General features: G+C 55.2%; 3 protein-coding genes across 5 annotated transcripts; 1 reads left to right on the forward strand and 2 right to left on the reverse strand.

The window, feature by feature from the left end:
- On the reverse strand, positions 31,793-34,957 carry LOC102172952 (tubulin beta-2B chain). The gene is made up of 4 exons (XM_018039248.1): positions 34,715-34,957; positions 33,841-33,949; positions 33,434-33,544; positions 31,793-33,102 (listed from the first exon to the last, which is right to left on the reverse strand). The coding sequence occupies exons 1-4, from the start codon at positions 34,769-34,771 to the stop codon at positions 32,042-32,044; spliced, it is 1,338 nt and encodes a 445-aa protein (XP_017894737.1). The 5' UTR covers positions 34,772-34,957; the 3' UTR covers positions 31,793-32,041.
- On the forward strand, positions 57,534-61,933 carry PSMG4 (proteasome assembly chaperone 4). The gene is made up of 3 exons (XM_018038805.1): positions 57,534-57,789; positions 59,051-59,126; positions 61,684-61,933. Exons 1-3 carry the CDS (start codon positions 57,616-57,618, stop codon positions 61,803-61,805), a joined length of 372 nt encoding a protein of 123 aa, XP_017894294.1. The 5' UTR covers positions 57,534-57,615; the 3' UTR covers positions 61,806-61,933.
- On the reverse strand, positions 63,156-190,766 carry SLC22A23 (solute carrier family 22 member 23). 3 transcript variants are annotated; one of them, XM_018038802.1, is made up of 12 exons: positions 190,113-190,766; positions 154,810-154,913; positions 149,724-149,878; positions 94,952-95,120; positions 81,844-81,971; positions 76,885-76,987; positions 76,164-76,396; positions 74,391-74,423; positions 74,250-74,273; positions 73,163-73,286; positions 64,718-66,314; positions 63,156-63,758 (listed from the first exon to the last, which is right to left on the reverse strand). In XM_018038802.1, exons 1-11 carry the CDS (start codon positions 190,749-190,751, stop codon positions 65,957-65,959), a joined length of 2,070 nt encoding a protein of 689 aa, XP_017894291.1. In that variant the 5' UTR covers positions 190,752-190,766; the 3' UTR covers positions 63,156-63,758; positions 64,718-65,956. The 3 variants fall into 3 exon arrangements, with proteins under 3 accessions (XP_017894291.1, XP_017894293.1, XP_017894292.1); XM_018038804.1 differs by lacking the exon at positions 74,250-74,273 and having other exon boundaries at positions 190,113-190,751; XM_018038803.1 differs by having other exon boundaries at positions 63,156-66,314; positions 190,113-190,751.

Below are 262,803 nucleotides of genomic sequence, written 5' to 3' on the forward strand. Positions count from 1 at the left end.
TTCTGGAGTAGTAAACATGATTACCATCCCAAGTTAACAGCTTCAGAAAGGAGGCTCATAGTTGACCAGCCACAAAGCTTCTAAGTGAAGGCATAGAGTTTCCTTCTACAAAGAAAAAGGGCAGGGGAGTTTTAAAGGCTTGGCCAGGATGAGGTTAAGACCCAGCCTTCATTATCCCTAGGGACCGTCCTGACCTGGGGCCAGGGCAGCAGAGACCAGGGACTGCTTCTTTCACAGGACATCCCTCTTCCTCTCTGGGGCCAGTTCCTCCAGCTTTAAAGTGATAATTACAGGTGCCCTGCAGCCAGCTTTGTGAGTAGGAAATGAGAGGCTCTATATGAAAGCGAGTCGAGTTTATGGAGCAAAAAGGCCCCTGTAAAACCCAAGGTGATGCTGTCGTTTCAAATATTAAGCCCATTTGCCATGTTAATGGCGGGCAAATTCATGGCTCTGTCACCCCTGCTCCAGGAAGCCAGTCATCAGGGTCCCTCCCTGCCCAGGCAGGTGCCTGGTGCCCTTCACGGGAGAGGGGCATCTCCAGGGCGCCCTCCCCTGCCCGCTCCGGGGCACCCACCATTCAGCCCCCCTGGCTGGTGCCACACCCACATGCCGAGGGCATGGTCTCCACCTTCTCTCAAGCGCTGCCCTCAGCTTCCGTGCCCTGGGCTCTTCACGACCAGCGAGACCTTTCCAGAACCTGTGCAGAGGACAGGCCTGCTTCCTGTAGCTTCTGCGATCGCTCGGTTCACGGAGGGTTTCTGGAGACAACTGCCTCTTGGCCTTTGTTGTTTCATTCAAGGTGGGGAATTGGGAGCCGAGCAGATGAGACCTAGAAGGGCTGGTACTGGGGGGCTGGTACTGGGTAACAGGTGGGCGTCTCCTGCGAGGGGTGGGGTCCGCTTTCCTGCATCCCAGTCAGGCAGTTAAGCAGGTCATCTGAGCGCTCAGCCCCCGGTACGGAAACCTGGAAACTGGCTTCATTACGCTGTGAAGACGAGAGAGGGTGTCTGGGAACAGTGAGTGAGGGACAGCGCTGGTTCCAGCAGGCCCAGGCCATGGGCGTCCCTGGCAGCAAAGGCCGTCTCCTCCGCACCCAGCGTGCCCCAGGCCCGCCTGTCCCAGCCCCGCCCGTGTCTGAGCCGGGCAGTCAGAGACGCACCGGTGCAGAAAGGACGCCTGCCCGACCGCAGGTGACTCATCCGGGGACTCGGCGCCAGCCGGGGTCGGCCACGTGGACTGCGGGAGGAAGTGGGGCCCGCCGAGCCTCCCCCCGCCAGGACGGGCTTTGACAAGGCCTCAGGAGAAGGTGGTTTCTCCCCACGCCTCCCGGTGTTAGAGAAGAAGGGCTTCTCTGGGCCTGGACAGGGCGACGGGGGCGGGGAGCCAACCTCCTCCAGCCCCAAGTCGGTTCCTGTCTTGGGCTGATGTCACCGGTGTTCGAGCTGCCCCACCCCTAAGGCCCTTCGGGTGACAAGACAAAACTCGGGCGGGAGAGGGAAGCCGAGAATTCCCTGCGCGAGGCTGGGCGTGCGTCTCCCTAAAGGCTCTGCCTTCCCCTGCTACTGCTGCCGCCTCCCTGCGAGCCTTTCAGCGGACCTGCCCTTGTCCCTGGTCCCGTGTCGGCGGCCCCTGCCCTTGGCGGGTGCATCAGGAAGGGACAGACGTGGTCCGGGGAAATGTATGTCAAGCATCAGCTTCCTCCAGAATAACGAGAACCCGAGAGCCATCCAAGCAGGAGAATGGTCTCAGTTATTCTGGAACAGTCTCTCTCACCGTCTTTGTGACCTCAGAGAAGGCCCAGGAGACCGGCTCCTCAGTAACAACCCTGTCTGCTCCTTTATACACACATGTTCAGGTTTTTAATAAAAGTGTCTCTTTATGAAGATGGAGGAATTTTGCTTAAAGCATTTGAAGTGCAGCTGCCTAAAACATAAAGAGTCTGAACCCCAGTATGAAGACAGTCAGCTCAACCGAAGTTTATACATTTTTGCAGAATAATAATTTGGAGTAAATATATAATAATGTTTTTCAACTGCTTTCTGGAATGTTTCATGTCCCGGTATGAATTATTTTTACTAGAATTGTCAATCTGGACCTTTCTTAACTGAAAAAAATATATAGTATAATGTGTGTGTGTGATATGCATGCACATTATATATGTTATTGTGGTAAGGATGTCTTGCATATACACACATTTTCTGAGTATAAAATTTTAAAATTTATGAAATACTAAACAGAAGTATGTCTTCCCACTCTCCTCTAGTTCTATCTTTGATGTTTGATATTTTGCTTTTTCCCTCCTTTCATGGGTTATTTAGATATTTTTGTTCCTTTTCATCATGGTTTCAATCATTTTTGCCTTGGACATTAAAAATGAAAAATACTGTTGTTTTTACACTATGACTTAAATGAGACATAGACCCACAAATTATCAAATACATGTTACCTTCTCCCAGCTGCTACCATTTTCCCTGTAACCTAGCATCTCTGGATCATACTAAGTTCTCTGAACAAACTCTGCTTCCCACGGCCAAGGCTGTTCACATGACTGGGCTGAATGTCCCCCCACTTAGCCAGCCCCCACATTCCCTGAGGGGTTAACAGCACAGGCCCGCATGGTTGGAATGGGTGCGGATCCTGCCTCCGCTGCTTGCCAGCTGTGTGACCTAGGGCAAGGCACTTAACCTCTGTGTGCCTCAGCTGTGCCATCTATAAAGTGGGGGTAAGTGCGCCTCAGTTGTGCCATCTGTGAAGTGGGGGTAAGTGCGCCTCAGCTGTGCCATCTGTAAAGTGGGGGTAAGTGCGCCTCAGCTGTGCCATCTGTAAAGTGGGGGTAAGTGCGCCTCAGCTGTGCCATCTGTGAAGTGGGGGTAAGTGCGCCTCAGCTATGCCATCTGTAAAGTGGGGGTAAGTGTTCTATCAGCTGCTGACATGCGCATTGCTGTTCCCTTCTTCCGGAGAGCCCTTCCCCGTAAATCAGGGCTCAGTGCCGGTGCCCTGGGTCCGTGATGCCCCCTCCTTCATGCCTCGCAGTCCGCTGTCTCACCTCCATGCTGCCTTCCTGGCCCCTCGGCCACGAGGCTGCCCAGCCAGGAAGGGGCCGTGGAAGGGGAGCTGCAGAGCCCCTAAGCAAGCTGACGCCCCACTGAGGGTCTGGAGGTCAGCTGGGGCCCCAGCACCGTGCAGGACGGTTCTCAGCCTCGGCACCCTGAGAGCAGGGCTTAGACTGGGCTGGAGTCTGGGGCCTCAGAGAGCTGCTCCTGCCGCTTCCCAGCTTCCTGGCCCCCTCACTCCTGTCTTCTGAAGGCAGGATTTCTTGCGCCAGAATCTGAATTGCCAGAGACTTGGGGTGAGGCCAGCCATGCTGACGCCACCGGGCCATGCTGGGCGCGGAAGCGGTGCTGGCCACTCTCTTGGAAGCTCCAGAGCTCACGGTTTGCTCTGTTTCACTTTTAGGGCAAACGTGGAAAGATTGCCGTCAGCGTTGCCCTCGCCGAGGTGAGGAAGCCAGGAGTTCCCGTGGAGCCTGGAACTGTCTTCCGCTGTGAGTGTGCAGGGCAGAGGCGGAGCAAGTGGGCTGGCATCCAGCCAGCTGCCCGGGTCGCTTCCCTCACACTGCCCTCTGCCCTCTGGGGACTCCCTGGCTCGCCAGCGCACCCTCCCCACTGGAGGGTTCTCACCTGTGACAGAGGAACCCCTCCCCCCCTCCCCCCATCCCCCCACCTGATGTCTGCACAGCTTTCTCTAGACTAGTCTTTGCAGTGGGAACAACAACCACCTACCATCCAACCCGTAAAATCCACTAAGGAAGCTGTGGCTAAAATATGAAGCGCCTTTCTAACTAAAAATCACACTGAGGCACATTTTAAAAGTGTTTATTGGACCTTTGAGCATTCGCGTTCTGGAAGAACACGACCTGCCCTCCTGATGCAGCGGGCAGTATGTCCGTCTGTCTCACAACCTGAAGGTCTTAGGTTCTGGAAAAATCCAGGTCCCAGGACCGCGTCAGCCGTGCAGCCAGGAGTCTTGAGAGGAACCCCAGATCGTCTCCTGTTCACGGTTCCCATCTTTGCTGACCAAGTCCCAGACATACTTGATCTGATCGTGAAGGAATGTTTCTACTTGTTTATAATCAGTTTTTAGCTACACCTGATTGTCATGTGCTAGAAAAATGTAATGAGGATCATTTCAAACACAGGGTGGATTAATGTTGTTAAGTTTATTATTCAATTATACAGACTTTGTTGAGCACTCTTAAGCTGATGCGGTGCACCTTGCTGCCCGTGTTCTCTTGTTTTTCTTAATTAGAAGAAATATCTGTTGGGTTCACTCTTCTATCAGCCAGGCCGCTTTGCCACTGGGCACTCTAAGCATAGCCCTTGCTAGTTCTCAGGACCTACGAAAATGAGGGGTATGGCTGACAAGTCCAAAACATGAAGAGAAACCTGCAATAGTGAAATTAACACATTAAATTAAATTAAATCTACATCAATTAGCCAAATGCGGCTTAGCATTTATAGCATAACAGAAATTACAATGAAGTAAACATTTTACAAGATAGAAATTTAAATATTTTTGATATGATGTGAGTGGTGCCTCCAGAAGTAGGAGTATCCTCTATCTACAAAACTCTTAAATTGGCTTCGCCCATCCCTCACAGTCAGTATCGCTGTCTGGATACAAATAAATTACTTAAGCTTTTTGGTGAGGAGAAGGGAGAAGGATGTCAAAGGAGATGGAGATGGGGCCCGAGGGAGATTTAACAGAGCCGTGAATTCTGCAAGGGAGGGAGGCACACGTGGGCACCGGCCACCAAGGAAGCCAGGTCTTGGGCCAGTCCTTTCCCCCTCGCTGGCCAGCAGGGGGCGGCTGGTCAAGGCCCGCCTGGTTCCTGAGCGTTAGGGAAGGAGACGTGAATTACGGGACAGGCAGGCAAGCAGCCAGACACGTCTGTGTGCTGGGCGTCCACAGTCAGGCTCCTCTTAACTCATGGGAGGCGTGAATACCGTGCAGATTCTCAGGTGACTCTGAAGACTGGGGAGTTTTATAAGTCACACAGCATTTGGGTCCCCCTGAGATGACGTCAAGGCCGTATATCGTCACCCTGCTTATTTAACTTATATGCAGAGTACATCATGAGAAACGCTGGGCTGGAAGAAGCACAAGCTGGAATCAAGATTGCTGGGAGAAATAGCAATAACCTCAGATATGCAGATGACACCACCCTTATGGCAGAAAGTGAAGAGGAACTAAAGAGCCTCTTGATAAAACTGAAAGAGGAGAGTGAAAAAGTTGGCTTAAAACTCAACATTCAGAAAACTAAGATCATGGCATCTGGTCCCATCACTTCATGGCAAATAGATGAGGAAACAGTGGAAACAGTGGCTATTTTGGGGGGCTCCAAAATCACTGCAGGTGGTGATTGCAGCCATGAAATTAAAAGACACTTACTCCTTGGAAGGAAAGTTATGACCAACCTAGACAGCATATTCAAAAGCAGAGACATTACTTTGCCAACAAAGTCCGTCTAGTCAAGGCTATCGTTTTTCCAGTGGTCATGTATGGATGTGAGAGTTGGACTGTGAAGAAAGCTGACTGCCAAAGAATTGATGCTTTTGAACTGTGGTGTTGGAGAAGGCTCTTGAGAGTCCCTTGGACTGCAAGGAGATCCAACCAATCCATCCTAAAAGAGATCAGTCCTGGGTGTTCATTGGAAGGACTGATGCTAAAGCTGAAACTCCAATACTTTGGCCACCTGATGCGAAGAGCTGACTCATTGGAAAAGACTCTGATGCTGGGAGGGATTGGGGGCAGGAGGAGAAGGGGACGACAGAGGATGAGATGGTTGGATGGCATCACTGACTCGATGGACATGAGTTTGAGTGAACTCTGGGAGTTGGTGATGGACAGGGAGGCCCGGTGTGCTGCGATTCATGGGGTCGCAAAGAGTCAGACACGACTGAGCGACTGAACTGAACTGAAAGATGCCGGGACCGAGGTCAGAGGAATGAAGCAAGAATGGGGTGCAGGCCGAGGCTGGCCCTGGTTGGGGCCACGGCAGCCTGCAAGTCAGCCGCAGGTCCACCGGAGATGATGCTAGCACGGGTCCAGACCTGCTGTCCAGCCTCACTGCTGGGCCGGAAGGACGGGCTGGGAAAGCAGGACCAGGAAGCTCAGCGGTGAATGTGAGCGGGGCCTCCCCTTGCAGGGCTGCTGCTGCTCCCAGTCCAGCCTTTGGGAGACAGAAATTTCCATTCCGACTTCCTGCACTTGCAGACTTAAACCGCTGCGTCAGAGCCAGTCGAGGGAAGTTGCAAGGGTGACTGAGCTTCCTCTTTCACTTTTCCCACCTCTTGGGACTCTTGCATCAACTTGAGTACACATTCCCCCATTCATGAAAATCGGGGCCCAGGAGATATCTTAATACCAATCAGAGGAGGCCTTACTCTGACGAGCAAGAGGGTTAACTCCTCCAAGCATGACCCCAGAGAGGCACCGACCCCTGTGGTCACAGGGATCTGAAAATCCAACATGCACAGTGAAAGGCGCCCCTACGCTGGCCTGTCTTGGCCCCACGCGGGACTCCTGACAAGAAGCCACGGAGCCTGTCCTGAATGGACTAAGGCCCAGAGAGACGAAGACTTGCCCAAAGCCACACAGCAGGTAAACAGAAAACCACATCCTCAGAGCACAGGTCCAGGAGTCGGAACCAGAGTGCCCAGAGGCCACGTCTGCTCAATCCCTAGCTGCCCACTGGTGGCAGGCAGAACTCTAAGGCCCAGGGGTCACCAGCCGGGACTGCACACACCTGTGCCCAGTTGTTCAATGCCGCACCAATGTCAGGGCAGCGTGAAGGGACTCCACAGGTGTCATGAGGGGCCAGGATCAGCTCCTCTTGCTGCTGCTAAGTCGCTTCAGTCGTGTTCGACTCTGCGAGACCCCATAGACAGCAGCCCACCAGGCTCCCCCGTCCCTGGGATTCTCCTTCTCTAATCACGCGAGCCCTCCAAGGAGGGAATTTTCTCCAGCTGGTGGCAGAAGCCTCCCGAGTTTCAACCCAGTGGAGACCCTCTGCGGGCTGCCGTGCTGGGGGCCTTGTGGTGGGGTCGGCAGGCACCTCGGAGCCCAGAAAAGCCTCCAGCCAATAGGGACCCCAGAGCCAGGACTGCGCGGAACCGGGCGCTGACGACCTCCTGGGGGACCCCGAGGGCCCTGAGCTGGGGATGGAGCGGCCAGGATGGTCAGCTGTGCACAGCCCCGGGCAGAGGGCCTGCCGGGCCCTGCTCTCTGCTGTGAATGTGTCACGGAGGCCACCCCTCTGGGCTGGGGGCAACGTGTCACACGCTTTGCAGTAGAAGAGGGCACACTGCCTCCGCTTGGGTCTGAGGTCAGTGCCCCGGGCCTGAGGCGAGGATTTTGTTAATGTTTAATTATGACATGCTCTTTTAAAATATTTAGTTCATTTATTGTGTCACTGACTTACAGTACTGTTTCCGGTGTATAGCAACATGTTTTCCGTAGTGGCTGCACCGATTTACATTCCCATCAGCAGTGGACAAGGTTTCCCCTTCCTCCACAGCCTCTCCAGCATTTGTTATTTGCAGACGTTTTGATGACGCCATTCTGACCGGTGAGAGGTGACTCCGCTTGCCTTTTTCTAATAATTAATGATGTTAAGCATCTTTTCATGTGCCTGTTGCTGTTGTGGTTTAGTTGCTAAGTCATGTCTGACTCTTTGCACCCCCGTGGACTTGTAGCCCGCCAGGCTTCTCTGTCCATGGGATTTCCCAGGCAAGAATACTGGAGCGGGTTGCCATTTCCTCTTCCAGGGGATCTTCCAGACCCAGGGATCAAACCCATGTCTCCTGCATTTCAGGCAAATTCTTTACCACTGAGCCACCAGGGTACCAGCCAGGGTGCCTGTTGGCCATCTGTATATCTTCTTTGGAGAAATGTCTCTTTAGATTTTCTGCCCATTTTTTGATTGAGTTGTATTTTTTGTTGTTTGTTTGTTTTTTTTTTGATGTTGAGCTATAAGAGAGATTATATATTTTGGAAATTAACCCCTTGTTGATTACATTATTTGCATATATTTTCTTCCAGTCCGTAGATTGTCTTTTCATTTTGTTTATGGTTTCCTTTGCTGTGAAAAAGATTTTAAGTTTGATTAGGTCCCATTTGTTTGTTTTTGCTTTTATGTCTATTGCCTTGGGAGACCTAAGAAAATACTTCTACGATTTAATTCAAAGATTTGCCTGTGTTCTCTTCTAGGAGTTTTATGGTGACGCGTCTTACATTTGAGCCTTTAAGCCATTTCACTTGGTGAATGATGTGAGGGTTTGTGCTGACTTCATTGATTTACACGCGGTTGCCCAGCTTTCCCAGAACCACTTGCTAAAGAGACTGTCCTGTCTCTGTCGTATATTCTTTCCCCTTTTGCCGGAGGCTAACTGACTGTAGAAGACTGAATTTATTTCTGGGCCTGCGATGAGGATTTGAGTGGAAGTTTGTTGGGGGCTGATCCCAGGCAGTGGGGCCTGAGCGGGGCAGGAAGGAAGCTGAGTTCCGCCCGGGGTCTGAGAGCCCCTCACCCGGGCTGCCCCCGCCCCGAGTCAGGGAAAGTGGCTCAGTTGTGTCCGACCTTTGCAACTGCATGGACTATACAGTCCATGGACTTCTCCAGGCCAGAATACTGCAGTGGGTAGCCTTTCCCTTCTTCAGGGGATCTTCCTGACCCAGGGATCGAACCCAGGTCTCCCGCATTGCCGGCAGACTCTTTACCAGCTGAGCCACAAGGGAAGCCCAAGAATACTGGAGTGGGTAACCTATCCCTCCTGCAGTGGATCTTTCCAACCCAGGAATGGAACCAGGGTCTCCTGCATTGCAGGCAGATTCTTTACCAACTGAGCTATCAGGGAGGCCCAAGTCTGGGAAACTGGGTTCTTAAGTCCCCAGCGTGTCCTTGGCTGGTCCTCCTTCCAGAGGGGCGTGTGAGGGGGCCTGAAGGGACAGTGTCAGCTGCAGGGATGCTTGTTAGGACTCTCCCCACATCCGGTGACACGAGCCGTGGAGCCCGGGGTCCTGGTTCGGCCGCTAAGCTGGGGGCCCTGCTCCTCACGCTCGTCAGACCCTTGCCGTTTCCATGCCGCCCGGGCGTTCCCATCACTGGACAAACACCTCCACGCTCTCCCTGGACCCATGACCCAGGACGCTGGGTCCTCTACTGTTTGGGTGCAGGGGACCCTGGGTGGATGGTTCTGGCTGAGAGCTGTAATGAGCCAGCTTCCTGGCGGCCGCCTCGCTCTGCTGACTCGCGTGAGGCTGTGTCTTTGTGGAGAGGCACCGCGCCCTTCCTGCCTCACTGCTTGTAGCGTGGGGGCTATAGGGGAAGGCGTTACATTACTGCCTGAGCCCGGACCTGGTTCTGAAGGAAGGACCCCGTGTTCACAGTCAGTTTGCTCAGGCCTTTGTCCAGTATTTAAAACCTTTCAATCAGATGCAAGCAGACGGAAGGGTGGAGGCGCCCGGGGTCAGAGGGCCAGCTCAGCTTCTGCTCACAACCTGCACCTTTGGCTTCGGCTTCTTGAAGAGGTTGCCTGCTGTCACGGGTCCTCCGAAATGACCGGTGGCCTGTGAACTGCTGCTGGAAGCTTCCCTTCACTCTTTGTTCTCTGCCCCCGCTGCCCCGGGCTGCTCTGCAGTGGGAGGGCTGCGGCAGCCTCTGCAGGCTGACCCTGGCCTTTGAGCTGTGTGGACAGGGGCCAGAGAGCTGACAGCCCATGGACCAGGGACAGTGAGGCTGGGACTCGGGGCCTCTGTGGACACACAGCCTCCCCCAGGCACCCAGCAGTGACCCCCATGGGATCAGGAGGAAAGGGGCCCACTGAGCCAGGGCCCACACATCACCCCTACATACCAAACACAAAGTTGTCTGGCCTGAAAATCTGGCCGAAGGGTCCAGACCGGACGGAGTCCATGGTGCCCGGCTCCAGGTCCACCAGGATGGCCCGAGGCACATACTTGTTACCTGCGGGGACAGAGCAGGACTCAGGCCTGGCGCTCGCAGAGCAGTCAGGCAACGCCCTGCTCTCTGTGCCTCTCCAGGCAGAGCTCATCCCAGAAAATTCCAGCAAGAGATTAGAGGAGGTTTCTGCTCTACAAAGGGAGGTGAGGGCCTGCCCGGTCATGACCCGAATGCAGGGGACTTCAGGGGCTCTGAGGGTATTCTGAGCAGCTGACATTTAAATGCACGCAGGAAGCCTTTCTTTGTTGTGTGCGTGTTCCTGCTACACTGGGGCTGCGAGGGAGCGGAACAGGAGAGGGCCCGAGCCCGCGGCAGTCCTCACCAGCAGCCTCGTTGTAGTACACGTTGATTCTCTCCAGCTGCAAGTCACTGTCTCCATGGTAACTGCCAGTGGGGTCGATGCCATGCTCATCGCTGATGATTTCCCAAAACTGGAGATGGAGAAAGAAGCGCGTGGTGGTCTGGCATCCTAGGTGTCAGCACGATGGCCCTTCCCTTCCTCTCCCATCCTTGGAACAGTGGCACTGTGGTCAGACAGGCAGGGAGCCGCAGACAGGCCCATTCCTCCAGCAGCTTCTGCGGAGCCATGTCAGGGAGACAGACTGGGAAGCTGGGAGGGGCCCTGGAGGAAGAGGAGGGGTCACGGCTGCGGATGCTCTGGAGGCTGGGCCCCCAGGCAGGGCTGAGCATCCCAGCAGATGGACAGTCACCTCTGGGGGCAGTGGCCAGAGCTGGGACCACTCCAGGGAGCGAGGCAGGGAGAGCAAGCCAGTGTGAAATCAGCTGGCTGCAGCCAGAAAGTGTTCTCTGCCGTTAGCAGACCGGCAGCCTGAACCATCAAGGGTACAGTCTTCACCTGTGCGCTTGTTTCAGCCTGCGGCCCATGCAGGGAGGCTGGCCGATGTCGGGTAAGACGTGGGCAGCTCTGAAGACCCGGCCGCCGCTCCTGGTGTTTTGTACGGATCCAGTCTGTGGTCAGACGCTCCGAGGGACGAGTTAGGGTCAGTGTGCGGTGGACACGGGTTGACTGGATTTCAGGGCTGGGTGGACTTCCAGTTTCTTGTTGGCCCTGTTGTCATCTGCTGAGCAAAGTTCCTGAACCGATGCTGTTAGAGGGTCTTAGAGACTGGGGCTTTCACAAGGGTGCTCAGGAATGTTATTTTAACAAAAATTCTAGGTTAATTAGGGAGGAAAACACAGGAAGGGAGCTGTTGAGAGGACTCTGAAATACTGGGCCTGAAGCGCATTTCAAGGGCAGAGTGAGAAGGGCAGTGGCGATGTGATGGTCTCTCAGTTTGCAGCGTTTCGGCTGGTGGCGCAGACATGTATGAGAATGCCCGCGCGGCCGTTACTCCTGACCTCTGCTCCAGGGCCCCTGTGGTCAGCCGGGACCACGTCCAGTGCCGGCCAGCTGTGGAGGGCCGTTTGCTGAGTCCCCGGAGTCTCTGGAGATGACGTGAATGTCTGGTAAGACTGCCCTCTGTGCTGGTCGCATCCTGAAGCAGAGTGTGGAAGGCGTGCGCTTCTGGCACTCGGCTGAGCGGCTCCAGACACAGGTATTCACATGAGAGCCCCCAGAGCCCTTAGTCTCTCTCTTAAAATAATTTTATTTGGTGCTGCACCGGGTCTTAGCTGTGGCATGGGAACTCTTGGTCGCGGCCTGTGGGATTTGGTTCCCTGACTAGGGACCGAACCTGGGCCCCCTGCACTGGGAGCGTGCAGTCTTAGCTGCTGGACCACCAGACGAGTCCGCAGATCCCTTAGTCTCTCGTTCCAAGGCTTCTTGAGCACCTGGCGAGGAAGGAAGGTCAAAGCCTGTTCCTGCAGCCTGATTCTGCACGTCGGCTCATAGCTGTAGTGTGCTTGAGTTCCATAAAGATGGCCACAGAGAGCTTTCAGGTCCTCTAGTGCCTGGAACGGAGAAGGCAATGGCACCCCACTCCAGTACTCTTGCCTGGAAAATCCCATGGACAGAGGAGCCTGGTAGGCTACAGTCCATGGGGTCGCTAAGAGTCAGACACGACTGAGCGACTTCACTTTCACTTTTCACTTTCATGCATTGGAGAAGGAAATGGCAACCCACTCCAGTGTTCTTGCCTGGAGGATCCCAGGGATGGGGGAGCCCGGTGGGCTGCTGTCTGTGGGGTCGCACAGAGTTGGACACGACTGAAGTGACTTAGCAGCAGCAGCAGCAGTGCCTGGAAACCGAAATCAGAGGTAACAGTGGTCCTGCTGATAAAAGAAGGCCGTTTGGTTAAAGATCAGATAAGGGCCAGTAAACAAGACCGGCAGAGTGACAGGGTCTGTTCACGTGCAGGCGTGGTCTTCCCTATGTTGGCCACACCCTGCCCGAGGGGAGACCTTGTAAAACCAAGAGGTCGTATTGCCCAAACCTGGCCCTACGTCGCAGATCCTAGGGTGTCTGAGTTTCCTGCCCCAGCTGCTCCAGGCCCGCTTCCAGCCTCTCCCCCGGGGCCTCCCTGAGGGCAGGTGATTGAACTTAGTGCGAATGGCGGCCTGCAGCGTGTGGTGAGGGGGTGACGGGGTCAAGTGGGTGGGCAGGGCCATCCTCAAATGTGCCCAAGAGGCGCTCTGAGCGCAGGACTCAGGCAAGCGCCCGGGCCGGCTGTTCTCCGTGCCCGTCGTCCCGCGTGGATGCGTGTCCCGACCCCGTGGGACGACCACAGAGAGGGCGTCAGGTCCTTCTCCAGGCTCAGCCTTTGCCCTCTCCCCTTGGCTGATTTCTGCGTCCTTTCCCTGTAAACAAGCAGAACTGTGAGTGCAACAGCCCTCAGCCAGTTCTGCGGGTCCTCCCAGCAAGCCGTCCAGCCTAAGGGCCGCCCTGGGGACCTCTGCCCTTGCAGTTGCTATCAGAAGTAAGACTAGTCCTGGAGGCCATTCCCTCTGACCTCACAGTCGGCCCAGAGGCTTCACGGTTGGTGCCAGCAGTGGCATTTGCTCGAGTGACCCTGACTCACGGAGACGTAAGAGGGAGGGTGACGGGTGGGGGTGATGAACCTGTGGCTCCTAGGGGACCGCAGGTCAGCTAAGCTGTGGAACTGGAGCCATGCTGCTGTTAGCTATTAGAGGTAAAAGTCACCAAGGGAATTTCAAAATGATGGCTCCAGCTCCCGAGGAGCCTGCTCCCTGGATGCCTAAGAAAATGCAGAGTAACAGGCGACTGTCTCCCTGAGCGGTCCCTGGGTGGTGGCTGTCTGTAATGACCGAAGTGAAGGCAGTGTGTTAGGACGGGGCTTGAACTGAGCCAAGCGTGCGCTCAGGCTGCTCTGAGCTGGCACAGGGATGCCACCCAGGGGACTAGTCAAGGCCACGGCACAGATAGCCAAGATCCACGAGACCCGGGGGCAAGTCCAGTGGGGTTCAAGTCTGGGAGCAGCTATCACTGGATAAACAGAACAGATACCGATAGGATCAGAACAAAGGTCTTCCTGCGGTGCTCTCTGAAGTTGGGGGGCCCACGGGAGCCCCTGCCAGTCCCCCCACCTTTAGGGCCTTCAGTCTGCTGGAGGTAGACCGGTTCTGGAACGACTGAGGAGCCCTGGTCCCTGCAGCTGCCTGGGTTTTGCTGCAGAAACCGCTCTATTGACCAGGAGAGCGGCCCGGTTTGCGGCTGGCACACTGCCTGGACAGCAGCCACCCCAACTGAAGGAGGTAGAAAGCAGTCAGCTCAGTGGACTGGAATGCAAGCTATTTGCCTCTGCGTTTGGGCTTTCAGTGACTCATAGGTTGTGGCCAATGGCCTGGCCCTGAGGTCAGGCAGACGGGCAGTGAAGACTGGGCTGTTAAAGGGGTGCCCGCATGGGGCACAGCCCGGTGGAAGCTGGTCTGGGGATCTGAGAGGAACATTGATGTGGGGCCCTTCTCTGCCACGAGAACTCGCTCTGGGATTGGGAGGGGCTGGAGTTGGCAAGTGGCCTTCCTTGTGGTGGCCTCCAGGGTCCATGGACTCAGTGGACGTGTGGGCACCACAGCCGCGCAGAGAAGGGCTGGCTTGAGACGTGTTTGTCTTGAGGCCGGTGGTACAGTCTGCTCGCGGAAGTTCCAAGGGAGCAGGTGGCCGGGGTGGCGGCTGTAGCGGGAGGCAGGTGTCCACAGCCGTCAGGCACGGCCGGTCTGACTTTGAGCACCGGCCGTCTCTAGCGGGGTTTGTGGCTGGGGCTCTGGGTCACGAGGCACCAGGAGTGATCTCCCAGGAACTGGAGGCCCAAGGCCTGGGCGTCCAGGAGGAACTGGCACTAGAGGCTGCGTGTGGGCAGCGGGTGGCCAGGCCGCAGGAAGAACTCAGAGCGTTGTCTCTGCTGGCAGCAATGCGTGCGTGCCGTCACACGTCGACGTGGGGGTCAGCGTGACTGTGTTCCCGCGGGGAAAGGATGACTCGGTCCTCTGTTGGGGCCTCCTGGACACCTCCCTGAGATGCTCCTCCCTTGCCTGATTTTAACCCATGCCCTTTCCCCGCAATAGACCATAAGCAGAGTATAACAGCTTGTAGTGGGTTCTCTGAGTCCTTCCGGTGAATTACCGAGACAGGGTGGATTGGGGATCCCCTCAAGCTTGTACCAAAGTAGGGGCGGTCTTCTGTGTGGATCCAGAACCCCCAAACCTTGTAGTCAGCCCTCTTGAATTCAGGGGTAGGTCGGTAGGTAGTTAGGTTCTCAGCTGTGCCTGACTCTTTGCAGCCCCATGGACTGTAGCCCATCAGGCTCCTCTGTCCACGGGATTTCCCAGGCAAGAATACTGGAGTGGGTTGCCATTTCCTCCTCCAGGGGATCTTCCCGACCCAGGGATCAAACCTGCGTCTCCTGTCAGGAGGCGTTATTGCTGAGCCATCGGGGAAGGCTGACTCAGGGGACATGTTGAGTATTTACTCCAGAAGCTGAAACCACCAGGCTTCTCCTCAGTTCTCGGAGTGGGGAGCAGGATGTGGATGAGGATATTGTGGGGAGTATGGTCATCTTGGGAAGAAAGCCCTGATAGAGTGATTATTTTGCCATCTTGTGCTATGTAACCCCCCAAATTTGATTAAGACAAAGCATTTATTATTAAGCACAGATGCGAGGGCTGGGTGAGTGCATTTTGGCTAGCACCAGCCACTCTGGGGCTCCATGTCCCGGGCAGCTTTCCGAGGGCCAGTGGTGGGTAGGCATGTTGGTCCAGTGAAGGATTCGCCATCCATCTGGCTGTTGGCTTGAGGTCATCCATCAGGTTAGCCGTGCTCCTGCACGTGGTGGCCCGAGGTCCCCGTGGTGGAGAGGGCAGGCCCCAGTGCACAGGCCTCTCTTCACGCTCATCACCTCAGCTGCTGTTCCATCAGATCTGCACCCCAGTTATTCAGTGATGCCTGCTGAGTGGGCGTAGAAAGGAGGAGAAAGTCCACACTGAGCTCCCCTGTGTCCTCCAGCCAGCCAAGGCGCTTACACACACGCACACACACGTGTGAGGGGGATCAGATCTCCCCTTCAGACACAAGGAAACGGCTGCAGAGGGGTTAAGAGGATGGCCTAGAATCACACACCAGCAGCAAAAAGAATCAGCTGCTGTGTCTCCTGCCGCCTGCCTGCACATTTCCTTGAGTTCCGCATCCATGCTGTTTCCTAGGAAACCATCACAGAGCCCACAGGACTATCTGCATGAAAGAGGGGGGTGGTCCATCCAGGGTCCATTCTTTCCTTCTTTGCCTGCATCAGCAACGCTGCGGCCCTTTGTCGGGGTGTTAATGTGGTGAAAACAGAATGCCCAGAGCTTGCGGCTGGGATTCCATTTCCAGCGAGATGTTTGTACTCACTGAAGGACCAGGTTCATTGAGCCTCTCGCCGGTCAGAGCAGTGAGCCCGTTTCTGTTTGTTCCCCTCCCGCCTTTCGCTTTCCCACAGGCTCTCTGTCTTCACGGCAGGCTCCCCTCAGGGTGCTGCAGCCTGGGAACCCTACTCCAGGAGCCTGTGCCCTTGACCCCAGCCCCCCTTCCCCACGGGCGGAGTCTCTGCAAAGCCCATCCTGCCCTGAACTTCTCGTGACCGCGACAGGGTCCAGGGCCAGCGAGCATCTGTGCCGTGGGGCCTGGCCACCCTGGGACTCTGTCCTCGTCATCGTCTGCCCCATGGTGGTCCCTTGCAGGTGGCTGCGGGGAACTCAGGAGTCTGACCCCTGCCCTGACTCCGAGGCAGGCTTGGGGAGGAGGGCTTGGGCGAGGGGCAGGAGCCAGAGCAGACCCTCCTCCCCACCTGCAGTGGTTTGGTCTCGCTGCCTCCAGAGCATCTCCTGCGCTTTTCTGAGAAGCTAAAGTGCATTTGCTGTTACGAGCAGCTCTCTTCTGACGTAAATATTAATGAAAGGCAAGCTCCCGCACGTTGCTGCTGGGAGCCATTTTTCGTGGCAGAGTCTTGTGCAGGAATGAGTCAGAATGCCTGGGTCCAGTCCCATGATGTTCGACTGACATCTTCACCGGCCATTGGAAACACCCACAGCTGCAGCTGGGCCCGGGGCGGGACAGGCAGGCATCAGCCTGGCCCTGGGTGGTCCACTGGCTCAGGGCCGTGGCCTCTGTGAGAAGGTGCCCTCATCAGGGGTCTGAGCTGCTGGGAGAAGGTGCCTGGTGCTTCTCTGGACGGTGTCCTCCCCGAGTCGGGCCTTTCGTCCTGGACAGCAAGGGGCAGAGTGGGGGCAGGGCTCGGTGCCCGGTAGCCAAGCTGGCACCAGGTCCAGCTAGCGCACAGCCCCCGGGTGATGCAGCGGGATGCTAGGGGGTCCTGTGCACTAACGACATGCTTCCTGCGTGTGGGAGCAGCTTTGTGGCCCTGGGAGAGGGTGTCTTTGTCCTCAGAAGCTGTGCTCTGATTCAGCGTTGTGATGTCTGTGGTCTACATTCAAATAATTCACGCAAAGCGCGCACACACACACACAAGCCAGGGCCACACAATGGGCAAAATGTTAATGGCTGTTGAAATTTGAGGACGCCCTGTTGGCTGCTAATCTTTCAACTCGTGGTTTCAAGTTTTATTTTGGAAATAAGTTACTTTAAGGACCAGTGATTAGTTTCTGGGGCTTCCCTGGTGGTTCAGTGATATCGAATCCGCCTGCAATTCAGGAGATGCCTTTTGCAGAGGAGACGTGGGTTCGCTCCCTGGGTTGGGAAGATCCCCTGGAGAACGGAATGGCCACCCACTCCAGTATTTTTGCCTGCAAAATCCCATGGACAGAGGAGCTTGGCAGGCTACAATCCATCAGGGAGCGAAAGAGTTGGGCACGACTGAGCAGCGAAAAAACGGTGAAACAGATTGCCTCGTAACAGGCCTCGACTGACCCCCTAGGAAAAGCGGAGGTTTCTTACTGTTTGGGTGACTTCCTCCTTATTAAGGAAGAAGAGTCCAGACAGGATGCACCCTGGTGAGAACTCTGCCTTCAAACCCAGCCGTGAGAAATGTGGCTCACAGAGCGGGCTGGAGAGTTCTATTTTTATCTTGGGCTTTCTGGTCCTTGCATTTTCAATGCTTAATTGTTTTCTTCTTTCAAAAGAGCGTTTGTATCCGCTGGCCGTCCTGCGGCAGGCAGAGTGGGGATTGGTGTCTGGAGACGCCCGAGAGTGGAGGGCGAGTCTTCCAGTCCTCCCGTGGTTTGCTTGTATCGCCTCGAGGAAACAACTCCATCAGCCGAAACACAGGCGGAACTGCCACACAGCGGGCCGCTCGCACGCAGTTCATGAACCATTTTAAGAAGCAAGTGTTCTCTATGCCGATGCTCATGCAGAGAGGAGTGCCTGGCTCGGGAGGGTGAATGCACCATGGCTCTGCCTCCTCCTGGACTGTGAGGCTTGTACGGGCAGGACCATGCCTGTCTTATTAATGCGTGAACCCCACTGCCCAGCACCGTAAATATCCACCGACAAATAAACGAACAAAGAAGTGAGAACAGGAGAAAGAGGTGTGATGACATCTGAATTCTACAGCAGCCAAGGATTATGCAAATCCCTAATACCTTTGTTTTCGTGACTTATCATGCTTGTAGCAGATGGACGTGCCAGCGCCAGGGGAGGAGCTTACGTAATGACGCAGCACCATCGTACGTAAGTCTGTGCTGTTGAGGAAGGATCAGACCCTCGTTAGAAGAAAAAAGAGGAAGACGCCTTAGCGCCGTGAGATTGGAGGCAGCCTTCTTTATCCCGTGTTCCATCCGGTTTTTAATAAAAGTGACTTATAAACGCTGATGACCCCCACAGGCGTGCAAACCGAAGCCGTTTATCGGGAAAGAAGTGGCACGTGGAGAACTGAGCGCCTCGGCTGTGTGGCGCCTGGATCCTAAGATGCGCCGGTTGACCTTATGAGAATATCGGGAGAGAGAAGAGAGGCCGGAAGTACAGAGTCCCGAGCACTGTCAGCCTGGCGCCTGGCCTTGGCTCCAGCAGCCGCTGATGGGGATGAGCTGGAAGGTGTGCGCGTGAGAGCAGAGTGCGGTGTCCATGGGAACAGCGCACACTCGTGGAAAGGCAGGAGGGCAGCCTGTGGACGAGAGGAGTTCCTTCCTTAGGTGGACCTGTTCAGTGCTGAACAAACTGTAAATCTCAGTTTAAGGGTGAAAACAGTGGCACTCATGTCTGTGCCGTGGGTTCCTCTTCAGACCCTACAGTGTTCTATTTTGTGAACGTTAATTGCGCATCATTCAAAAGCACTGTGGTGGATTCGAAAATAATGCTCCCAATAACATACGAATAATACTTATCCTCAGTGATAATTAGGAAATGTAAGTAAAATGATCACGATACATCCTTCTTCTTCAGGGTGGCAAAATATTTGAATTTGTCCATTGTTAGAGAAGATGAATTTTTAGCACATAAATTTAAAATGTACATTTATTAAAAATTTGTAAATGTCCTAAGTTTTCTAAAATCAGCCTTAAATTCTATCTCAAGAGCCCCCTATTCTGTTGGCTGGAACAACCACCTCAACTTAGTCAGTGTGGGTTCATCTTTGTCAATTCAGAAGCCATCTGTCAATTCGGGGTTTCAGCCTCCCCTCTCCTCCCCAAGGCTGGTTCTAAGTTAGAGGCTGTGGATGTGGTACCAGAGCATCCGAGAGAGGGGCTCTCACCCCCTTCACCACCATCCACCGGAGCTCACGCCTCTCAGTGCCCGCATCCCCTGTCATCTTCCAGGAGAGAGCTGGTGCTGACTTACCCTGCCTGGCCCCGTTGAGATGGTTCTCTGGGTGTGTGCGCTGTATGGGCCCCTTTGCCTGGACCATGGCGGGCCCAGATGATTGGTAGATGTGATTCCAGGAGGGTCTGTAGTGGTGATCCTGGGTGAGGTTGGCACATGATTCAGCAAACCCAGTGAAGCAGGTTGCTTTTCCCAGTGTGCTGGGCATCCCCTGATGCATCGAGGTCCAAGTAGAACAGAAAGACGGAGGAAGGAGAACCTGCTGTCTCTGCCTGATCATTTGAGCTGGAGCCTCAGTCTTCCGCCCTCAGCCTGGGACTCACACCACCCACTGTCTCCGACTGCAGCCACCTCAGCGGCTCCCCTGCTCCCGGAGCCTGCGGATGGAGGGTAGGGGGGCTTCCCCAGCTCCCAGTTTGGTGACAAATCTCCTTATTGGCTCTCTTTGTCTGGAGGATGCCCGCTCACACACCTGTTGCCTACACAACGTCACTTTGGTTCCCCTGGCCCTCTCCCCTCTGACCCTGCCCTTCCCAGGACAGACATGGACGCTCCTGAAGCTCTCTTGCGATGTTCTGGGGCCCAGCGAAGTTGCTGGGGATTCTCAGGGGCTCTTAGGTCTGGACATGCGTCTGCTATTTCTCCTCTCCTGACGGCATGTAAACTGGTGGAGGGGAATGTGGTCAATTCGCAACTTCCCGGGGCCCAAGACAGAAGCTGGTATTGATTTCTGACTTGAGAAACCACCCAGGGGTTCATCAGCTGAGATGCTTTTGGCTGCAAGAAACAGAAGCTCCAACTGAAAGTAACTTTCCTAGTAAGAGGCTTATTACCTTGTATAACAAGAATATCAGAGCAGCTGTTCTCAAAGTGTGGTCTAGTGAGCCCCAGGGGGTCCCTAAAACCCCTCCAGGGCACTTACATGGGCAAAATCATTCATTCCAAGTGCAGGACACACCAGCGGATTTTAATGTAACGGAGGAGAAGTCAGCACTTACTTACAAAAAGTTTATTACAAAAAAGGCTCTGTAGATTTTTGATGGCACACAGCCACACTTGCCTAAGTCTTCTGCTGCTTCTGTGACAGCCTGGCAGAGCTGAGCAGCTGAGACAGAAACTGCGTGGCCTGTAAAGGGGAAAACATTTACCGTCTGGCCCTTGGTGCTGTGCTAAGTTGGTTCCAGTCGTGTCCAACTCTGTGACCCTGTGGACTGTGGCCCCCCAAGCTCCTCTGTCCATGGGGTTTCCCAGGCAAGAGCACTGGCGTGGGGTGCCATTTCCTCCTCACGGGGATCTTCCCGACCCAGGAATCGAACCTGCATCTGTCTCCTGCTTCGCAGGCAGGTTCTTTACCACTGGTGCCCCCTGGGAAGGCCATCTGGCCCTTTGCTGCTGCTGCTGCTGCTGCTGAGTCGCTTCAGTCGTGTCCGACTCTGTGCAACCCCACAGACGGCAGCCCACCAGGCTCCCCCGTCCCTGGGATTCTCCAGGCAAGAACACTGAAGTGGGTTGCCATTTCCTTCTCCAATGCATGAAAGTGAGAAGTGAAAGTGAAGTCGCTCAGTCATGTCCGACTCTTAGTGACCCCATGGACTGTAGCCCACCAGGCTCCTCCGGCCATGGGATTTTCCAGGCAAGAGTACTGGAGTGGGATGCCATTGCCTTCTCTGATCTGGCCCTTTAATAGAGCATAACACGTTTTTGGAGATAATCTTAGATTCTACGTCAGAAATAACCTTTGAAGAACTACCAGTTATTAAGTTTTTGGTGTATTGTCAAAGAAAAATACCCCCAGTTATCTGAACAGGAGGGTGTGAATGGAGGATTTCAAGGAAAGTGCAAGAAAATAAAATATTTTCCAAAATCCTTTTCCCATAGAAAGAATGGACTTTTCTTTTTTTAAAGCAATTTAATGGCAAAAGTGAAATGGTTACAAAGCTGCCAAATGAGGAAGGATCAGCTGCTCCACACAGGAGATGAAGCGAGACAGAGCTTGTTTGAGAAGCCTTGAGGCCTTTGAACTTGCCTTTCCGTCTCATCAGCCCGCAGCTGAGGGCTTCCAGGGAGAAGCGGATCTGAGGTCCCGAGCGGCCCCCTCTGTGTGTGGGGCAGGCTGTCTGCCCCATCCCCACTTCTGCCTGCCCGGCGTACCTTGACCCGACAGCTGGGCTGGGCAAGGTCCCCTGCCTGGATGATGCCCGGGCCCCTGGAGCATTTCTAGTCCTCAGCCGTCTCTAACCCGGGCAGGGCGGGCAGGGCAGCCAGGGTGAAGGGCCTGGCAGCAGGGCACCTCCACAGGCATCTCCACAGGCAGGAGTCCCTGCCAGGGGGTGGAGAGCTCACGCCTAAATTCAGCTTGCAAAAAGGCATTGACGGCCAACAACGTTTTCCCACACTCAGCACCCAGCCTCTTTCCATGGGGGCACTTAGTGAGCATCTGTTCAGGGAGTGAAGAAAGGAAGAAAAGCATTATTTTCTAAAAAATTTATATTAAATAGAACTCTTTTTTTAAAGGCTGCACCGTGCAGCATGTAGGGTCTTAGTTCCTTGACCAGGGCTTGAACCAGTGTCCCCTGCATTGTGAGCACAGAGTCTTAACCACTGGGTCGCCGAGGAAGTCCAGGAAAGCATCATTTCACACAGGCTTTGTGGGCTGGCCGCAAAAAGGGTAGACTAGGAACCCTCCAGGCCGGGGCTGTGGGAACGCCGGGGGCTGTGGGAACGCCGCGCGGGTGTTAGAGGCCCCGTGGCCCCCTTGCTTCACCTTGTGCTTCACATCTGACACTGCAGGGAAAACCCTTACCCACGGCCCTCTGGAGCTAGACCTCAAGCCCGCCGACACCGCCCCACATGCCTGCCCCTCCCAGGCCAGCGGCTCAGCAGCACATCCTGGGCGCTGGCTAGAAAGGTTGGACTTCCGGCCCCACCCCAGACGGCCTGAGTCAGAGTCAGCCTTTCCTGAGGTCCCCGGGGCGGAGCAGGGTCTGAGGTGCCCCTGGTTCCTGTGCTGGGTCATCAGGATGACCTGGGAGGGAAGCTAGCAGCCTGAGACCCCGCTGCCTGGGGACAGACTTGCGGCCACATTAACTGGAATCTGGGGTTTTCTCTACAGACCCCAGTCATTTCACAGGGTGCAGGCTCACACTTCGGGAGGGGGTCCAGAGGCCCCTCTCCAGTCTCTGAGGAGTCGCCAGCTCCTGCTTGCTGCCCTGGGCACTGGCCATGCCTCCTGAGAGGGGGACGGGTCTTCCCTCAAAGGGCGCTGAGTTCAGGAGGTGACAGTTCTCACCCCCTGGTAATGCTACCAGGCGCTGCGGAGCCCAGGCGCTGTCCCGGGGCTGTGTCTGCAGGCGCCCTCGGGGCAGGTGTGAGGCCTGTGCCCACTTCAGGAGCAGCGGTGACAGTCAGCCCTAACTCCCAGCCCCTGCCCGCCCCTCCTCTGCCCGGCAGCCTCATGCTGTGCCCGCTGTGGGAGGGCTCCCACGGGGCCGATGTGGGGCTGACGTGGGGTGAGCCTCGCTCACACCATCTTCCTCTGGCCTCAGGGCTCCCTTCCGAGCCTCCGGATCTGCAGGGACACGTCACAGATGGACCGAGGAGATGCCACTTGTCCCCAGGGATGCCCACACCCCCCACATCTCTTTACAGTCTCTAACGTAAGCTTTGCACAGTTGAATGTCGGGTTCTACACGAGGAGACAAACGTTCACTCTTACGAACAGAAGCAAGGTGCACACGCGGTGTTGCCCACAAGGCGGCTCTGGGTGGGGCCGGGCGGATGGCAGCTTCTGCCCTCGCCCTGGGCCAGCACACAGCACCCGCTGGCCTTTCAGGAGGGACATCCAGACAAAGGGGCACGATGTGAACTGCCGGCGGGAGGAGCGTCACAGGTCAGGAATGCAGAGGGCGCAGTGCGGCTTTTTCTGCAGAAGGACGGAAACGGCAGAGGGGGTGTCGCCCCCGAAGAGAAGGAGCTGAAATCTGCAGCAAGCCCAGCTGTCCTGCCTCCTCCCAGGAACCTGTCAGGATTGCCAGCGGGGAGAGGAAACCAGATCAAGACAAAGGAGACCCAGCTGATGGGGATGGTGAGCGGCGCCCAGCTCCATGAAGGGGGCGCACTAATTATACAGCCGCCTTTTCCGTAATAACAGCGTGCCTGTTTGAAGAGCTATTGTTCAAACCAGACCATCATCCTCCTACAAGAACCCTGGTTCTCATTAATATGTGAATCACAGCAGACCTTCCGGTCGGAGGGGCTGTGCATGTTGCTGTTCTGCGGAAGCTGGCCTGATTTCAAACCGGGGAGGCAGCGTGACTGTCTCCATAGCGTCTTGCGCAGCCTGCGCACTTGGCTGTGTTGCTTCTCTCCGCCCCGACTCCCAGCCCCACCCCGGCTTGGAAACTCCTTGAAGGCTGGGGTGTGTTCACTCCTGTTTGCGTTCTCAGCACAGTGTCAGGTACAGGGCAGGTGCCTGATGAATACTTTCTGACGTAAACAGAGGGTGAGCTTGGAGCGTGAAGACTGAGACTTTAGAAGTGACTGGTTCCAGGACCCTTGGAAGGTAGCGGCGGTGGGACCACAGCCCTGAGTCTCCGTCAGTCATCTTCCTCTCGCGCCGCGCACCCCCCCACAGCCCGCGCCAAAAAACAGGCCAAGGAACTAACCCTACCAAACTGAAAAGTCAAAACTCCCGCTCCGCACTTCCCTGGGGGTCTGGTGGTCAAGTCTCTGAGCTCAAACTGCAGGGGCGCGGGTTCCATCCCTGGCTGGGGACTAAGATCCCACACGCTACACCACGTGGCCAAAACAAACAAAGAAACCAAACCAAACCCTATTTCGGAATCCATAATGTGGAATAAGGGACTGACGGCAGCAAAGGAACCAGAAGGCAGGGTGAAAATGGGGAAGGGAGCTGGACTGAAGCAGACCTCAGCAAGTGAGCCGCTGAAAACCCACTGTGGGAGAGGCTATGGACACGCAGCTCTGAGAACTACCCTGGCCTTTCTGTTACTCCTGAGACTATGGGAAAAGCCGTTTTGCTTGAAGAGCAACAGGAAAAGATCATGATCAAATCCCATACAGAATTATCCATAAAAGTAAGAAGAACTATAATGATGTCTCTGCAGATAATGGAAGTACGGCTAAAAGACAACAGATCCAAGTGGGTGAAAACTGCAACTAAAATTCCAGAATATCTGAAAAAAAAAAAAGCAAAATATAACAGACCTGAAAGAAAAATACATTAAAATTAGAAAAACTATAAAATGAGATTTTTTCTGGTGGGGGGGGTGGATTTATAAATAGGTCGAAGGAGGAAACAGAACAGGCTCTGTCTTGAAAGCAGGACTCCATCCTGGGCCGGACTGTGGACTTTGAGCTCTATCCCAGTATCTATGGAAACAACAAACCAACTAGAAAACCAGGCCCTCCCAGAAAGAGCCCCAGGGCTCTCCATCGCCTGAAAGAATACCCTAATTATCTGTGTAACCGAATAGAATCATACATTCTATTATGCTTATTGGGGTATGACTACAGGCCTATTGATAACTGTCCACTGTTAACTACCTAGGCTTAAGGCATGTGAATCATGGGTTAACTTTGACTGGACCTTTCTTTTCTTTTGTTCAGACTAGTTTCAGGGAATTGGGGGAGGTGGGTTTGTGCATGTACACTTAGGATATCTAAGGTTTCCACAAAAACTGGTCAGGGTCCTTGGCTAAGAGGAGACGCTGCCTGGGGCCAGCACTCCACTGCCTGCATCGTCCTTCTGAGTGAGTGTGTTTCCCGGAACCTATGGCTACTGCAAGGTGAAAGAAGTAAGAAAGAGAGGTAAGAAGAAAGGAAAAGCATAAATGGAGTCCAGACTAAAAGGAATACAAGAGCAAATACACAGGACAGGTACTGCCGTGGATAATTAGCAGGTGGAAGGGCAAAAAACCCACTTTAATCAAAAGGAAAGGAAGGGAGGAATTCTACTTTCAGCCAAGATGGGCCAATAAGAATCAGAGTCAGCCTCCTGAGTGAAGCAAATAAAAATCTGAGTAAGATGCAGGAAACAACGATTCTCCAGGTCCTGGCCGCCGCGCGATGAGTGGCCGCCGCTGAGGAAAGGGAAAGGAAGGCAGCGTGTGGTGCCCCAGCCAGCTGTTGCAAGGCAGTTTCCAGGCTGCAGTGGCGGCGGGGTGCGGGGTGGAGCCCACACAGGGTTCGGGGGTCTCCGTGTCACAGCAAGACATCAGAACTCAGAGGGCCCAAGTCGGGCTGAGGGAGGGACAGGGCAGATGACGGAAGAGAGGAGCTCCACAGAGGATCCTCTCGGGGCCTTGGCCGAACTCCATGCCCAGACAAAGTCAGAACCTGCTGCTCAGCAGAATGTTGTAAATCAACGACACTGTGGCAAAAGTCAAGGAAAAGGAAAGAAGCTACTGCTCGGGAACAGGAGCGGACTTCCCTGCGGGCCCGGCGGTTAGAAACCCTCCTGCCAGTGCAGGGGCCACGGCTTTGACCCCTGAGCCCAGTGGTTTATTAGGGCCAAACTGAAGCCAGGACAGGCTCTGAGGGGCAGGCTAGGCCTGAGGTTTAGTCTCTAGGAAAGCTGAGGCACCGGGAACTCCCGCAGGCAGTGTAGCTCGACCAATCAGAAAAAATCCACGTAGCCCCCCGCCCGCGCCAGACCTGAGCCAATCCGGATAGGGACGCGAGGTTAAAAGTCCCGCGCGCATAGGGTTTAACCAATCAGCTATGCTGTCACAGGAACAAAGAACCGTCTGTATAAAAGTAGATGTGATTCAGAGCTCGGGGCTCTTGTCAAGACTCCACGGCGCTGGATGAGCCCTAGCTCGAGCTAGCAATAAACCCCTTTATGCTTTTGCACTGCTGTGGACGTCTTATTCTCTCAGCTTTGGGGACTCAGACACTGGGCATAACAGGTTAAAAACCCACCTGTCAGTGCAGGGGACATGGCTTTGACCCCGGGTCTGGGAAGCTCCCACAGGCAGAGGGGCAGCTAAGCCCGTGCCCCACATCCGCTGAGCCGGAGCTCTGGAGCCCACAAGATACAGCGCTGGAGGCCACGTACCCAGAACCTAAGCTGCGAGAAGAGAAGCTGCTGCGATGAGAAGCCTGCGAACCTCAACGGAGAGGAGCCCCACTGGCCGCAACTAGAGAAAGCCCGTGCGCAGCGACGAAGACCCGGCACCCAAAATAAGTAAATGGATAAATATTTTTAAAAAGAACGCAGGGAAACTACTGGAAAGCAGGACCAAACGAGCCCCAGAGCTCACCCGGGCCTGGGGATGCCCCGTGTTCCTGTTAGAGCGGAAGCACTCCTCACGCACAGGCATGGCTGTGATGCGGGCTCAGTTGTGTCCGACTCTCTGCGACCCCATGGACTGTAGCCCGCCAGGCTGCTCTGGGATTCCCTGTGGGAATCTCCAGGCAAGAGTACGGAGAGGCTTGCCATGGCCTCCTCCAGGGGATCTTCCCGACCCAGGGGTGGAACCCAGCTCTCCTGCATTGCAGGTGGGTTCTTGGCCTTACTGGGGTGAGATTACTTCTGGGTCAGAGACTAACTTTGGACTCACCCTAGTAAAGCCGAGAAGCACGTTTCATTAAGATCCTTCTAGTTCTGAGTAATGTCTCTGGGCCAGAACAAGGTCCTATGACATTTAAAGGACTGTAACAAAATAGGGAGTCAGCAACATAAAACTCGCAATGTTTGGCCAAAGATACGAAAAAGGGACTGACCCGGTGGTCCAGTGGTTAGGACTTCATCTTCCAATGCAGGGCATTCGGGTTCAATCCCTGGCGAGGAAGCTACAGAGATTTTTTTTTTTATGGTCCACATCAAAAAAAAAAAATCTTAAAAAAAAAAAGCTACAAAGAAGTAGGAAAATATGATTCACAACCATTGTTACTGTTCAGTTGCTACATCATGCCTGACTCTTTGCGATCCCACGGACTGCAGGACATCAGGCTTCCCTGTCTTGACTGCAGCAGCCCAGGCTTCCCTGTCCTTCACTGTCTCCCAGAGTTTATTCAAACTCATGTCCATGAAAAAGATCAGTTATAGCCATAGACCTAGAAATGACAAAGAGGGTGAAATGGCTGACAAGGGCTGTAAAGCAGCCAGTGCGTGATCTATACATGCAAGGAATTAGAGGAAAACATGAGTGTGAAAAGGAGAGAAGTGGAAAATTTTCAGAAGACACAACAGAACTGTTAAAACTTAAACACATCACTATAACATCTGAGATGAAAACCACTTGCATGAGAATAGCAGCAGCCTAGACACTGCAGAGGACAGTGGGTTAAAGGTGCAGCGGGTAAAACCTGGGGCCCAGAGAAAAGACTAAAGAGCCAAGAAGTCTAAAATGCATATGATTGGAATCCCAGATTAAAATGGGGAGGACAGAAAAATAATTGAATAAATTATGGTGGAAATCTTTATGAATTTGATGAAACTATAAGTTCAAGGAACCCCAAGTAGAATAAAAAAGGAAACCACCCCAAGGGACATCAGATTAAAACAGGAAAGCAGTGATTATCTTGAGCAGATCATCTTAAAAGTAGTTGGACAGAAAAATAAAACATCGAGGGAAACGAAGCTGAGAAGTACTGGTGATGTCTCATAGAGCACAAGTCAGGAGACCAGAAAATTACGTCTTTAAAGTCCTGACAGGAATCAAGCTGTCCACCGAGAGTTCCATATCCAGAGGAAATGCCTTTCAAAAATGAGTCAAAATCCTTTTTTCAGACAAACAAAAGCTGAGAGACTTATGGCCAGCAGATCTGTGCTATAAGAAATGTTAAAGGAAGTTTTTCAGGCAGAAGGAAAAGTGATCCACCCCAAAAGAGGGAAGTAGCCTGAATTGGTAAACATTGTGGATAAATCTGGTTTTCTTAGTGTTTAATCTCTTTAAATTATAATTGTTTAAAGCCAAGGCTTGACTCTTTCTGTCTTAGCCTCTGAAGGCTGTCCCTTCTCAGCGGTACCCCAGGGTCTCAGCTGCATGTGGAGGTGGCCACCCCCCAGCTGCCCCGCCGGGCTGGCTCTCCAGCCTGCTGCTGACTTGCCTGCTTCCCTGGCCTCTATCAGTGTCTTCCAGGGCAGGCAAGCAAGCCTTAGAAAAAGCATGAACGGCAGGGGAGGTGGGGAGCAAAAGCCTCCAAGAAACAGAGGAGCGAGTGAGTCTTTTTCGAGTGAATGTCTGAACATTCCAGTCAATATCAAACATTCATGTCTGATAAAAGCACGACCTTGTAAGAGAATTTCCTTTATACACTGGAAAGAAATCAGCAGATAGTAGTTGTCAAGTTCTGTTACAAGTCACAACTAAAATGGGTGCGCGTAAAAGGATGCTCATGAACTTCCCACTCATTTTCACAAGAAGGACCCCAACGGAAGATTCTTCTTGCAACCAGAATTGCATTAGGACTCACATGCGGTGATTTAACCCGGAGATTCCGCACCTCCTGACCCCGACCCCGGCAGAGGCAGAATGCCCCACACTGGCAGTCAGGGTGTGGACCCAGGGGCAGCTTTGGGTTTTTCCTTGACACCAGGATGCGTCTCTTTCCAATCTTCACAATCCTCGTGTGGCCTTTTAACAATGGGACCTGAGAGGTGCCCCTGTGGGGAAAAGATCAGAGTCCAAAATCTGATTTGCACAGAGCGTCCTGTGAACCGGGGCGAAGTTCTCTGACCCTCCATCTCCTTAGTTACAAGTTGAGGAGGTCTGACTAGCTGACCGCTTCAGGTTGCTTTTAGCTCAAGCTCCTATCAGTACGACAGTGACTGCATGGGGGCTCATCTCTGGGCAGGAAACCTGCAGCCTGCTGGGGTTCCCATTCTTTCTGACTCCTGGGGTGACTCCAGCCCCCCATCCCTAACCGCAGCTTCTGAATCCACGTCATATCTCAGCGGGTCTTGTTATTCAGGTCCCACACCTGCCCAGAAGTGAATGTCCTCCTGGCGGAATCTCGGGGTCGAGGGGAGGGATGGAATAATTCCTTTGTGGAAATGGTGTTGGAAACACATACCGTCACCTCCACTGACAAATCCCATCACACAACGCTAATGTGACAAAGGAAATATCGGCTTCAGAAAGTGTCTGGTAACCCAGGTGTTAGTCCGCGCGTGTCCCTACTTCCCAAGTCTTTTCCTAAGCAGCATTTCAAGTCCCTTTATACTATGGGCTTTTCCAGCTTTGCCCTGGAGCGTCAGCTTGACGTTCAGTCTGGCACCCCTGCTGCAACTGTGCTGAAGTGAGCCCTCGCGGTGCCCACGCAGGTTTGCTGACAGGCTAGCAGCCTGCCTGCTGGGCGCCGCCTGTCCACTGCTTTCTCCCGAGTGGAAGGAGAAGCAGGGCTCTTCCAGGGTGCCGAGGGGCACCAGCAGGATCCCCCCCACCTCCGGAGCTCTGCATGCTGTGTCTGACCGGCTGCGGGAAGGCCTGGCTAAGGGCAGACCCGGGCGCCCTGGCAGCTGTCCAAGTGCTCCGGCGCTCCGGTCCAACGTTCCCCTTCGGTGAGATTGTTGGAGGCTTTCCACCAGCTCAGCAGGAAAGGCACCCGCCAGTTTGGTGTTAAATGTAGAAAATGAAAGCAGAAGCCACTGGTTCCTCACCCATCTGACAATCCTCAGCACGGGTCTGGGTTTTAGGGTGTGTAATATCATAACGTGAACGGCTGCTCATTTCCATGGGGGGCGGCATCTGGTAAATTAACTTATTTTCCCACTACTTAGAATGACACTGCTCACATCTTTTCTTTGAAGCGGTCTTCATGCTTCAGCCTCTTGAATCTGTGACCCCTTTATCCACCCTTCATCTTTCTCATCCGCGCGCCCCCTCCTTCCTTTTTTTCTTTAAACACACACACACACAAGTAGGAGTAGAACCAAGTAGAATCAAATGAATACAGGGTCAGGTTTAAAGTAATATTTCCTCTAATTTTCAATTTGTCTAAAAATAGAAAAAAATCATAAATCTAGTTTCCTTGGTGTTTTTTTTCCTTCCTGAAGTGGTATGTAAATGTTTTGCGCATTCATTTATTACTTATTCTCCACTCCTCTTCCCAAAGTATGAAACTATCTGGCCCAGCTTAATTGACTCTGCCTTAAGGCAGAGCATTGGCACCTTTCTGACAAAGTATAATTGATCCCAGAGAACCATATAATCGTAGCTGAAAAATCACATGTTAAAAACCCACAGGCTCTTTAGTGATCGAGGGAAAGTCTAGAGGTTGGCTTGGATTCAAATTCCAAATCTGCATGATAAGAACACAACAAACTGAAAATTACAGTGGCTTACCTATTTAAAGTTCTCCAATCCAGAATTTATAATTTCATATAAATTCAGGTAGTTGACATGCATAAACATAACTGCTGGAAGGAAAAGTTGCCTGAGATTTTAGTGTATTAAGGATTATGAATCTGTGGCTGTGCCTAAGCACAGGGGATTTCATTACCTTAAAATGTCGCAGTATCATATTCCCTTTGACAGAAAATTCCACTTAGGGAAATTCACACAAACTTATTCACTAAGGCACTGTAAGAGAGAAGTATAAACAACCTGCACGTGTGGGAGTTGGTTAAATAAAATACAGCACGGATACTATGCATCCGTTTAAAGGAGGCAGGTAACTGCATTTTGAAGATACACTGTTTACTGAAAAAACAGGCAGAGGACAGTGTTAGTATCAATGGCACCCACTCCAGTCCTCTTGCCTGGAAAATCCCATGGATGGAGGAGCCTGGTAGGCTGCAGTCCATGGGGTCGCTAAGAGTCGGACTCCACTGAGCGACTTCACTTTCACTTTTAATTTTCATGCATTGGAGAAGGAAATGGCAACCCACTCCAGTTTTCTTGCCTGGAGAATCCCGGGGACGGGGGAGCCTGGTGGGCTGCCGTCTATGGGGTCAAACAGAGTCGGACACGACTGAAGCGACTTAGCAGCAGCAAGGTGTAAAGAAAGAAAACGGGAAATAATCCACAGAGGTGCGACAGACGACAGACAGAATAGCTCTGCAAGGATGTGAGAAGCAGAACAATAGAATGCCTGCCCTCCAGGGGAGGGAAGGGAGCCAGAGGCGCAGGCGGAAGGCAGGCTGACTCTCCACTCTGCGCTGGGAACCTTGTGCTGCGTGCACACACTATTCCAAGTTTTTCTCTTTTTTTTTTGTAGGAGATAAAGGTGGAGTAGGATTTCTCCATGAGAAGAGTCAGTGTGCTTTCAAGCAGGCCTCTCTCAGCTAATAAAATATTTACTTAAAGGCATCTTAAGGGAATTCCCTGGCAGTCTACTGGTTAGGACTCTGCCTGTCCACTTCCACTTGGACAGTGGGACAGGGTTTGACCTCTGCTGGGGGAATCCCCACTAGCCTCACCTCGCAGCCAATAAAAGTTTTTTTTTTTAAGGGATCTTAAAAGTCGGATTCATTGCCCTTCCTAAATTGGTTGGTTTGATTTTATCCTTCTGAAGCTGAAGAGTAAATTCATCTGAGCATTTACCCATCCCTTCGCTGGCTGAAGGAAGGACTCAGTAGAATGTGTCTGAAAGTGAAATTTAAATTGATAAAGAAGAGGAGGCAGGAAAGAGGACACCGTTAGGACACAAACGTTTATGTCATTTCAGCCATTACAACAGTAGTTCGGAAGGGTCTCAAAGGTTACATGGACGTCATCAATATTAAAAAAAGAAAAAGAAAGGGACAGGCAACAGTGAAGAGCACCAGAGAGCCCCAGCGCCCGCCTCGGTGAGCCCAGGCCGTGCTGGTCTCCTTCCGCGAGCCCCCCTCCCCTGTCTCCTCCCGGCCTCCCTACCCGGCCTCCGCTCCGCCTCCAGCCGGCTCAGGCCTCGTCCTCGCCCTCCTCCTCCTCGAACTCGCCCTGCTCGTCGGCCGTGGCGTCCTGGTACTGCTGGTACTCGGACACCAGGTCGTTCATGTTGCTCTCGGCCTCGGTGAACTCCATCTCGTCCATGCCCTCGCCCGTGTACCAGTGCAGGAAGGCCTTGCGCCGGAACATGGCCGTGAACTGCTCCGAGATGCGCTTGAACAGCTCCTGGATGGCCGTGCTGTTGCCGATGAACGTGGCCGACATCTTCAGGCCGCGGGGCGGGATGTCGCACACGGCCGTCTTCACGTTGTTGGGGATCCACTCCACGAAGTAGCTGCTGTTCTTGTTCTGCACGTTGAGCATCTGCTCGTCCACCTCCTTCATGGACATGCGGCCCCGGAAGATGGCGGCCACGGTCAGGTAGCGGCCGTGGCGCGGGTCGCAGGCGGCCATCATGTTCTTGGAGTCGAACATCTGCTGGGTGAGCTCGGGCACCGTCAGCGCCCGGTACTGCTGGCTGCCCCGGCTGGTGAGCGGCGCGAAGCCGGGCATGAAGAAGTGCAGGCGCGGGAAGGGCACCATGTTCACGGCCAGCTTGCGCAGGTCGGCGTTGAGCTGGCCCGGGAAGCGCAGGCACGTGGTGACCCCGCTCATGGTGGCCGACACCAGGTGGTTCAGGTCCCCGTAGGTGGGGGTGGTCAGTTTCAGGGTGCGGAAGCAGATGTCGTACAGCGCCTCGTTGTCGATGCAGTAGGTCTCGTCCGTGTTCTCCACCAGCTGGTGCACGGACAGGGTGGCGTTGTAGGGCTCGACCACCGTGTCCGACACCTTGGGCGAGGGCATGACGCTGAACGTGTTCATGATGCGGTCGGGGTACTCCTCGCGGATCTTACTAATGAGAAGGGTCCCCATCCCAGACCCCGTGCCGCCCCCCAGCGAGTGGGTCAGCTGGAAGCCCTGCAGACAGTCACAGCTCTCGGACTCCTTCCTGACCACGTCCAGGACCGAGTCCACCAGCTCAGCGCCCTCTGTGTAGTGGCCCTTGGCCCAGTTGTTCCCGGCACCGCTCTGGCCTGCCAGAGGGAGAGAGTCTTCATAAGTCACTGATGATTGCATTAAATTCCTTTTCACCTTAAACCCTTTAACAGAGCTCAGTGAGTCAGAGTTCAGATAAGATTTCAGGTTATCATTAAAATAACCAGACATTAAAATATTTGGTCATGGACATAATTATAAATAAGGAGGGTTAGGGACCTGGCTATTAGAGGTTGAAAGACCTTTTGTTTTAGGTTATATATTAAGACAAAATGAGCACACAGCTCCATACTTTCTCTAAGGCAGTCACACCCTGAGCTGTCCAGCCTAAGTTTAGCTCCCAGGCCATCAGCCATGCCAGTCACTCACCAAACACGAAGTTGTCAGGCCTGAAGATCTGGCCGAAGGGTCCAGACCTGACGGAGTCCATGGTGCCCGGCTCCAGGTCCACCAGGATGGCCCGAGGCACATACTTGTTACCTGTGGGGACAGAGCAGGACTCAAACCTGTGGGCAGACATCTCAGAAGAGGGGCCCGTGGTACCAGCTTCCTTCCTTGCAGGCGCTGCTTGTATCCCCAACAAAGGACACAGGACGGGATTCTCACAAGATTCTCCAAGGAGCACTCCCCTTCCACCCCCCACCTCCGTTCCCCGACCCCACTCCAAAAAAAAACCTCAAGGAAAATAGGACTCCTACATCCGCTAAACCACCCTCCCCGGGGCTACACTTCTGGGGTCAGTCCCTTGGGGAGCAGGGCAGGGTAAAGGCGATTACCGGTGGCCTCGTTGTAGTACACGTTGATTCTCTCCAGCTGCAAGTCACTGTCTCCGTGGTAACTGCCAGTGGGGTCGATGCCATGCTCATCACTGATGACTTCCCAAAACTGAGACACAGAAAAAGCTGCATTAGGCCACGCCCCACCGCCAAGAGGCCCGCGACACACAATGAAAAACTCGGTTCCGACAGCCCAGCGTCTCCGCAGCTTCAGGGCAGTCAGACCCGCACAGCAGCAGGGCTTGAATTTTGCAGGGTCACCGAGTAGAAACTGGGCGTTTCCGGGCGAACAGCTGCTCGAGGCGGGAGGCGGGAGGCGGGAGGCGGGAGGCGGGAGGCGGGGGTCTCGGCGGGGAAGGGAGGGACTAGCAACTGGACGCCGGGCGCGTGGGGCGCCCAGCGGCGCGGGGGGTGGGAAGGGGTCGGGGACCTGAGGGCTGAAGGAGGGGGTCGTTAGATTCAAGGCACGTCCGGGGACCGCGAGATGCTCGTCCTCCGCCCCTCCCCCCGCCACTCGACTACAGTTCGAGCGAGTAAAACCGATTCTCCCGGAGTCCAGGCCCCGCCCGAAAGGGGCGCACAGCCGCGGACACCCCCGCGCGCGCTCCGGGCCAGCGTGCGAGGTTTAGAGGAGAGAAGGGAGGGGCGGCCAGGGACCGAGGGGCCAGACGAGTCACAGCCTCAAGCTGATGGGTTCCCCCCACTCCCGCCGAAAGTCGCCGCGGGCGCACGCCCGGCTCCGCAGTACAGAGCCGCGGGAAGGTCTGCACCTGGCGAGCCGCGGGCCCGCTCAGGACGACGTTCGCGCCCGGAACCCCGAGGGGCGTCAGGCTGGCCCCCGTCCCCCCCGACCCCGCCCGGGCGCCGCGCCCACCTTGGCGCCGATCTGGTTGCCGCACTGGCCCGCCTGGATGTGCACGATCTCGCGCATGGTGCCGGCTCGCTGCTTCTGGCCCGGGTCGGCGTCTGGTCGGTCTGTCGGTCCCCCTGCACACCCACTGCGGGGTCACCGGGAACGCGCTCGGGAAGCAGCCGGCTGAGAGCGCCGGCCCCGCGGGTTCGGCCTTTTATACGAGGAGGGTGGGGCGGCCCGCGCAGGCCGCGCCCCCAGCCCGAGCCCCCCAGTCCCCTTCGCGCTAGCGCTCTCCAGGCCCCGCTGACGTAATGCTCCGGGCCCCAGGGACCGTCCAGGGGGCTGGACCACAGGCCCGCGGCCAATCGGCAGAGGCTTGCGGGCCGGGCGCGGCCGGGGGGCTGCGCGGAGCCGGGTGGGGGGCGTGCGCATTGTCTAGGATTGGGCGAGGGGGAAGCTGGGCACCGAAAACGGGGGGTGGGTGAAGGAACCGAGGGCGGGAGGGTGGAGACGCGAGGGTGACCAGCATGGCAGGCCGGGTGTGGGGGTAGAGCGGGCACCGGGCGGGTGGGGGTGGGAGGCTGGAACAGGTGCTGGGGCCGCCAGGTGCTCCGGAAAGGAGCGCGCTGTGCTGGGGCGCCGGCCGGTGGTAGCGGCGGTGGCCTGGGTTTCGCTACCACCGCGGACTGCGGCGCCTCTCCCACCCTCGGCCGGAGCCCCCTGAGCCACCCTCCCCGAGGAGACGGCTGCCCCTTTCCCCAATCCACTGGGCGGTGCGGCGGCCGAACCTCGGCCCCGGGAGGACGTCCTTGTGACAGCTTGCTGGGGCCGGAGGGCCGTGACCCTAGACACGTAAGGCCCAAGGGCCCCAGGGTGCCCTCCGCCCCGCCCCCAGGATCCATGCGCCCCCTCTTTTGTCTCTGCCAAGGGCCCCTCGCTCCCTTTCTCTGTGGCCGCGGCGTCCGGGGACCGGGCCACCTCGGGGCCTCCACCGCCCTGCCCGACCCTGTCCAAGAGTCCGCAGCTCCCAGGCTGGTACCCAGGACCCCTCCTCCCCGCGGCTTTTGTTCCTTGGGAGCCGGTGGGGTGGGTGTGGCTGGCTGGCCCCGCAGGGTGGACGGTCCAGCGATCAGAAGAGGGTGGGGTTCGGAGGCGGGGCGGCGGCTGAACAAAGAGCTGGAAACGCGTGGGCCGCCCACGCCCGAGCGTCTGACCGCCACACTGGGCTCAGTTCATCTTATGTCCACTACGAGGACGGGTCCCCAGGGAGATCGCCCCCTGCCCCACCGCTGACATTCTCATCATCCACCAGGCGCAGGAAGCCGAGGCGGCCACGAGGTCCCCAACCTTGGTGCTGCCGATGCGGGCGAGGGGCCCGCCTGGAGACTGCAGCACGGGCGGGCGGGGCCGCGCGCGACCCTGACGGCCCACGGCGCGAGTGCGCGGACGCGGCCCCGACACGCCTTCAAACTTTCCATTTCTAGGGAGTCCAAGAAGGAGCTGATCTCTTTGTTACTTTTCGTGTGTGTGTGTGTGTGTGTGTGTGTGTGTGTGTGTGTAAGAGAGAGCGCTGGAACCTCGTCCCCGCAATTCCGTGGGCGATGCTTCCTGTCCCCCACCTCGGCACTTGACGGGTCGTCTGCGAGGTGACATGACCCCTTTTCATCCTCAGGCCAGAGGGGTCGAATGACCGGGGTTCTCTCTGCGGAGCGCAGCCCGCAGCTGTCGAGTGAGACCCGCCCCTCGCCCCCCAAGTATCAGCAAGCTGTCATCGCCTCCCTTCCCGCTGCGGGCGGAAGGGGGGCTTTCAGCCCAATTCCAGCGCACAAAGAGAGGCGGAGAGAACAAAAGCTCCGCGCCCCTAGACACCCCCAGCTTGGGATGGCGGTCCCCAGACGCGGCTGCCGAAGTCCGGGTGGGGAGGGGCCGGCCGAGGGGCAGAGCGGCGGAAGGTCGCCCACGTGCCCGCTTGCGGGGCTCCAAGGACCGAGTCCTTGTCCTCTCCTGCAGATGCAAAAGCGTCCAGGGAAAAGGATGCCCCAAGTCACGCCGCAAGTCAGAGTCAGGGCTCAGGCCCAGCCCTCAGGAAAGGGATCGCGTCCAGGCAGAAAGGGTTGTGGTGGACCCGGGGTGACGGCTCGGGCGGGACCGAACCACGCGGGAAGGAAGCAAGCGAGGGCCACACCCGCGCAGCCAGAGCGAAAGCGCCGGCGCGGTTCGAGCGGGCCAGGGCAGAGCGCCGCCGCCCTCCGGGATCCGCCCCACGACCTGCGGCTGAGCCCCGCCGGCCCCTGTCTCACCGCCAGGGGTGGACACTCGTGTCCAAGAAGATGTGGGGAAAACGCCCTTTCCCCGGGCTTTCTCTCAGGAACGGGGCTTAGGACCGGGTGAGGCTGGAACTCGTCCCTCGGAAAGCCCGGATGCCCTCGGGGACGCAGCATTTCGGGCCCCAGCACCGCTTTCCTCTCCTTCCTTTGCCGGGCACCGTCCCGCGCCCCCGCCTCTACTGAGCTGCCAGCCTCGTTGGCCGCTCCACGCCCCCTCCTCAGTTTGGAAGCAGGATACTGCGTATCTTACTTTTCACAAGGAGCTGGCTTTGCTTGGCAAGGGTGAGTCTTGAAGGCGGCCAGCCCTCCCCCTGAGGTTTCAGTTCGTCCGCCAACCCTCCTCACCTGTATTGGGTAGCTGCCAGAGAAGAGGCTGGTGAGGGGCTTTCAAAGCAAAAAAAAAAAAAAAAATTAATCTCAGTTCCTTTTCCCGGCATCACAACATTTCTTTTTGCCTGTTTATCACACACAGTTCCTCTCCATCTGGGTCGCTGTGCATCAGACGTGAAGATGTTAGAGCAATATATTTTACCGTCCTTTACGTGCTATTAATTTTAATGATTCATTGACATTTCTAAATTGTCCCCTCCCTCGACATTGTGGAGATAACCCTGTAAAATAAAATCCAACCTTTATTTCATGCATGGCATTCTGTGGCTGTGGCGAGTAAGATACCCCTTAAGCTACTAAAATTCTATTTGCTCTCACGCTTTTCAGAGTATTTTCAAGGGCAAATTCTCAAGTGATTTTGCATTCATCAGTAACACAGAGAGTCATTGTGTTAATTAACTGAAGAAGTCTGATTGGGAGGGGGCATTGCATAGCCGAATGAGTAGTGAATTGTTAAAGCATTATTTTCTTAACCAAGGTGTGTGCTTTTGCATTGACTGAAACTGCAAGGCTTAGAGCTTTCCGGTTTCCCACTGCCCGCCTGCATTCACTACTTAACACCCAGCTCGCGGCGCGGGTAGCCTGACAGACTACCCTGCCGTCGAGATGCCCGCGGTTTCCTGGGCAACCGACACTTAGCCAGTGAATGAAGAGGAACTGAAAGAAAGCGACTGCAAATCCATCATTATTTCCCTTTTCACTCGTCTCAGTGCGCTCCAGCTAGAAATATTGGAAAGCTACCAGCCCTAACATTTATGTAAAGGAGTCAATGGCCGCAGAGCCGGGACTAGAAAGGGGTCCAGCCCTCCACTGACTGGGGGGTGGGTGGGTGGGGGGCTCCTGGGACCCCCCAGGACGGGGGCTTTCTCAGCTGTCACTGCCCTTGTGGATGGCCCCCTTTCCTCCCCCCATAGGAAGCCAGCCGTTCCCGCAGGGCTGCCCCAGGCCCTCTAATCAAAGGGCTGGGTGGGAGGCTCGGAGCCTCGTCTTCCGCTGCCGTGGGGCCCTGTGGGAGCAGCCGGCCCAGGTAACAAAGGATGGGACCGAGCGGGATGATGCTGAGGCCCGGAGTGCGGGCGGGGGAGGGGGCGGCGACCTTCCCTTTTGTTCCTCCGTCAGGCTGGCAGTTTTCCCGAGGCCGGCCTCTGAACTGGGGTGAAAGTGGCCTCAGGCCAGCCTGAGAGCGCTGAGCTCTCCGCGCCGAGCGTTGCCTTCTTTGTCCTGCAGGTCGGCAGAGGGAGTCGGACCGCGCTCTCCGGACCCCCGCGCCCTCCCCCACACCGTCGGAGCCCCTGAGATTCTCGGGCTGGGGGAGGGCAGGCCAGAGGATGCGGACTCTGTGAATCCTTGGTGAAGGACAGCTCCTGACCAAGCCAGATTGTGCGGAAAAGGCAAGCAGAGGGTAGAAAATACCCTTGAATGGGAGCCTTTCGGAATACTAAGACCGGCAGGTGCGATCCGTGAAGTCACAAAGGTAGAAATACGTTTATGACATGAATGCTACACTCAGGGATCTATGGGGGGTGCGTTTTAAGTTTCACGCAGTCGCTGTAGTAGAGTGTTATATCAATGTGATTGCGGGGCTGCCCTCCTCCCAGGAGAAACCGGTCTCCCAGCCACTGGGCACATGGAGATCCCGGCAGCTCACCGCTTCGCTTCCAGATCTGCCCCAGAGCTTTGCCTGCCACTTAAATAAAATTAAAACCTGTGTGTTCAGATAGACAGAGGCACACAAGTCCACGGAGTGTTTGTGACTGTCTGTCCTTTGCCTCTGGCATTTGGATGGCTGGTCACCATTAACCATTAACCTGGTCATTGACACCGTCACTGCAGAAGCAGGTCAGTCAGCTTTTAACAGGGACTCTTGGCTTGACCTGCCCAGCCTGCTTGTCATTGGCCACCGCACATCCATGGTCCATTTTCAAGAAAATTATTCCTTAAGAGAATCTCAGGGAGAATTTCGCTCTTCCCTAGTAATCTCTAGAGAGACAATTTATCAAAACATTTGGTTTCTCACGTATATTCAAAAGAACTGAAAGAATTTTGTAGAGATATTTGCACACTTATGTCCACAGTGGCATTATTCACCATAGCCCAAAGTGGAAGCAACCTAAGTGTCCAGTGATAGACGGATGTATTACCACAAATCAAGTGTGGTCCACACACATGCATGAAATACTGCTGCTGCTGCTGCTGCTGCTGCTGCTGCTAAGTCACTTCAGTCGTGTCCGACTCTGCGACCCCATAGACGGCAGCCTACTAGGCTCCTCCGTGCCTGGGATTCTCCAGGCAAGAACACTGGAGTGGGTTGCCATTCCCTTCTCCAGCATGGAGTACTACTAAGCCTTTAAAAGGAAGGATGTTTTGACACCAGCTGGAACATGGATGAACCTTGAAGATACTGTGCTTGGTGAAATAAGCCAGTTGTAAGAAGACAAAAATAATGATTTAATGTATACAAGGCACCTAGAGTAGTCAAGTTCGCAGAGGCAGAGAGGGTCAGCACGGGGGCCCAGGGCCTAGGGGAGGAGGATGGGGAGTGAGTATTTTTTGAGGACAGACTTTCAGTTTTGCAAGATGAAAAGCGTCCTGGAGAGGTCTGCAGTAGTGGCTGCACCGCAGTGTGAATGTGCTAATGCCTATGAGATGCAATTGAAAACGGTGGAGAGGGCAGATTTTATGTTTGTGTGCATTTTACCACAATTAAAAATAGCTTATCACTCTCTCTGAAATATACAGAGGCATTTTTTCGTCTTGATGCTAGTATGGTGCCCCAAGTTTCCCGGTGGTGGATAGATAGATAGATAGATAGATAGGCGATAAGCACAGAGACAGTAGACAGATATTTTAAATACTAATGTCAGTTTCATCGCTTATTGCCCCTTATTTTGCACCAAAGGGTCAGAGGCATCTCAGCACTGACTGGCTGATGGCTCTCCTTGTTCTCACGTCTCCACCGATGCCCTGTGGTTCAGTCTCTGGCCCAAATTCTTAGCACAGCACTGAGGCCACTCCAACCCGGGTGGTCTACCTTCCCAGTGCTACCCGCCCCCTTCTGCCTCCACAGTGTGCCCCAGGAGACTTGACCCTGCCCACCCATCTCCCTTTCGGGAGGTGCTCTCCAATCTCTGAGTCTCCGTCTGCTCCACTGACTGGCGAAGCCTCTCCTCTTCTTTACTGGCGACATCTCCATTGTTCTGCCGGCTGCAGCACAGCGACCTGCGACCCTCCCCACCCCCACCCCACCCCCAGCAGGTCACCTGGAACAATGAGTTGGTGCTGCTCTGCTCCCGGAGGCCTCTTCTCTGGTTAGCGTAGGGCTTACATTTATTACCTAAAAGCAGTGATCACCCCGCTTGTTCATTGTACACCTCTACCCATTAAAAAAAAAGTTGAGGATACATGCCCAATATGTATTCAGTCACTTCAGGCGTGTCCGACTCTTTGCGACCTGTGGACTGTAGCCCATCAGGCTCCTCTGTCCATGGGATTTCCCAGGCAAGGATACTGAAGTGGGTAGCCATTCCCTTCTCTAGGAGATCTTCCTGACCCAGGGATCAAACCTGCCCCTTTTATGTCTCCTGCGTTGGCAGGCAGATTCTTTACCGCTAGCACCATCTGAGAAGCTCCCACAAACCCAACAGATTTATTATTTATTTATGCCCAAGGTATTTATCCATAAATTGTATACATTTATTTTTACAAGCCAGTATCTTGAGGTACCATGTTATCCTGAGTGACATCAGAAGGTAGTCAACATTCCAAATACACCATTGTCTAATGTCTAATTCTATTTTGGCCAACATCTCACCAGACTTGAGCTACTCATGGTTCTCTTGCCTGTCAATGGGCTTGACTAAGAGCCTGTGGAAGGAGCAGAGTCTAAGCTCTGCCATCTCCTTATTTTTCATGTGTTTGCGTCACTAATCTCTCCACTTTGCAGTTTCTTTTCTGTAGTGTTTTAAGCCCAGCTGTGAGGACCAGTGGAGCAAAATCTAGATAACGTGGTGGCCAACCTGCCATCGCTTCCTCCGCTCCAGGGAATGATTCACAACACGTGACCACGACGCACAGCATCCGGTGAGGCCCCAGCATCACCGGGAACCCTAACTATTTAAAACATTAACTAGTATATTAATTTCTTAATTTTTGTGGTAGGGCTTCCCCCGTGGCCCAGCGGTAAGGAATCCGCCTGCAACGCAGGAGCCACAGGAGAGGCAGGTCCGACCCCGGGGAAGGGCACGGCAACCCACTCGAGGATTCTCGTCTGGAGCATCCCGTGGATGGAGGAGCTATAGGGAATAAGCGTAAATAGGAATCCTCACAGTTTCTTCCCACACTGCAGTGGCTGCTTTGCCGGCCCCACCTCCAGACTAGATTTCTGCATGAGGATGGGGTTCATTCCATTGAGGCCTCTGTTTCCTGCTGGGTTTTGACCCCTTGATGGCAGGAACCATGTCTTATTAGCCTTTATATCTCCCACATTGCTGGAAATGAAGTGCAGGCAAACAATATATATTCCTCTAGTAAATAAAACATCTCGAATATATAGCAACCAGAGAACCTAGCTGTTTCCAACACACGCAGCAGCAGGTTAGAAACAGAAACACACCAGGTCATTTATACAGGTGGAAAAAATCAGTTATCCACATTTTATAAAGCAACAGTCAATGCTAGAACATGATAGAACAATCCCTATAAAAATTTTGAGGAAAATATGCCTTAATATTTGCATGCCCAGTTACATTTAATTTTAAAGATAATAGGTATTTTGGGACATAAAAGGACTGAGGAAATGTAGCTTCTGCGAGTCGTTTTGGAAAGAAAGAAAAAGAATCTCAGAGAATGTAGAAATAGATCTTGGAAAGGTTGGTTGTTTGACAGCACATGACCTAAAGGATGAAGGTCCCTCTGAACTCAGCCCAGAGACAGACACAGAAGTCCTTCAACTGGGCCTTCGTGAAGGATGCTGGAAATGCTTTTCTAAGACGCTGGCCAAGGACCCGAGGCTGCCAGATCCTCATCAAGTTCCCTGAAATTGGAATTATTACCTCCTTACAGGGAATTGGTTGCTTGCCAGTTTATTCTGGAAACTTCTCTGCTACAAAGAGTAGAAGATTTCAAATGATGGAACTACAGACGCACAGATGTTTTAAAATGTCCCATGAAAATATAAAATTCTCAACAAACCGTAAGATTTTAGGCAGAAGTCAAAGCAACAAAGGCAATATTAGAAGTCAGGATGCAAAGAGTGTGCCTGAGGAGGTGAGTGGGCTTTAAGACACATTGTCGGGGGCTTGAAGAGAGGAACCAGACTGCAGTAGAAAATCCGCTTCTTACTTTGATGACGAAGGATAAGTGCTGTGGAAAGAAACAGGACAAGCTACTAGGAAGCCAAAACTCTATGGAAATGTCACGTGTTTCATAAGGAATTCTGTAAAAACCCACAGAGGCAGAAAGAAAATTTTTTAAAAGCTGTAATAAAACTAAATTAGTAAAGAAAAGATGAGGTCTAAACTCCATCAGGCTTATGAGGAACATGACCAGATTTGAGAGGAGCATGGAGCAGTGATGGAGGAATCAGGAACACTCTGAACTCTGTGAACTAACAAAATTATGCAGAAACCCTTAGAAAGATGTGTGAGGCGCCTTGCTCACAGAGAGAAGGGAATCGAAGTTGAGAATCACTGCATTTGCAGCTGCCGCGGAGGCCAGGCCCTGCAGCAACAGTATTTTAAAGAAAGAGGAGGAAGATGCAGGGTTCACAGACAAACCGCTGCTAAATCCTTTGTTTTCAACGTAAGCTGAGGGCTGAGAGGTCAGTTGGGTATGACATTTGCCCAAAAATTTCTGCTGGGCTTGCAGCACAGAGCAGAGTCCTGCAGAGGAAGTGAAAGCTCGAGGGCGGGAGAAGGAAGACTTCCCGAGTGCAGGATGGCAGCAGAGACAGCTCACAAAGCCCCAGGCTGTCCCCTGGGGGCGCGTGACAGCGGGCCCGCTGCGCTCCCGGAGCGGAGGGTGATGTACGCCATCTTAGGACGGAAACCAAGGCAGCCAAATGCAGCTTCTCCATGCTGCTCTGCTCACACCCACAGGACGCAGTACCCATGGCTCTGGATTTCTCTTCTTTAGGGAAGAGACAGGCTCCAGGGATCTGCTGACAGGCCAGGGGGATCAAATGAGGTTTCTGGGACGAAATGTGCCTAGGCTGTGGGCTCCAGGAGCTGCCATCAGTAAATGCAGAGACCTCATCCTACTGGCAATGACGACCGTCCCGGGTGATGCTGGTCTGAGAACTCGGTCTTTCGGGAGGATGACTGAGGGTGCCCACAGGGTCTGCTTGGACACCTCCTCGCAGGGGGTGGGCTCTGGGCCTCTTCACTGTCCCCCACCCCTCACTCCCACTGGGCTCCCCTCCAGGCCTGCGGACACTGCCTCCTCCGAGCACGCTCCCGTGTGGTGGGACGCCCTGCAGAGAGCTCCCCTCCAGACTCCCAGGCCCTCTGCACTCTGCTCTGACCTCGGTGACCTCCCTGCCGTCCTCCCATCCTGGAGCGGGGGACTGTTTGCCACCACCTTTTGCAAGATTCTGGAATGTCTTCAGGCTCCAGAGCTGAGCCTTGGTAGGCACCGGGTCGGCTCTCAGGCCTCCCCCTGACCCGGCTCACGACAGTAGGCGGGCCGCTGGTTGGACTCCGCTTCTGTCGTCCTCTTGTACTGACTCCCGTTTACCCAGGCTGAGCCCCAGACGGAGGAGACCCTGCAGATGCAGCTGTCCACCACCACCTGCTTTATTTTGCCATTGTAATCCGAGTAAATTATTTTAAACATTAATGAAAATACGATGAAAATGACCTACCCTTAAAAATATTTGTAAAGTTTAAAAATGTTGTCGAGCTACGTTAAGATGGAAAAAGAAAAATCCTCGCTGTGATTTGAAGGGCAGGACTTCCCTGATGGCTCAGGGGTAAAGAATTTGCCTGCCAAGCAGGAGCCACGGAAGACTCGAGTACAATCCCTGGGTCAGCAAGGTCCCCTGGAGGACGGCGTGGGAAGCCACTCCAGTATCCTTGCCTGGGGGATCCCACGGGCAGAGGAGCCTGGCGGGCTACAGTCCATGGGGTCGCAAAGAGTCGGACACGACGGAGCGACTAAACAGCGAATCTGAAGTGTAGCGAGGTGGTGTCCACCCACCCCTGCGTGATAGTGATTCCCAGTCAGGAATCAGGTGGTCCGGAATGGCCGCAGGGGGCCTGACCCTTTGTCCTAGCCGCTTCTTCATCCTGGAAACTGAGTGAAATCGGGCGTGTGCCCAGGCAGGGCAGGCCCGCTGTCCTCATGATCAGAAGGACCCAGAGAGAGGGGGTCCTGTCACAGCGGAGGGCAAGAGTGACAAACAGAACTCGCTTCCCAAAGCGTCCCTGGTCCTGGCCCAGGAGGGCAGAGGAAGGGGCCCGGGGCCTCCCCGCGACAGCAGGCTGGGCCCCGCGGTGGGCTCCTCGGGGCCCTTGGAAGTGTTATCTTCCAGCCAGCACACCCCGCGTCATCCTCCAGAGAGGTGTGAGAGGCCACCAAGTTCACCCAGCAAATGTCTGCTGTGTCAGGCGCTGTTCTAGGCCCAGAAAGACAAGCGAAGAATCGGGCGGGACCCCCGCCCTCCTGGAGCTGAGCGGCAGCCCAGGCGGCCAGGTTAGCGAAGCCCCTGGGGTCTCTGATGTTTTTCCGTCCTCATCTCCTTCCCCTCACTGCTTTTGTTTAGCCGGTTCTTACGCTTCCCCAAACCTTTCTGCTCTCTGCTAAATCGAGCCTGTGGTCAGACAAGTAATTAAGGGCTGCAGAGGCCGGAGTGACGGTGAGTCTGGGCGGCTTTCGGACTAGGTGCTGTCAAGGTGAGTCATGGAGGCGCTCTTGGTCCTGGCCTGGCGGTTCACCCTTCCATCACTTCCCTCCCTCCATCTCTTCCTCTCACTCTCTCTGAATGTTTACAGAGTACCTGGTGTGGGAGACAAGTGATTGATTCTGGGATTTCACTTTAAAAAAATGCAAACCCTCAGCTTAAATACTGGTGTCTTTAGTAATTACAGGGTCATCACAGAGGTGACCCCCTGGGCAAAGGCAGAGAGAGGTGAACCTATGTTCTGCGGCCTCTGTGAGGCCCTCTTTGCTCCAGACCAGCCACCCGGACTGAACTCTCTCCGGGCCCCCATGCGCCCGCCCGGGAAGGGTGCAATGTGGCCCTGGTCTCAGTGAGTGCCTCCAGGAGCCCACGCGGTGATTCGAGGGTCCTGGGAGAGGCCCGTTCGGGAAGCGTGTGCAGAGGGGCTGTGGGGCGGGGTGCTGGGGTGCTGAGGGAGGGTAGTTGGGCCTGTGTGCCCTGGAGGATTTCATTTTAGCCACGAGCAGACAGTGATGGAACTGCACCGGTTGACCGCAGTCTCCGTGCCTCTTTAGCAGGGGTGTGGGTTTCCGGAACCCACGGTGCCCCGTAAGCCCGGCAGGTGAGCCCTATTCTCTCTGCCCTGAGCCCCACCCGGCCATGCAGTTTCGAGACGAAAGAGGAGCAGCTGAAGGTGCTGCGGCCTTCCCGGCGTCTGTGCGGGAGGGCGGTGGCCGCCGGGCGCTGGTCCTGCAGCCTCAGGTCCACCCTGCGGGTCCAGTAGCGTCTGGGCGGCTCTGGAGCGCTCCCCACCGCCCCCAGCGAGCCCCGGGCTGGGGTTGCAGTGCTCTCGCTGCTGTGGTTGGACTGGAAACTGGGCCCTGTGGCAGGGAAGGGCTGGGGTACAGGAGACAAGCAAGCCGATGAGTCAGGAACACAGACGGATGGGGGACGTCTTCTGAACCCGGAGCGAGGCCTTAAAGACACTTGCAAGGGGAGCCCAGGTCTCTCAGACCAAGTGGGCGAGCAGAGAGCAAAGAACACCCAGTCTGGACTCAAACTGTGACCTAAACGGAGAAACAGAAGGACGCGGACGCCTCCCTGGGTGGCGGCTGAGAGGACATGAGGAACGTGGCAGCGGCTCCCCCTGGCGGCGGGCACCCCGGCAGGCAAACGGCATCCACACTGCTAGCTGAGAGCACGCCAGGGGTCAGGGTCTGGTGCCAAGTGAGTGGGAAAAACCCAAGTGGCAGAGCTGGGCCCCGGAGGCTGCACTTGCGTGCTGCAACTCGAAGCAAAGTGCAAGGAGCTAGGAGGTGTAAGGGGGCGATGCGCTGATTGCTTGCCTGGAATGCTGGCTTCTCACCTCAGCACAGCGCCTAGGGCCTGTGGGCAAGGAGCTTACCACTGAGCTCTGCAGCCAGGCGGAGGTCCTGCCGCCTCCCCCGTAGGCCTGCTGCGCAGCCGGGCTGGGCGAGTGGTGGGCAGGGGCTGCACAGTGCCTGTTCCGGGCCTGGAAGCCGTGGTGGGCTTTTAGCCGCGGCTTCCAGAGGAGTGTCCAGAAAGGGGCCACTGACCCAGAGGGGCTCTTGGAAATGAAGTTGATCTGGAAGTTTACAGAACTGTGAACCAGGACCTCTGCAGCATCCGTAACAAACAATTCGGTGTTCGTTGGGGGTTCTCGGAGAGTGTTCCCACCCGGGTCCTTGGATTCTTGTTCAATAGAAGTTGATAGGAGGCCAGACAGAAATCCAGGCAAAGCTTCTCTGGGGGCTCAGCAGCGTGAAGGAGTCAAGACCAGTAACAGGTGCCCTGGGTGCTCCCTGAGGAGGGCGGGCCGGCCCCTTAAATGGAGTGAGCGTGGGGGCAGACTGGAGGGTGGCTTAGGTGGTCTGCTGGCCCCCCCACCCCAGTGGCGCTGTGTGCAGAGACCATGCCCAGGACCTGCCTTTGCTCCCGGCACCTCGGAAGTGGCCTCTTTAGTATCTTGTTCATAATCTGCTCAGCTGGGCGTGCCTGCAGTTATTTTTAGTCCCGGCCGTTCAGTATCTTTGTATTTTGTTGCTCAAGGAGATGTTTGTCCAGGTACAAGTGCCGCTGCGGCAGGTCCCAGGGCCCAGACTGTCGCGAGGGCCTGGCATGGTTTGGACAGCAGAGTGCGTGCCGGCTTCTTAGGGTGAGGCGTGTGTGTGTTGGTTGTGTGTCTGACTCTTTGCGACCCCATGGGGTGTTGCCCGCCAGGCTCCTCCATCCATGTGATCTTCCAGGCAAGAATATTGGAGTGGGTTGCCATTTCCTTCTCCAGGGGATCTTCCCGACCCAGGAATCGAACCCGGGTCTCCTGCATTGCAGGCAGACTCTTTATTGTCTGAGCTACCAGGGAAGCCTTCTTAGGGGTCTGGTTGAATACATCATATGAATGTAGTTGACTTTCCAAGCTCAGGTCACCTTTCTTTTTCTAAAAAAAATATAAAAAATATGGGAAAACACATAAAACTCCCCTTTTAACCATTCTGAAGTATGAGGCCTGTGGTATCACATCCGTTCACACTGTTTTGTAGCCATCACACCATCCATCCACAGGGCTGACTCCTCACCTTGCAAACCTGAAACTCTACCCCATTAGACACCAGCTCCCCGCTCCTCTCCCCGGGTCTGGCTTGTCTCACTGAGCACAGTATCCTCAGGTTCCTCACGCTGTAGCCTGCTGCAGAATTTCCTCCGTTTTTAAGGCAGAGTCCCCACTCTGAGTGGGGTCCTAGACGTTCAGATGAGGGTTTCTTATAGAGCCAGGTCGGCTGGGAGAATCCTGCGGACTGTAGTCCTCCCCTTCCGTCCGCGTCAGCGCCTTCTCAGCTCATCTCTCTCCCTGTCTGTGTACCAGCCTCTGAACCTTCTCTGCCCTGTGTCCCCAGGTGTGTTCTCCAGGCGGACCCCAACTGCTCATCACCCTGCACACTCCCCCAGCCGTGCCCAGGCCTCCCGTCGTCCGTCTGACTCCCCTCATCCTCCGGCACGGCGCCGCCTCTTCCAGGAGCTCCTCCTGAGGGCTCCATCTGCGCTGGGCGGCCCCACCCTACCCGCTGTGCCTCGAGCCCAGCCCTTGCCGTGCTGCAGCGTAGTTATTTGCTTCTCCATTCCTTTCGTTAAAAAGAGCTTTGTCTTCATTTTCTTTTGTTCCCCTGGTGCCTGGTACACAGCACAGTTGTCACTCAATAATTTGTAGGATAAACATATGCATGGGTAAGTGAAAAGCTGGGAACTCACTTTCCCTATAAACCAGGAACTGTCAGGGGAAGCACACTGATTGAAACCGCCCACCCTGGCCAGGCACCATAGTAACCATCTGCATGAGCTGTTTTATGACAGGAGATCCTGAAAAGGACTATGGAACTAATAAGCCACTACCAACCGGAAAAGTTCGGGAAAGGGCTAAAGGAGACATCGCGTGCTCGTCCACTTTCTGGAATCCCTCTCGCTAGCATCCACCTTGGCTGAGCGATGCATGCGCCACCAGGAAAGACTTTAAATTAGAATGATTGGCCAAAGACCACCTGGAAACTAATCCCATCAGCTGCAGCTCTCCTGGGTTCCCCTACCCTGCTGCTCTCCCCCCGGGCGCCCTTTCCCAATAAAATCTCTTGATTTTGTCAGCACGTGTGTCTCCTCGGACAATTCATTTCTGAGTGTTAGACAAGAGCCCAGTTTCCGGCCCTGGAAGGGGTCCCTCTTCCTGCAACAGAACCATCATTAGGATCAATGGACTTAATTATTGCATTTTATGGACTGGGATAAAGACCTTTTTGGTGGAGATGTGATAAAATTTGGGGCAAATAGGGAAGGGGCCAGTTCTGTTTAGATCTGGTTCTGTGCAGAGGCAGTGGAAAAGGTGCCGTGGAAGGCCTCCTGCTCTGAGTCTATACAGACGTGCCTATAAATACCTATACAGACACATAGACTCGTAGGCTAGTCAAGGATCAATGCAGAAAGTGCTCAGATCAGAGGGGACGGCTTCAGGACCCTCCTGGTGGGCACTGCACGCCTTCCTGGGCCCCTTGGTGGTCTCCATCTCCCGCCCCGGAGAGTAACCAGGTATCCGGCAGCACGGATGCACCTGCGCCCCGCACAGTGCGCAGGTCCATTCATCCGGGCGCAATGCGCGTGCACACGGCCGCTCTCCGGAAGCTGAGCGCGGGGGTGGAGGGGTGCGGCCCTCCCCGCGCGCCGGGCGGACGGGCTGGGCAGCCGGGGGCGGGGCGCGCGCTCAAGAGCATCTTTGTGCCCCCAGCACTCGGGGCGGGCCTGGAGCACAGATGGCCTCAGTAAATGTTTGCCGAGTGAGCCCATGAATGGGCGTTTTGTCGCTGGGCCTTTTCATTTTTCCTTTGGCTTGCTCCCCGCTCTCCTTGAAATAACAGCTGCTTTCATGGGCCGCGTCTTTCGTTTTGGGGCCGCTGGACTCCTCTTCAGGGCCGGGAAGAAAACACCAGGAAGGGACCCACCCGGCAGCCACGGTCTGGGCCCTGCAGGTCTACGCTCTGGGAGGGGCTCGGGGGCCGAGGGGCCGGGCTGGCACCCTGGCAGGAAAGGGGCTGTGACGCTGAAGACCCCAGTGCTCTGAGCCGCCGGCCGCCCCCTCCCCCTCCCCCGCCCCCCTCCCCTCCCTCCCCTCCCTCCCTCCCTCCCTCCCCTCCCTCCCCTCCCTCCCTCCCCTCCCTCCCCTCCCTCCCCTCCTTCTCCCCGCCCCCTCCCCCGCCGGGCCTTGCAGACTGAGCTTTGCTCTGCGTCACGTGACCCTTCCCCAGGAGCCGCACAGTGTTCGGGAGAAGCAGCTTTTGTTCCCCGTCCTCCTTGTCCGCTCCTGGGGGCGCGGTCCTCGGCTCCGAGGGCTGCCAGGATTCTGAAGAAGCCTGGGGGGCCGCGCCCGGAGCCTCAACCCGCAGCTGTGTCTCCACTTCCTCCCGCGTCTCCTCGTGTCAGCCACCCCACGGGCTCCCCAGCGCCTTCAGGGGGGCCCTCCCAACAGCGACACACCCACGATGGCCACATGTCCCCACCACAAGTGGCCTACCCCATCCGTGGAGTGGGTGCTCCTCCGGGTGTGTGAGTTTGCTCATCTGAAAAATGCTGAGTCACAAAACAATCACATTGAGAGCCGCATAACTGAAAGGTTAACAACTGGGGTCGTGGGAAATCCTGAGGTCTGGGATGAGAGAGGATAGAAGTCCCCCTGGCTTTGGTGACCCGGGCCGAGCCCCTGCCCACCTTCAGGGCCGTGGCTGGTGTCCAGCCGTGGAAGCCGACAAGGGATGCGGTGTGGAACAGGCTCCCCGCCCCCGGCTGGTGCACGCCTTGCATCCTGGCTCCCTGGCTGGCATTCAGCGCCCCCTCCCTGGTGATGGGAAAAGAGGCCCCATTGGGTAGGTAGAGGCCCAGCCCTGCCCGCAGTGACCAAGGGTCTCTGGGGTCCCTTGTCCCTCCTTGTTCATTTCCTTGTTTGAAAACTCAAGTCATAACAGTCAGCTCATGGGATCCTTGTGAGGGTCTCCCGCAAGTGGCCGGGCACCTGCCCCCGTTGTTAATTATCATCCGGGCCCTGCCTGGGGCGGAGAAGGCAATGGCATCTCACTCCAGTACTCTTGCCTGGAAAATCCCATGGACGGAGGAGCCTGGTAGGCTGTAGTTTATGGGGTCGCCAAGAGTAGGACTCAACTGGGCAACTTCCCTTTCACTTTTCAGTTTCATGCATTGGAGAAGGAAATGGCAACCCACTTCAGTGTTCTTGCCTGGAGAATCCCAGGGACGGGGGAGCCTGGTGGGAGGCCGTCTATGGGGTTGCACAGAGTTAGACACGACTGAAGCGACTTAGCAGCAGCAGCTCTGCCTGGGGGGTCAGATGCCATCCTCTAGCCCAGAGCTCAGTGAGTCCTAGAAGCTGCAGGGGTCAGCCGGGTGAGGACACCCAGCCATTGCCCTTGTTGGAACGCCCTTTCCTGCTCTAGCTCCTGAATTCTGGGCTTGTGTCCACCTTCCCTGGGACTGTGGGTGGGCACCCACGTGGCTGCACCCCTGGCCAGCCAGACTGGGGGAACCTTTTTATTCATCATTCATGGTTCCTCCCGGAGAAGGCAGTGGCACCACACTCCAGTACTCTTGCCTGGAAAATCCCATGGACGGAGGAGCCTGATAGGCTGCAGTCCATGGGGTCGTGAAGAATCGGACACGACTGAGCGACTTCCCTTTCATTTTTCTCTTTCATGCATTGGAGAAGGAAATGGCAACCCACTCCAGTGTTCTTGCCTGGAGAATCCCAGGGATGGGGGAGCCTGGTGGGCTTCCGTCTATGTCTATGGGGTTGCACAGAGTCGGACATGAATGAAGCGACTTAGCAGCAGCAGCATGGTTCGTCCAGAGAACCGTGAGAACTGGGGCTCCTGCTGGGCCCAGGATGGAGGTGAAGTGAGGGGGTCGGCTGGTCTGCAGCAGAGGCTGAGCAGGTTAACCTCTGGGTGGGGTGGGGCTGTGTTGAAGTGTAATTGGTAAAGAAACTGAACATTTTAAAAGCAGTTACAGGAAAATCTCACGGTAGAGGATTCTATCCGTGGTAACAGTGACGGCTCAGCTTGCTTCTGCCTCCTGAAGGTTTGTCTTCCTCTGGAGCACACCAGCAGGGTCATCTTGTTTTCCTTTCGTGCCTGAGCCTGATGACGTCAGAACCTGGGCAGAGCTTTTCTTTCATGCCAGTGCTAAGGAATGCTCTGGGACAGTTGGTGCCAGCAAAAATATTTTGTCTGCATTCGTGGAGAGAGAGTAGGGGAGCTGGCCTGAGGAGCAAGGGAGAGGTGGATGCACTGGGAACGCTAGCCTTTGGGGACTTCAAAGACTGATGGGGGCTTCCCCGGTGGCTCAGATGGCAAAGAATCTGCCTGCAATGCAGGAGACTCGGGTTCAGGTCCTCGGTTGGGAAGATCCCTGGAGAAGGAAATAGCAACCCATTCCACTATTCTTGCCTGGAGAATCCCATGGAGCCCTCCAGGCTCCTCTGTCCATGGGGTTCACAAAGAGTTGGGCACGACTGAGCAACTAACACACACACACAGGCACACACGCGCACACACACACACACACACACAAAGAATAGTTCTGATAGCCCCTTTTAGAAGTCTTCCCTGAAAACAGACTCCTCACATTAGGTAACTTTGGTTGGAGAATCTAATCCTCTTATTTTAAAAATGAGGGAAGATGAGAGCTGCTTAAAGGACTCACCCTGCTATTCTGAGAATAGTTATCTGGCCAGGGGCTGAGATGAGGGTGGAGGCCTTGGGGTGGGGGAACCATTTAGGTTAGTGTCTGCTTCAGATGGAGGCGATGGGCGGAGCCAGCAGGGAGATGCCTGAATGCCTAACAATCAGGGGCCAGTTCTAAACTGGGAGACTGGAGGGACCAGCTTGCCGGGGGACCCCTGGAAAATGAGAGGTTTCTAGGCACATTCGAATGGAAATGCTTGGTGGGCAGCTGAACTTATAGGGTTGAAGCTCAGAAAGGAGGCTGCCTCCAGGGACACAAATTCGGGGGAGGTCGGTGTGGGCTGTGAGGTGGGGTCCCCTGGCAGGGAGAGCTGCTCGGGCAGCAAGTGGGCCCTGGAGCGGGGAAACTGGGACCACCATGACCCAGAACCTGGGGGGACCCTGAGAAGGGGCAGGAGGGAGGAGACATGCTGGAAGCTGCAGCAGCCAGGGCAGCCGAGAGGCTGTGTCAGCCTACGGCTCTCACAGCTGAGGTCTTTGGTGGCGTCGGTGGGACCCGCTCAGGCGCGGAAAGGCAGCTGGATGGAGTGGGTTCAAGAAGGCAAGGGTGAGGAATGGCAGAATGGCAGGCATGTTGCGGGGCCGCTCAGAGCCAGTGGGGAGACAGGGATCTGTTTAAGGATGCGTCTGCACGCCGACAGGAGCAGTCCAGCAGGGAGGGGCGGGTCAAAGATGCAGGACCTGCTGGTGCCGCCCTGGACGTGAGACGGGGCCCAAGTGTGAGGGGCTGGACTTAATCCCGGGATGGAAGTGCACGTAATGGTTCAGTTGGAGAAGGTTTTCCGGGTTGGGGCGGGGGGTGGGACAGATCGGGGGCAGGGCATGCATTATCGAATACTCTTCGGTTTAGAAAATGACTCAAATGGTTTAACCATTTGGGCCACGCCACCTGACCCGGGGCCCTGGAAAATCTGGACTGCACTGGTTGTGGTCACTCTTAGAAAATCGTGCTGTTCTGTTGCGGTGGCAGAATAGTGGTGCTCATCCAACACTCCATCTGCCCCCCGTCCTGGAACCCCTCCACGCCCAGCCACAGTGACGGGTGGCTATCTGCGGTGAGTGGGCTATAAGAGGCTGTGATGCGTCACTTCTGGGTCAGAGCACTGAAAGGCTGGACCCAGCACTGCAGCTGTGACCCGAGGTGGCACCTGGAGCCCAGTACCCCCACTCCCCCACCTCCTACCCCCTTGTCCAAGCTAGAAACACATCGTGAGCTGAAGACAAGAGTTGGTTCCGTCACAGCACTGCTGTTTCAGGGTTAAAACATTACCATCATGTAACCTGGTCTATTACTAACCTGGCATACATCAGAGTTTGGGTTTGACTTTGGATTAAAGGCCCAAGGATCTCATGAGAGACTCTGGTGATGCTGCTGACATCCTGGATGTTCTTGTGACTCACTGTGCTGTGAACACGCCACACATGTGCCTGCGCACAGCTGCATCTCCAGGTGGGGCCCATCATGAACCTGGGACTCACCTTTCCTCCCCTGGGAGGAAGCTGATAGGTGTCCTCCCCATGGGCGGTTCTCTTATCCATCACCTAAAGCCTGTAGTTCTTGGTGAAATTCACACCAGACCGAGGCTCACAACCCAGAGGGGTGGCAGAGAGAGGAGAGGGATGAGTTGAAACACCGGCCCATCCCCTCTTCAAGCCCACAGCTGGCAGGCTGATATCTCCTGAAGCCTCCTGCTGCTGGCTTTGCATCTGGGGGCTGTGGGCAGCGTGGGAACCAGGACCTGCTCTTTTACCTGAGTGTTCTAAAATTGCACAGTTTAGAGAAAAGACTGACCCTGAAGATAGGATCCAGGCCCTTCCTTTGCTCTGCAAAGCCAAGGCGGCTCTGCACGGGGCCCGCCTCCTTCCCACCTGCCACCCTGCGGCCCCCTGCAGAATTACAGGCTCCTGCCTGTCCTGGAGTGGAAGGATCCTGTTACCCGTCTGCATGCTTATCTGATCTTCACAGGACACTAGCTCTGGAAGGCGCCTTGCTGCTGCTGCTAAGTCGCTTCAGGAAGGGGCCCTGGAGGTGACCTAAGCCAGTCTTTTCATTTCCAGCTAAGGTAACAGAGGCCCAGCGCAGGGACACAGCGCTAGTGAGAGCTGGGCCAGGCCAGGAGCCTGCAGCCCCGAGAAGTCCCTGGCTGTTCCTCCAGCTCCCTCACTCCCCCAACCACTCAGTCCATCTTCCGTGTGCCCCCAGGGCCCTGCCAGCTACCTACCCCAAGGTGAGGAGCCCCGGAGCTGCCCCAGGAGCTTCCTGAGAAGGAAGGTGGGCAGGAAAAAGGCCATTGTGCCAATGATTGCTCTGTGTGAAGTAAAAAGGCAGGCCAGGAGAGGCTCCCCACTGGGCAGAGTCAGCGAACCTCCGGACAGAGGGGCTCTCCTGCAGGGAAGTCAGGGAGGGCGGGGGAGCACAGGGCAGGCGGTGGGGGTGGGGCTGGGCCTCCTTGTGGAGCTCAGTGTCTGCAGAGCATCACTCTGGAATGAAAATGGCCCCCGCAGTTGTTCTGTGTTGAGCTGAAATGGCCTAGCCTTTCCGCAGCTGCTTCTGTCAGTCACTGGGTGTGGGCTGCCTGGGGAGGGGGTGCAGACCCCGAAGGAGCCCACAGCGGGAGGCTGTCCGCTCTGGGCAGTTCCAGCAGCTGGGACAGCCAGTCCTTTCTTGAAGGGGGTCTGGGAGGCACATCTCAGAGGCCACCACAGTGTTTGCAGAACTGGCATGGTTGATGGGGTGGGTTCCTGAGGACATGCAGGAGGGCAGGGTCAGAGCGCAGAGGGAAGAATCAACCTCGGACACAGGGAGGGGGCATCTCTGCTTAATGAGGGGGAGAAGGAGGTAAGAATGAGGCCGCCGGAAGGTATGGGTTTGAGTAGAGGGACAAGGCCTTGGGGAAATTGAGCCTGACAACCTCGATTTTCTTTCTAAATGCAGAAGCTGGGTTATCTGGTGAACTTGGGCTTGGTGGGGTTAGGGCTTGAGGGGAAGCGTCCTCGAGGCAAATGAGAGGGTGCAATCCTGGGGCCCGCAGGGCAGTGTGTTAGGGACAGCTGCTGATGGGGTGGTTAGAGGTTGTAAGCCTGCCTGCTGGGTCATGTGACTTCCCTGGTGGTTATCTGAGCCCAGTGGGAAGAACAGAGAGGAGTACGATCCCACCTGTGCTGGGGCTGGACTGGGGAGGAGACAGGGAACAGGGGGTTAGCTAGTTGCCTTAGGTTCACAGACAGCTCTTCAGGATTCTTCAGAGAGAGAAACTCTTGATTTGAAAATGGCGTTGGTCTTCTAAGGGGACAAGGCATTAAGAGGGTATTAGGAGTTAATGTGGGGTGACATCACCTGCTGTGTCAGTCCAGTTTGTTGACTTATTTTTTCACAGATCACACTTCTGGTATTTTGTTGTGAAATCTTGGTCTGATGAAAGGTCACAGGCTTTCCCCTATGTCTTCTGCAAGTCCGGCAGCTTGAGGTTTCCCATTTACGTCTCTGAACCATTTTGACTTCACTTTGTGTATGATGTAATGCATAAATTGAAGTTCATTAATAATTAAGGAAATGCAAATTAAACTTGCATTGAGATATTCCTTAGGACGGCTAAATGAAACAGACTGGGAACATACAGTGCACAGTCACTGTGGAAACAGCCTGTCAGGTTCTCAAGAAGTTACACATGGTACAACCACTCTGCTCCAGGTCTTTACGAGAAATGAAAGCACATGTTCATACAGAGACTTACTTGTTCACACGTGTTTGCAGCAGCTTGACTGCAGCATCCCCAAACTGAAAACTGCCCAAGTGGACACCACCGCAAGGCAGCTAAACACACAGCGGTGTGTCCAGGCAGCGGAGCCCGGATCATCACTGACTCCTAACAGCCTGCGTGAATCTCAAAATAACTGTGAGGAGAGAAACGGCAGACAAAACACTGTCCACACCGTACCTTCCATTTACATAAAACTCTAGAAAATGCAAACTGCTCTGTGACTGAGTGCGGCGCAGCGTCCCGGGTGGGGGTCAGGAAGCGTTCCCAGGGGCTTGAGGAAGCCTCTGGGGGTGATGGACATGTACCCTCTTGATCGTGGTGATGATTTTATGAGTTACACGTGTTACAGCTTCAGTTTGTATACTTTGATCAGTGCAGTTACTGTAGTTTCTTAATAAAGCTGTTAATCTATTATAATATTGACCTGAAAATTCTACATTGAATCATTAATCAGCGAACAGAGCAAACTTTTTAACAATACTTACTTTCTTAACTGTCAGTTTAATTTAGACCTATTAGAGATTTAAAAGGAAGAACTGACGTCTCTATCCTTAAGCCCAAGTTAGTTGCAACAGAATCTGAGAAGAATGGGCTCTGTGTGCTTTTTACTACAAAGACACTCTCTCAACACACTGCAGGGTCCCTGTGTCAACTCTGAGGGTTCCAGAGTGACTCAAGTCAAGCTCCTCAGCAGGGCTGACAGTGGCCCCCGTCCCCGTCTCTGAGGCAGATGGGGAGACTGAGTCTCGGGCTGAACCGTTAGCCGAGGCCCACGCTTGTACAGGGGTCAGCTCTGCGGTCTCGGACCAAAGGCGCGCTAGCCCACGCCCCTAACTCAGTCCACGCAGCTCTCCTTTTGAGAGCTCCCCCAACATCGCTGCCATTCTCATGGGCCTCCTGCAGCTACGGGGCTGCTGGCAGCAGCAGGGTTTTAGAAAGTGTAATCCAGCTCGCGGGACACAGGCGGCCGCGCTGAGCGCTCGTGGCACCGAGTAAACAGCCCGAGATCATGCGTCTATACCCGGGAAGGTGCTCCTGCGAGTCTACACTGCGCCCAATGAAGACGCCGGCCCGCCCCGCCCCCTCCCGGGCCCGCTCCGCCCCGCCCCTCCCGGGCCCGCCCCGCCCCCTCCCGGGCCCGCCCCTCAACTTCCCACCCAGGCCCCGCCTTCCCGGAAGGCCCCGCCCACTCGGCCTTCCGGCGCTCTCCCGCTGGCGTCTGGTGGCGGCGTGCGGGTTGGCGCGGCCGGGCTCCGGGCGGATGGAGCGGCCGGCGGCTGCCGCCGACGGGGACGTGTCCCTGCACAACTTCAGCGCGCGGCTGTGGGAGCAGCTCGTCCACTTCCACGTGATGCGGCTGACGGACTCGCTCTTCCTCTGGGTGGGGGCCACGCCGCACCTGCGCAACCTCGCCGTGGCCATGTGCACGCGCTACGTGAGTGCGGCGGGGGGCGGGGAGGGGAGGGGAGGGGGCGGAGGCAGGGGGAGGGGCGCTGGGCTCCCGGCGGGGCGGGTGGGGGAGGGGCCGGGGGCGGCCGGGGGCGGCCGGGGCGGCCGGGGGCGGCCGGGGGCGGCCGGGGGCGGCCGGGGGCGGCCGGGGGCGGCCGGGGGCGGCCGGGGCGGCCGGGGGCGGCCGGGGGCGGCCGGGGGCGGCCGGGGGCGGCGCCGCCCGCCGCGGGGCTCTGTCCCGCCGCACGGCTGGTTCCCCCCCACCCGCGTCTCTGGTTGGAGTGTCGGGGCCCCCGTGGGACCTCTGCTGTCAGCTCTCACCCTCCCTGGGCCGGGGGTGGCGTGTCCCCCCGGTTTTCTGCCGGCTCCTCGCTGACCGCGTTTGCTTACGTCTCCCGCACGGACCTCTCTCCCGCCCTTTCCCTCCGCTGTCCCATCGGGCTGTAACTGGTGTCCCACTGGGCCCTCCAGACCCCAGGCCGCTCCTCCAGGGCCGCCCCTCCCGCAGAATCCGGCCACTTCTCACCTCCCTCACCTGTCACCTGGGCCCCACGCCATCGCTGCCCTCGGCCGAGGTCCTCTTTGCCACCGTGTGTCAGAGCTGCTGTAACCACGGACCGCAGCCCGGGGAGCTTGAGAACAGCAGAGAAGGCGGAATCAGGCGTCAGCGGGCTGCTTCCTCCCGCCTCTGGGCTTGCTGTGCTGCTCCCACCTTGCGGCCCCTGGTCTGGCAGCCTCATCACCCCAGTCCTGCTCCAGTGTCCCAGGCCTCCTCTGTGCATCTGTCTCTCCCCTTCTTCCTAAGATACCAGTCCTGTTAGAGGAAGAGTCCACCTCCCCTTGCTTACATCTCAACTACATCTGCAGAGACCCTGTGTCCAAATAAAGTCACCTTCGCAGGTGCTGGGGTCAGGACGCTAGGACCTGGACATTCCTCTTGCAGGACCTGGCTTAGCCTGGCACTGACAGCATCAGCGTTGTCGTCCCTCCGCTCAGACCCCCAAGAGTTCAGAGCCTGCATGGACCTCCAGGCCCCATCACGGCTGCGGTGCCCCCGCCCCTCTGACTTTGCACCCACTTGCCCGTCTGGGCTGCTCCAGCCCTTCCCTGGGCAGGCCTGTCTGCTGCTGGGAGAGGACACAGGCCCACCGCAGGGGGAGGCTGGTCTGTGGCAGGAAGGGGGGCCCAGGTGATCCAGGAGGGCTGGACCTCGCAGAGGAACCAGTATCGCTCTGTTTTCCTTGCAGGACTCCATCCCCCTGTCTACTGCCCTCCTCGGGGACACGTCTGACACCATGTCCACCGGCCTCGCCCAGCGCTTAGGTAAGTTCTGCAGCTCAGCTGCCGGAGTGCCCAGGTGGGGACCTCGCTGTTCAGTGGAGCAGGGGAACGGTCTCTGTCTGGGAGGTGACCCGCCCTGCTTGCTGCAGGAAGCCCAGGCCTTACGCACGGGTCTCAGGAGGTGGTGCCAGCACCCTCTCCAGGGGCCTGCTCCCCATGCGCTCCGATGGCCTTGGTTGCCTCCAAGCCGATGAGTGACAGGTGATTTTGCTCCTCGTCCTCATGGGAGGCGAGGGTGAGGGACGCCCACGGTACCAGTGGCAGCGGCTCCAGGTAGCACCCACTGCACGTGATGCTGCTCAGAGCTCGAAGGGAGAGGGCCTGGCGAGGTTGGGGGCTCCAGCCTCCACTGTACCCAGAGCACACGTCCTGCAGATGCCTCGCTGGTCCAGGTGAGGATGCCCGTGCCCGGTGGTCCCTGGTGCTTGGGGACCTCAGTGGGTCGAGCAGCCTCGCCCCCGTCTGGCCTGAGTGTCCCGGCCACGTGCGGAGCCCGGTGCCTGGCCGGGGTGTGGCGACGGGACCCCTGCCATGGTTTTGAGGCGCTTACCTGTGGTTGTGTTCACAGATCTGTCAGCCTGGTCCCTGGGGAGTGGGCATGTCTGTGCTGGTCGCTCTGGGACGCCCCACAGTCACGTGCAGCCCGGGGAACGGCAGCTTTCTAGGGGCGGGGTTGTCACAGCGCCCACAGGCCGCACCAGACGGGGTGGAGACCACAGGGCCAGCGGCCGTGTCTCAGGACCATCCACCACACTTGAGCTTTAGTCTCAAGGTATAGGAACCCGAGTAGTACGTTATCTTGGTGACCTCTTAACAGGAAGCAGCTCTGAATCCACAGATAACCAGCAGGAAGAATAGGAAAGCTTCCTGTTTCGCCTTCGTCTGGTTCCCAGGTGCTGCCGCTCCTTCTCTGCCTTCGCCAGAGTTGCTAGTTTTCAGTGGAAATGGGTTGGAAGCCTGCCGCCCTTTCGCCTCACTGTGTGTGCCTGCGTTTCAGGGTAACACCACCCCCCGCAGCAGCCAGACCTCCGTTTGCTGGGCCTGGTGGAGGAGGGCGGGAGCCTGCTGGCGTGTGGAGCTGGGACTGAGGGGTCCCCGAGTGTGGACAGAGTCCGGGAGAGGAGGCAGCGGGAGCTCGTTTGAGGAGACACGAATGAGCTGGCTCCCAGTGTCCTGGGGGTGAGGCAATCTGTGAGCGTAAACCGGGGCTCTTTTAATCTTTTTTTTTGCATTTTGTGCAAATGTTGGGGTTTTTTTAAATTAGCATTTTTCTTTCACGTGGTTTACATCAGTTTACAAGCAACGTAATCTGAAACAGAATACAGACATGCTCTGTAACTTAAGTCAGATGTGATGGAGGCGCCTACCTACCGATATCCACAAACCTGGCAGCCATTGGCCACCACCCAGCAGGGACAGGCATGCGTGGTGAGATGCCAGCCCACCGCCCAGCAGGGTCAGACGCACGTGGTGAGATGCCAGCGTCCCCCGGGGCAGGTGACATGCTTGCTGAGATCATGGCCGGCCGACCTGGGACGCCTTGCTTGTTGTCCTTTGGAGCTGGGGTCTGGACCCTGCAGTAGAAGGCGTTATTAACTGTTACTGGTTGTCTGGATGGTGCTGGAGAGACAAGTGTCTCGAGACCGTCTTGTGTGGGAGAGATGAGCGACCTGGGGGCCCTGGGGGCTTCCCGTGAATGGGGACCCCTTGCTCCATGCGGCTCTGGAGGGCAGAGGGGCTGCTGGGCGGACGTGGAAGGTGGGCTCGGGGTTGGCGCGTGAAGGGATGGGAGTCAGCAGCCCCTGGGGGCAGGGACTTTCTGCCACTGAACGTGGAGCTGCTGTGATGTGAAGGGCCCAGCTTCCCCCTCCGCCCACTGTTGCCTCTGATGGTGGGACTCATCTGTCTCTGTGGCCTGTAGCGAGGAGTGCTTTGCCTCTGCCTCGGGGGTGGGACCAGGTGAGGGGGCTGGTACCGCCCGCTTAGTCCTCAGGACCTGGGGTTACAGCTGAGGTTGGTTTTCACGGTTGGAGCTGCTCCCACCTGCCCTGGGTGGTTCTGTAGAAAGGGGCTCAGACGTGTGTTCAGCGTCCAATTGAAAACCACACCCATGTGTGTGCGTGTGTGCACACCTGCACATACGTTCACATAGGAGTGTCACCTCCTCTGGGAGGAGGGTGGTGGGGTTGGGGGAGAGGGTCGTATTGAAGGACCTTTATATTTTAAATCTGTGGACATCATCTGTGGTTTGAAGACGCGGAGCAGCCACCTGTGTGTAGTGCAGGGGCTCGCAGACACCGGGGTCCTTGAGCAGACTCGGGGGCTGGGGGTGCGCCTCACTGGGCCCTGGGGCCGTGGCTCTCAGAGCTGCTCTTCCAGACGCCGGCAGGCTCCGGCAGCTGGTCTGTTTTGCAGCAGTTGCCCGTGATGTCGTCGGAGTCAGAGCTTTCTTTGCTCTCGAAAAGCCTGCCTTTCCCAGGCCTTTCTCTGCTACGGCAGGTGTGGGGTCACACGCGTCCCTGTGGTCTCTCTCTTTCAGCCAGGAAGACCAGCAAGCAGGTCTTCGTCAGCTATAACCTTCCAAACACCAGCAGCAGCTTCGAGTTGCTGGTGGAAAACCGGATCAGGGAGGAGATGCAGGCCTTCCCGGAGAAGTTCTAGCCGGAGAGACTCGGGCGCCGGGGACGCTTGAGTAAACGGCCCGGCTCCACCGCGGCACAGGCCCACGAGTTCCTGTTCCGGGGACGCTTGAATAAATGGCCCGGCTCCACCGCGGCACAGGCCCACGAGTTCCTGTTTGTGTTTAAAGGGCTGGCCTCCTCCCTCCTGTCACCAGGGTGGGTCCCGGGAGGAGGGCCCCAGCAAGACGTGCGAGGATGGGGGGCCGCCCGGTCCCAGAGAGGGCGTGGGCCACGACTGTCAGGCCGTCCTGCTGGCTCCATCCCCGGGGTCTTGCTCTGCTGGGCCTTGACCCCTCACCTGGTAGGTGGGAACCGTCTCAACCGGGCTGGGTTATCGCCAGAAATGCTCTGCAAACCCTGGGTGCCGGGGTCCCTAGGACCTGGGTCCCGGGCTTACCTGCTTCGCTGAACATCCCAGCGTCAGCCCCTCCCCATGCTTCCGCCAGCCCGTCTTTCCTTCTGTCTGCTCTCTCCTTCACGCCCCGGGCCCCTCCCGCCCACGTCCCCCTCTGCCCACATCTTAATCCTCAGCCTTTTTCCGTGGCTCACAGTGGCGTCATTCTCTCTGGGACACGTGCTGCTCTCCGGAAGCCAGAGTTCCTGGGTTGGTGGTTCCTCACTTGGCTTCCAGTCACGTCCCTGGGGAGTTTTCACAGCTTCCTCCCCAGAGTCGAGCGGCCCCTGCTTTGTGGGCCTGGAGAGTGCCCCGCGTGCTGCCAGCACAGGACTCTGATGCTTGGGGTCCACGTGGGCCCCTTCTGTCCCGGGAGATGGTGGTCTGGGACCCTGGAGCTTGTTTCACGTGGTGGCAGGTGTCGTGTCCGGCTAGTGCCCACAGCTGAGCTGGGACAGCCGGGATGAAAGGCCCTTCCAGGGACCGGGTCCCGGGCTAAGCCACTAACCTGCCAGCCCCAGCCGGTCACAGCTTGGAGGTACGGCGGGCATCTCTCTGGGCGGAGTAGGTAACAAAATCAGGGCTATGGAGAGGAGAGTTTGGTATAAATACTTTATTAAAGAAATATTGCTTTCTTGTTAAAAAAAGCACTACATTAAAGAGAGCTCTGGGTGCTGTCTTCCCTGACAGTCACAGTGTGAGAATCGTTCCCTCCTCGGGAGGCTCCAGGCCCCGGGTGAGGTTAGCAGGATGTCCACACGAGAGGGGCGAGCTTGGAAACCTGCCGCCCCCTCCTCGGGGGTCTGAGGGTGGCACTCAGCACGTGGTGGGCGGTCACCCCGCCCTGCCTCCGCCTGGCCAGGAGCCCCCCCCCTCGCCGTCCTGGGGCAGGACCGGGGCTGGGGTCACACGGGCGCTGAGGCAGAGACACGGTGAGACCTGAAGCAACAGAGTTTATTCCTTGTAGCCAGTGGTTGTGAAATGCCCTGTAGGGGATCCCACCGGATGAGGTAGGGAAGACATTCCAGAGGAGGTGTGTTAATGGGGCAACGTCTTTATTTCTGTACATTTACACAGATCCCCCCCCTGGGGTACAACAGCCGTGACGGCATGCAGGCAGCATGGAAGGCCGGGTCAGGGCTGGGCGCAGCTCTGTGCTGCCAGCAGGCACTCCAGGGGGCCCGTCCACTCACGGGCTGCACAGGTCCCGCCCAGGAGCCTCCGGGTCGGGGCTGTGGGGCACGGAGGGCCCCCCAGCAAGGCCGGCGTGCTGCATCCCCCAGCCCGGGGCTGCGTCCTGGCCAGGGTCCCCTCAGTCTCGTGGCCCCTCGGCCCCCTTGTTTGGCTGTAGGAAGTGGTACCTGGGGCAGTACTTCCGCTGCGAGGCCTCATTCTTGCTCTTCTGTGGTCAAACCAGCTCACCAGCCCCTTCCCCCTAGTCGAAAGTGATCAGGCTCTTAGAAAATGAGACATTTAAACTCTTTGACCCTTTGTTTCGGGTGGTAATATGCAGGATATTGGATGAGTTGTTACTGGTTTCTGGAAAAGAACAGAAAGCAGAAGGGTCGCTTGTGTGCCTGACTTGTTGGAAGAGGGTCCTGGCTTCCTGGGGTTGGGATGGGGGTGTGCAGGTTGGCGCTGGAGGCGGCGCTGGTCTCCCGGGCAGCGGGCATTCAGGTGCCTGAGCAGCATCTCCCTGCTGAGTGCAGAGGACATGGGCGGGGGCCCACGCGTGACCAGAGCCTGGCCAAGCAGGCGGGCCCTGCTGCCTTGCCCACGCGGGTGGGGTCTCGGGGGCTTGGCCCGCGGGAGGCTTTTCTGCTTTGGCCCTGCTTCTCAGCTGTTGCTCACAAAACCCAAGCCTGTGCTGCCACAGGCCTCTGCTGGGCAGTGCCGCCCTCACGCCTGCAGGAGCCCAGCTCAGCCAGCTTCTCTAGTCCAGCAGCCGGGCCTGACCGTGACAGGACAGTGCTGACCCCACAGGCCCAGCTTCTACCGCGGTCACCTAAGACGGACAGTCTGGGAGTGGTGTGCGGGGACACCCTGCGGCCTCACGTGTTCCCTAGAGGTCTACACTGCCAGGGAGGCCACGCAGGGCCTGGGGCTGCTGCCACAGGTGCAGGCACAGCTGGTGGGTGGGGCCTGGGGACCCCGCTTGCTGTCCCGGCCCCTGCACTGTGGGCCTGTCCTGGACCGGGGGGCCCTGTGCCCAGCATGCGAGAAGGGCTGAGGCACCTCCCAGTTTGGCACTTGAGCTGCGCAGCAGACAGACAGGCCTGGAGGTGAAGGTGAGTGTGACCCGCCCATGGAAACAGAGAACAGAAGTGACTGAGAGAGAGGAGGGGCTGGAACGCAGGCCTGCGAGTTTGCTTGCTTCCCCACAAAGTTCTCCTGAGCCCATGGCCCCTGCCGGGGTCAGCCAGCCTGTAGGGGCACAGTGAGGGGCAGGGGGAAGACAGGCCGGAGGGTCAGGCGGGGAGCGTGGGGCTTGTGCTCACCTCTTCCCTGGCCGTGGGGGCTGCACCACTGTGCGCTGAAAGTTGACTTGCTGCTTCGCGCAGACCCAGGACCACACTCTGCCTGGAAGAACAGCCCACAGCAAAGACGTGCCCCAGAGCTGGGGGCTGGGCCTTCCAGAGCAGCCCAGGCTGTCCCCAGACGGGTGCCAGAGCTGCGGCAAGACAGTGCCCGCCTGGCTGGCGAGGGTAGCTTCTTGGCCTCCCCTGCGCTGCTTCTGAAACAGCCGCAGACGGGAGCCGAGGGCCTAACCTGGACGGTCGGGAGGCCGAGGCGAGGAACTCGAGGCGCGCCCTAGCACAGTGGGCCGGGGCCGGGGCCGGGGCGAGCTCCGGTGGGTTATTGCTTCTCTCGGTCGGCCTCGATGTCCTCCGAGGCTGCGGTCAGGCCCCGCCCGAGGCTCGCTCCTGGCCAGAGGAAGCAGAGGGCACAGCTGGTCCCCCGCAGGCTCCCCGGGGCCTCCAGGCTGGTGATTTCCGTGCGGTGTTAGTTCAGGAAGGAGCCGGTATTCAAGTCGTGCTGCAGAAACGCTGACTGCGAGGCGGTGCGGCGCGGGGGGGCCTCTCCTGCGGAGCTGCACCGGGAGGAGGGCCCAGCACTGACTCGCGGAGGCGAGGCGCTGGCTGCTGGGGAGCGGAGCCGGCAGACCTACGCTGGAAGACCTTGGCGATGTCACCACTCACCATTTACGACTTCCGGTGAAGTGGTGATGCTTTTCCCCTGAAAGAGCTTCCGGGTCAAGTATAAAAGGATGATCTCCAAGTAGAGACGAAGCTGGTTTTAATGAGATTGTGAGCTGCTTTTCCTTAACACAGAGCGGAAGTTCTTCCCTTACAGAAAAGACCTTTACAAACCATCACAGAGACTTTAGCAAAACCCTAACCATTCACATCTCAGTCTGAGGAAAGTGCAGCCGTGGGAATGCTCGGGGGCAGGGGGACCCCCCGGGAGCCGGGCTGCGCGGTCCCTGCGTGCGCGCGTCCTTCCCGAGGAGGGGGCTCCGTTTTGAGATCAGTGAAGGGAAGGGAATAAAGTGCTTCTTGTAAAAATGACCAAAATAAATACAAACATTTCATGGCAGAAAAGAAAGTCTCTGAAGGGTCGTCTGCTAGGTCTGCTCCCTCAGACGCGGGCGCTCCTCGAGAGTTTTGCAGTGTCCCCCACCCCCACCCTCGGGTCCCCAGCCTCCGCGGAGCGGGGTCTCCCACGGCCGCGCCCAGCTACATGGGCCGCCCGCCGTTGGCCGTGGCGCCGTCAGGCAGCCCGTCGCCTGCGGCAGCCGCGTCGTGCAACCCCGAGTAGTCCTTGAGCTCGGCGTGGGTGGGCAGCAGCGGCTGCTCGCCGCGCCGGGGCGGCAGGAGAGGCTGGCGCGTGTAGTGCTCGCCGTCGGGGATGCTCTCGGGCAGACTCTGGCCCCGGCTCTCGGGCAGCAGCAGGAGGCAGATGATGCAGATGAGCGTGCAGCAGGCGAAGATGACGTGGTGCAGGAAGTAGCCCTTCTGGTTGTGCAGCTCGATGATGGGCGCCGTCAGCATGCCGAAGCCCGCGCTGGCCAGCACCAGCCCCAGCCCGCCGCACCTGCGGGGCGCACGGGTCAACGGGGCGGGCCGGGCTCCACCCCCGCCCTGTCCCGTCCCTCGTCCCCCTCCCCCCAACCCCCGTCAGCCCAGGCTGCCTCTTCGTTCACTTTCAACGGTGACTCTATAATAAACACCAGCGTAAGGGGGAAAACCAGCCTCACTTGCTGTACATGATACGGGGTGTCGGGAAACCAAGTGTTACTAGCTTACGCTGTTGTCCCGAGGCTTGCTCTTGGCTTAGAAGAGAGGAGGGTGGCCACGGATTAATGAAGGCATTCAAAGCACATCAAGATGAAAGCTGCCAAGACAGCGGAGCATAGGGACCCCGCGCTCACCTCCTCTCACGGGCCCACCAGAATCACAGCCGTCTGCGGAAGAGCCGCTGATGAAAAGGACCAGAAACTGCCAAACAGACCCACAGCTAAAGACATGAAGAAGGAGCCACGACAAGATGGGCAGGAGGACCAGACGCACAACACAAAGCCTCATGACCCCCACTGGCCTGCCGACCCACACGCTGGGACTAGATTCCAGAGGATCTCGGGCAGAAGTGAGTTCTGAGCCCCAAGTCGGGCTCCCCAGGCTGGGGGTCCTGCACCAAGAAGAAACACACCTCAACACAATAAAGGCCATATATGACAAACCCAGGCTGCCCGGTGGCGCACTGGTGAAGACTCTTCCTGCTGGTGCAGGAGACGCAGGTCTGATTCGCCTCCAGGGAAGATCCCCTGGAGGAGAAGATGGCAACCCACTCCAGTACTCTTGCCTGGGAAATCCCATGGACAGAGGAGCCTGGGGGACTACAGTCCATGGGGTCACAAAGGGTTGGACACGACTTAGTGACTGAGCAGAGCATGATCACAGGCCCACAGCTAACATACTCGATGGTGAGAAGCTAAAAGCGTTTCCTCTGCGATCAGGCATGTGAACAAGTGCGCACTCTCGCCATGTTTACACAGTGTAGCTTTGAATGAAAGTCCTAGCCACAGCAATCAGAGAAGAATCCAAACTGGAAAGAAGTAAGACTGTCGCTGTTTGCAGATGACATGAAACTATACATAGAGAATCCTAAAGATGCCACCAGGAAACTGCAGGAGCTCATCCGTGAATTCGGTAAAACAGCAAGATAAAAAATTAATAAACCAGCCTGTTGCATTTCTGTACAGGAACAAGAGACGCTCAGTGAGAGAAATTGAGAAAGCAATCTCAGTTGCCATCACATCAAAGGGAGTAAAATACTCAGGAATCCACCTACCTAAGGAGGTGAAAGACTTGTGCTCTGAAAGCTATGATGCCAGTGAAAGAAATAGAAGATGACAGAAACAAATGGAAATATACACTGTTTTTGGATTGGAAGAATTAATGTTCTTGAAACCACCGCCACACGAGGCAGTCCACAGATTCAGCGCAGTCCTTATCAGAATACCCATGACATTTTCCACAGAACTGCAACAAATATTTCAGAAACCTACAGAAACACAGAAGACCTCTAATAGCCAAACAACTCTGAGAAAGAAGAGCAGAGCCGGAGGAAGCAGGCTCCCTGACTCCAGACGACGCTACAAAGCTGCCGTAGCCAGAGAAGCGTGGTGCTGGCCCAGAGGCAAAACAGAAAGCCCAGAAAGAAACCCACAGCCTCGTGGCCAGTTGGCCTGTGACAGAGGAGGCAAGAACGTGCAGCGGGGAAGAGACGGTCAAGGATTCTCTTCTGGAACGTCCACAGCAGACACGGTGCTTTGTGAACAGCAGGGCGCTGCGGATCGGATCACCCTCGTCCTCAGCAGGAGGCCGCTGGCCGGGTGAACGCAGCAGAGTGGCATGACGACCCTGGGAGAGTGTTGCAGCTGAGCAACAAGATGGATGAAGCAAGAGCCTGAAACAACCGTTTGGTCCTCACGAGTCTGGTCACGCCAGGGAGCCGCAGGGCGCTGTGGGGCCGTGTGTGGTGCTGGGGATAAAGTGCGTGTTTTTCGGGCTTTTGATACCAGTGAGCCGTCATTTTCTCCAAAACCACCTGGGTGACCTTCCCGTGTCTGAGTCTGGGTAGTGCTGAGGGAGGTGGGCACACAGCCCCCAAGGGAGTCCTGTCCTGGTGAAGGAGCTGGGCTCCCCTCAGAGTCCAGGAGAACTGGTCGTGGTAAAGTGCTAGGTTAGCGTGCGTGCATGCCAAGTCACTTCAGTCGTGTCTGACTCTTTGCGACCCCATGGACCTGTAGCCCACCAGGCTCCTCTCTCCATGGGATTCTCCAGGCCAGAATACTGGAGTGGGTAGCCTTTCCCTTCTCCACGGGATCTTCCCAAACCAGGGACTCAGCCCAGGTCTCCCACATTGCAGGTGGATTCTTTATCCCTTGAGCTGCCACTGGCAGGCGGGTTCTTTACTGCTAGCGCCACCTGGGAGGTCTATCAAACGAAACGTATTTGATTTGCAGTAGAACTTTGGACTCGATTTTAAAAAGTGCCTCTGTGTCTACAAACGCATACATATAAAATGCAATACACGTGTGCCTGCGTCTGTACTGGGCACTGCGTCTTTACATATTTTTCCCACAAAAGCCATTTTCTGTTGATTTCCTATCAAGGATCCCTTGAAATTAGTAAGATTGGGAACAGCTGTGGCAGAATCTGGTATTCCATTTTTGGCTCTCGTGTTTCAGAAGTCTCAGTTCAGAGAATGGGATGATTACTGTGGCTGGTTCTGAGGCTCTACTCCGTCCCACAAGTGTTCCTGCTTTTCTCCAGCTTGTCACGAGAGGGCAGCGCCTGCCCATGTTTAAGCAGTAGATTCACAGAGAAACGAGGACCTGCGTTCACTGTGCACTGGATATCTGGTTTACTAGTGACGTGATGGTGATGCGTCAGTCGCTCAGTCGTGTCTGACTCTGCGACCCCAAGGACTGTAGCCCGCCAGGCTCCTCTGTCCGTGGACGTCTCCAGGCAAGAATACTGGAGTGAGTAGCCTTTCCCTTCTCCAGGGGAATCTTCCCCACGCAGGGATCAAATCCAGGTCTCCTGCATTGCAGGCAGATTCTTTACCATTTGAGCCAAAGGGCCCTGATTTTTTTACTAGTAATAACACCTAAGTTACTTTAACGATAGAAAGGTAGGTATGAAGGCAGATTTCTTAGAAGTAGCAAGCTTGAACTAAGTATTCTGGGATCTTTGGGGGGAAAAAAAGAATAAAGAAAAAGGAAAAACAAAGAATCTTCAAATTATCCTTTTAAAGACATGAACCCGGCATCTTGAACACAGAAAACAAACCTCCTGTTTTTCGCTTCCTCCATGTGTTACTTACTTTCACTGCCTCTCTGTGAAGTCAGAGATGAACAAATATTTCTGCCAATCTCTGCATAAGTATCACTGCCAGAAACACTAAGGCTGGAGTCACTGATAACACCACGTCCCTGGGATCAGACCCTCCGCACGCACTCTGTCCCCACCCGTCCCTGCAGATGGGGCCATCAGGACGAGTCTCTCTCGGGGCAGAGGTGAGCTCCGCCCACTTGCGGCAAAGGCCCCGGGTCTTGGGTCAGCCCCCAGGGGGAGCCTGTGCTACACACATCCGCCCCGCGTGGTGTCTCATCACATGCAGGCGTCTTTGTCCCTCCCTAGTGCCCACTCTTGAGGTGCGCCTGGAGCAGGGACACGGTGGGTTCTGTCCGGCGGGGGTGGTGGCTGGGGAGGAGCCAGTCCGCGAGGAGGAGGTTGGGGTGAGCTCAGACGGAGGCAGGGGGCAGCCAGGCCCCAGCGCCCCCAGAGCCTGTGAGGAGGTATCGGCAGGTGACGCTGCTCATCCCCTCAGGTGAAGGAAACACAAGGAAAAATAAACAGGACCTACTTAAACTGCCTGAAGTTAAAGGTTTTGCACAGTAAAGGAAAACTGTCAACAAAGGGAAACGCCAGCCCACTGAATGGGAGACAGTATTTGCAAGTGGTACGACCGATCAGGAGTTAACATCCAAAATAGACAGACAGCTGATACAGCTGAACACCAGAAACACAAGACCCCGGCCAAAACGTCGCCGAACTGAACACGGGCAGATGGCGACAGGCACAGGCAAAGACGCTCTGCATCCCGGCCGTCAGGGAAAGCAGGTCAGAACCACAGCGAGGCGCCGCTTCGCACCCGTCAAGACGGCCACCATCGAAAAGAGCACAACCCCCCCAACCCCCGTCGCCGAGGACGTGGAGAAGACAACCTTTGTGCGCTGCTGGTGGGAACGCGAAGTGCTGCAGCCACCCCGGAGACCACGAGGGAGGAGGCTTCTCAGCAGACGAACCCTGGAACTGCCACATGGTCCAGATTCCACTTCTGGGCCCAAGGAAAACCAAAAGCACCAGGACCAGACGTGCTCCTCAGTGTTCAGAGCAGCATCATTTACGGCAGCCAAAACAGGGACGCGCCCAAGTGTCCACGGATGGATCAAGAAGACGCAGCATATTCACGCGATGGAGTGTCAGCCACGAAAAAGAACAAGACTGCGATCTGCAACGTGGACAGACTTGGAGGGTGTTATGCTAAGGGAAGTAAGTCAGAGAAAGACAAACACTGTATGGTGTCGCTTAGAGGTGGAATCTAAAAACAACAACGAGCTAGGGAATATAACAGAAAGGAGACAGACTCTAGATATGGGGAAGACTAGTTAGTGGTCCCTGGTGGGGGGAGAGCGCGGAGGGGCATGACAGGGTGGGGGTAAGAGGCACAAGCCAGCCGGAGTAAAATAGCCACAAGGAGGTACTGAACAGCGCGTGGAGCAGAGCCAGCACTTTATAATTTACTTTTAAATTAATATATATGGTGACCTTCACTGAGGAACTGTGTGCTGCGCCTGAAACTCACACTGTGTGTGGACTGTCCATAAGGAAAAGCCCCACAGCCAGGCCCTGGTACGCAGGCAGCCTGGAAATGTTGGGAGCTGAAGCAGCTTGTCCCCGCCCCCAGCGCCTGCCTCCTCCCTGTCCAGTTTGAGGGTGCCCGCCTGCAGCTTGCAGGTGACACGGGGCCTGTCACACCAAAGCCACGGCTACCTCTTCACCAGCCAGATCCCCCAGTCCTGCCGAAGCCCAAGGGGCGGGGGCCTGCAGCGCCCGAGAAGCCCCTGCTGCACCTGGAGGCCCTCGAGCACACCCGTCACCCGAGGACGTGACGGCTGGCGCCCCGGAGCCTTCTGTTTGCCGCTCGATAGGCAGGCCCTGACCTTCGCTCCTGTGCTTGTTCAGAGGGTGTCTTTGTAACAGTGGTGAACAAAAGGCTAGTTCTGTACCAGCAAACATGAAGCTTGCAGGCCTGAGCGGCCCCTCCCAGCTGCACCGGGGTTCACCTGCGAGATGGGGGGGCGGGCAGGAAGCCCATTTCCTCCCAGCGGCTCTGGGACTGGCCCCCGAGGGGAAATGCCAGGAAGGGCCGGGGTGCGAGGTGTCCAGCGGGGAGCGCCCCTCACTTCCTTCCTCTGCAACTACAAACGCATCACCCAGGGGTAAGCTGTCTGTCGGGGTAAGCGGACCCCAAGAACATTCACTGAATTTCCGTCCCCAATAATCTTGCCAGGTCTGCCTCCAAGGAAAAGGATGACTCCGTTTCCTTCAGTTCAGCTTGTTCAGCAGAACCCAACTGTGATGAATGCGGTCTGCTGACCGCCAGGGTGGAGGGTGGCCCACCCCGGAGGGACAATCACACAGGTCTGACCATCCCTTCTGCCTCTGCAGGAGCCCCCCTGCTGGGCACCTTCGTGAAGGGGGGACGTTTAACCTGCAGAGAGACACAGCTGGCTGCTGTCTGCCTGGGCACTCTGCAGAGTCCCGCCTGAAGTAAGCTCCTGGCATCATATTCCAGGATGGGGCAGCCATCAGGCTTGGCGCGCGTGTGAGAACCCAGAAGGAGGAATCAGAGTGATGCCCACGGACCTGCCTGCCTCTGCCCAGAGCCCAGGGGCAAGACAGTCTGTCCTGGGCACCCTGCCTTGAACGGGATTGGCCTCACGTGTCTCCCACATGGGAAATGGAAGCTGGCAAGGTGTCGCGTGCTGGCAGCCTGGGCTCTATCTCACGGCCGAGTAACTGCCACACTCATAATTACATTTAACAAAGTGCTCAGAAGGTTAATGACATTCACACACCAAGTTCAGGAGCTCGACCGAAAGTCACCACTTCACTGAACCCAAGTGACACCCTTGACAGCAGGACACCCTTCCGTGTCGCTGTAACCTCAGCACCGAAGCCTGTGCACACGCCCCCTGCCCCTCAAGGAAAGGGCAGTTCCCCCCACCTTTTCAGAAAACAGCCCGCCACTCAGTCTTTGCACGCGGCCCCTGCCGGGCAGGCACACGGAGGTGGGGTGGTTCCCAACAAGTATTTGTCAGACAAATCAGTGACGTAACCGGCTGGGCTTTCTCTCTACGAGGCCTTTCTTTGGACTGGAGACACCGGCTTCTCAGCCAGCAGAAAACCAAGGCCCTTTCTACTCTCCTTTCTGAGATCGGCTTTTCACTGAATCCTAGGAGAGTGGGCAGCACTTGGTGGGGCTGACGCACAGGCAAACCTCCAGGGACCCCAACACCCCTCCTGTACCAGGTCCTTTTGTGCGGCTTGTACCTCCAAATCCCCGTTCCCCGTCCCTCCAGCCGCCTGGATGGACCAGGCTTCAGTTCTGCCCTGATTCGGGGATCCCTGGAGGTCAGGGTAGAACAGCAGTCCATCCCAAGTGGACGCCCAGTGCAGGCCACACCTTGTCCAGAGACCCGGGCTAGAGCTGGTGGGTCATTCACCAGCTTTGGCAGGCAGCGCCCACCGCAACCCCAGTGTCCTTGGAAGGCCCCCGTGACTGCCCCGTGGGCGGCCCACACGCACCTGATGACCGTGGGGGTGATCTCTGCACAGAAGAACACGCTGAGGCTCCCCACCGCGTGGGAGGCGAACATGCCCACGATGGAGAAAGCGATGGAGAACTTGTCCTTGACGCTGTCGCTCATTCCTGGGGGAGGACCGGGCGGTGAGGGGCTGGAGGGCGCGGGGAAGGGGGAGGGGGCCTGATGGCCGTCTCCCTCCTCCCCTCTGCATACGGGGCTCCTCCCCTCTGCATACGGGGCGAGGTGCAACCGGGGAGACAAGCAGCGAGTCCGGGCGTGGGAGTTCAGAGCCCTCCTGGCAGGTTCCCCCGAAGCCCCAGGGGTCTGGAGAGGGGCCCAGGCTGATTCTGCCGGAAGCTGAGCACGGGAGCGACAGGCATGGACGGAGGCTGGGGGGCTCCCTGGCCAGGGGCTGCACCCTCCTGTCAGGTCTTCAGGGTCAGCCCCAGAGAGTGGTCTCGGCTATGGAGAGCCTGGCCAGCCTGGCCTCAGGCATGACCAAGACGAGGGACAGGAGCCCCGAGCTTGATTTAGGGGAACAGAAACTCAGATAACCCTGAGAGAGGAACCAGGCGCCTGGAGGGAACCTGCCGGACCGAGTCAGGCATCTTGGCCGTGGCTCGGGGTCTGACCTCACACCCAGGCGGCATCAGGCGGGGGGCGGCAGGCAAGCTGCTGGGGTCGGACGTGGGGTGCAGCTCGTTCCCCGCGAGGATGGTCGGGAGCCCCAGGGGCTCGGCTCGGTAGGCCAGGCTCGTGCGGGCGTGCGTGCAGCCGTGGCTCGTGCGTGCGCGCGGCAGTGTCGCGTGCAGGGACAGCGGCCCGGCAGTCCCTGCGGCCAGGGCGTCGGGCTCACATGCGGGGTGGGCAGTTTCCCTTGGCGGCAGCCAGCCAGGCCTCCAGCGCTCTGGGGCCGCGTCCCTGAGGCTCTGCATCCCAGCAGGCGTGGCTGGGCTGGGCCACGCTGCCAGCTACTGCCAGGGGAAGGGGCGAGGGCAGCGTGCAAGCCGGGTGCAAACGGGAGGGGGCAGCCAGGCTTTCTAGAGGCAGGAGGGACAGAGGACAAGTGGATGCGTGTGGTGTCCAACCTACGGCCAACTTCAGCTGCAACTCTTGGGGCGAAAGGGGTGGGGAGAGAGAGGAAAGGGAAACCACAGGTCCGTGAGTCGCTCTGAAAACGCCCTTCCAGTGCAATAAAAAGAGTGTCGCCGCGCGCGCCCGGGGCTCACCTGAGTCTGGATGCTGGCTGTATTTCCCGATCACTGGGCCACGGAACCACAGTGGAGGCGGGTGAAGGCGGGCAGAGAGGGGAGAAAGAGAGCAGGTCAGGGCGGCCGTTACGACCTCGTGTGTCCAGGTGCAGCGGGGCGGCCTCTCTGCCTGCCTGCCAGGCCCACGTGGGCAGCACGGTTGACGCGGCCAGAGAGCGGGAGGGACATGGAGTGGGCCAGGGCCCAGGGCCTCCGGGTGGGCGTTCCACCAAACAGAGCCCCTCCTGTTCAGCAGGGAGGTCGGGGGCCCCTATGGCCCTGAGGGGCCTGAGGGGGGTGCGGCTCTGAGAGGAGGGGTCTAGGTGTAGCACCCCTCACCCCCTCAAGCCTAAGGGTGACTCTCACTGTGTCCAAAGCCGCTCAGGTCCCTGCGGTCTGTGCTGCGGAACCAAGCTCAGGTTAGACCAGACGGAATCACTGTGCCCTTGAAGCCTGGTCCCGTGGGTGCCCCGGCTCAGGGACCGAGGGGGCAGCTGTGAGCCTGGGCTGCCGCTTGCCTGCGCATCCACCCAACCCAGGGGTGCCGAGGAAGCCTCCCCCAAGGGCAACTCGGGAGGCCCCAGCAGAGGACGGACCCCATGTGGCCACAGCTGAAAATAAAACCAGTCTCCCCCCGGCAAGGTGCTGAAGGCATGCAGACCTGCCCAAGTCGGAAAACTGAGTCCGACACTGCGCTGGACTGAGTCCAGAACTGCTCCTGAGTCCAACACTGGCTGTTCTAGAGTCCAGTTTGCACAACAAGGCTGAGGAAGTCCTCAGCCTTTTCCTTCTCTTCCTTCTCCCCTGGACACGTGCTCCCTCCTGGACACGTGCTCCCTCCTGGACACGTGCTCCCGCCTGGACACGTGCTCCCGCCTGGACACGTGCTCCCGCCTGGACACGTGCTCCCGCCTGGACACGTGCTCCCGCCTGGACGTCACACAGGCCTGGGGCACTAGCAGGCACTGGCTTTCTCGGCGTCTCTGGCCCAACTCCGACATCTCAGGAGGGAGGGGGCGGCCATCAGAGGCATCTGGTCGCTGTGGCCCCCGAGTCCGTCAGGGGGACCATCCTGGGTGGAGGGGGCTCGGGTGCCCGGCTCCTGCCTCGCTCCGGGTGGTCAGACACCCTGGGCCTCGTCCCCGCCTGGGAGCGGCTTCAGTTCACCAGGAGCCGCACTGAGCTTGACTCTTAAGAGCCGAATGGGCTACACAGACCGTCTAGCTTTTCTTTACATTATTTTTAACATTTACTGAGAAGTTCTCTGGCCCCAAGAGCAGCTAATAAACTTGGGAACACAAACTGAAAAGCAGTATCCCAGGGCAAGGGCGTCCCCAAGTATCTATCTTTCCCTTGATTTCACACGAGGGAAAAGTCCTTTGTTCCTTCTCAGGTGATGATGGATCACAAAAGGACAGTGTGGCCACCAGGGGGTCATGTCCACCAGGACTGCAGAGGCCTGGGGTTCCCGGGAGGCTCGGGGTCAGAGTGGGAGGAGGAGAAACCCCTGCAGGCTTGGGGTCAGGGTGGGAGGAGGGTAGACCCCGGGAGGCTCAGAGTCAGGGCAGGAGAAGAGACCCCACACCCTTGGGGCAGTCGGGGGTCAGGGCCGGAGGAGAAGAGACCCCACACCCTTGGGGCAGTGGCTGTGCGTTCTAAGAAAAGCTCATCCCACAGCCGCTCAGTGCCGGGGTTCTGGGAGGGCAGTGGGGCCCCTGGGCTACCCGACTGCCCCCGGCCGGGCCCACTCACGGTTGAGCAGCCCGAGCTGCAGGAGCGAGGCCAGGGCAGTGAGGATCATGAAGAGCAGCAGGCCGCCCCGGCGGCCCAGGACGCGCACCGCCAGGCACATGGCCAGGCAGGACGCCAGGGCGATGCCGGCCGCTGCGTAGTAGTCCGCATAGAAGTCCTCGAGCAGCGGCACCTTCACCTCGTGGCCCATCATGCTGCGGGCGAAGCAGTGGTGGATCCCGAAGCCGGTCAGCCTGCGGGCACACGGCGCGTGGGCTAGGGGGTCCCGGGGGCGGGGCCGCCGCGCAGGGTGCTCCCGGTGTGCCCCACTTTCCCGAGCCTGGGGGTCTGTGTCCGCCAGCACTGCTCCCTCCAGACGCCTATGCGGAAGCTCAGCCAGGCTCCCCAGCTCGGCGACCCTCCGCAGCTCCGGGCCCCGCCCACCGCCCGGCCCCGCCCACCGCCCGGCCCCGCCCACCGCCCGGCCCCGCCCACCGCCCGGCCCCGCCCACCGCCGGCCCCGCCCACCGCCCGGCCCCGCCCACCGCCCGGCCCCCCGCCCACCGCCCGGCCCCGCCCGCCCACCGCCCGGCCCCGCCCCGCCCCGCCCCCGCCCCGCCCACCGCCCGGCCCCGCCCCGCCCCCGCCCGCCCCCCCGCCCACCGCCCGGCCCCGCCCCCGCCCACCGCCCGGCCCCGCCCCCCGCCCACCGCCCGGCCCCGCCCCGCCCGCCGGCACTCACGAGTTCACACACAGCACCACTATGTTCTTCCACAGGTTCCGGGTCCCCACCACCTTCACGATGCAGACCTTCCTGGGCCTCCGGGAGAGCTCCTTCTCCAGCTCTGCGGGGAAAGGCCCGTGAGCCACACTGGCCAGGCCGGTGGGCAGGGTCCCCCACCGACGGTGGGGGCGAACTGGGGCATCAAGAGAAGAGTGGCTTCCCATAAGGCGGGGAGAACGCTGACTTTGCAGGTTCAGCTGCCACAGGGCTGCAGGGAAGCAGGACTTTTCCAGAGCTGGCAGGATGCACGAAGCAGCCACCCAAGTGGGCTCTGTCTGCAGGGGCTGCTGGGGGCCCTGAGGCCCTGCTTAGGCTTGGGTGGGGGTTCTCCTCCTTGTGAAGTCTGATTGGAGATGCACGCACTGCCCTGGTCCCCAGACCACCCCTGTGGGCACAACAAGCTGGGCAGGTACAGTGGCTGCATCTTAGAAAGAAAGTGACCAAATGGACAAGGAGATCCAACCAGTCCATCCTAAAGGAGATCAGTCCTGAATGTCCATTGGAAGGACTGATGCTGAAGCTAAAACTCCAATACTTTGGCCACCTGACCTGAATAGCTGACTCACTGGAAAAGACCTTGATGCTGGGAAAGATGGAAGGCAGGAGGAGAAGGGGACGAGAGAGGATGAGACGGTTGGATGGCATCACCGACTCCCTTGAGCAAGCTCAGGGAGATAGTGATGGATAGGGAGGCCTGGCATGCTGCAGTCCACGGGGTCGCAGAGTCAGACACGACTGAGTGACTGAACACCCACACGACACCCTTTCCAGGGGCCAGAAAAAGGAAAGGAGACTTAAATTAAGCAAGCAGGACTGCTGAAGCTGGGGCAGCGAGTGAAGATGGAAAGTGCACCGACCAGAGGCGGTTGGGGGACCTGAGGGGCGGGCGGCCCTGGTGGGGTCCTGGGCAGCCCTGGTGGGGATGTCGGGTCCAGGCTGCAGCTGGGCTGCCCGCAGCACAGCCATGCGGTTTCCCAGCAGTGACACGGTCAGGGGATGTGGGACGTTACAATGGGGAGACTGATGGGGAGGTTTCAGCATTCTGTCTCTGCAACTTTAGCATAATCCTGGGATGAATCCTTAAACAACTGTACTAAAAATAAAGCCCGCGGTGGGGTGTGAAGGCCCTGGGGAAGCGGGGTCGCCTCTGGAGGGGCCTGGGAGTGGCAGCCTTCTCGCGAGATGGGGTCTTGGGGGTGTGTTCCCCTCCTATACGACCCTGGGACGCCCTGCCTCCTCCCTGCCATCCCACGGGAGAGGGTCACCAACTCACTAGTGACCGCTAGGGGGAAAAACAGGCTGCTTAACCATAAGGGCTTAGATTTTCTCTTTTAAAAATGTTTGGGGACCTCCCTGGTGGCCCAGTGATTAGGAATCTGCCTTCCAATGCAGGGGACGTGGGTTCGACCCCTGGTTGGGGAACCGAGAGCCCACAGGCTACAGGGCAATGAAGCCAGCGTCCCACAGCTGCTGAAACCCCCGCACTGCATGGGAGACCCAGTGTAGCGAAAAAAGAAAAAAAAGTCCCAATCAGCATCACCAACGGGGCCCGGAAGGGAGAAGGGGGACCTCTCCTACAACCGAGGGAAACCAGCCCCCTGTCTCCAGAACCTCCTCCCTTCTCACTGTTCAGGCCCAGACTGGAGGCCTGTGCCCCAGCCAGAACAGTGGGCCGTCCAGCTGTCCGGCCACAGACGCTCCTGAGGTCCTCCTGACCTTTATCGTCTCCTCTGCAGAAACAGGCTTGTTAGGGTTACAGACACACTTTCCCCATGGTCAAAACACTAGAAGACTTTTAAAGATCACGGAAATGTGCTCCTAACATATAACACTGATCCAACGATACGAGTATCCTCACTGTTGTAAAACTGCTCATGAACCTGCCATCACGGCCACATTTGCTCACCATGGAAATCTTCCAAGAAAGACTAAACGTCCACTAGCACAGCTGTACGCTGCTAAGTCACTTCAGTCGTGTCCGACTCTGTGCGACCCCATAGACGGCAGCCCACCAGACTCCTCCGTTCCTGGGATTCTCCAGGCAAGAACACTGGAGTGGGTTGCCATTTCCTTCTCCAATGCATGGAAATGAAAAGTGAAAGTGAAGTCGCTCAATCATGTCCGACTCTTCGAGACCCCATGGACTGCAGCCCACTACGCTCCTCCGTCCATGGGATTTTCCAGGCAAGAGTACTGGAGTGGGTTGCCATTGCCTTCTCCGAGCACAGCTGTATTATTTTTTTTTTGTACTTTTGTACTGTAGCCCAAACTGAATTCCTGATACTTTCTAGTATATGAAATAGAGGTTGTTAAGAAGCTGTAGCAATTGTAATTACGACCCGAGTTGTTTTTTTTTTTTTTTTTTCCTAAGCATTAAACTCTGGAGCCCAAGTTGACTATGGTCCGCAGAGGTAGCTGCATTATTCTGGGTGGAACCACATTGACCCATCAGGGCTGCTGGCATCTTGCGCCTCCCTGTCCACTCACAGCAACGTAGAACTTCCCAGGTCTGCTCTGGTGAGGCCCTCAGGGTGGACACTGGAGGGTCATTCCGTCTCTCCAGAACTCCCGGGACTCCCTGAGGTCCTCACGTGGGGGAACAGGAGGAGTGACAAGGGGCGCCGAGAACAGACTGAGCACCCGCGAGTCGACGGGGAGACGCCGCCCCTCTCCCTCCGCCTCTTCCAACCTCTTGGAGCCAGAATAAAGATTCCACGACAAAAGCTAAGTCGAGCCTCTGGGGCTCCAGGCCTCCCCTGCTACGCCTGCACCCGCCTCTGCCCTGCTCTCTGCGATGGGCCACTGGGGAGCTGGCCCTGGCCGGGCAGATGACAGCTGTCCTCACCCGGGGGGTGAGGGGCCTGACGGAACCCCAGCTCTCACCCTTGGGCCGAGGCTTCCTGCTCTGTGCCTCGGCTTCCCGTCTGGCGAAGGGACAGGTTAATGACCAGACAGAAGATGCCGTGAGGCTGCCTGGCCCCCAGGGTGCAGCGGCCTCCCTGGCCCCGGGCTCTGCCGACCCAGACCATACCGGCTTCACCCCGCCCAGCGCAGGGACTCCTTCCTGGGCCTGGGGTACCCCCGCTGACCCCTGAGGCTGACCCCTGAGGTGGCCTCTCTGCCTGTGAGGCTCCAGCGGCCTGAAGACCCCACAGGAGCAGGAAGCTATGTACAGGGTCAGAGGCAGAGCGCTGGGGGCAGGGAGGGGGCCTGACACGGGGACCTGCTCCTCACCTGGGGTCCAGGACAGACAGACCAGGCAGAGCGAGGCACACGCGGCCGGGTCTACGCTCCGTTACCGAGCAGGGCTCAGGCAAAGCCCTCTTGGCCTGATGCGGGGACCCCTGAACCTCAGAGCCTCACCCGTCCAACCTGGGCCAGGCGCTTCCCTAGGCGGCAGGCTGCCCAGAGAGGGCCTGCCTGCAGGGGGACAGCGGGCCGCCCTGACTGGCTCAGGAGGGAACGCCGCGAGTGGGGAGCCCTGCCCCAGCCCCAGCCTCTTGGGGCCCCTTTCCCAGAGGTAGAGGGGGATGATCTGACGGACAGAACAGGTTCTGAGGAGGGTCAAGCGCACAAAGCGCGGCTCAGCCCCGCCTGGCGGGGGTGGAGTCAGGGCGGGAGAGAGCCGGGAGCCGCCTGGATTAGGTGCTGGGGAGGAGCATCCACGCAGGCAGTGCCGGGGGCAGGTCTGGGGCTCGGACACCCGCCGTCCCCCCACTTTCCCCGGGTGCTGCCGCGGAGGGAGACCCAGGGGCGGGGACAGCCGCGTGCCCCGGCGCCCCGGGCTGAACCCAGCACCACCCAACTCCCTGGCAGGGAAGCGGGAGGAAGGCTGAGCACCGCCTTCCAAAAACAGGAGGGAAATGAATCCGTGCAACGAGGATGCAGACAAGTTCCTCCCAGATGGGTTCTAACCCGGAAGTAGCAGAGGAGGCGATATAAGTGGGGAAATGCCAGAAACTAGGCACTCTGACTTAAGAGCGCTGACGTGCTAATGGACGGGCTTGGGCGAGACTGGGGACGAGGGCCGGACCATCCGCAAGGAGCAGACGCGGCCGGAGAGGCGCGCGGTCCACCCGGCGCTCCCGCCGCCCAGCCGGGCCTGCGCCCCGTCCCCCTCTCCTGCAGCAGCACCGAAGCCGCTGCTGCTGGGCTTACAGGGCCCGCGTACCGGCGCTACTGCTCACTAGCTGGGTGACCCCTGGCGAGATGCTCATACTCTCTGTGCTTCGGTCCCCTCACCTGCGAACGGGGACAGTTAGAGCGCCCCGCACAGAGCCGCTGTGAAAGGCTCAGCATGCACCAGTCACCTCTGGTGCTTACTGGACCCACAGTGTTCAGGGTTCATTCCAAGATCTACTGGACCAGAGCTCGGGGTGCCAGGAGGGGCCCAGGAGTCTGGGCTCCAACACCTCCTGGTGACGCCATGGGTCTGGCCCAGCTTGTGCTCATTCCTGATAAACAGGAATTCCACGGATCTGAACTCTCCTGCTTCTTCCGATGCCCAGTCGGTGGGTCCTGACTGATACAGACAACGGGGTATCTGTCTGAAGGTCCTGCTTGGGAGAGACGGTGGGAGGGCCAGCACCACCCCAAGGCCAGCGTCCCTGGCCCTGACTGCTGGCACCACACCCTGCAGGCTGAGTGCCAGGAGCCAGCGAAGCCCTCGAGCTTCCCCTGAGGAGCAGGGGCACGTGAGGTCACGCCTCCCTCCGGACTTGGACCGGATCACGTTCCTAGTCGAGCTGGGAAGCAACCATCACAGGAAGTGAGACCCCTGGATGGGGCCGCTGCCTGGCAGAGCGGGGCCTTCACAGGCACCAGGGGCGTGGTGGGGTGACTCCCTGTCCTGGAGGGGTGGCTGGCGGGCCCCCCACGCCTGGTGGGGCCCTCGGGTGGAAGGGAAGACGTGCTCACCGGGCATGACGCCTTTGATGTCGCTCTCGGGATTCATGTGGTTCTTCTGCGTGAAGTGCAGGATCAGCTTCTTTGCCGACTCAAACTGGTGGGTGGCCATGAGCCACCTCAGGGACTCGGGGAAGATCCTGCACAGAGATGGGGCGCTGGTGAGGGTCTCCGCATCGCGTGGGGCGAGAAGACGCTCTGTCAGGGGCTGGGAGCATCCAGGCAGGTCTGTCTGGGTTTCTGTCTGTGACTGTGGAGGCCAGTGGGGGCTCGGGATTCATGTAGTACCATTGGCCGGGAGGACTGTGGCCTTGGATGTTCCTAGTTTTCTTCAGAAAGTATAAAGCTGCAGGTTTAAAAAATACGGCAGAAAGGAGCAGTATCCTCCCAGCTGTGTCAAGAAACCCACGTAGACTGTTGAGCACAACTCTGCGTGTCTAAAGCCCATTCCAGCAACTCACTGACTGCTTTTGTGACAGTTTGTCTCAAAAGAGGGGCTTCCCTGGTGGCTCAGACAGTAAAGAATGCAGGAGCTTGGGTTCCATCCCTGGTCAGGAAGATCCCTTGGAGGAGGAAATGGTCACCCACTCCAGCCTTCTTGCTGGAAATCCCATGGACAGATCTGTTTCAAAATACAAATGCTCATAGAATGATTTTAAGTTTTAAAAAATGCCCCCATTCTAGCAACCTGACAGGCACTTTCTTGGGCCTCACCTGCAGAACTATTTTCATCTTCCTGCTAATGCCTGGGACTCCTCCCTGAGAGGATGGTTTTCAAGGGTTATTGGCAACAGACTCCTTGCTGGTTGGTGTTTAGGATGAAATCTGATGAGGATTCCCAGTGGGAGAGAAAAAAAACCACCCAAAGTTGTGTCTTATTATCAATGCATTGTGTAATTTTACATTTATAACGATATTTTCAAGTTGGCCGAAGAGAACAGCGTGCCTGTTTGGGGCAGGGTCAGCTTGCTTTTTCTGTAAAAGCCCAAACAGTCAATATTTCAGACTTTGCTGTGGGCCGAGAGGTCTCTTCATAAACCACCCACTGCCACGCGCCCAGGGGCAGGCTGTGTCCCCCAGGACTTGCCTCTGAGGCTGGTGGCGCCCCTGGGTGGGAGACGGGGATGACAGCACAGCCCCTGCGTCCCGCGCTCCAGTGTCATCGCGTCCCCTATCGCTTGCAGGGTGTCCGGGAAGCGTGACCGATGCTGATAAGCAGTTATCTTGGCTGCTGCCCGGCACCTGCCCTGCCAGCTCTGGAGAGCCTCCAATTAAGAGTAAGCCAGAAGCTGGAAAAGCTGTCAGTGTGGAACTTTTATTTCAAAGTCACATCACTCATGATGTAACAGCTGTCACCCCCTTGCCTGTTTGAACAAAAATCAAATTTCTAAATGTTCACAATGTATTCTGCAGAAAGAGCGACATCAGCGGTACATTGGGTACACTGGGCTGATCTCTGGGTGTTAATCTGAGCTGGGAGACCTGGATCGTCACCAAGAGTCAGAGCCCCCCCTCCCACGGAGCTGCAGGAGGGCCCTCCCCAGGGAGGCATGGTTCAAGCCGGAAGCTGGGCTCAGGAGGGAGCCCCATGTCTTTTCCCCTGGGAGCCCTTCAGAAAGCTGATAACACAGGTTTCAAACTGGAGGTACAGATCTTTTTTTTTTTAAATAATAAAAGTTAATGTTTTATGGCCTCTACTTTTTACAAATTAACTTTGAATAATGTCAAGCAAAGAGAAACACTCAGAATCATATTATATAGACATTAACATCTTGCCATATTTTATCAGAGCTTTTCTTTGTAATGAAATAACCTAACACAAATGCTCACCCTTATAGCTCTCAATGCCCTCTCCCATCCATCTTTCTGATTTATCTGAGTTTAGTGTCACGTTCTCATTTCTTGAGAGAGACACACAGATCATTAACTTTAATTCTTCTTTTCTAATATGTGCATTTTGGAATTCAAAATTTCACCTGCCATTTTAGCTACACTTTACAATTTTTGATAAGGAGTTCTTGCTGAGATTTGATTCTAAATATTTTGTGATTCTCTCAGGATTTTTCCTTACCTATGACAAACCTTGTATATATTTTACAAATGTAAATGTTACGTGTATATGTCTATATAAACATGTGTGTACGTGTTACATGGATATATACATTTACAAACACACAGGGTTTGAGAGGAGGGTAGTGGTAGACTTGCAATCTTGTTTTCATTGATTTTCAATTTTTAAAATCATTTTGAGAAAACACAGTCTGTGTTCCTGCAAGCTGGCACAACCAGAACCCTGGGTGAGAACCCTGGGTCCAAGAGGACCGATGGAGAGGAGAGGCAGGGCCCAGGGAGGGGGGCCCCTGAGGTTATGGGGAAGCAGCGGCCCTCGGACCAGAATGAGCCCAAGCAAAGAAACTGCTCTCCCAGGAGACCTGGGCACAGGGGACAGGCAGACTCTGTCAGCCACACGACCCGTCTCCAGGGGCAGGCAGCACTGCAAACCATCTTCCCACGCCTGGGTCTACACTCACTAGGCACCCTGCCACACGTTTCCCATGAGTTTAGGCCTTTCAAGCTCGTTATGTGGAAGTAGCATTCTCCCTACTGCACAGACGGGAAGACTCAGGTGAACAAGGTTTAGAGGCTTCATCCAGCTTCCTCGGCATTAAAGGCAGAGATGGATCAGAGCCCAGGCACCCCGACCCAGGACCCGCGTCCAGGACCTCGGGGTCATAGCAAAGACGCCCAGTCCAAGTGCGGGGACATGCTCCTGTGATGGGGGATTCGAGGCAGACACTGGTCCAGCGACGCCCCCTCAGGCCCTCCAGATACTGCGGCGGCCCCCAGCCCCGGTGTTTCAATCTGCTGCGGTCATAAAGGACTCGCTGAGCTGTCCGCCTGTGAGAAAGCCCAGGACGGCCTCTGCAGCCTGGGTGATGTGCGGTGCGGCCACATTATGGGAACTTAATGAAATGTCTCCCAACAAGTACATAACGTAATAACACCATGGAAATTAAAAAGCCGGCCAGCGGCCCAGAGTCTGGCAGGAACGTAGCTGAGCCTCAGGAATATCCATCATTTTCAACAAAAAGGAAAGAGCGTAGTGGGCGGCTGGAGCCCACGTCTGCTGCGGGACTCACACGTGGGACCAACACTGAAACGGCAACCGCTCCGGTATTCCTGCCTGGAGGGTCCCACGGGCAGAGGAGCTTGGTGGCTCCAGTCCATGGGGTCGCAGATGAGCCAGACAGGACTGAGGCACTGAACAAGACGCAAGTCAGACTTAGACTCATGGTCTGTTCTGCATCCCCGTCACCCGAAACATCCCTTAGAAATTAAAACTTAATACTGTGATCCTTCATAATACTGTGACGTTGACATTTTCTCCTTAATGTTTAACAATAAAACCAGGTACTGCTTCTATCCCACTGCACACCACACGGGTTGCCTTCCTGCCCATCCATGTAATACCTGGGTCCTGGCAAAGGTCTACATCTAAAGCTTGTCCCTCTTCAAATCACTGAACTGGAACATTTGCGCACAAAGAAAGTATGGAAGTAAGGCTGATTGCTCACGCTCTGCAAAATTAATTCTGTCCTCGAGTTGTTCTGTCTGTGATTCCGAGGCACTCAGTGTGGGTGACATGCCTGCTGGTGACACATTGCTGAGGTGATATCACCACACTCACGGGATAAACGTGAGCTGAACACGATTAATCCAGGGGAAAACACGTAAACCAGTGATGTCTTCCGGGGAGGGCCTTCGATCAAACAGGTTAGAGGGAAGCACAGATGAGGATGGAGGAGCGGAGCCGTGAAAGGCTTTGAGGATGAAGTTTCCCTGAACATGGCTGAAAAAAGGGTCGTAGATGGTTGTTCTAAGGGTGCTCTGATTTAAAGAGGTGATTTTAGCTCTGGAGTATTACCAAGCACCACATGTATGACATTCTGAAAAGGCTCTCAAAATGAAAAAAAAAAAAAAAATCAAAGACTAGAATTGAATGAAACACCAGTTGGAAGGATATTCTAAGTCTTTGAGTCAAAGCTCTTATAAAAATATATACTTGGCTCCAGTAGGTAAGCTTTCACCTGAATTTTTTTTTTTTAACTTTCGTTCTGTTTGGTATTGAAAATTTTAGGTAAGGCAGCTCAGTTCGGGGTAGAGCAAATGGATATGAATTAACTCTTTAAAAAATAAAAGTTAGGTTCATGATTTGAGGTAAATTTAGTAAATCAGGGAGAAGGGACAAGAACAAAATTAAAGAAAATTTGGCTCTCAGGATGGTTAAACCCAGAGTCTTCCTAAGGCAAATGAACCCTTCCTGTAAATTTCTGTGGAACAAGGAATTCTTTCATAATTAAATTGCATCCCACGAGCTGATAGGTTACATAAATTTGGAACACAGCACCTTTATTGCTTTTCAACATGATGTACACGTAAGCTCCAGAATTCTTCCACTACGGCAAAACTGTGGGGGAGGTTTATCAGCAGGCCCAGGCTCATAGACCAGTTTTGTGACCTTGAGCAAGTCACCTCACCCCCAGGCCTCTGTTTCCCCACCTGTGGAATGGGGCGGGACTGTGTCCTGACACCAAGGCTCTCCCGGCCCCAACATTCTAACTCATTTCAAGGGGACTTGTGGCGACTGTTGCCTCTTTCTGGAAGTTAAAGATGGCGCTGCTCAGGCAGTGCACGGAACAGATGCTCCAACGCTGCTTTAGGTTCTGCCAGGACGGGTGGAGTCGGTCCCTAAGACGCCTTCACAGCTGGCCTTTTAAAGGTTCGGCAGCTCTGAATGGACCACAGCGCGGAATAGCTGGGATACAGTTAAAACGTTCCTCAGTTCCCGCTCGAGGCAGGGGTTACTTGGAATTCATCTGGGCTCATTTCCTCCACTTCCTTGGACTCCCTTCTTTCGGCTCCTTTTACTAATTGATTCACATGAAAGGTGATCAGGCCGCGGGAAGTGATAGACACGTGGGCACTCAAACCTAATACTGCAGGGAATCAATTTGGCATTTTTACCAAAGATAAAAATAAAACGTGGTGCTGAGAAACGCCCTGAGGAGGTGAGTGGGCAGAAGGAGCAGGGCCTCCGTGTGCTTCTTTTTCTAACTGGAATTCCCTCGGCTCCTCTGAAAAAGCCACCTGTTACAGGGAGCCTCAGGGACCCCGCAGGGAGCGGCCCCTCGTCCCGCGGCCTGTGGCTGCAGTCTTGAACCCCTCGGGATGATCATCGAGGCCACAGATGGAACCCCGATGGCTCGCCGTGACCGCAGACCCGGCTCTGGGAGGCGGCCTGTCGTGGTACACCTCGGCCGACCCCAAAGGAACAGTCACAGGACCAAGGAGGCCTCCCATCTCCTGCCAGGACCCACCCTCACGTGGGGCTGTTGTAGGCTTTGCCAGAGGGCCTTCAGCGACCGAAGGAGGCTGGGACCCGGCCACTCGATCCGCCCGGGGACTCTTGCCAGTTGCCAGCCAGGCAGGCACTTAGCCGCTCTCCTTGCACACCTGTCACCAGAAGGCCACTTCCCGAATTTCCGCTGGCCGCCAACAGCTCCGCCCTGCCACTCCCACACACACATGCACACCCAAGACACAACACAACACACACATACCTGCATAACACACACACGCACGCACGCATGTACGCACACATGCACGCACACCGCCTGAGCTCGCCGGTCCCCAGGCTCCGAGATTCTCAAGCTGCTCTGACGCGACCCCTGGCTTCCCCGTGGTGGAATACTGGAGCACAGGCCAGGCACTGGGCCATGGTGTGGCTCTGGGGTCAGCACTGCTGGCCTTTGGAAACGAGGCCAGACCCTGCGGTGGTGCCTCGCTTTGGACTGGCAGCTTCTCTCCACATCTACTTGGAAACGTTTCAGTCGACTGCAGGGGTTCCTATTATTTTACATAATCTCTGCCTACTCAGAAGGCAAAAATGGGGCTGCCTCTAGCCTGAGGGCTCCTGAAAATTCCACCCATCAGCAAATACCCCAAACCCCAATTTAGAGAGCATTCTGATTTGTTCATCAGGTACTTACGACTGACCTCTGGCTACCGCTTTTGTGTCTGTGTTTGCCTTTGTCAGTATTACCTAATTTTTCTCATCCAGATAATTTATAGACAACCAGGAATTCATGGGGCTTCCCTGGTGGCTCAGACGTTAAAGAATCTGCCTGCAATGTGGGAGACCTAGGTTTGATCCCTGTGTTGGGAAGATCCACTGGAGAGAGGAACGGCTGCCCACTGCGGTATTCTGACCTGGAGAACTGTACGGTCCATGAGGTCGCAGAGTCGGACACGACTTTCACATACGTACACAGGATCCGATGGGCTTTCCAGGGGGCACGGTGCTGAGAGTCCACCCGCCAGTGATGCAAGAGCTGCGCCGGGTTCCATCCCTGGGCCAGGAGGGTCTCCTGGAGAAGGAGACGGCAACCCACGCCAGTGTTCTTGCCTGGGAAACCCCACGGACAGAGGAGCCTGGGGGGCTACGGTCCACGGGGTGGAAAGAGCTGGACACGACTCAGCGACTGAGCACACACACAGGATTTGACTAAAACATTCTTTGTCGGTTTTGTTGCAAGTTTCCTGAAACTCTCCTTAAATTAACTATCTGATGACTGTACGAATAATCACTGCAGAGTCGGTTGAGCTCCCAGAGGCGACGTGTCTTTCATGACTCACTTCTTCCACTTTCCTGGGAGGAAAACGTTGCCCGTGGGGCTTAACCTCTGGTGACGGTATAACTGAATCGGGTTTCCTTCCTGGTGTGCAGGGCGTCCTGAGGCCCTTGTTTTATGTCTGCACTGTGTTATTTTGACCCCTTGTTGTGAAGAATCTGCCTGCACTGCAGACCAGGGTTCCATCCCTGGGTTGGGAAGATCCTCTGGAAAAGAGAATGGCAATCCACTCCAGTATTCTTGCCTGGACAATCCCATGGACAGAAGAGCCTGGCGGGCTACAGTCCGTGGGGCTGGCTGCGAGACCAACACACACGTTGAAATAAATTTTCTCTTGATGCAGGAAGGTGTTTTTTTCCCCTGGTGAGAGTGGGCAAGACAAACACACGCTGGGATGCACACGTATCATCCTCAGGCTGGCTCCGGAGTCACTGCGGGCCTTGACCTTGGCCGGCAGACCAGAGCTGGGCCAATCTCTCTCTGCCTCAGTTTCTCCACCTGCCCTGGAATCTCCTCCAGAGGCCTGAATCACAGAAAATGCTGGGCAGCATCTGACTCCAAGCAGACCCTCAAGAAATGTTAAAAATCAGTATTATTCTCTGACGGTATTTAAAAGAGCCAAGTAATATTTAGGAGCGCTTATCAATTGGAATTGTTAATCATTTTTTTCAGAATGTTATCTAACATGAGGCCCTTCAAATGTTTGACAAAGGCTTGTTTCTTGAAATTTTTTAAAATTAAGATTGCTTGCAGCACACACCATGTGCCCGAGGGTGTTAGTGCTTCTCCTCCACCAGCGAGTCCCCAGGCCAGCCCGCTCAGATGGCCACGGTGTCGAGGTTCATCTTCCCTCTGAGGGATGGACAGACTGCTTGCTCTCCACCGTTCCCAGGGACGAGAGAGCCTCCTCTCAGGCCTCTGTTCCCACGGGGTTGACTCCCTCCTGCTCTCCTGGACGCATCCCAGGGCTCGCTGAGCGCCGGCAGTGCTCAACTGATAATCTCGTACCTTCACACGTCTTGAACTTTCTCACGGCAGCTCACGCCACGTGTCCATCACGCGAGTCTCGGGGATACCCTGTCCGATGCAGGGACTTGGCTGGGAGACCATGACCAGGTTCCTTTTGGGGTGAGGGACACATGGGTGCCAGGGCAGGTGGGCAAGGTGGGACCTTGCCCTCCCAGCAGATGCCACCATGGGCCACAGCTGGAGACTCCCAGACGTGCCTGTGCATGGGGATACGTCCTCACAGTGCAGATAAAATCCCTGGATTTGGTACTGAGGCTTCTGTGTCTTCTACTGGTTCCAGGAATGCCTGCAACTTCTCCCTTCTGAGATGACCCACAGGGACTGCACACACAGCACCCCCAGTGCACGCCAGGTCCCAGGCAGACGGACGTGCCCACGCTCCTGCTCACAAACCATCCCAGGGGCTCGGCTCCTGCGGAGATGCTCTTCAGGGGGCGACAGCGAGCAGCGACGTTCCAGGAGCCTGACGGAGCATCTCCACTGTCTTTGGGAACCCTTCCTCCTGGGTCTCCCCCAGCCCTGCGGGCAGACGCCGCCGCGCAGCCAGCCTTCGCCAGCACCTCCTCGGCCCCGGCTCACTCTCCGCAGGGAGACCGCCCGGGCCAGCCAAGACCACGTCTTCTGTGCACACCTTGCTGGTGGTGCACCCCGCACTCTCTCTCAGTGAGTGCACGCCTGGACCCCTGAATACAGCCGCCCCCCGGCGCACGCTCAGGCCCTAGACCCTCTCAGACAACCCGCACACCCAGAGGCCGCAGCCCTGCCAGCCGCAGGGAGCCAGCTTCCACCCAGCTCTCCTCATCCGCCCAGAGCCTGGTCCGATCTCTTTTGATCCCTTAATCTCAGCAGAGCCTGTTTCCTCAGAGAGGCTAACCCTGAGCTCCGTCTTCCCACGGCTCTGTCCCACTTCTCCGCGCGCTGCTCATTGGAAAGTGTGCCGTTGGCTCGTTTACTGCTGTTCGACCCGTGGCCCTCCTCACCCCCCAGCGAGCGTGAGCACGGGCTGGACTCAGGCCCTCGTGCCTGGAACCGCGCTCGGTGCAGGGGAGGACGACTGGTTAGCACAGGAGGTGAATTCACTTCTCAGTCAGAGTGCTCTGTTTCACAGACTTCCCGAGACACAGACTCCCTGATGTATTCCTGTTTGGCCTCGGTGATGGGTCCCCTTGGTGAGAATCTCCTTCCACGCGGGTCTCGGATCCAGCGATTCCCCACTGAACTTTCATTTCTGACCCCGAGAGTCCAGTGAGCGTCCCTGGGTTCTCCATCAGCTTCTAGCCGTGGACAGTGATAGGAATTTGGAGGAACACTCCGGCCCCTGTAGTGCAAACTTCCAGGTGCCAGCGTCTCAAGGGTGAATGCTCCCTGCCCAGGGCCCGGGGCAGTCAGCCAGGTGTGGAGCTGAGGCCCTGCCGGCGCGGAGACCTTCCGGCCCTGTCATCACTGACGCTCCAAGGGCCAGCTTTCTCCTGGGGCCTCAGTTCTAAGTGCAGACAGGGCCTGAGATCTCAGCCCCGTGCAGGGGCTCACCCAGAGCCCCGGGCCCCTTTCTGGCCCAGATGCCCGTGGTGGCCTCTGTGTCACTCCTGCTTGAATGCTGTCCTGGGTGCGGGCCCCGGCACCCTCTCTCCTGCCCTGGAGGTCAGCACTGTGTCCGTAACCAGCTGATGCAGCCTCTTACCTAGTTTGTGTCTGGAAGCCCCAGCCTCGTCTGGACCAGGAGGCCTTCATCTGCGCTCCTCCTCCTCCTGCGCGCGCCGCACCCGCCCTGCGTCCCTGGGACTCTGCGTCCTGTGCCCCGCTTCTGCTGCTGCTCAGTCGCTCAGTCGTGTCTGACTCTTTGCGACCCCACGACTACAGCACGTCAGGCCTCCCTGTCCTTCACCATCTCCCGGAGCTCACTCAGACCCATGTCCATTGAGTCAGTAATGCCATCCAACCATCTCACCCTCTGTCGTCCCCTTCTCCTCCTGCCTTCAATCTGTCCCGGCATCGGGGTCTTTTCCAATGAGTCGGCTCTTCGCATCAGGTGGCCAGCGTTTTGGGGGTTCAGCTTCAGCATCAGTCCTTCCAATGAACATTCAGTTGATTTCCTTTAGGATGGACTCTGGTTTACGGCCTCTGTTCACGCACCTGTTCCTCAGAGTTGCTCCAAAGCACCAGGCATGCTGCCAGGCACCCAGACCGCATATAAATACTGGTTCTTAAATTAAAGAGTGACTTTTAATATTTTGGTCACCAAGAGCCGGGCGTGCTGGCTGGCTGCAGCTCCTGCCCTCCCCAGAGGCCAGTTCATGCTTCAGGAGTGAGGAAGCTCCTGCAGCAGAGGGGTGGAAGGGTGGTCCTCAGGGGACAGAAAAGAGGGGCCACTTCAGTGCCCTTAAAAGCCAGTGGCGCCCCCAGAGCTGCGGAGGGCTGCGGGCAGAGGTAGGCCTCGGTCCCCTGGACTGGCCCCGCGCACGCAGGCCCGCACCCCTGGAAGGGGGTCTGACAACGGTGGCAGCAGCAGTGCGATCTGCCCGCGCTGCTCAGGCCAGACGCGCGCCAGCTGCCTCAGGGGTCCCGAAGCCGACGACCGCAGCTGACCGGGCTGAAGCGCGTCCACCTCAAAGCCAGGGGGCCCGGGCAGGAACCACACTGTGTCCATGTGTCTGGACGCCACCCATCTGTCTGTTCGCACACACTCCTCACTTATCAAAGCACCCCGGGTGCCCTTTCCACCATCAAGTTTTGTTTTTACATTGGTGTGTTTCAAAGAACATTTTAAGGTTTTATAATGTATTCACATAAACGAACTTTTTTCTTTTAACCTTGCCTGTCATTAAATCTTGATGTATTTTTTAAATTGAAAATAAAAAATAAGATAAACCCTCTAGCACTTGGCACGGGAGCCGGGCTCCCAGACCCGCTCCAGGAAACCCCTCCCGGCCACGTCTCCCCATCCTACCTGCGACAGGTGGGAGCAGAGCCTGGGCGGAGCCTCGGAGCCTGGCGGTGATGGAGACGCCGCTGCCTGTCCTCACAGGCGTCTGAGTCTCTGAGAGGCCGTGTGGGTGCCCAGGCCTCCAGCCCCCAGGGGTGGCAGGTGGCACCGCTGCCCCTGGGGGCTGTGGAGGCCGGGAAGCCTCCAACGGGTTCGGGGGGTGGGTGTTCCTGACTGCTGAGTGGACGTGCCGGGGCGGCGGGCTCCTTTCAGTGGTGGGGTGGTCAGGGATGAGGCACTGAGGCTGAGGGCAGTAGATAGCACAGCCCTTGGCTCGGGGGCTAGTGGGTGTCCTCAGTTTTGCCTTCTGTACAATGGGGCCATGAAATGCCCAGCCTGACCCATCTACTGTTTGTACAGGGCTTGCCATTTGTGTTGGCACAAATGCGATGCGAGCAAGTGTTAAGTAAGGAAATGTCCTGAAATTCCAAGCCAAGTGAAGCCAAGCCCTGGGTGCAGCAAGAGAGTGACCAGGAAAGGCCTCCTTAGGTGATAAAAGGAAGGGCTTCCCACTCCATCCTGCCTTGGAGAATGGTTTCTTTCTTCGCCTCTTACAGCCCTGCCGGAAAGAGCAGGACGTCCTGAGACACGTGGGCTCCTGCAGGAGCGGAGCCGTCCAGCCCTGGGCCGGCGGTGGGGGTCGGGGGGGAGGGGGCTGGCCTTGGCCCGAGGGCGGCCTCCTGGCGGGTGGCCTCTACCTCATCTGGCCTCCTCCCCACCGGTGCCCGACTCTGCGGACACCCTGAGCGGGAACCCAGCTCTTGAGGAAAGCCACCTGAGTCTAGGTCATGCGATTGCTCTGCTGGGGGCTCTACTGCCAAGTGAAGATGGGCCAGCCTAGTAAGTTGAAAGTTTGCCACTTTCTTCCCCTTTCTGGTGGCTTAGAAAAGGAAGCCCAATTAATACCTGTCTTGGCCACAGTGAACACTTAAAGAAAAGACATAATTGACTTCTGGCCAGAAACTGGTTTTCATTAGTAACTAAATAACAGGAACACAGGGGAGCTGGTAAAAATCTCTCTGGTGTCTCAGACTCGGGGCTGGGGCGGGGCTGGAATTTGGCACATAAGTGGGATGGGAGGGAAGGAAAGAGAGAAAAGAGGCTTTTCCAGAACGAATACAACGCCCACTTTCTGCGTAAAAACCTCTATCGAAGGGCGGTGGTTTTCCAACTTTGGCTAAACATTAATCCCCTGAGGGGTGTGAAAGCCTCTGGTTGACCAGGTCTTACCCCCAGGCCAGTGTGCTCAGTTGCTCTTTTCCCCTAAAGTCAGCAAAGCCAGACACTAAAAGCTACACGCGGTTCTAAAAGCCTAGTGGCCTCGTCCAGGACAAGGGCTGGTCAAACGCCTGCAAGAGACCAGAGATGAATGTTCCTGACTTTGCCACATCGTCTTGGTCGAACCTGCTCAACTCTGACAGCGTGGCGTGAGAGTGGTCATGGGTGACAGAGGTGGGAACACGTGAACACGGCCGTGTTCCAATAAAACTTTATTTACAGACACGGACAGCGGGCCGGAGTCTGCCCAACCCTCACCCAGAGGAGACAGGGAGGGGCTCTGCCAAACCTCTCCTGCTGCTGCTGCTGCTGCTGCTGCTAAGTCGCTTCAGTCGTGTCCGACTCTGTGCGACCCCATAGACAGTAGCCCACCAGGCTCCCTGGGATTCTCCAGGCAAGAACACTGGAGTGGGTTGCCATTTCCTTCTCCAACGCATGAAAGTGAAAAGTAAAAGTGAAGTCGCTCAGTCATGTCCGACTCTTAGCGACCCCATGGACTGCAGCCTACCAGCGTCCTCCGTCCATGGGATTTGCCCGGCAAGAGTACCGGAGTGGGGTGCCACTGCCTTTTCCGAAACCTCTCCTGAACATCGTCAAACAAGTTTCCTCCTCCCAACACGGGACCCTGCCCTTCGGAAGCCCATTCGGGAAAGCCATGTCAGAACACCCAGCATTGGGGGAGCCTGGCCAGATGATGGGGCCAGAGGGGGCGCCCGGGGCTCGTCCTGCTCCTCCATCTACTTTCGTGTATGTTAGAATGTTTTCCAAGATGAAACATTTAGAAGAGAAAGTTTTTTAAAAAAGAGAGAGAAACTCCCTCGTTAGAAGCCACAGGCTGAACCTGGAAAAGACTTTGGAAAAGACTTTGACGCTGGGAGGGATTGGGGGCAGGAGGAGAAAGGGACAACAGAGCATGAGATGGCTGGATGGCATCACGGACTCAATGGACGTGAGTCTGAGTGAACTCCGGCAGTTGGTGATGGACAGGGAGGCCTGGCGTGCTGCGATTCACGGGGTCGCAAAGAGTCGGACACGACTGAGCGACTGAACTGAACTGAACCTGGGGGCCGTCTGGGCTTGGGCGGGCGTGGTGGGTACTCACGACCAGTGCACCCGGGGCGGCGGGGCGGGTACTCACGACCAGTACAGCAGCGTGAGCAGGAAGGGGCAGATGATGAGCGCCTGCAGCACCTGCCAGTCCCGGCACAGGGCGGCCAGCCCGGGCATGAGGAACTGCCCCGCCGTGGTCACGAAGCTCGCCACCATCGTGATCATGAATCGCTTCCCCGGGGGGCACAGCTCTATTCCTGGAACACAGAAGGACGAGAGAGCCATGAGCGCCTGGCCCGCCTGCCCCCCTTCCGGCCAAGACGCTCGTTTCTTAACAGCTGGATGAGCTTGGGTCCCCAGCGTGAAGGGTCACAGGGCAAGTCTCGGCAGAAGAATACAGGGATAGAGAGCGGTGGCCCCACGATAGGAGACGCTGCTTCAGACGAAGACTGAGCGTGACGTCACTCGCAGCCCCCAGGCCCTCTGCTGCCCTTCCTCTGCCTCTGCCCTGCACCCTCCCCGCCTCCGCTCCAGCGGGCGGGCGCAGGCGCAAGAAGTCCCCCAGACCCCGCCTTCACCGCCCCACTGTGTGTCCCAGTTGCCCCCAGACCCTGAGTTCCAGGCAACCTGCTCACACGTGAGCCCAAGTCAGATCAGCCGCACCCAGCCTTTCTTCTGAACCAGGCAGGAAGCAAACCATGAAGCTCTCCTAAGGGGAGAACTCACTGAAGCCCCCCGCCCCCCATCGCCCTTGGAACGCCACTGCCCCCCGCCCCCCGCCCTGGGCTTCCCACGCAGCCGTCTCAGATGACGGCTCCACCAGCAGGGGCAGGTCTGATTCACCTTTGAAGCTCCAAAAACACAGTGCCTGCCTTCAGTAAATTTCGGAGCTCCAAAAACAGTGTCTGCCTTCAATAAATGTCAAGGTCATCACAGTCCCTCCTGTTTGCAAGAATCTATGCTCTTAATCTGACCTTGAGTAAAGAAGATGGTCCCCAAACCTTGGACTGTAGCATCCAAGTGACAGCCGGTGTCCACCCACCGCATGAACTCCTGTAATAAAGGTCCCCAATACTAGAACATGCAGCTGGGTTTATACACGTTCCCCTATAGAGCATGTAGTCTGTTTGCTAGTCTTCTTCAACAATTTGCAGGATTCCCTAAAGTTTGCTTTTATTTTATTTTTCCAAAAAAAAAGTGTCGTTAAAATGAAGTTTTAAAAAAGCAGAAGAAAGACCCTCAGGAGATACTCCTTCTCACACCTCTGTCCCCAGATGGTAGGTCAGTGGCTACAGAGCCCCTGCCGGTTGTCCAGACGTCAGAGCAGAGGTCAGGGTTAAAAAGGTAGCAAGAAGGGAAGCAGATGAGGGGAGAACAGGAGAATCACATTTGGTCACAAGGATGGAATCGGTGCTAACAAGGATCACGCGATATGACAGCCAACACCTCCACCAGCTCACACACAGAAGAAACCAGAGTCATCAGAGCCTGTATCTCCGCCCTGCTGCAGACAAACAGGTCACCCTCACAGCTGTCCGTGGGTGAGAGAAACCTGGCCTTGCTGATAAAGAACCTCTGCCATTTAATGAAGAAATGGGACCGAACAGCCCTCCCCTGGCCTTTTACTGTGATGCTGTAACTTCCAGTGCCCGGTCAGGTTCAGTAAAGGATTACTTCCTAGCGTGGCCTGGGTATTCACCCCAGCCACATTTCTGTGCTTAAAAATAAGAAAGAGATCAGGGTCTTTTAGAAAAGATTGCCAGTGGCAAGTTCTAGTTTTCATGTACTAAGCAGGAGCAGAGGATGTGTTGCTATGGAAACCAGAACTCAGCATCAGCCAGGGCAAGTGTGATGCTCTGAGACTCAGCACTGGCTAGGACCGGATGAGAAAATCGAGCACCCGGGCACCCGGGTAACCTACAGACAAAGCCAGAGAGGTAACCACGGCTTCACGACCTGGGGCCCTGCGCACGGCTGGCAGCTTTCCTCTTCCCTGCCTGGCTCTTTAATTTCATGGTGCAGTAAGCAAACGTCTGCAGCTGCCGAGGTTCCCCGGGATCCCTTGGGGACGTCTGATCCCACACACCAATTTACGTTAGGTGCTGACACACCCAGGGTCACAGGTAACAACCCGAACCTGGGTGGAGGTTTGTGGATGACAAAGGCGCTTCGCCCCTCTACCTGCGTGATTCCACAATCTGACTCCGCCCTCTCCCCTCGCTGCGGCCCGCGCATCTATTAGGTTCACACTGCCAGGGTGCACCTTCTAGAGGGTCTCTCCCGCTCTCCCTGAGTGGCCCGAGGGAGTCTCTAACTCCTGGCTACCTGAGGCGGAAGCAGCAGCGCCACCTGGGAGCTCGTTAGAGACACAGAGCCGCGGGCTCCGCCCAGACCCGCAGGAGCACGTCTGCACTTTAACTAGATCCCCAGATGCCTCGCGGAGAGGCGCTGGCTCACTTGTTTCCCCTAAACCGCTAAGCATCACCCCCAGCGAGAGAAATGTTTTTGCCTCCCAGACACACAGCGACGAGAGCTGAATAAGTAACATCACTTCCGGACCTCTCCAGGGTTGCTGTTTTGCTGCGAATGCTAGCAGAGGTTTTACTTTCCCCCAGGTAGCAACTCGTAGAGCATCCCGGCAGATCCACGGTATTTTAGCCTTCCTGCTGGGGCAGTGGAAAAACACAGCGACCTGATGTAAGGGCACGCGGATGACAGCTGCAGACAGCGATCTTCTGCCTTGACTCACCAGGACTGCCTTCCAAACCGCTTGAAAGTAACTCTGCTCTGAAGCGTGGCTGTAAAGATTATTTTTTTTAAAAGCAATTATCAAAGAACCGCAGGCACTTCGGGTTTGCCATTAATCACATGTTCCTTTTGGACGATGAGAAATCAGCTTTTCTGAGGTGAGGAGGGGAAGGCGTTCTGCAGAGCGTGAGTCCCCGAGTCCCCCGCAGCCAGTGGGGGGTGGGGACTTCAGGTGGACGGTTCTCCCGAGAGAGGCCGGGCCCAGGGCTGCATACGGGCGCTCCTGACCCTCATTCTCTCTTAAATATATTGTAAATAGACTTCCTGTGCCCTTGCTGCCGGAAGGCAGGGGGTCGACGTTTTCCTGAGATCACGCAGTGTTCCCGGCTTCCCTGGAATGAATCTTCGGGGTTTTGCCGGGCGGGGGTCGGCAGTAACGCAGGAGTGCGCCTGCGCGGGAGGAGGAGGCGTGGGCCCGGCAGGGGAGGCGGGGCCTCATACAGCCCACGGCGGCGCGAGGTCGCCCGGCCTCTCCGTGCTACCCGCTCCTGGCCCACGAAGTCGGTGACATCTGTCAGCCACACAGTGACGACGTCTAGCTGTGGAACCAGGCTGCTGCAGACCGCAGGCCCTGGCCAGGCATGGAACGAGAAGTCGGTCAAAGCACAGGGCACTGCGGAGCGCTCGGCCGTCCCTACGGAGGAGCGAGCCGGACAAGGGCCACCAGGCCTGGTGCAGCCGCTCAGAGGCCACGCGTGCGGATGTGGGTCCTCCACCCTGCGCCCCGTCCTCCAGCCGCCTCTTACCAGCCCAGCAGCTCGGGAGCTGCTGGAGAGAAACCACCCAGCGGAGAAGGACGGCGGCCCGGGGAGCAGCTCCGGCCCTCCGCCTGGCCCCCAGCGTTGGGGTCCTGCTGCCTCCCTGGAGCTGGGCTCCTCCCCGCGCCCCACCAAGGGGGTCGCTCCCTGGCCACTGCCCCCGGACACCTGCGGGCCCCTCTCCTCTCCTTTGCTTCCTGCCGCTCACCGTGCTGGCCCGGAAGGGGACACTCCACTCTCTAATTACCATCCCGGCTGAGGACACGGGGCCCCCCGAGCCGCGGAAGACAGGCCTGCCACATGTCACTGTGGAGTTCCTTATTATAGCAGGAGCGTCCGAAATTGCCAGTCATGGAGACTCAAATAGCACTCGAGGGCGTGAGCGCAGAAGCCTGCGATTATCTTCCCTGCCCCCGGAAAACTTCCTTTTCCTCTCAATTTAGGACCTGCCAACCCAGTGGAATGGTTTAAACTGCCTCCATTTAGGGGAAAAGAGAATAAAAAATATAGAAACATCAATATTTCCTACAAATCACGTTCCAGTGTGTGCCAGACGCGCTGACGCAGACATTTAATGCTCAAATGCGGAAGAACCACACCGCTCACCCACCGGGCCGCCGGATCCGCAGTGCTGGGCTGAGGCAGGCTCCCCATCCCTGGGGCTGAACGTGTAGATGGGCATTTTTCACGTATTAAACTCATTCGGTCTGCTCCACTCTCTGATGGAGGTACTGACTTCGTCCTGTTTTTCAGAAGAACACCTGGTTTGTCAATTCTATGGTGTCCAGCACAGTATCTTACAGAGACTGTTGTTTAAAAGATAGTAATTAAGTGAATCACTTTTATCCAGCCACAAAATTGTTATAGTCAGTACACTGTTTCTTCCTTAAATTCAATTAAGTGTTCGCTATTTGGACTCTCATCAAATAGTCAATGACAGACAACATGAACTAAGTCATTTATAACACACATTCCTAGGGTAATATTACAAATGAAGCTTATTTTTTAAAAAGCTTTTTACTTTATATTGGGATCTATCGTAGGTGGGCTTCCCAGCTGGTGCTAGTGGTGAAGAACCCTCCTGCCTACGCAGAAGATGTAAGAGACATGGGTTCGATCCCTGGGTCAGGAGATGCTCTGGAGAAGGAAATGGCAGCCCTCTCCAGTATTCTCGCCTGGAGAATCCCATGGAAGGGGGAGCCTGGCGGGCTACAGTTCATGGGGTCACACAGGGTCAGATGTGTGACTCAGCATGCTCTAGGGTAAGTGCTGTTTTTAATATTCGTTTTTCTATCCCTGGGTCGGGAAGATCCGCTGGAGAAGGGATAGGCTACCCACTCCAGTATTCTTGGGCTTCCCTGCTGGCTCAGCTGGTAAAGAATCCGCCTGCAATACAGGAGACTCGGGTTCGATCCCTGGGTTGGGAAGATTCCCTGGAGAAGGGAAAGGCTACCCACTGCAGTATTCTGGCCTGGAGAATTCCACGGACTGTATAGTCCATGGGGTCGCAAACATAAGACACGACTGAGCGACTTTCACTTTACACAGAGGACCCTAAAGCCCAGGGTGATGAAGCGGCTTGTCCAAGATCACATGCTAAAGAGGGAACAAAGTAGGAGTTGAAGCCAGCTGCCCCCTGCCCCTGTGTGTCCGCCCCTGCTCTGGGCTGCAGGGAGGTCTCCAAGCAGAGCCCCTGGTGGCTCTGGCCTCTCAGCAGGACCCACCGGGATTTCAGCTCCTGGGGCCGGGCCCACCTGAAGATGCCCACAGCCCTGGGACGGAGCTGGCCTGGGGCTCGGGCGTCTGTCATGTGAGGACAGCTCTTTCTGGTGGGTCCAGCACCGATGCCTGTGCTCCCTGTGCCTTAGAGCCCCACAACGGAGCCCGTCAGGGTCACAGGGGCTGAGACGCACCAGTAAACCCGCAGAAGCCGGTCTCACCCGGGATCTCAGGAGGCTCACAGAGCCGCTCGCTGATCACAGGTGTGGGAGACACCGCCGCAAAGCCAGCTGCGAGGCACGAGCCACAGAGCCCAGTGTCCTTCCCAGATAAAGGGTTCTTTCCACCACCTTATGCTTCTTTGACTGAAGATTATAATTACTCAAAAGGAGGGAGAAGGATTTAAGTGCTCACTAGTGTTTCTGCTCAGGGAATGCTTCTGTTTAAAACCAGTGGCTGGTGTTCAGTAGTACACACTTAAGCATTTCAATTAATACCGTACCACCAGTTATTTAATAAGAGGAAAATAACCCAAGAAGAGAAGTGACTTGAAACATCAGAACAGGCTCGAGTCCATTGAAATCCCGGCATTTCGGGTCTGCTGAGTGTTTTCAAGCTGAGTGAAGGCGCGGAAACAGAGTGGGCGATTTTCACGTCCAGAACAGAGTTCAGGAACCAGCCAGGCCTCCAGCTGCCGGTTCCAGAGTGACATCCTCAGTGCTCACGCTGTTCTATACCATCCATTCCGTGGGTCGAAGCCACACTTACGGGCTGATCATGTTTCCATAATGAGACGAGACATCCAAGCAAACAGAGGCCCCAGAGGCATCAGATGTGGAGCCTCAGAGGAAATGTGCCCGAAGAGTGAGTCCTAAGTTAACATGTCCAACCCTGCCCCACATCAGCGGCACACAGCTCCCCGGGAGGATCGCCCAGCTTTTATTTCTCTTCATCAGCATTGCTGGCCTTGGTCCTTTACCAGCTTGACAATCAGGAAATTAGGGGGTTGGGTTTACGGTAAAGATACCTCAACCTGAGGTCACAGGATCGTTGCTGGTAACACTGAATGTCCTCTGCTCTTTGGCATACTTTTCCTAAATAGGAAAGATTTCTTAGCAGGTAGTCTTTCTAAACAAGTTCTCCCTTTTTAATTTTCTCTTCTTCTTACCTTCCCATTTCTCTTCTGTCTATGTTTTTAAAACCATTTTTTAAAATGTAGACCATGTTTAAAGTCTTCACTGAACTTATTGAATACATTTAAGACTCAATATTGTGTTTCTAACACGTTCCCGGGTGGTGCAGGAGCTGCTGGCTCAGGGACCACACTTGGAAACCCAGCGTTCTGAGCACTGGAGGGAGAGGTTTACACATCTTACCCCTGAGATTAAGTACAGTCCCCTTTGCAGCATTTTGCTGGGACAAATATCAACAACCTCAGATATGCAAACGATACCTCTCTAATGGCAGAAAGGAAAGAGAGACTAAGGAGCCTCTTGATAAGGATGAAAGAGGAGAGTGGAAAAGCTGGCTTGAAACTCAGGATTCAAAACCCTAAGATCATGGCATCCAGTCCCATCACTTCACGGCAAATACTTGGGGAAAAAGTGAAAACAGAGACAGATTCTCTTTTCTTGGACTCCAAAATCACTGCAGATGGTGATTGCAGCCACGAAATTAAAAGACACTTGCTTCTTGGAAGGAAAGCTATGACAAACCTGGAGAGCATACTAAAAAGCACAGACATCACTTTGCCGACAAAGGTCTGTATAGTCATTTAAAGCCATTGTTTCTCTAATAGTCTCGTACAGACGTGAGAGTTGGATCATAAAAAGGCCGAGTGCCAAAGAACGGATGCTTTCCAATCGCGGTGCTAGAGAAGACTCTTGAGAGTCCCTTGGATGGCAAGGAGATCCAACCAGTCCATCCGAAAGGAAATCAACACTGAATACCCATTGGAAGGACTGATGCTGAAGCTGAAGCTCCAATACTTGGGCCACCTATGCGAGTAGCTGGCTCATTGGAAAAGGCCCTGATGCTGGGAAAGCTTGAAGGCAGGAGGAAAAAGGGGGCAACAGAGGATGAGATGGCTGGATGGCGTCACCGACTCGATGGACGTGAGTCTGCGCACACTCCTGGAGATGGGGAAGGTCAGGGAAGCCGGGTGTGCTGCCGGCCATCCATGTGCTGGGCTGCAGTTCGTGGGGCTGCAGAGAGGTGGACACGACTCCAAGACTAAACAACAACAAACAGCAAAGCCACACCCCTGGCACACCGAAGGCAACGTAGACCAGGCTGCACACAGCTTCAGCACCAGGCGGCCTGCGGGCCTCGCGGAGGCGGGATGCTTGCTTGTCCGCGTCACCATGCATGTGATTTTTTTTCCCATTGAAGAAAAGAGTTCTCCCAGCATCCCAAGGGCAAGGCAGGCAGAGGCATAAAAGACCCGGAGTTGCAAAGAAGTTCAACTGTCAGCCTATTTCAGATGAAAGGAAGCTCAGAGAACACCCAGCAGGGTGGGCGGAGTCGAATGCCAGGCAGGTAAGAAACGTGGAAAGCTGGCCCGGTGTGAGGGGGGCCTGTGGCAAATCGTAGCTTTCCTGCTCCGTTCAAAGGCCTTTAAATTCAATTAGGAAATAAATTGCTGTCTGGGTCACTGGGAACGCAGCTGGGCTGGGTCTGCCGCATGCTGCCAGCCAGCTGGAGTCATTCACGGGGAGTCAGGTTGCAGAGGTTGTGTGAGCAACCAGCCCACTCCCGTCTAGCCCCTCTTCACGTCCAGCACTGCATCCGGGACCGAGCAGATGCTCAGCAAACGCTGAGATAAAACCACAAAACGAAGGAGGCGCATGTTTCCATGGGAGCCCAAGATCTGGTACACCAGGGCCTGCAGCGTCTACTGAGCCCCTTCCCATGTGGGCAGGAGGGTGCTATAGATGCAAGGACCCCTGACCACAGAGGAGCTGGCAGCCTACCCTCTAGCTACCCCACGGCTCCCAGCGGGCATCGGCGCCTTCAGGGGTTGCGGCCAGGATGTGGAGGGCAGCGTTCACCGCAGACCCAGGCCTGCTCCGCCAGCACGGCTGCAGAGGGGCCAGAAGGCTCACGGGACAGAATGTCCAGCCACCCCAAGGTGCCAGGACAGCCGTGTGGCCCTCATTCCCACCACGACTAAAATCCAAGTCAGCCTCCTGCTAACCAGGGTCCTGCCCCGGTTTTATAAAAACGAAGCCAGCGTTCCTTCACCCGCCCTCCTCTCCCCGACGTGTGGTCCTGGCACCAGGTCCTGGGGAGACGCTGACCGTCCCTTGCCAGGCGCACCGGCTTCCCAAGCCCCAGCCCCAGTCCTTTGGGGCCAAGCCTCAGCTTTTCCAGCTCATGACCTTGGGGGACACCTGCCACGAGGCCAGCCCCCGTCTGCAGGCCTGAGATTACACAGGCCTTATCTGCGAGTCCTCCTGCCGGCCACTCCTTCTCCATGGGAACAGCGTTGTCCAGGACAGGCGGCGGTGGGGGGAACAAGTGAGGACATGGGTGGACTCTCCACCCTCCAGACCAGCCTGGTGGCCTGGAGCTGGGTGCCCAACATGCTCACACTACCAGTGCGAAGGCTCAGGATGCGCTGGCCGGCCCGGTGACTGAAGCGGCCTCCCAGCGCCTTCCCCAGCGCCTTCCCCAGCGCCCGGCGCAGCGCCTCCAACTAACAGCGACTCCGGGATGTGGCCCAATAGCCCCAGGGCAGCGGGGGCCGCTCCCAAACACCCCCTTAGTTCCAGGTAACCGCGAAACAAACCAACCTCTGGAAAAGCTTCTACCTCTTGTGAAAGTTGGGGACTTTTCAAAGAACGGCAACTTCTCAAGAGCCGAGAATTTTACCTGCAGCTTGAGGAAGGGCCTTTCTAAGTGATCCATTGTTTAAAGGTGAGGAAGGTTTCCCAGGGCCCACATGAAAAGAGAAGAGACACCTCTCACAGCAGATGCAGGCCTCAGGGACACAGATGGGCCTCGGGGAAAGGACGGCCCCAGGATGGGAGGGTGGGAGAGGTCCTGGGGCCTGTCTGTGGGTTTGATGGGATCCACCCGGAAGGGACACATTTAGTATTTTTAAAGGCAGCAGGGAGGCACTGTAGATTCTATGTAAATTTTTTTAAAGTTTAATAAAAGGCTTTGTTTCTCTTTTGGTGGCACTGGGTCTTGGCTGTTGCAAACGGGCTTTCTCCAGCGGCGGCGAGCGCGGGTCCCCTCTAGCTGCAGGTGCGAGGGTTCTCGTGGAGCGTGAGCTCCAGGGCCCTCGGGCTTCAGCAGCCTCGGGCAAGGTGCTCTGCAGCGGGTGGGGTCTTCCCAGCTTAAGGACTGAACCCATCTCCTCTGCATTGCAAGGTGGATTCTCAACCACTGGACACCAGGGGAGCCTGATTCTCAGCAATCCTAATTAACAGAGCAGCGTCTTCCAAACACGTTCCTTCTTCAAGGACAACAGTGAACGGCCGGGAGCCCCATCTTTCACACTCTCTGTGAGCACAGGGCCACACACACACACCCGTTCTGACCACTTCATACCCTTCAAAACAGCCTCCTGTGCAGTCAGGAGTCATACGGTGCCCACGAGTTCCAGCTGTTTGTAAAGAGGGAGACCCTGTGTTGAGGCCCCAGGCAGGCCCACCCATTCAGGGGCCTCTGTGAGCTACAGCGGGAGGAGATTCCCAGAGAGCAGCCCTCCTCTCAGGCTGGGAGGACACGTCAGGTACAGGACAGAGATCAAAAGTTTGGGAAAGTTCTGCCATTGAGTTACAGCTTTTTCGTTTGTTTAAGATTTTCTTCCAAAAGCCTACTTTCTATACTGCCAGGAGATCCAACCAGTCGATCCTAAAGGAAATCAGTCCTGGATATTCATTGGAAGGACCGATGCTGAAGCTGAAACTCCAATACTTTGACTACCTGATGCAAAGAGCTGACCTACTGGAAAACACCCTGATGCTGGGAAAGACTAAAGGCAGGAGGAGAAGGAGACGACAGAGGATGAGACGGTTGGATGGCATCACTGACTCGATAGACATGAGTTTGAGTAAGCTCCAGGAGACAGTGAAGGACAGGGAAGCCTGATGGGCTATAGTCCATGGGTTTGCAGAGTCAGACATGCATTAGCGGCTGAACAACAGCAACTGTTTATATGGGGCAAGAGGCTATTTCAAGGTGAAGCTTTGAGAGCACGCTTGAAGCTCATTTTTAGTTAGACGACTGTCAGACCTCCCAGACACATCTGTGGTTTATACAGAATGTGGGACTTATACCCCATCTTAACGTGAGGAAAGAGTGAGGATTTCAAGGAACAGTGAGTAGGGAGAAATGAACACCACAAACGCAGATGAAAGAAGCTACTGGGAAGTAAGGTCTGCTCTAGGAGAGTCTGTCTGTGCAGTTTCTCATCTCGGGCAACAGGAGCTATTCTTCCTGATGTACCCCCCTCCCCCCTCAAAGCTTCCCATAAAGGGGGAATTATGGAAGTTGAATTCTTTTAGAAAAGAATTTTGGGCAGTAAGGGGGGGGTGCAGAGAACGCCTCTTCCCGCACCTGTCAACTCCCAGTAACCCTCGCGCCGTTGTTGCAGCTCCTGGACCCTCCCGGGGCAGACGCAGTGGCCTGCATTGCCGCCTCTGTTCCCAACCACACGCGTGTCTGCAAGCAAGAGCCCTTCCCACCTCACAGGGTGGCCCCAAGAGGCAGGGGGCCAAGCAGGCTTCCAGGGTTACAGCACCTGGGACTTGAGCCCAGACCTTCAGATTTTAAACAGCAGATGTGTCCTCTGAGAACAAAGCAAAGAACACCGCCCTCCAAAGGCAAACTCAGATCCCATTTAGACACACTTTAGACACTGTTTTCCTGTTAATCGTCTCCTTCCAATAAGACTCACCCAATTTATCACCAGGGCCATTAACAAGACCAGCCCTTAAAAAGCTAAACATATCCACGAGGGCTCCCTCCTGTGTTTGCTGAGACATAATTAAACACTCAGCAACCAGCCAAATGTCTAAGGGCCCATCACTGGCTCCTGAATTGTCCATCTGCTTCCAAACAGAAAGACACTGATTGATGACCTCAGGGACTGGGTGGAGTCTGGCCTAGAGAAGAGCTAATAATTGTCAAACAACAGTGCCAACCAGTGAGCAGCTCTCGCAGGCGAGGAGGAAGGGCGCGTCTTATTTGGAAAGGATAAGTGGAAGCCAGAGGGCTGCAGAAGGAGGGCTCTGCATCCTACGCAGACACGGAGGATGTCGCTTCCTTCAGGGAATCTTACACTTGGTTCATTAATTCCTAAGACTGTTAGGACTTTTGCTCAGGTATAGAACACAAATTGGGCTTCCCTGGTGGCTCAGATGGTAAAGAATCTGCCTGAAATGTAGGGGATTTAGGTTCGCTCCCTGGATTGGGACGATCCCCTGGAGAAGGCCATGGCAGCCCACGCCAGGATTCTTGCCTGGAAAATCCCATAGACAGAGGAGCCTGGTGGGCTACAGTCCATGGGGCTGCAAAGAGTCGGACATCACTGAGCAACTAACTCTGAAGCTCTCTGAGAACACAAATTAGAGTGTTCGGCCCTGTCTCTCACAGCCCTGGAGGAATATTCTGATTTCTACAGCTTTTCCTTCCAGAACTGCACATGTCCAATAAGATGACCAACTAAGACTTAAAATTTAAATTTAAGTAAAGTTAAATAAAATAAAAAAGTCAGTTGTCGAGTTGGGCTAGCCACATTTCACGTGTTCTATTGGACAGTGCTGATCTAAAATCTGACATCAGTGTCGAAATAAGGATATTTCAACATTCTCAAGAATGTAGAAGTAGGAAGGAGGGGGAGACAACTTAAGAGATGGTCTTTAAATTGTGAAATATTTCAAGTCTACGGTGAAAAAGTATAAGAAGTAATAGAAGATACTTGTGTGCCCACACTCAGCTCGGTCGAGTCTTTACGTTTATCATACTCCCCCACTTCCTTTCTTTAGTGAAAATAAGAAACTATAAGAGGTTCAGTGAGAGCCCCAGGGGGCCCCGTCAACAAGCCCAATGAAAGCCTTACTGAAAGTTCAAGGGAGGCCCATGATGGTGCCCGGCAACCACGTGGTGAGCGCCCTGGCTCTGTGCATCTCTGCGCGCACGCGTGGACGTGGGCCCTGGGGACGGGATGCCACATCCTGCCGTCCTGCCCTGAGTAACCCGGCCATCGCAGGGTGTCCACCCCATTCTGGACACTGAGCTGGGTGCTCCTCACGGCCACGGCCACTCACTCAGAGCCCCAGAGGACTGCGCAATCTGGCCGAGACCTCTCATCTGTACACGGCCGGAGGGGAGCGCCCGCCGACCTCCCCAAGCCGTCCCCGGGGGTCAAGCCTGGACTGGGGATGCCTGTGAAATGCAGACTCCGCTTTGGGGAGGAAGTGACTGAGCCCCCTTGCCTCCCCACCTCATTTCCGCCGCCAGCACCACCCTGGAAATAGAAGCTAATCTTCCATTATCTCGTCAGCAAAGTAAACGTTTCTCCCTCTGGGTAAACAAGTCGGGTACTCTCTGAGCAGGAGAATAGGGGAGCCTGGCAGCAGGCCTTTCTCCTGGCAGCTCTGAGCAGGAGCGCCCCAGTCATGGGGCCGGGGGTGCCCCAAGGCCTTCGAGTCCAGAGACCCCGGCTCTCCACCACCAGGAGGTGCAGGGCTGCTCCGCAGGAACCTGACCTCTTTCCAGCCCTACCTCCCCTTCCCTGCCCCACCCCAGCGGTCCAGTCCAAGGCAGGAACCTAAGGGGCTGTCTCTCCCTTCGTCCACCCCGCACCAGTCACCACCAACACCTCCTGGAGACACTTCGGCGCCACTGACTCGACCACCAGCACACACAGCTGAAGGCCCATGGGAGCCCCAGGGGCCCTGGGGTCTCTGGAACCTTCTCCAGGTTGTGGATCACCCCCAGGGCATCCCCGTGGGCCCTGAATCATTACAGCGCCAAATACTCCTTCCTCCGCCTCCAGTTCCTCATGGCCTGGCAAACAGCCACACTTGGCATGACTTGTTTTTATCAGATTAAACTGTATCATCCCTCTTCCCACGCAGGATTGCATTTCTGTTGGCGAAGGACAGTGAATACCCGACCAGCGCTTTAAACATCACTCAGTGTGGGGAGACAGCGGAGGGACGAAGACGGAGCCTCAGAGCTACGCAGAAATGAGCACAGCGTGGAAGCAGGGGGTTCACGTTTAGCGGGCAGTGCCCCAGCCCACCTAGTATTATAAGGACGAATATTTGCTCGTTACTTCTGCCTCTCAGGCTACGACCGAGGAGACAGATGTGTGTATGCTAAGCATCCTGATTCCTGGGGTACAGGAAAGAGGGGAACCACACGCTCTGGTCCCTCTTGCTTCCTGACCTCAGTGCTCCACCAATTCAGGGTCTTTGCATCTCCTGGGGTACACAGAAGGCTGGGGGTGGGGGTGGGGAGGGCCATGCTGATATAAAATTCTGTCCAAGAACTTGACGGCGTCGTGACCCAGCACACACACAAAGGCTCACGACACAGCTGTCGTTTAGTCGCTAAGTCGTGTCCGACTCTGTGATCTCATGGACTGTAACCTGCCAGGCTCCTCTCTCCATGGAATTCTCCAGGCACAAATATTGGAGTGGGTTGCCACTTCTCCAGGGGATCTTTCTGAACCAGGGATCAAACCCATGCCTCCTGCCTTGGGGGGTGAATTCTTTACCACCAAACCACCTAGGAAGCCCTCATGACATAGTACTCAAGCCATATTATGTGTTTGCACTAAATTCTATTTTTTCCCTTTTAAAATACCTAGAAGGAGTCCCCCAAATGGACCTGGTAACCCCCTAAAGTATTACAAACTGCAGTTTCAAGGGTAGGGTTCAGGGTAGCTGCTTTAGGGGAGGGTTCAGATCGCTTTAGAAGCACGTGTACAGGGGCCTCTGAGAACGGGGACCCTGGCCCGTGCAGCCCACTGCCTGCCTTTCTACAGCCTGCTGCCTGCTTGTATTCGGTCCGTGAACTGCACATGGGTTTTACATTTTCAAAGGGCTCCCAATAGTCACAGGAAGAATCAAGCTTCTTGTGTGGAATGTCTGTGAAATCTGAATCTGAGCCAGCCAACAGCGTCCTCCTGGGGCAGGGCCACGCTCGCTCACTCCCAGCCTGGCTGAGTTATTCTCACATCAGGGCACAGACCGAGGGCCTGTGGACCGGAAAGAGAGAACGTCTGGCCCTTCGCAGAAAAGCTGTGCTGAGGGCCGCGGGGCTCTGACAGGCGCAGACTGGACCACCTGGTCAGTCAGGCAGGTGGGGGGCCAGAGTCAGGAGATACGTACGTTTATGGTCTGTGCAGCACGCAGGATCTTAGCTCCCCAGCCAGGGATCAAACCCGCCCCCTGCAGTGGGCGCGTGAAGCCCTAACCTGTGGACCGCCAGGGAAGTCCCAGAGTTAGGGTATTTCCGTTTCACTTTCGTTTGTAACAGAATGACCAGTAAGGTCACTTGAAGAGCAAGGTGATTTTTATTATGAGAACAGATTCCTTGGAGTTTCTCGGGTGCGGGGTAAGGAGGGTCCTCACTGTGGATTCCAAGGGCAGTGAGCTTGTCATCCAAGGGCAGTTTAATTTTTAACGCTTTTCTCTCATTGGGGCATTTAATTTGTGGTGGAAGAAAAGGATGGTGTTAAAAACCATCCCTTTCAGAACTTATAATTACGAGCCTGCATTTTCTCCATATGAGGGAACACCAGGCTGATTAGACCAAATTTCTCTTAACATTCAAGTCATCGGAATGGCTGCAAACAAAGGCCTGCTGTGGCTGAGGCCAGGCGTGCAGAGGCTGGGTGTGCAGAGGCCAGGCATGCAGAGGCCGGGCGTGCAGAGATGTGCAGAGGCCGGGTGTGCAGAGGTCGGGCATGCAGAGGCCGGGCATGCAGAGATGTGCAGAGGTCAGGTGTGCAGAGGCCGGGCATGCACAGGCCGGGTGTGCAGGGAACGGAGAGCGTGGGCTGGGGCGGCGAGGCTTCTGGGAGCCCCGCCCAGGAGAGGAGAGAAGGCTCCCACAGGCCCTGCTGCCTGTGGGCCTTGGTACAGTGTCATCTGGGGACGCGGAGACGCCTGGGGTCGGCCTCTGGGGTGGACCAAGGAGGAGGAAGGAACAGTGGGAGGGGGGGGAACCCGACCACGGCTGAGTTGTGGCAGGGTGCTGGGGATGGCGAGCTGCGCCCCGGGCTCTGTCTGAGGGTGTGTCCACGGGCACACTCAGCCTGTGCGCACCGTCAAAGGCAGGCCCATAAGGGGCCCTCTGGGGCTCCCCTCCCACCCTAACCCCCAGCAGCTCCAGCACCACCCCCTCGCCCCTCCTGGCCTCGGCCTCGGGCCGGGCCAGGGCCACTTAGATGGCTCGCAGCCCCTCTTGGCCCCCTAGCCCACCCCGCCCCACAGTGCCCATGGTACCCGGACCCAGGGAGGCCACCCTTCTGTCATTTGGAACCAAAACGGTGGCCAAGGGGACTCAGTGCTTCCTTGTAAAGTGGGCCAGACGAAGGGACCTCGCCGGTCACATCTCACACACACACACACACACACACACACACACTCCCCACCCATGCTGGCAGGGTCCAGAGCCAAGAGGCCAAGGCCCATCCACGCCCCACAGACGGCAGGGCCAGCAGAAGGGCAGGGAGGACACAGCTCAAGGCTCCGGTGCCCAGTGCCCAGCTGGCAGCAGGCGACTCGGAACTCGAGTCACGGCACAGGCACAGCCTCCTGGCATAGGCACAGCCTCCCAGCACTGCGCAGGGCTGTGGGCCTGTGGGCGACCAGGGTACAGGGCCCCCGGCCAGGCCTCGGGGACCACGGAGAAGGGGGCTTTGGGACGGGCAGCGTGGAAGTCACACACGGGGAGGGAGCACGGGGCCTGGCTACAACGATGGTGCACAGCAGCAGGGAAAGAGCAGCCCTCTGAGGGGCTGGTTTCCGAGGCGCTGACCTTTGCCTCCGTCTCAGGCTCATTTTTCCACCTTTAATAAGAAACCTCTATTACACTCCTCCGAGTCCCGGAAAACAGAATCCCCTGGGTCCTTCCGTCATATTCTCACATCAGGAGAAAACTTCTGAGTCTAGGCCACGCGATTTTCTGTGTCCTGAGGACGATTACTGTGCTTTGCTGTTCTTGTGTGATCACCCGCGTGGACTGTGGCCCGCCAGGTTCCTCTGTCCATGGGGTTCTCCAGGCAAGAACACTGGAGTGGGCTGACATTTCCTTCTCCAGGGCATATTCCCGACCCAGGGATAGAACCCGTGTCTCCTGCACTGGCTGGTGGATTCTTTACCTCTCAGCCAGATTAGGAGCTTACGACTCTTTAAAAGATCGTAGAGTTAAACATCAGGAAAAAGGTTCAACTGAACACAGAAGATGAGGGTGACGGGACTTTTGTCGTCAATCACCAGAGCGGTCACGTGCCTCCTTCCCCGGTGGGACGGGGCAGGGGGAGGCTGTACGCTGTCTCCTTCACCAACGTCTGACACGGGTGGGTCTCTGTCCTTCCCTCTCCTCCCTGGGGACTTTCCTCAGGACCCCAGCCAACCCCGAGCCAATCCAACCCAGCCAATCCAGGGGCTCCGAGTCCCGGCCCTGGATTTTCTCCGTCTCTTACCATCTCTTGCTTTTTGAGGGAGCCGCTGGGGGAAACCCCGTTCCTGGCCGGGCTAAGTTCTCCCTGCGTTCTCCAGGGTGACCGGTGGTGAAACCACCTTCCCACGAGGCAATCCTCCTGCGAACCCGGGGTGGCTCGTGGGGGTTTCCACGATCTCAGGCGTTTCCCCGTCGAGTCGGCACGGCCAAGGTGAGCCGTGTGAGAGTCCAGGCCAGAGACACACACAGAGCGCTCAGCTGGCGGGAAGGACCGGACCCTGCCCTCAGGACCCTCCGTGGGAGGTTCAGCGGGAGACGCACGTTTGCCCGGAAACTGGTAAGGGAGGCCCTGAGCCCCGCGTTCTCCTGCGTTCATGTGAGGGCGGGTCAGGGGAGGGGAGAAGATTCCAGAGAGGCCGGGAGTCCCTCAGTCCTGCACCCCACCGCACCTGGCCTGTGCCTCATCACGTCTCCCGTGTGGCCAGACTCCCCTCTCACCCCAAGACCCTGAACCGTGGTCCTCTCACCCTCGGAGCCCGGTGCCGGGCCGTCCCTCGGTAAGTGAGGGATGGGCCACCCGGCAGTGGAAGAAGGGAAACCCGTCTCGGTCTCGGTAAGGTAAGGTAAGGTGAAGTCGCTCGGCCGTGTCTGACTTTTTGTGACCCCACGGACTGTAGCCCAGCAGGTTCCTCCATCCATGGGATTTTCCAGGCAAGAGTACTGGAGTGGGGTGCCATTTCCTCCTCCAGGGATCAAACCCAGGCCTCCCTCATTGCAGGCAGGCGCCTTACCATCTGAGCCCCCTGGGAAGGCCTTGGGAGACGACCCCTTATGAGTGTTGGTGGGAGACGAGCTGGGGGGATGGCCGCCCAGGTTTCAGTCCTCCGCACGGCCGCTGAGCTCCCACCAGTCCATCGAGCCATCAGTGGACGTCCGCAGGGAAGGAGCCGCCCTGGGCCAAGCGGCCGTGGCCGCTGAGCGTCACAGCACATCACCTTCGTTAGCACGTGTCCTCCCGCGGCAGGGAGCTGCGTCAGTTCCCAGGGAAGAGGGGCCCGTGGGAGAGCAGTGATCTGAGGGTCAGAGGTTACAGCTCTAGTTCCGCCCCTAAGAGCGTCTGATGTCTGGATGCCTCCGTGCTGCCTCGCTCCTTTCAAATGGGAAACGGGAGAGCTTCTGAGTCGGCAAACCTGAGCCGACAACAAGACAGGAGAGCAGCGGCCCCTCTAGGCTGTGCCAGCATCCGCGCCCTTGTCTGTGGTGCCCATCCTCACCCTCCTTGTGCGGCCGCAGTTCACCAGTCAAAGGGGCCTCCCTCTAAACCCGACCAGCATCTCTGCACCTTCACACCGTGGAAACAAAAGAGGATGATCAGAGGCCCTGCTACCATCACTTTTCCCATCTTCAGGCTGAAAATCAGAGTATCAGAGAAAAGAGATGAACTTACTGTGTCTGGTAAGAAGCCTTTGAACTTAAAAAAAAAATTAAGAGGAAGCCCAGTTTCCCGCTCACTGATTCCTCGTGCCCTATTCTCGGCAACATGACCATCTTTCCTTCTCACTGTTTGTACCACGGAAAGAAAGGGGGCCAGGGCCATGGCCAAGGGCAGGAAGAGCCCCAGCGAGGTTACACCTGTGACGTGAAAATGGGGTGTGATCTGGGCCCTCGCACCCCACGTCCCCATCACCACACTCCCAGGCTGCAGGCTCAGGCTCCAGCTGCCCTGTCCACCGTCTCGTGCCTTCCAAAATTCAGTTTCAGCATGGAGGAAACAGAAGCATGTGATTTTCTGCCTCCTCCACTGCACCCGTTTGCTATTTCTCAAGTCAAGGCCCAAGTTCAGTCCTGAGCAAACGTAACCATCAAAGCTGACTCGGCTCTTGTTCGCCCCTTCCACCCTTGTCTATGTGGAAGCGCCTAAAAACACAGTGCTGAGCTTTCAAAAGAAAAAGAGGAAGTTCAGGAGAGCAAGTACATTTGCGGTTGTTTAGCTGCTAAGATTTGATCCCTGGGTCAGGAAGATCCCCTGGAGGAGGGCGTGGCAGCCCACTCCAGCGTTCTTGCCTGGAGAATCCCATGGAGGGAGGAGCCTGATGGGCTACAGTCCATGGGGTCACAAAGAGTCGGACGCGACTGAAGCAACTTGGCACACAGCACAGTACCATGTGGTGTCCTAGAGACGGCTTAGGGACAAGGACAGATGGGCTAAGATGAAAGGACATTCATGGGTTGACAGAGCAATGGGAGGTCCAGACAAGCGGGAAGGAAAAGCAGAGGGGCAGGAGGCCTAGGCGATCCTTTTCAAAACAATTCTATCGACGTGCGGTTGGTTCTCAACATTGTGTTAATTTCTGCTGTACAGAATGACTCAGCTATGCACACATATATACTTTCTCATATTCTTTTCCCTTCTGGTTTATCACAGGACCTTGAATACCGTTCCCCGTGCTCTACAGTAGGACCTTGTCGTCCGTCCATCCTGTATATACTACTTTGCACAATGATTCTTTGTCTCTGAGTCTGGGGAGGGGGTGCGTAGCTGGGTGACGTCAGGAATGTTTCCTAGTGACCGTGGATGAAAGAAATCAAAGCCCACATGCTCCTCTGAGCGGCTCCCCTGTGCCTGCCCGTTCTCAGGAGTTGGACCAGAGGCTCCTGGCACGTTTGGAAGGAAATGGTGAGCAAGCCAACAGCTGACGGTGCTGGGCCCTAAAGCAGGGCACGAAATCCAGCTGACCCGTGGCGGGGTCATGGGCCATGCCCCTGTCTTGGAGACGGCAGTGGCCGTCTCAGGAAGGGACACCTCCAAGGAGTGACCTTGGCAGCCTCTTACTTCCTCATCTGCTGCTGAAAATACAGCTGACCCTAAACTGAGCTGCCGCGCGCTGCCCTCGGCCAGCATCTCCGTTTCACTGGGCAGATCTTAGCCAAGGGGAAGAGTGTTTATTTTAGGACCAAACCTGCTGGCCAGGACCCCATCCGCACAGGGTGTCTCTCCCCCAGTGTGGAGCTGGGTTGTGGCCGATGACTCCATCCTCTGCTGGGCAATGAGGACTGCTGGCCTGGACTGCCGGCTGTTGGAATCGGGCCCGTGATGTCAACAGAGGAGGATGCACGGTTACACCCGGGCCCTTCAGAGCGTTTTTAGACTCATGACCTCGTAAGGCCTCAGTAAACCCTATAAATAAGGATATCAGGTGTCATGCCCATCTCTAAGACGAGAAACGACACCTTCAAAGGCCGGTTCATCGACACGGGGATACACCGGAGACCCAGGCTTCTACATCACCCACTGCGGGCATCCCGGAGGCTCCTCTTTAAGCAGGCCAGCCTGGAGGAGATAGTCACAGCAGCATGAAAACCAGACACGAGGCAGGTCTGCACGAGATGTTAACACCTCGTGTGGGGCCCACACCACACTGCCCAGGTCTCAGAAGTCCAGCGGCACACAAAGGCCAGGGGAGTATTTATCGTTGTTTTTGCCGAACAAACCCTCCCTTACCTTAAAAGCAAAGGTCGAAAGCACAGACTAACTCCCAGTGCAAACAGCCGGCTGGAGAACGTGCCGCGGCTTCCGGACAGCCTGTGCTAATGATCACCCAGACGACTTTCTTCGGTCAGGCAGGCGGCAGCCCGGTGACAGCATGGGGACCAACCCCCTAACCAAGCAGCAGGAGGAGGCGACGCCCACACAGGGTGCGTGTGTCCCAGCTCCCCACGCCCTGCATCAGCCAGAGCTTAACTGCCTCAAAAACCGAACCCCATGCGTCGTGCTGTTTACCTCTTTCCAAGTATCAAGAAAGAGGAGCTATTAGTCGCTTAGTTGTGTCTGAGTCTTTGTGACCCCATGGCCTGTAGCCCACCAGGCTCCTCAGTCCATGGGATGCTCCAGGCAAGAATACTGGAGTGGGGTGCCACTCCCTTCTCCAGGGGAGTCTTCCCGACCCAGGGATGGAACCCGGGTCTCCTGCATTGCAGGTGGATTCTTTACTGTCTGAGCCACCAGGGAATACCAAAGAGACATCTAAACATGTATCACAAATAAAAATCCAGACTCAACCCTTCTGGTGGCCAGATTAAAAGCTCCTTGAGGTGAGGGGCTGCGTTCCTATTCTAAGTCCCGCGTCCAGCTTTTGACCCAGAGGAAGCTCTGAGTAACGGCGAATCACGGGAAAGAGAAGGCTGGTCGTGCGCCATAAACGCACCTGTCTGCTCATTCAGCAGGGGCTGTGCAGAGGCGCTCTGCTGGGGCAGGTGCCAGGATGAGTGAGAGGCCTGCCGGCCTCAGGGGCCCACAGTCTGATGGGGGGGGCATGGGGCTCTGAGGTCAGACCCCTGGGAGGGGGAGGAGGGAGGCAACCCTGGGGAGGACTCTGCAGAGGGAAAGGTGTCTGAAACCACCCTGTGGGGGACAGGGAGGCGGGGCTGAAGGCAGGGCTCAGCTCACGCCCAGGAAGAGCCGGTCGAGAGCCCCCGGGAGGGTCTGCTTCATCACCACAGACAGCACCAGAAGGGGCCACAGGTCCGCGAGGAGGGGCTGCAGCGGGGAGGCAGGCAGGGGTGGGGACTCTGCAGGTTCACAGGTGCTTGGGCCACGTCCTGGGCAGCCTCTGCTCTCTGTGCCCCAGCGCCTCGGAACCAGGCCTCCACTGCCTGCCTGCCTGCCTGCCTCCACGGCAGATCTGCCCTCCCCCGGCCCCCACCCCTGTGGGTCTCAGTGATTTAATATGACAGGAAGACGGGGTGAGCCGAGAGGGAAAGTCTTATTCCTTCAGTGCCGCAGAGACGGCAGACCACACAGACGGCATCCAGAGCCACAATCATCTCAGCGGAGCGAAGCAGGGGCTCCGGGAAGGGCCGGCGGGAAGGCGCCAACGGAGGCCCGGCTGACTCGGAGACAGGGCTGGAAGGCCCACCTCCCGGAGGCCTCGCCAGCACCCGGCAGACACAGATGGTGGGCGGGGGCTGGCCCTTGTCACCAAATGGCCTTCTCAGCCCCCACACAGAGACTTCCACTCGAACAAGGATCCTGAGTGCGAGTGTAAAACAAAACGGAAACCACGGAAGATCTACAGACAGCCGATAGGCAAGTGTGTGTGATTCCACCCCTACGAGGCCCCTGGAGCCATCAAATTCACAGAGACAGAGAGCACACGGGTAGTTGCCAGAGGCCGGAGACAAGGGGGCAGGATGCTGTGCTTAGCAGGATAGACTTTCAATTTTGCAAGGTGAAAAAGTTTTGGAAATGGACAGTATGACAATGCAAACATTCGTAATGCTGCTGAATTATACACTTAAAAATAGTTAAAATGGTAAATTTTACATCATATGTCTTTTATTACAACAGAAAATCAACAGAAAGCAGGCATAATTGCCTCTGGAGCCCTGCCCTGCCTGTACCCACCTGCCCCACACACCAGGGTCCTTATGTCCCCTTTCCCATTGTGGGACCAGATAAACTCAGTCACCATGACATGGAACTGACTCCGGAGGGTGTTGTGTTCCATCCTCAGGGCAAGGATCCTATGTGGCTTAAAATAGACACTTCCATCCTGACGGTCAGATGTCAGGCACCTGCTCGGCAGCAGGGAGAGGTCACTTCAGGGCCTTCTCACCTCCTGAGGTCACCCCGGCATCTCCATACACACACCCATCCCCACGTTTCCACTTATTCCTGCGTCCACCGCCACCTGCGCTCAGATGCTGCCCCAGTTCCCGAGGAGCGAGCTGAGGCCTTTGTGATGACGCCAGACAGAGGGGCAGACAGCCCCAGGAGGCGAGTCCACCACAGGCTTCCTGGGGGAGGAGGCAGGGAGCCTCGGGCCAGGTGTGGGCAGACACAGCGAGCAGCTCAGAGGGAGCTCAGGTGGACAGCTGAGCAGCGCGGGGCTGGGGGACCCTCCGTCCAGGCCTCGGGAGCATCCCGCGTCCCACGTGTGCACACTTCGCGGAAGGATGGGGGGTGGGAGGGCACAGGAAGGGGCAGGATCTCGGCTGCGGGCTCTGCCTTGCGTGCAGCTGGCCGTCCAGGTCTCCTGGCTGAGACAGGGCCATCGCCGCTTGGCTCCCTGACCTGGCGCCGCAGGGATCCCCGCTTTACACCTCCCAGAGGAGACAGGGGCCTGGGGCAGAGCCAGGGGACGGCTGGCCCCAAGAGGCGGCGGCCACCTGCAGGCACAGCCCGAGGACAGGCTCAGACTCCCGGCCACAGGCCTGCTCTTGCCGGTGGTGGCTGGGCGGCACAGCTCTCCCTGCCCTGGGCTGTCTGGTGTCCCCACGTGCACCAAGATAGGCGAGACACCTGCCCCCCACACCCCACCCCCACCGCCCTGGCTCCCCTGGGGGCCCCTCCCTGAACCCCACTGGGAGGGGACACCCGTGCGCACACAGAAGGCTCTCTGTCCAGCCCCACACAAACTGCAAGAGGGGCTCGTTGGAAATGAATGCCCGTGACTTGACTCAGAACCAACCTCCTTTCCTGCACTTGACCCCAGAGCGGAAGGACGGCAGGACGGGCGTGACAGTGCTTGGGACCTGAGCTGGCGAAGCCCTGCGGGGCGAGGTCACACCCGTCCCGGCCCTGCTCACACCTGGGCCGAGGTCACACCCGTCCCGGCCCTGCTCACGCCTGGGCCGAGGTCACACTGAAGGGCATGGAGACTCGGCACAGCTTAGGGACGGGGTCAGGAGGTGGTCCCACCGCCGAATTTCAAGGTCAGCCTGTGCCGCTCATACAGGAAGGGATGGCAAGGGAGGGAGTCACTCCAGGCCATGAAGCCCCACAACCTGCTGCCTCCGGGAGGAGGAGGTGCCTACGCTGCTCCTGGGCCCATCAGGGGCGCCGTGCAGGGAGCGGCAGGAGATGTGTGCAGCCAGCCCACCGTCAGGGACACGTGGGCTGAGTCCGAGGTTGCTGAAGGGACCTGAGGCAGGGGAGTGACGTGATGGGCTTGGGCTGAGAGGGGTCACTGTGGAGTGATTAGGAGTTGGAGGGGCGCACGGATGCACAGAGCCCCCGGGAGCGGCCAAGCCCCTCGAGGGGGGATGAGAGGAAGGAGAGACTGAAGGGCGGGTGCCGCTGCAGCCGTGGAGGTGGGAGATGCTGTGCGCTCGATCCTCAGTGGGTTCAGGAAAACGGCCGACAAGACACGACAAACCCATCTCGGCCAGCGCTCTGAGACAGGGCCAGGGCCTCTGAAGTGCCGGCTTCTCCACCAAACCCATCTCGGCCAGCGCTCTGAGACAGGGCCAGGGCCTCTGAAGCGCCGGCTTCTCCACCAAACCCATCTCGGCCAGCGCTCTGAGACAGGGCCAGGGCCTCTGAAGCGCCGGCTTCTCCATCCTCCCAGGGGGCCTCTGCTGGACACCCAGTGGGCACCTGTTCACCCACGGAGGGTGCAGGATCAGGAGAAGCAGGTGGCACGCTGAGGGGATGCCCCCTTCACAGTGCTTCCCACGAGGAACAAAGAGAGAAGGACACAGGTGGGACCAACAACCGTGGAAACGACCCACCAGGGATTTACCAGAACAATCCCGCTCGCAATACCCTTTTCTGCCCTAATCCTGAGACAGGGTTGGGCCATGTGTTCATTTTCTTCTCCTTGAAAACTTTAAAGCATTAAAGGGCTAGCTGTCGGGTCTGTAAGGCCAGTGTCCGTACCCTGATTTCTTCTGGGGACATCAGCTAAGCGGTGGTAAACGTTTAACTCACACTGTCGGCGTGCAGGGGCCGGGTTAGTATGTGTGAACTCTCCAGTAGGGTTCCTGCCTCAACAAACAAGTAACTCATCACTCTACCATCAGAGCCACCAGGAGGCCTCCTGGGGGAGGGAGTCGGAACCACTTACCCTCCTCCCGTTTGGACAAAGAGCATTAATGTTTTCTGGGAACAGGGCGTTTGGGCCCGAACCCGAATCCTTGGTTCTCTCTGACCCACGCCTTGTGAACACGCTTCCTGCCCGGCGCCTCCTGGAACGCCTTCCACAGAGTCCCAGCGCTGACACCACAAGTCAGGCTCCTCCGGGACCCCCGCCCCCCACGCCCACCCAGGGCCGGGGAGTCGTCAGCTGGGACGCACAGGCGTGTCTGGAGGTAGCCGCAAATTTCCTGCAGTGTTACATACGACTGCCTGGGTGTAAAATAAGCATTTTTCAGCAGAAGAACCCATAGTTTTCGTCAAATTCTCGAAGGGGTCTCTGACCCAAAAAAAGATTCAGATGACTCGGAAACACCAGTTTAAAAGGTGCTTTCATTTCTGTCAAATCGGCCATATTTCAACATAAAGTGGGTCAGAGCGATCAGAAGTGGAAAGAAGTCAAGGATGGGCAATTGCATCTGTAAGGTTTCAGGGAAATTAAAACACATCCTGCGACGGGATACGATATGCAAAAGGACTGTGATAGAATGGGGCGGGGGGCGAGGTGATGGCCACGGAAGCGGGGTCGGGGTCAGGGTCAGAAAGGAGAAAGAGCCGTCGGAAGCCCCAAGTGGACGCAGGGCCCTCCTGTCCGCCCCGAGGTGGGCGCCGCAGGCAGCTGGCTTAGCGGGCACACTGGTTCCTCTTTCTATTTAAACTATTGGAAAGCGCGTGTGCAGTACAGCAGTCCTGGCCACTGCCCCCCCACCCCCCGCCCCGGCCCCCGGGACAAGCCGCTGAAACGTCAGAACTGCTCAGACGGGCTGATTGAGATTCTGTGGTCTTCCCAGGGATGCTCTATTTCTAACCCAATTCCGACTGTCACAAAGTGTGAGGTTTACACAGCTTTTTGGTAAGAAAATACCTTTTCCTTTTTAATATTCCCATGAATAATTTAGCCTCGCTGACAATTCCTCCAGTCTCCTTCAAGCGCTTCTTCTGAAGACAGATGGGGACATTCCGGGCAGAAGGGACTGAAAAAACCACGTGAATCTCTGCTTCTCACCCTGCAGGGGCCCTAATTAAAAATAAAAGAACCACCACAACAAAAAGACCAAAAGCACTGTAGTCTGAGGGCTTTGAAGATCACCATCACCTCCTGGTAATTCCCCTGCAGCCCCGGGTTCAAAGTGACAGGTCTCCTTTATGAGTGCTGCCTGAAAGTTCATGCATAAATTGCTTATGAGAAATAATGGCGTAAACAAAGGAGCCTTCTATGAAACAGAAGGAGACTCACAGACAGAGAGCAGACGTGTGGTGGCTCGGGGCAGAGGCGCGGGGGAGGGAAGGAGAGGGAGTTTGGGGTTAGCAGGGTTACATGTGACAATATATAAGGACGGGTAAGCTCAAGGCCCTACTGCACACCACGGGGAGCTCTAGTCAAAAGCCCGTGATAAACCACAACAGAAAAGAATATGAGAAACAAGTGTATATATGTATAACCGAATCACTCTGTTCTATAGGAGAAACTAGCACAAGGTAACTTCAACTGTACTTCAATTAAAAACAGAAGTAATGGTATGAACATACGTTTAGGCTCTCAATTCAAGGCCACAATTTTTAGGGGCCCTGACCCAGTCTACACAAAGCATTTTAACCCAAAGACTGCTGAAAGGCTTCCTATTTAAAATGTCTGTGTGTGGAAACAACATTGCTTTGATATTATAAACGGTTTTTTAATATATTTTAAATGCAACTTTTTTCTTGTGAAAATTTCCATTACATACAGGTACACCTCCAAATTCAAGGGGAAAAAGAAGAACTCACTCCATGGTAACCACTAATTATCCTTTGTTAACATCATAGTTTTGTTTTAGGAGGAAGAGACAAAGTATAAGAAAACAGCTCCAGCTGATGAGGATGACGTCTCGGTGTGGACTCGTGTGCACCAATGAGCATCACTGTATGGGATCCGTGCTTCCACTTTCAAGGATGCCTTGGTTGGGAATTCTTTCCCCTAAACTTTTCCACTGATTTTTTCTTTTTTTTACAAAATTAAAGGTGGTTAACCATATCCAGGGAGAAGGCAATGGCACCCCACTCTAGTACTCTTGCCTGGAAAATCCCATGGACGGCGGAGCCAGGAAGGCTGCACTCCATGGCGTCACTTAGGGTCGGACACGACTGAGCGACTTCACTTTCACTTTTCACTTTCACGAATTGGAGAAGGAAATGGCAACCCACTCCAGTGTTCTTGCCTGGAGAATCCCGGGGAAGGGGGAGCCTGGTGGGCTGCCGTCTATGGGGTCGCAGAGTTGGACACGACTGAAGCGACTCAGCAGCAGCAACCATATCCAGGGATGCAAGAATTCTTTAAAGTTAAGCTTTTGGGGAAGTGACTTACATGGAGATTATTTAGCAGGACGATTTAAATGCTTAAACACAGGTGGAAGAAGCCCGAGTGGGTCCTCGAGGAGCTTGGAGCCTCAGGCAGAGGTGGTGGGTGTGGACCCCCGAGGACAGGGGGCCGGCTCTTGACTCTGACTCCTCGATGCTCTCTCTGCACAAGCGTGAAGAGTGGGCTCTCCCTGGGACCCTGACTTGGGAGAAAGCCTCATCGGGGTGGGCAGGCTGCCCAGGGCACCGGTCAGTCGTGCTGGTCCAGACCTGCGGCCCCTGCAGCCATGGGGTCCGAGGCCGTGGAGCTCCTCGCTCATTGGGCCGTGGGCCCGCCTGCCGGAGTACCTGCTCAAACTCCAGGTTAAGCAAGTTCCCCGTGACCTTGCTGATGCCTCTGTCTGCCTGCCTTGTACACATTTAATGGGGAGGGAACATCGATCCTGGTCACGTGTCAATAACTTGACTGACCTCTTGAAACCAGCAGGGCCTTCAAAGCAGGGCATCAGGGACCCGCGTCTCCGCCCCCAAGGCCGAAGGGTCTCCTGCCTGCCGAGCCCTTGCCCTGCCCTGGGTCCTCCAGCCGCACGGCAGGCCTTTCAAGGGCAGACAGCACAGATCAAGTGTTCGGCTTCCTTAAAACAGCTCTGATCTCACGCTTTCTTTTTTTTCAACGAATTCTGCAGCTCCTGGGAATGTGTTCTTATTCTAAGAGAACCAGTCTACATTTTACTTACTCTTTAAGAGATGCTGTAACACAAATATGAACGGATTGGGGAAAGCACCTGGAGAGGTTCCGCAACTAGGGTCCTCTCCTCGATGAGCGTTTTTATTTTGACGTTTGTCTGGCACCCGGGTTACCAGCACAACTCGAGATCTACTGTTAAGACTCAGGAGCGATTTCAGAAATTTGAAGTAGCCGCCGCTGGCTGAGTGGCTGCCAAGTCTGGGAGACAAAAATGAACAAGATTCTCCTCCAGCGGACACAGGCGGGCGGGCCAAGACCCAGGCCACGCGTCGGCAGCTTCTCCCATCAAAAGCCAGACGGTGAAGGTGTTGGTGCTTCGGGCCACAGGCTTTCTGTCGGGACCGACTGATGCTGGCATCGCAGTGCAGAAGCCACAGAACGGCAGGGGCAGGGCCGGCTCTAAAGAACTCCACTGCTGGACACGGAAACTCCAGTTTCTTACAGTTTTCACACATCACTAAATACTCATCATCTTCTGATGTTTCATGAATCGTAAAACAGAATAAAAACCACTCACAACTCAGTGACCACACAGCACGGGCAGCCGGCCGAGCGTGGCTGGGGGGCGTGGCCTGCAGACTCCTGAGTCTGCCCCTTCCTTGCTGGGTGCGGGTGAGCTGCCTGGACGTCCCGAGCCCCGCTTTCCTCATCTGTAAAACGAGGAGGCGAATCTTTGTCTCGTGGGGTGGAACAATGAGGCACCTAAACATAGAAAGCGCTAGACGAATGCCAGCTGGTCTTCTTGGAGGGGCGGCCTCGCTGGTCGCGGCAGTAACAGCTAAACTTCCCGAATACTCGCCTGCTGCCAGCATGGTGTTGAGCGCTGCGTGCTTTTTATAGTATTTTATCTAATCTACCAGGCCATCAGTTTTTTAAGATGCATCGTTAATGAATGGACCACCGAGACAGAGAGAGCTGCCAGTTAACCTCTGACATAGCATCGATCGTAAGACGCATACTGATTTCACAAATGCTAAAATATGTGTGTGTGGTGGGGGTGGGAGCAGGGAGGACTGCACTTTAGAAACAACGATAAACAGTGTCTCCTTGAAGTCCGCGGGCATCCTAGGAGGTGGGTGCTCCTATCCCCACTTTACAGAAGGGGAAAGTGAGGAGCGGCCCGAGCATGCTCAGATGGCTGGGGTCGAGCGCGGGCAACACAGTCCGGAGTCTGAGCTCAGACCCTCAGGCACGGACGCCTGGCGGAAGCTGAAGCAGCTGGACCTCTGAGTAGGAAATGGCAAGGTCCAGGAGTCAGGCACAGAGGGGGCCTGTCCTTGGTCAGAGAGGACACACACAGGCCGGCCAGTCGTGTCCCCTGGGCGCTTCCGGGCAGGGTGTGATTACAGAAGGAAGTAACAGGAAACGCGCGTCTCAGATGCAGGATAAAAACGGCAGCTGTACCAGCATCTCAGCTGCAGGGTCCCCGGATGGCCACATGGAGAATCCTGTCCAGCTCAGGGAGGTGGACCGAGATGCTGAGTGGACGTGACGTGATGTCCGGGGCCCGGGACTTCAGGATGCGTCCCTTGGTGCCCCGGCCGACCAGCATGGGCCCGGGGAACTACACTGCGTGGGCAGGGTGGTTCACGCCAAGCACCTGCTTCCTTCTGAGAGCCTGGAGTCTGGTCCGAGCCGGGCAGAGGGGGCTGGTGTGATCAGCCCTGGTCAAATCCCCAGGTGCTGGGTCTCCGATGAGCTCCTGGTGGCACCGTCTCCCACATGTCATCACAGCCTGTAGCTGGGGAATGAAGCCCCCCTCCGTGGGACTCCCTAGGAGTGGATGCTGAAGTCAGGCCTGGCCGTCTGTGGACTTCGCCCTGCGCTGAGTTTGCTGTTTCCTCTCCTGTGATAAATCACAGCCAAACTAGAGGCCGACATGCTGAGTCCTGAGCACCTCAGTCCCAGGGTGGGCTGGGGGCTCTGACGCAGCCACGCCCAGCCGTTTCATTTCAGGGCACCGTCCTCAAGAGACGGCGCCGAGCCAGGTGCTGGACGGAGGCCCTGTCTGCGCTGGCCCTGGAGCAGAGGTCCCAAGAAGCCGGCGGAGGATCTCTGTCCCGCTCGGGGGCAGACCGCCCGGTCCACGCTCCGCTGGGAGAGGTGACCTCGTGATTTCTGTGCTTCGAGTGGAAGGCAGATGGTGGCGGGAGACGGTAATGGTGACGACGAAGGTGACAACGGCTCACACTTTCTGGGCCCTGTCGGGCACCGTGGGCACTTCCTGCGTCAGCTCACCCTCAGCCACCCGGGGAGGTGGGCGCCGTTGTGGGCTCCATCTTGGCGATGAGGACGCGGATCACAAAACAGCTAAGCACTGCCCGCCGTCACACACTGGTTCGGGGACACAATCCTTGGCTTTAGAATCTGAGTTCCCCCCAACACGCCCAACTGTCCCTCTCTGGACACAGACAGAAATCTTCACTGGTCTCAGCAGGCCCGATCCCACCCTCCCCTTGAGGAGACACAGGGCGGGTTACATCCAGGCCTCAGCAGGACGCGTGTGTGCGCGGCACCCTCTGGCAATGTGGACAGTGTGGGCTCTGGGTCCCTCTAGGGCACCATGCTTTGCACCAAACACTCAGAGCAGACAGATGGGAGGGGGTCACCGTTTGGGACTGGGGGGTCAGCACAGACTAGAACTGTGATCCAGTCTCGGGGAGCGTGTGGACATGGGGGGATCTCAGAGATGAGTTCCCAACAGTCAGAAGGGAAAGCGAGCAGCCCACGGGGAAGAGGTGGACCCAGCCATGACCGTGAGAAGCGGAGAGGCCCAGGGGTCCACCTGCAGAGAAGTCAAGCTGACGGCTCCTCCGTGGGATGCTCGAGTGTAACAGTGGAGTGCAGCCAAGAAGGAAGTGATGGTTTACTAAGAGTTACGGGGGCAGATGGAGGCGTGGGCCAGAGCCCTGGGGACGGGGAGGAGCTGAGAAGATGCTGATGGAGTCTCAGAACCCTGTGAACCCGAGCGACACGCAGGCAGAGGCTAGACCGAGGTGGGTTCCTCGGCCGCTCTCCTGCTGAGACCAGTGAGACCCCGGCTGGCGCGACCTCTCTGAGCCAACGGTGGTGCTGATGGTCCCGGCCTTTCCCAGTCTAACCTTTGAGGATCCTGATAGACTTGGGCTGGAACTGCTGGCAGCCGTGGGCTTAAGAACCACTTCTGAAGAGAGGACTGACGGCCTCCAGCATCTCCCTAGCCGCGGCGGGGTGTTCACGATGGCCCAAGAGCAAGCACGGAGAACTGCAGGAATGACGGCGATACTGATGGGGGTAAGGGAGTCAGGGCAGAAAGTCAAAGGCATTCATGACTTCACACAGAAAAACACGTTTAGGGAAGAAACAGTCTTAGCAGCGACAAGAAGGGAGGCTCTCAATGACAATAAGCTACATGGGAAAAAGGAAGAAAAAATGAAAAGCAAGCCCAAGAGGAGACAGGCTCGCTGGTGGCTGCCTGGTCACCAGTTAATTCACCAGCTCCGCAGCTTCAGACAAATCACCCCTGTCAAAACACTGCTCGGACAGCTGCAGTCGAAGCCCGTTAAGTCTCAGGATCATGTCCCAGCACATTCTGTGTATTGAAGGAGGACCAGCCAGTGACCCTCGGGAAGCTAACTGCTTTTCCATTTCCAAGCACAGTCAGGCATCCGATGAACCCATTCATCTCCCAGGTGGCCATGCCCCCTAGCGAGCTTTCTGCCTGGGGACCAACGTGGGCCCATGGCAAGCACCAAGGCCACGACCTTGGGCTGAGGGAGCCGTTCTGGGCAGAAGATGCTCAGTCCTGGCGTGGAGGCTGCTTCCTGCTCTGCGCACAGTCCCTCTCTCCAGGGAGGGAGACTTCAGCCCCTGATGTGTGTGCTGTACGCGTGCATATTGAGTATCCAGGCCGCTCTGCAGCTGGCTCCTTCCAATCAATTAGCGCGCCTTGCACACGTGCACGGGGCTTCCTAGGTGGCTCAGCGGTAAAGAACCTGCCACTGCAGGAGGCTCAGGAGACTTGGGTTCGATCCCTGGGTCAGGAGGAGCCCCCGGAGGAGGAGATGGCAGCCCACTCCAGTGTTCTTGCTGGAGAACCCCATGGACAGAGGAGCCTGGTGGGCTACAGTCCATGGGGTCACAGAGTCGGCCACGACTCGGTGAGTGAGCACATGCGTGTGCACTAGGTCACTACCGGCCAAGACTGATTTCCGGGTTAATGGGGCAGAAAGAAGGGAGGCAGATGCAGACGTCTAGCAGCTGGCACTCTTCTCATTAAAATATTCCCCTCAGAGGAAACCACACGCCTCCTCTGTTCACTTGGACTTGCCTTTTAAGTAGCTGATACACTGGGAATTTTAATAGTAGAAATAAATTCGTTTGGCGCCACGCGTATTTCTGTTCCCATTCTAGTGGGCGCTGGGAAGCCTCCTCTACGTTCCACCCTGGATTGTTTTACGGCCACAAACAATTCTCTGGAAAACATGCTGCACTCGGGGTAATAAAGACCCTGCAGATTTTATTAAACAATCGTGCCAGTGAGCGCGAGAAGTAAATACTAACGCTGGCTTCAGGGCACAAACGCCCATTGTGCCGTCATCTCAGAGGGGAACGCGGGGGAGCGGCTGGACCAGAGATGTCTCCGGCCCCTCCTTCCCCTCATCACTGGCTTCACTGTCGGATTTGAGCTAGTCCCTTAACCACGGCTGGGCCAAGACCAAACCAGGCTGCAAAGTGAGCCCCCCTCTTCTCTCCCCTGAAGCCCACCTTTGAGGCCATGTTAGAGCCTCTCACTCCGTGGTAAGGAACCCACCTGCCAGGCAGGAGACAAGGGTTCGGTCCCTGGGTACTCACTCCACTATTCTTACCTGGGAAATCCCACGGACAGAGGAGCCTGGGCGACTACAGTCCATGGGGTTGCAAAGAGTCGGATACGACTCAGCAACTAAACAAGAGCCCCCCTCAGCCCCACCACCCTCCGTGCCCCTCCCCGACCCTTGCAGCCCCATTCGACCACCCTGCTTCCTCTCACTACAGAACGTGCCCTCTTGACTCCTTGTCAGGAAATGTTCCGTTTCAGGCCCCCTCCCACAGGAAGGCCTCCTGTCTCTCTCAACACGCACACTGCTCTCTCCTGGATTTCCGGTGACTTCCAGCCACCTGCACCCATCCTCCATCGATTCACGTGCGTCACTAACATCTCAGCAGCTGCTGATACAGCTCAGTGCAAGCGGTGCAGGTCACTATTCACGCACGGCAAGGGGTCATTTGGACAGAACTCAACAGGACACACGTGTACCGTGTGGACCAGCAGGAGAGAAGGGCGCTGACCGTAAGGAGGCGGAAGCAAGGCTCGGTGGGGGCTTCAGAATAGACGGGCCCTCCCCACCAAAATTCCACGGACTGCATGAGGTTGCAAAGAGTCAGACACGACTTTCACTTTTTTCACTTTTCCCCATCAAAAAGTCTTACAACCAAGAAGGTGGGAAGCTCCCCCAGAGAAAGGCCCACCCTAATGATAATCCATAAACTTTGGGGCTCCTGGTGTTTCAGATGGTGAAGAATCCGCCTGCAGTGCAGAAGACACGGGTTCGACCCCTGGGTTGGGAAGATCCCCTGGAGAAGGAAATGGCAACCCACCCCAGTATTGCCTGGAGAAGCCCGTGGACTGAGGAGCCTGGCAGGCTATGGTCCATGGGGCTCGCAGAGTCAGACACAACTATTTAAAAGTTACCAAATGTTCCCCGAGAAAGGTCCTTGTCACAGATGAGATTTCTTTCTCACGCTGTGGGACGCTGTCTGTGAACGGAAGGGCAGAGCAGAGCAAACCCAGGGCATCGCCGCTGCAGGGCCGGGGGCGGGGGAGCACAGCGTCTCCACTCGGCTGGGAATCTCAGCTCCTGTGACACTGAAACAACAGCCTGGTAGGGCCTGGAGTGCGGCCGCCGTTCCTTTCCCTCGGGGCTAGGTTTCTCCCACTGACTCTGACCTGCTGCGCGTCACCCTGAACACGAGCTGGAACCCGACACCCCTGGAGCTTAAGGCAGAAGCTACACGGCTCAGGGCCCGCGCCCTGCTCACCCGAGCCCCTCGGTGCCCGGCTGGGGGGTTTCCTAGGAATCCCGCAGCTCTGGTCACAAGGGATGATGAAAAAGGAACATTTCCCTAGAATCAGGGATCTCAGACAGCATCGATTTAAATCTTTGGGAAGTTGGGGGAGAGAGACAGACAGAGAGGAGCGAACACCTACTTGTGAGCAAGAGAAAACATGGAGGACACGATGAGGGAGAAGGGTGTGGTGAAGAGGAGAGCAACCCCAAAATGACGACCACTGAGGACACTCGACAGGAAGCGCGTCCAGGGGCGGAGCAGGGCCTGACGTGCGAACCACACACACGAAGCGAACCGGCTGAGTGAGTGGCCCAGACTCAGCGGGTGAGGCAGGTGTTGGAGATGCTTGGAGGAGCGTTTCAGGTGGGTGGGCATCTGTGTGCGTGCCTGAGGAGGACGCTGTTAGACCCGACGCCCGTCTGGCTTGCCCTCCTGGAATGTCCAACATCCTGGGTGAGATGTGAGGGGAGGCTCTTCCGGTGAGTGAGTCCCAGCCACAGTCACGAGCACTGATGAGGACTCGAGGGAGTGGCTGGTCTGGCTGCATCAGTGAAGGGTATTTCTGCACATCTGGGCTTCCTGACCCAGGAAGCAACACTTCCTGACATCATCACGACCCCCGCATTCTTAGTAGATTCATCATCATGTCCATCGCTGACGGCACAGTGCCCAGGGGGACTGTGCTTCTTGTGGAAGCGGACCCTATTTTTGCAACTTATTTATTCTTTATAAAACTCTATCCAAAGTCAACGCTAACTTTCTTTCCTGTTCGTCCTAGCTCACTGACATTAAAAATTGGTGCAAGCAGGGGTCTGCACAGAGAGAAGCCCGAACAGGCTTGTGTGTTGGTCGTGGGGCTACGTCATGCTGCAGGAACAAAAAACTCTCTGTAATTTCAGATGCTCAGAACACCAGGAGGTCACTTCTCACTCACACTACATGCCCCATGCGGGCTGGCTGGGTCTCTGATTATCACTGCCTCTTGAGGGTCAGGCGGAGAGAGCGGTTATGTGTTAAGGCGCCCAGGTCCCTCGCCAGTAATTCAATGCTCTGATCCAGGAGGGACGTGTCACTTCTGTTCACAGCTCTTGGGTCAGGGCCAGACACGGGGACCTGCCCAAGGTCGAGCGAAATACTGGCCAAAGGTACCAGTGGCATTCACACCTTGTTACCGGGAGATGATTGTTCAAACACGTGTCACGCATGAAGAGGCGGCCCCAACTTCCTGGAAGCTCTGTGTCCTGAGCTGTCTCTAGGCCCCCAGCTCCATCGCCCCCTGCAGAGCCCAGGCCTGTCCCGGAGACTGACTCTGGGCCCCTCTGGGGTCTCCCCGCCCGCCAGCATCCCGGGAAGCGGCTCAGCACCTGGACTTCGACCCCCAGACCTCAGTGCAGGCTCAGCCCCTCCCATTTCACACCTTCCTCTTCCTCGGTGACTCTCGAGAAGGTGGCTTCTGTCTATTCTGCCAAAGGTCGGGCATCCTTGAGGTGGGAGAGCAGACAGGAGGACTGAGGATTTCAGGACCACTGCCCAGCTCCTCGGCAGAGAGGAGCAGCCAACACAAGGCACCTGCCCTGTGGCCGTGAGCGGCAGCTCCCAGCCAGGTGGCCTGCGTCTCGGCCTCGGCCCCCCACTCACTGTGGCGTTGGGGGCGGCCCCCTCCCCCCGGGCACTGTGCCGTCAGCGAGGGGTGAGGGCCAGCCCCACAGCACCGGAGCCACTCGTCTTCCTCCCGTCCTCGTCACCGGACCTCCCTTTGGCCACATTTGTTTCAAATGACTCGGTTCCACAAAGAGCAAGTCGCCTCCCTCAGGGATCCTGGGAGCTAAGCATCCCCATTAAACAAGAGAAAGACCAAGACGGATCCAGCGTTCGCCTCCATCTACCCAAGTTTGCCCTGATACCATGAGAAGCACACACAAGGGTCAGGAAAACAGCTCAGAAAGGTCGATTCCCCCACTCGTACCTGGAACTCTTCAAAGAAGCCACTCTGCCCAATTCCATACAACATCAGGCCACGTTTCCCCACGCCCCTCGCCCCCAGCCCCCGAACACACCCTGCGTGCTTGACCCTCCGTCGTCTGCACACACGGCCAGCCAGGCTACCATCGCAGGGGTTGGCGGGGAATCAGGAAGCAAGGGCCGGGGAAGGACGGGGAGGTGGCCGTCCAAACCCTGTCCCCTCCCACACCTCAGGGCCCCAGAGGCATCTTCCTTCACAGCTCCACACGCACGCACAGCAGGCCGCTGGAAGGCAAGCTGTGGTCCCGGTCTGGAAACTGTTACCTTCCCACCTGGATGAAGCCACTGAGCTCACCTCTGGCCTCACAGGCGCCAAGGCCCTCCCTGCCTGCCCTCGTCTGGAGGCACGCGCAGTCAGGGCTTCTCCTCTGGAAAGTCCTCCAGAGCAGATGCTGGCAAATGCAGCTGATGGCTCCATATGGCCCAACGGCTAGTTTTGCAAATAAAGTTTTATTGGTGCACTCCTCTGCGGACACATCTGTGGCTGCTTTATGCTAGGACAGCAGAGCAGTTGCGAGAGAAACCCTTTGGCCCAGAGAGCCGGGGATACTTTCCGTCTGGCCCTTACAGAGAGCGTGCTGAGCTGTGGTCGAGGACACACGGCAGGGCAGGCCTGGGGGGACGGAGCAGTGGCCCCACAAGGATGCTGTCCTGGGCCGTGACCGCCACACGCAGACCCGCAGACCGGGTGCCCGGCTTCTTTTACTCAATACCTTCGTGTGTGCTGGAAGCTGGGACATGATGATGGCGAGATGGACGCCCTGTGGGAGTTTCAAGTTGTGTGTTGGGATGAAGATGGGGCAGAAGGGAGAGAGGCATAGAGAGATGTGAAAAATCCATCAAGGGTCAAAGAGCGGTGGGCCAGCAGTGAAGTGAGGGAGTTCCGCCTGCCAAGGTCAACACAGAAGCACCTGGGGCACACGCCGGGGAAAACAAACACGACCAGGACAGGCGCGCGATCCTGACCTAGACGTTCAAAACGTGCGAGCTAGTGGACATATCGTCTACAAATCCTGCAGACACAGCAGGAGTGTAAAGAAGAGCAGGGAAGCGGAAAGGCAAAAGCCAGGCTCTCAGGGACAGAGGAGGGGCGGGGGCAGGCAGGGAGGGGGACAGGCGGGGAGGGGGACACAGTGGCTGGTGTGGGGGCGCACGGGGATGCCAAAGGAGCGTTGGGCTCCTCCACTGTGCGTCACGTTGGGACCCTTCATGTCTGACTTCTTGTATTTGTCCCTATTCACTGTCTAATCAAACTGAAGTTTGAAGGCAGTCACTGTGACGAGTGAGGAGGCCCCCAGCTCAGATGGGCTGGGCGGGGGGTGGCGGTGGGGCCAGGAGAAAACCCACTGGGAGAAACGGCACACTTGTCATTTGAGGACCTGAGCAACTTTCACCCAGAGAAAACGTCAGGGGAGAGTGTTCCAGCAAAGAGTGCCATGCAGAATCCAGGTAACACAGAGGCAAAGTTTCCGAGGGCCTGAACGGGCAGGGGAGGGGGCAGTGGGGAAGCGGGGCTGGAAGGCCCCCCGGCCGCCCTGGGAGGCAGCGGGAGCCTTTGAAAGACTGAAGCTGTCAGGTAAACAGACACGGTCAGTCATTTTCCAAAAAGACTCTTCTGGGCAACATGAGTTTATTGTGCTGTGCGGACGTGCCCCTCGGGGTCCTGCAGGGGCAATGCCGGCCCCTGTCTGTCCCTGACACGCACCAGCAGTTCCACGAACACCGCCAAGGTGTCAGGCCACAACCGCAAGGCGCTTCGCTCCCACAGCTGATGGGTATTGACTATGGACTGTTACCAGCAGGAACACAAACAGTTTGTGCAAACCAATGGTTTTTTTGCACACTGACTTAAAGATCAGTGCACTGGGAGGGATTACAATTACAGAGACATTCCAATGGTGAATCTTTGCAAAGCAGATGCTCCTTCTCTGAAACAATCTCTTACCACAAACTGACCTTACAACGAAAGGCTTTAATCCATCAGAACCGTTTTAAACAAGCATTCCATCTAAACGCACCTTTGCTCTTTGAAAGCATAGACAAGTGGAAACTAGGAATGCTGTAAACGTTTTAAAATCATCAGTAGGAAAATCAGTTCAAAAGCACAGTTCTCTAGAGGCAGGAAGAAACATGCATATATAATAATAATTATTATTATTATATAAAAAGGTACAAAAAAACAAAAACAGCACTGCCTTTGGCTCCATCTTCACATCACCTAGTTCAAACTTGGAATTTGATTACTAAATAATGACTGTATTTTTTGCCTCCTATTCATTCTATTTGAAAAAAAAGTCAACATCAACTCTTATTCTGCTGTAGAAAGTTAGATCAGGTCGTCTCCAAGGAAAACAGTGACCATTTGGTCCTGGAGATGATGATGAGATCCAGTTTGATGACACCGGAGATGATGATGAGGACATTGATGATATCTAAAGCGAACGCAGCCTTGCACATTCCAGTTTTCTCTGAAGATTGTCCAACAGTTTGAATGTTTAACTGTGACTCATTAAAATAAATGTTTCATTAGCAGCGCACACACACACACACAAAGTCCTCGAAACTCTATGACCCAGCAACTCCTCCTCAGAGCACGTGCCCTAAAGGAGCTGGAGGCAGGGACTTGGACGGACCGCTGTGCTCACCTGCCCACAACCATCCAGAAGAGGAAGCCCCCGAGTGACCATGCCCACAGGGTGGAACGCGACTCAGCCTCAAAAAGGAAGGGGACTCTGACCCAGGTCACAGCGTGCATGAACCCTGACAACACTCCGCTCAGTGAACAAAGCCCCGAAAGACAAATGCCTGGTGATCCCACTGACGTAAGGCCCCCAGGGTCACCGGATTCGTAGACACAGGAGGGAGAATGTGGGTGTGAGGGTCTGGGAGCAGGGCATGGGCAGGTGTGGTTTACTGGGGACAGTTTCAGTTCTGCAAGACGAAAAACATTCCAAGATGGATGGTGTTAACACTGGAAACACGAGTATACTTAGCGCCACTGAGTCGCATTTCAACCCATGCGAAGGGCTGAAACGGCTCTACGCTGCGTGCATGTGTGTTCGGCTAAGTCGCTTCAGTCACCTCCAACTGTTTGCAACCCCGTCGACTGTAGCCCGCCAGGCTCCCTGGTCAGCAGGCGTCTCCAGGCACGGATAGTGGCGTGGGCAGCCATTCCCTTCTCCAGGGGCGGAACCCAGGTCTCTTACACCTGCTGCACTGGGAGCAGGGTCCTTTACCACGAGTGCCTCCTGGGAAGCCCCTAACGTTGTGTCTATTCTACCCAATAAAACAAAAAGGTCCCAAACCCAGATATCTTGATCGAGCCGCACAACTGGTGATCTGTTACAGACGGACTCACCTTGTCCCTCCCTGCGGCCCCAGTGGCCCAGGCTCCTTAAAGGTCTCTGGGCTCCTCGGGGATGTCCTCTGAGGTCACAGCACTGACCGGAGATGAGGACATCCGTGTCCTCCCCGCTGGGAACAAACACAGGTATCTGCTACTGGCCCCCAGACACCACCCCCGTCCTCACAGCAAACCATCCCCAGAGAGCCCTCCGCCACCAGGACGGAGACGCGTCTGTCAGCTGCCTGTCGGCAGGGCAGGTCCCGTCTCGAGTGTTTCTCAGCTCTCCTTCTCCAAGAACACCCGCAGAATGATCCATTAGGCACTAAGATCCCTCGACAAGCGCCTCGGCTCTGAACTCAAGCGGGACGCTGCCAAACCAGATGCACTGTACTCAAAACAACACAGTTCTCCATCTCCCCACTTAAACCCCTCAGTCCCCGCTGGACACGAGAGGAGGTCTCAGAGGGCTTCAAAACAGCATCTTTACACGCTCCTCCCACGTCTTTAATTACCTGCAAATGCATTTATTACACAACCTGGCTCGCCATTAGCTAGAAACACACCAGTGATGCCGCCCCGACTCGGAAAGCTGCCCCGGAGTTTAGAAACAGACCAGAGGGAAGGCAAGAGAGGGGCAGGAAAGGATGCTTGGGGATGCGGCCCCGAGGGCACCCTGTAGGAAGGCAGACAGGCCTCAGTGCTGGACAGAGAGGAAGAAGGGAAACTTGCTTGCTGCACAGAGATCACAGACGAAGCCCCAGCCGCGCACTTGGGAAGGGGCACCATCCTCCTTAACGAGTCGCTTGTTTGTCAAGTCAGGGGAGGGGCTCTGAATAAAGCGGCCTCGGGAGGTTTCCAGTTCTTCTGAGACAGCCTTGTTCTTGGTGCCCGGAGGAGACTGGCACCACTGCCCACAGTGGCTCTGCGGGCCCTGCTCCCCATGGGCCAGGCCCTGCCACGCTGGAGACAGCCCAGGGCCCAGGGCCAAGACTTTCCTCTTGCAGATGGAAAAAGTGAGTCCTCATAATCCAGCAATCCCACTTTTGAGTACACACCCCAAAGAACTGGAAGCAAGGTCTCACCCCTGCTCCCTTCACCAGCCAGAAGGTGGGCGCAACCCAGGTGTCCAGGGATGGAGGACGGATGAGGTACACACAGTCTAGACAGCCACTGGAGGCCTGCTGCTGCTGCTGCTGCTGAGTCGCTTCAGTCGTGTCCGACTCTGTGCGACCTCATAGACGGCAGCCCACAAGGCTCCGCCGTCCCTGGGATTCTCCAGGCAAGAACACTGGAGTGGGTTGCCATTGCCTTCTCCTGCTGTTGCTGCTGCTAAGTCGCTTCAGTCGCATCTGACTCTGCGACCCCATAGACGGCAGCCCGCCAGGCTCCGCCGTCCCTGGGATTCTCCAGGCAAGAACACTGGAGTGGGTTCATTGCCTTCTCCTACTCAGGCTTAAAACAGAAATCCGGACACATTTCACAACATGGGTGAACCTTAAAGACTTCATGATACGTTAAATAAACCAGCACAAAAAGATAAAGACGGCGTGATGCCACCAGCGTGGGGTCCCCAGGGGACTCAGATGCAGACAGAAAGTGGAGCGTGGTTGTGGGGGCTGGCGGGGGTGGGGGAGGCCTGTGTGTCCCGGCACAGTTTCAGCGGGAGACAGATGGTGGTGGCGGCTGCACAAGAAAGTGAACGCAGTTAACACGGCGCAGCCGCGCAGAAGGGGTGATGACGGAGGCTCCCTATCAGGGCTTTATGCCTCAATCAAACAATGTTTTAAAAGTGCACGCGGAGAATCAGGGTGTAGTAAGAGAAATAAGCCGATGAATTCTGCGTGAGCAGCCAGGGAAGCCTCTCTGTGGAGGGCCAGAAGGTGGAGGGCAAGATAAACTCGAGACCGAGCTCACGGGCACCTTTTGTCTGCTGTTCCCAGATCATCGGTCGGTCGTGGCAGCAGAGGGGTGAACGATCGGTTCTGAATCTAGCCAATTCTCTCGGCATCCGGTCCGAATCTGTCTAATCCACGAGGCTTTCATGCGAAATCTCAGCTAATTGCCGCTACCATTCATAGCCACCTACGTGACACCAGCACGTCCCCTTCCCCTCATCCTTCATGGATGAGAAATGGACCAAGAGAACTCTAGCCTTTCCACTCCACACCCACACTTCTACTCTGACGGTGCCGTGAATTCCTTCAGTCACTCAACTCATATTCAGACACCCTTTCTGTGCCAGGCACAGCCCTGGTACCAGAGATACAGGGGGAAAGAAGGATGAGAGGCCCTGCTCCGGGGAGTTTACTCCAGAGCAGGGGGCAGTACTGATGGAGATACAGATAAATCAGTATATCTGTGGGAGTGGTGGATGCTGGGAAACAGGCAGACAGTCCTAAAGGAATCATTTGGGTGCTGGCCACCAAGGTGATGTGAGCAGGATCACGGTGACAAGACGTGGCCCGGCCTGCAGAGGGCCAGGACGCAGCACTGCAGGCAGAGGGCAGGCCAGTACGGATGACCTAAGGAAGCAGGGAGAGCCCGGCACACAGCGGATGGAAAGGTCCGTTTGGCTGGAAAACAGTGGGGTGAGCGGGAGGCAGGCCTCACAGGACCTCACAGGCCGCAGCGAGGAGCTCGGGCTGCATCACAAAAGCCGCTGCAGGGGGAGGCAAAGACCGAGGGCCACTGCCCACACCCTCTGCCCCGTCTCCTGCGGGCTTGTGGACGTTCACGATGGAGCACTATCGCCCAGCACCACCCCCTCGCCCCCAGCAACCGGCTGGGCAGGACACTAAGGGGAGGCAAGATGCGGTGCCCTCAGCCTCTGAGAGGCGGCCTTCAACGGGGAGCATCCCGCCTCCTCGCTCCCGCCACTGTGCTGGCCGGGATGTGGACGCGCTGCAGCATTAGCAGACAGGGAGCGTCCGGGCCCCAGAGTCAGGAGACTGGCCACACCAGTCCTGGATGACTCCAGTGATGACAGACACGAGCAGCTACTTTGCTTAGACCCCTGTTGTCTGGGGTTTCCCTGCTTTCATAGCGAAGCCGCTGCTGACGAGCCCCGAGGGTCTGAAGCGGATGGGTGCAAGTCCTGGTTCACACCGTATAAATATTGCCCTGGTTGTAAGAGAAGAATCAGTTGCGTGGCTTGACCGGGAAGATGGCTCAGGAAGCTGGTGCAGTTATTCGGGCAAGAAATGGAAAGGCTTTGCTGCAGCGGCTGCAGCCGGGCAGGTGATGTGCAGGACTTGATGATCAAGAAGACAGTGACTCGGACCCGGCTGGGGCCCCGCTGCGGATGGTGGCTCTTGACAGGCTGGCAGGATGAGCGGGTGAGGCCGTGAGGCTGGCGGAGTGATGAGGGCTCTGTTTCAGCCACACAACACCTGAAAGGCCTCCAACAGCCAAGCCAAATACCCTCCAGGCTGCGGGGCGGAGGGGGTGGAACTCAGTAGGGAAGTAAGAGCTGGTGAAATAACTCACCCCCAGATGATTTAACACTGTGTTTCCAGCAGCGCAGGCTTCCCAGGGGGCTCAGCAGTAAAGAACCCGCCTGCCAATGGCACCCTGGGTCGGGAAGATCCCCTGGAGAAGGAAATGCTACTCACTCCAGTATTCTTGCCTGGGAAATCCCATGGACAGAGGAGCTTGGCGGGCTACAGTTTATGGGGTCGCAAAAGAGTCGGACAGGACTGTGTGACTAAATGACTCGTTGTGTGGTTCAAGCAGCGCTGACCAACACAGACTTTAATTCATTAAACTTCATTAAAGTCACAGCCACGCTGCCCTGCTCAACGGCCCTGTGGTGACGTCAAAGCCCCGGGCGGTATAGACAGCACACTCTCAGCACAGCTGAAGGTCTCTGCGACCGCTCTGGTCTACGCCTCTTTAGAGACGGTTTATTATGATGGATTTGCTTTGTCTCACAAGCTGAGGTGTAAGAGAGATCAGGAGAGAAAATCATTTTTATTTCTTCTTCTGTAACGTGGACCCCAAACCACCAGTGTTCTCACGCCCTTGCCCAAACGCTTCAGGTTCACGTCTATACACTGCTCACAACAATTCCCAGTATTCACCGAGGACAGAGGTCTGCATGACCGTGCAGAAGGTAACTAGCCTGAGGTCTCAACTGTCCTTTTACTCGGGGTTGCCTTCTCAGCCCTGAGAAAGGATGGGCGCCTAAGAGACGCTCTTGCGTCAGCTGAAGGCAGACGCCTCCCGCGCCCTCGCCCCAGCCCCACGCGGACGCCGAGCAGCGCGGAAGCGACAGAAAAGCCAGCTGTGCAAACGTTCGCTTCTACGGTCACAAGGCGGACGGGAAATCGCCAGACAGGAGAGCCTGGAAAAGCACCAAAAGAGCAATCATCCCCTGAAGGGAACACGAAGTAAGACCCTACCGTGACCCTACGAAGAGGCAGAAAATAAACTCCCCCCACAGACGAGCGGGTCGGAGACCAGCACCGGGTTTCCGGGTGACGATCACAAGGAAGAGCAGGTCTGGGCTCCGTGGCACTCCTCCGGGCGTCCTGCGGACCCCGCCTCCGCTGCGTGGTGTGCTCCAGGTCAGCTGCTGTTCAGTTGCTCAGTCGTATCCAACTTTTCTGCGACCCCATGGACTGTAGCCCGCCAGGCTCCTCTGTCCAGAATTCTCCAGGCAAGAATTCTGGGGTGGGTTGCCATGCCCATCTCCAGGGGATCTTCCCAACCCAGGGATTGAACCCACATCTCCTGCATTGGCAGGCAGATTCTTTACCATTGAGCCACCTGGGAAGCAAGTGATTCAATTTCAGTCTCTTAAAGGACAAGACCCGAGTACCCTGGAGCACGCTGATATCCAACAGCTCCAGGCTGACATCCCAGTTCCAGCAACATCCCCGCCCTCCATGAGCCATGGAGACACCAGGACAGCGCCGAAGGGTGATCCCGGAGGAGACCCTCTTGTCTGTGACAAGACTGCCAAGAGAAGGAAGGCTGGGGTGAACGTCATCCTTGAGAACCAGAGATCTGAGTCGCTCGTTCCCCACTGAAAGCCTTCCAGGGACGCCTTCTGTGACAGAGGATAGTTCGGTTCAAACCAGTTAGAACCAGGGAGAACCAGAACAGCACAGTCACCATGGGATGGGAGGGCAGGACCCCCAGCACCGCCTCCCCGAAACACGGAATGGAGCAAATGCTTTCTCACAGAGTCAGCAATGGCCGTCCTCGGCCGGCACCCACGCCCCAGGGAGGCCCCAGCCCTTTGGGGAAACCTTCTCCTCCCCCCATGGAGACTCCCTGGGGAGTTACACCTGCTGGTCAGGCTCCTGGGCGAGAGGGTGGAACATCGTGGGAAGGCGCCTGGTCCTCGGCTGGACGAGGCCAGGGAGGAAGCGGACCCTGGAGAGGGAGGGGGGTCGAGGCAGGAGAAGCCAAGCCATCAGCCTGGGGATGGGGGCCAGGGGGAGCTGAGGGTGGCGGGAATGAGGACAGGGAGAGGGCCCCGCGGTGGGGCTGGACTCCAGACTTTAGAACACAGTTCCTGAGTTGGGGGGAGGCCTGCGGCCACCTGCGGACACGTTCCAAGCAGTCTGCAGGAGCCCATACATTTTATGTTCTCATGTCGGTGAAAACTCATCTATTGATACGTTGACACAAGCGGCACCGTGGTTGTCTGGTGAACAGCCGGGAACCCAGAGTGGAGCTAGTACTTCAGGCCTACATTTGTGTCTGAATTTACACTCTCAAAGGCCAAAGGTCACCCTGACTGGCGGCACAGATGCAGGCTTAATAGTGGTTTGAACACAATAGCAGAAGAACGGAGTTTCCACAGGTATAGACAGCAGTCCAGGGTGTGACCAGGCTGAAGCCAGCTACAGAAAGGCCACCAGAGCACCAGGAACTGCGGGTTTGGTAGGGCTGGAAGGGCAGGTGATTGCTATTTGCACTGGACGCTCAGAGGCAAGAGGAGCTTAGTGCATTCTGGGTCCTGTGGGTGATGAGGAACCAGCGTGAGCCTAGTGCATCCTGGGTAATGTGAGTGGTCAGGGGAGCCTACAGCATCCTGGGTAAAGTGCTTAGGGACCAGCCAGGGCCTTGAGCATCCTGGGTAATGAGAGTGGTTAGGACCCAGCTAGAGCCTAGTGCATCCTGGGTAATGTGTGGTTAGGACTCAGCTTGAGCCTAGTGCATCCTGGGTAATGTGTGGTTAGGACTCAGCTTGAGCCTAGTGCATCCTGGGTAATGTGAGTGGTCAGGGGAACCTACAGCATCCTAGGTAAAGTGCTTAGGGACCAGCCAGAGCCTTGAGCATCCTGGGTAATGAGAGTGGTCAGGACTCAGCTGGATCCTAGAGCATCCTGGGTAATGAGAGTGGCTAGGGGCTGGGTAGAGACCAGAATCACGAGGAGGGAAGCCTGGGAAGGAGGCTAGGATACCGCACAGAGATTCTGTCCTCCGTGACCACGGGACAGGCCAGGCTCCTGTAGGTCTCAAAGAAGAAAGGTAGTTTTGGACACACGTTTCAGGGGGGCTGCTCAGGCTGGGGCAGTGGAGAGCTCAGGCCAAGCTGAAAGCTGCAGGCCGCTGCGGCGTCTGAGTGAGGAAGGAGAGCCTGTGTGAAGGCCGTGGCCACGGGGAAGGAGAGACTTTGAGGAGGTGGGATGGGCCCTAGGTGACTGACAGCGGACGAGGGAGAGGGCAGGACCTGGCGACCAGCTGGGGCACCTGGACCGGGAGGCAGCCCAGGATTCTGTTTCCAACCCCTATAGATTTTAAAGCCACTGGCCTCTCCCCTCCTCGGGTAGGTTGCTGGGGGTGATGACAGACAGCTTCACGTTCAGATACGATGAGTAGGTGGTGCCTCAGGGGTACCCCAGGGGGTTGACTTAGCAGGCGATCGTCTGTCCAGAAGTTCAGGGGCAGCCACAGGCTCCCAAAGAGCTGAGTGTGCCAAGAACCCAAGTGACAGGAGAAGTAAGTGGGTGGAGGGAGGCGGGAAGCGGTAGCCTGAGAGACCAGTGGGAAGTAAGAACAGCCAGTAACGCAGGCCGAGGGTTGAGAAATGCAGGCCGCGGATGGAGCAATGGTCGCCCAGTAGGTCAGAGGTAACTGGGGCAAAAGCAATTTCCATACAGTGGTCAATGTGATCTAAATCGTTTCAAGCACAGCTTTTAATTCTTGTGTTCCCTTGAAAAATACCACCTTGTCTTCATGTCAAGTATTTTAGGAAGGAAATAACTTTTAGAAGAAAATACGGTAAAATGTATATAATATAAAATTTGCCACCATTTTTAAGTGTATAAGTTAGGGGCTTAAGGGAATCTGCACTGTTGTGCAAGAAAATAACAATGGTAAATGTTCCTTATCATTGGACAGGAAAAACCGAGTTAGAAGGCAAGACAGTAATGAGATCTTTTTCTTGAAGTCGCCTAAAACAGCACATTATCTTGGCTCGATCGCTGGGAATTCAGAACTGCAGTAGAGCTGGAGAGGCAGCTGGGTCCTTCGAGGGATGTTACGTTGCTCACACTGAAGGCGGGGTGTGTGTGTGCACACGCCTGTGTGTGTCTGTGTGCGCGTGTGTGGCGTGGTGCCGAGCTGTGTTTTGATGTTAAGGAGTAAAAAGGAGAGACTGAGGAGGACGTGATGATAGGTTTTTTAAGTGTGTAGCTGATTTGCTGTGCTGTTTTAGTTTCAGGCGTATAGCAAAGCGATTCAGTTATATAGAGATATATTTTCACTTTTTTTCCACTCTAGGCTGTTACGAGATGCTGGCTCTAGCTCTCTGTGCTATATAAAAGGACCTTGTTGTTTGTTTTATATACAGCAGAATGTACCTGTTGATCCCAGCCTCCTAGTCTAGCCCCCTTTCTTTTCTCCCTCTTGTACACACAGTTTGTTTCCTATGTCTGAGAGTCTGTTTCTGTTTTGTAAATAAACTCCCCTGTATTATTTTTTAGATTCCACGTGGAGGTGATATCATGATGTCTGTCTCGCCTGACTGACTTCACTAGGAGCAGGTCCGTCCATGTTGCCGCAAACGGCACTGCTTCACCCTTTTTAAGGCCGAGTAATACTCCACTGTGCGCACACTGGGTCTTCTGAAACCAGTCATCTGTCAATGGGCAGAAGGGCATGTTGCCTTTGCATGCTCGGCCCCTATCAGGGCACAGCGAGTGCTCAAGTTCATCCTGGCCCCCCCGGTACCCAGGAAGCCCGCCACTTGCTGAGCTTCAAGACGCCCCAAGCGAAACCGAGGCTCTCTGAAGCCCAGCTGCTCTGGCGTGACGCAGAGTCACACCGGGGCTGACAGCAAGCGTTCATGGCTCCTCACCCCGGGAGTCACATTTCTCTCTGGTCTCAGAGCCAAAGCTGTGTTTCGTTTTGTTTTGTTTCGGCCAATAGGAGTCTCAGCAAACCACTCACAACTTCGCCTCCCACCAGATCCATTCGGATGTGGATGTCTTTGAAGAAGCCTGGTCTTCACCTGCTCCCAGGGGGACGCGTATTTCCTCTCTCTTCTGCTTCACGAGTGAAAAACAGCCAAGCCTCGGGCCGCTCTCACTTCTCCTCAGCCTGGCTTCCAGCCCTGTGTCCCTTCCTGTCTTTCCAGACGAGAAAAGAAACTTCCGTAGCGTCTAACGGGATTCCCAGAACAGACCTGTGAGCCCACCTGGCAAGCGTGTGCAAGACAGGAGGGTGCGGAGAGCAAGGCGGGCTTCCCCAGAGGGTCCGGGTGCTCGGACAGCGCTGCGGCGGGAGGGCAGGGCCTGGCCCATGGGGGCCGGGAAGGCGGGACCGTTAATCCGGCTGCTCGCTCACCTCCTCCCGAGTCGTCACCTTGGACTCCAGACCCCACGCGTGGCAGCCTCCGGAAGGGAGTGACCCCAGCTGCCCATCTGGGCTGGAAGGGGATGCCACTTGGAGCCCAGCACCCCTGGTTCCCTGTCTTCCCCGCCCCCGGGGGCTAGGACCCGCTCACCCTGGAGGAGGCTCCTGGTTGGGCCTAGAATTCCAGAGCGAGAAGGCAGCAGGGTTTCCCCTGGCTTTGTTGTTTCCTTATTTGGACTGCCGTATTCAGTGTCCACACCCGGAGTCCGTTCATCTTCGTTTTCTACTCATTTTCTCCACCGATGGTTCCAGAAGTGACTCCGTAGTTCCGTGGTTCCATGGGACACACCTGTGCCCTGACTTTAGAGAGACGGAGACAGAGGCGCAGGGACGAGGCGGTTTGTGGCAGGTGCAGCCAGTCCACCATGGAGCTCTCACTACACCTGGGTCTCCAGACTTCCATATCGTCCTGCTTCCCTCTTGCTGGGTGAACACCTTGTTTCAAACGAAGCTCTCAGCCACCACTACCATCCCACCGCTAAAATCACTGTGTCTGGAAATGCCTAGTCCTTAACGACAGACACGGTGTTAATATTAACATTATCCCCCATTGCTGAAAAGAGGAGGGGGGGCTTCCCTGGAGGTTCTGTGGTATAGAATCTACCTGTAGGGCAGGAGACAAGGCATCTATCCCTGGGACAGGAAGATCCCCTAGAGAAGGGAATGGCTACCCACTCCAGTATTCTTGTCTGGGAAATCCCATGGACAGGGGAGCCTGGTGGGCTACAGTCCCTGGGGTCACAAGGGGTCGGACACGACTGAGCAACTCAGCACACACGCATCTGGGAAAGGCATCCAGATACTGTAATTTCAGAATGCTGGACAGCTAAGTATTTTCTCTTCTTTCCTGCCAGTTTTGAGACAGACTATCTTCACCAAGTTCAAAACACCCAAAGAAATATGCACTCAAGCCCCCCCCACACACAGGCTGCCCTAACTTCCGGCAGAAGACGGGCGCCGGCGCTGGGGCTCCTGGGAGGTGGCGGGCAGGTGGGCGAGGGCACAGAGGCCTTGTCACTTCCTCTTCTACTTGCTCTTCACTTGTCCCGGTCCGTCTGCCGGGCTAGCAAAGTGTCTCCAGAGAAGGAAAGGACAGATGAGAACCCAAGTCCATTCTGATTTCCCAACCGTATCATTTGGAACCTGCATCACACAAACTCTTCCGAAATTAAAAAAATAATGATAATAATGCTTGCCAAAGGCTTTGGGTAAACTCTGACTCACTGCCTTGGCTGACAAAGCCTGTTGGCAGGTCCGGTCCCACCAGAAGTACAGGGCTGGGGCTCCCTGGGTGGCTGCTGAGAAGGCGGGGCGGCTGAGGACGGGGGTGGGGGTGGGGTGCAAACAGGCGATGGGTCATGGTGGCCGAGAGTACGTTCTCGAGAAACTGTCCCTTCACCCAAATGCAAAGCACATATTCGTGCCCTAGCCCAGCTGAAGTCACTACGCGTGGCCCCACAGCCCAACCATGCCCGCCACCCGGAGGCATGGTTCAGGGGATTGTTTTCTTATAAGCACGGGGGCTCTGACGCTCAAAAATCCTGGTGACTGAAATCATCCCAAGGAGTATTCAGAAAAACATCAGACTACGGAAATACACGCAGAACTTCCCTGGTGGATAAGAATCTGCCTGCCAATCTCTGCCAGCCCGAACAGCGGACACCAGTTCTACCCCTGGTTTGGGAAGAGTCCACGCAGCACAGAGCAACTAAAGCCTGCAAGCCACAACTGCTGAGTCTGTGCGCCTGGAGCCCGTGCTCCGCAAAAGAGAAGCGCCGAAAGGAGGAGCGTGAGTGCTGCGAGAGGAGCCGTCCCTGCTCCCCCAACTAGAGAAAGGCTTCGCAAAAGCAATGAGGATCCGGCGCAGTCAAAAATAAATAGAAGAAAGAAACTGTATTTTAAAAAAAAGATAAAGAGCCCTGGAGCACCAAAGTCCCAGATTTGAACAAAAAAAGAAAGACACACAAGAGCAACGAGGAACATCGCCCAGCACCCTGGAAGTGACTCCGCTGGAGGCCAGACCCGTCATCTCGTGAGCCACATCACCCCGCCCAGAGCAAACTCGAGGCTCCTCTGAGATTATTTACCAGTTAAGACTCGGCTTCTCATTTTGCAAAGTAATCAGTAACTCAGTCACCTGTGAAATCACTCCTTGATTACGTGTAAAATTCGTCCAATTATTTAAGCTGTCTGGGTTTGAGGAGGGTTATTATAATGAGAATGTGAAGCTTTGAGAGAATTTTTCAAGGAAATGGCTCACTGCTGTTAGGCCAAAACACAAAAACAAGGAGTGTTCATTCACCCACCGTACTAAGGTATGGTCTCTGCCATCAAGAAGGAGGCTTCATCACTTCCACTTGGGGCGGGGGAGGTTGCTCAAAGTGGGGAGATGGAGAGAGATTAAACGAGGACAGATTCAGAAAATGTATGAGAAAGCCATTCCTCTCCTCCAGGACTTAGGCCATGGAGCAAGTCAGCTCCAAGAGCTATTTTCTCCCTGTGCTTCTTTTCCACAAGGACACATCCTAGCAAAAGCTGCCTCGCCTCGTCTGCGAGGTGAACCATCCCTGGAAAAAGAACTCACACGGCAAGTCGTGGCTGCCCACGTTGAGAAGCACATGGGCAGGACTTTCATCTCTGGCGAGTCCTTATTTTCATAAACAGATAAGGAAAACAGGATGCTCGCCTCTTTCCTTGGTCTGTGGTTCCCTGCCCCTGGCCTGGCTAGGTCAAGATTTTCTATTTTTCCTTCCTTGGTCAGAGCTAAAGAGATACAAGGAGGTCACCACGGCGGTCCAGGTGGGTTAAATGACTTGAGTGTCTCGCGCAGCCTCAGAGGCGGCCAGACCCCGCCTGCAGCCGCCTCTCGAAGCTCAGCATCTGTCCGTCTCTGCTTCCGCCAACGGGCTTCCAGGTACAGGCTCCTGGGGAAGATACCAGCGGTCTCTGGTTTATGTCCTAATTACGCAACCTCGTCTCCCTTTGGTGAATTTAAGGAAACTACAGTTTAAAGGAGGGAGTCTAGCTGGAATGTACCGTAGAAAAATTCCAAAGCAGAAAAAGCCTGAAGCGAGCCTGCACATAAAAGCAGTTCCCCACATCAGCAGCACATCTCAAGACAGAGTCCACCTTCACAGCGAGCTCCGCGAACCACGACGAGATCCACCAAAACCGTGGCTCTCCCCACTTACAGTGCCAGGCACCGGCGAGACAGAAAGGAGAACCACGTCCTGTCTCTTCTGAGAAAGTTCAGACCTTTCCAGCAGATGCGCGAAGTGAGATAGAAACCTGCCAGTGGGAGGGATAAGACATCAGGGCCGCTTAAAAGCTATCTCCCAAATCATCAGCGCCTCTGGTGTAAAAGCTTCGGTCAAGAAATACTTTAACCCGGTGACCAGGGTTAGCACAAAATTCCTTTGAGTGAAAAAATGGCCAAGCATTCGCTAAGCACGGGTGCTCCTTGTGGACGGAGCGAGCACACTGGCTGGGAAGTTCAGAGTGGCCAGCCCCGAGGACCGAGGGCTGGGATCTGCAATGCCGATCAGATCACCAGCCTCGGTTTCCTCCAAGACCGCCAGAGGGAGGGGCCGCCCCCGCCCAGCACACAGCTCGCCCGCCCCGATGCTGTCCACTTAGAATTTTCTTTGCCTTTTTGAGCCTCTCTTCCCAAACTTAGTTCTCCTGCCGTCTCTCAGCCAACCCCCTGATTCACGCTGTTTGAATATTATCTCAGTGAGCTCCAGACGATCAATTACATTCTTCTTCTTCATGTTAATTTTGCTATACCACATATCATATCAACTTGATAGTGGGCCACTAGGGCACACTTGGAAATTCTCACCACAGTGGTGATCTGCCGTGACGTCTGGTTTATAATTCCAATCTAAGAAAATGTAACTCTTTATTTATGCCCTGTTTCATTGCAGAGAAAACACTGCTCACACAAATCCATATGAACTTATGGCGATATGAAAATGAGACAAAGGGAAAATGAAAGCAGAAAATTTCAAATAAAACTAGGAATGGGGCCAGCATTTAAAGCTCAGCTGGCCGAACCCACACACATGCTAGATAAGACTCAAAGTTTTCCAAGCTCCCCAGCAGTCAGCGGAAAGAGAATCACTTAGGGTGGAAAACTACACCGGCCCACTGGTCAGATCAGCCACCATCTGCTTCTGTAAACAAGGGCTTACTGGGACACAGCCACACCCAATCAGTTACAGCTTATTTACCGCTTAGTGCTGGAGAAGACTCTTGAGAGTCCCCTGGACAGCAAGATGAAACCATTTGTCAATCCTAAAGGAAATCTACCCTGAATATTCATTGGAAGGACTGATGCTGAAGCTGAAGCTCCAATACTTTGGCCACTTGATGCGAAGAGCCAACTCATTGGAAAAGACCCTGATGCTGGGGAAGATTGAAGGCAGGAGGAGAAGGGGGCGGCAGAGGATGAGATGGTTGGGTGGTATCACCGACTCAATGGACATGTGTTTGAGCAAGCTCCAGGAGACGGTGAAGGGCAGGGAAGCCTGGTGTGCTGCAGTCCATGGGGTCGCAAAGAGTCAGACAAGACCTAGTGACGAACAACGATAGGATATTACGGCAGAGCTGAGTACCTGCCATGGAATACAACATTTACTACCTGGCTCTTTAGAGAAGAAAGCCTGCACACACCTGGGTTACTTGGTTCTGCACCCGTCAGGTAACAGCACAGCTTTCCTGGGATAAGCATACTTCCTGTATGGTTCTGAAGTACAGAGAACTGTCTACTGTCAAGAGCTCACTGTGTAATCTCTTGAAAAACATCCTTAGCTTCATTTTTCACAGCCACAGGCTCTACAGGGCCAACGGCAATTCTAAGCGAGGCTGAAAGGGTGCTGTGGGGGTAGTTTTTCTCCAGGTCTGCTGAAGGCAGGGGAGTCTGCAGAGATGGCCAGTGCGGGTCGTCCCACTCCTGACCAGAGGCCGGCAGGGCTCCTGGGTCGGGCTCCTCCCCCGCTGAGCCCAAGGGCCCCCGAGCCCTCCCTGCGGTCGCTGGCAGCGGTGCACAACAGAGCACTGTAGCTCTGTTCTATGAATGTCCTCTGCGCTGAGTCTGACAGCCACCGGGGTTTTGAGATGGAGGCCATTTCTCTGCTCAGTTCCTGAAGCCTGCTGTCCCATTCTGCCAGCCTGCAGAGCTGCCCCTAGAACAGGGTCCTCGAGGGGGCACAGCATGGTGCCCACCGGTGAGAACCGGAGCCCCGTGGGGATGGGGCCCTGGGGAGCAGACCCCACACGCTGGTATACACCCGGGGCCTGTGGGCCCGAGACGAGGGCTGGGGTCTCCTCCAGAAAGGGGGCCGCTCCTCTGTGTAGACCACGGGGGCAGGGAGGGAGGAGGGCCCAGGCAGCTCCTACGAAAGCGCTCAGGCTCAACGCCCACCCCCGAGACCTCTGTTCGGAGAGACAAGCCCTCCACAGGACCGTCACCCCGACCCGCTGACCCGGGACACGTACATTCCTAAGAACCCCCCAGAGCAAGGCTTCCAGGATAAATGCAAATAACCTGAAAACGGCGACGTCTACGAAACCACAACTCAAGTCAACGTCAGAAGAAGATAACGGAACCGCCGACTGTGGATTCCGGAGAGCACGTCTGTAGTCCTTTTCTTCTCTGTGGCAATAAAATCGTGCTGTAGCCGACTACAGTTCTATCCTCTACAACAGGGAGCAAAATCCAGCTTATTGAGCAGTGTCATTAAAGGCATCGTCCACTAAACGAAGGTCGCCGCATCTCAGGATAATCAGAGCTATCCTTATCGAGCCCTCTAGAAAGCGCTACCTAATCTCTGATCCTACAGATGCTGTCAAAGGGAAAGAAAAAGGAACTGTGTTATAAATGATCATATTATTCCTTCCAGTTCTTTCCACACCATGATTAAAAAATATAAGACTGGAAAATAAATATCCACACCTAAAACCTTCCTTCTCCTTGTGGGTGTGCGGCCGTGCGCTAGAAAACACCAACCACAAAGAAGGCAGGCAGGCATCCTTGGCAGGGATGTCCACACGGCGCCCACACGGCGGATCAGCAGAGGACAGTTTCTTCACCCTGAAAAGATCGCCACTTAACCCCCCCAGCACCCGTGTTCAGGGTTCAAGTCCAGACCACTCAGGCCACACGGGAATGTGGGACACTGGGACCCTGCATGGCCTTAGCGAAAAACACAAAGAAAGAAAACTTTTAAGAAACCCATGAGAACAAGGAGCCCACACCAACCATGGGCCACTTGGCTTGCTCTCTGGAGCCAAGCGCGGGGATGCCTGGGTACGTCTGGGTTGGAGGAGCATGGGACGTCAACACGGAGGACCCCGGCCCCTGCGGCGGGCCGAGCCCCACTTCTCTGGCGATGCAACCCTCCACAGGCTCCAAGCCGGAGCTCAGGCTGGAGGGCGGGTGAGACGCACAGCCCGGGAGCAGGGTCCTCGCCGCGGAAGACACTGTGCTCTGCGCTCCAGAGCTGCAGCACGCAGACTCCTGCCCGAACCTCGCACGCGGCAGCCACAGGCTCCCTCACCTCCTCGAGGCCCCCCCAGAAGGCCCCTACTTACGCAGCGCGTACAGGGTGAGGGTCACTCCCGCCAGGCAGAACCCTTCGAAGAACCTGAGTGTGCTGAACATGGTCACGTTCACAGACAGCGCCACAGTCAGTCCGAAGATGAGGATGAAGATGATGGAGAAGAGCAGCACAGGCCGCCGGCCAAACCTGCGAGCGGACGGGGACACAGTTAGTCACCGCCGGCCGGGCCGGGGCCCAGGGGCCAGGGCCGGGCCTCCCCAGGGGCCAGCAGGCGCTGGGCAGGGACCCCACGGAGCCTGCATCCCTCCTGCACCCTCATGGGGAGGCCCAGGGGTAGGGGCCCTCGGGGACTCGCACCCACCCCTCGTCCTGTAAATAAGGGAACACAGATCAACAGCCGCTGTGTGACAGACGTGAGACGGGAACCAGTTCCTGTTGGCCGGCCCACTCCTGAGTTTATGGGGGTAATTCAGCAGAACCAACAGTGACTCCCCAAACTTCAACCTTGGCACACCCGGCATAAAGCAGCTCGGAGGCTGTGATCTTTGGAACACAGACACAGGGTGAGCGGCTTCCAGCTGTTTCTCTGAGTTGTTAACTGGACTGGCCTCAACCTTGCCTGCGGCCTGGTGGAGCCAAGGGCTGAGCTGCCGGCCGGCTGATTTCAGCTCCACGATGGGGAGTGACCCGAAGGGAGCACAGACTGAACGGGGGTGGCCTGAGCTGTAAGGATGCACGTGGACCTGGGAGGGAGGTCCCCAGGGGCCCGTCCTCTGCACTGGGGAAAGGCCAGCACACCCTGGGCGGGCGGTCACAGGGCTGGCCCGAGCGGGCTTGGGTAGTACCAGGGATGCGCTTCCGGGCGTGGCTGGGGGCGGGGGGGTGGCCCTCGGGCCTGGGCAGCCCTTGCTCGCCACCCCTCCCGGACCAAGCCTCACGCGTGTGAGGATGAGCGTGGCACAGCCCGTGCGGACTAGAAGGAGAGCTCTCAGAGAGGCTGGACTCTATTTGCCAAGGGAACCAAGTCCACGCCTGGAACCCCAACACCTGGACATGCACCTGGAAGGGGAATGTCCAGAAGGGCAAATAGAAGCGAGGAGCAGGTCTGGGGCTGCCTGAGGTTGGGGTGAGGACGACAGGGACGGGAGTGGGCAGAAGAGGGAAGAACGTTCTAAACGCGGTGTGTGCCAGAGGCCACATGTGCGAGTCTGCAAATACACCAGAACTCACCGACCCGTACATGTAACATGCGTGAGCTGCATGCTGTGCAAACCACCTCTCAATTTAAATCTGTTTTTTAAAAAAGCAATTCGTGGCAGCATCTGGCCTTGCCTGTGCAGGAGACGGGTGTAATTGCTATACACTCCGGGGGCGGGAACCCCGGGACACCATCTCATTCAGGATTTCTCGGGCCTCTGGCATCCCAGTCCGTCACTCTGGGTTAGAGAAACGGAGCCGATGCTGTGAGCTCAATGCGACGGAAGTCGTATTCTTGTTGAGATTTTAGCCATTACTCCCCTTCCCCTGTGCTGGGGTCACTCAGCCCTGACCAGGAATGACTACAGGAAATTCTGTCCAAATCCAACTCGTCTACAGAACGAACTTAAACCGGCCCAGCGGGCCTACTGAAACGAAGGAAGCCAGAGTCTGACTTCCCTCTTTATGTCCCTCTGCTTCCCCGTCTGTCCTGCATCGCAGAGCGTCGAGATCACTGACAGGACGGCAGACCAGGCACCAAGCAGCCGCGGCCCACCAGACACAGCCCGCTCCTCTGTCCTGACCCTTTAGGGAAGGCCCGGGATTTCTGCTTAACTTGGAGAAACAATTCTAAATCTTTCCCTCCCAAGTGGCTGCTAAAGTCATTAAGTGAAAATTCGTATTAGGAATGGGGGGCAAACATGGGCTTCAAAGTCAGAGCCCTGGCCCCCCGATCCCAGGCTCCCTGGGGACGGAGGTCCCGAGCAAGACCCGCTGGGCCCGGTGAGCCTCAGGCTCTCTTCAGGAAGGGCCATCGGGTGTAGATATATGCACATGTTTAGAAGCCCCTGGGGTTCAAGTGGGCCCTGGCTCTCCCCAGAGCAGAGGTCTCCCACCAGATGACCAGTAAACTCGCACTCCCAAATCTGCGATGCAGAGGCGTCATCGGTCAGCCAGGACCTGTGACGGGCAGAATATCAGCCTGGGGGTGTCCCTGTCCTAACCCCCAGAGGCTGTGCCACCTCTCACGGCACAAGGGGCTCTGCAGACGGCATCAGAGTGAAGGGCCTCGAGGTGAGGCGGCTCTGCCGGCAGCCTCTCTTGGCTGCGTGGAACCAGGGAGACGGTCTCACGAGCAGGACCTGAGCAGCCACGGTGGGCTCAGACTAGAAGCGGGGCCGGGAGCCAAGGGACAGGAGAGCCTCTGCTGTTGCTTAGTTGCCAAGTCGTGTCTGACCCCGTGGCCTGTGGCCCGCCAGGCTCCTCTCTCCATGGGCGTCTCCAGGCAGGAGTCCTGCCGTGCCCTCCTCCAGGGGATCTTCCTGACCCAGGGAGCGAACCTGCGCCTCTTGCATCTCCTGCACTGGCTGGCAGAGTCTTCACTTGGGAAGCGCGGGAGAGTCTCTCGAAGTTGGAAAAAAACTCCTTGGCCACCAGTGGCCAAGCTCAGCCCAGAGCCAGAGGGGAGGGGTCTGCAAGGCAGCCATACACAGCCTCCCGGGACCGGCGGGATGAGAAAGGCGCAGAGCCCAGCAGAAGACCCAGCGAGAGAGGGAGCGAGGTCATCTGGCCACAGCCCCTGACCCAGCTGGGCCCCATCCTCCACCTAAACTAACACGTTTCCTGCAGGACGTGCTGTCCAGCCCAGACTGAACGCGTGTGCAAAACAGTCACCTTTAAAAAACGCAAACAAGAAGCCATGCAGCTGAAGTTTCCCTAGACACTGACCGCGGTCTCGGCATAACCTACGAGCCGATCAGCTTCCAGACACAGCCGTGGAACGGTGCCAGCGGCTGTGAGACCCGGACGTCCCTCTATACGTGTTTATCTTCTCTGAAGCAAGGCTCCGGCAGGGAGTAAAATGCTAACAGTAAATCAGTCAAGCATGGAAAATACCGAACCTTCAAACTGGAACTGAAGCTCACGCCGAATGTTCAGAAAGCCGCAGCACAAGCCGCCTGCCCCGACCCTGTGGGCACCCCTGGCCCACTCCCCCCAACCCACGACCTTGGAGAAGTGCCTGCAGCTCAGACCCTGGCTGCTTGCCAAGGAAGACCCCGCTCTCTCCAGTCTTGATGCCCGGGGCTGGTGTGTGACCAGGGAAGCTGAACACCATCCATGGGAAAAGCATAAGAAACCACAAAACCACCTGTAAGCAGCTTAAACCTCTGCAGATCTCTTGGAGCTCACTGCCTTTACTCTCCCTCTTAAATCACTGAGGCAGGACGCTAAGACCTTAGCCAAGTCCGTGTTTTTAGGAAGAAGTGATGTGGTTGTATTACGCTTATCTTCCAAACCTATTTCAGTGTAGGTTTCTGGGAAACAAAACTCCTTGTGGTTAAAACATTGGGATTGGAGGGTATTTTAGGTCAGTATAGCTCACTCTGAAAACCTTTAAAAGTACAAGTATTTGGTTTGAAAAAAAATAAACCGAAACCCTCTTTCTTTCCCAATTCTGTTCCCTCCCCTCCCCACCAAAAAATCCCACCACCAAACCCCACGTGAGGGCCTGTGTGGGTTTCCACAGGTCACTCCCAGCACCTCTGTTCCTGCCCTGGGGGGGAATGCCCTTAAGAAGCACTTACAGACGAAGGTTCAGCAAATTCTGAGCACACAGGGAATCACACTTCATGTCAATGCAAGGAGCACCCAATCAGATGCTAGCTTTTGGGGAAGAACTTTCCAGAACTTGAAAGTGGTCTCTCTGGGCTCCCCAACCCCCACTGCAGGCGCCCCCGCAGCGCCGGCCAGCGGTCTCAGCTGACCAGGACAGAGGGCACCCCGGGGCGCAGCCTCGGCCTCGAGGAGCCTGCTCCGAATCACTGCCGGCTTTATTAAGTCTGGGGTTCAAGAGGCCCTTATTCATAACTAAAGTCCCTTAACGAGAAAGAACATCGAGCGGGGAGGGGTCCCCACACCTCTCTTCTTCGGCAGCCCCCCGCTCCCCGCCAAGCCCAGCAGCACTGGGCCGTGCTATTCGGGAGACTCAGTCCACACCCGTGGAGTCCAGCTCTGGGGCCGCTAGGAGCTTAGTTTCCAATGCTGGCTCTCCAACCTAAGGGCATCCCGGGATTTTACTTAAACGTCTGCGCTTCTGTTTTTCCCCAGGAGATAGGGGTGATGCCGCTTTTCCACTGGGAAACGGGGGAGCTGTGCGGAGGGGCTCTTTAAATCCACGGAGACACTCAGCACGGAGTCTGGCCACACAGGCGTTAGTGAGGGCGGGCGGCTAACGCCGTCACTGCCGCCGCGGCGACCTGCGTCTCCATCCCACCACCATCTCGCCCCCCACGGGACCCTCACCTGGCCCCTTACCCGCCCAAGGAAAGCACATTTATTCTTGACTCCGGTCCCCACCACTCTGCCCTGCCCTGCCCAGCCGCCACCCACAGGCCGGCCACTTTTCAGAGCCCAGCTCCCTGTGGCCCTGCAGAAGCATCTCCTGGCCAAGCCAACTTACAAGGACGGTCCTTCTCTGAGGTCTGCCTGCGTCCGTCCAGTTGTAGAGGGTGAGGAGTCTGGCTGCCCTCTTCCCGTCTTTTGAAGCCCCTGGTCTGTGTATGCCCGCTCAGAGCCCAGCTCTTAAAGCTTGAAGCCACGTTTCCCAGGCTCTTTCTAACCTCGCTCTCTCAGGAGGACATGGGCGGCTGGCTGCAGGCTGGTTTTGCTAGATTCTAGCAGCCAGGGAATGGCAATGAATTTAAATTCTCACTTCAAAAGGGTCTGCTCTACGCACTGGCAGCTCTCTCTGTCTGAACTCTGCAGGGGGCGGCTGCCCCCACCAGCTCTGGCCCCAGTGCCAGGGCAGAGGGAGGGGGGGAGCCTCGGTCGCGGGAAGCTCAGGCCGACCTCGCTCTGGGAGGCCGCAGAGGCTGCTGCGGCTCCGAGAGGTGTGGTGTGGCGGGCGTGCGGGTACTTACCAGTCAGCAACGCATCCAGTTATCAGGTAGCCAAAGATTAATCCAACCAGTAAGGAGAACTTAGCGACATGGACCTTCCAGGCATTGTCACACACAAGATCCCACTAGAGAGGGGCAAACAGAAAACAGGTCAGAGAGAAGCGCACACAGAGGCCGGCGTCATCAGCCACAGAGCGCCGATCACGCTCATCCCACGCACCACTGGGGGTCTCTCAATGGTCTGGAGAGTCCAACGAGAAATATCAACTGGCCACAGAAGGCGGTGTGATGCTTTCGTCTGGGGCGGAGGACAGAAGTCTGCAGGGTCTGGTCCCCTGATGCCATCTTGGGGGGGGTCCTCCCTCCATCCCGGCTGGGAGGCAAGGCCAGGCGTCCCTGGGCACCGACGTGCAGCGGGAAGCCCCTGCCAACTTCTGTACAGAGTGCCACAACAGCATGAGCTCTGCGTTTCCAGCCTGAAACCCGCCCTCCAGACTTTTAATAGTTAAGATGGTTAGCGGTCAACACTGAAATGTCCAGGTGAAGCAGCCTGCACTTTCCTTGTCAACGCCTCGCGTGTTTCCCCATACTCCAGGCTAAAGCCCCCTGCTCCACTTGGAGAGAAAGCCAGTCTCCACTTGGAGAGAAAGCCAAGTTGCTGCACACAACTTTTAGACTAGTTTTACAACTAAGCTTTATTATTTTTTAAAAAATAGAAACAGCCCTCCAATCTTTCCCTCCTGCTTTGGCAGAAGTGGCAGAGAGACACATGTCTGCTACCTCCCACATGGAGCACACGTGGGCACTGGCCCTCAGTCCGCGGGCAGCTGATGGCTGGGTCCGAGGGGGCAAACCACTGGGGTCTCTGCATCAACGGGCTTTGGGAAGAGCCGCGCCTCTGCACCGGCCTCCGAGGAGGAGGAGGCACCACCGCCTGTGACGCCACCTGCTGGACTCCGGGGGACACACCCAGGGTGGGGGGCCAATGGTCGAACAAGTCGCATCACTAATGACTCAGAATCAGGGCTTCTTTATGGGGTTGCCGTCCTCCTGTGTCCGCTCAGGGACCCCACAGAAGCAGCAGCAGCGTCACCTGGGCAGTCGTCAGGAACGCACATTCCCGGGCCCAGGCCAGACCCCACAGGGGCTTTTGGAGGAAGCGCAGCCCGGCGGTTTAACAGGCCATCCAGGTGACCTCGAGGCTGCCCGGGGCGGCCACGTCCCTGCCCATTCGGATTTGGCGAATGAGCTTCCCAGGCCGGCGGGGGGCGGGGGCGCGGTGCTCAAACAACCCACGCCCGAGCACAGGGGCCGGTCAGAGGCTCCAGGGAACACACCGGGCGGGGCTGGCCCGTGCAGCCCACGCCAGCTCAGAAGACTGGAGGGGCAGCTAAGGCGGCTTCTGGAGGCCAGCCTGGAAAACCAACACTCACGTATACCTGGCTTCTAGGAGCAAACGTACTCATAACAACAAACGCCTTCCATGGCGCACCCTGTGTCTAACCTGGGACACGCAGCCCGAAGCGCTGCTGTAAGCCACAGCATCGGAAGCAGAGGGGCGTCGACTCTTTGCTCCCGTGGTTTCGACTCAGAGGCTGTTCCATCTTCTCTCCTCTCTGTCCTCCTGTGAGTCACAGCCCCGGATGCGCCCGCGTGTGTGGAGTCTGTATCTCCCGCCCCGCTTTCTACCTTCTGAGGCTGCTCCTGCTGTTTTCCCGTCTCTCCTCACGGCCCGCAAGGGAACCGATCCTCAGGGTACCAGCTGCATCGCCCCGCCCGGCTGGCCCTGCGGGCCGAGGGGAGGCTAACAGACCCCCGCGACCATCGCAGCCCAGTGCCATGGCAGCTGCCCGCACCTCCGCCCGGCACACGCTTGGCAGGGGACAGGCACGCCCTGTCCCAGGTGCTGCTGGGGGAGGGGGAGGGGGGGCAGCAGGTGCCCACTGGGAGCTGATCTGAGGTCAAGTGATGCCCGCAGCACATTCTGCTTGTAGGAGCCGGCCAGGAGGCATCAGAGAACAAAAGCATTCGGGAAGGGGGTGGGGGCTGGGGGCTGGGGGCTGGGGACTGCCGACACTGCTGCGCGCTCAGGCCTGTGAACCGCAGCCCGAGCCGGCCCCAGCCCCGGGCAGCCACCACCCAATCCGGCTGCTACCTAAAGAGATGTCCAGGGCAACCTCCGTCAATTAACAAGGCGGAACAGAAGACTGACCGGCCGAGCACACAGGCCCGGGGCGGGATCCAGGACAAGGCAGCCACCTGGTGCCTTAACCCCCTCAACCAGGCGCCAGGGCAGACAGCATCTCTGACTCAACAAGAAAACCACCCCAGACCCCCGCAAGCTCCTCAAGATAAAGATCCCCCGCCTCGGGTCTGCTGGACACCTCCAAAGCCTGGAGGCCCCCCCTGGAGGCACATTCCGTGAACCAGGCAGGTGGGACGGGATCTCTTGTCTGACCTCCATGGCTGATGAGAATAAAGTACACTCAGATGGGCTACAATCTCTGGAAGGATTTCAGGAGTCTGAGGAAGGCTTGGAGATCACTTAGCTTCCAAGACTTGCCCCATTCCCAGTAAAATATGGCTGGGCTTCCCTGGTGGCTCAGTGATAAAGACTTTGCCTGCCAGCGCGGCAGAAAACGCTGCTTCCGGACTCCCTTACTGCTAAGCTTTCCCATGTGGCTGGGGTTCAGCCAGTGATCAGCCCCTCAAAAAAACCTTCCGCGGGTAACCCGGGGCTGACTTCCAGGAGTTGGATACAACTCAGCGACTTCACTTTCACTTTTCATTTTCATGCATTGGAGAAGGAAATGGCAATTCACTCCAGTGTTCTTGCCTGGAGAATCCCAGGGACAGGGTAGCCTGGTGGGCTTCCGTCTATGGGGTCACACAGAGTCAGACACGACTGAAGTGACTTAGCAGTAGCGGCAGACGCGGGTTCGATCCCTGGTCTGGGAACTCCCCACATGCCGTGGTCCATGAGCCATGATTACCGAGCCGGGGCGCTAGAGTCGGGAACCGCAAGAGCTGAGCCACGAGCCACAGCTACCGAAGGCCCGCGGGTCCTGGAGCCCGCGGTGTGCGCCGAGAGAGACCACTGCCCACCCCAGCCAGAGAGAGTCTGCAAGAGAGACCACTGCTCACCGCAGCGAGAGAGTCTGCATGGAGCAGTGAAGACCCAGCACAGCCAGAAATAAATACAAAAATAGACAAAATTATAAGAAAAAAAAGATACAGCAATCAGCCATTTCGCTAAGCAAAGGCGTGTTCAGAGTCTAAACTGTGCAAAACCAGGACTCGGGGGCGTGGGTTTCGTCCCTTGAGGTCACCCGCTGTCACCTGCCTCTTCTCATGCACCCCACACCAATCACCAGTCAGTCACCAATGCCCGAGGGCACTCTGTGCCCAGCACGCCAGCACCCGCCCCCACCCCGTCCGCTCTGCAGACAGCCTGCTTCACGGGGACCTGCAGGGGTCCACATGGCACCCTTCTGCTGTGGGTGCCCGCAGGGAGGGCTGGAAAACGCTGCTTCCGTACTGCCTTGCTGCTAAGCTTTCCCACGTGGCTGGGGCTCAGCCGGTCATCGGCCTCTCAAAATAACCTTCCGCGGGTAACCTGGCACTGACTTCCAGGGTGACTGAATCAGGAAGAGAGTGAAGTGGGGGAATATGGGAGCTGCCCGGGAATTCTGAGTGCTGGTTTCCTGACCCATCTCCCTGGGGAGGAGGGGAGAGGGCCAGCACATCACCATCCCCCACCCCCGAACTCACACGGGGTCTCCACGCATTAACCCCTCAAACCACTCCCTGCTTCAACAAAGGCGGGAACAGTCCTCTAATTTAGCACTTCAGCACTCCGGCAGCAGTCTGCCAAGGCCGCGCAAGTGTAGAAGTCACGCCCCGTTTTACAGTCTGACACTTGCTTTCTTTGCTGTTGTTCCAGGACCAGGGATGGTCCTGTTAGGGAACTGACCTCAGAATATGATCTCGATCTTAGTTGCCCGTTTTTGGTTTTGTTTTAAGGCAGCAGTTACAAAGCATCTGGTAAACTGCTTACCTACCTATGCGTTTCAAGGATAAGCTAAAAGAAAGAAAGCTGATGTTACTTTCTAAGGAATAAATCTAATTGCTTGACTTGCCAGAGGGGAGAAATATCCATCGAGGAAACTAATGAAATTTCTAAAGAAGACGGAAAATAAATGGGACGGGAGGAAAAGAATCTTATTTTCAGCAATAATGAATACTCTGATAAAGTGAAGTGCAAACAAGAACATAAAAAAAGACGGACGAAAACAGATTACTTATCCAATTTTGAGGTAAAGAGGGGCTCCCTACGGATAAAAACTAAAAGAGGGAAAACTACCAAGGAAAAGATGATGGATTTTCTAAGTGGATCTGTTACTCCTGAGTTATTATTCATTTTACTTATTTAAAATCTCCTCACATCAACAATAACATAAGCAATATTATAAAGACTTAAATTTCAGGATACATTGCAAGGGGACAGGAGTCTGCCAGCCCCTGGAAAGGCCACTTTGGCACAGAGGTGATCTTCATCTGGAGGCAAAGGCGGGTCAGCAGATGCAGAAGGCAGCCTCCTCAGAGCCGCTCCACCTGCCGAAAAGCAGAAACTCCGGAGGAGAGGAGGGGGCCGTAAACCCCTCCTCCAGGGAAGCCCCGAGGCCGTGAAGACAAAGCCGGCGCCGAGACGTCTCTGCAAACAACCTCGACGACAGATTAGGAGTCTGGGACTGCCAACTGGACGCACTGCTATGCGTCGAACAGTAAATCGGCAAGGGGTGCTGCCCACCGCAGGGGGCGCGACTCGGTACTCTGGAACAACCTCCACGGGAAAGAATGAAAAGAACAGGCGTCCTGTGACGGTAACTGAATCGCTTTGCGGCACACTAACACAACATTCTAAGCCGACTACGCTCCAATATAAAATAAAAACGTCAAGGAACCTCACGGAAACAACCCTCACCTTCCATTAGTTCCCCCCATATTTTTACTTCCCAAGCCCGGAGTCTTCTCCCCCTTTTCTGCAGGCCTGATGTCCTTTGTTAGGGTGCTCCTTCTGAGCGCTCCATGTGCCCGGCTGCACTTGGCAGTGAGCCCTGGTTCCCTCTTGTTCGGCCGCCTTCCCTCAGTCTAGCTGCCAGGGCCCCAGCCACAGAGCCTAGGAGCGTGGAAGAAAGAGATTTCCTCCTACGATAGCCAAAGGGCTACTATAGCCAAAGGGAACGGCAATTCGCTCCAACACGCTTGCCTGGAGAATTCCAAGGAAACGGGAGTCTGGCGGGCTAACGTCCATGGTGTCACAAAGAGTCAGACACAACTGAGCAGCTAGCACTTACTATCTGTAGTCAGCATTTCCGTAACAAGATCGACTGATTCTCTAAGTCTCTGGTCAAGCATCCAGGAAATAACAAAATATGAAACGAATGGTTAGAGGATATCTGGGAAATGCTCCATTCCTCTAATGAAAATCAAAGCTCAGTACTTGATTAACTAAAAAATATTTTGTGTGTGTTTGTGTGCTGTGTCAATTTAGTCGTGTCCTACTCTCCGGGACCCCGTGGACTGTAGCCCGCCAGGCTCCTCTGTCCATGGGATTGTCCAGGCAAGAATACTGGAGCGGGCTGCCGTTTCCTTCTCCGGGGGATCTTCCCGACCCAGAGATCGAACCCAGGTCTCCTGCATTGGCAGGCAGGTTCTTTACCACTGACCCACCAAGGAAGCCCAATTAAAATCAAAGCTCAACACTTTATTAATATTTTTTTACATTTCCCAAAGATGCAGGCGAAGAAACAGAGGATCAAGTCTGTGCTGGGCATGTAAGCAAAGCACCGACTTTCTAGAAGGCTGTCTGGCAGCACGCATCGCGTGACTTGAAATCGTGACCACTCTGTATCCCAGCAATCCCTTTTCTTGGAACTTTTTCCCAAGGAGACCTTGAAGGCAGCCGTCAGATGTCCCGGTACAACGATCCTCAGTGTCTGTCACTTGTGAGAAATGGGCCCCTGCCTGACGTCCAGCAAGACTATACGGTCTGAGCACACTTGTGTCTGAAAGCAAATGATCCAGAAAGGTGCTCCCAGGACAGTGCTGGGAGGAAGCCTCAGCGTGAGAGCCACGAATACAGGGGGTGTCAGGGTGAGAGAGGGCCAGTCACTCGGCATCCCTGACTCTTTGCAACCCCACTGACTGCAGCCTCATTTTCTATTTTATACTTTTTTTGGCTTCTCCAAAGTTTCTACAGTTAATCGGTAAACCTTATAACAAGAGAACAAACATAGGTAATGTTAACTCCCACCCATGGAGGTGGAAGTGATGGTGGTGAGGGTGAGACAAAACTCATTAAAAATGAAAAACAACCAAAAACTCTTCACCTTTTCAGCAATATGCATTTTAACACAACCTAAACACTCAGGCTGGTCAGGAAAGTGACTGGAAACAGAGGAACTCGGAAGATTACCGTGATGCTAATGTTGTTGTCTAGGCACTCAGCCGTGTCCGACTCTTTTGTGACCCCATGGACCGTAGCTCACTATGCTCTTCCATCCACGGGATTCTCCAGGCAAGAATACTAGAGTGGGTTGCCAGTTCTTTCTCCAGGGGACCTTTCTGACCCAGGGATCGAACCTGCGTCTCCTGCGTTGGCAGGCAGATTCTTTACCCCTGAGCCTCCAGGAAAGTGATATTGACTGATGCTCACCGACTAAGGCCAAAAATATTTTTTAGGGAACTAAGTGAAAAATTTCCCCCAAGTTTCATCTTCAGAGCTGGAGATCCCCATGAGAAACCACGGGGGCTTTAGCAGGCACGACACACATGTGCTCTGGAACTGAGGAGTCAGTGGAGATGAAAGGAAGCGTTTCTGCTCAGACTACAAAGGGGATAACAGTGCTGAAAATTTCAAAAGCTTAAATAAAACAGCATTCCTGACTGAGCTGTAGGGATTTAGAGAAACGCAAAGTCAGCATTCTTCTGCAACCTTTTTTCCCCCTGAGGCGGCGTTTCACTGGTCGCTCGTGAACCACCATTTCATACTCTGAGGGTTCGCCCTGCTCTGCGTTTCTCAGCTGGAGACAACAGAAGTGGCAAACACACACACTCACACACTCACACTCACACACACACTCACACACACACTCACACTCACACACACTCACACTCACACACACTCACACACACTCACACTCACACACACACTCACACACACACTCACACACATTCACACACACACTCACACACACTCACACTCACACACATTCACACACACACACTCACACTCCCTCTCCACCCTGGAAGGCTGGCCATGTAAGCTGGATCCATAAAGCACATTAAAAAGCTAAAATCCATAAAGAGAAAATCAGCTGTTCAACGGTCTGTGTTTTTCAGTGGTTCTTTCTTTCTTTCTTTCTTCTTTTTTTTTAAAGCTAGCTGTATTTGGATTTTTCTCTAAAAGATTCTATCAAAATTCAAGAAATACTGCCTGTTTTGAAAACCCCAAACTATTCTCTGCTTTTCGCCTCTAAGCTCATTCTGCAATTTTAGGAGCTTGGCTACTGTCGACAGTAGCCAACAGAGCTGCCAATTAGGGCTGGCACTCTCAGAAGCTTCCTTAGATGACATAACGAACACCCCTGCCAGCTACTCTGGGAGGTTTTTTTTGTTTTTCTTCTTCGTTTTGCTTCTCTGTCTTTCATTCATTGCTGCTCACGTGGTTCCCCCCTCCCCCAACTTGGTGCCCAAAACTCAAACACGGCACCCTGAGGGCAATATTTGAACCAAAAATCTACTTACTTCGAGCCTGCTGGGGCTGCACGGAAGAGACCAGTAAGCCTGAATTCCCCGTTCGTGTGTGTGTGTGAGTGTATGTGTGTGTGTGTGTGTTTTGGGGGGCACTGTTCCAAAACCACAGCATCAAAGCTGGCACATGTCTTCCGCCTCACGCGGCCCACTGTGGACCAATGCAGGCACCGTGAGTTATCGTGGCCCTTTGCTCAGTGACCCTTCCTGTTCTTTTTTCCTCCCACCGTTGATTCTAAGCCTGCTGCCCTTTGCCTTCAAATACTGCCATCAGGGGCTTTCCTGGTTCTAACTGACCATTTTTTAAAGCTCTGGAAAAATAAAACCTCTTATTCATAGTACAGAGAACTATATTCAATATCTTGTAATAAACTATAATGGAAATAAAAGAATACAATGATATAATATATGCATAAAGTATATATGTAATTTATCTCCTTGGACAGTAAGGAGATCAAACCAGTCAATCCAAAGAGAAATCCACCCTGAATACGCATTGGAAGGACTGATGCTGAAGCTGAAGCTCCAGTACTTTGGCACCTGATGCGAAGAGCCAACTCATTGGAAAAGGCCCTGATGCTGGGGAAGATGGAGGGCGGGAGGAGAAGGGGATGACAGAGGATGAGATGGCTGGATGGCATCACCGACTCAATGGACATGAGTTTGAGTGAACTCTGGGAACTGGTGATGGACAGGGAGGCCTGGCGAGCTGCAGTCCCTGGGGTCGCAAAGAGTCGGACACAATTGAGCGACTGAACAGCGACAAATATAACGAATAACTGGGTCCCTTTGCTGTAAACCTGAGACCAACACAACACTGTGAATCAACTATAGTCCAATTTCTTTAAAAAAAAAAAAAAATTAAAGAGCTTAGAAAGGAAACAGAAAATTATCTACCTAAACAGGCCCTGAGTAGCGGATGCAGGATTATCCCTGGGCAGTAACACTCAATTTCCCTTTACTTTTTCTGAAGGGAAGCAGGGGGCGTACAGTCTAAGCAGCGGTTATGTTAGTGGATGTTCTGATTAATCCGCCATCACGCCCTTGACGGCACTGGGGGATGCTGGATCCACGTTCCGCAGGCAGCCGAGGCGACAGATGAGCAACGACCTTCTACCAGCCAGAACCTCGAAGAGTCTCTCCAAACGCGGCAGGGCATATTTCACTACCTCCAAGAGACGAAATTGAGAGCACACACTATATATTCAAAAGGACTCCTGCAGAACCAGGAAAAAAAGGGAGAAGGAAAAGCCGCCACCGAGAGCACTCAATCCGCGGAGCTACTCGCGGCCGAAGTGAAATCAACACACCGGCTTCCAACACATAACTGGTGCTAGTAACTGAAAGACTCTTAGATACTAAAAAGTTGTCTCATGTGTTACTAAAAGAGATCTTAGTATAATGCAGTGAAGAGCGAACGCGAAAGTTGCTCAGTCGTGTCTGACTCTTTGCAACCCCATAGACAGTCCACGGAATTCTCCAGGCCAGAATACTGGATTGGGTAGCCTTTCCCTTCTCCAGGGGATCTTCCCAACCCAGGGATCAAACCCAGGTCTCCCGCACTACAGGCAGATTCTTTACCATCTGAGCCACCAGGGAAGCCCAAGAATCCTGGAGTGGGTAGCCTATCCCTTCTCCAGTGGATCTTCCCGCCCCAGGAGTTGAACCGGGATCGCCTGCGTTGCAGGCGGATTCTTTACCAACTGAGCTTTCAGGGAGGCGCCAGCAGGAGCAAAACTGGACTCTACCATTTAAGACAGCCTCCCTAATTCTGGAAAGGAGCCAAATGTGGGGATCTCTGGGCAGGAGGGTCAGGGAAGCCGTGGAATGAAAAGAATGCGATGACCCCCGGTGACCGACCCCGGAAGAACTTAGAGGCAGAAGGAAGAGAACCTCTCACCTGCAAGGTGCACGCCCAGCGGGCTGCGCCCTGACCCCTCTCTGCCTGTGAGGAGCCTCCGGGCCGAACCCCCCTCACCTCTGTGCCCACGGCCTCGCCCCGGCTCCGCGTGCTCCCCACACTCGTCTTCCCACATCCACGCACACCCGATCTTTCCTCAGTGCATACCCAAAGCATAAAACTCCTTTCAACCACAGTCTTTAACAGGGACCATCACGTGTGTGCTGGAGAACGGCAGCCTTTCTGTACTGCTGGCGTTTTTCCTTTGAACAGGCACATATTACCTTTGTAAGCACACAGTTAATTACAAGGAGTAAAAAACTAGAAAGACGCAGTGAATACATTTCTGAATATTTAACAAAGACAACTGAGCCGCTCTCCTCTTCCTCGCGCCGCGCTCTGTGCCCTACGGCACCTGTTCTCAGGGGAAACAGCCAGACCGCTCGTCAGAACGTATCGCACTTGCCTGCTGCTTACAGATCTTTCCTTCCCCCGCTCAGGGGTTGGCAGCCCACAGCCCACAGAGCCCGCACGGCCCCGCCCCCCGTTCTGCACGTAGTCTGATGGGCGTCCAGCCGCATATGCCTCGGTCCTCGCCTGATTCAGCTCGTGCACAAGTGTGTGCGCAGAGCAGTGTGGTGGCAACACAGACCACACAGCCTGCAAAGCAGAGAACGTCTACTATTCAGCCCTGCACAGGGACAGTCTGCCGACCCCAGGACTGGACCGACAGCTCCTGGAAGAAAGGGACTGTGTCTTCAGTCTCCGAGCTGATGTCCTCGAAGGGGCAGGATGGCAGCTGGAGCCGCCGCCCGGAATCGGATGTGTCCGCTTGTGCCCACCGTGCCAGGGACCGTCTCACCCTTCCTCCTCTCTGCAATTATTCCTTCCAATAAGATTCAAACCATGAACACACAGCTTACGACATCCATATAGGCAATGTGGTGTTTAAGTGTCTCTGCCACATTTTTCACTATTAGTCATTTTCCCCAAGGGAAAGATAATTCTAATTTTATTATAAAAACCCATAGGATATTGGGTATGAGAAATTTACTTAAAACAATGAACAATTCTTTCTTAATAGAACAAATCTGTTATATAAATTAAGCATCATCTCAACATTTGTTGAGTACCCGCCACGGTCTAGGCGTCCTGTTGGCTGCTTTGACTAAGCATCTCATTCAGGTATTGGAACAGCCGTAGAACTCAGGCTTTATGACCAGTCAGCCCACTTTACAGATGAGGAACCTGAGGATGAGGGGAAGCAACAAGAGCAAAGTTAAATGGTTTCTCACAAGGTTATAAATCTGCGTCTGGTTGAAACTCATGCTCTTTCCCCAACCATCAACTCAAAGAGACAGCCCTCACACATGCAAACGCAAGCAATTCTCTGGTTTATGTTACGCTGTTAGAGGTCACAGCATCTGTCTTGCCAGGTATTCAGAAGACTTCAGCAGCAAAGCAGAACCGCGGAAGCAGAACAAGCTTTGTTGTTACTTTATTGTTCTGATGACTACACAAAGATAGCTGGTAACATCCCTGTAAATAGCAAGGACGTACTCAAGGGCAGTAATTAAAAATAATATCCCAGTGTCTTATTTTTCATAAAATTTCAGTACCAAAATGCTGGGAAAAGTCAAGGTCAACATCCTGATTTTGAAAATGAGAAATCTGAGACCCAGAAAGGTGAAGTGACTTTTTCATGTGACCTATGGCTGGGCCAGGACTCCGGGACTCCAGTCGTCCCGGTTCAGGCTGCCGTGCAAGGTCGCACTTCCTGACAGGTGACCCCGATGCACACTGTCTGGGTCCATCACTGCTGGGCAAGACAACGACATGTGGTCCAACTTCTGACCTCAAGGTCACCTGTCTGCATCACCTTTACTCTGCTCCAGAGGATTTTCAAAAGTTGACTCAACATTCTAATTGGGACCAACTCTTGGGCTTCTTGTCAGATGGTCCCTTTTTAGATAATAAATGAATCAGAACAGAGGAGAAGCTAAACCAGTTCTCTCCGTTTCAACATCAGCCTAACCATCTTGAAGGAACATGAACGCTATGAGGTGAAGTGGCGTCTTCAATGAGGATGCTGTTTGCTTCGTCTGACTCAAATCAGAAACCAGGGCGACTGACGATCTAAATGATCGCCTTCTCCAAGAGCTCCGCCGACACCAACTTGCTAAGCGAGCTGCACAGAAGCCTCAGCTGCTGAATCTCGAAGTTCTAGGACAACAAGATCTGGGGAATTTTCACCAATCTGGCCTTTTTCTCTGCTGCACCTGGGCTGGGCAATACTTTACCAGGGTCTCCGAGGAAGAGCACCATCAGATAAATGAGAGCCTGGAGGAGCCCAGGAGTTCGGAGACTGCCTCGGGGGCGGGCTGGGCGGGGAGCATCTGGCACCTGGGTGAGGGCGCAGGTTCCCCGAGTTTCGGTTCTAGTCACGTGACCCGGGAGCGTTACCTCACCTCTTGGGGGCCTGGGTTGCAACATCTATGATATAAAGGTCATAAAACTTGCAATGTGGGTTTGTTATGAGTCAAACCAATATAAAGCATGTGCCTGTGTAGTCACTGGCACAAGCGATTACCGCTCACTAATTCAGTCTGCCATTTCAGCAGCTCCTTTAAGGCTTACGTCTGCTGGGAACACTTGGAGGGGACCTACTAGAGCTGCTTTCTGAAAGGGTTTGGATACTGAGAGTCTGGGTCATTCACGGAGCCTTACCCCAACTGATCCCAGCGGAGGGATGGCACCAGAAGAGACGGGTCAAGGCGGGCAGAGACAGTGCCCCCAGGGCACAGCCGTGTCCACCGCTGGGCAGGGTCTGCAGGGCAGTGGGCGCCGGTCCCCACGGGGTCTGCACCCCTCACGCCCTTCCCCTGAGCTCAGACGTGATGCCCTTCGCTTCAGCAGCAGCAGACAGGGACAGCGACCCAGCCTCGTGAACCAGACATCCCACAAACAGGTATAAACACAGTGCTCTTCTGACCCCAAGGAGGAAATGGAGGCTGCTTCTCAAAAACTAACAACACATTTTACACCCAAAAGGGTGTTTACATTTGCCCTCCCTTGAGCCAACTATTAATATCTCCAAAACACTGAGCTGAACTGGCAACGTGACGGCTCGAGGTGACGGTGCGGTTTGTCTCCTACCGCCCAGGGCTCAGCGGGACCCAGACGTGCAGATACAGACGCAGGAGGGGCCCCGCCGTCCACATCCCGCGGGGCTGGGGGACCCCCAAGGGGAATGGCCCCCGCTCCCCTGCAGCCCCCAGCCCCAGCAGGAGACACGGCTATCCCTGGGGGGCACAGTCTCCGGCACTGGCTGTACAGACAGGACATGCGGCTGGAAGACACCCCTTCCTCGGGATCAGTGAGGGACCAAGTTAACACACGATTCTCCAAGATCTTTCTCGAATAAAACGCAAAAGCATTCTTAAGCCAACCCCAGAACCAGCTCCCCGAGGAATACCACCCACTGCCAGTCGAACCGGAGGGACAGACCCCCCTGGGACCCACGGCGGGCTGGCCAGGTGTGCAAGGGAGACGGACAGACAGCCAGAGTGGTGAGACAGGGGCAGACACCCCTCAGGCCCGAGTGGCTGCGAGTGGCCAGGCTGGGCCTCAGGTGGCCTCCTTTGCAGGCTCCCAAAGCTGCATGGGTGCGCTCACCTCCTTGCCAGGCTGGCCAGAATCACTACTGAGGACAGGCCTGGGAACAGCGGACTCCTAAGAGGAGCCTTCTGCTGGGAATGCATTTGAAATTGCAGCCCTGGGGAACCTTGGGAAACCCGGGTTCTTTCTCGTAACGGTATTAACTGCATCAGGGTTGGGGCTTGGTGGGCATGGCCTTGCTAAGTAAGCCAGGGCACCTGAATTCCATCCTAGCCCTGCTGCTGCTGCTGCTGCTAAGTCGCTTCAGTCGTGTCCAACTCTGTGTGACCCCATAGACAGCAGCCCACCAGGCTCCTCCATCCATAGGATTTTCCAGGCAAGAGTACTGGAGTGGGTTTCCATATCCTAGCCTTGGTCACGCTCTAAAAGCATGCAATTCACAGATGACCAGATGAAAACCTTCCATCACCCAAGATTCAAGAGAGCAGATTTTGCCACAGGGCCACCAAGGCGAGGCTCTGGGCACTCCATCCCCTCTGTCTAAGGCACACAGGAAGCAGAAGAGAAGTGTTCAGTTCAGTTGAGTTCAGTCGCTCAGTCATGTCCAACTCTGCAACCCTATGGACCACAGCACGCCAGGCCACCCTGTCCATCACCAGCTCCCGGAGCTTACGCAAACTCATGTCCATTGAGTCAATGATGAATCCAACCATCTCAACCTCTGTTGTCCCCTTCTCCTCCTGCCTTTAGTCTTTCCCAGCATCAGGGTCTTTTCCAATGAGTCAGTTCTTTGCATCAGATGGCCAATGTATTGGAGTTTCAGCTTCAGCATCAGTCCTTCCAATGAATATTCAGGACTGATCTCCTTTAGGATGGACTGGTTGGATCTCCTTGCAGTCCAAGGGACTGTCAAGAGTCTTCTCCAACACCACAGTTCAAAAGCATCAATTCTTCCACACTCAGTTTTCTTTATAGTCCAACTCTCACATCCATACATGACCACTGGGAAAACCATAGCTTTGATTAGATAGATCTTTGTCAACAAAGTAATGTCTCTTCTTTTGAATATGCTGTTTAGGTTGGTCATAGCTTTTCTTCCAAGGAGCAATGTCTTTTAATTTCGTGGCTGCAGTGATTTTGCAGTGATTTTGGAGTTCAAGAAAATAAAGTCCGCCACTGTTTCCATTGTTTCCCCAGCTATTTGCCATGAATTGATGGGAAGAGGATGGCCCATAAGTGAAACCTTCAGAGGACTGTGCTCCCCTGAAGGCCTATGTCTTTAAGATGCTTTCACTTCTAACAGCAGTGGAGGCGTTTCCTGACGGTGTTTGAAAGGGCACCCACGGGGATGCAGAGAAGCTGGGAGTCTGCCCTGTAGGACTTTTCAGAGCCTTTACCAGACTGCACACCACAGATCCGGTGACTGCACCTCCCAAACCTGAGGCCTTGGAAACCCTCCACCCTACACTGTGTAAAGGACGTTTTCCAAGCTGCACAATAAGAGGTGTTGCCGTGTACACTGTCTGCCTTACACCTAATATACAATCACGATGCAAATTATAACATGGCAATTCTGAGATTCTGAGCCTGGGGTAAAACACTTCAGTCACCCCTGCGCCCACATGCAGGAGGGGCCTGCTATTCACATGTGTCAAAGGACAATCAAAGGAAGCAGAGGAATGTTTTCTACACTTGATCAGAGAAAATGAAAACGATAACATGGTTCTGTGTCTCTATACAGACTATAAAGGCTAATTGGTGATGGATGAACAAACACTCATTACTCTTAGAAGACACACAGAAGGTCAGCCCGGCAAAGCGCCATCACCACGCACAGTCCAGCCTCCTGGAAAGGACGGGAGCCTGCCCTGGACGCCACCGCGTCTCACAGGAGGACGCTGGCTCAGCAAGGCCAGTGGCGCCTATGGATCCCTCAAGGAGCAGTTCCATCAGCAACAGAAGTGAACACACGGACACAAACGGTTATTGCTATGTCCCTGTGCAAACCCAGGTGGCTCAGACGGTAGAGAATCTGCCTGCAATGCAGGAGACCCGGGTTCGATCCCTGGGTTGGGAAAATCCCCTGGAGAAGGGAATGGCAACCTGCTCCAGTATTTTGCCTGGGAAATCCCATGGACGGAGGAGCCTGGCCGGCTACAGTTCATGGAGTTGCAAAGAGTTGGACATGACTGTGCGAGCTAACACTTTCACTTTGTGCAAAGCACAACAGCCCCAAAGGAGGAGCAACCCAAGGGTCCATAAACACATGAATGGATATGCAAAATGCGGTCCACGCACACAGTGGAATATTATTCAGCCCCGAAAAGGAAGGAGAGTCTGCCACAGGCGACACCAAGGATGACCCCTGGGGACACTACACTCAATGAAATAAGCCAGTCACAAAAGGACAAACACTGTTTGGTTCCACTTACACGAGGTGGTTAGAGTCAGATCCGTGGAGACAGAGAGTAGAAGGGTGGGTGCTGGGATGCGGGGAGTGGAAATGGGGAATGAGTGTTTAATGGGGACAGAGTTTCCATTTAGGAAGACGGAAACCTTCTAGAGATGATGGTGATGATGGTTGTATGATATTGTGAATGTGCTTAATGCCAGTGAACTATATACCTAAACACGGTTAACACGGTGACGTTTTACTTAATATATATTTTATCAGAATTTTTAAAAGTGGAATAAAATTGTGTTCCAGTTCTAACAACGATGAACCTGAGATGACTGGCCAGCGTTCTGCTCGGCTCACACACCGAGGCTGCCCCTCTGAGAGCAGCCAGTGCGGGGCAGCCCCTTCCTGCCTGCAGAGTCTCAGTCTCACGGGCAAGAGTCTCAGGACCAGCGCCCCCAGCCCAGGCCGCTCTGCACCGCACCTCCTGTCCACAGGAGAGGAGGAAGCCCCTCGGGACGGCCCCGCCCCTCCCCTGGGCTGCACTTCCCACAACACTTGAGCCAGGCTCCCAGCCCTTAGCTTCTGTGCCCATGCACACAGGTCCCTCTGTCTGCGTGCCCACCCTCGGGCAGTGCCCTGGTCCAGGCCTCTGCGTGTTCAGAAGGTGGCACAGCTTCAGGGTTTGATGGCGATGTGCCAGTCACGACTACATGCCAGAGCCCAGGAAATAACAGGGCACAGCGCTGTCCCTGCGGTCGAGCCTCAGGCTGGAAAACGGGCCGTGAATAAGAAATGAGATTCCCCTGAACTCCAGGTGTAGTCAGAGCCCCAGGGCCAGACGAGGCAGGACTTCCCCTCTGACCTCTTCCAAGCCTTGGCCGGTCAGGGGGTCAGGAGGTGTGGGCCAGATACCAGGCTAGAGGTGAGGGTGGGGGGCAGGGGCAGCCCCCGGAGGGCCTGGAGCCTCACGTGCAGAGGGAAAACCCACCACAACCAACTTTTCAATGCAGTTCAAACGTCAGCTGAAACCAAACCTCGAGCTGCTCTAGTTAGAAATACCCTGATCCAGGCTAGCAGCCTTTCAGAGGCAGGGGGCCAGACCCCTAGGCCTGCTATTCAGGGGACTGGGGAGGAGAGAAAGAGGAAGGATGGTGGGGAGGGGAGGGCACACCCCAGCCTTTCTAGAGACACAGCGACCGGTGGGCACGGGGGTGCAGGCCACAGATCAGCTACCGAGGAACAGGGCGAAGGGCACCGATGAGCCCAAGGTGAAGGATGAGCCCTGTGTCGTGTGTCCTTCGCTGGGACACCTCTGAGCTGAGAAGAGTTGCCCAGACGTTTTCTTAAGCTAAGAAGCAGGCTCCCCACGTGTGGCTGTGCCTCAGCTGGCTGCCACGGGTCACAAAAGCTCGTTTGCCAGGGCCGATCTTAATTTTGTCCCAAGACCTTCCAGACGTCTGGTTCTAACGGTGCCGAGCGCACAGCTGAGATCCTCCGGGGTCTGTATGAGATCCTCCAGGGTCTGTATGATGCCTGAGAGCAGCGGTCCTCCCAGCCCCGACAGGTCCTTGAGAAAAGGACTCAGACGACACACAGGTCTCTGAGCTCACGCCCTGCGGACAGGGAGCTGCAAGCGTCCCCACAGAGCTGGCGCGCTGAGCGCCCCGTCTCCCGCTGGGAAATCGGGTTCCAGGAGGCGGGGTAACTCTAGGAGCAGAGCGCTGAGCGGAAAGGCGGTGAAGATGCGGAGACCACCCCTCGCCCCCCTGCTCAGCACGGCGCCTGAGCGTGGAGCCGCACTGCCGCCAGACCGAGTCTGGGTCAGGACCACGCATGCGTGAGGCGGCGAAGCCCACACTGTGGACAAGCCACGCGTAAAATCATGTTTCACAAGGTCTTTCAAATCCTGGGGCTGATTTTACAAAACCTGGAGGAACCAAGCCCCCGGCTGCCGCACACACTGCCGTTCAGAGCACTGCCTTCCGGAGCGCAGGAGAGATGCTTTCCTCTCGGGCGCAGAAACACCACCACCATCAGGATAAACTCAGCCTCTCTGCAGAGCACGGGGGCCGCCCGTCCCTAAACTGGGGTCTCAGGACAAGCGCATCCCTGGTTCCTTCACCTGTTTCAACAGGAGTCCAGTTCACCCGGGCGATGCGCCGGCACAAACACGCTTCCCGACCAAAGGCCCAGGGATTTGAAAACGGGACAACCCCAGGGAAAGCGCCACGGCTTCCGAACTTCAGAAGTGGCAGGAGCCGTGTCTGCCTGCACTTCGCGGCTTCCTCTAGGGTCTGCAGACGGAGGGGAGAGGTCGGGAGGACCGACCCCCTCCCCACACCCCAGCCCTGCTGGTAAACCCTCTTCTAACCCTTTCCTTACCCTGAAGCGAACAAGCAGGACCCTGCGAGCACGTCCATAGGAAGAGACTTCCCTGGTCCAGCCTTACACACGGGCTGAGCTGGCTGGTGGACGGCGGATGCCCCCTCCGTTTTGTTTGGCTTCTGCTCCAAACTTAGTACCAGAGCTGTCTGCCTGGACCAGGCTCACCTGGGTCTCCCTAAGCCAGGAGGGATGGGGGTCCCCAGCATAGTTCTCACGCGGCTGGAGAGCCTGCAGCCCAGAGTCCCCGGATTGGGGTGGAAGACCACAGCACACATGGTACCCGCCCCGAGGTCAGGGGACCAGCCGGTCCTCGTGGGGGTCCTCCGCCCTCCCCAGCACCACGTAGTACCCGCCCCGCTGTCAGGGGACCAGTGGGTCCCCGCGGGGTTCCTCTGGCCACCTCAGCACCATCCCCGGCCCCCTCATCGCCCAAGGGGTGCAGGGCAGCTGTGGGCCAGGATGCTCACCCGGGAAGCTCTAGGTAGATCCCTGCGTCCCAGAGCCTGCAGCGTCTCCCCTGCAGGCACCCCCTCACTCCTGCTTCCGACCCCCAGAAAGAAGAGAGAGGGAGGCTGACCCAGATAACAAGCAAGGCAAGGCCTCCCACCGGCTGCTCTGATTCTGTCAATCAGCTTGGAAGCCTCAGAACTGAAAGGTAAGAAGGATCAGGAAGGGCGTACTAAGTTCTGAACTTCACCTTCACGGAGCCTGCGCGTAACGGCCGGAGACAGGGGACCCCAAGCACGGCGCAGAGCGATGGAAGACGGGTTAGAGGCCATGGGAGCAGGAGCAGCCGTCGACGTGGCGGGGATGTGGACGAGGCTCACGGGAGACGCGGGCGAGCAGCGGACACGAGGCCGCGGGTCAGTGCTGCGCTGCCCGAGGCGGACTCGCCTGCTCGGGGCGGGGTGACGGAGCTGCGCTCGCAGGGCGTGCTGCGTCTTAATTCAGGTTCAGAGGGAGATTCCCTGGGGGCTCAGACGGTAAAAAGTCCACCTGCAGTGCAGGAAACCCAGTTTTGATCCCCGGATGGGGAAGATCCGTCACCCCAGCGCAAGGATAAGAACGTGCTCTCCTCTCCTGGAGAGCTCCCTGTCGGGGGCCGAGCTGTGTCCCCAACAGGAGATGGTGGCTCAGAACACGACCGGACGTGGAGAAGGGGCTTCACAGAGACTGTCAAGATAAGTGACATCAGCAGGATGGGTCCCCATTCCGGGGGGCTGGTGTCCTTAGGAAAAGGGGACAGGTGGACACAGAGACACACCGGGCAGAGAGCGGGGTGAAGACACGCAGAGAAAGCCGCTGTCGGGAGGGTCACCGTGCCAACACAAGGATGGAATCTGTCCCCTCAAAATCCACCTGCGGAAGCCCTGCCCTCCAGCGCTTCAGATGTGGCAGAATCTGGACACAAGGCTTTCAAGAGGTGACAGTGTTAGTCTCTGAGTCGTGTCTGACTCTTTGCGACCCCATGGACCCTCTGTCCGTGGGACTCTCCAGCCAAGAATGCTGGAGCGGGTTGCCATTTCCTTCTCCAGGGATCTTCCTGACTCAGGGGTCAAACCCACTTCTCCTGCATTGGCAGGCAGATTCTTCACCATGTGAGCCATCAAGAGGTGATTAAGCGGTCAAGAGGAGGTCATTGGTGGGGGGGGGGGGTCCCACGGTGTCCTTACTGAGGAGGGAATCGGGACACAGATACTCAGAGGAGAGACCTGTGAGGACCCAGGGAGGAGGCAGCCCCTACCCAGGGAGAGAGGCCTCGGGAGAAACCACCCTGCACGGCCCCACCCAGCACAGCCCTCCTTTTCAGGCTCCCCCACCCACGCTGTTCCCATTCTCCTCTCCGGGCCCTCCCTGTCCAAGAGGCATGACTCATGGGCTCAGCATGGCGCCGAGCAAACAGAGCTGCCCAGCAAACATCGGACCGGCACACCCTCTGCACTTTGACCCCGGGGTCCCCTCCCCGTGTGAATGGGAACCTGAGGGGGTTCAGCTGCTGCCTCTGCCCTACAGGCTCAACCTGGTTGCCAAGGAGAGGCGGGTGTAGACCACGGCCTCACGCCTGGCGAGGAAAACGCCTCTTGGAGACTGAAAACCTACTCTCGGTATCAGGCGTGCGTGCTAAGTTGCTTCAGTCATGTCCAACTCTTTGTGACCCCAGGGACTGTAGCCCGCCAGGCTCCTCTGTCCATGCGATTCTCCAGGCAAGAACACTGGCGTGGGTTGCCATGCCCTCCTCCAGGGGGTCTTCCCCACCCAGGGATCGAACCCACGTCTCTAGTGTCTCCTGCACTGGCAGCGGGTTCTTTCCCACCAGCCCCACCTGGGAGGACCTCAGTAGCATAAATAGTCTTTAGACCCTGGTCACCCCACCCTCCCGCCTGCTCAGGCCACCTCAGTTCAGTTCAGTTGCTCAGTCGTGTCCGACTCTTTACGACCCCATGAATCGCAGCACGCCAGCATCCCCTAAATTGCTACTGGACTGAGACCCGTAACCAAGCCTCAAGGATTTCTTTCTTCACTGGCCTTCCTGTAATCACTTCTCTGAGACTCCGGTCAAAACTCCAGTCAATGGAAGACTAGTTACAAATGGGGAAAAATAAGATGGCAGGTGAGAGACTCATTAAGGAGAGAAACCACTGCTTATGCCTAAACCACAATTCAATCCAGACTTGTTATCTGCAGACACACAAACGCCCAAAAAAACTCAAAACAGCCTCATAACCTTGATAATACCCATTTTTGAAAAGTGGCTTCTTCTGGGACTTTCCAGAGAAAGCATTAAAAGTGAAACTTCTATCACGATGAAATAAAAAATGCTACCCTGGAGCCTAGGAGTCGCCCACCACGTGACAGCTCCAGAAGCTTCCAGGCGAGCCGTTGTCTCTCTGTACTCTGTGTCTCTGCGGGTGACCGCGGACCGAGGCATCTTTATTTCCTACTGGAAAGTTACCTCTACGAGCGCGAAGACGCACTCCAGCCCCAGAACGCCCTGCGAGGCCTCCACACCAGCAGCCCCGGATAGTTCTTCCTATCAGGACGCTGAGCACAGACCCTCAGAAGGACAGTGAGCGGGACAGACGGACAGCACGGTGAGCGTCTAAGGAGGGAAAGATCTCACTGGGGGCGAAGCCATGGCTCCGAGCCTCCCCAAAGTGGGCAGTGGGCTCCAGCCAGTGGAGGGACCCCACGCCAGCAGCTGTGGAGACCCTCCAAGGGTGAGTCTCAGAGGCACACGTGTGGCAGGCGACGTCACACCTGGACGGCGGCAGGTTCACCGCCTGTGCTGGGAGAGAGGGGGTCACCCTGATCGCAGCTCTGACACCGTGAACGGTGCTCGCTCATGCCGGGTTCCGGCCTCGCAGGGGGCCGCTCGTTTCCGGCCGCTGAAAACACTATCAAACCACCTCAATGGGAATTACGGAAAAGACTGGTCTGAATTAGGACCATTTTAAAAATAAATACCTGTTACTTGCAAATAAATGTTTCCTTTACAAGTAGTTAACCACTATTCTAAGCAGAGGTTTAAAGGGCATGTTTAGTCAGGGGCGGACTTGTTGCCAACATCCGTTTCCAGGTAAACTGGGCCAGCTGGTGTTTCACAACGTGCCTCCCCAGGGCAGGCTGGCCGCGCGGACCGAGCCTCGCTGACGGCTCTCAGAGCCGCACATGCCCCTCCCCGAGGCTGAGGGCCATTCCCGGCCTCTCTGCAGCTCGGACCCGAGTTCCCAGGGAGCCGCGGTCTCAGCTGGGCTGCCCCCGGCCATCTGTTGGGTGGGCATCTACACTCGCCGGGACCTGAGCCCTCGGCACACAGAGCAGTGCCCTGCCCCCGGGAGTCGCCAGCACCCTGCCCTCCGATGTGACACCTACATGTCCCCCAGGGAGGAACCGCCCACGTGGAGATGCCTGAGGACCTTTGCAACAGCGGATGCTGGGGTCTGCAGGCGCTCCCCAGGGCTCCCCAGGCGCGCCTGCGATCCTGGGTCCTGAAAGACCGACTCTGTCCTCACGGACCTTTCACTGGAAGAAAAGACTCTGACAAACAGGTCTGGAAAACACTGGCTTAAAGACAGGATGGGGCCCAGCATGATGAGCCGCTGGTTGAGATGCATCTCAGGGCTCGGCACGGTCCTCAGCAGCTCCTAGAAACAGGACGTCGGGCCTGAGCTGGCCTGAGCTGACCTGCGGTTCCGTCCTCTGCATCCGAGAACTATTTCAGCTCACCCCCCACCCCCATGAGGACGGAGAATGATTCCACTTACATGAGGTGCTGAATAGTCAATTCACAGAAAGTAGAGGGTGGGGCCCAGGGGCTGGGGGACAGGGAGCTGGTGTTTGATGGGGACAGAGGTTCAGTTTGGGAAGATGAGAAAGTTCTGGAGGGGGTGGAGGTGACGGTCACACAGCACGGTGACGGCCTCAGTGACATCAAACTGTGCACTCACAAGGGCTCAAATGGCCAACTTTAAGTTATAAAGGTTTCAGCACAGTTATGAAAAAAGTTTTAAAGTAGGACAAGGACTTTGTGTTTTCTGCAAACGCTCATGTGTGTCCATTTGGGAATAGTGGGATGCCTCAGGAAGAAGCCACCAAGAGTGCCCAATTTGTAAAGCATCTTTTTTTTTTTTTTTAAGCACACAGTCGCACTTTATTATATACACTTAATATTCCCTGTTGATCAGGGAATATTTTTATCATTTTTAATCTCATTTTTAATAGAGATGAAAAGAGGGAAACCGTGATCATTCATGATCCCCTCACACAGACGTCACTCTGCAGACACTTTGATCCATCTCCCTGCTGATAAACACGTACACCAATAATTGGGATCACGATACATACTTACAATCTTCCTATAATCCTCCAGGTGGAGGATAATTGCTCTATGTGTTGTGCTGGTTTCTGCCACAGTCAACATGAATCAGCCATAGGCATCCATGTGTCCCCTGCCTCTTGCGCCTCCCCCCGCCTCCCAGCCCATCCCTCCCCTCTAGGTTGTCACGGAGCACAGCAGCGCTCTCCCTCTTACACGCGGTGCTCTCTCGACTCACCCCGGCCTCTCCCGCCCCCAGGGTCCGCGGGTCTGCCCTCTATGTCTGCGTCTCCACTGCTGCCCTGCAAATAGGTTCGGCCGGACCATCTTTCTAGATTTCATATGCGTGTGTTGACATATACAAGATTTGTCTTTCTGACTTAGTCACTCTATAAAATAGGCTTGAGTTCCATCCACCTCATTAGGACCGACTCAAATGCATCCTTTTTCATAGCTGAGTAATATTCCATTGTATACATGTACCATAATTTCTGTATCTATTTATCCATCGACGGACATGTAGGTTGCTTCCATGTGTTAGCTACTGTAAAAAGTGTTGCAACAAACATCGTGGTACATGCCTCTCTTTCCATTATGGTTTCTCAGGGTATATGCCCAGCGGTGGGATTGTTGGGTCATGTGGCAGTTCTCTTTCTGGCTTTTTGAGGACTCTCCGTACTGTTCTCCATAGTGGCTGTATCAAGTCACATTCAGGGTTTCTTTGCTCCACATCCTCTCCAGCATTTACTGTTTGTAGATTATTTTAATGATGGCCATTCTGACGGGGGCGAGCTAATACCTCATGGTAGTTTTGACTTGCATTTCTCTGATAATGATCAGTGCTTAGAATCTTTCATGTATTTGCTTGCCATCTGTCTGTCTTCTTTGGAGAAATGTCTGTTTAGGCCTTCTAACCATTTTTTGATTGGGTTGTTTGGTATAAAGCTGCTTGTATGTTCTGGAGATTAATTCTTTGTCAGTTGTTTCACTTACAGCTATTTTCTCCCATTTTGAGGGTTGTCCTTTAATCTTGTTTATTGTTTCCTTTGCTGCAAAAGCTTTTAAGTCCCATTTGTTTGCTTTTGGTTTTATTTCCATTACTCTAGGAGGTGGGTCACAGAGGATCTTGCTATGATATATGTCAAAGAATGTACCTATGTTTTCCTCTAAGAGCTTTACAGTTTGGGGCCTTACATTTAAATCTTTAATCCAGTTTGAGTTTATCTTTGTGTGTGGTGTTAGGAAGTGTTCTGGCTCCATTCTTTTACACGTAGCTGTCCAGTTTACCCAGCACCACTTATTGAAGAGGCTGTCTTTTCTCCATTGTATACTCTTGCCTCCTCTGTTAATGATAAGATGCCCATAGGTGCATGGGTCTATCTCTGGGCTTTCTATCTCATTCCATGGGTCTATATTTCTGTTTTTTGTGCCAATACCATAGTTTGTTAATAACTGTAGCTTTGCAGTATAGAGAGAAGTCAGGAAGGTTGATTCCTCAGGTCCATTCTTCTTTTGCAAGGTTGCTTTGGCTATTCAGGGTCCTAGGTGTTTCCATACAAACTGTGAAATTTTTTGTTTTACTCCTGTGAAAAATACCATTGGTAGTTTAATACAAATTGCACTGAATCTATAGATTACTTTGGGTAGTACAGGCAAAGAAGGAACCTACCTCAATATGATAAAGGCCGTGTACAACAAACCCACAGCAAACATCATTCTCAGTGGTGAAAACCTGAAAGCATTTCTCCCGAGATCAGGAACAAGACAAGGGTGCCCACTCTTGCCACTGTTATTCCACATAGCTTTGGAAGTCCTAGCCACAGCAATCAGACAAGAAAAAGAAATAAAAGGAATCCAGATTGAGTAAGAAGAAGGAAAACCCTATTTGCAGATGACATGATATTATACATAGAAAACCTGAAAGACTCCACCAGAGAATTAGTAGAACTAATCAACGAATATATCAAAGTCGCAGGATATAAAACTAACACACAGAAACCCCTTGCATTCCTATATACTAACAATAAAAAATCAGACAGAGAAGTTAAGAAAACAATCCCATCCACCACTGCAACAAAAAGAAGACAACCCCTAGGGATAAACCTACCTAACGAGAGACAAAACGGTATATAGAAGACTATGAGACACTGGCGGAACAAACCAGAGACAGCACAGGCAGACGGGGAGACACACCGCGCCCTTGGATTGGAAGAGTCCCTGTTGTGAAAACGACTATACTACCCAAAGGAAAGCATCTTTTAAACACACAGGAAAAGCGGCTTTTAATCTAATCTGGGAGGAAACAGTCTGCAGCGCAAATTACGGGGCTGAGTGCATAACCACCCATCGTTTAACATGACCCCTGGAGGCTGGCGGCCGGCTAACACCGGCACTGTCGTCATTGAACGTAAAATGTGACCGTCCGCCGGCAGGAATTAAGTTATACGAAGACTGACCCTCTTCCCCACTGAAAGAGAAAAAAAAAAAAGCTGACAAACACTTAACCAGCATCCCTCCCCACCGGCCCCTGTGACTCAGCGGTGGGTCCGCTGCTCAGATAAGGAAACTGTCTCACTTCTCTGAGCAGCCGGGTTTCCAGGGCAGGGAGCCTCCCGGCCCCTCGGAGCGCTGCAGGCCCCCTGCTAACTAGACACTCAGAGCTCAACAGGTTAGGGCCGTGCCCCCAGACACAGGCCCCCCAAAAGTGAGTCATACTTTCACTGCAAGACAGCGAGAAAAAGACGCGAACACAGAGAAGGAAAAGCAGAAGCAGAAGGATGTGGAACTGGGAGGCGAGAGGCGGGAGGGCAGGGGGACGCTTGCCGGGCTTCGCAGCGCTGACCGCTGGCTCCGTGGACAGGGACGGGTGCACAGCCCCCAGGGCCAGCCCAGGAGGGCTGCATTTGGCTTCCGGCTCTGTGGTTGCCATCTTTGTCTTGGGAACCATATGAACAAAAGGCCCTGCGTTTTCCTCTTGCAAGTTACGTGGCTGGTTGTGAGTAGAAGAAAGGTTTGCAGACCCGCCCTGAGGGGCAGGGGTGGGGGCAACGCTGGGCTGCACGTTCCAATGCCTGTCCAGGGGCTTGCTCCAAGCCCCTCTGACCTGGAGCTAACAGCTGAGGCCATCTACACCTATTTCCAGAAAAAAAGCCTCCGGAAGCATGGTCCTGCCGATTCCACACCAAGCTTAAGGAGCCAGGTAGATTACATCCTGAGTCTCCGGGAAGAAGACAACTTTGTCTGAAAGCATCAATATTCATTTATCCTCCATTCATTGCCAAGAAGAGCCATCTCTTAGCAGCAGCAGCTAGTCCCTTTCACCCCAAAAAAGAACAGCGACTCTTGTCTCCTGTCAGAAGCTCTGGAAGGGTCCCCCACCCTGGGTAACTGCACCCTGTGTTCTGAAACCTGCCTCCTCGGCCCTGAGTGGACATAAGAATTGCACCCAGGAATCCAGCGTTGGACGGAGGCCCACGCTGGCCATTGCCTGACCCAAGACCAGGTGAGCAGCATCCAGTCTTGAGGGGGTGGAGGGGAGCCAATTCCAGGAGAAGCTGACGTGGCTTCCGAAAGGCTGAAGGTGGTGGCAGGGCCCCTGAAACAGCCCCCTGCCCCACTTTCTGCTCTCAGATCCCACCCTGGGTTTCCTCAGCCATTTCTGCATTTTTCCACCCAATTTCTTCTCTGTTTTGTTAATCAACATCCTTGGAGATTTGTTTCATTTCTTGGAACCAGACGAGTCCTGAGACGATAGGGCGTGTCAGCACTTCATCTGTGCAAGTGAGGACCCAAGAGCCCACTGGCGGTATTCTAGAACAGCAACCATTTGTCGTAGGGGAACCCCACTTCAACCAGCCCATAACCCTGCCCCCTTTCCCAGAAACACAGGCTTCTGAATGTCCAGCTCACTTGTCTGGGGCAGGTCAGCCCCTACATAGTGACCAGCAGCGGGTAAACACTGAGACAGGCAGAGATCGCAGGTCCGTGGACCACCAAGGTCAGATCAAGGCCTCCGGCAGAAAGAACCAGGAACACCACTCGAGGCGGGATCTGGCCCTTTCCCTGCTTGCACCAGCCCTGAAGTCACCTCCCCTGATCTTCCTTGCAGTCAGGGCTCAGGTTACCCTCTGCCTCTGTTTAAAATTCCATTTTCTCTCCATCCGTTTCCACCCAGCACAGCCAACCAGGCTTCCAAACTCAGAACACTGTCTTCCATCGAAGGGCATGCACTTAGATTTCTGACCCAGGGCCTCAGTGGAGGCAAGGAAGCCTCCCCACTCTTCCACCCACCCACCAGGCGGCCAGAAAGCTCCTCTGCTTTGTCAGATTCCTGGGCCCTGTGGCCACAGACCTGCTCTGTCTTCACACGAGAACCACAAATACCAACCAGCCCCTTCAGGGGTCTTTCAGGCAAACTCCCCAGAGGCCCCTCTTGGCCGGCCCCCTCCGGCCCCCTGGACCGGGGCAGCCAGTCTGAAAGGAGCACCTGGCTCCCCGTGTCATCAGTTTCCTGGCGGAGGCGAGAGACGCGCTGGAACTGCCACAGAATCAACTGCCCGTCCAGGTGTGGTCTATCACCTCCTCCCCATCTAAGCATTTCTGACCTGACTTGTTCAGCCAGTCCTCACCCCACAGATGAGGAGGAAAGGAATCTAAGATTTCCAGGTGCCTCCCGGAGGGTGGGGGGCTTGCTCCCATTCTGTCCCATGGCAGCCTGGCAGGGCGGGCAGCCCTGAGCCCTCTCTACCCATGAAGGTCCTACAGATGAATGGGTCATAACCTCCCTGTCAAACCAGAGACCAGCAGTCTTTGCATGACATGAGCTCAGGCGAGCTGATGTTCGTGGTGAGGACTCAGTGGGTGAAAGGTACACCTCTAGTGGGGAGAAGTGCAGACACACGGCCAGTCCTGGGGGCACTGCGTGCAGACCGGGCGGATCTAAAGGAGGAACAGGGACCAGCAGGCTGACGGAGGAGGGAAGGGCTCCAGGAAACAGGCTCAGAAGCCAGAAGGAGCAAAGACCAGGGAAGCTGCCCGCCAGGTCTGCACGGCCTGCTACAGGAAGCCACAGTAACAGCCCCCAGCCGCCGCGACCCTCAGGCAGCAGCAGGACCCCACCGCGGATTGGCCGGTAGAGGTGAAGATAAAGGGCAGGCTCCCCCCATCAGCCCCATCCCCCAGATGGGGCCCCAGGCCGAGGCAGGCACACCCTCAGGGGGAATGGATGAGAGATTCTAACCCAGTGGCTCCAGCTCTGGACATGCCAATGACCTCCCGCCTCCTCCTCCCCGAACTGAACTTCAGACTTGTAGATAACACCACAGTCAGCCCAGGTCAGCCTTTCACCCATGCCGGGCGCTGGGCGTGGGTGAAGCTGGTTGAATGAACCCCACGCTAGCCAGTGGCTTCCCTTTTCAGGGCCCTCAACCTCGGGGAAATTTACTTAGCAGCCTCCCCTTTGGAGCCAGAGGGCAAGAGAAAATGCTGAAACTCTCCAAGGCCGGTGCTTCTCCTATCAGCAGCGCTGGGGCTGGGTCAGGCCCACATGTCCAAGGCCTGCTGTGGACCTGCTGGCCAGGGGGCTTCTCCACAGCTCCCCTTCAGGCCCCTCCTGGGGTCGGCAGCCTCCCTCCAGCAGGAAAAGCAGGCCCAGCCTCCCTGCCACCCGTCTGCGGGGCCCCAAGCAGGGTCGACCCCAGCCCCCATCTCACCCCACAGGCCTTCCCTGGGCGCCTGCCTTTCCAGCCCCTCTCTCAGCCGGCTGAACTCATCTTGTGACTGTGAGTCACCCCGGCCTGTGCTCTGGGCCGCCCTGCAGACCCAGGCTCCCAAAGGCCCCAGGGCCCTTGCAGAAGCCACTTGCTTTCCAAGGGAAAGACCCACGCGCACTCACCCCCGCCCCCACCGCCCCGCCCCGCCTCTCAGCATCTCAGGCCTCAGTCTCAATGCGAGGCCAGTCCGCCTGGACCAGGCGCTCTGCTCTCGATCTCTCTCACTTCCCTTTCTTTCTGTGCACTCAGCTCAGTTTGTAATTAAAAAGTCACGACGATTAGTTAAGGTGCGCCTCGCTCCTTAGTCTATCAGCTCGGTGGGACCTGCGCTATTTCCGCCTGGCGCTGTATCCCCCGCACAGAGCACAACGCCTGGCCTGCGGAAGGGAGGACGGGGGTGGGGGAGGTTAGGGAAAAAAAGAGAGGAATGGCCCAGGGTCACACTCAGGCGCCTGCTGATTGCCCAACAACGGCTTCAAAGAAGAAAAGTAAGCCCAGGTGTGCAGTGCCTGCAGGTGTCCACGGGGCCAACGCTCTCTCGGCGGCCAGCTCCCAGCCGCCAGCCCTGCACCCTGACCGTGTGGTCCAGCCAGCTCCCCGCCAGGACGGACATTCAGGGTCCAGCGTGATCTTGTTGTTGTTCAGTCGATCAGTCGTGTCTGACTCTTTGGACTCTTTGACCCCATGAACGGCAGCACGCCAAGCTTCCCTGTCCTTCACCATCTCCCGGAGTTTGCTCACATTCATGTCCATTGAGTCCATGATGCTACCCATCCATCTCATCCTCTGTTCTTAAATGGCATCAACTTTGTTTTAAAATTACTTTATTTATTTTCATTGGAGGCTAATTACTTTGCAATACTGTGGTGGTTTTTCCTACACATCGCATGAATCAGCCGCGGGTGTACATGTGTCCCCCATCCTGAACCCCCTTCCCACCTCCCTCCCCACCCCATAAATGACATCAACTGTTGACTCAGTACTACCTGGGACTGAAGGCCAAGATGAACTGAGACTTGTAAAAACACGCTGAAGACAAGAGGTTGTGCAGCTGATCCAGAGAGGATGAAGGAGAGGTGAGGTCTGGGATGAGCACCGTCCCCCAGAAGATGGAAGAGCTGCTCAGTAACTGCAACTTCCAGTCTGCCCGTCAGGGAGGACCAGGCCGGATTCTGAGCAGAGGAGCTTGTCACGAGCAAGCCAAAAACCTTCGAGAAAAGCTGCTATACCCGCTGACCTAACATTTGTTTTCCTTCCCAGTAATTTACCCTAATATAGCTCAAAAGAAGCAAATCTGACCCTACACCACCAAATCAAAAAAGTACTGAGATCATAAAAATATTAGAAGACAATGTTTTTTTCCCTGATATTCCAGGATTATAGAAGCCCTAAGTCTAACACAAAACCCAGAAACCATGAGAAATTCATTTGACACGATCCGAACCAAAAGCCTGTGCGTGATGCAAACGCCATAAACAAAATCAAAAGACAAGCAACACCCTGTGGGGAAAAAACGTCCACAAAACATCCCAACACTTAATTCACTTTACGCATAAGGCCCTTCTGTAAACCAGGAAGAAAATAATGCCCCCCGCCCCCAAAGACACACACAAAAGGGATGTGAAGACGCAGTTCAAAGAAGAGGAAAGACAAGGCTTGAGGATTTTCAGAGATGTTTAACCTCCCTCCTAAGAAGAGAACGCAAATTGCAAGAAAGGTCACAGACAGTTTCTCCTTTAGAGACAAGCCCCGGGTGGGCTGGGGGACGGGCCTCCCAGCTAACCAATGCAAGTGTGAACTGGCAATAAGATCTCTCTGGAGAGTACTTTGACAACATCTATCAAAATAAAAACACAGCCTCCACTTCTAAGTTTCACAGTGTGCAGAATTTCACTATATGTTACATAATAACCAAAAGGCCCCTCCGGAAGGCGACCTGTTCACTTGTTACACAGAAAACCAGTGAGGCGCCTCCAGGTACTGATGAACACCCTCCCCCCCACACAAGGTGATCAAGAAACATGAAACAGTGCCTAGGATATGGTAAGGTTTAGGAGAGAAGATAGATATAAATGAAAATAGAATATTTTTGGAAGAACACATAAACCGTAACCATGGTTGCTTTTGAAGAGGGAACTTAGAGGCAGAGATGGTGAGAAATCTTGCTTTTATTCTTTATGTTCGGTTCCATGTGGGCACATTTTTTTTATTACAGTCAATTTCTTAAAACAAAACAAAACGGAACAAAACACGCACAGAGATGGTCACTGCTGCGTTGCATACAGCGGGCAAACAAAACCAAACCACACCAGGATGACCTAAGCTGAGTCCTTTCTTAAACTATTCCTATTGTGAGGACATTGCAATTATTTTCCATCCTAGTTGTACAGAGCCCCTTTAAAGAACTTCTAGTCTTGGGCCCCAGAAAAAGAAGTCAAGTTACTTCCTGGGATATTTAAACAACTCTCAGGGTACACAGGAGAAAAGCCAGCAATCTATGAGAATTCTTGGCAAACTGAAAAAAATATCAGAATGTGAGATAAACAAACATCTTAAATTTCACGTACAGGAAGAGAGAGAAGCTTAGCAAGTATTACTGACACTGATTTTAGGCAAAATTCTAAGGGTTGTTCAAGGAAGTGGAGAGCATTAGAAACCAACAAGGGTTCCCTCTGAACAATACAGGATTCATGCAAATTATCGAGAGGAGTGTTTTAAACTCAGCAGAGCTGTGTTAAGCGTGACAATCTTCCTACGTGGCTGGGGACAAAAGGAAGAGCAGTCAAGAGCATGTGGAAGTTGAGGACCAACTTCGTGGTCCACTCAAGGCTGGTGAGCCGACTTAAAACTCAAGACCACACAGTGTTAAGACTGGTCTTGGACGGCTCAACATTCTTAATCAAAGGCAGTAACACGTGAAAATGCTTTGAAGGCTTTACAGGGCAGCACAAAGGTGGCATCAACCCATTATTTTGAAGGCACCACCCGAAACACCAGGCACCAAGGCAAAGAACAGAAATTTACAAAAACAGAAATAAGGTAAAAATGAACAAAGATCCTAACAGGAGAGATCTAGCAATCCGAAACTAGCAAGCACACCACACGGGCACTGGCTTAGAAATCCCTGCCTGGACAGGATCTCATCGAGCTTTGGTGACCGTGGCCTCAAGGTAGACAGATGACGCGTCTACTGAAAGCCTTCACACGCTGACTATGAACTTCGTGAGTGGAAGATTCTGATCAGAACAGATCAGGGTTGTATGCGCCTGCCAGCCATGTCCTGAGTGGTCTGCTTAAGAGACACGCAGGCCGCGTGGAGCCATCAGAAGGGCAAATTCTGTTCCTTACGGAAGGACTGAAGGAGCTGGAAATTTCCTAGCCAGGAAAGAACCCAGCCCTTGCACGCTCAGATGTCTGAGCAGGTGTGACACGAAGGAAGAAGAATCGTTCGGCAGAGAATGCTGCGCAAACAGGCGTGAGATGATCCTTGTTGTCGCTGCCAAAAAGCACGTCTTTCTGTCGGAAGAGCAGCTGAGAAGTGGGCTGCTAGTTCGCGAGGGGCTCTCAGCGAGGGACAGCCCCGCCGGGGATGCTGCCTGGAGGGGATGCAGGTCTGTCCGCTCCAAGGCCCCTCCGAACTCTAACAGCCTGGAGCTCCTCCTGGCCTGGCAGTTTCACGTGTGTAGAGGCTATCCTAGCCTGTATAACCCAGTGGTCCCCAGCCTTTTTCACACCGGGGACTGATTTTGTAGAAGACAATTTTCCACAGCCTGGGGCAAGTTTGGGGATGATTCAAGTGCATTGCATTCATTGGGCCCTTTATTACTAATTTAGTGCTGCTACTGATCTGAGAGGAGGTACTGGTCTGTGGCACAGAGGTGGGGAGCCCCTGTAACAGAAAGGACAATATATGATATGTATATATTAATGGTATATATCTATAACATATATTTAATATAATGTAATATATTCATTGGAAGGACTGATGCCGAAGCTCCAATACTTGGGCCACCAGATTCAAAGAGCCGATTCATTGGAACAGACCCTGATGCTGGGAAAGGTTGCAGGCAGGAGGAGAAGGGGACGACAGAGGATGAGATGGTTGGATGGCATCACCAACTCGATGGACTTGAGTTTGAGCAAGCTCCAGGAGACGGTGAAGGACCGGGAAGCCTGGCGTGCTGCAGTCCATGGGGTTGCACAGAGTCGGATGTGACCGAGCAACTGAACAACAACACCATTGTGTACAACAATATAAGGAAGAGCAAGGAGCCCCCTCCCCACCTAACACCCGGGGAGAGGACAGGGCCTCTGGGGCAGGGAGGGGCACACGCTTGCCAAGGGAAGCCAAATGACAGAAACCCAGCACGGGCTTCTTTGAGTGGGAAGACCTTGGCACTCCGCTGGGGAGGAGGGCACCAGAGGGCACTCCTCAGACCCTGCACTTCCACTGACAGGAGAGGCTGCCAACTCTACCCACAGGCAAGCCAAGCTTCCAGGCCCCCAACCCTGGAGCCGGCACCCACCCAGGATGCGCTCCACCTCCGTCCATCTGATTCAGGATCCAGGAGGCACGGCCCGCAGAGGAGACGGCCGGCCTTAGCACTGCCAGAATGTGCTTAAAAGGTTCTTGAGAGCATCGGTTATGGAACGGAACACCGTGGAAGGACAGACCTTTATTTAGATCCTATTTGTGCGTGAAAATCAATATGTCCTTTTTAGTCTTGGTCTTACAGGGAAATGTCTCTCTCCCTACTGTCCCCAAGTCTGCATCTCCTGGACTGCCCTTTCAGCTGCACGGAGCAGACACAACAGGCACCCCAAACCACACTGCGCATATGTGAGCCCCTCGATCACTCGCCTGGAACACCTGTCCAGCTCCCCGAGGTGCCCGCAGAGCCTGCTTTCAAGGACGGTTGTAGTTGTCTCCTCCCACCATCCACAGCACCGCTAGGCTAACAATTCTCTGTCCCACCTCCTAACTCCAAGTTGGCCTCCCCTGTCACCCCGGGACAGATCACTCTGTACATGCATCTGCTTTGATCTCCGTTATTCCTCCCCTTCTGTAGAAAGAGGCTCAAAGTATTTGACAGTGTTGCAAACGCGTGCTTTCACAGACAAACAAACAGTGTTAAGATACTCAACGTTCTTCATTTTTCCTGCTGGTAAACAAAAGACAGATATTGACCTCCATGGATGAGAAACGGTCACAGAAACGCCCTGGCAGAGGATAGGCTGACGGGGGGCGGGGGGCTCAAGGTGAACAAGCTAGAAGACACTCCCTATTAACAGGTAATCCAACAGTTCCCAGAGGCCAGATCACTTCTCACCAGGCTGGTACAAGCCGAAGACAATGGTTATGATGATGTAAGAGTTTCATCTTACACATCCATGAGGCACAACTGTTTACTAACACACGTTTCGGGGAAAGAAGGAATACATGCCCATGGATGATTATAGACCATCAAATTTCAGTCTTGCATTTAAGCAAAGCGTTTCAAACTCTGCCCAGAATTGCACGGAAGTGGGAGAAAGATCCACATTTACTTTGAAATGCAAATTAGTTGTTCAAGACACACAAGGAACAAAACATCACAAGTTGTTCGGCACACTGGCCCAAGGCCTCTCTGACACGTTAAGAAATCCAGACAACATGCAGGTGTCTTGGGTGTTAATTTCCTAGCAGTGCCCATTCTCCATCTTTGTGCAGGCCACACGTCTCTCGCAGACATTCTGTTCTGTCTCCCAGGATGCAGGACCTCGGCTAGAGGGGACCCCTGGGCTGGAGCAAGTCCATGTTAAGCTGAGGCTGACCAGGATCTGATCTCAACGCCAGGACAAGAGGGCTGCTGTGTGAGAGCCCGGTTGTCCCAGAACAGCGCAGACTCAGCACCCTTCCTATACTCCAGAGGTGTCTGCTTTCTCAGGAACAGGGGTGGCAAACTCCAACCGGAAGTAAATACCCCAGCCTCTGGGGAGGACTGAGCTTGGGGACAGGGAAAGGGAATTTCAGGAGCCGTTTCTTTCTCTGGCCCCAGCTTGGGCTCTTCCCTCAGCTTTAGTCAGTTTCCAGAGCCAGCGGGGGATGGCTGCGGTCTGCCAGGAAGAACGCCTAGGCATAGGGGCGACTCTGGTGGGGCTGGTTCTCTGGGGGAGACTCGGCGCAGCGGGCCGGCAAAGGGCTGAGCCCGGGGCCTGGCTCCAGCGGGCAGACCTTGAGAGAGGCGCATCCTTAGGGCCAGGTCCTTAGGGCCAGCGGCTCACAGATCAGCCTCTCGCCCTCCGCGGGCCATCCCTGCCCGAACGAAGTGACAGCTCCAGGGTGGGGGAGGGAAGCTCGCTCCCTCGCAGAGGGAGGGGCGCCCCTTGCGTGTGTGCCAGCGGGGACGAGAGTTGGGGTGCCCCTTGGAGTCCGGAGGCAGCGCCACCGCAGAGGGTTGCGGGAGTCCGGCCGCGCACCTCTGTCTGGGGGACGCAAGGAGGGCGAGCCCACGGGAGGCCGTGGACACGCGGGCGCGCACAGCCGCAGGACCCCCTCTGCAGAGCGCGCGGGGACCGCGGAGGGCAAGGCGCTCGCTCGCGAGGGGGACGAGGGGCCGGCGCGGTCGCTGCCCTTACCTTGCTGACCACGTTTTGCACCAGGCCTGTGCGGATGCCGTAGTCCCACGCGTGGCAGTCGCAGTTGGAGGCGTTGTCCCCCTTGTCCGGGGGGGACGGTAGGGGCGGCGCCTCGCCCCCGTCCGCGCCGCTGCCGTTGCCGTTGCCGAGGGGGCCCGCTGTCCCCCAGGGGGCGGCGGGGAAGAGGGTGGTCGGGGGGCTGGTCCCGTTGGCCAGGTCGCCGCCGTCCCACCGGCCCGTGGCCGTGACCCCCGCCGACTCGGCGCCCTTGCCGGCCCCGCGGCACCAGAAGTTGGGCTGGTCCAGGAGGAAGGAGTCCGAGAACTGGCTGAAGCCGATGAACAGCGCGGGGATCCAGGTGAGCAGCACGAGGGTCTTCTGGTAGCCGCCGCCCAGGCCCCCGAGGAAGGGCAGCACCGACCCGTCGTAGTCCAGCAACAGGAGGCTCGGGTGCGGGCCGCCGGCGGCGTGCGGCGCGGGCAGCGGCTGGATGTCACCGCCGCCGCCGGGGCCCGCGCGTCCCCCGAGGGGCGCCGAGGCCGCCGCGTCCCCGGGCGGCAAGGCGCCGTTCTCCTCGGCCGCTGGCGGCAGCCTCCCGGGCCCGCCGCCCGCCGCCTCGCGCCGCCGGTCTATCGCCATGGCCCGGGCCCGCGGCGCCCGCAGAGGCGCATAGAGCGCGGCGGAGGCTCCCGCGGGGCCCCGGGCAGAGCGCGCGGGCCCGCCGCCGCCGCCGCCGCCGCCGAGCAGGGCCCGCCGCTCGCAGGGAAGATCAGCCGCCGCGCGCGTCACTGCGCCCCCATGGCCGGCCACCCGCGCCCCGGCTGCGGCCCCGGCGGGCGCCGGGCGGAGGGCGGGCAGAGGCCGCGGCCCTCAGCCGCCGCCGCTCATCGGCTCAGCGGCCCGGGCGCCGGCGGCCGAGCCCGCCGCTCTCCGCGGCTCCGCGCGCGGCGCGCTCGAGGAGGAGGAGCGGCGCGGTGGCGGGGTCGGCCGGCGGAGCTCTGCGGGGCGCGGCGCGCGGCGCGGGCGGCTCGGCGATCCCCGCGCGCCCGGGATGTATTTATCCGACCCCGGCGCCTCCCGGAAGCCGCGAGCCCGCTGCCAGCCTGCCGCGCCGGCCGCGCTCCCCGGCTCGGCTCCCCGGCTTCCCCCCGCCTCCCGCGCCCCGGCCCGCCCCCTCTCCCCCCGCGCGGTGGAGGTAACGCGGCACCTGCTGCGCCCGCTCCTGCGCGCGAGCGCCCCCTCCGGCCCGCCGCCGCCGCCGCGGGAGGGGCGGGGACTCGGGCTCCCGGCCGCCGGCGAGAAGATCCCCGCCCGGCTCAGCGCGGCGCCCGGCAGGGCGAGGGGGCGGCGCGCGCGGCCGCGGGCGCGTGGGGTCGGGGGCTCGGAGGGGGCGGCGCGCGCCGGGCGGGTGATCGGGTGGTCCTCGGGCTCGGCTCCGGCGGGCGCCGGCTGTCGGTGACCTCTATCCGTTTCCCAAGTGCCCGCCACCAGCTACCTGCAACCCCACGCCCGTCCCTGAGCCCAAGGGTCGCCAGCGTTCGGGAGCAACCCACCCCCGGCGGTGTTTCGAGGTGCCGACACGAGTGGAGTGGGCGCGTTTGCCCATTTCAGGTCGTGGGTCTTCCGCAGCGTCAGGTCCCCCGAGACCGACCGCAGCACCCACTCCCGAGTCGCCATTTCTCACCCTACTCCCAAAGGAATGCTGTCTAAATACGATGCCGGATATATTGCCAGCCTGGAGTTACATGTAAATATCAACACCGGATCGAGAAGGTGCTGGCGTCCCCCACCCCCTCCCCGAGGTGCACTCCGATCCTGGCGGAGCTCACAGGGCACCGCGGGGCCGGCCTCCCCTCCCCTCCCGCGCTCCCGGGCCGCTGGTGTCGCCAGCGCGGTACACAGAACACCGCCCTGCGGCAAACGGCCGCATTCGCGCAGTTCCTCCTGCACCCGGCTTGCCCAATGATACAGACCCTTGACTTGACATTCTGGGAAGTTCATTAATGAGTGTCTCAAATAGAGTAGTCGATTTCCACCCTTGTTTGGGGAGGGGGGGGGAGTGGAAGAAATGCTTTTGCTTTCCAAAAGCAGCTGTGCTTACAGAACGCACTCTTGGATTTCCATTATCTGCTTACATCTTTAACCTGGGGTTCCTCTTTGTTATGGGCAATACGTACTTACTATATAAAATACTAGCACGCCCGGAGAGAGAGAGAGAATTCTTTAAAGGCTTCCAGGGGCTTGGGGGCAGGGAGCTCGTGGAGTCTCCTGTGAGCCTGAGAAGAGGAGATTAGATAAGCAAGGGGCCCGCAGGAAATGCCAGACCTCGGAGAAATGGGTCTCAAACCCTGCACGTATCTAAACACTAAGCACTTCGTTACTGTTCAGTGTTTCCATCAAGACAGAACCTGGCAGTGTCGGCTTTCAGATACACTCGGTCACTCAGTCCTCTGGGGACCCCCAAGAGGCAGGTTCTCAAGATGAAGCTGCAGGCTTAGGTGAATACCAGGCCAGGCAGAGCCAGACATCTAGCTTGGAACCAGATCTTCTGACTTTACACTCCGGGGTTTCCTCCATTTCAACAGGCAGGGTAAACAACAAAACCTCAACAAAGCAAACAGAAAGAAAATCAAGAAAAAAAAAAAATAGGAAAGACTTTTATAAGATGTTTGTCAATATGCATGGGGTGGCAAAGAGTCAGACACGACTGAACTGAACTGATTTTTAAGTGGGAGAATCCCTGGCCTTGGGGAGGAGTTTCATTGCCAAGCTATTGTTAGCTCTTGTTAGCTCTTGTTTCAAAATGATAGCAAAACCCCTCATGTGGTACATTTCCAGAATTTGGGGACATACTTGAAATGGTACCCCTTAAAATTCAAGCTATACGGAGAGAGTAACATGGAAATTTATACTGCCATATATAAAATGGATAGCCAACTGGAATTTGCTGTTTGTCTCAGGGAACTCAAACCTCTGCTCTATAACAATCTAGAAGGGAGGAGAGGGGAGGGGGGTGGGGGTGAGATCCAAGAGGAAGAGGACATACATGTGCCTGTGGCTGATTCATGTTGATGGTTGGCAGAAACCAACACAATTCTGTAAAGCAATTATTCTTCAATTGAAAAATAAATTTTAAATAAATCAAACTAAAAGGAAGTCACTTCATGGGAAATAGATGGGGAAACAGTGGAAACAGTGTCAGACTTTATTTTTGGGGGCTCCAAAATCACTGCAGATGGTGATTGCAGCCACGAAATTAAAAGACACTTACTCCTTGGAAGGAAAGTTATGACCAATCTAGATAACATATTGAAAAGCAGAGACATTACTTTGCCAACAAAGGTCTGTCTAGTCAAGGCTATGGTTTTTCCTGTGGTCATGTATGGATGTGAGAGTTGGACTGTGAAGAAAGCTGAGCGCCGAAGAATTGATGCTTTTGAACTGTGTAGTATTGGAAGAAGACTCTTGAGAGTCCCTTGGACTGCAAGGAGATCCAACCAGTCCATTCTAAAAGAGATCAGCCCTGGGTGTTCTTTGGAGGGAATGATGCTAAAGCTGAAACTCCAGTACTTTGGCCACCTCATGAGAAGAGTTGACTCATTGGAAAAGACCCTGATGCTGGGAGGGATTGGGGGCAGGAGGAGAAAGGGACAACAGAGGATGAGATGGCTGGATGGTATCATCAACTCGATGGACATGAGTTTGAGTGAACTCTGGGAGTTGGTGATGGACAAGGAGGCCTGGTGTGCTGCAATTCACGGGGTCGCAAAGAGTCAGACATGACTGAGCGACTGAACTGAACTGAACTGAGATGTTTGGAATTAGCCAGCACCACACTGACCTGGTCATTGTAATTAAGTTACCAATAAAATTAGGGTTTCCCTAAATTCGTCTTGGATCGACATGTCCCCAAAGTCTAGTCAAGAAGATTAAAAGTTAACAATTAAAGTCCTCTTTAATTTATTAAGACATATCACAAGTGACCTCACAGAGGGACCTAGAACAAAACTGAGTCAGGAGAAAGAAGTGGAAACTGAAGGCCGCCAGGCCAAGTGTCCAGGATCACTAGCTGGTACAGGGCAGCCTATCAGACACCTGCTAATGCATGACTGAATTCTACTTCCTGCACCGCAGTTATCACTAAGGGCTAGTTTTCTTGTTTGTTTATTTATTTATTGCCGCCTGACTCTAGACAGTTCCTGCACTCAGCTATATTTCTGCTGCCTGGCGCACCCAACTACAGTATGTATCGTTGAATAAATGAGTGTGTCCCGTTGTTATCGGTTGGTGATGTCGTCTGTTAGGATTCTCATCTCTGTTTACTCTGATTCTTCAGTCACCCATCAACCTTTTCATGTTTGTTGAATCTCTCAAATATAGTGCTCAGATCAGCCAGTAAGAGAATTCAAATGGTCCTGGCAATTCTATGTCTTATTCTATGTTATTGTGGTTAAGTCGGTTAGCTCCCAGTGTAAAGTTCTGGGCAGTTAAAAGACACTTGCTCCTTGGAAGAAAAGCTATGACAAACCTAGATGGCGTATTAAAAAGCAGAGACGTCACTTTGCCGAGAAAGGTCCATATAGTCCAAGCTATGGTTTTTCCAGTTGTCATGTAGGGGTGTGAGAGTTGGACTAAAGAAAGCAGAGCACTGAGGAATTGATGCTTTTGAACTGTGGTGTTGGAGAAGACTCTTGAGAGTCCCTTGGACTGCAAGGAGATCCAACCAGTCAATCATAAAGGAAATCAGTCCTGAATATTCATTGGAAGGACTGATGCTGAAGCTGAAGCTCCAATAATTTGGCCACCTGATACGGAGAGCCAACTCATTGGAAAAGACCCTGATGTTGGGAAAGATTGAGGGCAGGAGGAGAAGGGGATGACAGAGGATGAGATGGTTGGATGGCATCACTGACTCAATGGACATGAGTTTGAGTAACTCCGGGAGATGGTGAAGGACAGGAAAGCCCCACAGGGTCACAAAGAGTTGGACACAACTTAGCAACGAAACAACAACAAAGGGTTTGCAGATGATTTGTGGGTCAAAAGCAGCTCACAGACCACACACTATGCTTCCAGAAAAATAACTACTATTTAAAAACCAGGAGATTTTTTAAGCACATGGCAGAGGCCCTGGCCCTTGTGATGCTCTTTTCCTTGAAAGACAGTGAACAGACGGGAGTTCTCCAGCTTATCTTGTTTCTGTTGGGCACAGTGTGTGCCCACTTGTGTGCACGCCACTTGTCTGGCCCCAGAGAACGTCTGAGGTTGTGACCCTAAATTTATGTTAGTATCCTGAGCTCACTGATCTCCATTTCTCTTCCTGTGAAAGCATGTCAAAAACGTCTGTTTGTAATTTTATTAAAATTGAGAACACAATGAAATAAAAGATACAATCAAATCACCAATACACTTGAACAATTTTATTTCCTTGGAGATAGCAAGAGGAAAAAAAAATATTTAGCTTACTTCTAAAGATGATAGAAGCCTAATTTTAAATCCTCCAAAATTCTGGAAGAGTTAGTTTCAACAAATTCGTATCAGGGTTAATAAACTTAAAATGTACAGAGCAATCATAGCAAATGGATTTCACATTGTTTTCTTTTCTCTTTTTTTGAACCTGTGTGTTTATGCTTTTTATTTATACTTGAAATGCAGGTAGATATATTTTAAAACATCGTGTCCTTTTTTTTTTTTTTTTTTACTACAGTCTGATTTCTTTCTTTCAAATAGCTATTTGAAAGGTAGGTTATCTTGATTTTTGGAGGATGGGAGAAAGTGATATGAAATTACTTCAAAGTCTACTGTGTACATTTGAACTTTATTTACATCATCCTTTGACTTTTGAAATGTTAACTTTTGACTAACAAGGAATTTGATATTTACAAAACCTATCATAAATGAAAGTGCAACAGCTACTTTTGTTCTGTGGAAGTAATAAAAATGTCACAAAATCTATCCTTTAAAAAACCTTCAGGGAATATCTTGAGAAAAACTGGAGGAGTACAAGCCAAGTCATTGTTCCTGATCAAAGGAAGTGAAAAGAAGTAGCAAAGTGAAGATAAGACTTCTATGCAAAAAGCAATTCAATTATAAATCTGATTAATAGGGCCCAATTAAAAGCTCGGTTAAAAATTAATTTTGAACTCTTACTGAGTTTAAAAACAATTAGTATAACACATTGATCTAGAATTGGGGCCTGGCTTTTGTTTGCTAAAACTCACAGATGTCACATTTGCCTTCCTATGGTTAGGAAGTGTGATATCACTTACATGTAGAAACTAATCCGTGATACAAATCAGTATATCTACAAAACAAAGACAGACTCACAGACCCGGAGAACAGACTTGTGGTTACCAAGGGGGTGGGCAGGGCTCAGGGAGGGGAGCACTGGGAGGGTGGGCTGAGCAGATGAAAACCATCATATATGGGATGAACAAAGAACGAGGTCCTACTGGACAGGACAGGGAGCTACAGTCAATATCCCGTGATTAAATCACAGTGGAAAATAATATGAAAAAGAATGTATATATTTGTATAACAAAGCACTTTGCTCTACAGCAGAAATTAATACAATATTTTAAATCAACTATGCTAAGTCGCTTCAGTCGTGTCTGACCCTGTGTGACCCCATAGACGGCAGCCCACCAGGCTCCGCCATCCCTGGGATTCTCCAAGCAAGAACACTGGAGTGGATTGCCATGATCAGTTCAGTTCAGTCACTCAGTCGTGTCCGACTCTTTGCGACCCCATGAATCGCAGCACACATCCCTGTCCATCACCATCTCCCGGAGTTCATTCAGACTCACGTCCATCGAGTCCGTGATGCCATCCAGCCATCTCATCCTCTGTCATCCCCTTCTCCTCCTGCCCACAATCCCTCCCAGCATCAGAGTCTTTTCCAATGAGTCAACTCTTCTCATGAGGTGGCCAAAGTATTGGAGTTTCAGCTTTAGCATCATTCCTTCCAAAGAAATCCCAGGGCTGATCTCCTTCAGAATGGACTAGTTGGATCTCTTTGCAGTCCAAGGGACTCTCAAGCGTCTTCTCCAACATCACAGTTCAAATGCATCAATTCTTCAGGGCTCAGTCTTCTTCACAGTCCAACTCTCACATCCATACATGACCACAGAAAAACCATAGCCTTGACTAGACAGACCTTTGTTGGCAAAGTAATGTCTCTGCTTTTGAATATACTATCTAGGTTGGTCATAACTTTTCTTTCAAGGAGTAAGCGTCTCTTAATTTCATGGCTGCAGTCACCATCTGCAGTGATTTTGGGGCCCAAAAAAATGAAGTCTGACATTGCTTCTACTGTTGCCATTATACTTCAATAAAATTTAGAAGAAATAAATGGAATGTCAGAATGTTCCTTGTCACACACACAGCAGCAGAGCCATGTCAAAGAGACAAGCTCCTGATTTGAGCAACAAAATAAAGTCATGTTGGTTAATAACCCAAAGTATGAAAGAACTATGAGCTTTCCAGATAGCACAGTGGTGAAGAGTCCGCCTGCAGTGCAGGAGACACAGGAGACGCAGGTTCAATCCCTGGGTCGGGAAGCTCCCCTGGAGGAGGAAATGGCAACCCACTCCAGTATTCTCGCCTGGGAAATCTCACTGACATAGGAACCAGGCAGGCTACAGTCCATGGGGTCGAAAAAGAGTCAGACACGACAGTCCTGAGCACATCACCGAACCATCCCCAGATCCATAAGATATAGAAAAGGACTGAATAAAGCAAGAAAGAAATGGAGGAGAGAGAGCTCTCTCCCGTGAAGAGGGGCAGACAATACATGTAGGTGCGTGGCCCTCGGGAAGGTGGAGCGTAACTCAGCACGCGTCCCGTGTCGGCTGGCCACGGTGTTTCCTTCTGAAGAGGAAAGGTCATCACTTCAGCAACAACAAGGACAGATCAGCCGGAGAGCATGTAACCTTGACCTGATGTGATGAGAAGGGCCCTTACCTCTGGAATCTTCCTCCCCCAAACCCCAAACCTGTCTAACCAGGAGGGAAGTACAGGCGCATCCTGGCTGAGGGATCCTACAGAATACCTGACCGGAACAGACAACTGCCCGGATCATCCAAGCAAGGGAAGTGTGAGAGACACCGCAGCTCGGAGGTGCCAAGGAGAGGTGAGGGTCAAGCGCCACGTGACAACTGATGGGATCCTGGAAGGGAAGGGCCTCCCGTCCGAGCGAACTAGAGACTTTAGTGATTAAAAAGGCATCAGTATTGGCTCATTCATTCTGACACATATACCATGCTACATCAGGGGCGTTAGGTGTAGGGTATATGGAAACTGTACTATCCTTGGAATTGTTCTCTATGTGTCAAAATATTCTAAAATTAAAAAAAAAAAAAGTGTCAGACTTCAGCAATACATGAACCGTGAACTTCCAGATGTTCAAGCTGGTTTTAGAAAAGGCAGAGGAACCAGAGATCAAATTGCCAACATCCGCTGGATCATGGAAAAAGCAAGAGAGTTCCAGAAACACATCTATTTCTGCTTTATTGACTATGCCAAGTCCTTTGACTGTGTGGATCACAATAAACTGTGGAAAATTCTGAAAGAGATGGGAATACCAGAACACCTAACCTGCCTCTTGAGAAATCTGTATGCAGGTCAGGAAGCAACAGTTAGAACTGGACATGGAACAACAGACTGGTTCCAAATAGGAAAAGAAGTACGTCAAGGCTGTATATTGTCACCCTGCTTATTTAACTTATATGCAGAGTACATCATGAGAAACGCTGGGCTGGAAGAAGCACAAGCTGGAACCAAAATTGCCGGGAGAAATATCAATAACCTCAGATATGCAGATGACACCACCCTTATGGCAGAAAGTGAAGAGGAACAAAAAAGCCTCTTGATGAAAGTGAAAGAGGAGAGTGAAAAAGTTGGCTTAAAGCTCAACATTCAGAAAACGAAGATCATGGCATCCGGTCCCATCACTTCATGGGAAATAGATGGGGAAACAGTGGAAACAGGGTCAGACTTTATTTTTTGGGGCTCCAAAATCACTGCATGTGGTGATTGCAGCCATGAAATGAAAAGACGCTTACTCCTTGGAAGAAAAGTTATGACCAACCTAGACAGCATATTCAAAAGCAGAGGCATTACTTTGCCAACAAAAGTCCATCTAGTCAAGGCTATGGTTTTTCCTGTGGTCATGTATGGATGTGAGAGTTGGACTGTGAAGAAAGCTGAGTGCTGAAGAATTAATGCCTTTGAACTGTGATGTTGGAGAAGACTCTTGAGAGTCCCTTGGACTGCAAGGAGATCCAACGAGTCCATCCTGAAGGAGATCAGCCCTGGGATTTCTTTGGAAGGAATGATGCTCAAGCTGAAACTCCAGTACTTTGGCCACCTCATGAGAAGAGTTGACTCATTGGAAAGGACTCTGATGCTGGGAGGGATTGGGGGCAGGAGGAGAAGGGGACGACAGAGGATGAGATGGCTGGATGGCATCACTGACTCGATGGACGTGAGTCTGAGTGAACTCCGGGAGATGGTGATGGACAAGGAGGCCTGGCATGCTGCGATTCATGGGGTCGCAAAGAGTCGGACATGACTGAGCGACTGAACTGAACTGATAGTTGATTTACAGTGTGAGATAGTATTTTTAATCAAGGAAAGGTTTGGTTTTAGAACTCAAAGCTTATGGGGGAGCAGAAAAATAAAGCCTTGAGAATGGACTTTAATTTCACTGACTTTCTTTTGGCTGCGTCTCCGCTGCCGCGTGGACTTTGCTCTGGTTGCAGCGAGCGGGGCTCCTCCTCGTCCCAAGGGCTTCTTACTGCAGCAGCGTCTCTTGCTGCAGAGCGCAGGCACTAGGGCGCACCAGCCTCAGTAGTTGCAGCATGCGGCTCAGGAGTTGCGGCTCAGGAGTTGCGGCTCCCGGGATCTAGGGCACAAACTCAACAGCTGGGGAGCACAGGCTTAGTTGCTCCACAGCCTATGGGATCTTCCCAGACCAGGTATCAAACCCAGGTCCTCTGCACTAATGGGTGGATTCTTTGCTGCTGAGCCACCAGGGAAGCCCGAAAAATAAATTTTAATAAAAGCCTGTTCCAGGAACATTGTTTAAACTATTCCAAAATATCAAAGACCCCAGCAGCAGTAGACCTGCCTGCTGCGGTCCAGGCTGTGGTCCGTCTAAAAGGCTGGGGGGTGGGGCATGAGCCTCAAGGCAGCCCCAGAGGCCAGCAGACTCAGTGTTCAAGTTCTCCTGTCTCATTTGTTTACGTTTCCGTCTTGTACCGGGTTTTGGTCATCAACCAGAAGTGCACTTGTCCCAAGTTTTCGCTTCATTTTGGCAGAGTTTTTTCCTCCTGCTTTGGTAACCTTCTCAAAGACTCCATTTCTTTAGCGTTAACAGAGCCTTCGGGGAGGGTGGGAATACATGTGTGGGGGAAATAGCCACTCTTGGGTGATGGGATGGAGCAGCTGTAGCCTCCAAGTTAATGGTCTTTGACAGAATCTTTTCACTAACCAGAAAATGCTGGGATATAAATCTAAGGGCGTTCGAGGAAAACTCCATTTTTCTAGTGTACGTCTGTGAAGGCCAGAGCAGAGCCCTGGTTATATGTCTCAGTAGCCACGCTGCCTGGCACTCGATAAATATTTTCGGAATGGATGAAGACTGGGGCAGTAGGCAGGATTTTGCCAGAAAGAGAGGAGGGGACAGCAGGCGGGAAGGCCCTGAGGTACGAGGAGAATCGCCGTTCACGAACGTTTAGGAACCTCGTGGCATTTCTGAGATGACTTAATTATGACACGTAAAGAATAACACTTGTGAAATAATAAGAAATATATTCAAGGAGGAAATGGCACCCCACTCCAGTGCTCTTGCCTGGGAAATCCCATGGACGGAGGAGCCTGGTGGGCTACAGTCCACGGGGTCGCAAAGAGTTAGACACGACCGAGCGACTAAACAGCAACAACTTCAACAAAAAACACATGTGTGAGTCTCTGTCGCTGGGTCCTGGCACAGAACTCCCACATCCCTTGCCATTTCCAGGTGATGAGAACTCTAGGTGTGGGCCTTCCCCGGTGGTCCAGCGGCTAGGACTTTCTCTTCCAACGCAGGGGGTGAGGGTTTGATCGCTGGTGGGGGAATCTCACATGGTTTGTAGCCAAAAGACCAAAACAGAAAGCAGAGGTAACATTGTAACAAATTCAACAAAGAGTTTAAAAATGATCCACATCCAAAAGGGAAAAAAAAATCTTAACACCAAGCCAACAGAAAGCACTAGGAGCATCCCTTGTTCTAACGAGGTGAATCTGGGAGGCTCCCGGATGCAAGCTAGTGGCCAAAACACAAGCCAGGGTGAGCAGCTCGGAATTTGCAGCACCTCTCTCCCCCAATCGCTAGAGAGGGGGAAGGGGCTGGTGATGCACTCTTTAATAAACACATAAAGGCGAGTAAACATTTCCACCCCTTCTGTGAGCCTATCAAGTGAATCACACTCAAGAAGGAGGTCATTGCAACCTCTGCTCCATAGCTGTTGGGTCAGAAGCACCGGTGATGCTGGGCTGTAACAAGCGGCTGCAGTGGGGGCGGGGAGGGCAGTCTTGTGGGACTGAGTCTGATCTGTGGAGTTTGATGTGACTCCAGGACAGCGGTGTCAAAGCTGGATTAAATTTCAGGACACCATGCTGGCGTCCCAGAGACTTGCTGGTCAAGAGCCCTCTGTACGCAGTGACCAGAAGTGAAGCGTTTTCCATGAGCAGCAGAGGAGACCCGTCCATAGGCCAGAAAGACACAGGGACAGAGGCACGTGGGAAGGAGGAGGCGCACTCTTCAAAAGACTATGTTAAATATAAACATTAGGAGTTTTGAGAAACCTGGGGAAATCCTCATTAGAAAATGACTTTACACGCCAATAATAAATTTAAAGTGGCTTTATTGAGGTGTACTTTATACGTGTGCGTTTTAAATTTAAACAAGCATGGACACACCCGTGAAGCCCTCGCCCCCGTCAAGGTACAGACACGTCCGTCACCCGGAAAAGTTCCGCGGTGCCTCTTTGCAGACGGTTCGCACCCTCCAACCCACCCTGGACAGTGGGAGGCCCGTCTGGTTCCTGTTCTTGGTGTGTAGGTGGAGCCAGACACCGCGGTTCGGTGTCCGTCTGCCTTCGCTCAGCGGGATGCCCGTGAGAGGTCCCGCATCTTTGCGCGCGTCGGTATCTTACTCCTTTGTGTCTGTTGCGTGACCGAGTTATCCATCCCCCTGCTCATGGGCCACTCGGGATAGATACACAGATGTCCTCTGTGTAGACACACTCTTTCATTTCTCTCGGGTAACGATCTAGGAGCAGCATCATGAACACAGTACTTTTTGGGTCACCAACCCACAAAAACTGTCCCAACGGCCACTGTGTGAGCAAAGGGCCCTGGCCGGGTGGAGCGTCGTCCGAGAGGGCGTGGAACAGCTTTCGTCCTCAGGCGATGCGGACAATGCCCATATTCTTTGAGGACACAAGGGACCATGGGGAGACAGCACCGAACCAGCCGGCTGGTGGTCTGAGCTGACGTGAGTGATTGGCATGTCAGTATCTGGAGATGGACTTATTTTAGGCAGCATAGCGGGGTCTCATACTGGCTGACACAGCAAGACATCAGCAGGAAGTTACCAATACTGAGAGTATGTCGGTATTTTTTTCATACAGTAACTATAGACCGAAGGCAAACTGACTTATGCAAAAAAATAAAGGGGCTACCCTAGCTTACGTAACCAAAGAGAGCAGGGGTGGGCCGGCTTCCGACACGCTGCAGCCTGGTGCCTCTCTCCCCGGAGCTGCCGTCTTCTCTGCCCTCGTTCTCAGGCTCGCGTGGTGGGTCCCCTGCTCACCCACCCTGGCAGCTCCCACAGAAGGAAGCAGCTCTTCTCGAAAGGTCCCAACAGCGTCCCCGGCCGGTTTCCACAGCTCTCGTGGTGGCTGGAGGGCCCCGTGCTCTTGTGAGCCATGGCGCCTGGGCTGCGATGCTGCGTCCTGGCCTGGTCTCGTGCAGGGAGGGGGCCCGAGGCTGGTCTGAACCACGAGCCTGGTGGGGCGGGAGGCAGGTAGCGGAGTCCCCTGGTGCGGTTCCTGAAGCAGAAACGATGTCGTCCATTTCTGTGCTCATTAGACACGGCGTACAAACTGTACTATGTTGACCTCACCCAGGGCCCTTCCTCAGAGAGAAAACAGATGAGACATTAGTGACAAGCTGTCAGGAGGGAATCCTCCGCTTCTCGGGATAACCCAGCAAATACACAAGAAGGACTTGCTGCCCATTAAACAGCGGTGACCCGCAGGTGCTGAACTCCACGTTTCCCCGAAGCAGGGGTGGGAGGGCTGCTCACGAGGCCGTCACCCTGAGGTGAAGACGCAGGACCTTCCAGGCCTGCGGGCTGCAGCCCTGCTTTGCCCAGACCCCAAAGGGCACAAGCCGCTGTCACTGTGGGGAGGCCAGGGCAGGGGGCTGGGGAAGGGAGGCCAGCTCCACGGGGCGTTCAGCCCGTCAGCCCCCAGTGGAGACTTCTCAGAGCACTGGATTCCGGGAGGTCACGGACCGGGCAGCAGGAGGCCCTAGAATTCAGTGCCCCTTCACCTGGGACAAGGAGGCCCCTGCCCCCTCGCCGGCTTCCTCATTCCAGAGTCTGCTTCCAGGCACCACAGCCCAAGTCCAGGAGGAGAAGGATTTCAAGCCCCCCAAACACTCAGCAGGATCTCGTCGAGGAGAGCAGGGCGTCTAGAGTCAGACTTCCTGATTTCCTCCGGCTGTGTGACCTTGAACTGGTCCCGATAGCTCTGTGAGCCTTGTTGTCCTCTTGAGTTGTCGTCGTTGTTTGGTTGATAAGTCATGTCTGATCCTTGTGACCCCATGGACTGCAGCCCACCAGGCTCCCCTGTCTATGGGATTTCCTAGGCCTGAATACTGGAGTGGGTTGCTGTTTCCTCCTCCAGGGGATCTTCCCGACCCACGGACTGCCTGCATTGGAGGGCAGATTCTTTACCACCGCGCCACCAGGGAAGGCCTTCCTCATCAGTAAAGTGGGAATGATCTTCACACCTGCCTCAGCACCGACTGCCCGCCACACGGGGCAGCTGTGAGGAACATGAGACCGTGGGAGCTGGGGACTCAGGTGGATGAACAGCTGTACAATATCCACGGTCGTCCAGGCGCCGTCAGAAGTGGTCATCCCGGCCCCAGCCCCTCGAGAGACCCAGACTGAGCTGAAAGGATTCCTCATGAGCCCCAACCAGGGTCAGCTTCCAACATCAGTCAAACAGAGCAAAGAGGCTGGAATCCCCAGGACGTGCCACTCCGTTAGCTCCGCTAAGTGATTCCGCAGCCAGGCCGGACAGACACGGAGCTGGACTTTGCTGCCTGTGGTCAGATTTCCTAGTAGCGGTCACTCTGGCCTTGACCTCTGTCCTTTGTCCCGAATCCCCATGGCCCCTTTGCCCAGGGGCAAGCAGACAGCCCTCTATCTTATCTACGGAGCTGAGTCCACATCATCAAGAGTGAAGGACCGCCACACCCTGCCGTCCGGTGTCCCATCGCGCCCTGGAGCAGTCCCGGGCAGGCTTCCCCGGCCCCGATTTGACACCGAGAGGAGCTAACAGCTGAGCTGACCCCACTGCCCTCTGCCCGCCCTCTCCTGGCGCAAACACATGGCTCAGAGTCTCTGGTAGAACCAGGGATGGGCCACGCTCCCGACCATCTCAAGAGCCATTCCGGCCCCCAGACCTGCCTGGTGCATCACTCCCTGAAATGCCTGCACACCCGTGACGGCCGCGGCAGAGGTGAGGAGGGCAGCTTTGGCGGCTCTGAGGAGCCCATCCGAGGTTGCGTGGTACCCGGCCCAGGACGCAGCGGACCTCAGCCGGATCCTCTGCCGGCCTCAGGACACCAGCCCACCCTGTGGCACTGCTCTGCCCTCCCCGTCCTCCCAGCAGAAGGTCGTGTCGGGGCTCCTTCACCCCGAGAAAGCCTCACTCCTGGAGCCCCTGGCTCTCTGCCCCAAGGCTGGAGACCTTGGGAAACCCAAGTGCTTCCCCACAGGGAAGCGCCCGCCTCCAGCTCCTGAGGCCAGCTCTGTGACCCCTGCCCTCCCGGGGACACCACCGAGCCTGTACGCTCTCCGGAGTCCTCTACCTAGTCGGGAGACTCACCTCTGCATCCCCTGGTCAGTGAACAACACAGAGCCCCAGACAGGGAAGGCTCCTTGGAAACCTGCCCGATTTGATTGTCCTTTGGGTGGGGCTCAGAACTGTTCTCCCACCAAGAAGGCTCTGGAGTCTAAAATTCTGTGTCATCCCCTGTCTTCCTGTCGGACATGGTGCTACGGAGAAGCGCAGGGGAACTTCAGCCCCTCCCCACCCCCGGATGGACTGGCCCTCTTGGGCTGGAGCCTGAACTGGTCTGAGTGGTGACGGGAGCCGGGATCACCCTGGCGTGAAGGGGCGCTTTCTGCAGATGGATCCGAAAAGCGAGAATCTAGGCTCCATTGTCTAGGATTCTATTTTACGTGTTTACCTTCTTTTTCACGTAGATCATTAAAGAAAAAAAAAAAAACCTCAACCCTAATGCCTTGTATCAGATGAGACTTTTACATAGAAAAATAGATATTTTATTTTATTTAAAAATTTTTATTTTAGAGTATCCGTTCAGTTCAGTTCAGTCACTCAGTCGTGTCCGACTCTTTGAGACCCCATGAATTGCAGCACACCAGGCCTCCCTGTCCATCACCAACTCCCGGAGTTCACTCAAACTCTTGTCCATCGAGTCCGTGATGCCATCCAGCCGTCTCATCCTCTGTCGTCCCCTTCTCCTCCTGCCGCAATCCCTCCCAGCATCAGAGTCTTTTCCAACGAGTCAACTCTTCCCACGAGGTGGCCAAAGTACTGGAGTTTCAGCTTCAGCATCAGTCCTTCCAGTGAACACCCAGGACTGATCTCCTTTAGGATGGACTCGTTGGATCTCCTTGCAGTCCAAGGGACTCTCAAGAGTCTTCTCCAACACCACAGTTCAAACGCATCAATTCTTCGGTGCTCAGCCTTCTTCACAGTTCAACTCTCACATCCATACATGACCACTGGAAAAACCATAGCCTTGACTAGACGGACCTTTGTTGGCAAAGTAATATCTCTGCTTTTGAATATGCTATCTAGGTTGGTCATAACTTTCCTTCCAAGGAGTAAGCGTCTTTTAATTTCATGGCTGCAGTCACCATCTGCAGTGATTTTGGAGCCCCAAAAGTATAGTTGATTATTAATGTTGTGATAGTTTCAGGCGTACAGCAAAGTGATTCGATTATACATATACGCATATCTCTTCTTTTTCAAATTGTCTTCCCATGTAAGTAGTTACAGAATATTGAGCAGAGTTCGCTGTGCTATACGGTAGGTCCTTGATGGTTATCTATGTTAAATGTAGCAGTGGTGTATACACGCCCATCCCAACTCCCAGTCTACCTTCAAGCCCATCCTGCCCCACTGGTAACCCTGAGTGAGTTCGTTCTAAGTCTGTGAGTCTGTTTCTGTTTTGTAATTAAGTTCACTTGTATAAATGTTTTTAGATTTCACATGTAGGTGATATATATATTTGTCTTTCTGCGTCTGACTTTACTTAAATGATAATCAGACGAGACTTTTACATAGAAAAATAGACATTTTATTTTATTTAAGAAATTTTTATTTTAGAGTATCGGTTCAGTTCAGTTCAGTTCACTCACTCAGTCGTGTCCAACTCTTTGCGACCCCATGAACTGCAGCACACCAGGCCTCCCTGTCCATCACCAACTCCCGGAGTTCTGGTTGGTCATAACTTTCCTTCCAAAGAGTAAGTTGCTGCAAATAGCATTATTTCATTTTTTTAATGGCTGAGTAATAGTCATTGTAAATATGTACTACGTTTTATCTGTTCACCTGTCTATGGATAGATTGTAAGGTGCACTTCTATGAACATTGGGGTGCATGTGTCTTTTTGAATTTTGGTTTTCTCAGAGTGACACGCCCAGGAGTGGGGTTGCTGGGTCCTATGATAGTTCTGTTCTCAGTTTTTTAAGGAACCTCCTGCTGTTCTCCAGGGTGGAGGAGTGTAGGAGGCTTCCCTCTTCTCCACTCCCTCTCCACCATTTCTTGTTTGTGGGCTTCTTGATGATGGCCGTTCTGACTGATGTGAGCTGATACCTCATTGTAGTTTTGATTTGCATTTCTCCAGAAATTAGTGTTGTTGAGCGCTTACTTTTCATGCTCCTCTTGGCCATCTGTATGTCTTATTTGGAGAAATACCTCTTGGGTCTTCTGCTCATTTTTTGATTGTTTGTTTTATTTTTGACATAGAGCTGCATGAGCTGTTTGGGAAATTTGGAGATTTAACCCTTTGTAGGCCACACCCTAAGCAGATATCTCTCCCGTTCTATGGGTGGTCTCTAGCTTTGTCTGTGGCTTCCTTCGCTGCACAGAAGCTTTGGATGAGTCAGGTCTCACTGAGAAGCAGGTGTGTTTAAGTGATCGGAATATGAGCCCAGGAGCCCCTCCTCTTCCCAGAAGACAACGGACCTGTGAGGATGGCACTGTTATGGGTCAAAACTTTCAGCCCGCTTCCTGAAACCGTCTTTGGAGTTTGCAGCACATTCTTTGAATTTCGTCAGTTGCAATAAAATTTTTTTAGACTCCTGACTTTCAGTGGCTGAAAGTCTGTTGAAACCAAGTTGAGTGATTCGACTGAGAAGCATGACCTGGGATTTGAAAGGACCTTTCATATGGCTTACGGAGGTGGGCTTCTTGTCCTGCGAGGCTCTGAGGGTCCTGAATTTCTTCTGCGGCCCAGGAGGCCGTGGGGAGAGGAGGCCTCACACTGGTGACAGTGACAATGAGTGACAGGCTGGGCTCCCGTCTGTTCCGTGCTTGCTCGAAACCGCCACGGTCCCTTCTGATCTCAGCTGAGCGTTCATCCTGCACATTTCCATTTAATGAGGGCGGAAATGTGTCCAGGCCCTGGGGCGCCCTGAGAATCCAGCTGGTGAGATGAAAGCTTCCTCCAGGGGTCTCTCTTCTCTGATTTTCAGTTTTCTCCCTTTCAAAGGAGAATGCACGCGCCAGGCACCTGTCAGTTCCCTCCCAATCGGATCTCCGGGTGTGAGGTCCTGCTGGTCCCGCCATGGCAAGGATCCACACACACCACCTTCATCAAGGCTACAGGAGAGAGGCCTACTGTAGCTCCCGGCTCACCAGGCCAGGCCAGGAGGGCAGACGGATCAGGTGGCACCCATCCCTCCTCTGGGCACCAGGCCCCATGGGCTCTGGACTCCATGTCAACTCAGTGGCCTCTACGCTGGCGCAGGGCTCTCCGTTTGAAGCTCTCTGTAGCCAAGAGAGGCTGTTTTGCTTTGAACCCAAGTGCAGACTTGCTAATTAAGGCCTCTCTTGGAAGCTTTGCAAACAGCCGCACTGGCCCCTGCCCCTGGCAAGGAGGGACTATCTCTCTTGGGCCCGGAGGCCAGTCTGGGACGAGCTGGTTAGTGTGTTTGCTCAGGCGCTGTGGCTGGTTTTTTTCCAAGGCAACAAAAAAATCAATAACTTCTCCCTCTCCCGGGTGGTGAATGCAGTTTTCGATGGTAACACACGAGGAAGCTAAGCAGACCCTCTCATTGTCTGACAGCCTCTCGCCTTCTAGGAGAGGAACCTGAGGGCCAGGGAAATCCAATCCTTCCTCCTAAAGGGAAGAGTCCATCAGAGGCCAGCTCAGGGCGAGAGCTCAGGTCTGGAGTCCAGTTAACACACCTTGGGTGCGGCGCCCCAGAAACTGTGTCTGTGGAGGACGGCCAGGGTCAGCCATGCAAACAGTCCACGGGGCTCCTTCCCTCACGTCCCTCCAACCTCAGCTTTCTGGAAACAAGTACGTTCTTTCTGAGTTGCTCTCTTAAGCATGAAGCTCTCTGAAGATATGACTGCATATACTTCATCTTTTGAACCTTGTAGGGGCTCAATAAATGGAGATGAGGGGATGAATAAACCCAGGCAAAGCATCACCTCCCAAATCCCCTTTGACACTTCTGATGGTGCCAATGAGTTTGGTTAACCAGCCGTTAAGCAGCTTTCACCATCTTTCCCTCTATTATTTTGAAGAAGTTGGCTTCTTTTAAAAACATCAATGCAATATTTAAAATAAATTAAAATCCAAAATAAAAATGTTATTCACCCAAAGTTTCACTTTATCTCCTGAACCTAATTAAATGAGGCCCCCCAGAGAAAGGTGATTCTTCTGGAAGGCCAGCTTCTCTTATGAGCTCTGCCCTCCTTGAGATTTCTAAGCCTTTTTCAAAATTTCTGAGTCTTTTTCAATCAACCTCTTGCTAAGCACTTAGTCCAGGAGGAGCTGACTTCTGTTTACGGGGGATCATTTTGCAAACATCGGAGGCAAGAAGAGCCTCCGAGGCTCAGCACTCACTCACAGCCTTGAGGCTCCATGGTTTCTGTGGGTGCTTTTAGGGGTGTGTGGGCACATCGGGGGCCGTGGGTCTTAACAGAGGAGGAAGTTCCTCTTTCTTTCTGGCAACATCATTAAATTGCTGGACCAATGCAAAGTGAAAGAGCTTTGCAAAGTTAAAAGCAGTGCAAATACCCATCATACTTCTGGGTTGGCCAGAAAGTTTGTCCGGGTCTTGCCATGCAATGCTATCATTCTTATTTAGTATCATTCAATTATCACTGAATTATTGTTCATTATTATTCCACTAAACTATTACTGTGATTCTCGTGGGTGCAGTGACTGAATGTCAGGGGAGATGACTGCTAAAAGCCAGTGTTTCTCCTGAAGGGACTCTTGCTAAGAGGGGTGGGCATTGGGCTTTTCTTTGGGGCGAATGCACACTGACCTGGAGTGGGCAGCCCTGAGATCCGGGCTCCCCACGTCACCAGGGCGTCCTGCGGATGGCTCCTCCCGGCTCTCGGTTCCTCCAGGCGTTACTTGCTCTGTACACATAGGCCATGTGCTGGTTAGACGGTGCTTGTGAATAGAGGAAAGTATTTCCACTGCTTTGCTGACTGCTCCAAGGTCCTTTCCTGTCTTAAAGGAGAAAAAAAACAATCCACTTGATAAAATACTGTCTGGTCCCCAAGGCGGTGTCTGCCCAGTAAGTTGATTCCCGTGACCGCTTCCTGCCTCCTAGACCTTCGCGGAGAACTGGTGGAATTAATGCATACTTGTTTAGTTGCTCAGTCATGTCCGACTCTTTGCGACCCCATAGACTGTAGCCTGCCAGGCTCCTCTGTCCATGGGATTCTCTAGGTCAGAATACAGTAGTGGGTAGCAGTTCCCTTCTCCAGGGGATCTTCCCAACCCAGAGATCGAACCGACTCCAGCATTGCAGGCAGATTCTTTACCACTGAGGCACCAGGGAAGTCCTACCGCAAACTTAAAACCCTTCAAAACATCATATAATCAGCCGATGATGATAGGAATTTTCAAGGTGGTCAGATTTCCCGTGTGTTGCTGGGGTTGTTTTTATAATAAGAGAGACGAGGTGGCTGCCCCGAGTGCCACGTGGAGACAGTGTCCACTGATGCGTCCAACGATCGTGGGAAACTCCAGGACAACGCTGGGTGAGGGCGGTATACACGGCCTTGCCGACTTAGGGCGGAGGCTGCTTGCTTGGGGTCTGTGCCCCTGGAGTCACACACCAACTGTGTTCCTTTATCTGGGGGAGACATTCTCATCTCTCCTGGGGCTTTTGTATGGGGCCAAGTCGTCTTGAAAGTTGAAGTTCCTGAATTTTTAAAGTTGATTTTTCCTCTGTTGTGACTGTGCTGGGTCTTTGTGGCTGTGCACTTTCCTCTGGTTGCAGTGGCTGGGCCCACGCCCTCGCTGTGCTGCACGCTGCTCACTACGGAGGCTCCTCTTGCTGTGGCGCACAGCCTCCAGGGCCGTGGGCTTGCCTCCAGGGCCGTGGGCTTGCCTCCAGGGCCGTGGGCTTCAGCGGCTGCAGCGCGTGGACTGTGTAGCCGCAGCTTCCAGGCTCTAAGCTCAGGCTCCATAGCTGTGGTCCACGCGCGTAGCTGCTCCGAGGCATGCGGGCTGCTCCCAGGCAAGGATTGAGCCTGTGTCTCTTGTACTTGGCAGGCGGATTCTGCATGAAGTGGGGATGTTTTTTGAATGTCAATTTACTGACACGTGCCATCAACAATCCCACTTTGCTACAAAATTTTAAACATGCAGCTGTACAAAATGTGGATAATTTTACAGTGAATTAGTTTATTTTAGGTCTAGAACCATGAAAGACGGTGAGAAAGCCATCCCATGCATTAGTGTGCTCCAGAACCAAGTACATCCCTTCCCTGGATGAAATGTCAGTGTGAATGGTGGCTGACAGGTATCTAAAAACGTGGGTTCTTGTTTGAGCTTAAAGCCTCCATTGACTCTCACGCCACGTTCCATGAGGTACTGTGCTAGGACAACCGCCCAGAGGCTGAAGGCCCGGACGGAGAGCTCACGGTCCAGGGGGCATCTGGCGATAACGCGGAATGCTTTGGGGAAAGCGGGTGCAGGGCATTGGGGCACTCCTGACCCAGATGGGGGCTCAAAGAGATCTTAAAATATCCTTGAACTTCTTCCGCGCTTTAGGAGTTCGGGAGGTGATGCTCAAGATTGCTTCTCAGGAGGGAAGAGGCCAGTTTCATGTGTGTAGGAATCATCTGGGGCTCCTTAAAATGCAGATTCTGAATCTCCAGGGCGGGCCGGGCCTGAAAAGCTGCATTTGTGAGAAGCTGCTGGCCGACCCCACTTTGAGTAGCTCAGGGTGGCCAGGACTCACAGTGGGGTACAGACACCTGAAATGTTTTAAACTTTCAGAGAAGTACAGGTAATAATATAAGCTGGTACCACCTCAGTTTTACAGACGTCAGCGTATCTGGCTTGTGAATTTTTTGAAGACACACCCTCCCTTCCTGCTTCTCCCTCATCCCCCAGCAGAACCCGCTTCTGTTGCTGGTGTCTTTGTTTTCCATCCACAGTGACCACAAACAAATATCAAAGCAGGGCCTGGGTTTAAAACAATCTGAACACGTTATAGCCCATCAGACCAGACTCATCGGGCGCTGGAGAGTCATTTATCTGAAATGGGTCTCTGGAATGCACCAGGACATTGAAAACGGCTGTGAATTATGTTTACTTCGTGTTTTACACTAAAAAAAAAAGGGAAGCATCACGGTTCCTGTTGGGGACAAGGCGTTTTTCTAATCCCCCAAGTCACTGCGCAAACGTTGAACGCAGCATCTAATTCCAGCCTGTGGAAGAGCCACCTCTTTCTCACAAGCCAGCTAATATATGCGTTTGCAGACACAGAGACCAAAATAAATCGAGGGGGCCTGCTCTGGTCCCCGAAGGTGATGAGATGCGGGAGGAAGGAACAAGAGCAGGGCGACGCAGCTGGCGCCTCCCGCCCGGGGGACTTGACCACATGCACCTCCCAGGTCTGCAGAGGACAGACCAGGCTCCGGTGGCATAGACTGAACAGGGCGCCTGGGCCCCGAAGACTTCACCCTCCAGGGAGGGAGACAGAATTAATGTCACTGCGATGCGGGGAGGACTTAGTGCCGAAGGCGGGCCGTGTGAGCACGGCGTGTGAGACTCGGGGGACACAGGCAGCCTGCTGGTCACCGGTTTAATTGCTGTGGCCTTTGTCTTGGCTGAGCTGTGGCGGTCTCCCGTGCTGTTTGCTTTGTGATTCGGGGCATGACGCTGGAGGCCGGAGGTCTGCGGTGTTTTCGTGTGTGCAGGCAGGAATTCACTCATCAAACGCTCACTTGCTGGTGGAGGGGGGCGGTGGTCCCTGCTCGTTTCTGCGGATGCTAGGGATTGACGGTGTGGTGGGGTTTGGTTTAATCATTAAACGGTCCTTACCACCTCCTGATGTCTTGGCTCCATGTCTCTGGATGACAGACCCCCACAGTGGAGGGGGAGGTCGCGTTACTCAGAGCCTAGAAAACTGGAAAACAAGAGCCTGGTGACCATCTCTGGAGGCCCTGGGGTCTGGGTTCAGCCTGTCCTGCCCCCTCTGCCCTTGGTGGACACCATCACCCTCTCAGACCGGGACCAAATGCAGCTGAGACTCCTTTGAAACCCAATATTTGCCATCACTGGTGGTGGCTCAGCGGGTAACGAAGCCACCCTCAATGCAAGAGACACAGGGGATGTGGGTTCGCTCCCCGGGTCGGGAAGATCCCCTGTAGGAGAAAATGGCAACCCACCCCAGTATTCTTGCCTGGAGAATCCCGTGGACAGAGGGGATTCTGCCTGGTGGGTTGCAGTCCATGGGGTTTCAAAGAGTCAGACACGACCATAGTGACTGGGCACATGTCTCTGTTCTAAAAGTGCCTGCCACTCCAGCAAAAGAATGCCACCCTCCCACACTTACCAGAAGGCAACAGGCCAGTGCTGTGGCCAGGAAACCCTTAGGTGTGAGGACACCGAGAGGCCTGCACACTGGCAGCTGGTTTAACCCTTGGGAGGAGCCTGGGGAGAGGTCCTGTGCGCCCCTCCCCACCCCCTGCACCAGTGCTGAGACCATCGTGGTTGGCCGGCTTCCCCGGGAGGCAGGGCCAGGATGAGGGAAGGGGTAGGGGGACCGAGACCCGTGCTCATGCCAGGAATCCCAGCCGCCCACACGGTGGGCCCGGATGGAGTGGGGGAACAAGCTTCGTATGTTCGGGAAGGTGCTGCAAATGTGGGTGCTCATGTGGAAATGAGGCGCATGTCACTGGGAACCGGAGGAAAGCAAGCCCGGTTAAACAATAACCTGACTATATTCTAGGGTTGATCGGAAGGTGGAACTTGTGTGTGATGAACTTGGATATTTAGCTGAGGCGATGCCTAAGCCAAGTTTGAAGGAGCAGCTCGATTTGCTTCATGTAAAATGAGAGAGGAGCAAGAGAAATTAAAAAGCACGCCCTGGAACAATGATTTGCACACTTTTGCTCACAGCAACATCCTTCACAGTGGCTGAGAGGTGGAAGCAACCCAAGAGGGGGTTGATGGATGGTGGATAAACAAACGTGGTCCATATACACAATGAAGTATGGCCTAGCTGACAAGAGGAAGGCAATTCTGACACAGGCCACATCGTGGATGAGCCTTGAGGACCTGATGCCCGGTGACATAAGCCAGATACAAAAGGGCAAATGCTGCATGCGTCCACGTGGGTGAGGTTCCTCGAGCCATCCGGTTCACAGAGGCAGGCAGCAGCATGGGGCCCCGGGAACGCGGCGTCAGGGTTTAACGGGGACGGAGCCTCGCTTTGGGAGATGGGTGCTGGGGACTGTCATACATCCCTGTGGAGGCGCCTGTGAATGTGATGCTCTGCACCGGTCCAGTAAACGGTTAAAATGGTAAATTTCATGGTGTACATTTCACATTTTTTTTTAAATAATAAAAATACTTTTTAAAAAAAGAGAAAAGAAAGAAGAAAGCTCTCCAGTGAATCCCATGCCCTGAACCTTTTATGTCTCTCACCTCCTGGGGTCTCAAAGGCCCACTCTTCACTATCTGCTTCCCACCTGTCCCCACCTCCTGCCCATCTTCCCCGGGATTGTCCTTTCTCTCCCGACCACATCCTGTGACCCCAGGCCAGCCCACACCTCGTGCGGCCCAGCTCCTCTCAGTTGGCGTTGCTGGGGCCTCTGCTTTGGGTTCTGTTCTGCCTGCGACAGGCTGAGCTCTGAATCACCTGCTTCCCTCGGCGTTTGACCCCGCCCGCCGTTTGACCCCGTCTGTCAGTGGTCCCTGCACACAGCCCCCTGCCCAGGCCCTCAGCTGCTGCAGCTTCTGCTCCCGCAGTCACCCCTCGCTCCGTGCCCCCTCCGCCTCCGCCTGCAGCTGCCTCCCGCTGCTGCACCTTCAGCACCCCTCACAGCTGGAAGCCCAGCGCCGCGCTCAGCATCCCCGGAGACTCCCCGGAGGCAGGAGGCGCGTCCCCGCGAGCCCCACGTGGTGCTGCTTTTGCCTTGGGCTCCCAGCAGGTGCTCCACCGCCACCAATCCATCGATAGGAATAGATTGCAGCTCAGGCAGCTGAGCCGAGCAGACATCAGGCTGCTAATCAGTCTCCAAAATGCCAGCTGTGCTATTTTAAAGCTGTTTAGGATGTGCAGTCCTGCCTGCGGTGTCTGCCAGAGGCAGAAAGGAGCGAGGCCTCCGAGTTCGGGAGGCGGCGGCTCCCGGGTCATCTGAGGGCAGGGCTGGGGGCCCCTCGGAACCGCGTGGGAAGGAGCCGAAAGGCGTGAGACAGAGGGCTGCCGAGGAGGGCTGCCACCCGAGAAGCGGCCTCTGCAGGGGGGCGGCTTGGACCCTGCCTCATACCTCAGCAGTGCAGGGGGTTTGCCAGGGCCGGCCTGTCTCCAGGGCGGAGGGAAGGTCAAGGTCAAAGATGCCCCGGCCTGCCACGGCCCTCCCACCCTCCCCATGCCCTCCTACTAAAGCTGCATCCGTCTGGGGGGATGGAAGTCTGAAAAGGCACGGGCGTGTCCCTTGGTGGGGGGAACCTCACTTGCCCATCCTCACCACCGTGAAGCTCTTGCATCCCCCGTGCTTGAGCCCCTCTGTGCCAAGTGCTGGGGGAGAGCGAGTCCTTCAGACCAGGCTCCCAGCTCTCCCAGGGTTGATACTGTGTCTCACACCCATGAGGTCGCAGTGTGCAGGGCCTGGTCTAGTCCCCGACGGGCCCTGATGCCCAGGAAAGGGCTCCTGTGGGGAGAGGGACTCACGTCGGGGGAGGGCTCACATGGGGGAGGGGCTTCTGTGGGGGGAGGGCTCGCATGGGGGGAGGGGCTTGCGTGGGGGGAGGGGACCGTGGTCAGCAGACAGGGACAACACTCAAGGTGTGTGACTCGCTTTCCGGATAGCAAGGTCCCAAGGACCTGGGGCTCACCTGTTACACCTGAGCAGAGGAAAGACAACCTCTTTAACGGGGGCACATGACCTGTCTCTTGAGAAACCTACATGCAGTTCAGGATGGAACAGTTAGAACTGGACATGGAACAACAGACTGGTTCCAAATAGGAAAAGGAGTACGTCAAGGCTGTATATTGTCACCCCGCTTATTTAACTTATATGCAGAGTACATCATGAGAAACGCTGGGCTGGAAGAAGCACAAGCTGGAATCATGATTGTCGGGGGAAATATCAATAACATCAGATAAGCAGACGACATCACCCTTATGGCAGAAAGTGAAGAGGAGCTAAAAAGCCTCTTGATGAAGGTGAAAGAGGGGAGTGAAAAAGTTGGCTTAAAGCTCAACATTCAGAAAACGAAGATCATGGCATCTGGTCTCATCACTTCATGGCAAATAGATGGGGAAACAGTGGAAACAGTGTCAGACTTTATTTTGGGGGGCTCCAAAATCACTGCAGATGGTGATTGCAGCCATGAAATTAAAAGATACTTACTCCTTGGAAGGAAAGTTATGACCAACCTAGATAGCATATTCAAAAGCAGAGACATTACTTTGCCATCTAGTCAAGGCTATGGTTTTTCTAGTAGTCATGTATGGATGTGAGAGTTGGACTATGAAGAAAGCTGAGTGCTGAAGAATTGATGCTTTTGAACTGTGGTGTTGGAGAAGACTCTTGAGAGTCCATTGGACTGCAAGGAGATCCAACCAGTCCATCCTTAAGGAGATCTGTCCTGGGTGTTCATTGGAAGGACTGATGCTAAAGCTGAAACTCCAGTACTGTGGCCACCTGATGCAAAGAGTTGACTCATTGGAAAAAGCCCTGATGCTGGGAGGGATTGGGGGCAGGAGGAGAAGGGGACGACAGAGGATGAGATGGCTGGATGGCATCACTGACTCGATGGACGTGAGTCTGAGTGAACTCTGGGAGTTGGTGATGGACAGGGAGGTCTCGCGTGCTGCGATTCATGGGGTTGCAAAAAGTTGGACACGACTGAGCAACTGAACTCAGTTGAACTGAACTCAACTGATGGCTTTTTCCAGTTCTTTATGATTTAAAAACAGCGCTCTTTGTAGAATCACAGGAAGGACGGTCTCCGGTTTTGCAGGCTCCCAGGAAATGGCAACCCACTCCAGTGTTCTTGCCTGGAGAATCCCAGGGATGGGGGAGCCTGGTGGGCTGCTGTCTAGGGGGTCGCACAGAGTTGGACACGACTGAAGTAACTTAGCAGCTTAGCAGCAGGCGTGTTGTCCTCGGGGTCACACGGGAGCCAGCAGATCGTTTCCCTGCTGGACAGACCCGAGGGTTCTCAAGCACCTGCTGTTGGGAACGTCCTGCTGGGTGTGGACCCAGAGGACTGGGACAGAAGGAAGGCTCCAGATGCCTTGTTCAGCGGAAGCCCCGATGATGAGCCCCCTGAGGGCTCCAGGGGTCACAGGGTGGGGCGGGGTTCACCTGCAACAGTCCCCTGTCCTCGGTAAGAAACGTCCCCACCCTCGGCCCCACCCACACGCTTCCTGGTAAGATCTTACAGAGCCCCCAGGTGACCTCATTCTGTTGTTATTTAGAGAACGAAAGATGTGTCTGTTCACAAATCCTTTCCCACCATCGAAACGGATGGTTGAGATTCTCACAGATGAGCTGCTTTTTACACAAGCGCACCTGTTGGAATGTGGTTCCAGGACCCTAGAGAAGGGTTCCCGAAGGTGGAAGTGGAGACACTCACCTGGGCCCTGAGGACCTTTCTCGAGCACCCTGGGGAGTTTTAACAGCTGAGTGGGTGGAGAACCACTGCCTTGAGCTCCCAGGGCTCAGGGAACCCCTGAGGACAGTCAGCGAGTCCCGCGGAGTTGCCCACCTCTCCTCAGGGTCTGCTCACAGCCCAGTCTCTCCAGCCTGTTAGAGATCCAACCCACTCAGCCCCAAATCCAGACCCAAACCCAGCTTGGAGAGCTCAGCGAATGACACAGTCATTGCTGAAGGTTCTGTTGGGGGTGGAGGAGAGGCTTGCGTTGCCCCCACAGAGGCAGCCGACTGGAATCTGCAAACTCCTCTCCCCTTTGGAAACTGCCAAGCCTCTTCTCAGTCTCAACACCCACCTCATCCTCCTCTCGGCATCCGTCCCCCAGATCTGGCAGTTAGGAGCTAAGGAGTAAGTCTAACTTTGTTACCCCATGGACTGCAGCATGCCAGACTTCCCTGTCTTTCAGTATCTCCTGGAGCTTGCTCAAACTCATGTCCATCAAGTTGGTGATGCCATCCAAACATCTCATCCTCTGTCGTCCCCTTCTCCTCCTGCCTTCAATCTTTCCCAGCATCAGGGTCTTTTCCAATGAGTTGGCTCTTTGCATCAGGTGGCCAAAGTATTGGAGCTTCAACGTCAGCATCAGTCCTTCCAATGAATTCAGGGTTGATTTCCTTTAGGATTGACTGGTTGCACTTCCTTGCAGTCCAAGGGACTCTCAAGATTCTTCTCAGCACCGCAGTTCTAAAGTGTCAGTTCTTTGGTGTTCAGCCTCCTTTATGATCCAGCTCTCATATCCAGTTAGTGTAGCCCGCTCCATCAAACAACAGCTGGGGACAGTATTGTCCAGGGGTCGTGGCTGAAGACCCCCGGCCACATCTGTGCTTGGACAGGTGGAGTCGTGACCCACTGCCTCGAGAGAGAATGTTGCCATGGGAACCATGGGTATCTGGGGAGGGGACGTGGGAAGCACCTGTTATAGATGTGGGCTTTGGCTGGATGACTTGGGGGAGGGTCTAAGGAAGCTGGCGTGGGTCTAGATGGGAAATTGGATGCTGTTGGAAGGTGGGGGCACTTCTCTGACCAGGCATCTCAATAAAGAAGGAGAGACTGAAGATAAAGTTGTAATTGGCAAAGTAGCAGTTACTCATTTTAGCCAAAAAAGAGTTTTTTGTGAGTGTCACAGTGACCTTGTGTTTTTCTGTGCAGATGAAATTATAACGTGGTCTTGCTCTGACTCATCTTACTGTGACGCTGGGGGCTGGTGTCCAGCAAGCAGCCGTCAGGCCAGCCTCCCATGGCAGCAGGGGCTCTTAAAGGCATTTTTCAGTGGTGAGCCGGGGCGCTGAATAAAGACTCTGCCTGTCAGTGCAGAAGACACAGATTTGATCCCTGGGTCGGGAAGATCCCCTGGAGGAGGAAATGACAACCCACTCCGGTATTCTTCCCTGAAAAATCTCATGGACAGAGGAGTCTGGCGGGCTATAGCCCATAGGGTCGCGAAGAGTTGGACACGAGTGAGCAACTAACTGCTTGTGTTGAGTGGGTCCGTGGTGCTTTTCAGGTCTGCTGTACCCTGCTTTTCTGTCTATTCATTCAATTTTTAAGAGTTTGATATTGAAATTCCAACTAAAACTCTTAATTTATCTACTTAAAAAAATAATTATATAGTGGAACTATATGTAACCTTGTTCTGTATTTTCCAAGTCTCTTATACATGTATTATTATACTTTCATAAGTTGAAAAATAAAAAAATAAAGATACCTATCATGGTGGACTAGGTCCCTCCCCAACGACCTCATTTAACCTCCTGGGTTGGCGCTTCAACATGGGAATCTACGGGTGGGGGGACACAGTTCAGCCCACGATAGGGGGTCAGGTCGTGGTGTGAACGGCTGCGTCCATGCCCCAGAGGCTGTGGTAGAAACCTGTTGGCCTGGGGTTGCGGTCACTGTGGGGTGGGCAGGAGTCCCAGGGGCCCCGCAGTGGTGTGGGCTGGGCCTCTGCAGGTAAGCAGGCTCTCCCAAGGGCCCAGGGCTGGGTGGAAGAGCTTGGAGGGGTAGCAGGCTGCCTCACCCACCTGGGCAGCTTTGGGCAGAGACAGGCTGCCTTTCCTAGCGGGGGTGGGTGATCCTGGGGCTCACGTTGGGCAGACTGGGACCCAGCTTGGCAGCCCCTTCACTTGGAGAACCCCCTCTGCTTCCTCAGACCCCCTCTGGCTGGTGGTCTGTGGTCTGGGCCTGTCTATTCATGCCCCCAGTGCCTCACAGCGACCTCTGCGTGGGGCTCAGGTCCCATTGTCTTCGCCCACCTTGGGCAGGTTTCGTCACCTTCCTGGGCTTGGTTCCCTCGCCTGGAAATTGGAACAAGGCCACGGCCCTCCAGGGCCGCCCCAAGGACCACGTGCGTGGGGGGGCAGCCCCCGGGCCAGCCCTGATGGAGTGGGGAGGAGGGCAAGGTCACACCGTCAGCGCCGACTCAGCAGGCTGCTGGGGCTCACACGCTTGCTACATTGGAAAGGTAAAACAGAAGACGTGCCGGGCGTGGCCACAGCCCGCAGAGACTCAGAGGGCTTCCTGCGAGCTGCAGAGGTCGCTTCGTCCTTCTATGAGAAGGAACCTTGAGCGTCAGTTAGCCAGTCCTCCGTCTCATGGCGGGGAAGCTGCGACTGAGTTGTGAGCAGGGGTCTCGGGGCGGGGTGTAACTCGGGTCACCAGACAGACTAGAAGCTGGGATTGGCTCCCACTTGGCCTGAGAAGTGCTGGGCTCAGCTCTTTGTTTTGTTAACCCTTTGATAACCCTGTGAAGCACCTACTGCCATGTTGCCCATTCTAGAGATGGGAAAACCGAGGCACCCGTAAGTGATCGTCCAGGGTCCCACAGTGAAGGTGGAGCAGGATCTGGACCCAGGCGGTCTGACTTTCAGAGTCCGTGTTCTTCACCTTTCTGCTTTACCACCTCAAAACCACTGGTTCTCAGAGAGCAGCTCCTGGCCCGGCAGGGAGCTGGCCCAGACCTTCTGGGTGGAGCCCACAGCCCCTCCAGCGGGTTCTGGTGCCCAGGCCTGAGAACCACTGCCTTCTTGTCCCCTCAGCCCATGGAGGCCTTTGCCGGAGGTGGAGAGGCATACGAGAGGTCTGGGGGATGCTGGGACGACTCCTCCAGGACACATCGGGTCACTGCTGTTGAATTTTAATGAGCTCAAGGAATGGTCTGGGCTGGGAGGATGCCGCGCTGATGTTTGGTCTATTTCTGCAGAAGGAAGCTCGGGGCTTATTTCTATCTTTCCTTCTCCCTCTTGCCAAGTACCTACCACAGGGCCGACCACTGGTAATCAATAAGCTTTTATGATGCTCCTAAATTACTTGCTTCTACATAAAGCGAGCCCGAGAGCAATAGATCTCTGCTGGAAAAGGCTTCCTGGATGGAGGCTGTGTTTGTGGGAGAGAAGGGGCTCCGGGCGGTGAGGCGGCGAAACTCTGGAAACCCGGTGGTCTCTGGCGCCGGGGGCTTGTGTCTCCTTTTCCTCGTCTCTCTCCTTCGTTTCCGCTTCCTTCCCTTCCTTCCTTCCTGCTCCATTCTTTCCTCCCTCCCACCCTCTCTGCATCGTGCCTCCTCCCTGCCCCCTCCCTCCCTTCCTGTGCCAGGACCTCGGATCTGGGAGGCCGGGGGTGGCAACGGGCAGGGGCCGCTCCATCAGCAGCAGCAACCCCTCGCAGAGCGGCTGCTCGCTCCGGTGGCTCCGAACTCACCGGTTCAGACATCTTAGCAGGGACAACCTTCCCCACCCCAGGCCAAACAGTGGCCTCATGGAGTTGGAAGATGACCCTGTCACCAGGCTCTCTTGGGCTCTTGACGCCTCGGAACCACTGGGCGGAAAAAGGGGTCAGGCCACTGGCTGGAGTGACGAACCCTGGTAACCCAGAGGAGCGTGCGAATCGGGCAGCCAGGACTGCGTCTGGAACCCGGGGGCTCCTAGGGTAACTCGGCGCATTCCCTGCCTGATGGGAAGGTCGACGGAAAACTACAGCAGCCAGGAAAACAGGGAAAGGCCGGATGATTCAGGGCTGAGACCACTGCGCGCAGGAAGGTTTGGGTAGTTTCACCCAAATGATGGTGGACGTTCCGACTGGGGGCTCGGTAGCCTGGACCGGGCGGTGGGCGGAAGGAAGTCGCCGCCCGGCGACTCACAGGAGGCCGAGAACCTGGCCTGCATCCTCCCCGCTCGGATGTGTGCGCCTCTGTGCGTGCGGACAGGAGCGTTTCCCTTCTCTTTCCACTGTTATCTCACACGCAGACCGACTTTACCGTCTAGTCTTCCGGTGACAGAATATCCAGCGGGGCTGGGACTTGAGAAGCAATGACCGTGTCTGGTGGTGGATGCAGGGGCTTTAAGCAAATTCACTTGTTCCAAACTGCTGTTCGGTCCTCTCTCCTCACCGGACCAGGGCAAGGCCCTGTGCACGATGAAGGGGCTGCCCTCCCGGGATCCAGGGCCGATCCCCCAGCCAGAGGCCTGGCAGCTCCTGGGAAGCTTCCCCAGCAGCAGTGGGAGGGGGTGACGGAGGAGGAGTGGGGTGGCAGAGGCGGGCAGGAGGCCCAGGCCTGGCAACTCAGGCACATCCCCGGGTCCCTGCATCAGGATGGACACAGCAGCTCCCAGCCGGCAGCAGCTTGAACGCAATCAATACGCAGCATCTCCGCAGGGAGGCGAGCCCCAGCGGCCTGGGAAGTGGGGGTTTGGAGGCTTCCAGCCTCTGCAGGCTCAGAAGTCACGCTGGAAGGTGACTGGGACAGTGCCGGCCGGGGTCCCCTCAGACACACAGCACCCCCCCCCCCAAAAATGGCCCCAGAGGAGAAACGGGACGAAAGCTGGGGAGTGAGCCTCCCGGGCGCTCTCGTTTCCTTCCTGCCCCACCACGGGTCCCTTCGCAGACTTCTCCGTGGAGACCAGGCAAGTGCCGTGCAGGAGGCGCTGTGGGAGGGCTGCCTCGCACACTCCCCACAAAGGGCTTCCACAGGCGTGACATCATCGGAAAGCAAACACACAGTTCCTGAGGGCCAACCAGGTGCTTCCCCGAGTCGCGCCTGCGGAAGCCGAGGCCCAGGGAGGTCAGCTCACCCCTGTCCCGGGGTCGCCGTAGCTGACTTGCAGTTTGGGCTCTGTGGTCTTCTTGACCACATACCACAGAGCTTCGAGAATACTCTAGAAGGGTCATTGGCCTGAAAACATTGTAGTCTTGTACCTGGGTTCTAATAATTGTATAATCTCTGAAAATATAATTGTAAAGATCTCTGAAAATCTTTCCTCTCAAGGCTGAAAGCTATGTACAGCGTTTAGGAGGAAAACTTCTTATGAGTTGTAGGTGAAATACCGTGCAGTGCTGTCAGAGCCGTTGAGCTTAAGAGATGTGAAAGGTGTGTGGAGACCATCTCCACTGGCGCCGAGCTCTAGATAGACAGATAAGTAATAGGCTCTCAGGCGTGTCTGACTCTCTGCAGCCCCCTGGACTGCAGCCCTCCAGGCTCCTCTGTCCATGGGATTCTCCAGGCAAGAACACTGGGGTGGGTTGCCCTTTCCTTCTGCAGGGGATCTGACCGACCCAGGAATTGAACCTGGGTCTCCTGCTTTGCAGGTGGCTTCTTTACCATCTGAGCCACCAACAACACTTCTCTCCTTGCTAACCCTCCAGTATTGACAGTATCTAGGGAGGGTGGTTGTTTCCAGTTTCTGCGATAAACAGCCACGGTAGCAATATCCACTGCTACACACGGATTCAGAGCCGGAGAGGCACAGAGGGCGTGGTTTGAGTATTGAGAACATAGAACAGGCTGGTTTCTGGGCTGGGGAGCCTGATTCTAAACAAATCACATGGTTTTTTAATCTTTTAATTATTTATGTATTTATTTTTATTGAAATATATTTAATTTACAGTGTTTCGGGTATACAACAGAGTGATTCAGTTATACACACGTATATAAGCAAACATATGTGCGTATATGGGCTTCCCTGGGGCTCAGAGAGTAAAGCGTCTGCCTGCAATGCAGGAGACCCAGGTTCAATCCCTGGGTTCAGAAGAACCGCTGGAGAAGGAAATGGCAACCACTCCAGTTTTCTTGCTTGGACAATTCCATGGACACAGGAGCCTGGTGGGTTACAGTCCATGGGGTTGCAAATAGTCAGACATGACTAAGTGACTCACACACACAGATTCTTCTCCTTGATGGATTATTACAAGATACTATATGTAGTTCCCTGCACTACACAGCAGGACCGTGTGGTTTATTTTATACATAGTAGTGTATATCTGTTAATCTCTAACTTCTAATTTATCCCTCCCCTCTTTCCCCTTTGGTAACCATGAATTTGTTTTCAATGTCTCAAAAAACCACATGTTTGGAGGAGAATAAAAAGTACTCCATGGAGACAGAACAAGTTCAAAGATACCCTGAGGGAACTTGGTGACTCAGATTTCAGACAAATAAATTACACCTTTGGTTCAGACTAATTCTGTGTGTTTGCTTCTAAAAAACATATGCAAACAAGTGTGAGCAGTTACTCAGAGCTTAATTGGTTTAATGTATTAATCACTATGTTGCAAAACCAGGCCGCTAAGCTAGAAAACATCATTGCAGAAAGAGATTCCCACGGAGGACTGTCTCGGTCAGGGAAATATTTACTTCTGCTCTGCAGATTTCTGTGCCAGCCGTGAGCAGCCCTCTTCCCCGAGGTCTAGCGTCACTGCAGAAACAGGAACAGTTCGTTCACCTTCGCACCATCGAACTGGGAAAGAAATGGGCAGATGAGCTGGGGTCTGCTAGAAGGATGCCCAGTCTGAAGGGAAAACCCACAAGGCCCAGTTGACTGTTTCTTATACCTCGGTTTCTATGAAGGAAGCCAAGGTCACCCTCAGAAGAAGTCTGTCTTTGAAACAGACCCATCGGCATAGAGAACAGACTGCTAGGTGGTGGGGGAGGGGGTTGCAGATCGAGAGAGAGGCAGGGAGCTTGGGGTCGACAGGTGCAGAGTGTCACACATAGAATGGATATACCTCTAGGTCCAACTGTGTTACACTGAAACTCCACATCCTGCGGTAAATAAACCGCAATGGAAAAGAATGTAAGAAAAGGATGCATGTGTGTGTATAACGGGGTCATTTTGCTGTACAGCAGAGACTGGCACAGCACCGTAAATCAACTATACTTGACGTATTTTTTAAAAGAGAGAGAGAAAGAAACCTGTTTTTCAAAAGAAAAGGGGCCAGCAGGGTAGCCTCTGCCTCTGAGGCTGTGGGCATGTCCCCAGGGCGGTTGAAATACAACCTTGGAACCACGCGGAGAGAAGGAAGTCCCTCGAGGTCCCTTCAGGATGCATTCTACACATCACTCATCTTTACTGGGTTCTATAGAGGAAACAAAGGGTCTTCAAATGCTGTTCTCTGGCCTCAGGGAGCTTAGATTTTTATTCATGTCTACCCAGGGGACTCACTTTCTCCCTAAGGAAGAGAAAGAGAAGATAAAAAGCAGACAGCCAGGAGTGCTGGTTTGCCAGAGGCGCTCAGAGGTCTCCGGGGAAGACCTGGCCGTCTGTTCTTCCTTCCTTCCTTCCTCCCGGCCGGGGGGTTAGTCCCCAGGGAGGCCCTCGAGCTTCACCAAGAAGGCGGTAAGCCCTGTGGTCAGGCACGACTCCTCGGCGGCTTCAAGTCAGAGTTACAGGGTCTCAGTGTTGGTCCTCAATCACGTCCGACTCTGTGACCCCATGGACTGCAGCCCACCAGGCCCCTCCGTCCATGGGATTCTCCAGGCAAGAACACTGGAGTGGGTTGTCATTCCCTTCTCCAGGGGATCTTCCCGACCCAGGGATCAAACCTAGGTCTTCCCTCCTTGCAGGCGGATTCCTTACCATCTGAGCCACCGGGGAAGCCTTAGGGAAGTTACTTAAAAGTTCTCATTAGCGAAACGGAGATAATCACATTTACCTCTCAGGCAACCAGAAGCCTCGGGAGCCTGGTCATCTGTGGCTGCAGAGGCCTGAGGGGAGGGAGGCAGACGTGAGGGAGGAAAGGACAGGAGAAACGAGAGAGGATGAAGTGAAGAGGGGACCCTGGGGGGCAGGAGGGGAGGCGGGGAGGGGAGCCCAGCACCATACGCGCCCTCCTGCCTCCTGGACACGCTTGAGGGTTTTTTTTAATAATTATTTTATTTTCAATTGGAGGATAATTGCTTTACAATGTTGTGTTGATTTCTGCCATGCAACAACGTGAATCAGCCATGAAAGTGAAGTGAAAGTCACTCAGTTGTGTCTGAAGCTTTGCGACCCCGTAGGCTATAGAGTCTATGGAATTCTCCAGGCCAGAATACTGGAGTGGGTAGCCTGTCCCTCCTCCAGGGGATCTTCCCAACCCAGGGATTGAACCCAGGTCTCCCACATTGAGGGCGGATTCTTTTACCAGCTGAGCCACCAGGGAAGCCTAAGAATACTGGAGCGGGTAGCCTATCCCTCCTGCAGTGGATCTTCCCGACCCAGGAATCAACCCGGGTCTCCTGCACTGCAGGCGGATCCTTTACCAGCCGAGCCTGTCTGAGCTCCTAATGTCACACTGCAACTTCCCACCAGCTGTCTGTTTTATAGGTGTTCATGTATACGTTTCCGCGCTGGATGCACTTGTTAAATGTTGGAGCCAGGACAGAGCCCTCAGCCACGCTTCTCAATATAGACGCCTCAGTGTATATTCAGAAGACAATAATTTCATTTTTGAGGGAGAATTTTTGGTAAAAAGAGTTTACATGGGCAATTAAATTCTAACCTCTCGACACATCTGCTAAAAACTATAGAAACTATAGTGTCTTGTATTTCCTACGAGCCAGCACTTGGCGAGGACGTCGAAGACATAATGCATCCTCAGGACCCTGTGACATCGGGGCTGAGAGATCCGTTGCCCAGCCACGGACGCTGAGCTCAGGGAGGCCAGGTCAGCACCCAGCAGGAAGGCAGAAACGCCAGGACCCAAGCCGAGGTCCCTTTTATCCTGAGTCCCATGCTCTTTGCCTCTGGCCTTGGAGGCTACGACCCTGCCACCCTCATGGAGAAGAGTCACCGTGCTCTCAAACTCTGCAGCGTGGTCGGTTTCTCCATCCCCCCTTCACCCTCGGCGCCTTTATTCTCCATCCTTGCTCATAAGCACCCCGCTCATGAACTGAAGCAGTAGGGGAGGTCGGCGCTGAGACACCTCCTTCCTACCCGGCCTGGCCCCCACCCCGCACCTGCGTCCACCCTAACTTCCTCGTGCCTTCGGTCTCCCTTCTCTGTGCAAACTCAAGACCAATGACATGCACGCTCTTATTTCCTACCTTCTTACCCCAGAGTTGGCACACCAAATGCGCCGCGCTTTTCGCACTTACTCTGTTTCCCCTTAGTCAAGTGCCCAGGGAATATTTGGCTTTCAGCTCCAAGGGAGCGTCCTCTTCCCCCCGCACAGACAGGCCCTGGTAAGTCATCGGGTGGCCAGCCCAGCCCTTGGATTCAGCCACTTGCTGGTTGGCACGTGTCTTAGAACATAGATGATCCTGCAGGGAGCCACCTGGTCAGAGGTCAGTGCCCCCGCGTCAGGGGTGACCTAGGAGCAGGTCACGGAGTCGGGGAAAGGCCGTTGGACGTCTTGCTGGCCGTGCCCCTCACAGGCAGGCAGGCACCTCCACTGAGAAAGGACGGCAGCCTGGGCACCCCGGCCCCCCGACGCCAGAGAGCTCGCCTGCCGTCCTGCCAGCTGGCCGATGGGAGCCTGGACCCTGCTGTGCTGTCACCGCAGCGATCTCTGACTGTCGGGCCTGCACGTGTTTTGAGCCATGTGCGTTTCCTGTTCCGTGACCTGCCCATGACCTCGGCCTGATTTTCTGTTGGTCTTGTGGTCTTTCTTGCTTTCATCTCCGAGAGCGCTCTGTGTATTTTGGAGGAAAACACTCCTCTGTGTCGTGAGGTGCCGTTATCTTCCCTGGGTTTTGCCCGTTTCGCTTTCCCTTCTGTGGTGTGCTTCGGTTTGGTTTTCTGTATGGAAGTGGCTGTTGCTCACATTTGCAGTTTTTTTAAAACTCTGGGCCATTTTCAAAGTCCCCATTGAATCTGTTACAATACTGCTTCTGTTTCTTGGCTCTTTGGCTGAGAGGAACGTGGGGTCTCAGCTCCCCGACTGGGGGTCGAACGGGCGCCTTCAGCATTAGAAGGCGAAGCCTTGACCGCTGGGCCGCCCGGGAAGTCCGTATGCTTGCAGATATCCGCCTCTGTGCTTTGGCTGCTGGATTCTGAGACAGCTCCACGTCCCTCCACTCCAAGGTTATTCTATTCAGAGTCCCAGCAGGAATTGCAGGGCACACCCAAAGTCAGGGGACCCAAGTAGAGGTTACATGCAAAGGCACTAACGACAAGGGCATGAGCAAGTTTTAGGGGGGCCCGGGGGCAGCGCGAGGATGAGGGCCCCGCGGCAACAGAGAGGCCGTCACCCCGGGCCCCCAGGGATGGAGGAGTCATGCAGCCTGGAGGGAGGGAGCCGTGTAGACCAGGCCCCCCAGAGAGGGGCCTCCATCTGGGGGGACCAGGAGCGAGCACCCCGCCCTCATGTTCCTCGCGCCCCCGTCTGGCCGTAGCTCCATGCCGGGAGAAGCCTGCCGCGGTGGTGTCCCCGTGGGCAGCAGTCCAGGGCCCAGAATGAGGCAGCGAGGGGTCTGAACTCTGTGTGATGGACGTGGGGGGCATACCCTCTGGCAGCACCTGCCGGGGCTTACTTTCACATCGACAGCTTTGCCATGGGGTCTCTCTGGATGGACTCTGGGTGGTCCCTGCTTCCCTTCCCCCAACATCTAGCCACTGTTCCCTACGCTGTTTACCACAAAATCCCGTTTTGCCCCCATTTGTCATATATTAATGTCCCATGGGCACACGGGGCTATTTCTGGACTTTCTCTGCTGTTCCAGTGGGTCGTGTGTCTGCTCATGTTCTGTATTAATCACCGAGGCCTTGTGAAGGCTTTAAGAACTGGGGAGACAAATGCCTCCGCGTTTGTCTCTTCTGCTTCAGTCTTGCTGGACGGCACTTGCTTGTTTATCTTGAGTGAATCTGCTTGTCTGTTTGTGAAGGAGGGAAACTCTTTAGGTCATTTGGGGAGATTATATAAACCTAGGCGCTTATTAATAGATGACTCCCATCTTTAGCACGCAGCGACCTGGGGCTTCCCTGGCAGTCTAGGAGCTGGGGCTCTGCTTTCACCGCCAAGGGCACGGGTTCCCTGCCTGGTTCCCAAGCCATGCGGTGTGGCCAAAAAAACCCAGATTTTTTAAGAAACCAGTTTGTTCCTGGGTTTTGTCACTGAGAACAATCAAGCAAAGGAAGACAGCTGGCAGACCCTGCCTGGCCAGGTGAGGAAAGCCTTTGCTGGCAGTGATGGGTCAGGCCAACAGCCTAGGGGATGCTGCTCCGGCCGAAATGCAAAGCCCACATCTCATCCCATGACATGGCACGGCTGCAAAGTCAAACTGAGAGCATCCTCGAGAGAGGGGCCTGTCCTCTTCACCAATGCCAGGGTCGTCAACTCTCCATCAGCAGCACTGAAGACGCTCAGTGTCCTTACGGACAAAGAAGGGATGGCCACCTTCTCCAGATGAAGAGAGATGATGCGGACCTTCAACCCGCGGCTCCGCACCGCCTTGTGTGGGTCCGGAAAAGGGGACCCCTGAGGGTGGAATCCGCATGGTGGGTTAGAGCACAGTATTGCTTCTAGATCAAATCACCTGATCTGATCATTGTACTGTCAGTGTGTCAGGGAACACTCCTGTTCTTGCAAAACACGTGATGGAATATTTAGGGGAAAAGAATGTCCTGCTACTGACTCTAAAATTGTTCACACACAAGAAAAATAGAAGTATGCATATAAATGTCGGGGGGAGTGATAAAGTAAACGTGTTCATTATTAACAATGGAGAACTGGGTAAAGGATACGTGGGAATTCTTGTTACTGTTCTTGCAGCTCAATGCTGGCACAGCTCCTGGACATGGTCTTCAGGCTCCTCCCCACAGCATCCTCACAACAGCGGATGCTGCTTGGGTGGGGCTCGTGAGGTGCCAGCCGGCCACCAGCCTCTGGCCACAGTAAAACTGGGAGAAACAGCAGCAGCCTCAGGGACTGGATAACTCCTGGCCTTACAGAGCGCGGCCCAGGGCGTCAGGGAGCTGGAGTCCTCGGTGGTTGAGAACCCAGCCTCCAGAACCCCGCCAGGGGATCAGGGGATTTTGTACATAGACAGAGCTGCTCTGGGAAGGACACAGAAATACATCCTGTGGGTGCAGAGGAAGGCTCGGAGCAGGGACAGAAGGAAATGGGGCTCGGGAAACGGATGCTTTTCCTCAGTCAGTCCCAGAGGCGCTAAGAGGTGGGAGCCGGAAGGAATAGCAGGGAGGTGGTGGTGGGGGGGGGGGCTGTGTGCACAAGGGTGTGGGCCCAAGGTGGGGCGGGGGGCCCCATCTGGGCCAGAGTCCCGGTAAGTGGGGTCCAGCGTTGCTGACTGCTCTGGTGCTGTGCTCGGAAGGCAACTGGAGTGTGTGCGTGTACGTGTGTGTGTGTGACAGAGACCACGAGCAGCTGAGAATGGGGCCCTTCTGGGTTCCTGCTGGTGCTTGGACTGGACCCGAGTTCCCCGAGGTCATTATCCCCAGCTCTTGGCAGCCCAGAGTAAGGAGCAGCCCAGCTGGGCAGCCGGAGCCCAAGGTCCCAGAGCCGGACGTCCCAGCGGGTGGCTTCTGCCCCTGACCGGCTCCACAATGGGTCAGGACAGGACTGAATAGCGGGCGCCCCTGCAAGACCCCAGGTCTGTGATTGGAGTGCCGACTGCACGAAGTGGGGTAGGGAGCCACTCCGGCTGGATGGATACAGCCCCCGCTGCCTCCCCAAGGGCCTGTTAGTGAAGGCAGAGGCCATGTCCGGGCTAAACCCGAGTCCTCTGTGCGGCGTCCCACAGGTTGGAGGGGGCCGTGCCGGGGGGCGGAGGATGGCAGACTCTCTGTGGGTGATGGAGTGTGGACGTCCCGCACGCCCCATGGCGTCTGTCCGCGCCAGCGTCCGCTCACTGCTGAGCCACTGCGTCTGGAAGAGCAATGACGCCTGTGCAGGGATGGGGCTGGGCCCCAAGAACAATGACGCGTGTGCAGGAACGGGGCTGGGCCCCAAGAGCTGGCGGCATCACCCCAGGCTTTCCACCGGCAGATTCTGCAGTCCAAGGATGGGATCTCTGTGTAGCTGGAGAATGTGACTTTAGATCAAGGGGTGTGAAATACACTCCAGAGTAAAAGAAGGGGCCCATCTACCCATCCTCTACACGGTCAGCCCAACTGCAGACTGGTGCGCCCTCTCCCCCTCAGCCTTGTCTGGAAAGTAACCTCCCAGAGTCAGGCTGGGGTGTGAGAAAGAAACGAAAGACGTAGTCCTTGAAAACTGGACACCGTGTACCTCCTGTGGACCAGAATTCCAGAGGGCTTATCAGCTCTGGCTTGGTTGTATGTTATCTGGTACAACCCTGTGCAATTAGAAACAAAATAATCCAATTTAGCCGACATTAAGCAGCTGCTACGTAGTGGGCATGCTGCTAGCTGCCAGGACTTTCAATATAACCAGGTCTCTGGTTTATTCATACACTTCTGACGGTGCAGGTGGTTGTCAGGGAGGAAGTTAGTATCAGAATTGCTTAAGGAACAACCTTGTAAGTAGTCACTAGGGTCTTTAAAAGAAGAGGAATCTTTACATTGAACATTTGCTTATTTTATAGAAGGATAAAAATATCCTTTATACTCTTGAGACAAGTGTCTCTTTATCACAAAAGTGATTATTCCTCTTAGTGTAAGAGATTACAGAAAAACGAGTTATTGTTATTTAGTCTCTCAGTCCTGTCCGACTCTTTCTGACCCCATGGACTGTAGCCCTCCATCCAGGCTCCTCTGTGCATGGGATTCTCCAGGCAAGAACACTGGAGTGGGCTGCCATGCCCTCCTCCAGGGCATCTTCCCCACCCGGGCACTGAACACGTGCCTCCTGCATTGGCAGACGGATTCTCTACCACTGGGCCACCTGGGAAGACCTGCAGAGAAATGCATGTGCTGGGATTTTACACACGCCTGTGTGCGCACACACGCACACACACACACCCACGTCTACACTGCCTGTCTCCACTTGAGAACAGATCAGTTGTCTCTTCCGAGGGAAGACGAGGCTTTCGGGGTTCCCGTGCCGCTTCTGTTTCCTCCCCGCTTCCTCTTCACCTTCTTGCGCTTCTGCTGCTGGTTGCATGGAGTTTCCCCCAAGGTATGTTCCTGCCGTGGTCCCTGTGACTACGGGCCATCTGAGCCAGGGTCTTCACAGGCGTGATCAGGTTAGAATGAGGCCATACTGGTGACGGGGATTGCTGTCCTTACAGACGGACACTCTGACACACAGACACACAGAGGCTGAGACTCGGGTGGGACAGTTAAAGCCTCAGACACCCCGGGCTGCTGGCGACCCCCGGAAGCCGGGAGAGGGCCTGGGACAGCTCCCCCTGCGAGGCCCCGGAAGGAGCCCACCCTGCCATCACCTCGGCTGTGAGCTTCAGCTTCCAGATCTGGGAGAGGAGACCTCTCTGCTGCCCCCAGTTTGGGGTGCTTTGTTACAGCAGCCCCGGCCGACCTGTGCAGCCATGCGCCGTCCAGCGTTACATCAGCCACAGCCTGCTTGGTGACAGCGGGCCCTGTTGATGTTCGACCTGCGCTTTATCTGTAAACAGACTCACTTTCCACTACCTGTGCCTTTGGGCACACATGCTCCCTTTCTCAGCGGTTATTTCGACTCATCTTCGGACTCTTGAAGTGGTCTGGTCCTCCCCCCTCCTCCCCTGCCCGCCCCCTCCCTTCCCCCTGCCCTCCCCTCCCCTGCCCGCCCCCTCTCTTCCTCCTCCTGCCCCAGTCGTCAGCTTCCCAGCTTCCTTCCCGCCCTCCTCTCCCCCGCCCCCCACTGTGCTGGATGCTTGCCTAGCTGCTCACTTGACATGACTCCTTCCGTCCCTGAGACCGGGTTGTTTTTCTCTGCAAGCAGCTTAAAGTCTGTTTTCCTGGTGCCTTAGAGTATGGCCCCGGCGGAGGGAAGGCCTTGACCTGATCGGGTTTACCTGTCGCGCAATCTGGACTTTGTTTCATGAACCAAGACCTGCTCCGCCTCGCGGCAGGTTCACCCGCCTCTCGCCTCTCGCAGGAAACGCTCCGGGATTCAGGGCCTTCCCCTCGGGCAGTCTGACAGCAGCCCTCGCCCACCGCCTCCTTCCGTTAGCCTTTCTCACAACTGTTGCCACCCGCTCAGTCAGGGAGAGAGACAGCCCCCGTCTCAGCTGGGGGGACCCTCCCTTATGGCTGCTGGGCCTTGAAGACTGGCTGTGCCCTGGACTCTGTCCTGGAATCTTTCCCTGCCCTTGGTTTCCGGTTTTTAAGTGCATTTTTTCGGGTTGTACTCTTTCCTCCTTGGTGGCTGTTGGAAAATCCTATTTTTTTGCCAGTTTAAATTTTTTTTCTTATTTTTATTGAAAATTGGGAAGGAAAATTCTGTAAAGCCATCTCATTTTAATAGTGAACTTATGTTAAATTGATGTTTGATATAATAGCAGCTAATAAAATTGTTAGGTAAAAGACCAGGACACCAAAAGAGTGTCTAACAGGCTTTGTAATGGCGAAGCGCTCCCAGGCCGGGTTCCCGGACCCGAACGAGGCAGGTCGAGGAAGTCCGCGCCTGGACCGTGTTGGGGGTGGTTTTTATATGCTCGTTGCGAGGGATGGTCAGGCTAGGTGGACAGGGGTTAGGATAGGTCGCCAGGCCAAGGCGTCACGGGCTGACAGGTCCTTCTGCGTGGCTGGGGTGGGGCGGCTTTAGCTGGCCAACTGTGCTGTCATTGGTCCCCAGGATCTGGGAGGCTCCTTCTGTTAGAGACCTCCCCCGCCAGCGGGGGAGAGAAAGGGGCGGCCCATCATGGCCCCCGGGGTCGGGCCTTACAGCAATAATAATAGTGATGATGTTGATGGGGTTCGTGGATGAAGACACTGCTACTCAGACTTCCACCCCATCATCCTTCTTCTAGGGACATGGCAAAGAGGAAAAGGACGCCAAGGAGGATTTCTGCTTGAGAGGCAGCGCAGTAGGACTCTCTGGAGGGACAGAACCAGTGGGATCTATGCATCCATCTGTCAGTGTCTATGTTGTTGCTGTTTTTCAGTTGCCAAGTCATGTCCAACTCCTTGCGACCCCATGGACTGCAGCACGCTAGGCCTCCCTGTCCATCACCAGCTCCCGGTGCTTACTCAAACTCATGTCCATTGAGTGGGTGATGCCATCCAACCATCTCATCCTCTGCCATCCCCTTCTCCTCCTGCCCCCGATCTTTCCCAGCATCAGGGTCTTTTCCAATGAGTTGGCTCTTCGCATCAGGTGGCCAAAGTATTAGAGTTTCAGCTTCAACGTCTGTATCTGTGTCTATATCTTTATACAATCTACACCTGTATCTATTTTCTCTATACCTCTTCTCTCTCTATCTCCCTCCCTCCTTCCCTCTTCCTTCCTTCCTTTCTCTTTCCTCCCTTCTTTTGCTCTATCATCTATAGAGTGATTTATTATGAAGAAAATAGCTCATCTGATGATGGAGACGGAGAAGTGCTATAAACTCAAAGGCCTAAGGTCGGGAGATGTAAGTGCTGCGAGTCCCATGCCAAGTCCCAGGACAGGAGACGATGCCATCCCAGCTCAACAGTCAGGCAGAGAGAGAGAGAACACCCCTTCCTCCTCTTCCCACCCCGTTTTTTGTCTTCAGGCCTCCAAAGGTTTGGATGAGGCCCACCCACGCTGGGAGGACTACCTTCTCCACTCAGTTTATGGATTCAGATGCCAGCCTCTTCTGGAGACACCTTCACAGAAACACTGAGCACAACATTTAACCAGATACGGGGGCGACTTGTGACCCAGTCAAGTTGACAGATCAGATGAACCATCATAGCCAGTATTCAGCATAATAGCCAAGAATTTAGACCCTGGACTCAAACAGACACAGGTTTGACTCTTTCTGCTATTTACATGCCGTGTGGTCTCCTCTTAGCTCCCCTGACCTCTCTGTGCCATAGTTTCCTCATCTGTAAGATGGAAATGAAAGGAGACCTAGCTGTGAGGCTGACAGGTGATTGTGAGCGAAAGCTACTTAAGACTGGAATTTCAGAATGCTTAACCTGGATGGTAACTCAGAGTCAGTCTGCTCCTTTCTTATGTAAATATTGCACGGATCAACAAGACTGGAACTCGGAAAGTCTCAGCTTGCCTGCCTCCAGGTGGAGGGCAGGGGAGCGGTGTTCGCGCCTGGCGGCCAGAGCAAGTTACGAGATTATAGGTCCCGCCACGTGCAGCAGCCTTTGTGAGACAGAGCCGGGCCAGCCCGCTTGCTAGGCCTCCTCGAGTGCCCCTGGTCATCAGGGCCTGCCATGCTGCCTGGGCCGTGTCTACAGCAGGCTCTGAGGCCACTGGGTTATTCTACTTGTGTAAACTGTTTTGTTTATGCTGATGAAGTTGTCTTCAGTTCAGTTGAGTTCAGTTCAGTCGCTCAGTCGTATCCAACTCTTTGCAACCCCATGAATCGCAGCACACCAGGCCTCCCTGTCCATCACCAACTCCCAGAGTTCACTCAGACTCACGTCCACCGAGTCAGTAATGCCATCCAGCCATCTCATCCTCTGTTGTCCCCTTCTCCTCCTGCACCCAATCCCCCCCCACCCCCCCAGCATCAGAGTCTTTTCCAATGAGTCAACTCTTCGCATGAGGTGGCCAAAGTACTGGAGTTTCAGCCTCAGCATCATTCCTTCCAAAGAAATCCCAGGGCTGATCCCTTATGATTATACAGTGGAAGTCAGAAGTAGATTTAAGGGCCTAGATCTGATAGACAGAGTGCCTGATGAACTATGGAATGAGGTTTGTGACATCGTTTAGGAGACAGGGATCAAGACCATCCCCACGGATAAGAAATGCAAAAAAGCAAAATGGCTGTCTGGGGAGGCCTTACGAATAGCTGTGAAAAGAAGAGAAGCGAAAAGCAAAGGAGAAAAGGAAAGATAATAAGCATCTGAATGCAGAGTTCCAAAGAATAGCAAGGAGACAGAAGAAAGCCTTCTTCAGCGATCAATGAAGTTGTCTTCATGTGTCCCCATTTCGCTATGAGTTTTATCTTTTGCTCATACTAAATATGACCTTTGATCTACAGTACAGCAAGGGAACTCTGTTCAATATTTCGTGGCAGCCTGTCTGGGAGGGAGTTGGGGGAAAGTGGATGCATGTATATGTATGGCTGAGTCCCTTCACTGTTTACCTGAAACTATCACAACGTTGTTAATCGCCTATGCGTGCAATGCTTGCGTGCTCAGTCATGCCCGACTCTGGTATATCCCAATACAAAATAACGTTTTTAAAAAACTGGGATCATCTAGGCCAGCACTGTCCAATAAAAACAACCAGCTATAACTGTACTTTTGAATCTTCTAGCAGCAATATTTTTAAAAACATAAAAGAAACAGATTAACTTAAATAAATAAATAAATAAATATGACCTTCGCTGGGAGGAATTTTTTTTACAGCGATTGGGTGAGTGCTGGGAGCTCAGCCATCATCCCCCAGGGCGTAGATACTCGCTGTGATTTATTCATCACAGCAAACCTCTGAGCCCAGAGCCCCCACCTGACATCCTTCCATGGTACCCTTACGTGGCCTGATGACACAGCAGAAAGCGGGTTCTCCTCCTCTTTGGGCCGTCCGTGGGGAAAACGAGGCACAAACTTGGCCAACGTCCACCCAGCGACTGCGTGTTACAACAGCTCGGCAGCAGACGGCCCTCCTGGGACGGGAAGGGCCTCGGGCCATCACGTTCCCCTGTGGGCTGCACGGCCTGTCTGTGGCGTTCCGTGCTCAGGCGTGCGCTCAGTCGTGTCTGACTCTCTGTGACCCTGTGGACTGTAGCCCTCCAGGCTCCTCTGACCATGGGATTCCCCAGGCAAGGATCCTGGAGTAGGTTGCTATTTCCTCCTCCGGGGGATCTTCCTGACCCATGGAAGATGGTGTGCACCCACCCAAAGCCAGGGGAGCAGGACCCCTCAGGCAGGGAATGGGCTGTTTGACAATGTGGTTTGAATGTCTCTCATTTTAATATGGCGTTTTCTAAGGAAACAGCTTTATGGCTTTTAACTCCAGCCCTCTCTTCCTGGCCACGCCCTCCACCGGCCACACCCACCGGCCTACCCACCGGTCTCGTCCCCACTGGTCTACCAGGTGTAGCTGCTGCAGAGGTGTCTCTCTGGCCCTGCCCCCCACTCCCCGCGCCACCCCCTCCTCCGCCTCACCACCCCCGAGGTCTTTCCCTCCGTGCGAGGTGTGCAGTGCACACTTGTAGAACTGACCTGGCTCAGTGAATTAATTCGTATTTAAAGGATGATGGTTTCATAGCACTGCCAATATTCCAAGTAAATTTCAAAGGCAATTCTAAATGGAGATTTTTTTTTTTTTTTTTGGCCAGGGAAATTCACTGAAGGATGGCTGCTGTAAAGTCTTAACACCACGGTGGTTTGTCTTGCAAGCATATCTGAGTCCCAGGGTCGCTGTCCTCCAAGGATGCGTCTGTCTGGGCTGCTTCTGTCACTGGCCGTCCACAAGTTGTCCCTGGTGGAAGGCTACCAGCCGAGTTACACAGGGATGATGGAAGTTCTGACTTCTGCCAAAACTGTCATGTGTCTTTACGAAAAGTGCTAGATTTGACAAGCATCCCTTGTGGCTCAGACGGTAAAGAATCTGCCTGCCGTGCAGGAGACCTGGGTTTGACCCCTGGGTAAGGATGATACCCTAGAAAAGGGAATGGCAACCCACTCCACTATTCTTGCCTGGGAAATCCCATGGACAGAGGAGCCTGGAGGGCTACAGTCCATGGGGGTCACAAAGAGAGATACAGTCCGAAGAGTCTGGCGGGGTGTGGTGAGGAGTATCTGTTACTGCAGGAGGCTTCGTTCCCATGGGGACTCTGGAGCCCACGGCCCTCAGGAGCTGTTGGCGAGACCAGCTGTGGCACACAGCTGCCCCAGGACGTGGTGTGACCTCAGTCAAGGCTGCTTTCTTTAGCGGTGGGCAGTTCCTGGCGGTGACCCACTGGGGCCTCTGTCTTCGAGGGATTCGGTTGAGAAAGGTTAGACTCTGAAGCCTGGGAATCAGTTCTTCCCACGGCATGACCTGAACATCAGCCTGGCTCTGGAGCAGCCACAGGCTAGGAGCATCGAGAGTCAACTCATTTCATCTCCAGTGTTTGCAGGGACAGGAGGCTGGCAGAGGCCCCACAGACAGCCCTCTCGGCCCTACGTTCCTCTCCGTGGCCATGAACTTGGTGGGTTTATGACCTTCTGCCCTGGCAGGCCCCAGTTCTACCAGCAGTCAGCATACTTGGTGATCTAAAATTTACAGTCTTCATTTTGTTTCAGTTCGGAGTAACTAGGCTTTGTACCAACTGCTCTGAACCCTCCTCGTTGCGGGAGGCCTTATGGAGGCAGCTGGCTTACGGGAGGTGCGTTAACACTCATTGTGCCCTGTCCGCCCTCTTCGTAAGGTGCGCGTCTTACTGGCAGCCACCAGGGTCCCCATGACTGCAGCACAATCGGCCCCTCCGGGCAAATCTGGGAAGTGCGTTCAAGAACTGCTCTGAAGTCTTTGCTCAGGCTTGCAGAGTAGCGCCTTTGTTCTACCATTAACCCAACCTCATAGGTCACTGGGGCCCTGAGCATCTTAGAGGGGCCCGAAGCTGGCAACTGAGTGCCCCTTTTTCTTTCTTAGAGGCACACAATCCGTCTGGGTTAGAAGCCTGGCCCTGCCATGGGACCATCAGCAAGATAACGCACCTCTCTGTGCCTCGGGCTCCTCCTGTCTAACGGAAAGCTGGGACTAGCATGCAGGGGGATCCCACACAGCAGGCTGCTGTTACCATCACCCTTGCTCTGAGGTGGGGAGCACGCTAGCGTCAGGGGAGCTGGTTGAGGTGTCAGCACCAGATCCAGACTAGAGCTCAGGGGTCGTGACAATCACCTTTTCTTTATTTTCAAAGTGAGGTTTTTACAGCTGTTGTAAAAAGGCAGGCTCCTGAGCGCCCCTTGTCACCGTGGAGGCTGACATGCGTCAGACCTGGGGCTGTGCTGGAGGTGCCCACTCTGGGTGCCCCAGGGCTCCAGAGCGCCCATGTCCCCCCCACCACCGCCATTGGGAGCTTACTCCTCACTGCCTGGACCACGGGGCTGGCCTGGACGACCTCATCCTAACCGGGAGTCTTGGTCCTCCCTCCTTTCAGTCCTTTATCAAAGGCGGGAGCAGGGAGAATGCGCATTCTCTCTACAAGGTGCATACAGGTTTTTACAGTACAAGCCTTCTCTGGCCTCTTCGAGAAATGTGTTGTTTTGTATTTTCCTATGTCCCGTCTTCTTCCTAACGTCTAACCCTTGGCGTTGGAGCAGTATCTACGGAGAGCAGAGAACAATACCCAGAGGGGTGCCTTGGGGTGTGGTGTGTGTGTGTGTGCGTGTGTGTGCTCAGTCGTGTCTGACGCTCTGCGGCCCCGGGGACTGTGGCCCGCCAGGCTCCTCTGTCCGCGGGTTTCCCAGGCAAGAATCCTGGAGCGGGTTGCTATTCCCTCATTCAGAGGATCTTCCCAACCCAGGGGTTGAACCCACGTTTCTGTACTGGCAGGCAGATTCTTTACCTGCTGAGCCATCAGGGGAGCCTTGGGGATTCCATGAATCTGTGCTGAATGAATGAAGGGTTCAGAGTGCTAGGTGAATGAATGAATGAATCAGCGGGGCATTCAGACACAGGTGGACTCATCCCAAAGCCCCGCCTGAAACGGCCAGGGGATGCCATGGTCCTCAGAGGTGTCCATGAGGTTCCAGACAAGCGTGGGAAGCCCCCCATTCCAGAGGGTCCTCAGGACCCCGCCTGAGGGGCACCAAGGGCCCCAGCCCTGGGGCAGCACTGAGGATGTGGCAAGGCTGGCCCTGGCAGGGCATGGGCACTCAGGACTGAGAGGGCACAGAAGGCGAGGTCCCGCAGGAGCTAGTCTCCCTTCCTCTCAGCAAGTGGCCTCAGGAGCCCAAGGTCAGGATGGGGCATGATGCCTCCTCACTTGGACTTGCATGATTCCCAGGGAGCCCCAGAGTGGGCAGGGCACAGGCTCACAGCCCAAACCCAGGACAGGAGGTGGGGCAGCAGGGAGCCTGGGAGGCCCACTTGTTCATTTTCTTCCTTTACCCCACATATCTTTTAAATAAGCTTTCTCCCCCATAAACAATTGCCAGGGGCAAAAAAATGGGAAGAGCCAACACAGGAATCAGCTCAGTTTAGTCGCTCAGTTGTGTCCGACTCTTTGCGACCCCACGGACTGCAGCACGCCAGGCCTCCCTGTCCATCACCACCTCCCGGAGTTCACTCAGACTCATGTCCATCGAGTCGATGATGCCATCCAGCCATCTCATCCTCTGTCGTCCCCTTCTCCTCCCGCCAGGAATACTCCCTTGCTTTCTCCGTGGTTACCAGCTGCCAGTGAAGATGGCTGATAGATGTCAGGAAATGCCGTGGAAAACTGAAGTTTCTTGTGCAAAAGGAACTTTCAAAGAAACTTTTAAACTTTCAAAGTAAGGAGACATTAAAGTTTAAAAATAAATGAAAACGGAAATTTCAGTCTCTCGTCTAACTGATCAATGAGAAAAAAGCTGGAAACTGGACCTGGGTTGGTGATCACAGGCCGGTGGAAGGGCACACTGATGAGTCCTCAGGAAGTGTGGAAGGAGGGAAACATGTGAACCCGCCTGTCCAAGCCTTCGTCAGGAGTTCTTTTTACGGCTCTCCGGATCTAAACAGTGGTTTTAAGAGTGGATGGTGTACAATTGCTACATTCTCAATGAGTCACCATGTACAGCACCTGGACGCTGCTCAATGCTACGTGGCAGCCTAGATGGGAAAGGAACCTGGGGGAGATTGGATATATGCACACACATGTTTGAGCTCTTTCACTGCTCACCTGAAAATATCACAGCATTGATCGGATACGTTGTCCGACTCTCTGTGGCCCGTGGACTACAGCCGCCAGGCTCCCCCATTCCTCACTGTCTCCGAGGAGTTTGCTCAAATTCATGTCCGTTAAGTCGGTGATGCTGTCTAACCATCTATCTTCAATATAAAATAAAATGTTTTTTCTTTTTTAAAGAATAAGGTATTCAAATTAGGAAGGAAAATAGCCCTCAGCCCACATGCCCTCAGGCCTTTGTCCCCTGGGACCTGGCCTGCTTACCGGAGGGAAAGGCCTGGGCGTCTTACTGGACTTGGCGTCATCCTGCAACTCAGCGGTGCTGAGAAAATTAGGGTCTTGGCTTTATCTACATCTAATTCGGTCTTCCTACTGAGCCCTGCCCACTGGTTATCAGGGGAAGCATTTTTAATTATGCTATATTTTTAATTAAAAAGTGTAAATTCATGTCCACTGTGATTCAGATTTTGACCTGAAAATGTAAACAATTTCTTGGGATAATTCTCTTTTTCTGGGCAAACACGCCCAGACACTGGCTGCCTCCCTGCCCCCTTCCTGCCTCTCCTCCTGTCTAATGGGTGGAAAGTAGGGGCACCAGAGATGCTGGCGTTGACCTGGCACCCCCGGACCATGTCGTCTGCTGAGGGTCGACCCACACCCCTCCTGTGGCTGCCCTCAGGGGATACTGTCATGGGGTCGGGCTCGTCTGGTCTCCTGCTGGTGCCCACCTGGCAGAGGAGCCTCGCCTGCACCCAGGTCTGCAGACCGAGAGCTCTCTCTGCACCTGGAGCTCTTAGCCGTGCAGCTGGGCTCTGCAGTGTGGTCATCGTGCGCAGCTGTGACCAGCCTGCGGCTGGCCTGGGGGAGTCTGGCCTTGCAGTGTCCATGGACCTTTGACACTGGACCACCCAGGGCCACCTCTGCCGTTCCCAGCTGTACCACGGGCGGATGTGGCCTTCCCGGGGTTGGCAGTAGTGGCAGCTAGGCCCTGAGCGCCTTCCGGAGTCCGAGAGGGCAGCAGGAACAAAAGCCCACCGTGCTCTGGGCTCCTGCCTGGACCCGAGGCCTCTTTCCTCTCTGGGCCGAAGCCACGACGGAGAAAGAGAAGTGAGACCTGCCCTCTGACCCCTGAGGTCCCCTCTCCCCCTGTCCCCCTCCCCTCCTACATCAGACCCGACTCACCACTGAGCTCAGGGCACGGCCCTCGTGGGTGTAGGAGCAGAAGTGCCTCTTCTGTGCCAGGGAGAGAACCCTGAGGGGAAGAGAAACATCGGAAGAGCCTCTCACAGGCCAGGCTCCTGGCTGAGCCGTCCTGCCTTGTAGGCAGGGTCTGCAGGTCCAGCACCACCCTCGCTTCCCTCCTGGGCTCTGGTCCCTCGCTCATCCCCTCCCCTCTTGTCTCCGCTCCTGCAGTTGGTGAGCAGCCTGGGGAGGGGGCGACAGCTCGCAGGTGGTCCTCAGGGGTCAGCACTGTGCATCCCCGAGGTGGACCCCGTCCAGTGGGCTCTCCAGTAGGGCTGCCAGCAGGAGGACCAAGCCCCTTACTCAGTTAGCCCCTTACTCCTTGCTTCCTCAGCTGTTGGCTGTAAATTTGGGGGTGGGGGAGGGGAGGAACTGCCGGGTAGGAGGCCCGCGCTGTGGGGCTGGGAGTGCCGACAATGCCCACGCGTGCACACACGTGTTGACATGTATTTCTGTTTCTGGGGGACCTTTGTGTGCATCTGTCTGTCCGCTCCAAGCTTGACGCCCTGGCCGCCTGTCGAGCGGCGGCTGAGATGGAGATTAGGCCCTGAAGCAGCCGGTCGGGCTGAAAGCGCACGCAGAGAAACTGTCCGTGGGAAGCCCCTGAAGTGGCCCGTGAGCGCAGTGAGCAGAGGCCGGCTCTGTGAGCTCCAAACACACCGCTTTCCTCTGTCGTCAGGCCTCACTTCTGCGCATCTGCCTGGGTCCTGGGCCGGGGGTGGCTCTCTGTGGGGGCAGAGTTGTGTGAACCACACGCACCTTCCATCAGCCCCGCGGGTGTGGGAAGAGGCTCACGCCGCCCAAGATGCTGCCGTGGCGCTGGACGTCCAAGGTCGAGGTGCCACAGGGCGGGTTTCTCCGAGGCCTCTGTGTCCTCCGACGCCCGTCCCTCTGGAGCCTCTTCTGGGGTCCGAACCTCCTCTTCTAAGGACAGCAGTCAGAACGGGTTAAAAACCACCCTGACCGACTCATTGAACTTGAACTCTTAAAGGTTCTGTGTCCCATCACAGTGACATTCTGAGGTCCTGAGTGCTAGGACGTCAGCACGGATTTTGGAAAAGGGGACAGAATATGAGCCTGCCAGGATTCTCTTTATGGCGCAGTTTATAATCTCTCTTCTTCTCTTGCCCCGTCACCCTCAGCGCCCCAACCAGCCACTGAACTCAGGCCACCCCAGCGACAGCCTGGAGTCCTGACCAGTAGGTCATAGGAGACCCGCTAGTAGTTTCTGCAAACAGTCCGTGGACACTTTAAAAAGATTTTGTGTTATACAAAAATAGTATACGTGTTAAATAAAGCCTATTGTGTAATTGGAATACTCTAATCATATTATTTTTCTACTGGATTTGTTAAATTTAAAAATATAAATTTTTAGGGCTCATTGTGAACTTGTAAAAATGACCTTGAATTCCTAATTTATTTATTTATTTATTTGCTTCAAGTAATTCCACCCAATGTAGTCTGTGTGGAAATGTTGGTGATTGCTGCAGTTTGTTTGGTGATGATATCTTTCTCCAGCAACATTCCTCTGAGCCTTATTTGATATCTTGACTTTAAAGGACTTCGGCCGTCTGGCGTGGTCGGCATTTTCTTGGAAGACTGTCAGTCAGTCCTGTTTGCTTGCTGATGGAGAAGCAGGTGGGATCTTGGCTCCCCGACCAGGATCAGATCTGCACCCCCTGTGCTGGAGGGCGACGTCCTAACCACTGGACCGCCGGCACAGCTCCTCCTGCTGAGTCTTCATTTCCACCCTTCCCCTCTATCGTTAGTCGCAGGAATGCACCTTAAAAGTAGCATCTGGCTGATTTCTGCTCTTTCGCTGAATCTATCCTCTCTTCTCAAATGTGAGGCGTAGCGAGGGGAGTCACTCCATCCGTGCGCGCTCTGCACCGTGATTGACGGCGCGTTCGGCTTTTCTCCTGCTGCCTGATTCTATGCTCTGTGTTCACTGTGACTTCTTGTCACCTCCTTTCGTTCGCCTTTCCTGCTTCTTCGTTGTTTGATCATTCTATGTCTTCTTTTCTCCTCCAGGAGTATGAAAAATTGCATCTCAATGTTATCCCAATAGTGGTTACTCTGAAATTATTACAAACATATTTCATCCTGCACTGTTCTATCAAAGTGAAGAACTGGACATTGTTCATAACCGCCAGCCTTCCCAGTGCCAAGAATTTGCATATCCATTCACTTCCCTTTCCCCTTTCTTATCACCTGGTTATTGTTAAGTACTCTGGGATTTTCTTCGGATTTCTCCTCTTATTCATTCCTTTAAAAATAGTTTAAGACTCGTTAATTGTGAACATTACATGCAACGGTGAAGAGGGGCAGTTGCATTTGTTTCAATGTTTTACGATTGGGAAGAAGAGGGTTTTGGAACGTGTGCCGCTCTTTATCCAGGAAGTATGTTTTAATGAACCCTCTGGCCATGCTGGCTTCCCTGATGCCTCAGCGGGTAAAACGTCCGCCTGAAATGCAAGAGACAAGGAGACTTGGGTTCAGTTCCGAGGTTGGGAAGATTCCCTGGAGGAGGAAATGGCAACCCGCTCCAGTGTTCTTGCCAGGAACTCCCACGGACAGACCAGACTGAGAGACTAAGGCCGTGCTTAGTCGTGTAAGAAAAGCATCTACTCAGGCTTCCCTGGTGGCTCAGAGGGTAAAGCATCTGCCTGCAGTGCAGGAGACCTGGGTTTGATCCCTGGGTCAGGAAGATCCCCTGGAGAAGGAAATGGCAACCCACTCCAGTACTCTTGCCTGGAAAATCCCATGGACAGAGAAGCCTCTTAGACTACAGTCCATGGGATCACAAAGAGTCGGACACGACTGAGCGACTTCACTTTCAAACCAAGTACAGCTGCTTAGAACTGATGATAAGGCTTTTGTTCCATTCAGTAGGTACTTGTTCATCCAGATGGAGACTGGCCCGTGGTGGAGCCGTGGTAGAGCACTCTTTGTCTCGGGAGATGCGGGCTTCCTCCTGCAGGCAGCTTGCTCAGGACTTGGGCTGGCCTACAGCCTCGGTTCATGCGAGGGCTGGTTTTCTCTCCATCTCACGAGGAGGGAGTGACCGGGCCTGGGACAGATCTGGTGTTCGGATCAGAGCTGTCCCAGCACGCGTCTTCTGGATGGAAAGCCCAGGTGATTAGAGAGAAGTCCTGTGAGTAATCCAGACCCTCCTCACTGGCCTGTGAGCACGGGGCATCATGTTCGGGGTTGGGTGCGAATGACTCAGCAGGAAATGAGAGTCTTTGCAGTCAATCACCCTGTATTTTGAGCAGTCGCCTTGCTCACTGCGTATTTTCTCTCTCTGCAGCTGCTTTTTGTAAATGCGGTATCTAATCATTCTTTTTTTAAATGTTTACTTACTTGTTGGTTTTTGGCTGTGCTGGGTCTTCGTTGCTGCGAGGCTTTTTCTGTAGTTGCGGGGAGCCGGGGCTACCCTCGGGCTGTGGTGAGCGAGCCGCTCAGCGTGGTGGCGTCTCGTGTTGCGAAGCACGGGCTCCAGGGCTCATGGGCTTCAGCAGCTGTGGCTCTGGGCTGGGTCGTCCAGCTTCCGGGCTCTAGATCTCGGGCTCAGTAGCTGTGGCCCACAGGCTTAGTGGCCCAGCAGCATGTGGGGTCTTCCTGGACCAGAGATCGAACCCACATCTCCTGCACCGGTAGGCGGATTCTTAACCACTGCAGCACCAGGGAAGCCCCAGCTGCAGTTTCTTTTAAAGCGCTTAATGCTGAGCTGCTCTCTGTGGCCGAGCGCTGCAGCCGGCTCCTCTCCCGGCCTCACCTGGTTGCTCTTGGCAACTGCATCTACACGGCTCTTCCAATCCATGGCTCATGAGTTAGGAGTGGCCGCTGAAAACCTCAGTGCAGATTCTGCTGGTGACACATGGCCTTCAGAAGCTAACGTTTATAAGAATGTGTTTCTAATTAGATAATAGGCACCATCATTCCGAGCAGAGCCAGCTCAGCGGTTCCACTGCTTCTCTGGTGGAGGTTAGCATGGTCAAGGTGGGGTTGTGCCCAGGCAGGCAGGCAGGCAGGGTGATCAAGTCAAGGCACCGGCTTGCCTAGGGAGCACCCAGGGCCAGGCTGGCATTGCTAACACAGAGTCAGGTGCTTTCACCTTTCACACCTGCAGTCATCACTTCCCGGGATGCTCTGCGGACACTGTTGGAGATGAGCTGTGTCGCTCAGGACACGGTCCTGCTGGACTGTCAGACCCCGTCTCTAAGCTACGTGCATCGGAATTTTCCCTGCCGTGGCTTTTCTACCCTACGTTTTGTCACCATGCTTACTTCAGCTGACTTCCCCAAATCCTCTGGAGGCACTTGGGACAGATTCTTACTGCCTGGGAACAGCTGTACAAGGCTGCAAACCCGCTCCCCTCTCGGCAACTCCTAGGACACCTGGTCGCCCCCTCCCCCTCTCACGTCCACTCAGGTTTTTGGAGGGCAACGGGTGGGGGGAGTCCTTGATTTATTGCTGAGGCTGCACCTCGGCATCCCAAGGTGTTTTCCTGGCATCCCAAGTTGGAGTGAGAGTAGCTTTTCTAAACAATGCTTAGAAAGGGCGATTTGGTTCTCTGCAATAATTAGCACTGTAGTCAGAGTGCAAAAGGGCATTTAGGAGGGAAGACGTGGCGTGGCTGTCTTCGGAAACATAACCCAGGCGAGGGGAAGGACGTGGGAGAATGGGGAGGACTCTGCTTCCATCATACTTGATAAAACTCAGTACTGTGCTTGCCAGAAACGGCATCATTTGCTTCTCCTAACACTACCATTGTATAACATGACTGATATGCCCACTTTACAGGGGAATGTGGGTCACGGAGAAAGCACATAATTTTGAATGTCACTCAGTTGGTAAGGAGTGGAGTCGGGATCCCCACGCTTCAGCAGGACTCCAGAGTCTGCATCTCCATTGCCGCTGGTATGTCCAGAGCCTGTTCTGCACAAACCCCTCCATCAGTGTTGACTGGCTCAGAGAAGAAGACGCATGCAAATTTCTAAACCCATCTCCTCTTCTCGGGTCTTGAGAAAGCTCATCTCCTCTTCAGCTCAGTTCAGTCGCTCAGTTGTGTCCGACTCTTTGCGACCCCATGAATCACAGCACACCAGACCTCCCTGTCCATCACCAACTCCCAGAGTTCACTCAGACTCACGTCCATCGAGTCAGTGATGCCATCCAGCCATCTCATCCTCTGTCATCCCCTTCTCCTCCTGCCCCCAATCCCTCCCAGCATCAGAGTCTTTTCCAATGAGTCAACTCTTCTCATGAGGTGGCCAAAGTACTGGAGTTTCAGCTTTAGCATCAGTCCTTCCAAAGAACACCCAGGACTGATCTCCTTTAGGATAGACTGGTTGGATCTCCTTGCAGTCCAAGGGACTCTCAAGAGTCTTCTCCAACACCGCAGTTCAAAAGCATCAATTCTTCGGCGCTCAGCTTTCTTCACAGTCCTACTCTCACATCCATACATGACCACAGGAAAAACCATAGCCTTGACTAGACGGACCTTTGTTGGCAAAGTAATGTCTCTGCTTTTGAATATGCTGTCTATGCTGGTCATAACTTTCCTTCCAAGGAGTAAGCGTCTTTTAATTTCCTGGCTGCAGTCACCATCTCCTCTTATTATGCTCTAACTACTGTATTTCTGTGGGCTCTAATACCCATGGTGGGCTTCCCTGGTGCCTCAATGGTGGAGAGTCCTCCTGCCAGCGCAGAAGACGGGGCTCTGACCCCTGGGTCGGGAAGGCCCCCTGGAGAAGGGAATGGCAACCCACTCCAGCTTTCCTGCCTGGAGAATCCCTTGGACAGAGGAGCCTGATGGGCTGCAATCCATGGGGCCGCACAGAGTTGGACACGGCTTAACCGCAGAGCAACAGCGACAATTTCCCGACGCCGAAATCTGCAGGCTTCCCCTGTTCCCTGAGGTATGGTCTGCTCTATCCTCATCGTTAAAAAGAAGCTGATGTTGAATCCACAGTCCGTGCACCTCTGACCTTTCCCTGCTCAGCAGAGCGCAGGTAATTGTATTCAGAGATGTTTCCCAGCCTTGAAGGAAGCTGGAGGCTGCTGGGCTCCAGGCGCTCCTGGAGAGCTAGAGGCCTCGTCTGTGGGGACAGCACGGGTGACCCTTCGATTTTTGCTCTAGTGGTGAGAGCAGCCCCGTTAGCCCGGCTCTGTGATCCGCAGACCCCAGTGAACCCGGCTTTTTTCCTCTTTTCCCCCAAATGGAGCAGGTTAACAGATTCGGCTGCTATTCAGAGAAGTGGTGAACGTGTGTACGTACGTGTGTGTTTTATAAAACAAAACCTGAAGTCCAAAAAAGAAGCCAGTGGACACTCTTGTTCTTTAAAGAATGACAGCGGGGTTGGGGGCGCCTCTCCCCAGCCCACAGTCATGCAGCGGGGTCTGGACGAGACTAAGGCCGCCTGGACACACAGACACCCCGTCGGGGTGAGTGGCCCAAGACCAGGTGGGGCGAGGCTGAGTAACGGAGAGGGTCCTCTGCTTCTTCTCAGTGTGTTTTCATTTCTAGTATCTAAGTTCCCGTCACTCGTCATTTTTCTGGGACGGGCTCCAGGTTTATTTTATCTCTGCTTTTCAAGGATCTGCACACAGTGGGGGGGGGGGGGGTGGGTCACCAGATAGCTGTCAAATGAATGAACGTGAACTTTTGCTTTTTTTTTTTTTAGCGATTAGCTTTGTACAGTGTGATGCCGAGGCAGGCTTCGGTCTCACCAGATCTTACTGCTGACGCCAGGATGTCAACAGACTTCTGTGGCTGAAGCCCTAGGTCACCTCCCCAAGCATCAGACAGCAGCTGTATGGGCAGGTGTGGGGAGGACGGGTCACCAGGGCAGAGGAGCCTGGGGACCCAGGGGCCGGCTGCTCGGCACACACACGGCCCATCTGCCAAGGCCGCTGTGGCACACGTGGGAATCCCTTCGGATTCTGAGGGCTGAAGGTACAAGCGAAGGGCTTCACCCAGAGCCTGCCTGCCCTCGTTTTGGTTACAAACATGGTCTTTCCATTTCCCGTGACAGGTTAGGAGCTGTCGGTCGTGTGGGGCGGGGGTGATGCCGCCAGGCAGGCCGAGAAGGTGTCCTTACAACACCCCCGCGTCTCAATGGAAGAGCTCTTTTGCCACCGCGGGGACCACGAAACACGCGTGCTCTCAGCACCCATCTCCATCTGAGCTGCGGGCGGCTCCTGAAAACCTACATTTCTCTGTGTTTAGAGCAGCCTCCAGGGATGCCAGAGTCTCCCTGATGGCTCAGCTGGTAAAGAATCAGGGGACACAGGAGACGTGAGTTCGACCCCTGGGTCAGGAAGATCCCCTAGAAGAGGAAATGGCAACCCACTCCAGCATTCCTATCTGGAAAACTCCATGGACAGAGGAGCCTGGCAGGTTCCAGTCCAAAGGGTCGCAAAGAGCCGGACATGACTCAGCAATTGAGCCGCCATGCGCAGGTGGAGGAAGGACATCAGTATTAGGCCTCGAGCTGGATTTCTTGAGAAGGCAGCTCGACATGGTCCTCCTTGAGCAGACTGTTTTTCTTTTTAATTAAGGGAAATCTCAATTGCTCAGAGTTAATAGCTTTAATGATTTGGGATGATTTGCAATTTGTCCTCCATTTTATTTTCCATAGTCAATCTTTCCCTTCGTAAAAGAGCAACGTTTTCATAACCACTATTGTGACCATGTGTCCACTCTAATTCCCCACTGAGGACAGGCAGAGGGCCAGACGTTTTTGAGCGCGCGTTTGTAAATAGTTTTTGTTTAAAATCATGGTATAACTCTATGTGTTGTGAAGGCAGGGCCAGAAAAGGATGCTTCAAAATGTATTTGCAAAAAGAAACCCATGGGTCAGCCCTGGGGAAACAGAATTATTAGTGCTCAGCGTTCTCTCTCTCTGAAAAGAGTCTGGCCCACGGTCTCTCGCGAGGTTGCCGTTAAGCCATCAGCAAGACTGTATCATCTGAAGGCTCCACGGGGGCTGGAGAAGCTGCTCCCCAGGTCAGCCCCTGGGATGTGATGGGAGACACAATGACCTCAGATCCTCCCCGTTCCTGACGATGTGGGGGTCTCCACCGGGTACCCTATAGCCCTTCCGTGAGTCAGAGTGAGAGAGCAAGACGCCTCTAGTAACCAGGACTCTGACTCACCATCACTTCTGCACTGTTGGTCACACAGGCCAACCCCGGCCCAGAGTGGGAAGCACCACCCGGGCGTGCAGACACCTGGAGCAGCCTCAGGGAGGGTCACCTCCTCGGAGACTGGCGCCCATAACCCTCCTCTGAGGGGCCAGGTCATGCGTGTCTTTTCACGGCTGTATTAGGCACGGGGGTGGTTCGGTGAGAGGTACCTACAGAGCTCTGTGGATGGTAAAAGAGATGCTGGGCACTCAACAGAAGCTGGAATCAAAATACTCCTGAGGATAAGGCATAAGCAGAAATATTTCCTAACGAGCATAATAAATGCTGCAGATTTTTTTTTCCTGATTTTCAGTTGTTTTCATTCGTATTAATGAAGTTAGGCTTGAGCCCACATAGAATAGAATTAAGTGTCTGGGGAGGATCTGGACAGGCCCTAGCTGACTGTTTCCTGCCTGAGTACAGTAATAGACGCGGATTCTGTTCAAAACCCCGCAGAAGGATGAGGCACCATCGGAGGACGACCGCCCTCACGGTTATACCCCACACCGCTCTGTGCAGATTGACACAGAGCCCTTGCCTTCTGCGTTCTCAGAAAGCTGAAGCTGAACTTCTTGGGGAAAACGGTAAACCTAACTTCAACAGCCGTCTACTGAGAATCTGTTCATTTATAGATTTGAAGGAAAGTGTTATCTCCTCTCCTAACTTCTTTGTTCTCCACGAGTTCTTAATTCCTGAGACCAGAAAAGAAAAAAAAACCCAAAGTATTTTCACAGTCAAGTTGATAAAAAAAATTCCCCATCATTTTCCCTGCTGTTTTCCAATTTATGGAAAAATAAAGCTGACGTTAAAATGACGACAAGTACCATTTATTGCGTGTTTCTCGCATGCCTGACACGGTGCTGGGGCATGGACACACTCTTTAATTTCACATTTCGTGGTGATGCGACCCAAGAGTAAGAGAAGCAAAGTAATTTGCCCGAGGTTGTAAAAGTTCCAGGCGAGGCTTGGGGCTCTTAACCACTGCCTTATCCATCATAGTCTGCAAAATGTAAGTCTCCCTTCAGGAGAAAATGGCACTGAGTTATAGAGCTTAGTAAAACCTGATATGAGAAATGACTGACAGCTGCCTACTCAAGGATCGCTTTTGGTAAATGGAGTCTTACCATTCAATGTTTTAGGAAAGATGACCACGCACTGGCCTTTCTTCCACTTGAAATGTGTTTACCTCCCAGAACAAGCTTAAAAGATAAGTCTAAGCCACACAGATTCTTTTTTAAGAAAATCCTACTCTCTTCTTGATAAGCCTGATGCTGCTGAGTTGAAATGTCATAATAAACTAAGCCAGTAAGACCAGCTGTCGCCAGAATTTGGCTAAAATGATGCTGGGTCAGACAAGGCGTGTTGCAACAAACGACGCTGGGTCAGGCAAGGCGTGTTGCAAGTCAACTTTGTGGAGGACTGACAAAGAAAAGCAGAAAAGGCACCCGCACGCGTGAGCCTCGTCCTCGGGCAGGAGCGGGCGGGCAACCGGTACAGTCCCGCTGCTTCCACGGGGTTAGGAATGGCCCCCTGAGCAGCTTCGGACTGCCTGCTCATTCCTTTAACAGGTGCTTACTGGGGTTGCTGCGGTGAGAATTGAACGGGCCTGTACATTAGAAAATTCACGATCATTCCTGGCACACAGCGAATTCTTAGTAAACACCCACGTTGCTTGTCCGTGTGGCGAAGTGCTTCTCACGGAGTGCTGGGTGAGGGAGACGCTGGGATCCCATTTCACAGATGGTGAGATGAATGTGGAAGGAATTCTGCTCCTAGACCAAGGTCACCGGGTAGGAGGTGGAATCTCGGGATTCTGACGCCAGAAGCCAAGTCCATCGTGGAGGTGACACCTGCCTCTCAAGGCGGGGCTGCTGCCCCGGGGCAGGTGTGGGCTGGACCCAGGGGGCTTCCTCTGCTCCTCCCCGCCTTTGCACCTGTCGGGACCCAGGTCCTGCCTGGACGCCGGGGGTGATGGGGAGCCTGTGGACGGCATATGCCTCCCCTCGGGGGCTCACTGTTGATCCAGAGATGGACCTCAACCCCTGGTCGCGATGACTGAGGTGCGAGGGCAGCGGGTTGACCTGCTCGAAGGAGTTATGTCTGGAGGAGCAGTCAGAGCTGAAATCTGAGGAGGAGGAGGACAGACAGGGAGCAGGGGGCACCAGAGAGAAGGGAGGCCATGGGCCAGGCACTCCTGGGACAGCCGTGGTCCTTAGAGAACCCAGGGCGCTGCGGTCCGAGGAGCCAACAGGTGGGGATGGAGCTGAGAGAGGCCTGGAGTGGGTGGGTGGCCGTTTGGCTCGTGAGGATGTCACCTGCCACGTGACGTGAGGAGGGACGTAGGGCTGGTATTCGGGTTTGCAGGGTGGTCCGGCTGGGCGTGGAGGGTGGTTTGGGGGCAGCAGTGCGCAAGAGGAGGCTGGCTTGGCCTCCAGTTCGCCGCTCATCCAGCCTCGTCCCCTGCAGCCTCCCCCACCCAGGACTCATCCGTGGGTCACTTGGATGCCAGCAGGACTTCAGAGCCTATCCCTCACTCTGGTTAGCCCGCCTGCTTTCTCTCCGCCCAGAGACCACCCCCTCCACCGAGCGTCTTCCACCTCTTCTCTCAGCTTCCCTGCCTCCACTCACAGCTGCTGCCCTTCTTGCGATAAAAGCGTTACATGACACCCTCTCCCTGGCAATTCTTCTCCGCTAACGTCAGAATTAATCACCTAAATTTTATTTGCAAGGGGTCTCACATTTCATTTTAACATTTCTTGAATTAAAAGCATTTTAAGAAATGATATTTAATATACCAAAGAAGTACTGCACATTAAAATAATTTAATTTCTTCACACAGGCCTTTTCTTCGTAAGATGAAATTTTTTATCTTTCATAAAATGAGAAAGGAAAGTGTCACTGGGGAGAAACCCCTCCCTTGTTCCCACCTTAGCCTGTGACTTCACGAGCGTCCTCTCACTCATTGCATGGTGACGCCTTCTGTAAGGCGGAGATGACAAAGAATCTGTTGTGTGTCCTGCCCATAGACAGTTTATTTTTATGGACCAAATAATGCTTGGTACACGGTGACTCCGGCTAGGGGGCTATTCCAGAACTCCAGGGAGGGCTTTCAGGGTGTCAGTAGACAGGGAAGGGGCCTCAACTCTGCACAGATAGGACTGACCCCAACAGAGCCGCTTGGGACTCACGGGTCACAGGAAGAGGTCTGCCTACTGGATTTGCCCTCCAGGGCTTCCCTGGGGGCTCAGATGATAGAGAATCTGCCAGCCAGTGCAGGAGACGCGGGTTCGATCCCTGGGTGGGGAAGATCACCTGGAGAAGGGAACGGTAACCCACTCCAGTGTTCTTGCCTGGAAAATCCCACGGACAGAGGAGCCTGGTGGGGCCACAAAGAGTCAGACACGACGGAGCGACTAACACGTTTGCCTGTTTCACTTTCGTCAGCATCGCCCACCCGCCGCATACACACCACTCCTCTCTTCTTTCCCTGGTGCCCAGAATAGCGTCTGCATGATGTGGAGTCTGAATAAGTAAACGGTTCATTAAAAGAGGATAAAATGGGATGCGATCTCGTGCTTCTGTTTGGGAATTTTATCTTTTTAAAATCTGGGGGGGAAAAGCCCCATCACATTTCCCTTTCTGTCTGAACGCAGTGCCCACGGCGTCTCCTCAGGGGCAGGCATGACTAGGGGTCCTCGGGACCATCAGGGGATAAACAGACTCCACCGCAGCAGGAGCCAGGCGGCCGCTGAGCAGCGGGCTTTGTTGAATAAGCACATTTTTAAGGTGAAAAAGCGTGAAAGGAGGAAGCAGAGGAGGGGCTGGGTGGCGAGTGAGTGTGTGACGGGGCTGGGGTGGGGTGTCCGGCCAGCCTCCCTCCACGGAGAGTGCGGATCGCAGACCTGAAGGAGGGCCCCGGTGGGATCTTCTGAAATGGGTGGGAGGGTAGACGCCCCCGAGGGTTCCCCTCTGACTCACAGGGAACAGCTCCAGCAGCAGCGCTGGGCTGAGGCTTCTTGCTCAGCAAAGCATCTACAGGTTCTTCTTCATGGCGGCCCTGTTGACATCAGCTGCTAACGCGTGATGGGTTTAGAAACACGGCCTTCCTGAGGTGACCCACGCCCTCCTGGGACTTACGACCACGCTGCCGGGGTGACGGGGACAACACTGGCCTCCCTGAAGTCGGAGCGGGGGGGGCAGGAGAGGCTGCTGCAAGCTTGGTGGCTGTTCCTGCCAGGGCAGTCTCCCCAGCCACACCTCACTGCCGGCGGGACTGGAGACCAGGCCCCGATCTGCAGAGACACAGGTGGAGGAAGACCAGCGAGGAGCAGGAGAAGCCGCCAGACACGCCTGGGGGAAGGCTCCCCGGCCGCCCAATCGCCTGGAACCTCAGTGCAGCAGAGCAGGCTCCTGGGATCTGATCTGTCCTGAAGATGGAGTCTGTTTTCATGAGAGGGCTCACTCTAAGCTCAATGTTGACATACACACAGATGCTGCGGGCCTGCGTCCTGCTCGGTCAGGGGGGTGGTGCTTCATCCGCAGGAAGTCAGCCTCAGGATCAGCTGCCCGCACCGCCGTGACCTGGGGGTGGGGACACAGGGGTGGGACCTTGAGGCTGGGCACCAAGGTTCATGGAGCTCTCTCTTTCCCGTGTGGCTGGAGACGGCACCCCTTTCCATGTCCTGCTTTATTCACGCCTCTTGGCCGGGCCCACAGATGCCTGTGTGGTCACATAAAGGAGAAGGGGGGCTTCACACGCCTGCGGCCTGGGGGTGCACCTACCCACGGGCATGGACACCAGGCGCTGTTCGTTCAAGCTCCGATCACCATGGGCCTTAATGTCATCACAGGTGGGAAAACAGATGCTCGGAGCTTGGCTCTCCGCTGGGCCTGACTTGAAAGATGTGTTTTAAGAAATTCCTGCGGTTGATGGGAAAAGGCCGGAGGGTGCCTCACGTCCTGTTAGAATCTTGTCTTCAGCTGCGTGGCACGCAAAGTTCTTAGGAAACATCACAGTGATGAATGAGACAGGAAATGCACGCGGTTCACATCAAAGAGGCTCAGAACGCAGGTTTGACAGTAATGGAAGTGCCTTCTCTTTTGATTTTCAATTCCAAGTTTAATCACTGCCTGGAGACACAGTCCTGGAAAGTTGTGAGGATATTGGATTTTTATTCATGCATTTCTTTGACATCCTTGACTTATAAAGTCAGCTCCACCATTGAGCCAGGCGAGCTGGGTCCTATCTGTGGCAGCTGGGGCTGGCGGGGTACCCTGAGCCTGCTCTGAGACCCTGTGGGTCCCAGGCTTCGTTTTTCCCTTTGGGACATTCTCCAGCCCACTGCCCTCTGTCCTCTGCAAAGCGTTGACCTGACGCCCAAAGCTCTGGGCCTCGTGCTGAAGGGTCATCCGGGAAGGTTCGGGTTAGCACTGCCTTGTTCTGAGTCTGTGCACGTGCGTACACATGTCTGCACGGGTGTTAGAACTTGTGTGCAGGTAAGGCGTAGCCCCCGGAGCAGCTGGTGTTCTTGTAACCTTTTTGACACAAGGCAGCAAGGTGATTACATGCCATTTCGTTCAATGAGATGAATAACTCAAAACAAGCAATCAGTTTCATTATGCTAATTAGAAATAACTGATAAAAATTGCTCAAGGTAAGTCATGGGAAATAAAATGAACTTACAACTAGCAATGTGTCACAGGCTGAAAAATGCGATTGATAGTAAACACGAATGATGAATAACATTGTTCTTTCATTTTTCAATACCTCCCCTGAGTAAGTTTTCTTTCTGAGAAAATGAAGTGCCTTTTTATTATGCTTAATATTAGCTGCACTTACTATAAATGATGAAAATGAAAAGCCTTATTTTTATTGTCAGGAAATCTAGTACAACACCACCACTGAGAGCTCAGACAGCAATTTGTGAGTTTCAAAACATTTTGGCAGCAGGAGTAGTCTGAAGCCTTAAATAAAATAATTGCGTATCTCTCAGAGCTCTGAAATCTCTGAGATGAACAGAGGGAGTGAGGGAAGCCAGTGGTTGGGTTTTCAGAGCTGGGACAGGTGGTTTTATCGAAACGTGGGCTTCCCCAGCTCGGATGTGTTCTCACGTCATATAATTAGTGGGGTTTAAGGAGAGGGTGTAGCTCAGTGATTAAAGACTGGAATCAAGGAATAGGAGGCGTCCCGTCTCACATGGAGAACCTGTGTGGCTCCCATGGAAATGCCCTCTCACTGTGTGCTCCATGAAAAGCTAAGTCAGAAGCCCCCAGGCAGCAGGAAACTTCTGATCCCTGGGGGCCAGGGGGGCCTGGGGAACACGCATTTAAACATCTCCTGAGGTACTTCTGGAGCGTGGAGCCCCATGGCAGAGGACATTCTTGCTCAGACACAGATGGGGAGGCGGAGCAGCAGCCGGAGGAGAAGGGTGGTGGCTTTGAGCAGACTTGGCGGGATCCTTCTCAGTTTCCCAGAGTGACCTGGGGCTGGCTCCTGGCTGGGTACAGTCCCTCCCACGATACCCAGTCAGCGGTTTTAAACGGTTCCCCACGGTGCATTTCTCCACTTGGAAATCAGAGTCACACACACAGGCCACACAGTCCCAGTCCGAGCCCCTCACACACAGCACAGGGTGTGGTCAGCGAGGCCTGAGTCACCGTCACAGCCTGGGCCCTTGGAAGATTTCTCAGACCCGCTCGGCAGACACCTAGGCCAGTGATCTTGGACACATGGGCCCTGCGGAAGCTCAGGAAACTGTATTAGTAAGAAATTCTTGTTCTTTTTTTCTCTTTCTTACCAGTTCAGTTCAGCTCCGTTGCTCAGTCGTGTCCGACTCTGCGGCGCCATGGACTGCAGCGCGCCAGGCTTCCCTGTCCTTCACTGTCTCCTGGAGTTTGCTCAAACTCAAGTCCATTGAGTCAGTAATGCCATCCAACCGTCTCATCCTGTGCTGCCCCCTTCTCCTCCTGCCTTCAATCTTTCCCAGCATCAGGGTCTTTTCCAATGAGTCAGTTCTTCGCATCAGGTGGCCAAGGTATTGGACCTTATCTCTGTGTTATACTAACTGAGAAATTACTTAATTCAATTCAACTTGGCACCCATTAAGAGCTTAGCATTCAATTAAAACCCTCATTTATTTTATTCAGGAAACCATAGCCCATAAGGGTAATGAGAGCTGACGCTGAGGGGACACTGGCCCTGGGCTTTTGACGGTGGTGCTGACGGTCTTCACAACCCCGTGGGGAAGGGCTTGTGGCTAATTTCCTTCGTGTTTTATCAGATGCCATCCTAACCTCCATCCAAAGGGGCAAAGACCTGAGGAGCTAAGTTACAAGGTCTTAAGTCTTGTACGTCTTGACCCCGGGTCTGCAGTGCCTCTAACACAGATAAGGGGGTGGTAGCCACCGGGTTTTCTCCCAGGCTCCATCTGTAGAAACGTCTTTCCATTCGACACTTTACTTGAGAACTGACCATGTGCAAACTGTGGGACAAAGGCCAGGAAACGTGGGCTAAACTGAGGGGTCTGAGTTGCTGGTGGGGCAGGGGAGGCAGGGGGGTCCAGGTGCCCCTCCCCCTGGGTGCAACCCCCGTCCCTGCAGAGACAGGAGGGTGGACAGAGCTGCCCACAAGAGACTCTGGGGCCAAAACATGCCACAGAAATGACAGCTGACTCTTCCCTGAGCAGCTGGCAAAATGAGCAATTAATTCTGGAAGAGACTTCAGCAAACCTGAGGACGCTGCCCTGAAACAGTGCAGAGAGCTACCTGAATGTCTAGCTCTGGGAGCAATTAGATAGACCGCTAATCACCCGCACAGCCTGGTATTAAACTAGACAGCGATTGTGGATGATGCCGCAGCAGACGGGGACCTATCGGCCTGGAAAGACGTGCAACCCTCCAGAAGTGAGAAGCAAAGAGCTGAAAACACCAGGTCACAGGAGGCCGGCCGTGCATCATCTCGTTTGAAAAATAACATATGCACACACAAAGGTTCACACGAGAGATGTTCATATGTGCTTGTGTACATACTTAAAAACACATTACGTGCCTTGCTTGTGTCTGTAAAAGTCACATGTGATGCACGTGTGTGTTTGTGTACATGGGAAAGACACGCATAACGTACGTGTGTACCTGCAAGCATGTGAAAGAACCGTCAGAGGTACGTACATGTTTGCACACATGTGGAAGACACACGAGGCGGGTGTTTACATGCTTATGTACAAGACACAGAGCATGCACACGTCTGCAGGCACAGGAGGCACACGCAATGCACTCGAATATTTGTATGCATACGAGACCCCTGTGTATGTGCTTAGGTGCCTGTGGACAGACGTAGGACGAACTCTCCAAGAGTTCCGCAACCTTCTCTAGATAATTTAAACTACAGCTGTTGGACAAGGCTCGTTTGCTCACCTATTTTTCTGATGTTTCTATAACGTACGTGTAACTTCTTTTGTAGAGAGAGGCAACAATCTGCAAAACTCCATTTCAGAAGCACTTGACATTCATGAGTTCAATATCTTCCTTGATTAGGGACATGCATCTGGTTTTAAGAAAGAACCAAGGACCGCTTCACAGTCTGGTCATTAGCAGACGCTCTCATCCCCGGAAGGGTGAGCCTGGAGCAAGGGGTCTTCAGAGTCCCTGGACAACTGGCGCTGGCCGCTGGCCCGAGCGAGGGGAGTGCCGTGCTGGTCCCGCCTTCTGCCCCGTCCTTGGGGAGCCTCGGGGAGGCAGAGCGCCAACACCTGACTTCCACACCAGCCAGGAGCGCGGCCCATGGTGGTGGAAGGAAGCCGGTCCTCGAGCCAGCAGGAGCAACAGAGGGAGCCGACAGGGGCAGCGGGCGGGGGGAGCCCCCAGGAGGGTCACTGAGCCCCGGGGGCGGGGGCTTGGTTCAGGGCGGGGCTGGAGTCAGCACCCTGGAAGGGGGCCGGGTGGGGCCACAGGGGCCGCCCTGGGCCCTGAGCCGGGAGGCCGGCTCTTCTGTTCATTGGCAGGTCCCATTGCGGTGGCGTCTACACAGTCACTCACCCTGGGGCCTGACCTCCAGGAGAGGACCGGCCAGCCCTGAGTCAGTAAGCTGTCAGTGAATCATTTCAGGATGAAAGCAGAGACACTGCCGTCAAGCACATCAGGGCGCTTATTCAGCCACTTCCAGCCGGAGACTCGCTCCATCAGGCAGCCTCTCGCAAGCCAGGTGCTCACTCACAACGCGAGCACGTGCGCGGTCAGCAGGCTCCCAGCCCAGACGTCTTCCCTCCTGGCTGCGGCCTGCGCCTCCTTTCTGCTTTCATCTGTCCCCCCACCCCCCTGACCAGTTCCCTCACCACCCCGCATCCTCTGGCTTTAAGTCATGACAGACACACTTTTAAAAAGAACTGCGGCCTCTCCCGCTTGGAGCTTTCTGGTCCTCACTTACGGTCACCCCCGGAGCTCCCGAAATGCGGGAAACCGTCCTTAGTCTCCACGTGGGGATCCTCACACCAGGACAAGCTGCGGGGGGTGGGGGGAGCAGGCATGGGCGGAGCACTTGAGGAAAGAACCTCAAAGAGACCACAGTTGGCCCCACCCTGAGCCGGCCCTGGCACCCTCTTCCTGCTAAGCAGGGAGAGGGCAGCCTCTCCCACCGCAGCGTTCGGCTTTTCTTCTTCAGTGATGCTTGTAGTGCCCTGTTTAGCCCGGTCAAAGCGTGGGGGACGAGGAGGGCGGGGCGGGCACCGCAGGCCGCATCTGCCGCTCATCCTCCGAGAGCCGGCGGGGCCGAAGACCCATCAGCCTGAGAGGCCACCGCCTCACCCAAGGCGCTCTAGGCTCTGCTCCATCCCTGGGGCCGGAGAGGAAGCAGACACAAAGTGGGGGCTAGCCTCTGCGAGGAGGAGGGCAGGGAGCGCTGGGGCCCGCCGTTTCCTGGGTGAGGAAATTTCGGGGGGAAGAGTCCCAGGTTTTAGGGGAAGAGGGTTGAGGCCCTGGCTTGTTCTTGTGGAAGAACCGGAGGGGAGGAGAAAGAACTTGCTGGAAGCTGCAAAGGAGAAAGGAAAGAAGATTTACACTCAGGAAACATATCTTGGAAAAAATTAAGCATAAAATATTTCCTATCCACAAAAAAGTGGATTTTTTTGAGGGAGGGAATTAGTTTGATATAAAATTAAAATGAGGGTCAAGAGATGTTACAGGGAAATAAGAGAGAGGAGGAAGAAGGCAAGGCCGGAAGCTCCCTGAACGTTCTTGACACCTTCAGTCGGCCTGTCCAGCCAGCCTGGCCCTGGACCCCAGGTGCCTCCTCGGGGTGCTGCCGGGCAGCTCCCTAGGTTCACTGGCCCCAAGTCCGGCAGCAGTGTGGCCGTGGGGCCTTGGAGGGCAGACACAGAAGGGGCGCATTCCCAGGCCTCCTCCGGCCTTTCCTCGGGGGCACCCTGAATCCCTGGTGCCCAAGCTCCAGGCTGCTCTCCTGGGATGAGCGGGTTAAGCTCTCAGCTTGCAGCCAGCAGCGTCCCTCCCAGTGCAGCTGCCCGCTGCTGGGCCACTGGTTAACAAAGCACAGGGATGCCCTCCCCTGCGAGGCCCCGCCCACACAAGCTCGGCTAAAGGGCGGGGCGCAGGCTCCTGCTGGGCCAAGGGCTGACCGGGGACCACGGTCCGTGGCGTTCCCGGTACCCAGGGGTCCTCGGAGGCCAGAGCCGTGTATTGTCTGTGATTCTCTAGCACCTAATGCGGGACCTGCAACAGCAGGAGCTCAGCGATGAGGACAAGAGGGAGAGAAAGCGAAGGACGGGACGGGCCTTTAGGCCCATTCCAAGGTGTGTAGAGGGGAAAGCCGCAGCACTGCCTGGCTTCAGGAACTAGTTCCCCAAATACCCGGATTAACCAAACGTGGGCGAAACTGTCCTACAGCAAAAGATGGGACTATGAGGAGCCGGAGCAGAGAAACCAGCTCGACCAGCCTCAGAGCACCCGGAGGGAGGTTCTGGACCTGGGCCCAGGGAAGGGGCTGAGTCCGGGGTACCAGCCGGAGGGGGTCACTGACACGGGGACAGCGTGGTCCTGCTGTTGCCCCTGCCCCTGCTGTGACGTGGCCGCTGGAAGACAAGGATGTTCAGATGGCACCGTTTACAGGGAAGCTGTGGACAGGAGCTGGGCAGTGCCGTCCACAGCACTGCTGCACGGCCAGGCGTTTTCCCCACACTTGCTCCTTCTCCATTAATTTCTTGGGTTTTGCCATCCCACCAGTCAGGGTCGGAGGCGACGCCGCAGAGCACGGGGGCCTCTGTATGTCAGGACCTGCATGGGAACGGAGTCTAGAGGAGAGCGGATGTTCGTGTGTGTATGGCTGACCCGACCCGCGTTGCCATGCAGCAGAAACACACAACGCTGTAAATCAACTCTACCCCGAGTAAAAAGTTTAAAAACGAGCAAGCAGAGCCTCTGCAGAGCGGGGCCCGTGAGCACGCCGACTGTGTGATCCCCACGCAGGCGGCGATGAGCAGAAACACACCGATGCACGCTGCTCTCCACACGAGCAGGTCTCGAGGGAGACGAGTTCACAACACGAGTTTCCCCTTAGTCCCTGCTTGTTCAGGAAGAAGAAAGAGAAGAAAGGCTGCTGCTTCTCGTCTGCTTTAACAAAAGACGGAGTTTAAGCTTCTTGCCTTTAAACAACCCAAATGGAAGAGCAGATGGGAGCTCTCCTTCATTGTCAGAACGGCTTCTAGCCTGATGGCTCTCTCATCGTCACGCACAGAGGGTTGCTCTTGCCAAACCTGTCATCACGGAGGCAGGGTCTCAGCCTCGGGTCGCTGTTTGGAAGCTGTGAGTGAGCTGTGGAGAGAGACACCTGCCTGGGTGTCCCCTGACACCGGGACCCCAAGGTCTCCCTGGTCCCCATCATGTCTGAAGGAGGAAAGAGCAAGGCTGGAATGGGAGGGCCCTGGGAGGGACACCTTCAAGGGGCCACTCTGGGGAGACCCTAAGGCCGTGCTGTGATGGCTTCAGACTCAGAACCAAGGGCCATCCGTCCAGGAGCTTCCAGGCACTGGGACGGCCAAGGCCTCGCTGGGAGACACAGGGGTCCTGCGTCAACCACCACTTTCCATGAGGACTCCTGTGCTACGGATGCTGGGCCCACTGCTGCTGAGGCAGCCACAATCCCCTGAGATTCACCCACAGTCCAGGCAAATACACACCTCCTCACCCTCTGACAGCTTCCAGGACGGGAGAACAGGCTGGCTCGGCCAGAGTTCAGGGCTTCTGGGCCTTTGGCGTCCACAGAGGCGCCCACGTTGCTTCGGAGGTGAGGGTGTGGGAGAGTTGCCTGCACATCAGGACACTCCTTGCTGCTTCCCTGGGGGCTCCCGGCTCCTCTCGAGGCCAGGCAGGGATCCTGGGCGTTCCCCAGGCTGACTCCCAGGCCCCTCTCCCCTCCCAAGGTGTGGTCCCCCC

Source organism: Capra hircus, chromosome 23 (genome assembly GCF_001704415.2).
Source record: "Capra hircus breed San Clemente chromosome 23, ASM170441v1, whole genome shotgun sequence".
Classification (NCBI taxonomy): Eukaryota; Metazoa; Chordata; class Mammalia; order Artiodactyla; family Bovidae; genus Capra; species Capra hircus.

Coding starts and splice junctions, on each gene's coding strand:
- LOC102172952 (XM_018039248.1), bottom strand. CDS start 34,771: ATGCGCGAGATCGTGCACATCCAGGCGGGCCAGTGCGGCAACCAGATC. Junction 33,950..34,714: donor GCAACCAGATCGGCGCCAAG/GTGGGCGCGGCG, acceptor TCTGTGTCTCAG/TTTTGGGAAGTCATCAGTGA. Junction 33,103..33,433: donor GCCTGACAACTTCGTGTTTG/GTGAGTGACTGG, acceptor TCCCTCTGGCAG/GCCAGAGCGGTGCCGGGAAC.
- PSMG4 (XM_018038805.1), top strand. CDS start 57,616: ATGGAGCGGCCGGCGGCTGCCGCCGACGGGGACGTGTCCCTGCACAAC. Junction 57,790..59,050: donor TGGCCATGTGCACGCGCTAC/GTGAGTGCGGCG, acceptor TTTTCCTTGCAG/GACTCCATCCCCCTGTCTAC. Junction 59,127..61,683: donor CGGCCTCGCCCAGCGCTTAG/GTAAGTTCTGCA, acceptor TCTCTCTTTCAG/CCAGGAAGACCAGCAAGCAG.
- SLC22A23 (XM_018038802.1), bottom strand. CDS start 190,751: ATGGCGATAGACCGGCGGCGCGAGGCGGCGGGCGGCGGGCCCGGGAGG. Junction 154,914..190,112: donor TGCAAAACGTGGTCAGCAAG/GTAAGGGCAGCG, acceptor GCCCCTCTCTAG/TGGGATCTTGTGTGTGACAA. Junction 66,315..73,162: donor ATCACCCCCACGGTCATCAG/GTGCGTGTGGGC, acceptor TGCGCCCCGCAG/GTGCGGCGGGCTGGGGCTGG.